The sequence below is a fragment of the Fringilla coelebs genome (genome assembly GCF_963513975.1).
Source record: "Fringilla coelebs genome assembly, chromosome: Z".
NCBI classification, from domain to species: domain Eukaryota; kingdom Metazoa; phylum Chordata; class Aves; order Passeriformes; family Fringillidae; genus Fringilla; species Fringilla coelebs.
The window spans coordinates 12,422,640-12,710,997 of NC_140031.1; the positions used below are offsets into that span (position 1 = coordinate 12,422,640).

Genomic DNA, 288,358 nt, shown 5'->3' on the forward strand with positions numbered 1-288,358 from the left:
GCAGGATGGCAACTAGGGGAGCTAAGTGCTTTCCACTGCAAAGGAAGATCAGGTTCATGATGACCCAAGGAACCTGAATTTACCTAAGTCTGTAGAACATGGTGAGATGGGTCCCAGGGTCCTGAGAGCATTGTCTGATTAGTTCCCAAGCCACTCTCCATAACTGAAAAGTCATGGCAGTCAAGTGAAGTCTCAGGTGACTGAAGAAAATGTATGCATCTTTAGAAAGAGAAGAAAGAACAACCCTGGGAACTACTAACCTGTTAACCTCCCCTCTATGCCTGGGACTATCATGAAACAGGTTCTCCTAGAAATTGTGCTGGGGCACCGGAGGACAGAGAGGTGATTTGGGACAATCAGCATGCATCACCAAGGGTAAGTCATGCCTGATCAACCTGGTAACCTTCATGACTGAGTGACTTCAACAGTGGACAAATGAAGGGATACAGATACTTGTCTGGACTTCTGTAAAGCCTTTCAGATGGTCCCCCACACATCTGTGTGAGATGCAGATGAGAAGCTGGACATGCCCCAGCCATGGCACTCATAGCCCAGAGAGCCAAACCTGTCCTGGGCTGCATCCAGAGCCCCGGGGGCAGCAGGGGAGGGAGGGGATTCTAGGTGGTATAAAATTTGGTGTTTGTGTGCACATAATAAATTAAAAATAGACAGAAGTAATTTTTTGACTTCTTTATTTGATTTTAACAGATACAACATATTAAAATGGAATAGGGGAAATAATTTGCTTTCCCCATTATGTAAGACAAAGAAAAAGAAAATATTTTTAAAATATTTTTTATCCCCATGGCAAAGATCACACAATGTATTTAATTCCAACAGTATAAAAAAAAAAGCTTTCTGTCGGTAAAAAACCTAGTAGTAGTAAAAGAAACTCCATTTGTCACATTTACATTCTACAATTTGTAGATACTTTTAGGAAGAGCATGAATACAGGCCACACATTTGATAACCATGGCAGGAGAAAATTCTCTCAGGATTTTCTTTCTGAGGATTTGTTCGTTCATAATTCAGTGCCAACATTGGAACCTTTATTTCAGTTTGTATTACCTGCACTAATGATTCTGTTCTAGTATTAGTCAAATCAGTGAAGCCGTTCTAACTTGGCCTGCAGAGATTTAAAATTCCCAATAGTAGTCTGCACCATTAGTGTGGGGCTCATAGACTGAAGTTCAACCAGGTAGCAACTAACAGCATCCAAACAAACATTTGTGAATCGTCGCCTGCAAAGAAAACACAGAACAATGAGCTCCTTTTTAATCCCATATCTCAGAATTCGTCTGAACTAGAACATGAGCATTCTTTTAGTTGCAATGGAATACTGTATCAGTAAGACATCTGTCACATACTTTTAAGTATTCAACTATTCATTTAGAGAAATTTATTTTTGAAATCTAATGCCTGTGACTAAGGCATAATAGGAAAATAAATGACCCATTACTATTTATCTGATATTAAATTTACACTATAAAAGCATGGTACAGTTTATAGCAATGTAAAATATTTAGATACTACTTTAGATATTATTATGGTCAATGTATAAGTTATTAATTTAGATAGCAGTTTAAATGTCTTAAATTATAATCAAATCTCAATTTATGTATTATTGAAATAGGTATTAAAATGAGACAACATTCACTAAAGTTCTAATAGAGTATTTAAATCAACCAACCATAAAAGAACACTAAAGTGATAAAAGATAGAAGTCAACTGTATGTGAACAGGGGATATTTATATGTATATTCTTCAAAAGAATCAGAAACATCGATGTTTAGAAGAGTTATCAAGACTTGGCCTAGTTCTGCTTTTTGTTTTTGAGACAAGGTAGCGCTGGCTGAAGTTCATATAGTCTATTCAAATAAAAATTGCCAAAACTAGAGGTGATATGCAGGGAACTTTTTCAAGTACTTAGCTATGTTTTTTGCTAGAAACTTTTTCAATTATTACACCTAAATTTCTTCCTAATGGGAACTAAGCTGAATTTTAGTCTTAGAGATTGATTCATCATCAACCTCTAATAAACAATTGGGGAAGATCCATCCCAGTGTTTAGTCTTCTCTTGGTCTTCTCTTTCGTAGAGTAACTCAAAGCTTCTAGAATTTGTACATGAAACAGTTCATTGTTTCAATCACAAAATGTCCAATTTTTGTTTTTCCCCCACTTTCACACATTGCAACAGACTTGTCTCAACTAGTCCTTAAAGTATATTGCCAAAAATCACAAAATAATCCGCTCAGTTCCTCAAGGATCTTCAGTGATGTGACAAAAATTACCTTTGTGGAAGTAGTTTATAAGGCAGACTTCTACACGTTTCTACCAAATGGTTTTGAATGACAAGTGTTAGGAATAAAATATTAAATTCACCCTAAAGAAGAAAAGCTTTGGGAATTGCTGAAGTGAAGTATTTTAGAATATTTTGTTTCACTATTCATTAGGATATAGCTATCCTTTTACCTCATAGGTACTCTGCTTGGATCCTGTACATATCCTGACAGTAATACGTGAATACACTCCAAGAGGTGCAAAGGCTTTTTCATTCTACTCCAATATGGATCCTAAAAAAAAAAAAAAAACCACCACAAAATATTAAGGACACAAATATTAAGGAGACAAGACAAAAAAAGGTGTCGTGTGTACAGGAATTGTCAGGTGTTATTTATTGTATCAAGAAAGTTAGATAAATAGGAATTCTACCTTAATTTATATTTAAGCCTACATTTAAACATTATTTCAAATTACATACATTGTAAATATACATAAATTTAACTCAGTTTTCCATTACCACAAAGTCAAACTTCTTTGTAAATTGCATTAATGGATCAGACAAGATATAGTAATACAACAAATTTTAATCATTATTAGGAAAGAAATAAAATTAATATAATCAATATATGCTGTTCTTCTGCAACAGAAGAATTCTAATCCTATTTCATCCTAAACTAGCTCCAGGTGAACTAAAAAAATTATCAAATTTCCTCATTATGCTCTGGTACTGAAATGAATAAAATCCACAGATTTTATTCGCCGGGAGAAAATGCAGCTTTTTAAAAGTCTCTGAGTAAAGAAAGCAAAGCTTTGAATGTATAGTTTGCTAAATCCTTCCTTATATTATTTCATGTTTCTCATTAAAGAGAGACCTTGACAATAGTTGAACACAGAATTTTTATTTTGTGCTATTTTCCTTACCCGTGCTTTGAACAGCTGGTCATACACTTCAAGCAGCCTTGGCAATGGCACTCCAATTTCTTGCATGGTGTATGTTACAAAACCTACATCCCAGTTCAAAGTGCAGACTTGTTGCTCTAGAAACTGCACTAGAAAATCTGGGGGATATAAACAAGGGAACATTTAGATTCCAACTTGTTACTTGGAGTCTAGAAAACAAAGGCATTTAGAAGTCATTTACTATCAGCAGTGCACGGCAGGGAGTACTCATACTTAGTACTTTGTTACCATTTTGCCTTGCAACTATGCTGTTAAGAAAAATTCATTAACTTTTGTTTCTACACAAAACACATACTATGACTACATTTACTAGAATGGCTAGAAAAACTACTGAAGCTTGTTTAAGTGCCTGTAACAATTAACAGTGTATTGGTCAGAACTAAATGTTCATATTTAATGTCAGTCAGCACATTATTTTAGTATTATAAAATAAATAAAGATTTACTGCTGAACAATATATTTGCCTGATTTTTATATAATAGCACACTGTCAAAACATATGAGCATCAGCAAAGCAGAAATTCTACAAACAATACAGAAATCTCCTGAATAACTTTCAGAATCTACCCCTTCAGATGGCAGATGGTTCATACAGAATTTCAAGAGACAGCAGGTAAACGTGCTTGCTTAAAATCTTAAATCTATAAATACATATTTTTTACTTTGTGCTTTGATGCAAACACACTTTACTACTTTCTAAAATGGGATCTGTACAGCCATTCAAAAGTAACTGCTGCTGCCATCTAAACTTCATTTATTTCCCATTTCATTTAAGATTATAAAACGAAAAACATTTCTTAGTTTAAAACTTTTCTAAGAGTCAAAAAAAAAGCTGAAACCCATCCATCAAACATATATGCTTATTTACTATGCAGGCTAACAACTTGCCTAAAGGAAAGTAGCGAGGTGTGCCAGCATAGATCTTTCCAAGCAACGCCAACTTCAGACAAAGCGCTTGCATTCTGTCAGCAGGGCTCAGAGAGACACTGTCACTCAACTCTGGAAATTAAAACAAAACACTTAAGAGAGAACTTCAGGAAATGTCCCATATTTATACAAAATGATGTGACACTGAGGCACCGAAATTTATAAATAATACATGAAAATCTTACACTCTTGTCAACAAAAAAATCAGCACATGGAAGTAAAAATACAACCTTTTCTGGTGTGTTTGCATGTACATTTTTAAATTTTTATGCTTCTGTGAAAACCACATTCCAGAACCCCACAACAAACCTCACTACCAACACAGCTTTTCCCTTAGATCTCTGATCAATGTTGCTAGCACAATGGTAAACTTGAGCCCAAAAACCAAGGGGGAAAAAACCCCCAAACAATCAAGACCAACAGAAACAGAGAGAGAATGACTAACTCATGATAAAGGATGGAGAGATCATCACAACTGCTACTCCATTAAAACATTACCTTTTTCAATGACTTCTTGCCAGAGAGTTTGCACCAAGATAGGATCAGAATGACCTGCACAATGTATAATTGCAAGCTTACACTCTGAGAGCTTAAAAGGGTCAGCAAATTCTCCATACAGCTGAAAGAAAAATTACCAAGCTTTACTTTTCATACAGAATCAAATTAAATCTTAAACATCAGTTCTTTCTTATTTTGGCTGACAGACTAGTAAATATGCAATGTAACTGTTGTCAACCACTAATTTTTTTTTGCTACATTTAGTTTCATTTTCTAGATACAACACTAAATTTTATACGAATTTGAAAAGAAAATTTAATTTTCCATTAATTTTTTCTATGAGTGAAGAAGATTGAGACATCATAATGAAGATAAACATGTGAAAGAAATTAAAATATTAAAAGTGAAAGTATTATCCGTACTATTATTAAACTACAAAAAATTACAGTCCAGGGTAAGAGACATTCTGACACCAGGAATGATAATTGCCTATTACTCTTCCTAGTCAATACAGAATCCTTCTTTGCAAAACATTTTTTCTCACCAAAATTTGATAAACTGGACTTTAACACAAGGAAATTTCAATCACCTTAGTTATATCCATCAGCTCAGCATCAAGCTGGGAGATTGCATCTTGTACTGAAGAATGATGGGAATACTGCCGCTGTAATGTTTCTTGTATTTGAAGCTGAATCCTTGCAACCTTGTTTAAGAGGAAAATACAGTATTTCAAGATTGAATTAATTTAATCATTGTTTTAAAATACACCCAGAATTAACTTTAGCTTATTTAAATGTAGAAATATTGCTGCTTTACATCTTTAAGTCTATTTTCATCTCCCTAACTTTGCAGGATAAAAGCAAAGAAATCCTTTTATACAGAACTGGTAATAGAACTGTTACATGCCAATGAGACAAAGTGAAATAATGCATTTACAGTGTAACTTAGATTAATATTTTTTCTTACTTCCATTTTCTCTTCTAGTTCATGTAGGAATTCACCATCTGCAGCTAAAGAGGATATGGCAGTGGAACTCTTGGCACTCAAAATGGCACGTGCAATGTATTCAAGTCGCTGCTGAAGAGAAATTTCTGTGCTGCAAAATAAATGTTCATAATAAAATGAATACTTAATAGAATATTTGAGGGTTAGTTATTTTCTAGCCAGATTCTGGGAAGTAATATGTGCCTTTTACAGATTTTACTAAATCATGCATGACACAATCGAACCATGTAACCACATCATTGCTGAAGGGTCAGTTCTAGTGTACCTCTCAATAAGAACTAGCTGCTTAATAAGTTATAATTACAGAAAATACATTGCAAAGTAATGTATAATACAAAAATAAACATTATCATTGACTTCCAATAATTGGCTACACTTAAAGCTAACACATCCTATTTTTATTTTTATTTTTTTTTTAGAAAACCTCCTTTTTAAAAAGTACTTACACAAAAGGTTTTGATTTTGTTTTTTTCAGTTTTTCTCGAGTTACCTCAATATATATACAATAGATCACATGTAATTCATACCTATGGAGGTCAGCCAACTTAGCCAAAACTCTGGCAGCATTACTAAAATTTCTGTTTTTTTCAAAGTATCTCCAGAGTAAATCCATATAGCGGACTTTGTTTTGGTCAATCTTGGTCATCCGCACCAGGTAGGGCTCCAAAAAGGGGGCAGTAACCTGCAGACATCAGAAAGATGACAGTTATACTCTTGCTCTTCCCTGCCTTTTAAAGCATTATTACCTCTCCCTGTGTTCACTGTGTATAGACAAGCTCACCTGTAACAGCTTGTCCGCCAAGTCAGCTTGTATCAACCAATTGTAAAGTGCAATACTGAAGAGCTCATCTGTTGAACGCTGAGCCAGCTTTAACATTTGTTCAAACTAAGGGAAGAAAAGGTCAGAACTGCTATTAAAGAAGTGGTTACATTACTTTAAGTCCTGAATTACCATGAAACAATACTTAAATTCACATTATTTACGTATCATAATTTCCATAATTTCAATATTGAGGCCAATTCATGACAAACCTTTACTTCATTAAACTACTTCATAATTATAATAATAAATTCTAGACCCCTTCAAATCACAGTGTTTTCTGGAGTGTAGTCATGACTTTTTTGTGAGTTTCTTACATGATGTCCAGCTTCTTCATTGCTTAACATGTTGGGGTCAGATGACAGCAGTGGTGGACCTGGCTTTTTGGGTACACTAGGAGACTGAGGAGCAGCTTTACTTTGATTTACTAACTCTTGAAGTGTGTCAGTGATACACTTGTAGCTGTTCAATCTGTAAACAGAGCAAAAAAAAAAAAAAGCCTCATAATTTTCATTGCAATTGTCCATAAAAGTTTTCTCAAGTGTGTTACTGTATGCCTCTGTAGTCAGTTACTAAGATTTAAAGATTATTGTCAGCTTATTGTCAGCTGGATGTCACAATCCAGTTTGTTCTTATTCATCTTTTTAATAAGTTTTTCTGTAGTGTTCTGATCACAATATTTTCTGCATCTATTACTCCCTGTTTCAGATCAAGTTGTTGCCATATTAATCATAATCAAGGGGGAGCATGATGGACGTAAATATTTATATCGTGTCCCTTATCATAAAATGCTTGTTTATTATTACCCTGCATTCCTTCCCTAAAAGAGCTACTTTCCCAGTCACTTGAAATAAAGCATTCCATTTAATTGTCACAAATTATCCTGAAAACTTGCCTTTCTTGAAAAGCTTGGAGTCCAACAACATCTTCTTCTGGTTCTCCATTTTTATAGAAATGAAGGCCAAGACCTTGGGGATCTTTCTTTTCAGCAGCTGTAAGAGAGAGCTCTACTACTCCCTCATAGAAACGCACTATGAAAAATCAAAACAAGTATCACTGTTGATTATCGTATTAAATTCACAACAAAATGACAAGTGGCATCAAACATTTCTCAAGCAAATGCTACACTATTCACTCTGGTCAATATAATTTAAAATCTACACCTGTTCCCACCCTGTGGCATTTATATGCAAATTTGAAGTTAAAATACTAAGTTACACAGAAGTTACACAGAATGTCCTTCACAATATATAATACTGTACAGAGGCCCATTTCTTAACTGTTATATAATTTAAATGTATATGTACCTGATATACTGCACTAATTAAGATTCAGAATCATCTTTCAAACAGTGTATTTTGTATAAAAGGTATCTGTAACCCTCTGCTTACATAGAACCTAGTGAAATATTTCAACCACATATATGAAACAAATGGACACTGCAAAATGAAATAAATACATGGGACTATTATAATATAGAAATGATTTCTTGGTTGGCTTGTTAAATCTAGCAAGGCTTTGAAAAAGAAAAGGCAGGCACATTTTAATTTAAAGATTTATTAAGCAATTGTTTATGGTAAAAAACTACAAAACTAAGTTGAAAGTTAGCAAACAAAGCAAAGAGAATACATGGTATGAAAGCATACCATGAAATTATTCAGCATGATCAGTGACTAGCTCTTACCCTGCCTGTACTGCGCACAAACATTAGCAAGGTCTACTTGATTGCTGATCTTCTGGTACTCTTTCAGTGACTCCCTCAGCATCTTCTCTTTTTCCATTTTGCTTTGAGCTTGTCGAGATCGCTGAAGAAGTTCATTTGCCTAAAAACAAATGAAAAATGGAAATTATTAACATGAGCACATCATGAACAGATCATGGATACTGTTCATGAGCTATTACTCTAAATTTCAAAGCTGAAACAGAAGAAAGACCATCCTCTCAAAAGCATTCTCTGGTCACTAAGTTTCCAGCAGAAAGGTTACAATAGCATTAGAAGAACTGAAGATTTAACCAACTGGTTTCCTATTCTCTCCTCACCAGTTACTTGTTTCAAATTTATTTGAAAAGCTTCAAAGACCTAAGTTCTTAAACACAATTGTATGTCACAAATTCCAGTAAACTGTGGAATGGACAAAACCCAAGATACTATGCTGAGAAAGACTGGAATGAGACAACATTTAATCAACATAAAGAAGACAAAGTTAAGATCAGAGATAAGTTTAGAGTTAACAGATTACAAAAATAACTGCAAATGCATCAAATAATTTTTGTGTAATGTTCAGTATTAATCAATTAAAAGATGAAAATATGCCCACATCATGACTTTATCTTCTGCTTCTGAAACTACTTGAGAATAATAACAATAACAATAATAATAATAATAATAACAATAACAATAACAATAATAATAATAATAATAATAATAATAATAATAATAATAATAATAATAATAACAATAATAACAACAACAATAACAACAACAACAACAACAACAACTTACAAGCTGTCCAATGTATCTCATTTGTGTATGTTCTCAAGTTGTGTTTGGGTGCTGTAAAATCTGGAAGTGCACTTACCTTTGAACACACAGCATCATCAGTGCTATAAAGAAGAGGGCAGATATCTTGCAAATGGGCAATGATTCCATCCACAGCTGCATTATCTCTGATGTAGCAGTTTATAAGAGAGGCAATGAGTGCTCCAGTCAACTCCCTATCTCTAATCACCAAGTCTTTAAAAGCAGTAACCTTTAGCTGTTCTTGAAGTTCCTGAAGATGAAACAAAATTTTATTAGTTTACCAAATCTTTTACTTGACCCTGTTCAGAAATGTCTGAATGTTCCAGCAGCAAAATTAACATTTCTAATAATTAAAAACATACAAAACTTCAATTACTACAATGTACAGCATAGAAATATGTTGTATTAAATACACATTTTATAGCAAAATAAAAATAATAAAGCAAGGGCTACTACTAAAGGCCTTGCTGGATACCTGAGGACAGTGAAAACTCCACTTAACAGATTGCTCCGCCATCTTCACTCTATGTCCCCCTGTTTCAGATCTCTGACAGTAAGAGCGGAATTAGCAGTTCCTTTCCATTCACAGGCACTGTCAGACTGCATACTCTATGAGACTGTCAAAGTTTTTAATATTCAGAACAATAAAAATGACAGACTCAATAAAAGCAGGAGTTCAGAAAGTTCGAGGTCTGAACTCATTATGCTTTTTAAGATTAAATTACACTGAAGTTTTCTAATTTTTTAAAATTTATTGTGAATATTTGCGTACATAGTTGCCAATAGGATCTAGGTAGTGTCTACAGATGATACTAAAAGCATGATAATACAGCTACAAAAACTCTAAAGCTACTGAAGACAAAGGAAAACTTTTTTTGTTAGACAGTTAGTTAGCTCCTTGTTCAACAAAAATAAAAGTTGCACAACGCTCCCCAATGCAACACTGTGAAGAGCAACAGCTTCTGTGCCTCTGTAAGGCTTTGAAATTATTTTTTTTTTGTGAATAAAAACTACAACGTCTCAAATAATCCTATCAAGTTTTAGGACAAAACACCCAGTATTCAAATTAATAGCTTTTTTCAATGGTTGGCTGCGAATTCAACATTAGCAAAGGGTGCACAGCAGTAGCAGCACCCTTTCCTCTACAAGTTTCCTTCTTTACAAACCAGGAGCCTGAAAGTACTGGGATCATATAGCCTGGAGGCTTAGAGGGCAATGTGTGGGATCTTACTAATATTGTTGAGGAAGTGTAAGGAATGCAGAGTCAGGTTTTTCTTAGCGGTAACCAGTAATAGGACACTGCACAATGGTGAAAAATTGAAGCAAAGGAAGTTACACCTGAATGGAAGAGAGATCTTTCTTGCTCTAGAGGTGGTTCAACACTGGAATGGGTTGCTCAGAGACACTGTGGAGTTTTCAACTTTAAAGATATTAAAATCCTTACTGGATACAGTCCTGGGCAATCTGCTCTAATTGCCCCTGCTTTGAGAGTCAATTAGGTTATTACCCCTAATGCAAAGGGGACAGATGATCTCCAGTGGTTCCTTCTAACCTCAGCTGTTCTGTGGTACTTTCTGGTACCCTACTTACACAGAAGAGCAAGGACTTTATTACCATATTGTTCTCCATCTCTCACCAAGATTAAGGCAAAGAGTGAATTCCACTTGGCTGGAATAGCTGGTCTATTTTTTTCAGAACATTTTGCAGAACATGCTTAAGGTAAAAAACCAGTAATTTATAAACAAGACTCAGTATTAACTATCAATAAAAGTAGAAAATTTTATTGTTAATGACGCTTCCAATTGCATAAAATTGAGTGATTATGTCAATACTACATGTCAGTCTCTTAAACATTTGTGACCACATATAAGAAAATTTGTGTGTGGCTTAAAATTCATATGTTTCTCAATTAATTTAAGTAATTGTCCTTTGGGAATACTTAGGTAGCAAAAGAAATTTCAGGTGATTAGTACAAACAAATTAAAATTGTAATATCCAGATCTTACCTTCTGAAGCTCACCTACAGCAACACTGAATTGGTGCTCACATAGCAACTTCCATAAAGCTAGTGCCTGGCAGGTTTTGCGAACAAGCTGCTGGATGCCTTGAAGTGAAGTCTTCTCAGTTAGTTGTGCCTCAGCTGAAAAAGCAGAGACTGTCAGCAGGTAACTGTTCCATCTATTTCAAATAAGCATTTAAGTTTTTGAGGTTTTTAGGTAACCATCTCCTTAACTTTCTATCTTTTTTTTCTCTTCCATTGTTGATTAATGCTGCCTAGCTGTCTTGGGAGATAAATGCCATGTTAACACTGCCCCAAAACAAATAACCCTCTTTTAACATTTATTTCCAACTACGCAACAAAGGAATCATACTCTCTGAAAAACAAGTATGGTTTGCTGTGCACTAGATTTACATCAGTCTTAAATTTTTACTTTTGTTTCAAAAATAAGTATTATAAATATATTTCTGCAGAATATAAAAGAAATCAAATTAAACCTATACATATTCCCTTTTTGTTTGATTACCTGTATTGTAGAGAAAACAATTACAATAACAGCTGTGGTCAATACTGTCTACACTATCTTTAAAGCAACAACTACTCCAAAAACTACTTCTGTCTTCTTAAAGATAGCACTTTAAGATCACAGAACATTTAAATCTGGTAAGATGTATTACATAAACTGAAAGGATAATGTTTTCATACTTATAACATAGGCAGAACATAATTGCAACAATTTATGTGTTTACTTTTGAGTGTTTACACTTCACAAACGAAGTTAAAAATAACTACATTGTGTCATTCAGCGATCTCGAAAGGATTGATGAACTCAGTAAAGAATAAAAATAAAAAAATAAAATTATTAAAGGTCTACCAAATCCTACATAGTGACTTACAGAAAATGTTTATATTTACACTATTAAAAGGCCAAGATTACAGACACGTGAACCACAAACATTCTCAATTCCATATATGCAGTAACAACATTTCCCAACTTGCCTGCAAGCGCTGGGCAAAAGCTGCACTACAAGAAGACAAGAATTCAAATGGGCTGTGTAACAGACCTCATATTTCTAAACAAAGTTTTGTAGACATTTAAATGACTGTACCTTTGGAAACCTGCACTACAGTAGTTTTTTAACATGACATCATGCTCGCTGATCTCATAAAATAACTGCTTAGTAAATGCTATCTTGTAAATATAAATGGTTGTGCAGCTACTAAGTACTGTAGTGAGGACATGAAACAAACATCCATAATGGAGAACATTAGGAAGGGAAAAAAGGAGACAGGTAAGAGTGCAAAACAATGGACAGTGGCATGATATTTAACATAAAACTTGTGCACAAAAAAGGCCTTTTTATTCAGTGATTTCACAAGAAAAGTGAGAAAGGCAACATTCAAATGCACCATTCCTTGACACTTTCTGTTCAAAACCAATTACATACCATGATATTTCCTCTGGAGTTCTTGCTGGACTTGCTGAGAACTTCCACCATCAGGCCGCATAAAACCCAGGAGTCTCTGTTGTAGATTGGCTGGTGTGCTGAAACTGCAATTTAAAAAACCCCAAAAAACACTATTATGATTACAAATACCAAATCCTTTAAAGATGAATGTAAGAAACTCATTTTTAGCATCTGAATGTTGCAGATGGAGACAATACAAACAGTTCAACTCAGGAAAACACCTATGGTAGTTTTTCAAAAGCTGGACATTAAACACCACATGTAAATTAACCACAATTAATAATACCTTGGGTTTCCAAGTGCTCCTACTGTAGCAAACTGTGAATTTCTATCCAAAAATTCTTGTAAACCTTTTAGTTCTTGTAGCACACATTCCAGCATACGGGATGGAACACTGCTTTCTATCTGCAAAAGAAAGCAAACTTCTTTACAGAAAGCTGGGTTTTCACACTTCTTTTTCAAAAAATAATTCAACTTTAAGCTAACATCACTGAAAAGACAAATAAGAGGGTACAACAAATAAATTGTATGCTAGTAACAGATCACTAGAACACAAGATAATTATATCACATTCATTGAGGCAGCATACATGTGAAAAGGCAGACATGCTACTTTCTTTGCCCCCCTGATAACTAAATCAGCTATGCTTTACTACTTCCAACTCTAAGCTAGAACAAGGATTGAGCACTGGATTCTATTAAAAACCACAGCCAGAAAAGATTTTATTTTCATCATGGACAAAAAATGAAACAGCAAGATGTTTGTTAGGTAAATGATGATAATTTTTTATGTCCTTCCACAACTGCAGTGACTAACCCAAATCAGTAAAGCATTTTATTTTCAGGGTTTGTCTGGACGGAGCATGCAGAAACCCTAAGTGGGTATAAAGGAAGTGACATCAGTAAAGGTGGAGAAAACTGGCCATTGCCTATTATTAGCAGAGATTAAATTAGTTTGGTTTCTTAGAAAGCACTATTTAAAATAATAGCTTCAAAAGACAACTAATTACCGGTTAAGAGCTCACCACTTAAGAAAACAATGACATTGCAAATGATGGGTTTTGTACCAAACAGTTTATAACTAAGAATGGAAGTTTAAAAGGATTTAAATACTAAAAGAAACTTTTAAGAACACAGAAAAATCTTTTACATACTGCAACAATTTCTCGATTGCCACTTTTGAAAACTCTCTCCACAACTATACTGCCATCCCAAATATTTCTGCAAAACAAAACAAAAGCCAAGTTATTTAACCAAGTATTTCTGTAAGTATTCTATGTACAATTTCTTGAAAAAGAAATGGTAAAACTTTGAAGCTAAAAGTCCAAAATAAGGATTAATTTTGGATTAAAAAAAATCCTAAAAACTAGCTATTATATAATAATGAATAGTGCAGGTATAAATAATTATCGAAATTCCAGATCTAAAAACTTTAATTAAAATTAAATTTGACGCTTTCACATACTATAGATGAATATAATTCCCTGGAAATACAGTACAAACAAACAAGTCTCATAACAAAAATTTCTTTCCCAGTCAGCATGGAGAGAGATCACCAACATATGCAGAACTCCGTTCTTGCTTGGGTTGTTTAGGGCTCAACTTCCAAGGTAACAGAATCTTTAGTTATGCTTCATTGCTCTGACTTCTGATTCTGACTAAACATTCTTCATAGAAATTACTTAAAGATAGCACTTTGATCTTTTAAGTCCTTCTGCATTTCTGTTTCGTCCCTCAGTAGGAGTTTAAAACACACAACTCATACGTTTGAAAAATAAACCTAGAGATTTCAGAGTTCTGTTAATGTACTTGATTTCAGGCTCAGTACCTAAGCAGCTTTCCTGCCCTAGGCATTCACTGAATGTACTATTATTAAAAGAGATGCAAAACCAACATAGTATATAGACAGGTATTTCATAAATGCAACATTAAAATTTACTAATTTCCAATTTAAAGGCTATTAATATAGAATGCACCACCTACATGCATCTATTAGTGCAAAGAAAAGCTATAAAACAAATTGAGTGACAGAATCTCTTTTTACAAAGACCTCACCCTATAATCCGGGCAAAGTATATGCAGATGCCATTGTGTCTTCCAGAAAATACTATCTCGGGACCCATCATTCCACTAATGGATGTACCAGGGTGAGACATGGAATTTCCAGGAGGATAAATGGGAGTTGACATAGCAGGAGGTTGTAAACCTAGGGTAAAAATAGATAAATAATACTCATTTCAATGCCAATGAAAAAGCCTTAAAAACTTAAAAATTAATAAATAAAAATGGAGAAGAAGGTGTTACCTTGCCCAGATGTCAAAATGCTAGGATTAGAATATGGACTATCAACAGTCAAAGGGGTACCTAAGAAGGCAAAAGAAATAAAGGTAAGGCTGTGGAACACAATCCAAAACTGCCCCCTCCCAAATCTATGTCATAAAGTATCTGTGCAAAAGCAGCAAAGTTGTTAAATCAAATACTTTCCATGTTTTGTTTATAGTAAAGTATCAAACTGCATTCACTTCTTATCAACCAACACTCCCCAAGTCAAATAAATGGATCTACTTCCTTCAAGAGCAGTTGAAGCAGCATTTTCTTTCCAGCATTCATATGTTAATTTTTTGCACACCATCTGTTGTCTGCATTGGATGCAATATTATCCACATACGTTTTGCTGTTCCCCGCCTTCTGAATGCTGAACACTGGTAATATTACTTTTCATTTTTATGTGGGGCAGATGTAGAAACACTACAGCAACACTGCTAACTCAAAGCACTAAGTCCTGAGACTGTCCACAGCCTCAAGTTCAGCCATGAATGCTCCATCTCTTCCTGCAAATTATGTCTCATTAGCTAACTTAAGACCTCAGAATATCAGGAGCATGTGTGACCATCTACAAAAATGTCTCCATACCATTAGCAAACAAGGTGATGTATCACAGAAAAGGAAAGAAAAACTGGCACTCTGAAAATTTGGCTTTTACTAAAGGATACAGTTTTGCCTTATTTGCAACAGTTCTCTCAACTTGGCAAATCACAACAGCACAGAGGATAACACAGTGTCAATACATTCTCAGAGCACATTGTCATGTGCGCTAAAGCAAAGCACAAAATCGCAGAAAAGCAGCATGCAAACGCATTGCTAGACTTTCAACAGTGGGAAAAAGATGGAAATGGCACCTGGCCTTTTAATGCTAACATTATTGTTATGTTAGTTTCACATGCAAAATTATGAGGTGGTTGAATGAATTTCTGTCAGCAGTGTCTGACCCGCGACATGGGACATCCACAATATCAGAATCTTAATTTCACATGACAGTTCTCTACCCTTTGAGTAAACCGAGAAAGTAGTAGGAGAAGAATGGTGCCATCTTCCACCTGGACCTGTTACTGAAGCAAAATGGAAACATCTGCTTTGATACTAGGTTTGAAAGAGGCATTTATGACAGCATGACAAAAATAAGCAAACATTTAGACTTGGGAAAAATACATTTAGTCCTAAAATGAGTCTCCTTGTTGACTACAGAGTTTCCTGCCATTTCCCCCACAACCTTTTCACTCTTAGTCTACTCCTAGCACCTGTTCTTCCCAGAGCTAGTTCTCTTCAACTCAGATTTAATTTTACATTCTTATGCCTTGCCTCAGCTCTTGACCAGTTACTGTTCCACACCAAAAGGGTTGGAAACTGATGCCACTAATTCATTCAAGTAGTCATTCTTCTTCAGAGTTTTAATAGTAGTTAAGAATTATGAAAAAAAAAGTCAACTGTTTTTCCTAAATTTCATCCTAGCTCACATTTTTCTCCAATACTTAGGAATTTGGATCCATGTCAAAATATGGTAATGAAATGGAATTTCCTTGAATTCCAGGCAAACAAGTTTATTTCCCAAGTCTGCTGTGTAAAACGGAATGCCACATGTCAGATGAAGGAAGAAGATTTTATACATAACGAGTTCTATGTAAAAAACAATAATTAATTTAATTCAGTAATTCAATCAGAACTTGAAACTCATCATCATGAATTTCTTTTTTAAAAACCCTTTCAGTCTGAAATTGAGTAATGCATATTAAGAGACAGCAATTGTAGAAATTTAAGTGAATCTGAAAGTACAAAAAGGCCTTCACTCCAAGAAGCATCAAGTTCTGAGGAGAAAAAAATAGGAGAAAAACTTTTCTCCTTTTTAGGTGGCACTGAAGACTGAAGCAAAACCAAATGCTGAAGATAAGAGCTTTTTAAGAGAGAAATCACTCCAAATGACTAGCTCATTTCTTGATCAAATTTCTTCTTCCTTCTCATAAGCAGTATCTGTAGAAGCACGACAATGACAATGTAGGAAGATACTGTTATACCTACACAGCAACCAGCTAAGCTTCATGAAGTCTGAAATACATTATTGGTAAGTTGTTCTCTGGCTGCTGAAATGATTCTGGAAGTAAAAAATGTATACTGTCTTCACAGTGTCTTAACAGAGTATATGCAACATGGACACATCATTTGAGATAACGAACCCCTCACTAAATCCAAAAATCACTCAAGAGAAATGGAGGAAACTCTTGTCATCAACTAGCTAATAAGTGAAAAACACAGTCTATTTCAGACAGAAAGAACATAAGTACTTGTGAGAAGACAAAACAGAACATATTCAAGGAAAAAAAAAACCTGTCCAAAATGATGAAATGCTTGCTTACATACCTGCAGAAACAGGAGAACCCAAAATAGGTCCAACGTTGCTGGGAGGAGGCAGAGCTGATGGAAATCTCATTTGTGCTTCTCCACCGTATCTAAAGTTTGCAAGATCAAAAATTCTCAACCTGTCATACATAGCCCATTCAATTTTCATGCCTTTGAGAATTAACAGCAATTTTGGGGTTCTTTTAAAATAGGAAATAAAAATACCAGAATAGTTTTTACAAGAAATTTACCAATTCCTAAGTCAGACTTATGCTTTAGCATCTTTTCAAGATTTGCTTCTACAGGAAAGTGGAAAGAAGGGCACAGTTAAGATGACATGGTTGTCTGTCTATCATCCACAAGTAATTTCTATTAATCTCTATCCTATAGTGTTACATGAACACTTTGCTACGGCTTCCCTTGCTAACTCCAGAGTTATAATCCACATTTTTTCTCAGGTTTTGTGATAAAATTGAATTGAATGAAGAGCAACTATTCACAACCTACTGAAAACAGCTTACTGACTTTAACACCTGCACAAGTTTCGGCAAGGAACTAGTAAGTTTTTGGGAACACAACTCCCCAAGATGCACATTTTATCATCACTCTCAACAGCCATATCTTACCAAAAACTCCTTTCTCTCCCGGTAGGACAGCCAAGAGATGCACAAGATAGGGTCGCGAGAACCTCATTAGGTTCAACAAGACCAAGTCTAATGTGCTGCACCTGGATCAGGGCGCTGCTATACAGAGCACAGACTGGGGGAAAAAAACTCATTTGAGGGCAGTCCTATGAGGAAACATTTAGGGGTTCTCATGGATGAAGAGCTGGAAATAAACCAACAGTCTGCCCAAAAAGCCAACACTATTCTGGGCTGCATAAATAGAGGAGTGGTCAGGTGATTCTCCCCTTCCACCCTGTCCTTGTGATACACACACCCTCACTGCATCCAGCTCTGGGATCCTCACTTCAAGAAAGACTTTGGACCCACTGGAGCAGGTCACATGAGGCCATGAAGACCATGAGGGTGCTGGAGCAGCTCTGCTGTGGAGACAGATTGAGAGTTGGGGTTGTTCAGATGGAGAGAAGACTCTGGGGAGACCTACTAGCACCTTCCAGGACTTAAAGGGTGTCTTACAAAAATCAAGGAATAACAACTTTTTACAAGAGCAGACAGTGATAGGACAAGAGCGAATGGTTTTAAACTAAAAGAGCAAAGAGATTAAGGTTAGGTATTAGGAAAAATTTCTTTACTGTGAGGTAGGTAACGCACTGGAAGAAGCTGGCCAAAGACAGTGAGGATACTCCATTCATTAAAGTATTCTAGGCCAGGATGGTGGGGCCTTAAGCAACATTATCTAGTGGGTAGTACCCCTGTCAAAGGCAGAAGGGCTGAAACAAGGTGATCTTTGAGGTCCCTTCCAACCCAAATAATTTTGTGACTCTCTGTATACATCAACTTCTTTAAGGCAGCTAATGAAAATACACATATTTGCACCATACTAAGGAAATGCAGCACTTAAGATATGTGGGTTAGAAATTAATCCTCCAGAGTGGAAGTTCATAACTCATCATTTAAATTGTACTGGAAAAAACATACCAAACTAAACAGCAACACAGCCAAAGCAACCAACCAACCAAAAAGAAGAGCCACAAAACCCAAAACCACCACCACATCACCAAAAACTTCACACCTATAACCAAAAGTCACCAGGCCCTGAACTGGCAGCAGGTTAAAAAGCCTGTACATATGTTTAGTGACCATAGTGATCCTGAGCATAACCTACAGAATGACAGACAGAATTACAACTTACCTGAAGAATGCTCGAGTAGCCCAGGCAGATACTTCTCTATCATATGCAGCATTAGAACAGGCCAAAATAAGGCAAGTGGCACAGGCCTGATCCTCCTGGAGCGTATTATAATGTTAGTGTGGTATCTTATATCAAGTTGGTCAGAAATGTATAGAAGTTATATTCCTCAATAACTAAAATGTTAAAAACTTTCTGCATAATTTTATTTATAAGCCATGGAAATCACCTTTCCTGATATATAGACAAGAAGTGAATTCTAGCAAATTATTCCACTGTATTAGGTAAGATTTTGCTATACAGTTTTTGTAATCTCAATGCTACTACTGGTAGGGAACAATCTTCAGGCCTGACATTTAAATATGACTAAGATTCATGCAATTTCTATAAACACAAAAACATAAATTACAATTGTGTTTGAAAAAAAACACTTGCAAAAATCAGTGTCTGGATATTCTAATAGGCTGTTACAATATCAATTATGTTCTTTTCAAGCACAAGAGAATAGATTACAATGAACACTCACTACAGATACTACACAATACTAGTCATATTAAAATTGTAATCCACAATAACCAAGCTTCTGCTTGTTTCTTGTTTATCTTAAGCTGCTAATAAAAAAGAATACCCAGACCAGCTACACACATTTCTACTGGCCTTCAAAATATAAAAATCCCTTGTAGTGTTAGGAATTCAACTTTTTTAAACTCTACCTCTCCCGCTCTCAGATGAATTTCTTTCTAAACTAAGAAGTGCACTACACTTCTACATACAAGACATAGGAATTTCAGGGAAAGTGAATTGCACATTTGTTTTTAGATATCATAAAATGAGAAATTATTTCTCTATACGATATAGCTTTATGTAGACAAAAGAAAAAGAAAAATTTACCAATCACTTTAATTGGTAAATTAAACATTGACCAGAAGGTTGCAGCAACAATGAAAAGGCGACAACTCTTCCATTTTTCGTAACACATCAAAAGCTCTTACCTGATGCAACTTGAAAAATCTCTCAATCTCCTCTCCATCTCCACCTGTATTGCTCACAAGCAGATGCCGCAGCTGATCAACAGGTCTGAGTTTATGAAACATAACACTTCCCTACAAGCAAGGCAAAGCAAGTTAGGCTAAAGGTGTCTTTACTCTGTTTCATCTCAACACACCCATCTCCATGACATTTATCTTTGACATTCTGAGTCTTCCTCCACTGCACCACTGGATAAAAACGTACCTGGTGTCCAAAGCCCAGTTCCCAACCACCAGTGAATCAAGGAAAGGCAGGCAAGTACTGCAATGGTTACAAACTCTCCCTAAACTGAGTTATTTTGCTATTCTTAGCCTAACACAAAGTACAGAATTATATTCTGCATATGCAAGTATATGCAGAAAAGAAAGGCAAAATTTCAATTGCCAACAATATTTACTTGAATTACTTTTCTGGGCAGAAAATGACTGTTTCAGTTTCACATAATCAAGAGCTTAAGAGCACAACCAGGGCTAAAGGAACTTCCCAGATTTGTATCTGCAAGGATTTCTGGAGAGCAACAAAAACTATTAATACACTGTATGAAAAAGTTGATTTAAAACCTTTGAGTAAATTTAAAATAGGTACAGATAATTCCAGCAATCTTCTTCCTGATTCCTTTTCATGTTCAAAATACAATCCTTAAAACATGTCTAAAATGAATCATGTACAGGTTTAGATGAAACATCCAATTTCATACTTAATTCTTCTGGTAACCTATGTCAAGAAAAGCAATACTCACTTGGGCTGAAAGCAGAACAAACTTCTTAGGTGGCAGCATGTGTTGCTGCACAACAACAGGTGAATCAGTTATGGGAATAACGTCTTTATTTAGTGGTGTTACAATCTTCTGAACTTTGAATTCATCAATAGCAGAAAGAGCCCAGGAATGTCCATCAACACGGGTCGTCATCTGAAAAACAGATATTATCCACAGTTTGGTAGCAGAAATGGGTTTTGCACATCCATGGTAATGTTTTATTATTTACCATTTAAAATTACACAGAACAGAATCTGCTCCTCATACAAGAGAACCCAACAAAAATATGTTCATGTACTGTCTAACAAAGTTACCACTAAATTTACAGCTATATATGCACTGCTGCTTTTAGGAGAAAGGAAATAATACATTGCTTCTTTTGGGGGACCAGGATATTGTTTTACATTTAAATGTAAACAACTTGCAAAGTGAGGCTTCTACAATATAAACAGCAACCATCTAGTAACCACATCAGAACTAAGCATTGTAGGCATCATGAATTTAAAAGATTTCTTTAAATCAAAAAAAGCTGCAACTGAATCAAAAAGGTTTACAAGACCTTTGCAGTTGGCAGCAGTACTTCAAATATAACTCAGGAAGAGAAATATACTAGTGAAGACATTCCAGAAAATGATGTATGCTAACCAGAAAGAACTGCTGCTCAAGAACAGGCTGCAGTTTTTTTTGGGAAACCTAGTTGTTGCGGTCAGATGCCTTGGGAAAAAAAGAGGTTGGCACTTGGGATATTCATGTCTAAGTTTTTGCTGGAAGGGATCTGGAACAACTATAAAGTTCCTTTGTAAGTAATTAAACAGCAGATTAATCAAAACCTGACTTTGAAGCTTTTAACTTATATAGTCCCTTCATTCACTTCAACTCTGCCATATATTCAGTAACACCATTTTTGACATGTCACTCCTCTACCTCAGCAGAAGACTTGAAATGTCTTTCAGAAATGAAATATATGTTTTCCCTGAAATGACACAAAAGGGCAACTAAACCCCTCCAAACTTCTCTTACAAACCCATTTACATAACAATCAGGAAAATGAAAGTCAGAAACTGCCCACCATGAAATAATGAAGACATTGATCATGTGTGGATTTTAATGAAGATATGGCATGTAAGTTTAAATAACAAATAACCAAGTTTCTAGCATCTATATTTTATCAAATTTTATACTGATCAACACCACACCATTATGGACCGAGTGCCATATTCTTCTGTGCTTGTGCACAATATGCAGCATTGCTACAGACAAAATTCGAAGTCAGGTTTTAGAAGTTAAGGCAATTGCTTTTGACATAAAGGTTGCATCAAGCTAGAAAAGTATGCTTGAACTTGGGATCCCTACTAAGAAAGGCTCATTCAGCTTTGTAGAGTCTCATGAAATTTTCTGTCACCTAGTTATTTCTTGCAGACAGTATGATTCAGGCATCTGTTATTAGGAAAAAAACCATAATACCTAGATTTCATCAAAATCATGAAGAAGTCTGCTTTACCTGCGTTTCCATCATTGGCTTTTGAAAAGGGAAAGAATCATGATTGACACACCACAGGATATCATTATCTTCATTTTCTGAAGCTGCCATCAGCAGGACCCCTAGCAAGAATAGCAAAAGTAAGTCCATATTAGAAGCAATCATCATGCATTAAATGCAAACTCATTAATTAATTCTTAAGTTAGCAAAAGTCAATCTTTAAGCCATTATTGTACAATCTGAACAGCAACTAATATCTCCTGGATTTGTATGTCATATGGTACTTCAAAAGGTCACTTTTAACACCATTTCCCATTTAAAATAGACTTTTATAGGGATCAAAGTAATAATGACTGTCACACACAAAAAATAATCCTATTTGAGCCATGTTTCACTGCCTACCTTTGCTATAAAGAGCTCTGTGAACCTTTGCAGGCTTCTCTACATTTGAAGAAGCTGAAAATCCCGGTGGCAAACGGACATGGACCAAAGTTAACATAGAAGGACGAGCTGTTGGATGTTTAAATTGTGATGTACTAAAATATAGTCGGACACCTGAACAAAAGATAAGAAAGGTCACAAACTCTGAAGATACCATTTATCAGTTTAAGTAGAGTGGAATTAGCATTGCTTTTTTACCTGCATGTGTGATTGCTAGTAGTTGACAGTCTATGGATTCAGAATTTTCAATCACTGCTATTTGAATAATAGGCTTAAATACAGAACGATCAATTGTTCTGAAAAAAATAAAACAAAAAAACCCAATACACTTTTAAGTCAAAAAACATGCAAATTCTTCAAAATTGTATATTGTGAAACTATGGATCTTAAAGGAAGCCTCTTACATTGTAACTGTCATGAACATACCTGGCAATGCTCCCTGCAGCAGAAACAATTGCATTTTGTGAAAGAGAAGTAACTCTGGTCATTCCTTGACCATCTTGCCCCAAATCATAAACCTGCAATTCAATAACACAGCTTAGTGATTTATGAATTAATTAATAAATTCAGCCTCACTAAAAAAGAAGTGACTCAAGCTATATTTTTATGTTGTACTCATGCTTCTATAGAATTGAGGCTACTCTTTCCTCAGAAAAGTAGTTTTTCAAATCTTCAGCACACACATTGCTACAAAAAGATAAACATGAGTAAGGGCCTGACATAGCTACAGAGAATTCTCAGGTATTATAGTGAACTTACAGAGGTGCCTGTACATTATTACACACATGAATAACAGACCAAAGAGTCATAAGAAGTCACATACTTGCAGGACTCCTTTTTCTGAGCGGGTGTACAAGATATTTCGAGAGTTGTCAATGGCAATTTGAACTACAGGATCTGGAGGAAGAGGAAAAAAAGGGAGAACCAGCAAATCAACACTGGACTTGGGAAAGCAAGTTTAGGACAGAATGTCTATAAAATAATGAATTGTAAGTTCACAAAAACTGCATTTTCATACAGGACTGCTGCTGTAAGTGATTCAAAACAGTAATCAAATAACAACTGCTAGTAAACAAACAACAAAAAAAATCCCAGAGAAAAAAACTGTAATTTCAAAATAATTTTTCACTTAACAGTGAAAGAACGTAAGATTACTCACTTATACATTTTCCATATTCTTGGTGATACCACTAAGCACCTATTAATTTTGTGCTACATATCACTCATTTTAGTTAGAAATGTTAATAAATGCCAAATTTTTCAGGATTTGCTATCTACATCCTGAACTAAACACACAATCTGTCTCGATTTTAAAGAATCACTGAGTTGGAAGAGACCTTCAAGATCATCAAGTCCAACCCATGCCCTAACACCTCAACTAAACCATGGCACCAAGTGCCACATCCAGTCTTTTTTTTAAACACATCCAGGGGTGGTGACTCCACCACCTCCCTGGGCATTCCAGTACTTTATCACTCTTTCCATAAAAAAACTTTTTCCTCACATCCAACCTATATTTTCCCCTTACACAGCTTAAGGCTGTGTCCTCTTGTTCTGTCAGTTGCTGCCTGGAGAAAGAGACCAACCCCCACCCGACTACAGCCTCTTTCAGGAAGCTGTAGATGGTGATAAGGGCACCCCTGAGTCTCCTCTTCTCCAGGTGGAACACCCCCAGCTCCCTCAGTGGCTCCTCGCAGGGTTTGTGTTCCCAGCCCCTCACCAGCCTCGTTGCCTCCTCTGGACGCGCTCGAGCGTCTCAACGTCCTTCCCACACTGAGGGGCCAGAGCTGGACACAGCACTCAGGGTTTGGTCTCACCAGTGCTGAGAACAGGGGAGAATGACCTCCCTGCTCCTGCTGGCCACACTGTTCCTGATACAGGCCAGGATGCCACTGGCCTTCTTGGCCACCAGGGCACACTGCTGGCTCATATTTAGCTGGCTGTAAACCAGCAGCCCCAGGTCCCTTTCTGCCTGGGCACTGTCCAACCACATCTTCCCCAGCCTGTAACATTGCAGGGGGTTATTGTGGCCACAATGCAGGACTCAGCACTTGGGACTTCTTGAACTTCAACCTATTGGACTCTGCCCATCCATTCAACTGTTCTAGGTCTCTATGCAGAGTCCTCCTACCTTCCATCAGATCGATACATGTTCCCAGCTTAGAGTCATCTGCAAATTTACTGATACAAGGCTCAATACCCTCATCCATGTCATCAAGAAAAATATTGAACAGGACTGGCCCCAGCACAGACCCCTGTGGGACACCACTGGTGACTAGCTGCCAGCTGGATGCAGCACCCTTTACCACCAGTCTTTGGGCCTGGCTATCCAGCCAGTTCCTAACCCAGCAAAGAGGGCTCCTGTCCACGCCGTGGGCTGCCAGCTTCTCCAGGAGTGTGCTGTGGGAGACAGTGTCAAAGGCCTTGCTGAAGTCCAAACAGACAACATCCACAGCCTTTCCTGCATCCACCAGGTGGGTCACCTGGTCATAAAAGGAAACCAGGTTGGTCAAACACCACCTACCCCTCCTAAGCCCATGCTGGCTGTGTCTGATACCCTGGCCATCCCATTAGTGCTGCATGATCACAATATAAACTGCTCCATTACCTTACCAGGTACTGAGGTCAGGCTAACTGGCCTATAATTACCAGGATCCTCCTTCTCACCCTTTTTGTGAATAGGCATCACACTGGCCAGCTTCCAGTCATCTAGAACTTTTGTGCAAATTTTCTATAGTAATGAACCACGGCAAGTATCATTGACAGTTAATAACTAAGTACTCCAAGTAACCAAAATATTCAGACTGACTTCTTGGTAGCATTATTTAAAAGGTTACATTAAATTATCAGCTAATAAGAACTTTGATATCAGTACTTACCATCCTCTGAGAATGTGAACTGTAGCAACGAAGGAATAAGAAAAGACAGCGCACTCTTTGAATGATTAATTTTTCTACAGCGCTGGCTAAACCAGCCTGCTTCAGCCTAAAATTTAAAAAAATACAGCATTGAAAAAAAAAAGCAGAACAAAAACCAAACTAGGAGTGATATCAAAAGTCATTCAAAGGACGAGTATGAAAAATGTAAAGATCTAACTGCAAACTTTGATTTAATTGGACAAGTATGTGTTATTCAATGGAAAGAAAACACTGATCTCTAAAACAAAAATTCTGCATAAAAAAAGTGTGCCAATAACAAAATTTGAATTTTTAAGGTTGACCAAAACTGCACTGTTATTCCCCACATAAACACTACTTCTTCAAAGAAAATGCATCTACCCTAAGTTGTTGTGCAACCAAGACATGGAACACAATTACAGAAGAAAAGAGACTGCAAACTTGACATGTTTTAGAACTATTATTGCTGAGATCCCGCAACAGTGAAACAATGAAAAAAGCCTGTGTGTAAAAACAACAGTCACCTGGTATGCTACTTCATATAAGCAGCCATCTTTTCCTGCCAGAAAAATCCTCCCGTTATCAGTGGATGTGATTGCCAGGATGTAGGTGTTGTCAGTAGGGAGCGAATACAGAGGATCTGGTAGCAGCTGCATTCCTCCAGACATGCTGTCATTGAGTGATCCAGTACCTTAAGTAAACAAAAAAACATAAATCCTCTTTAGTTTTTAAGCTGTTTTAATAAATACTACAGGTCTGTGATAAGAAACATTTCAGAAACCAGAAAAAAAACAACAGAAAATTTCATTTATGAAAATATTCTCAAACAGCGTTTGTCCAGTGTGAACTGCAGAGTAATAAATCCATTCTATGTAGGTTTTCAAGGAAGGAAACAAACTGTTTTTCATTTCTATAGACTGTTCTGTCCTCTAAATCCCACCAAGTCCAAAACACAGGTTTTCTCTCGTTTTCTCTTTCACATAGACACATTATTAAAAAAAAAAGTAGTATGGTTCTCTCACTTTCACCAAACAATTTTTTCTCTCAGTATATATGGCATAAAAACATTCTATGAGGTTCTCGATTTTTGTGGTTGGAATACAAATGCCAACAAAATTAATGAACTCTATCCACAGTTTCAAGATTCATGCACCTATCTTCTCTTTGTCTCCAACACGCTCTTTAATTAACAGGAGCATCTGTTTCAAAAGCTTTTTTTATATTAAATAGGTAAGTAATAAAACTCAATGCTTCTCATGGAGTCCATGATCCAGCAAGTGCACACACCATAAAAATTATCTTCCCTGCTAGTAACATGATTTAAAAATTTAAAAACGAGGTACTCAGCACATGCGGTTTTTAAATTTTTTTGAATGACTGCTAATAAAACTGCCATATGTTTGGTCATTAACACACTGGGAATAGGAGAGAAGAGAGTATTACCTGATTGTATATTAGAACAATGAAGCCCTAAAATCACAATATCCACAGGAGTAGCCAGCACAAGTAAGTGTCGTACATGAGGCTGGAAGATACCTAAATAAAAAAAGACAATTTTAGTTTGCACCCTGCTTCTCTGATCACAACGATGTAAGTAAATAAATCCATTGGAAAGCCACATCAACTGATTAGACTGAACAGTCACATGTTAAGCCTAATGCTCTGTGGAATTCTAGAATTAGAAAGGAACGTCAGCCAGCAGCTCGACTTCCACTTCATGAAATACAGGACCTTTAAAACAACATTTCTCTTACCAACATACTTGATTAAACTCAACTCATTTGCCAATTCAATTTTGACTTTAGTGTTATCTTAGCAGTAGATACTGAAATAACTGGGAGGGCTAGAAACCAGAATCTCATAGAAATTATTACTTGAATTTGTAAATTTATAAACAGTACAGATGTTAAAGCATGAAGTGGAGAAAAAATGCAAGCTTATCAGTGAAAATAATTGTAAAACTATACGTTATTTTTGGCTCATAATTAATTTCTAGTGGTTCTAAAATCAAAACAAACCCACATAGTCTGTGTGTACATATATACATATACACACACAAACCACAGATTTACGCATAACATAGAATCATTGAGGCTGGAAAAGACCTCCAGGACCACTGAATCCAACCTTGAGACTGAACATCACCATGTCAACTAAACCATAAGCACCAAGTGCCGCATCCATGCATTAAATACATATGCATGTTAATATCTACGCATATTTAAACTCAAAAGCATACTTTGACTTTTATATTACCTTACACTGCATGATTTGTATAAAATACAAATGCATATATACAAAAAGACTGAAAAAAATACACAGAAGGTTCAGTACTGTCTAATTCTAATCTCTAGCATAATATTCCTTACCTGCCTTTGGCTTTACAAGGCCCACTGCAAGAATAGTTTCACTGAGGCCATCAAAATAAGCCAGATCTCCTCTGTCAATAAATACACAAAAAACTGCATTAAATTTGTCATACAACATCACATAAAAACAAAGTAAATAAAATCAATGTATATTTAAAAATTACTGATGCTTTTGCAACACTCTGAAGCCATCTACATCTTTCACTTTCAGTGAAAGTAGCAGGCCACTTGAGTTGCTTGAAGCTCCTACAGTTCATTTTCAAAGCAAATCCAACTGCAGCATTTTGTATTTTCAGATTCTTAATTCATACAGTCTACTCTGAATTACACAATGCAGCATCTGCAATACTGATTAACCTCAAGAGAAGGAAATCACATGGGATTTTTTTTTCCCTTATGAAAATTTCCAGTTTTACACATCCATAAAATAAGCAAGGATGGAGAGTTTCAACTACAATGCTTCAAAATACTAATGCCCTATTACTTACATTGTGGGAATGACTTGTCACTCAGTACTTACTAAATCTACCTATAAAAGTTAGGCAATTAGAGGGATTTTTATCTACTTTTTTAGCAAAGCCCTTCCATAGGAAGAGCAGTAACTTTAGGATATTAGATATGTCTGACCCAAAGCAAATTCATTTTCCTTTCTCTCACCTGTGGATGATTTGGCAGTAATATTACTAACTCTTAAAGATCATTATACACTCAAAAGTTTCAGTAAAACCTAAAAGGAATTAAGCTAAATTAAACTGAACAGCACACCTCCATGCTTCCAGTAAACAATCTCCCACTGCTCCAGTTGCTTACTTCTGGTACAATACCAATAGAACAACAACAGGAATGCATCTTCTACGTACCCATCCTCGTAGTTCCACATAAAGATGTCACTGTCAATGGTCAGCCAAGCTCTGCTTATCTCTGGAAATACTCCCATCATACAATTGCACTGCATATCTGAAGCACTGCTGATGTAAGGATTAAATGCATTTTGGCAAAATCCTCTTCAAAGCATTTAAAAAAATCGTTAAAATATAGTATTACACAAACTGCATACTTCAATTCTTCACTTAGAAACCAATTCCACCAACAACTCTATGCAAATGCGCCTTGTTAACACTTAAAGTGCTATTAAGAGAACCCGAACACCGAAGTTTTTTGCTGGGAGTCTGACAAAAATATTGGGGAAAAAAATATGGAGGAAAGCTGTTTCTAATATTACTCCTTACACAATCTAGGACATTTGTTTACAAAAGGATACGTCCAAACTGCTCCACTAGCTCTGGTGGAAGTGGGACTCGGCGGACGGAGCTGATTTCTGGAAGATTGGGTATTGACAGCAAACCTGGTCCTTGTAAAGGATAATCCATATCTGACATACCAGATACAGTAGGGCTACCTACAAGTAAGAACCAAAAAACAAAAAAAACCACCAAAATCAAATGCCTTGATGCTGCAGAGATTTTTAACATGTAAGTATCACAAGATACATGTGGACAGAGGTTTCTGTAGGAGCAAAATCACAAACAATAAATCTAAATCTCAAATGAGATAAGAGCAAACAGATTTGCAAACTCTTAGAATAACTCACCTGGACTCCAGCCTACTCTCTACCCTGTGATACCCTGCAGTGCTTTTTTGATTGTACGGCCAGGCATTCACATGAACAAGCCAGGAGCATATTCCTTCACCTAGAAAGGCTGCCTGTACTCCCAGGACCGACTTAAAACACCTACATATATATTCACTGTTTTATGTGCTGTGTATCCATGACGCTGCCAGAGCAGCTACACTCTGGCCATGCCATCACTGCACAACAGAACGCAGCTGCTCTTTGTTTACATCCAGCCACCTCTGGATATATACGATCAGAATGCCTCTTCGGAGCCCACTTTGCCAGCCAGCCAGCACTATGAAGGAAATGCTGCCTCCACGTGTTAAGAGAACAAAACGAATTTTTGGTGGGATGAAGTATATCTTATACCACCAGCGTGACACAAAGCTGCAAAGAAAAAAGAAAGTCAAGCTTAAGAGAGCTTTTCAGACTGCGTGCAACTTAGACATGGTGGTGGGCACGTGGCTACCAAAAGAGCATTCTGCACGGGACTTCCCAATAATTTCCCAAGACTGGAAAATTAGAGCCGTTTCCGTCACCTTTCAGAGGGACAGAAGGCACCTGAAGCCCAGTCCTCCTGGCCTCATACAGTGCTCACGTCCGCAACTCTCACCCGCGCACTGAAGCGGACACCGCACGGCCCCACCCCGCGGCTGAGACGCCTCCTCACACCCGGCCCCAGTCCCCGAGCAGGGCCCATAGACCGCACGGGTGTCCAGGCGGGCCGTGCCAGCCGAGGCCGCCCCGCGGCGGGGCCCGGGGCCACAGGGACCCCGAGCGGCCGCTCCTCGCTCACCTGGCGCCGGCACCGCCAGCAGCTCCGACAAGTCCGGGTAGCAGCGGTCGTCCTGGATCTGCCGGTCGATGATGCGGCCAGCGATCTCCAGCGCCTCCTGCGCAGCGGGCGCGGCCGGGCTCGAGGCGGCTGGCATCGCGACGGAGGCGACAGCGGCGACAGAAGGACAGCGGCGACACGGCGATGGCAGGGCCGCGCTCTCGCGCCGCTTTACCGCCCGCCCAATCCCGGCAGGCCCCGCGCGCCAGGCCGCTTCCGGCGGCGGGAAACGGGGGAGCGGAAGGGAAGGGCTGGGAAGGAACGGCCCGGGAAGTAACGGCCCGGGACAGGCGGCGGGCGGCGCCTCCGGGGAGGGGAGGTGGTCGCTGCCAGAGAGGATCAGTGAAAGAGGCGACCAAGAGGGGACCTCAAAAGAATGAACCAGCCTCTGCTCGGTTGTGCAAAGGGGAAGAAGCAATGGGCAGAAACTAATGCACAGGAAGTTCCGCCTGACCATGAGGAACTTCTTTATTGTGCAGTGCCCGAGCACTGGAACAGATTGCCCAGAAAGGCTGTGGTGTCTCCCTCACTGGAGAGACCCCAGTTGTTTGGACACAGTCGTGTGCCATGTGCTCTGGGATGGCTCTGTTAAAGCAAGGAGGCCGGACCAGATGACCCACAGTGGTCTCTCCAACCTGACCCATCACAGCTGTGATATGCTCGAACACGCTGGCTGACTCTGCGTCCTCAGGGCCACCTGAGGGACAGGAGTGGTCTGCTCTGCAGCCCCTCAAAGGCACAGGGTGGCCCTGAGAAGAGCAGTGGAAGCAGCTCCTGTCCTCTGAGGTGGCCCTGGGCACCTCCCTGCCCGCTCTGCAGGCACAATAGCTCTGTGGGCCCCAGTGATATCCCAGTGAAAGACAGGATCTAGGATCACACACGCCGGATCAGTCAAAGGTTGCACCCATTGGTCTCAGAGATCTTTTCCAACATAAATAATTCAGTGGTTATTTGATGCCAGCCTGGGGTACTGTGGAGTGGCAGTATAGCTCAGATTGATGCAGACATGCAGATTTGGAAAGAAAATCCAAGAGACACAAGCAGTTGGAGAGGGTTCAGCAAAGGCAGCAGCAGTAGTAGTAATTGTTCTTCTACAACAAAATATAAAAATATGCATATAATTTAGATATGTAAGATATATATGTAATAATTGTATATACTAATAGAATATAAGATTTATTATTCTAGTAGGTAGTAATAATATGAATAAATAATAGAATGAAATAAGGGTAATATTATGATGAATATGGATCTGGAACATCTTGCTTACAAGGAAAGCCTGTGAAAATGGGGCCTGTCTCAGTCTGGAGCAGACTAAGAGGGGATTTTATTCATGTATATAAATATCTCAAAAGCAGGTGCCAAGAGGGCAGTGCCAGATTATTTTCAGTGGTGCCCAGTGATAGGACCGAGGTGCAATGGCCATAAACTAAAACACAAGAAGTTCCAGCTCAACATGAGGATGAACTTCTTTGCATTGAGGTGGCAGAGCATGGGGACAGAACGGCAGGGAGGTTGTGGCGTCTCCCTTTCTGGAGACATGCGAACCCTATCTGCATATGTTCCTGTGTAACCTGCTTCAGGTGACCCTGCCTTGGCAAGGGGCTTGGACTAGATGACCTCAAGAGGTCCCTCCCAGCCCTAACAATCCTGTGATTCTGTGGTTTTGTGTGCATTGCTACCAGCCAAAACCAAGCTTACATCAGGCTCCTCCAGATTGGAGCCCTTTAAGATCTGAATACAGGTTTGAGTCAAACTTGGCAATTTTTTTTTTTGGTTGTTCATCTGTAACTGGCTGGACAGTAATGATTGTGCAGTTGCCTTGTGAACATTGTATACTTGGCTAATCTTTTGTTTTGAGGAAAAGAGAAGACAATTCCAAGGTGAATGGGCTGGCTGAACAAAAACCACCAGAACTGAAGTCAGCAGGACTGAGCAGTAACTGGGGGAAAGGTAATTCCAGGAGTTAGTGATCATGTCCCATTAGCCACCTGCTCAAAAGAGATGCAATACTCAACTGGAAGAGCAGCACCTGCACTAATTACCACGAGAAACCAGATACACAGCCAGCAAATAGAGGTTTGAGTAGTTGTCAATAAAGTTAAGTAATTTGTAACTGATCAATGTTGATACCTTTATTTGTTAAAATGTATAAATAGTGTAAAGCTCTGATTATCCGGCGGCTGGCCTTTTGAGAGTTAACACCCGCCTTCCTAGTCTGCACAAGCAAGAATAAAGATATAGAAATACAGGAATAGAAATGCCTCACTTCAATGTGCAAATTGCATAGTGGGTAACAGGCCCATGTTCAGGGCAACATGGGGACTTCCAAGGCATGCACAGTGCCTCTGTTCAGAGCTGAGGTGTAAAAGCAGAGTAAATAGCCTTTGCATGGCACTGGCCTCATGTGGCTGTTGTTTTTCCAGAATCTGGGGTGACGCATCAGTGTGACTGTGTCAGGTTTTTAACTTAACAAGGCTGAGTTTTTATTAAGTGATATGTCTGCTTTGAACAGCATTGGCATTCGCAAAATGTCACAGGATATTTTTGGAGTGGGAGCAAATTGGGTTTCCAGAGGGGCTTCGTTTGTAAGTGATGTTTGCTGCCTAGGCTGCACTGACTCTCTGCTCCTCGAGTGGTCCAGCATCCATTCTGGAAAGCTTCACTTATGGCAAAGGCACATGGCACAACAAAGGAAATCCACCCTCAACCTCTGCTTTCCAAATTAACATTATAAAGTCAAACCTCAAACTCTGCAGGGTTTACATCGCTGTTAAGCTTTAACCCCAGCCAGCAACCAAGCCCCTAGCAGCTGCTTATTCACTACCCCACCCCCAAGATCAGCGAGAGAATTGGAAGGGTAAAAGCTGGAAAACTTGTGGGTAGAGGTAAAGAGAGTATAATAGGGAAAGTAAAAGCCACACACAAAAGCAAAGCAAAACAAGGAATTAAGTCACCACTTCCCATGGGCAGAGAGGTGTTTGGTGATCTCCGGCAGAGCAGGATCCCATCATGCATAATGGTTACTTGGGAAGACAAACACCATCACTCCAAATGTTCCCCCCTCTTCTTCTTCCCCTCAATGTATATACTGAGCATGGTGTCACATGGTCTCGAATATCTCTTTGGCCAGTCTGAGTCACCTATCCTGGCTGTGTCTCTTCCCAACCTCCTATGCACCCTCGATTTCCCTTCCAGTGTGGCAGTTTGAGAAGCAGAAAAGGCCTTGGCTCTGTACAAGCACCGCCCAGCAACAACAGAAATATCTCTATATTATGATCACTGTGTTCAGCACAAATCCAAAACATAACCTTGTACTACCCACTGTGAAGATTAATTCTACCCCAGCTGAAGCCAGCACAATGGTGTGAAAAATGCTAATCACTTGTTTTTAAAATTTTAAAAGTTTAATAGTAATAAAATGGTTATAAAAATAGTAATACAATTAGAGTAATAATAATTTGGACAATTTGAATTAGGACATGTCTTGGTTTGGAAAGACAGGTGCCTGCTAAAGAAGGCAGGAGCCTCCCCTGAAATAGAGAATGCAAACCCTCCCCACCCTTCTGAATTGCTATGAATTTTAAATTAAGGGGCTCTCAGGCAAAAGATATGGGAGCAGGAAATAACAGTTCTTTAATAGGGAAGGAAAAAAAATAAAAGGATAAAATAAAACAATGCAATACACTAGGAACAACACTGACAGAGTCAGAACTCAACCTGACACCCTGTGGGTCAGGGTGTCGGTAGCAGTCCAGTTGGAAAAGGGCTGCAGTCCTCCTGAAGTGTCAGGTGTGGTTCTGATGGAGCAGGGGGGTCCTGTAGGAAAGGGGTGTATTCTTCCTCCGCAGATCCGTGGAAGAAGAAGCAGCTGCTGTTCCTCTGGGAAATCCAGTGTGGTATGTTAGAACCTCCGGATTATATCTGGGTAGGAATGCTTGGCTCCTCCCTCTGGGCGGACCATCTCTCAATGGGATGTTATAGTTCTGATCAGCCATGCAGTGACATTCCATAGCCTCTTATCAGCAGATGTCTCCTCCTGAGGGAGGATTGATTATGATCACTCAGCGAGATAGATAAGGAGAATTGCTCACTTGACACCAGACAACTGCCATACAGATGGTAATAAAATACATCTTGCCTTGCAACCTGGAACAGGACAATATGAGACAATAGAAACAAAGAGTTACGGCCTTCCTGGTACCTTTTCCTGGGCAGCACAAGCCCGAAAAAGGACTCCCACTAACAAAGGATTAACCCTTAAAAAAAAACCAGCCTGTTGCGTAGTCATACACTTCATACATGATGCATAAATTCCATTCAAAAAGAGGATTCTGTATGGTCATAGTCAACTTCTTCCTCTGAATCTTAACAGCACCTTCGAGGTGGGAAGAAGTTAATTTCTTCGGCTAAGAGGGCAATAAATTCTTTTCCTCTGAAAGATTTAGGTGTTCTGTGGCTGTTATTTAGCTGCAAGTCCTTTCTTAAAAAAAAAGTATCCCACATAGCATAGTTTCTAACATTTTTTTTATAACCTAAAACTATACTTAACACACTACTTAAGAGAATTAATACAGCATTACTTTCTAACATAACACATATAATATTAATTTTAATATTTGTGAAAACCCAATCATAAAATACGCATTTTTCACAATGGCAAATGAGGAAATTGTTATTAACGAAAAAAAGGCTGCCAATTTTTTTTAAAGTTGCAGAGTTCACAACTTAAACCAGTAACTGCCAAGTTGGAGTTCTAACTATTTATTGTTAATAATTTCATGTTGTAATCTCCTGTTAACAATTTCCTTTTAATTACCTGTTCTTAAGAGCGCCCTGAGCCATCCCGCCACTGCCTGGTGACCCGGGAGCAGTAGGGCCCCCCCCGCCCCCCTCGGGCACGGGTCCCGGCGGGGCCGGGGGAGCCCCACGGGTGGTGCCCCTGGGGTGCAGACCCGCCCCGGGGTCCGACGGGGTGCCCACCTCAGGCACGAGTCCCGGTGGGGCCGGGGGAAGCCCTGCGGATGGTGCCTGCGGGGACCGGCCCGCCTCGAGAACGGCGGCCCCCCCACCACGGCGTGGGTCCCAGCTGAGCCGGGCGGGGCACGCGGGGGTGGCACGGGTTGGTCCCAGAGGCGGGGACCGGCCGAGTCGCCGTTTCCCGCAGGGGCAGCAGCGGGGTGTAGCCCTGCTGTTTCTTGGGAGATGGCACCCCGACGGTGAAAAGACGGGATTGACAGGCAAATGTTAAGTCGTTAACTATCTATTCTATCAGTACCACCCTGCCTGGGCCAGGTAGATGGCTTTTCTCGGAAGGTGAAAGGAGGAGACCTTGGAGTTGCCATGCAAATAACCTCAGACCCAGAATGCCATGGGAAGGACCCCCACCACCAAACCCAAGAAGGAACCCCTAAAACAACGAGCCAATACGGAATTAAGAGATCAGAGTAGTGTGTAGATGTAGTATATAGTAGAGATAATTCATGCTATATATGTGTATAAAATATTGTAAGATCCAACTCATGTCTTTGACCACCCTGGCTGGGAGCAGAGTCTTATTTCTATCCAATTAGTTCCCGGACATCGTTAAGATAATATCAAGGCTGTTAATGTAAGAATGAAAACTTCCCGGGCCATGAGTGCCGACTTCCCAGGAATGTCTGAGCCGTTCATGAGAACTTGCACCTGGAGAGATTGCATCTACCAACTCAAGAACCACCACCACCACTCTGTTACATGTGAGAGAAGGCTATTCCGAAGAAGTTCAGATAGCCATCCGGACATCTGGACTGGCTTTTGTATATTTCTGCATCTGTATGGTCCCAGTTATACATGTGATGGGACACAAAAGAACCTCCTGTCATTTCTGCTTCAGGCAGAATAAACGGGATATAAGGCATGAAGCAGTCGGGGTGAACCACTGAGGAGACACTGGCACTCTGTCAGTCGGATCCAGGTTCACCCAGCGCGAACTTCCGGGGTTGACGCTGCCTTAGGTGTGGTGGTTTTTCAAAATTCTATTTTTGTCGTTGATCTAATAAATAAATCTTTGTTAAATTTTTTTATAAATTTGGCTGCCGATTTGATAATTTATAACACTAGACATCAGAGGCGGGGTCCAGAGCTGGCAGAGATGCTGAAAACCTTAGTGGCCCCTCACCATAACCTAAGAAGATGTCAGCTGGGGCTAGGACCCTAGATGGCAAAATCAAAACATACCCCTGGGACACAGGGGTATTATCCCCAACTGCTCTTGTGAGGACACAACCCCCAACTCTGCTCCCTAGTGGACAAAGCTGCATTTTTCTCCTCCTCTGAGCCACTCTTGGGAGCAACCTATTTTCTCAAAATTAAGAAACTAATGCCTAGTCACAGGCAGAGTTTCTCAGCGTTCAATTTTAGAGACAGTGCTCTCTAATGTTTTTATAAATGATCTGGTTGCAGGGATTAAGTCTGATTATACTAAACTAGGAGGACCTGGTGATTCCTTGATGGTAGAGGAGCCTAACAGAGATTTGGACAGAGATGATCAATCACCAATCATCTAAAATCTAACAAGTGCCAGATTCTCCAAACAGGACAGGGAAATCATGGTTGCACAGAGAAACTGGGTGCTGAGAGGCGGATTGCATCTCCATTAAAAGCAATTTGAGTTTTTGGGATGTCAAGTTGAAAATGAGTCAAGAGTGTGCCACAAGTGACAGGCAAAAGGGCCAACGATGTCATGGAGTACATCAGGCACAGCACCGCTGGCTAGCCCAGGGAGGTAACTATCCCATTCTACACTGGGGCACACCACATATTGAGTCCTATGTGCAGTTTTAGGCACCTCAATTTAAGGACATCACATTGTTAGAGTGTTTCAGGAGTATGGACGCCAAGATGATGAGGAGTATTGAAGCTGAGATTTTAGATGCTGAGGTCAGTTGGCTTGTTCAGTTTGGGGAAGGTGCAGGGGGAGCCTCAGGCTGTGGACACCTTCCTCATGGGGTGCAGCAGTCGGGGACGTGCTGACCTCTCCCTGGTGACCAGTGGCAGGACAGGAAGAGATGGAATTGTTAAAAATAGGTTAGAAACTGTTGTGAAATAGTTGGTAGTTGTTAAGCATGTACTGTTTGTTTGGTTATTATGTTGTAAAAGGGGTTAAAAGGGTAGTTATAAGAAATACGGTACTCAATGTACCATATTACACCTTAGTAAAGTGCACCACGCTCTCCAGCCAGCCTGGACAGAACTGTAATGGGCCAATCAAGCGCCTTAAACTTTCATGCAAATGAAAGGATCCAAACAGAAACTAATTCAGAGGGACAAAAACCCACAGGATAAAAAGGGGCATGTGACCCCAGGAAGCTGTGCCGCTCCACCTGGTACATCGGGGACATCGCTGCTGAAGGAGACCCAGTGCCGGCACTGCAGCATCCTTGACAGGAATGCTACTGCTCGGCCTTCGGCCCCCTTGCTACGACCTCGCCCAGCCGAAGGACGGAACGGCCGCATGTCCTCCACCGAGGGTCCTTGCGTCAGTATCCGGAGAAAAAGACCTGAGGCACATGTGAAGCACAGCGCAGCCAGTAAGTGTCACCCGTCCACAGCCGGGGGAGGGCCCGAGGGACGGGGGAGTGAGTGTGTGTATGTGTATGAGCGTGTTTGAGACGGGACCAGCAGCTCAAGCGGCTCAGAGCCCCGAAGTAAATGAGGACCTCCTACTACCAAGGCTCTGGCTCTCCACCGGGAACGGAGGGAAGTCAAAGAGGGAAGACCGAGTGAGGCCTCCCCCCCAGCACTCCTTGTTCCAGCACCCGGGCAGGCCCCATTACAGCCTGACAATCTGCTGTTCCCGGGGCGGGTTGTGGAAAAAGATATCAGCGAGTCGCAAACAAGCTATTGTTTCCCGGGCAGGTGGGGAGACTGGTGAAAGAGAGTGAGTCACAACCAAATCAGCTTCAGCTTCCCGAGGAGCGTGTGGGGAGCTGTTGCAAGGTCTGAATGACACGCAGACTCACAGGTGAACGGACACCAGAGGCCACCAGGTTCAGGGCCCTTCCCCACCAACTCCTCCAAATTATCAAGCCACCCCCACCACTTAACACCAGCCTTCTGCTTCTCAAAACCGATCTTTATCCCCTCCAGTGAACCCTGCCTGTCCTTTATCTCCTCAGCAAATCTCCATGTCATTTTAACCTCCTCCAACAACCCCACTCCCCTGTATATATCCACCCCTTGATAGTTTTTTTCCCAGCTGCCTCCTACCCTCACTAACCTGCAGCTGGCTCCGCCTATAAGTCAGAATACAACACGTTTCCCTAAGAAAAAACCTCTGGGTATATCCTCCAACCTAACAACTGATCCCTCCCTAAATGATAATGCTGAAATAACTTTTAGCACCGGGAATCTGGTCCCGTTTTTAACAGAATGAAGCTCTGCCAAGGGAAATTCAGGTTGGACATCAGGAAAAGGCTCACCCTCTGAGAGGGTGGTCGGTCCCTGGAGGAGGCTTCACAGGGAATAATCTGTCCGGGCACCAAGCCTGGCAGAGCTCAAGGAGCATTTGTACAACACGCACAGAAACGTGGTTAACTTTTACGTGGCGCCGCGAGGAGCACGAATTCCGACTCCCTGACGCTGTTGCGTCCCTTCGCTGCGAAGGAAACTGGGCTGTCCCCGCCCGCCCGCTTCCTGCCGGCGCCTGTTGTGGATCCGGGGCAGGCGTAGCATGGAGCCGGCGGCCGAGGGCGGTGAGGGACGGGGACGCCGGGGCTGAGGCGGGCCCAGCTCACCCGCGGACCCCGCTCACCCCCGTAGTTTCTTTTTCCCTCTCGTTGCAGATGCAGAGATGCTGGGGACACCCGACCCGGAGCTGGCGTCCACCATGGGCTTCTCCGGCTTCGGTAGGTGGCGATGCGGCCGGGGGCTGGCTGGCGGAGCGGGGGCGAAGCCGTGGGGCCCTGTCAGCCCCTGGTGGGTTTGTGTTCCAGTCTCCGTTTGCTTCATTTCCAGGGAAGAAGGCTCGGACTTTCGACCTCGAAGCCATGTTTGAGCAAACGAGAAGAACTGCAGTAGAGAGGAGCAGGAAAGTTTTGGGTGAGAAGTGCGAACATAGTTGGTCCTTGCATTTTAAAACGTGTTTTGATTTGCTCCCTCAGGGAGCAAAAAGCTTGAAGTGTCTTGGACTGGCTGTGTAGAAGAAAAAACAGAAACACAGTTTTGTTCGAGGACGGCAGCCCTGAACAGCTTGGGCCTTGATGAACAGTAGAGTTATTAATTTGCTGATGTTGTCTGAGGGTGTTAGAGCAGTGTGCATGTGCAGAGGTTGTGGGGCATAACTTGCAGATACAGGAAAAACACACAAACTCTTTCATTTTTTTTCTTTTACTTAGTTGTATATTTATTTTGGAAGAGAAAATGGTATAGACAGCTTTAATCTAGAGACTGCAGAGTAGTGAAGAAGAAATGTGTGTCTTAGACCAAGGAGCAGGTTGTGTAGCAGCCCACAAATGTGTTGCTGCCTTCTGGTGTGCTGAGAGTGGGAACTTTTTGAGGGTGCTGTTTCGAGAGTGGGAGATGGAGAAAATGGTATAATTTGCTGCCTGTAGTCAAGTGAACATCAGTTCAAACAAGGTCCCTGAGATGAAACACTATGTTTCTTATGTAATATGAGATGGAAGTTCTTGTTTGCTTTGATTTTTTTGCAGTGTTTCATAGGGATCCTTTTTCAATGAGTGCAGTATGAAGGAACTATTAATGTAAGCAACAATTTGTGTGCTGAAATGATTTAAAATTCACCTATTTACACATCTGTGTACTTTAACTGCACTAATTTAGTTCCCTGTTCTATGAAAATATCAACATTTCTTTAAAGTAATCATACTGTTTTAGTATAATATTGAAAATAATTGAAATATCAGCATCTTTATATGATCAACTTATGTTTGATAACATGTACAAATGAACAACGGGGAGGTGTTTACATTGTCCTTTTGATGTTTTGTTGAATGATCATTGCAGTAGCAATGGAAATTTAATATATATGAAAAAGTATCTTAAATCCTTTAATTGCTATTATGTTTTCAACTATTTCATCTAGGTCTGGGAAAAAACTGTCTTACTGTCATTAGCTAGGCAGTAATTTTAGTATTTTTAAAGAGCTTAATTATTTAGGTTTTTTTTTTGTGGTCTCCCTATTCAGAGGCCCGTGAAAGAGAAAAAGAAGACCAGACTGAAAAGGAGTTTAGAATTCCATATGCTGCTTCATCAGTTTCAGCATCCAGTGCAACAGGACCTGGGTCCACATTAACTGAAAGGTACTGAGATATAGTGGGAGATTCCATGCAGCAGCTTTCTTATCTAAGGAGGGTGTTAGCTTGTTTTGATAACATGAGTATCATTTAGCTTCTGTGAATATGAGTTGTTATCTTAAGTATTTCAGTGGGAATAGTGATTTTAAACTTCTAAAAAATTTCTTTCCTAAAGATATGTCAATATTTGGAAATACTGACATTATGTATATTTAAGAGGCAATTTTGCTCCTTCCTCCTTGATTGTATTCTGCATACCTTTAAAAAAATAAGAACAATGTTATCCATGTACTTTTCGAAAATATTAGGGCAAATACAATGACAACATGTGATGACTTTATTAGCAGCTGTTGTGCCCACCTGTAGATAGAATATTCTTGTTCACACCTGATGAAGAAGAAGGCAAAGTAGGTAGACAGCCTCTGTGTGCAGATTTTATGGAGTAATGATGAGGTAGAGAAAGCTTTTTTTTTTTCACTTCAGTCTGAAGTTTATTCTTAAACTTTTGTTTGTTACTGACAAGCACTATATGCTATGGATTTTGCAGTTTAAATTCTGAAATTCTGGGAAATTGGAAGTAGCTGAGGGCAATGGGGACCATATCACTCCATTGTCTGGCAGGGCTGGCAGACATGAATGCGTTGTACATTTTTAGGTTCCTGTAGCTGTGGAAGTTTAACAACCCATGCAGGACTCAAGTAGATATCTGTATATGCATATTATGGGCTGATATCTGGTACGTTATTACATAAGCCTATATGTGGTAGCTTATTATAGACAAACTTGTAGAGTTTCAGACTGAACAAATTTTTATTAGAAAATTTTGGTTTTGCCTGTTGATCTTTGGAGAACCTGGGCACTCTTACTGAAATACTTGATTGCACCATATACTACTACTGCTGTATTCTATGTATGTCATGTGCTCAAGGAAGAATATTCTGTGCTTCCATTTTCTTCCATCAATATGCCCATTTGATGACATAATGAAGGATGACAAGAACTTAAATGTAACATGATTGTGTATTGTAAATTAGTGACTCGAATATACATAAGCAATGTAAACAAGTTACAAGGTAGAGAGCGGTCAGGCAGTAGAGAGGCTTTTCATAATTATCCCAGTCTTCTAATTGACTTGACAAGAGAGACATCCAGAGATTTAATATAAAGGAAGATAACAAGTACGTTTCCATATGCTGAGTTATTAGGTAGGCTCTGAAAGCTCCTCAGAGTTCTGCTCATAGTAAATTTTCTTTGGTTTTGTTTTTTACTAAGCATTAAGGAGGAAGGGTGTAACCTGAAAAGCTCTCCTGGAAGTTTTATATTTCCATGTAAAAAAAGGATATGTAGCTTAGTTCTTAAAAGTAAAAACACCAAACTAGAAAGACATGCCATTGTGACTCAGTCTTAATTCAGAGGAACAATCCTATAACTGACAATTTTAGTCTGAAATACAGGATTTTCTAGTTCTTTTTATAACAAAGATTTTTGTTACTATATATTGACCTAATATGCATAGCATCTGTTATTCTCTGATAATGGCACCATTTTACTGAATTTTAAATTTTTTAATTATTGGAGTTTTTTAAAATTATCAGAGTAGCCCTTATACTAATTTTTCAGTTGTTAAAAAGTCCAAAATGATGTGAAATACACCTAATGATTATTTTTTTCTCCTGAGCTGTTTTGTTGTAGAAAAATGTTTACAACAGCTATGGTGCATAATTTATGCATAAGTATAATTACACCTTGAGAACTGAGAGAATCTGTTAGTATATGAAAAGGAAAAACCTGATAAAATTGAGTGATGTGCAGGGAATGAACACATGGGGGGGATATGCCCACATACTTGCACAACTATCAGGATGTTTTTTGTTACTGCTCTTCTCAGGTGTGCCATCCATGCTCCATTACAGCTTTCTTTTTTTTTTTAACTCTTACAGCTTGTTTCGCTTACTGAGGCGGTAATGAGGGGAAACAACAGCAACAAAAAAAAGTCCTTACACTTTTCTGAATCCTGGGAAAGGGGCTGGCAAAATAATTCTTCTTTCTTTACAGCCCCAGGCAGACTAAGATTGTAAGATTAGAAGTTGAGGGAAATACCACTTGCTTTATCCTTTCTGTTAGGAGGACAGAACTTTGTCCTTTCTGTCAGGAGGACAGCACCACTCCAAGCTGATGTCAAAAAGGTAGATGGGCATTTGGTCTGGCTACATTGGTGTGTTTTATGTTTGTATCCCAGTCAAGACAGAGGATACCTGTATATTGCTGGAGTTTTTGGCTCTCCCTGCTGTGCTTGGACAAGTCACATGCAGAATGGCTGTGCTGCCCTTCAGAATACTGAAATGTTTGATTTGATCAATTTCCTTCACAGCAAATGAGAGAATTATAAAGGTAGTTAGGAAGAAAGGCAGATACTGTTCTTGGGTGTCTGAAAATTTCAGACTCAAGAATTGGAATGGCTTCCTTGAATCATTATGTTGTATACATGGTTATCACTGGCACAGTTTCTATTTAGTTTCATTCCAAAATTAATTAAATAGTTCAGCTTTTGTGGAAAAGGTGTGTCATTTGCTAGTGTAGGAATGCATATCAACTTTCAAAATACAACTCTTTTGCATATAGTATTATGGAGTTACTTTTGAGGATAGCGTAATTGAGGAACTTCGAAGATCCCAATCTGTGCCTCACATGCTGGAAAACCTTCCCTTTGATAAAAGGATATCAATTGCCCTATTATTGTAGAGTAAGAGAAGCTCTTTATATTTGCATTGGATTTGTTAGGTAGTCATATTCTGATCTTGGTCTTTAGACAAGCATACAAACCCTGCTCTTCACTGTAACATCTAAGGGATGGACCTAAGTCATGTTGGTTTTAGTTTATTCTCTTTTCTTCTTGAAACATAGTTTCAATTGCTTGTCCAACAAAATTTTTTCCCGTGCAACTTAGTACCTGCTTGTACAGCTGTATAGGTCAGAACCAATTTTCTTAGTCTTCTGTTATGTTCCTAAACTTTTGTGATTGTTATTATAGTTTTACAGCGATAACCTAAACTTTAAAAAAACCCAAACAAAACAATACCACTGTAGTTTAACAAAGAAACGGGAAAAGAAAACTATTTTTTTCAGCCTGCTCACTTAAAAATTCTGAAAATATAAGCTCGCAAACGAAGTCTTGAAAGTTGAGCTTCTCTCTCTTAATAGTCAATCTGCCCGTTTGAGTGCATGGCTTGGGAACTGCCAGCAGAGGGAGCGCGGCTATTTTGAATAAACTGTCCGAACATAGACACTGCAACTCAGCTTTTCAGAAATTTCCACATGCCAAAATAATGTGTTTGCTTCCTATTTGGGCAACACCAGAATGGTAATTTAATGTAATTTTTGCAACACGTGAGAGTGTTTCAAAAGATGATGGTGGGCCTACACTCTCCTAATGAAAGTTAGTGTGCATTTTGCTGCTAATTTTCGTGTCTGCTGATTTACGAGAGTGCTCAACATCTTTTATCTGAAAATTACAGTGGAAGTGACTATGTTCTTCAAATAATAATGTTTTAAATTTTTCTTGCAGAGAGGCAGTGTGTGGTGAAAGTGAAGACAACTCAAATGAGGCGTTAAGTGGTCCTTCTATGCAGTCCCAGAGTTCTGCTAAAGGTCCAGCTGAGGATACTGATGATGATGATGACGATGAAGAAGAATTCATCGGGCCACCACTTCCGCCTGGGTTCAAGGATAGTGATGATGACAATGACAATGATGATACAGAGGAGGAAGATAATGTAAGTAGTTTGCTTCTCCTTAATGTTTTAATCTTTTGAGTGGGCTCTGATTTGTATGAGGGCCATTCCTTTTTGATGGAATTCCCAGGTGATGTATGACTTGTTCAAAATGCAGGTTTTCTGTTTTTCTTGCACTCTTTCTGTTTTTCTAATGATAATTCATCCAATGCAAATAACTATTTTTATTTAAAAATATCAGGATTTAAAACAAAAATACACATGTGACTGTCAAGGGTAATTCAACATCAATTAGTGTATATTGCTTACTTTTTGTTTTTGTTTTATGAAAGAACTAAATAAATAAATATTTAATACAGCTATTTTAAATGATTTGTTTCTCAAAGCATATGTTCAATTTTATAGGAGAAAGAGGAGGCAGAGGTGGGCTTGAATCTAGGGAGAACAGTTTGCCAAAACTGTTTTTAGGAAATTAAGTCTGGTAGCTGGGGGCTTGTTGGTTGTATGTTTGTTTTTGTTCACTTGTGTTTATTTTGGTTTGCTTTTTTCTAAATTAGTGCCAGACCTGTTTGTTGTTAAGAGTACAGATTTTTCTATCTATGTTGAAATCAAGAGAACTTTGGTATCACAGATATTTAGTTAAACAGCCTTCCTCTATTTAGTGAAAAGGCATCTGGATCTAGCACTGATGTGGTTTAGTGGTTTAAGGGTTATAGTGGTAGTGCTGGGTTGGACCAAATGATCTTAAAGGTCTCTTCCAACCTTGATTATTTGATGATTCTGTGAAAAGATTAATGGTTTGATGTTTGTTCTTCAAAACTGCCTGGATGGAATATTTTGTGGCATTGGGTTTTGTGTGATGGTTTCCATGTGTAACAACAATGATAAAAGTCCTGTGAAAACAACCTTACTTATTGCTGTATTGAACGATCTGGTAACAAAAATAGATCTGGATGTCCTGTTACACAAATGTAAACCAAACTAAAAACACCCTGAATTTCCAGGGGTCCCAAGATTTTCCTTTTGATTTTTTTTTTTTTTTTTAGTTTTTACTCAGTATTCAGTTTGTTTGTTCTTTTTCTGTAACATCTCTTACCTTACATGTTTTGAACTTATATTTTAAAGTTTAGAGAACTCTTTTCAAATGCTTGAGAGGAGCTTCTTAAGCCATGACAAAGCTCATTTTTAGAGTAAGCCTAAACTTACATGATGACAAAGTTTTCTTTTTTGTTTTTTGTTTACCTACAGGGGATAAGTGGTGGGAAATTTTGGTGTCTGATTCACTAGTTTCACTGTTGTGTATGGATTTCTATAATTATTAGACTGTACATTTTGTCCAATATCTCCTGTCATCGTATCTGTACCCCACAGATTACTTGTTCTGACTCAGGGAACCATGAAAAGATAAATCTGGAATTTTCTTTGGAAATGACATAAATCCTAAGTTTACTCACTGTTGATCTGTGTCAGGAATTCTCTTAACTTCTAGCTGTTAGGGCACTGTGGAGTTGGTCTCTGTTTCTGAGGGCATCATTAGACTCAGTGGGTTTCAGTTGCTATGGGTATTATTATATTAAAATCACTGTTTCCTTGCTGCCAACATCTCCAAAGGCAAAACAATTTGCAGAAACAGCTGACTTTACTTTATCCTGTCTTTCTCAGTGGTCACTGTGCTGATTGGCTGTTTTAATTTCTAACAAGATACTGGTATTTATTTTTTATTCATACGTATTTGAATAATGCTACAACTGGCTTGATGAAGTGAAGTTACTGGCGACCAGAGTTAAAAGACCCTAATGAAAAGTTTCAGACAGAAAGGTAACTTGCAGTCTGGTGTGATTTAAGTTTGTCTGAACTTAGGACAATAGTTACAAAACAGTCTAGAATAGATTTGGTTGAGAATAAGCAGAGCAGCAGAAATATGAGACTTGTGGGTTTTCAGTCTAAACAGTTAATTTATAACTGGGGAGATTTTGTGTCAGTGTGAATGCCAGAGGCCTTTGGGGTCTAGAGCCTTCCCTTACTGCTGCTCATGAACTCAGTTATTTTCTTTCCTGTGAAGGGAATCAGGAAGCAGCTGTGCTTTCCTGGTTTCCTGTTGATCGATTGGTGATCACGGTATGATCTGGCGAGCCCCAAGGAGGGCAGGTGTTGCAGTTGTGAGAACTCTGTGATTCCTTTCTCTTGCTTGTACGTAGCCGGTGGATGGTATGCATGGGTGCAGAACTCAGACAGAAGAAACTGAAAGCTGAATATATTTTTCCCAGATGTAGCATGAGACTCTCTCTTTTATTATCACATTTTGCTGCTGAGGTAATTTCTGAAAACACAAGTATCTGTGGTTTTGATCCTGAAGGAATAAAATTTTTCTTAAGTAGTTCTAAGTGTTGTGGTATATAATTTGTAATCTGAAGTTTTGTGAATTTTGTATGGCGGATAAAATACACCAAAATACTGGCTTCACCCTGACATTTTCCCATTGTCTCTCAAGCCTGATAGATGTGGGGTTTTTTTCACTGTTGCTTGTTCAGTTGTTTTTGCTTTCTTATGACAGACTGTCAGTAGAGACATTTGTCAAATTTGGCTTGCTATGAGGCAGACAACTTTTGAGTCCAGGGTTGGCCCAGGACTGCCCAGCTTACATGAGTTATTTTCCTAAATAAACATTTAGATGGAAGGAGTAGCTGGTGGTTATTTTCTTTGATGGGAATTTTTCATACCTTCTTGGTGTTTTTATAGGAAAATGACTAACAGCAGTTAATCACTCAGTGTTTTGAATTGGCACTGGTATTTTTTGGGTATTATGCATTTTTCTAATTTGCATAAATCACCTATGATACAAACCAAACACAACTTTTTAACAGAGCCTTAGATATTGTATTAAATGTGTGAACTCTGACTTGCGGTACTTTTTTCCCCAAAGTGATATTAGTTCATTTGATATTTGCAAGTCTTTGTGGTGCTGTTTTAAAGGACTTTTCTGTCTTTCATTAATCTTTGTTAATACTGATGATTAGTTGCATTTAACAAATAAATATTTAGATTAAATGATTTGCTAATTTGTTATCATTCACTTCTATTTGTGTCAAAAGGGGTGATACTTAACAAACCATAATATGCTTGTGAGCATTTATCTAAATGCTTGTTTTGTAGCAGCATAAGGAACAGTGGTCTTTCAAGTACATTTTAAGGATAATAGGTAGATGTGGTATTAATTCCCTCTGATATTTTCCTCTTGGTTTAGTATCCTGTTTTATATAAAAGGCTTGCATTAATTTGGGGAGTGAGGAAAATTAAAGCTATTTGAATTGGCCGTTTGGCTATTTGAGTTGTGATGATCAAATTGGCTATTTGAGCTGTGATCAGCACTTTTCTGTGGTGCCTTTTCTTCTGATAGTGTAAAAACCTGGTGGTGGGATTGTTGGTGTCCATTTTTCTCATGTTTGTAAGCTGAGAGGGGGAGGGTGGAAGCAGAGCATCTTTTGTAGTGTGAAGTTTTTCAGGGCTGATCTGTCCTATCTAAACCTTTCTAGAAAATTTCAGGAAAATCTTTTAAAAAGAAAACATCTCATTTTGCAGGAGGGCAAATGGATAATGAACACATTAGTGCATGTGGTAAATTTTGGATTGGGAAATATAGTAGAGGCTTGGCCAGCTTTTTTTGCCTATCAAAATGCACTGGAAATCTGTCTGATATCTGTGCACTCAAAACCTGTCTGAAGAGGGATAAAGACTAGCAAATGCAGTTGTGTCAGGTAGGTAGACAGATTTAAATCTAGGACATAAACATTTTTCAAGGGAATGGATGACACATGTTACAAGACATTAGTAACAGTGTGTGTATCTGTCAGTGCTCTGTTCTACATGTCATTAGAAAATGTGCTGAGATCTTTAACAAAACTTAATGTAGTGTTAACGTCTTGTGACATTTTTTCTGGCTTGAGGCAACAGGTAAAGGTGATTGTTAAAGAATTTGCCAGATGGATTTGCAAGGATTTACTTTCTATTTGGAGCCCAGATACAGTTCTTTCGCCTTTGGAACAGAGAACTGTTTCTCCGTGCAGCACCAAAGGGATACTAATCATGTTGTAATTTTGTCCCTGAAACAAGTACAGCCTTGGGCCTCTTCACAGCCCAAGGCTGTACTCCGATTTGGTCTGTTTCCAAAATGATAGCATAGCTGTATTTCTGGTTTTAGAATTATTTGGAGGTATTTTAAATTTTTTTCAGAAGTTTAACAGGACATACCAGTAATACTTGTTCAGAATTGAAGGAAGCCATTTCCTGCTGATTTAGATGGAGAATTTAGGTAGACTGTAATTGCTCCAATTAGAATTTGGCTACGGTACCAGACAAAAATTATAGTGTTGTAAAGATAAATAAATGTTGTGGGAATTTTTAGTCTTCTTAAGGATTTGTAAGATTTAGACTGAGAATTGTCTGTCCTGTAACTGCTGAATCTTATTTACCCAGTCATGTTTCATCTTGTCTAAAGAGGAAAAAGTATAGTAAGCTGAACAAAGCAATTTTTTGTATGCAACAGAGACAGAAAAGTGTGGTTTTGAGGGTGAGAGGCATTATCTTTTAAGTATTTCTAGTTATTGGGGAAAAAATAGGTAGAAGTTAACCATTACATTAAATTTTCTTGTGTGTTGCCTTCCTATATAAAAATGAAGCAAATGGTTTTTTCATATATATGCATGATATGTTCGTAAGAGTTAAAACAGGTTTGCAAACTCTGCAAAATTAGAAGAAAACAAAATAATTGGTCTCTGTCTTCCAATGTGAGAGAATCAAGCAGAAGCTGTTAAGAAGGAAATCCTCAACTTACGAAACATCATATGGAGAGGAAGCTAACATTCCCTTAGGGAATGTTGGTCTTCGATAAAAGGCATGGAGTGTTTGATCACCTCCTCTTCAACTGAGTGTCCCAGAGTTTGTGATTACCAGTTGTTCCTAGAGTGTACTTGCAAGATCTCTATCGCTTGATTCTGCAGAACTTAGTAAGGCCAAGCCTTCTTTGCTGTATATCACACCATGCTTTTTGGTAGATAATACGGATTTTAATTGATTTGTAATATGACAGAATATGAAAAGTTTTAGAACGTTTCCCCTGCAGATAGGTACTTTGAGTCCTGTGAATTTGTTTCCAGAAATATTTTGTGAGAACATTAAGAGGCATGTATTTGTTGACTGTGAGGTGCTTCAAAGTTAGACAGAGGTGATTTTACCAGTCTTAAAATGTGAAACAGAACATAATTATAGTTTTTACTGCCCTTTTTAATAAACTTCAAAAATCTTCTTACGTCCTGTTTTTATGTTTTATCAGCTCTTTTAGAGACCCTTTACCAGGTCAGCTTTAGCTGGTGTAGCCTGTAGAAAGCCTTCTTTACGAGCTGCTGGTACCATTTCTGTGTTTGAAGAGGGAGCTCTTAAGACTCATGCAAGGTGTTCATCTGAAGGCCAGTTACTCTATGGCAGTAAACCTTTCACAGTTAATACCTGGGATCCTCATGCTCATCCCTCCGAGACCTTTGATTTCTTTATAGCACAAGATTTTATGGAAGCTAATGTCCTCTACTGTGCTTGGAGGGATAGTAGATGTCTAGGGTTTTTTTCTGCCAAGTATATTTAAGGCATGTATGACCTGGAGACTGTAAAATTCTGTGACCTACCCCTTAAGAAAAAAAAAAATTATGTCTTTCTAAGCACATACCCTGCATATTTATTTCAGTCACAAGACTCTACTTTTGATACAGTATTATTTAACAAGAATGGGTTGCAACGGTACACGCAATGATAAATGCAACGCGATGCTGAACATTGGTGCATGCAATGGTACGTGAATGGTTCTGTCATGAATATTACTTTCTTTACTTTCAGTAGAAGTTGGGATATTTGGAAGTGAAGATACTGAAATTAAGTTATTCTTTGAGAACCGAAAAGAGAGTCAAAACAAAGTGGTGACAGTGGTGACTGCCTCTTTACATGATGCTTGATGCATTTTTTTGGCCATTCCAACAAATTTCCTATATACTTCTAAAAAGAAGCACAAATAATATATTGTTTCTATTGGTGTTAAAATACATAAAATCTTTTTAAATTTGGCCAGGGAACAGCAATAGTCACACTATATTCAAGCTTGTGGCATCACTGTGGAAAACACAAATTGAAGATAACAGATTTTCTCTTTATTTGGCATGTGAGCATTATCTTTTTGAAAAGTTGTTGGTGCTCTAAACAGAATAATGAGAAATACAGGTACTCTGTACTTGCTTGAATCAAGAGGAAAATGAAGTGGATGATAACAAGTATTTGAAATATTTATGGTGGGGATGAATAAATAATTTAAAGGATTTAATTTGAAGGGAGAGTGTAAGTGACATGAAGTTACACTTCCTCTCCTGTGAACAAGTCTTCACGAATGATTTATGTTAAACTGTTGGAACTGCAGACCACTCCAAGAGAATCCTTGGAGAGCAGTTTTGTTGACTCTAGGAATGTCTGCTGTTTGTTTAAAAGACGGCTTTGGATTTTTAAGAATGTGGGTCTACCACACATATTGTTTTACAACGGCTGCAATGGCATCTCTTATTTGCAGGTGAGCACTTAGCAGTATACAGGGACTACACATACTTGATGCAAACAGTATCCAGATTGCACAACAATCACACTGAACTTTCTTCCTTTACTTCTGCTTATCCTTTTCTTTGTATTTTAAAGCCTAATAAAATTATCTTCAAATTCTTAGGATCATGTGTAGTATTTTATTGCATTACCTTGTGTACTATTCATGAATGTTTATTTGACATACCATTTTAACTAAAGATTAATAAATATTCAAATAGCCAAATAGAAAGAAGAAAGACATTTGATTTGGATTATTTGGATGTGTGGGGTTAATTCCAGTGAGCATTCTCATGTGGTGAAACAAAGGGCTTAAATAAGGGTTCAGCTCAGTCAGTCGTAGTGACCTTTTGCAGTAGAGAGGCCCCTTAGGTCATCTTTCATATAATAATGAGTATGAACCATGTCATGGTTTGGGAATGGTATTCTCCAACTTAGTACTCTCATTAAAAAGAAGACCATGAGCTGCTCTCCTCCCTCCCTCTGGTGGGAGACACAAAAGGCAGAGATCACGAGTTGAGATAAGAACAATTTACTGGATTCAGCAATGGATCCAGTAAATTTACTGTTATTCCAGTAAATTTACTGTTACTCTTTACTTCAGAAAGTGAAGAGTAACATTATTAATAAAAAATATTAATAGTCAAAGTGAGCAAAGATGATGATTCACATGTAAAATGGTCTCCATGTCTGGGACAGTTAAGCAAAGGTGAATGGCTTCTGGTGACTGCAAAAGGAATGTCCTTCTTTGAAGAGTCCCTTTTCCCTGTCCCTGGCACTCACATGAGGTGTAACTGAGCAGTATAATATCTTGTCCATGCCCCGTCATGCCGATCTGGGCTGGAGCCAGGACAATGCAGAAAATAAATTCTGGAAGAGCTGTAGAAATCAGGAATAGAACTTATTTTTCTAAATGTGACCAAAACTTCTGTTGTGGAAAGAAATGGCTTTGAAGAGTTATTTAATTAATTCAAGTATCTAGAAAGAAAGCAGAAGCTAGAGTTCTAATTGATATTAGTTATTTTCATGGAAATGTTAGAAAATCTGGTTTGGTTTTTTTCAGCCAAGTATTTCACAGTTATCACAAATGTAGTGGTATTTCCACATTTGACTTACTGTAGGGTGTATATTTCTAGAGCAATTCAGGTGTCAGAAAGAGCTGATAACCTTTATTATAGTTGCAATGTCCTATGAATGAGGTCAAATTTTATATTAATCTCTGCCTCTACTAGCTGGTGTATTAGTTGTTCTTTTGCTTTTATGCACTACACTCCCATTAAACCATGGGATTTAATACTTTAATTTAAAGAGGGAAGCAAAAAAAAATAGAGAAATCATGTTATACATATAGCCTTTTCCTTTTTTCTCTCATGTTAAAAATTCAGTTGTCAACTTTGGAAAATTAGTTGGAGGATGGAAAAGTTACTTAGGATTTATGCAGCGGTGGAAGTGTTTCTTTCTTAGGTCAGTAATCTTAAAAGTCTCATGCATTGTCTGGATTTATGAAGATATCTTTTTCTAGCTAGCCTGTTACTTGGGATGTTTTGGAACATGCTGGTCTCTGCAAAGAAGGCAGATGTGCATATCAGGCTATGTGTTGGCATCTCTGGGCATCAGTTGGCTTTCAGTGGCACCAGATTTGTAACTTTTTGCAGTTCAAATAGTCAGTGTATGTCCCTTTCGAAACTGATGCCACAAAGTAACTGATCTTATCTTAAATATATGAATAAAGGTATTTCTCTGTGGCATTCCTTCTTGAAGTTAATTTGCTGCCTTTTCTGCTGAGTACCAAAAATGTCAGAAATGAAATTTAGAAGAAAAATTTAAGTAGCTTAATCATCCTGTGTCTTCAAACAGCGCATGCCTGTTTTATAAGATCGCTGTGACATAGAGTGCTGAATCATTTTAAAGACAACTTCTGCTTGGTCTACAGTGTCAAGTCTTGGTCTTTATGAATTTTAGATGCCTTAAGACCACCTGAAAATAAATTGGTTTTCATCTCCATAATTTTTTTCTGTGGAAAATATTAAAATTCTGGAGAAGCTGTAAACCCCCATGTACTGTTTTTTTTTTTTTTCTTTTCTATCACTTGTGGGTTTTTTTCATACGTTTACTTTTCCTTGTGTTTAAAAAATGCTGTCTTGTTTGGATGACATACATGGGGTGTGCAGGCACATAAGGGTAAATGTTGGGTCACGCATAAGAGTGATAATTTTTGACTCATTAGAAGTGTATAATCCAAATTTAAATTCTAGAAATAACAATGTGAGAGTAAACTTCACAGTACATCTCAATAGAAAATAGTTTAATAATTCTGACATGGATTTCTGTCACTCACTACTTGTTTTAATAACTTCATTTGTTTTAACTTGGCATTTATTACATTTCTTTTCTCAGAGTCCTTCAGAGTTGTTTCTCTGTTACATGATTAAATACTGCCTTATCTAGCATTTTCTTTGGTGAGGACAGCCAGTTAATTTGGGGCTTTTTTGTTTTTGCCTTTTTTGTTGTTTTTTTCAGACCAGTACTCTGTCATAATTAATTACTCTTCCTAAGGTGCATTCTAGGGATCAGGCATTCTGTTGATCCTCTCTTTCCCATTCCTGCTTGTATCCCTATCTCTTGTGACTCTCATATTTTTCTCCTTTTTGTAAAAGAGCTAATGAAAAATATTTTTAAAACAACAAATGTTTATATTTGTGACAGTGCAAGCCTATAAGTAGTAAAGTTTTTGCATTAGACAACTGCCATTTTAAAGGCAGATTCCTTCAATTATCTCTAAGTTAATCGTGTAAGGCTTAGTCCAGTTGATGTCCATAAATTTTTTTTCTTAGGGAAGACAATTATGATGCATTGAGTGAACAGTGAATTTATGACAAAGCCTAATGGTAGTTTCCTGTAATTTCTCAAAGTCTTGTTTTCCAAATAAGAAACTGCATTCTGTTTTTCAATGAATGAGTAGTAGTAAAATAATTCAATGCATTTTCAGCAGAAATATTAATTCCTCTGAGTAAAATGAATGTCACTAGATCTAAATCAGTTACAACTATGCTATTTATAAGGCTGTTTTAAATAAGCATCTGCCCAATTCACATGATAGTTATGAAAACTGGTCCTATCCTGTAAAGAAATATAATAGTTGTCAGCTGTAGTTTCACTCTGTATACAGTTTATTGCAATTTGCATTAGTTTACCTCTTGAGAATCATTTCATAGTGTAGGAATTAATGGAAGCTGCAACTCTGTCGAGGAATTAATGGAAGCTGCAACTTCTAGGGAGTATCCTCATGAGGGTCTCTGCAACAAAGTTTCAGAGGGTGGGAAAATACCACAGAAGCTACCCAAAATTTTACAGGTAAAATTTTGTGTCTAGCTGCATCTTGTGGGTGGGTGTCTGAAGAAGAGTTTATGTTACTCTCAGTAATGCCTTAAAGTGTTGAAAATTTCCAAAGTATTGTGAGAAAAAGAAATGAAAAATTTGGGATTGCAGATTCATGTTTCCTTCTGACTGTTATGTAGTTATCAAACCTACTTGCTTTCCAATTATAGGAAGGAATTTTTTTTTCTAGAGTCAGCCTTGCCATTTCTTGTGTGTTCACTTTTTTGGAATATTAGTTAGCGTTTTTTTTTTTTTTTTTTAGCATTTTAAACCAAATTTATATGAAAATTAAAAAGTATTCTTATGCTGTGTTTTCTCATATGATTACATAGCTACTAAGGTAATTGCCTCATTTTCAGAACTAAATTGATCAGGAAAATTTCCCAGTAACTGAAATTTCCTAGAACTTCCTTTGTTTCTGGTTCAAAGCTCCTTGTAGGTGTTGAAGTTTTTGTAGATAAAGAAAATTAAATCAGGAGTGATTGAGCCATTGATCATCTTAGAGAAAGATCATTGATGAGAATCCAAACGTGCAGAATGTTTCTATTTGAAATAAGTTGAATAAATAATATTTAATGTATCTTTAATCTGTAACAGCTCATCTTTTATCAAAGAAAACAACCCAGCTTTAGATTTCGTAGATGCTTTGAAAATACTGCGTGGCAGCCCCTGACAATGCACTGCTTGACCTTGCTGTGTGCCATTCTTCTAGCTAAAAAGGCATGCAGGAGGCACACTGACAGTAATCTCTCAGCTTGGCACTTTTACAGTGAGAAGGGCTTACTGTGTAAGCATGAGGCTTAACATGCCATACCTTGTTGTAATTACAAGTTCTAAGAAGGTCATGTCAGGTCTTTCATCCTTCGGGGTGGATGGGTTAAATTGTGTGCAGTTCATATTATAGCTTATTGGTTATTTGAGTTCTTTAAGTGCAAGTTTATGGACACTAGAACAGTAAATGTAATTTGGAGCAAATACATAACCTTATGAAAAATTCCAGTGTCTTAGCCAGAACTCTTCCACTCCCTTTATTGTGCAAAATTTTAATAGTGCAATTTCTATCTGCTCTGTCCCTGTCAGTATTAATAGATACTTGTAAGTCTTTGATATCCACAACCAGCTGCAAAAATCTATTTATATGTATTTGCTCACTCTTTCTAGCTTGTTCCCTCACCTATGGTCCATGCTACTAGGATTGTTCGGTATCATAGTGACTGTGAGGATTTCAGAATGCATGAGTAACTTGTCGAGGGTTTTAATAGTTTTTGTACCTGTTTGTCTCGAACTGACGATTTTGTTTTAAAAGCAGGATTCTTTTGCTTTCTCTATTTCCTTAATTCTGTATTACACTGAAATTCTTAGGGTAAGTGGTTCACAGGTAGGAAGAATTTACCCAGTGTCAGGGTTTCTGCATTTTAAAAGGATTTCCCATTTCAATAGATTGTCCTACACAGTCATTTCTGAAAGAATTGATTTATGTAGTGAATACTAAACTCCATAATTTTAGTCACTAAATAAAATGAAAGCAGTTGCACCCTTTCTGTAGTGGTTTATCAGATCTCATGAGAGGAATCTAAAGACAAGGGGTTGCCATCATTCTCTACACAGATGTCCATTTTGGCTGTCTCAGACTGCATGTTACTTGTGGTAGCTGAATGAACTGAGGATCCAGAGTATCTGAAATGTATGATATGGAAGGCCAGGAAAATTTTGAAAGCAAGCATGTAAAGAAAAGTGGCCTCAAATGGCCTTTACTTTGCAATTTTTCTGTAAACAGAATAATGGCATTGAAAAACTGTGAAACAGTTTGTTTTGGAAGCATATCTACTGTCCATTTTGTCTGGCTCCCAAGAGGTGAAATGTAAGGTCTTAAGAGGCTTGGGAAACAGTCAAGTTTGGGACAGCAGTAGGTGTTATGTGAGATAGCATTAGTTTCAGAACAAAACCATGTCATTTAGTGGATCACACATTCAAGGGGGATGTCAAACATGAGGTTAATGTGAAGAATTTGGGCTTACAGAATGAATTCCAGAAACAGGAGTTAACTTCTGCCCAATTGCAGCAACTATGCAAAATTGGGAATCCTTGTTTTGGCTTCCTTATGAATTGTCTGGAATATGTCCATAACAGGGAATTTGAACAAATATGAGCAAAAAATCTTGGCCTGCATTTGATTCAGATTATTTTATGGGTCATATGTTCCCGCCCACAACTTCAGCTTTTTCTGTGAAAAGCCAGTAAGTGTTTATAAACTCTATGCTGCTCTCACGCATGTTTTTTGGCATATTTTGTACTTTTGTTTCTTTTTCAATAGAATAGCATGTCAGACTTGCTTATTACAGGGGAAGATCTGCTAGAGGATTTTTATAGACAGTGCTTGCTTTTTTAAGGGAAACAGTAGTTATGGAATCATGAATTCCCTAGGAACCTCACCAGTCAGTCATCCAGGAGGTATGAAATACCATCGATCTGTTTTCTCAGCAGCATCAAGACTGCACTTGTAACATAAGCATTATGCACAAAGCTTGTTATTTTTTTCCCCCTTTTTGGAGGGTTTTTCATGTGCTTTTACATACCTGGAGGACAAAGGCATGGAGAGCAACCCTGCCAAGAAGAACTTGGGTATGAAAAGCTGGAAATGACTTGGCAATGTGTGCTTGCAGCCCCAAAGGCCTGGGCTGCATCCAGAGTCCTGTGGGCAGCAGGGGAGGGAGGGGATTCTGCCCCTCTGCTCTACTGGGAGCACTGCATCCAGCTCAGAAAAGAAGGACAGGACCTTTCAGAGTGAGTCTAGGGAAGGGCCACAAAGATGCTCAGAGGGCTGCAGCGCCTCTCATGTGATGAAAAGGCTGAGAGAATTGGGACCTGAAGAGTAGACATTGAGGATACCTTACTGCAGCCTTTCAGTACCTAAAGGAGCCCCACAAGAAAGATGAGGACAAACATTTTGGCAGGGCCTGTAGTTACTAAGAAGGGCTCATGGCATTGAGCTAAAAGAGGGTTGATTTAGCTTAAATACAAGGTTTTTTATGCTGAGGCCTGTAAAACACTGGAATAGGTTACCCAGGGAGAGATGGTACATGCCCCAACCCTGGAAACAAAATTCAAGTCCGAGTTGAACAGAGGTCTGTGCAATGTGATCTAGTTGAATATATCCCTGATTGATTGCAGGGGCATTGGACTAGGTGACCTTTACTGTCCCTATCAACATAAACTATTCAATGATCGTTTTTAAGTAATTGGCATTAATAATGATTTCTGTCTTAGTGGAATCTGAGTGGCTCAAGGAACAAACATACTATACTTACTGGAGTATTGGGATAGCACACCTGCAAGGTGGGACATTTTATCTTATTTAAAACATAGAAGCACAAAAGCAATTTTCATATTGAAAATTTTACATCGGCTGTGTAGTAGATATGTGGTCTGGAATATGGAGTTCTTTATATCTATGGACTGTGCTATTCTTTCCTGACTCTTGCAGAAAAAGTAATTGTAGAATTTCATCTGAATATCTGAGGCTGCCATCTTTGTACTAGATTGGTATGAACTAAAAATGGTAACTGTCTGTTATGACCAAGTTGAAGATGCATATTGTTGTTAATCCATTTCAGATAGGTTAACAAGTTTATTATATATACAAGTAATAGCAATTTCATTTGAATCATATAATCCAAACTTAAGCTTTAGATTGTAAAACAAAGATTTTTCCTGTAACTCAAGTAATCTTTGTATAGTATGGAGTATCATGTGCAACTCCTTGTGAAGATCAAGAAACCTATTGAATAAGGAGAGATATCATAGGTTGTATCTAATCTTTGTTTTTTTATATGTTAGGAAGGAAGGAAGATATATGAGATCTTAAATAGTGTCTGTAAACATCTGAAATGAGGTATTTCAGGATGGTATGATGCTGACTTTTTGTGTTCTTTTTCTTTGCACAACAATTCATGTTGTCAAGACAATGGATCTTCATCTTAATCTGGGTTAAAAAGTGAAAGCATTGCTTCTGTGTACTCATATGCTTCAGGCTCCTTAAGGAATGACTATAATAAATGTTGGATTTAACATGGGTGACATTCCACTGAAAGCTGTGTTGAGGTCTTTGTTCTTTTCCTGTATAACCCAGAGCTGAGCCGTACTGAGCAGTTAAGTGTGATTGCTTTGTAGAAATCAGTGGCTTTCTGTCTAGTTGTGTGTCCTGTCAGGTTTAATTGTAATAATTTGGAATTTTCACTACATTACCTATATGGAAATCAGAATTTTTTGATACAGTATGCTGGAGGGATTTCAACATGTATCAATACTGTAGCAAAATACACCATATAAATGCACAGAAGACAAGCATGTTTCATAATTGCTACACAGAACATTTTACAATTATTTGCTTTATGATTCCACATAAAGTCAGGATATTCATACTGGTTACCATTTGTAACCTAGTGCTTAGTACTTGAACATCTTAAAAATTATTGCACTGTTGTTGGGTATTACAACCATTTTAGCAATATGAGGTACATAATCGGGCCCTAATGCTCTGCTTTCTTCTGCCATAAGCTTTAGATAAAATAATATACCTGGGTGAAGCATGAAGGAAGGTGTGTTTCTACCAAGCATGGACCTCAAGTCCATGCAATATAAATGTATCTTTTCCTCTTTCCAGATGCATAAAGTCACTTAGCAATTTATCCTCATGTCACATTACATAAAATTGTGCTGCTATAAGAGAGCTTAAATGTTAATGTTTTGAAGGTAATTTATGGGTGGCATGGGAGAATTAGTAATCGAAACAGTAATGGAATTGGAACCAGCTGTGGAAGCTACATAGGAAATTGTTCTTCCTTCCTGCAGTAACAGAGACATGCTGTAATTTTTAACCCTTGTCCCCCTACCTTCACCCTGTGTTGCAGATCTTCTTTACATGACTAGCTGACAAACACACACACATGCATATACTTTTAACTTCTTACTCTAATTATTTGGTAAATTTGTGGACAACTGCAGTCATTGTCACTAGGTGGGTTGTTACACATACATTTCTGTCTCTCAAGATCCTGAAGTAAACTTTTGAATGAACATGTTTCACAATAACAGCTGTGGAACTGTTGAAAAATGGAGTCTGTGGACATCTCTCTCTATTGAGCTGCAGTGGTTTAGTTTGCTGAAGGTAGTGTGTTTGCTAAGACCAACAGGACCCCTAGGGAATGTGAAAAACTTCACCATCACTGCTGAAAACCTTATAGCAGATTCCTTGAAATAGGTGTTATTTATTCCCATTTTTTCAGATGAGGAAACTGAGGTATGTAGAAGTCAAATAAATAGCTCAGTTAAAGGTCAAGGATTTGTCTACACCAATTGTGTATTGTTTTAATTTTGGTCATTAAAACACAATTTAAAAGAGGTGGCTTGCTAATGAGGTTGTCATTGTGCTGGTACAGAGGTTGTATTATCCTGATTATGAAATTCTATGCTAACATGTTCACCAGAAGTCTTAAAAGGAGCTCTTTAAATAAGGCTCTTTTTTGGTAAGAGGAAAAATGGATTTTCTTTCAGTTATAGTAATAGCATTTCTGTTTTAGATAGCAATTCCAAATATTGATTATATATTGGTTGCATTGTTTTTTTAAGTTTTGATGAGCCCAGGATTATATTGCTGTTGATGGACTTAGTTTCAGTGGTTACACAATTTTCAAAAGGAGCTTTAATACTTATTGTACTGCGTATGTAATTTTAATGTACTTCCATAGAAGTGCATGTAACTAAAATTGGGTTTTGCTGCATGAATTACAAAGGCTTAGTAGTATTTTTGACTTTTAAAGTATATAGAGGGGAGGAATATTTTTTTTAAAAAACATGTTTAACTCTGTACGTATTTCTGAATTGTAGGATACTTCATAAGTACGTCTATTTTGACAGTGGATAAATCTAGAGAACAGTAAAGCTGTTGTAAAGAGTGAAAAACATCTAAGTGTTCATGGTTTATCTTGTGAGTCAGGTGAAAGAACTTCATACTCTTTATTCCCTAAAGTTTGCCAAATGGTGGTAATGATAAAGTGTCTGTGTAGTTTAGATAAAAGATGTTTTGGAGCAGGTTTAATGTAAATAATTAAGTGAACTGGCTAGCAGGCTGAAAAATGTTATGCATTAACAAATGTTAAGTTCACTCTGGTTGTGCATCCTATGTTTTGGTTTTGGATTCTTTCATGGATGCCTTTTATGGCATATTCCTTGTGGTAGAAATCCCACATAGACTCTGTGGTACAAAATTAGACACAAGCTGAATATAAAATAGGTGAATGCCTGTTCCCATCTGAACTAAGCATTTGACACTTTTACTCCAAAGACTTAAAAGTTCACAATTATTTGTCCTTTCTGATTTCATAATTAAGCTATGGTTTGGAAACCTACCAACATGAACAGAGCTTTTGGAGTTCATTTCTCCTCATTGTCAGCTGATCTTTGGTTGTGTGAGTTGTTTCACTGTTGCAGAGTAAATGGAAGTTATGTTAAAACAAAGTGCTCTATTCAGTTCTAAAGAATAACCTTAATAAAGGATATGCCTGACTGAAAATGCTAGAGATTTTTTTTCATTCCTAACATGGCAGGTAGTAGCAATGTTTTGTATTTTTTTATTGTAGTAAAACAGTGGCTTGACTGAACATGGGTGCTTTTTGGTGGTATGTGGCAATTGTACATCTAGTTTCAGCAAATTTGAAGTATTTTTTACCCATTTGAAGGTGAGAAGATAAAGATGAAACAGGTAGGTGGTTATATGAGTGGAATGTAACTGGAATACTCAGCTTAAGTAAACCTGTCTCCCAGAAACTGCAGAGGATACTTGAATGACTCTCGGCAATTTTAGATTTAAATCAGTTTTATCAATGATTTTAACTTGTTTTAGAAAAGACTCAAGAGAATTTCTTTGATATACATTGTGAGAACAGTCAGGTCATAATTATTAATTTAATATAAACTGTGACTTCATAAATCAAAGGCTTGTTACAAATTTAGAAATTTATCTGAATGAGATTTTGGAATCTACATGAAAAAATAGCAACCTCCTGAAATGTGTCTAAAAGTAGGCCCCAGAAGACAGATCAAGAAGGCTTTTTGCTGTTCTTCAGAAGTATCATGTTTATCTCTAAAAATTATGCTTGCAAACGTACTGAGATTCTACTTGTAATATCTTTTCTAAATGGCTAAGTCATTGGGTTATTTTCAGAAAAGGATATGCTGGTAAGTGGCATGAAAGGGAACAGGAGAGCTAATTGATGTTACCTGTTGTGTCATGGCACAGTCTCTGAGTTACCATTTGACTCAACAGGTAATAAAATATGTTGTATCTGTCCTATAATAACAGTACAAATTTATTACTTTTAGAGAGTCATGTTAGAATAAAGATTTAATCTAAGGTCTTTTTCCTTGCTGGTTGCACCTGACAAAACACTTAGGTTCAGATCATAAGAGAAAAATTATGCGAATCTGTGAATTAGATAATGTTGGGAGAAACTAGCTACAGTACTATTTCCATGTTGAATAATTACTTCCTGTTGGTATTTGAAAGGAAGTTCATCTATTTAAAGCACCTTTTAATTCTTGAGTGCACACTGAAACAATATGTCTTAGTTCACTAAAGGAAAGAATAACATCTTGATCTTCCTATACTTAAAATTCAAGATGTAAATATTCTGTGCTGTTTTGACTTACTTAAATTAAAGTCTGGGAACTGGGAACAATATCATTTTGTAGGACCCTTGGGATATTTCTGTTAATTTTGAAGGTTTTCTGCATTTTCATGCAGTTATAGTTATCTGTGTTTTCCCATGAGTAATGGATATTTTGGGTGTTTTGTAGGAATGCCAGTCAAGATAATACATACCAGTGTTTGCATGTATCCTCCTGTTTTCCAGAATGTTTTCCTTTGTCTTCCGACCAGAAATTTAGATAATACAGACACACGTGCCCTGATTAATCCAATTTAATCAAGGCACCTATGCTCGGAATTCAGATGCTTTGCACTTTCCTGAATACTTTATGAAGAGGAGAGGTTCAAAATAATTTTGGTTTTTTGGTACACTGATTCTTCTTTAGTTATTTACTTTTTTTTGAAGGCTGTATAGGAAGTCTTAAGAACTCAGATTATATGAATCTGGGCCAAGCTGAGTTTATTAACGTGCAAGTTTGCATGAGAATACATCTTTCAATTCTAACACCTAAAAGAGAAGAAATCAAAAGTTGTTGAAATGTCCTTTCAAATCTGTATGCTTCCTTCTGCATGGAAGTTTGTGGGTAATGCATTCCTGTAAAATGAAAAAAATTTACATTTTTCTGTTGCTGTAGAAAAGCATCTTGCCCATCTCTCATATTGTAGTTTTTCATACTTCATCTTTCTCTTGACTGTTTACTTGTGCAACCTTAGTGTATATCTTGCACGTTTATTTTCAGTTTAATTTACAGAGGAAAAGAGTGAAAAATTGTGACTTAGTAAACCTGCCCTTTTTACAAGTGGTGTGGTTTTAATCAGTGCATGATTGTGGAACAAAACATGACATCACTGTGTGTTTGTTTGAAAAACGGGTTTAAAAAAGAACAAAAAAAAAAATTAGAACACTTACTACTGCCTTCACCTTTCACTGCTGTCATGGAAAATTCATCTGGGTGCCTAACAGCTGAAAACATTTATCTAGTTTGAAAAGAGGAATGAGGGATGTTTTCTTCCAGATTTGTGAAATACTCCCCTTAAACGCCTTTTATCTTTCTTCAAATAATGTTTCAGACTTAATATTGAAGAACAGAACAGGGTTCTGTTCTCTCTGTTCATCATCACTAAAATAGTCTTTTAATTTCCTTCACTTGCATATTGAAGTTGGATGTGAAGTAGAAGGAAAAAAACCTGCTTTTTTTGTGGGCCTGAGGTTAATTCCAATGCAAGAAGGTTATGCAAGTGTCCCGTTCTGAAGTTTTATGGACTTCTAGAACTTCTTTACATTGAAAAAAAAATTTATGTTGTATTTTAAGTGATGTGTGAGAGAGAGTACTTGACCTGTGAACCAAATGCATTTTGATACAGACAAGCAACAACAAGCACGAGTTGAAGCCTTCTGCTATTCATATTAACATATGGTTGTGCCTAGATACTGCAGCACTTGGACCAGATTTCTTTGGTGGTCACGATAAACAGTGGCTTTTCTCCAGAATTCACTGGTTTTCTGTGGTATTTTGTCTGTCTAAACATTACAGGCCGTCCATGGAGTCTCCCTCTCTGGAGATATTCAAAACCTGGCTGAATTCCTGTGTCATCTGCTCCAGGTGACCTTGCCTTGGCAGGAGGTTTGGACTAGATGATCTTCAGAGGTCCCTTCCAACACTGACCATTCCATGGTTTTGTGAAGGGCTTGTGCTGTTGTACCTGTCTGGTTTGGGAATTACTGTGTCAGATATCCCATCCTTTCTGTTGTGATTGTTGATGAGTTGTCTGCCCATATTTTTTGTCCTAAAAATGTTTTAAGAGCTTTCTCTTTCAATATGTAACGTAATTTACAGTATGAACATTTTTATAAGAAGATATTACATTTCACTTTTTAACTCTTTCCTGTCATCTTGATTAACTGTCTTAATTGCACTTACGGTTTTGAATGCTTTGGTGAAGAAAATAGCAGAGGGATAAATTTGCCAGTATCTGATCACAAGGCAGATTTCAGCACTGTCAATCTGTTTGCTGGTGTACAAAATAAAAGTCTTTCAAACGGTCTCAAATTTTCCTGCACTCCTTGCCTTGCCCCTCAGCAGTGTCACATACTTTTCCAAACATCCTTTTCCGTACAAATCAGTAATTTTGGATGGAAAGAGAATAAGCTTTTAAAAAACTTGCAAGAAAACATGAACATTATGTATTTAAACAAAAGGCACAAAAATAGGAAGTCCTTTTTTCTTAATTGCCAGAAGGTCTGAGATTTGAATGATTAAAACATGGGCTACTGTAGGGGGACCATTTTTGTGGGGACGTAAGTAGATGGTGGTACTTGCATTACCGTTAGTTGCCAGGATTTGTTGTTCCCTTTCCACTTGAACCAGCTATTCCTTTTGTCCATTTAGTATTCCAGTCATTTCCATCTGTCTTCAAATAAGGCAGTAATCATCTGTGTCAGACCACTTCTGTGATACTTGTGCAAAACCTGTATGTTCACTAGAAATGGAGAAATATCTGTGAAGTGTAGCTCTTGCCTCCTTCTCATCATTCCTGCCCATGAACAGACAACATCTTCCCTGTGGAGTATATCAAACCAGAGACCCAAAGAGCAGGGTGTGTGTACGCTTGGAGCAGAAGGGTGTTTTTAGTATAGTAGAATCACTTAGAATTATTGAATGGTTTGGATTAAAAGGGACCTTAAAGACCAATGTCCCTGCAACTAAATCAGGTTGCTCAGTGCTCCATCCAGGCCTGGTCTTAAAAACTTCAGGGATGGGGCATTCACAGCTTCTTTCAGCAACCTGTGCTAGTACCTTACCACCCTCACAGCAAAGAATTTCTTTGTAATATCTAACCTAAACCTACCCTCTTTCTCAGTTTAAACCTGTTCCCCTTTGTCCTAATGCTAAGTCTCTCCAGCTTTTTTGAGGCCCCCTTCAGATCCAGGAATAATGTTTCCCCAGGGCCCTCTCTTCTCCAGGCTGAGCAATGCTCCCAGTCTGTCCTCACAAGAGAAGTGCTCCAGCTCCCTGATCAATTTAAAGACTCTCTTAAAGATACTTGAAGTAGGTAGTAGGCAAACCAGCTTTAACCTTTTATCTTGCTCAAGTTGGAAAGTGCTCACCTTTTTGTTCAACCAGCTGTAGTTTTGCATTTTTTTTTCTTTGCATTTTTTTTTTCTTCATGCTGTGCCATAGGTCTGCTCTCACAAATGATAGTCTTTTCAAGTTTTCAGGAAGCCAGTGTTTCAGGAGAGAAATGAGAACAAAGGAGCTATCCAGATTTTTTTCCAGGGCAGCATATGATCTTGAGGTTCTCAAAGAAGGCAATTTCAAACACAGAGAAAAAAGAAGTGGTTTTTCTCTGTAAATTATAGTATTGTAGGTACCCAGAAAAGTTCCTATTTAAGAGCCTGATGTGTGAAAAATTACCTATAGTTCGCAAGTCTCTCTCATACAATATAATTTCCATTTATATATAAACCTCTGGAAACAGAACAGTAGAGGTTCTTTTAGGTATAATGTGTCATTTTTCCCTTCTCTGGTTAGGCCATGAAAAAGTGACTAATTTTGTTTTATTTGATTTTTTGGTTTTGTCTTTGATTTTTCTCAAGCCATTCTGGGGACACTAAATCTAGTTTCAGCATCTGGTTGCTAGTGGCATATTTTCTGAGTATTGTTTGAGAATAAGAAAACTCCCAAAAGGAGCAAGAGGAAAAAAATCCACAATATTTACTGACAATGGTGCTGTAAATAGAAGATTGTTGTTAGGCACAGGAGTATAACACTCAAATAGGGCTGGAATTCCTTGAAAAAATTGAAACTCCATACTGCAGATGTGATGCTGATTTGCAGTGTCCCCTTTGCAGAAATTGCTTTTAAGGAAAGACTGTTCATTTTGAGAAAAAGCTGTGAACTTGTAGAATACTCTGTTTTACAGATTTAATATATATTAATCTTATGTCTTATGTCCACCAGGGAATTGAGAATTTTTGCAAAAGTATTAGGAGATATGTCAACACCATAACTATTTTCCTCCATTTCTGCTGAAGCAGAAATTTAAAATATTATCTTTTCCTCACAGGCTTTAAAAGAAAATAACAGCAACAACAAAAAACACCCTGGAAATCCTGTAAAAATTTTATCTCCTGTAGTTTTAATCGCTATACAAATTTTACAGAACAATATTTGTGAAATCATATAATCAGTGTATGTAAAGTTAACATCTGAAATCCAAGCAACAGCTGAAGTCCTGGAAGTGCAGGTACACTTCAGGCAAACTCTATCTTGTCAATTTTTTCACACTTAAAGTAATATTCCAGTATACATGATATCCAAATGTTTAAATCAGCCTAAATGTATTAGCTATATTTAACTTTTGAAGTGTGAAAAAAAAGAAGGATTTTATGGCATTCATTATTCTTTGGAGCGTAATAGCTGAAAAAGTGCAGTAGTGCTGGTAGTTGTGTGCATATAAGCATGTGCTGTAGCACATTAGAGATACAGTATTCTGAGTTATTTAGGAAGTTCATGGTTAACTAAAATAGAATAAGCCACCTTGGTTTTTTGTAAATATTTAGCTAATTTGAAGATGTTATGCCAAGATACGTTCCTGGATGTTGTTATCTTAATTTTTTTGTTTTGAATAGTCTAAACAGTTACTTTAACTGTCAGGCATCCCTTGGACCCTGCAGAGCTTAGCACCAGTAGCAGTCGCCAAGTGTCTGACTTTTAGGCTCAGAATGTTTGATTTATCAGGTGGCAGAATATATTCCTGTCTGTTTTTCTTCCCTAAAATGATTAGCCAGAACACTGTTCAATGTGAGCATGGTGTAAATGTTTTCATGTTAGTGCTTCACTCTTCTCATAAAAGGGGGGATTTAATTATTGTCACCTGAGGGAGCTAGCAATTAAAATAAACTGAATTTTTCTAGATAATTTTGTTTATTACTAAATTATTTTTTTCTTTGACTTACTGAAAGACCTCTCAAAGTAGTTAAGATACCATCTGAAAATTAAATTCAGTGCTGACACAGTATAGACATACAATACCTACCTTTGTGGTAAGTTACATGAAATGGAGAACTCTATAATAATCCAATAAGAAAAGCAACCTGGCAGTGATTAAGGTAAGAATGCAGCAATAGTTTCTGTGAGAGCCTTTGATTCACAAATGTAGTACATTTTTTATTGTGTGTGATGGCTGTTGTGGGTGAATCTTGGAAACTGCTTTTCACACTTCGGTTTTTATGGAATGTGCTTGGATGACAAGTGCAGGCAATGGCTGTTGAGCAGTTTTTCACATCCCAAGAACAGCAAATATCAGTTTATAGTGTAGGGAATTGAAAACTTAATTTGTATTAAAATTATACCTTTGTCTGTGTGCTTTATAGTGTCAGTTGAACAATAAATTCATTTTCATAATCACAGCTTCGCTTGGGAATTTTGAGTTACAACTGCTTCTCAGGTTCTAAACCACAGAATCTGTGAAAGTGTCACTTGGTTCTGTGTGGGCTGTACCTTTTACGATGTCATGTATAGTTATTGCTAAACCTTTACTATTATTTTGTGATGGGCCGAACTTGGCTGGATGCCAGGTGCCCACCAGGCTTCTGTATCACTCCCATCCTCAGCAGGATGGAGTGGAAGAAGAGAGGAAGATGGAAAAAAAATCACATGGATCAAGATAAGGGCAGCTTAATGAAATAAAAGCGAAGTCCTCACACGGAAACAAGGGAAAGCAGAGGATTTATTCTCTACTTCCCGTTAGCAGGGGGTGTCTTGCTGCTTCCCAGTTGGGCTTCAGTGAGCGAAGTGGTTGCTCTGGAAGACAAATTATGAAAGCACATGCACAGCCTCCATGCTCTCCCCCCTAAAGACCATCTCATTTCAGCCCTTCTGCCATGGGCAGAAGCACCTTCCACTAGAATGAATTGCTCAGAGCATCATCCAACATGACCTGGACCATTTCCAGGAATGAATCATCCACAGCTTCTCTGGGCAACCTGTGCCAGTGCCTAACAACTCTCAAAGTAAAGAATAATGTCTAATCTAAGTGTACTCCCTTGTAGTTTAAATAAAGTTAGAAGAAGTGTAGGTGTGGCTAAACCAAAGATAATGAAAGTTTTGGTTTTATCTGAGAAATAAAAGATGGAACTGATAAAGAAGATTTAAAAAGTATGAAGGTAGTCAGGTGCTATAGAGACATTTCTGTGAAGCCTGAAAAATAGTGAAGGAATTGGCAGAGATGGATAAGACAGGAGTATAAAATGTGCCTAAAATTATTTTAAAATCATACTCGGCAACAAAAAATTATAGCAAAGATGTCAGGCATCAAGAGGATAGATAGTGTCTATTTTAGGAAACTGGAGTGGCGCCAGATAAAGAAGCATTTTGAGGGTAATGATTCACATGACCTTTGTAGGAAGTTGCTCAAAAGTACTTGAGTACTTCCATTACATTTCTTTCTGTGTGAACTAATATCTCCAAAGAGAAAAAAAAAGAAAATATTTTAGTGTTTTAGTCTTAAGATGGTGTCATATTTTAAAAACAATTATTTATCATATTTTTTGGGAGTCTGTTCATGCAAATAAAAATGTGAAATCTGTCTCTGGTTTATGATTTTCCCATTTCTTTTCCTCATGTTACAACTGGGGTGATGGAAGCCTTCTTAATTTAATGCATATATTGTATTAGTGTGGTTTTTTGGGGATAGCACTGTTTTCACAGAGGTGAATTTTCTTTTTTTCCAGAACCCAGTCAAGAAAATCCCAGATTCTCATGAAATTACACTCCAGCACGGAACAAAGACAGTAAGTGATAACATGTTTTCAACTCTTCGTGCTTTTCTAGAACTGTACTAGTCTGTGAAACAGGTTAACAAATACTTATCAGCTAAAGTTCAAGAAGCAGATTTTTTCCTTGATGTGTTATTTTAGTCAGTCTCTTTTCTTAGTGCAATTGAAAGTGCGTTTCATGACTACCTCTTCAGTTTCTTGTAATAGCCTAAATATGGCTCCATTTGACTCAACTGTAGTCTCATTTTCATCAAGTATGTTCTCTGTAGCTGTCAGTGTTTTTCTTCTAGGATAGACCTTCTAAATATGTAGACATGGGTCTAATCTAGACCTTTCTTTGGTCATGGGTTTAAAGGAGAATGTTATTGCCAACAACTTCTTTGCAGCTAAGTACTTCATTTTACTTCAATATTTTAGTACCTTTTGTACACCTTCTAAATTTCTTGAGGTCTTGTTCTTCCTTGTCATTGACTGCATCTTTTCTATTTTTTATTTCCACTACTGCTCCTTTGCTTTCTTTTAAAGAACCACAGTCAAACTTGGAAGTATCCTTTTTTCTCTATATATTTCTATCTCTGTATAATCATATCTTCCAATATAAATTAAATTGTTTTTGTGGGCTGATTGACCTGTAAAAGATGCATTGCACAACACTAAACAAAATCGAGTTGATTTTTCTACACAGAGTGCATGCAACTGCTTTGCATATTAATTTATATGGATACTAGGTTTTCCAGAGTAGTGTGCTAGTGCATATCAGTTTTCCATTTTACATGTGACAGTAACTGCTTCTGCAGTATGTTCCTTGAATACACATCCTAACAAACTTTGTTAGGTAAATTTTTATTTCTTTTTCTCTATATTAAACCAGGAAATCTTTTCATGGCTTCTTAAAGAGTAAGCTCATGTTATTTCTAACTAAAAGGCCTTATAAAGTGGAAGTTACAGTTCTGGAAGACTTCTGAGATATTTTGACTGCAGGAGAATGGAGCTGTCATCACCTTGAACAGAGGTGAATTGTAATGTGGGATATATATAGCACAGTTGGATTAGACTGGATGCAGTAAATTAAACATACTGAAAAAAATAATCTCTTCTGTAGAAGAGCTGTCTTTTTGGGTTTTTTTTTGGTTTGTTTTAGAACAGTGAAGCCATTTATCCCTGGCTTTAGACACATAAAGATGGGAATAACTTCATATCTTGATTTTGGTGCTTTGCCCCAGTGTTTTTAAATACAGTCTTCTCATTATGTTCATACAGTGTACTGTATTTCAGCTGAGCTTATATATCCCATCTGTACCTCTTCAATCTAGTGAATGTGGATTTGATGATGACTCTATTCCTGTGCAGCTGAGAAATCTCAGGAAAGATTTCCCAAGCTAGAGAGTCTTCCCAGAAAACTGATTAATTTCCCAGCTGTATTGCTTGTGCAGTGTAATAGGAATTACTGTTCCCAATGAAGCTTATATATATTTTTTATTTCTCACCGTACTTTTTGTATCTAGGTGGGTATGAGAAAGAATATGAAATATGTGCTTTGTAATATCTCATTTCATAACTGCTCCCTCATACAGAAGTTACTGAATAGAACACTTGAGTGTTCTGATCAATCTGGGTATGCCCAGTTTTTCTGCATGTCAGAAATCATGAATGAAATGGCTAGAGTTCAGATTTGCCATTTAAGTTTTAAAAGGGGCATATTCTTTTTAGAAACACATGAGAGATTTCACATTTTAAAAGATTTCTGCAAGAGAATGCCTCTGAATTACAGCAGAACATTTAGATGAAGGAGGAGTCAGTTGCCTGGTGAATAGAATAATAATTTCTGAAACATTTTGGTTTTCTTGAAAGTACTATTTTCAGACAGTTGGCTATACTAGGGCATTGTATATTTGAAATACTTTGAGGTACCTGCATTACAGAATCACAGACTTTTCTGACTTGGAAAGAGACTCACAAAGGTGAACAAGTTCACCTCCTGGTCCTGCACAGCACCATTCCCAAGAGTCACACCAAATACCCAAGAGCACTGTCCAGACACTTCTCAAACACTGTCAAATGCTGTGACAGCTTGCATGGGGAGCCTTTTCCAGTGCCCAACCACCCTCTGGGTGAAGGATCTTTTCCTGATACATTTCATCAAGAAGGATTCTGTGAGAGATAGAATCAAAAACTTATATCCAAAAAGATCACATCAACTGTCATCCGTTGACTAACTAGATGGCTTACCTTGTTTTAAAAGGAAATCAGATTTGATAAGCAAGACTTTCCTCGCATGAGGCCATGCTGGTGGTGACTGATGACAGCGTTGTCCTTCTTGCCCTTCTTGAAAACTGGGACCACTTTCGTCAGTTTCCAGTCAGCTGGGACCTCTCCAGATTCCCAAGACTGCCTGAAAGTCATCAAAAAAGGCTTTAGAATATCATTAGCCAGCTCTTTGAGGATTCTCAGATGAAGCTCATCAGGCTCTATAGCCTGATCTAGGGATCCACTTGGAGCAGCAGATCCTGCTCAATTTCAGGATTGGCTGGGAGTTGATAATTTTCACAGTCATGGTTTTGATCCCCCCTGTCAAAAGACAGAGGCAAAGAAAGCTTTAAACATCTCTGCTTTGTCTCTGACCTCTCTGTGAAGTGTGCATTCTTATCCTGTAATGGGCTGATATTATTTCTACACTGTCTTTAATCATTAATATGCTTGAAAAAAAAGTTGTTTTCCCCCATGTTTCTGGGCAGCTTCAGCTCCAACTGAGCTTTGCCTGCACAGATTTTCTCCCTGCAGTAGTAAGTAAGCAGCCTCTCTGTATTCTTCCCACGTCACCTGACTTCGCTTCCACTGGGCATATACCTTTCTTTTTTGCCTTACTTCCAAGAGAAAATCCCTGCTCAGCCAAGCCAGGCTTCTGCCTCACCTGCTTGATTTCCAGCATTGGGGAATAGCCTGTTCCTGCCTTAGGAGGTGGTGCTTAAAAAGTGGCTGGCACAGACCTGGTCAGCAGTAATGGTAACCTGAAGGAGAAGATGACTAAAAATTTGTCTTTGATAAGATAAGGAATAGCTAAGTGAACTTTTTCTCTATGAAACTGGAAAAAGAAAACTCAAAAGAAGCCCATACTGATTCATGTAAGGAAATCCAAATTCTAGGGAAGCAAATTGTCCATCTTAAGGAATAAATTTCGTTCATACAGGCTGTTTTTATTGGGACAGTTGTTTTCTGTAGGTTACTTTTTTCATGAACTTGCTTCCATGCTTTAAAATATTTTCTGTGGGAACTATTCAACAGTTTATATAAGTCTTAAAAGTGTCCATAACACAGTGTATATAGATGTATACTAAAGCTTTGAAGAAAAAGTACAGTAGTAGACTGATATATCTTTGAGACAACTTTTTTTTGGTGGTATTACTATGTGTCTGCATTAAATCCTTGTCCCTGTCAGTACTTCTCATGTATATGTGTAAAGAAGATATCTATCACATATAGGTAAGCATCTTCTGTGCAAAATTCTTGGTATTTTTGTACATCCATATCTAGAACTTTTAGACATCTGAAAGTAATTACCAGAGTTCTTTTCTTCCTTGAAGAAATTCGGTTTTGCTAACCTGTAGTCATGACATTATTCTCAGGCGCTATCCTCCGCTCAGAAATGAAGGGAGTTTTGTCTGTTATTCTGTATGCAGTGTTTTTGCTTGATTGGGGTTTTTTTCCACGTGGTTTTGTATACGTCAGATATTCTTGGTGAATTCTTTTTCCTTCAGAATTTTCTGGTTTAATCTCTTCAAATGCTTTTACTGACATTTTATAGAACATTATCATCATCATCATTACCATTATCATTACTATGACTAGTACTACTACTTTATTGTGTTGGAGACTATCTTTCTTCTTACTGAAAGGCTTTTTAATGTGATGATAATCTATCTTATAAATGTGGGATGACCCATGTTTTTGTCTTGTTTTTGTTAAAAGTAATCTGCTGGTTATAGTCTAGGTTTTATCCATAGGCTCCATTAAAACATAAGCATGAATTCCATATGAATTTTATCTTTTAATGAAAAATTCTTCAGGCATTTTAACATTTCATATTAGGTGTAATTTTGAGTAATTCAAAAAATACTCTAGTTTTATGTTTTTTGATAGAACTTTTCATCACTCTCTAATGTAGATAATTTTTTTGAGACTTAATCACGTGTTATCTAAATTAATTTAGCACATTGTCCACCTAATCTTACATTAATGTTTGAAACCATAGTAGTAAATACAATATGAAAGGAAAAGAAATAATTTTGAAGGTAAATTATTTTAAATAATTATTTTATATAATTTCTGGTGAAATGCCTTTGGTTGCCTTATTTCTCCATGTAGTCATTTGAACACTGCTGTTTGTTTTAGTATATTAAATACTATTTATTGTACTATAGAACATTACCTTTCTTCAAATAAAGAATTAAAATAGATTTTCAGTAAGATTTCCATTTTACTTGATCTATGAGTTGAGAATAATAAGCATAAGCATTCTTTCCTCAGAATTTCTAATAGCTCTGAGAAGCTGGTTTTGTATATGAAAAAAATTGGTTTTAAGAAGTTATTTTGACCTGTTTTGTTACAATAGTATATTTTTAAAATCTGTGATTTAAAAAAAAATTCAAGTTTATACCCTATTTTATTCTTCTGTTCCTTTTTCAGAAGAGAAATTTAACTAAGTAATGTGTATATGCACAAGAGCTTTCTTAAATAAACTTAGAATCTTAAACTGGTGGATGTTAAACATCATTTTGTTACCTTGGTGGAAATATTGTTTGTACTTTTGATAGAAGTCTAGAGTACAATTTTCTTCATAGAAACACTTAGCCACATTTTGCAATGAGATGATTAGGAATTAAATACTGTAAATGATTTTTTTCTTAGCTGTCTTCAGTGGTTTATTCAGACGATGTAATTGTTAACTTCCATTCTTACTACCACTTCAAAAGTACTTTAAAACTTTATTCAAGGTAGTGAAATTTCAGAATGAAAATATAGCTAAGGTATTTTAGTAAGAAACCAGTGCACTGTGTTGTTGGAAGCTTGGGTTTGTTTTTTTTTTAACATTAATAGTGTTTTATATTTTGGTGACACCCTGAAGAATTGTGGAAAAAATAAAAAAGCTTGAATGATTATGATTTTTTTTTTTTCTTTACAGGTTTCTGCTTTGGGGTTGGATCCTTCAGGCGCTCGTTTGATAACTGGTGGATATGATTATGATGTAAAATTTTGGGATTTTGCTGGAATGGATGCCTCTCTCCAAGCTTTTCGGTCACTTCAGCCTTGTGAATGGTAGGCTTGAAGGCTGCCTTTTGCGCATAATGTTTCATGTTAAGCTCCTGGTAGAATGCACAAAAGCCTTGTAAGACAGCTTGTTTAAAAGGCTCTTGAATACCAAGGAATGTGAACTTAAGAATTTGGCTGCTTCTTTCTTTTCCCGCTTTTTGCAGTGACTTGCATAGTTTCCTCTTTTAGAAAGCTACAGGCGGATTTGCCAATGCAATTGTTAATAGCGCATTAGAAAAGGAACCTTTGAAAGACAAGTTGACTATCATAGTTGTAACTGACATTATTAGAATACACTTTCTGTGTGTATTCTGCTTACATAAAACTAATTAAGAGAAGAAGCAAGTTAAAATAATTGACCCCTTTGTGGGGAGCCTCTCTAGTTCCTGCCAGGATTTCTGAAGGGAAGGGTGATTTATTTAATTTTCATGAACTCCTCTGTTTCAGAAAGCACTGGTCCTTTGCATTGCCGTGATCGCTGAATAGCAAGATAGTGTGAAATACTGTCTTTCTTAAAGAAAAAATACACTTATTTGCATTTATTTCTATGTTTCTATATATACAAACTGAAAAGAAAATGCAGGAAGCATTTTTAGAGAGTTATTTTTCATATTATCCTTATTGTTCACTGGTAATTTAAAAAGTAAGTAAAGTGAGTTCATTTAATTATTCCAGAGAACTGGAATACAGAACTCCTTCAACAATAGTGCACACTGAACTTTCTGAAAAATATATTGCATAAAATAAAACACAGTGATTTTAGCAAGGCACTTGTCTTGCTTATGTGGTACAGTTTATAAGGTGCTTTTGTGTGATTAAAAAAGGGATTAAAATTTATTATACACAGAGTGAGTAGTACTTAGAATGTCTATTTTTTATCATTACTATCTTAAAAAGCTACAGCTGAGTTTTGGTCAGTTTGGAAGGCTAGAATGCATATAACTGACTACAGATAAGCCAAAAATCTAGATAATGAAAGATGTGAAGAAGTTAGGACTGTTATCCTTAACAGGAGCAAAATAGAAAGAGGTTCTACAGCTGGTCTGAAGTGTGAAAGATCGGAAAAATAAAAAGCGTGCTTTAATGCATTATGCAATTCCAATCTCTTTGACAGACCTTGACTTCTTATAATAAGCTGACAAATGATACATTTACTTTGAAAACATAATTAAGTAAACTTGCCCATTGGGAATAAATAAATAAATAAATGTTTTCACATGTAAAGTGACATGCAGATTTTACTGGCATGAGTTTCATTTACCTGATTAGTTAGCAGGATGTAATTGGTATTGTCCTTCCTCTTGTATAACTGAGCAGAAAGAGCTGACAGTCTTTACTCCCACAGTAGGAAATTATTTTAATGAAGCATTTTCAAATTTAGCGGAAGAGTGCGTTCAAATTTAGTTGTACTTGCTAATAATGGTGTAAAACATAAATATTGTATAAAACCCACAAGTAGAATGTATGTTAATGCTCTATTTCAGGGATAGCTTGCAGATAAATTGGTAAGCTCCTTTTAGCTAAAAACTAATCGTAAAATATAAACTTAAAATACTTGTTGTTCTTGACACTGTTAATTTAGTGTGTTGCAAGGATCTCACAAGTATTTTTATATAAATGTTCTTCGTGAAATTCTTGTGATTTGAGTACATTGATGTATAAATAAAGTAATGAAGTAATATTAAAAATAGACTTGACTGGTGTGAAGTTTGGAAATTACACTTATGACAGAAGTCTCATGAACTAATTTTGGGGGCTCAAAAAACTTATAATTCAAATATAACTTCTGCATCTTTTTCTAAACATAAAACTGGAACTATATCTCTGTCTGGTAAAAAGATTCAACTTCAAGTTCTTTCATGCTGACATTGAGACAAGCTGGTGAACACTATGTGGAATATTATATAACTTGTGTCCAGGTGTATATATGTTCTTATATTACTTTTACACTATGAAGTTTATTATTGAAGGGCTATTAGCATTTAGAGACTTGAATTTCAGAGAATTCTGAGGAGTTCTGGTATGGAAACATTAGGTGTTAGCAGAAATCCAGATCTGGAGCCATAAATTTAATTTCATTTTAAAAATGAAGGAGCCTGGGATCAATTCTCTATTGTCAAGGCTCCATTTCGTAGCATAATATCAGGTTACTCTGTTAATTTCTCCTTGGATTTGTGATGTAAAGTTAAAAAAAAACAACAGCCTGACAAAAAGCTAGTACTTTCAAGCCATACCTTGGTGTTAAAGCCAAAAGGAAGTGTAAGGCAAAGCTGTTATGTGTGTTGAAAATATTTGTGTGTCATGATTCTACCCATGTATATAGCTCTGTTCTGCAGGTCCTGGTACAAAGTGCCGTGCACATTTGGCAGTTTTAAACCAAAATTACTCAGATTAATGCTATTAAAAGGAACTGTTTTTATAAGTTTCTCAAGACTTTTGCTATAACATTATTAAGAACCAAGCATGTTTTCTTAAAGAGCTGCCTTTGTATAGCCTCACTTTTGGTCATTTTCCAGTAAACACCAGAAAAGTAGTAACTTCTGTTACTACTCTATATAGAAGCAATTTTAGACATGATTTTAGAAGTCACATTGCACAGTCAAGAAGGCACAGGTTTAGGTTTTTTGTTCTTCAGGTAAAGGTCCTGGAAGTCTTTTCTCTAAAGCTAATATTTTCACGTGACTGATTTGATAAATTATTGGTTATTTTCCATTGTGCTAGTTGCTGTAAAATCAGTTGATTTTCCTTACTAGGAGAAATTTTGAGACAAAACAAAATTTTGTTCAGACATGCTGATACAGAACTACTTAGAAGAAATGAGATGACATTGTTTGAATTATGAACAATGTGGTGTTAATAGTATTAATGCCTGTAGTTTGACTTTCAGTATTGTGGTGTCTGAAAACAGGTGTTTTTTTTTTTTTCTGAAGACTCTGTGGGCCTTTATGTATTGTGGATTCTTTCAGAAATCAGATTTTACTTCTGAGCTATTTGTTATTACCTAGGGGTCAGATCCTTTTCATGCATGAGACATGCATCAAGTGAAAATGTGTTTTAGTCTAATTTTTAAATTTTTACTTTTTATTCTTACATGTCAACAGTGATAAGTGCAAAATATTAACCTGTGCTTTCAAGATGTTGGCTGTTTTCTTTTGCCAATTTCAGCATTAGAATATGAGAAATATAACTTAACGAGTACTTCAGTCTGTATACAGTACCCAGGTGGGGTTCAGGAATATTTTGTGAATGCATCATATGATAGGACAAGAGAGTTTGGAAGTACAACTGAGAAAAAATTTGAAAAAGTTTTTAATTCCTAAGGTGTTTTTTCTGCAAAAATTGAATCTGATGTATTCTTTAGTCTAGGTCTATCAGCTGTCTGCAGAGAGTATTCTGGACTTTAGATATTATTTCTCTTGTGGGTTTCCTGTAATTTCTTTCAGTGTTTCCTCTGAGCTTAATCTTCTTTTCTACGAAAGTATTACTTTTTTCTCTTGAGGATGAGAACGTTTATTCAGGCATTGACTGTGATCTGTTTTGGAAATTCACAGATTTGAATGTCTCCTTTCGATTAAAAATCAGCTTATAATACTCAGTCCAATTTGGCTGCCAGTTAGTATTACATAACAGGGTGCTTGAAGCAATTTTTAGCTTTTGAATTGTAATGTAATCAGTTCTGCCAAACATTTTTTGAATAAGAAACTTAAGCTTGGTTTACATTACTATGATCAATGAAGAACTTCTAAAGTAAGCATTACAATATTTCAAGTGTTTCATGTAGTAACTCATGGTTTGAGGACAGATTTAATAGATAATAGCTACTGCTGAGAAAATTATGTGAAGTCACTACTGTATAAGAACTAAAATGCTAAAATATTAAGTTACAACTTGCACAGTTGTTTTTTTTTGTCATCTGAGTGTTAACTTCACTAATGGGATATAGTGTTAAAAGGTAGTTCCTGAAAGGTGCTAGGATTTGAATGCACATAGTAATGTTCTTAAGCAATAAGAAGATATTTCTTTGAGAATACTTTGGATGCCATGAGAATCCAAATCTAGCTGGCAAATGTGGTCCTGCACTTGAGATTAATCTAGAGGCAGGGGTGAAGTATAAACATAAAGTAATGTTACTTTGCACATTCTATTAACGTGCTGGGATATAAATTCTTGCAGGTTTGAAGTGGATAGACTGCTTTGCCTTCTTTGCTATCCCTTTAATGAAGTAAAGGGATATCTGCAGATATCTCTTGCTACAGATAGAGGAAGAGCCATGAAATTTGTTCATAATTCAAGATGCTGAGAGAGTATGCTGAAGCTGGAATTGGGCTTTTCAGTCATCAGTCATCTTTGCACTTTCAGTTCATCTCTGTCATCTTGGTATTATTATTCCATGGTTTCTGCCGCAGGTTTTCTCAATCAATGGAACATGTATGTGAGAACACTGTTAAAACAAATGAACAGTCATCTAAGACATAGTAAACTAGACAGATGGTCATCTATTGTCATGTTTCCAGGGCTGATGGTATTATTTAACTTTATCTTAAAGTCTGATGAAATTAAAGACCCAAACACAAAAAAAGATGCAAGAATGCTGACCTATGACTAATATCCTGGTATGTGAGGTACAGTGAAGTTTTATGTATGACTACAACATCCTTTTATAGTAATTTACAGATTACTGTAATTCCACATTTTACTTTTGGGAAGATGAAAAAGAATTTTCATCTCTAGGTAGTTAAATCTGACACAAGCTATTTTTCCATTGGAGTTATAATAGCATTCTTAAAGAAGTATGTTTGCCAGAAATGACATTTTACGTGTTTGATAAGCTATGTGTGGTTAAAAGAAACATGACACACACATATGCACACACACAGCAGAATAAAAAACTTTATTCCATTAGTAAAAGATTTTCTGCCGTCTGCCTCTCTGATATATGAGTGTATATAGGTATGTTTCTGCAATATGGCTTCTCACCATTAACACTTTTGTTTTAATGTAAGTTTAAGTTTACAGGAACGTTAACTGAAATGTTTTATTTCTTTTTTTTTTTCTTTTTTTTTCTTTATAGTCACCAAATCAAGTCTTTGCAATATAGCAGCACAGGAGATGTCATTCTTGTTGTCTCTGGTAACTCTCAGGCAAAAGTTCTTGACAGAGATGGCTTCCCGGTAATGGAATGCATAAAGGGAGACCAGTACATTGTGGATATGACAAACACAAAGGTAAAGTCAGGGGCTGGAAGTTGTTTACTTGCATGCTGTGAGTTTAAGACTAATAACCAAAAATGTGTACATTTTTAATGGTAATTGAAAATGCAAATGAAGAAGGGTTCATTGATAGTTCTGAAGTGCTTCAACCACAGTTGGTTGTGTTTTGACCTTGTATTTTCCGTTGTACTTTGCCCTTGTATTTTTACAAACTTTGATACAATGCTTCTGTTTACCTAGATTATTTAAATTCAGGTCAGTTTTTTAAATAGTTTAAGCCTAAAAAGTAATGATAAAATCTAAAGCTCAGACTGATGATAAAATTGATTTATTTATTTCTTGTAAAGTATATTGCCAAATAACTAGGCTTAATGCTGTTTTGCCCAAAGCTGTTCTTGTCAGATGACTATTTCTTTTGGCTGGTGATACATATATAAAACCATCAAATAACATCTGCTTTAGTTCTAGTTTGCTTAAAAATAATTTAGATTTTCTTTCTCTTGTAAATGTCTAGAATTCCAGTATACTGTAGTCCAACAGTCAAAATGATAAAATATTTGTTATATTGCCTCGTTAAGTTTTCAGTATTTCTCTCCTTATTTGTGCCTAAAACAAACTGAAGTCATTGCGGCATTGCAGGAGTAGTTTCCAAATTTCTCTTTGAAAGTAAACAGTGAGCATGTGCCTGTACTTCAAAGAAATAAAGCCAACCAGACAATATATAGTCCACTAATGTAGTTATATTCATAGTCATCATCATGGTAATTGCTTACTTTGCATGAAACACTCACCTTCTGGTTTTTTGTCTTAAAGGAAAACAACTGACTAGTCAATTTACAACTTCAGTATTTTATGAAAAACTCATCTGAGATTAAACCCCTCTTGATTCTAAAATTCTGTTTCCTCAGCTTTCTCCAGCAGGATCTTTGGCTACTGTAGATTGACACTGGCATATTCTGTCAGTATTGTTGTTACTGTTAATTCTGTCATTCTTCTGTTGGTTGAAAAAGCTTGTGTGACACTGTAGTAATGCCTACAGTGAAGGATATTGTTTCATCCTTTCTCTGCATTACAATTCTCCCAAGAGAAAAAGAAGTGTGATTCTATGCTCATTTCTGAAAGAAAAAAAAAATAGTAGAAGAATGTAAGGGTTTTTCTAATTCAGAGATGAAAACAAGCAAGGATGAAATGGATAGAATACATACAATCTGTTAAATCATCCTGTTGTCAGTCAGAAGGGCCTAGATTTGTGCCTCAGCTTTCATGTGATTGATTTCACTTGAAGGATTTGGAGTAAAAGTTGTGAAACCTTGTAAGACAGCTTACAAGTCTCTTTAAGACCTCTGTGTTTACTTCTTTAGGGTCACACAGCAATGCTCAATTCAGGCTGTTGGCATCCAAAGATAAAGGAAGAATTTTTGACGTGTTCTAATGATGGGTAAGTATTGAGGTCTGTCTTTGACACTGTATTTTGGGAGGCTTGTTTAGCTCTTATGTTTCACTGTGCCTTAATTTACTTTCAATATCATTCTTTTTAATCTTTAGTAACTACTTAATATAGTGAGACCTGGAAGCAAATATGATATTTGTTTTGCCTCTAGATAATAAATGTATTTTGTTTTTATTATTTTAGTTCTGGAATTTAAAATAATTTTAAATAATATTTCATAAAAGTTGTTGGTTAATTGTTTTTACAAAAATTCTTGGACAAAATATATGCTTTATCCAGTATTCCTTTGGAGTAGAATAATTTGTAGTAGAATAATTCTGGTGGAGAAACTCAATGTAACTGAATTCACTAGGAAGATTGAAGATTTCAATTTGAAGTTACAAGTTTCACTTTAGGTGTAACTGAATATTGATGGATGTTGTTTGACAAGTGTCAAAGAGACTGTTAGAAATTATTTTGTGGCTTCAGTCTTGATCTTTGTGGTTAGAATCAAATGGCAAAATGTCACATGACATCTGCATTAATTAAGTTACTGCAGCTGTTAGTAGCAGGTTCATGAACGATTTTTTACTGATGTTCCAAATATGCAATCTCCTTTACTCTAGAGTTGACAGTAAGGATTGATTTTCCCCACTAATGTATCTGTAGAGTGGTCCACTGTAAAAAGAAGACTTCAATTATCAATTTCTTTAAACAACATGGTTTGTTTTCTTTTTCCCCTGACTTACTGGTTTAACAAATGGGTACATGAAAATATTATTTTAAGGGGAAAATTCACAGTTTCTGATAAGGGCATGTCAGAAGGAAAAAAGCCTGAATCCTGCATTGTGCTTTAAGGAGAAATTAAGTTTTAAAAATACACTTGAGCAAACTATATATTGTTCCAGATTTTAGGCACAGAGGTACTTCTTCCATAATAGGAATTATTATTAAATGTTAGAGTCAGTACTTTAGACAGTTTGTTGATATTTTGAATGCAGTTAAACATTAGTACGTTTTCTTTATTAGGTTGAGTAGTTTGTAGATCATTAAAAACAAATTAAGATACTATAAATGATGAGAATTGTCTAATTTTCTCTGTCTAATCAAGTCCCCTAACTAATATACCAAAAATGCACTCAGTACATTCCTGATACTTGAATTGCTGTGAAATAAAATTATCTGGATAAGTAAGAGAAAACCAGATAAACACTACTATAAATGGCTGCATAATTGCATTTTCGCAGACACTTACATGGCTGAAATTACAAGAAAAGTATTTGAAACTGATTGCATTGTGTTTCATGCTAATGACAGGTCTTTCAAGGATTTGCATATATCCTGTGAAAATAAACAATTTGTATTGCTTAATTTGCCCCACAGGGCTTGAACACACTATTCTGTCTGTAAAATTTAATAATAACAGAAACTAAAATCTCTCCAGAGTTTAATCAGTAATTCTTCTTAAGATTGGAGCTGTGAATGAGAATTGAAAAGAACAGTTCCAGTTGGAAGGGACCTACAATGATCATCCAACTGTCCGACCAGTTCAGGGCTGTCCAGAAGTTAAAGCCCGTTGTTTAGGAAATTCACCAATCAGCCATATCTCCAGGAAGCCTGTGTTGGTCTGGAACCACCTTATCAGTAAAGAAATGGCTCCTAGTGTCCTGTCTGAACTTTCTCTGGCACAGCTCCGAACCATTGCTGTGCATCCTGCCCCTGGATGCAGGGAGAAGAGCTCAGCACCTCCCGGTGCCCTTCTCCTTCTCATGAAGCTGTGGAGAGCAATGAGGTCACACCTCAGCCTCCTTTTCTCCAAAATGAAGAGAAGCCCAAAGACTTCAGCTGCTCCCTCCTCAGGATGCACGGCAGGACCTTCCCATCCTCCTCCACCCGCAGGGCCCGGCGGGCCCCGGTGAGGCCGCCCCGAGGCCGAGCCCAGCGGGACCCTCCCCTCCCCGGGCCGGCCGTGCCGCGCTCGGCGCTCTGCGATGGCTTCAGCCTCGGGGCTGCCCGGGCACTGCTGAGCCACAGGAAGTCTACAGAGCTAAAAAGGCTGAGTAGGGAAAGTCATCTGATCATGGCAATATCTAGTCAGCTTCAAAAACATAATTAATTCAAAGAGATAAATAAAAGCCTTTATGTTATTTTCATTAACCATGTTGTGTGAAGGTGAGTTGAGTTAGTGAGTAGCACACCTTTGAAAATATGGGTTCCATTAGTAAAATTGAAGCACAAGTCTGATGAGCAGCAGCTGAGAGAACTGGCTTAAGTCTGGAGAAGAAGAGACTGGGGGAGGGAACCTTAACAGTGTCTACAACTCCCTGAAAGGAGGGTGTGACCAGGTGCCAATCTGTCTAATCTCCCAGGTAACAAGAGGGGGGGGCAAGAGAAAATGGGCCTCAAGTTGCACCAAGGTAGGTTTAGATTGGAAATTAGGAAAAAATTCTTCTCTGAAAGGGTGATCAGGCATTGGAACAGGCTGCCCAGGGGAAGGGGTGGAATTGCCATTCCTGGAAGTGATTAGGTATATGTATTTGTGGGGGATCTGGCAGTTTTAGGTTAATGGTTGAACTCAGTGATCTTCAGCATCTTTTCCAACTTCAATGATTCTAATTGACAGCAGTTGCTGCAATTATACCAGCTATTTTAACCAGTATCATGTGAGATTCTGACTTCTTTTTGGTGGTAATTTTTGAATGAGGAAAAATAACTTCTGTAAGATTGCTTTAATATGGTATTCTCAGAGAAGATTTTGTGTAGGAGAGTAACATTAGAGTACTTACGTGTCAAAGCAGAGAGTTTAAAGAAAGAAATGGTCTGTGTCAGCAAGCTATAATTGAAACTTTTATTGGTTTATGCTTAAAGGAAACAGGTTTTCTGAATTTTAAGTAAATGCAATTTGTACCAAACATTCTAGAAACCAGATTCTTTTCATTTAATACTGTTTATTCGACATTTTGCTTAGAACGAGTTATGGATGTCATTAAATGTTACAGCTGCATCTATCTGTCAGTCTAATTTTTTTACATTTATTCCAGTATATAGACTTGACCCATAGGTGTTAAAGAACAGTATTTCATCAATTTGTAAAGCTGGCTTTTTTGTTCAAGCCAATAGATTTGCACTTAGTTAAATGCTGGCTGAAATATGAAGCTGTTCAAACTGTTGAAAACTAACGTAAAACTTGGTTTATGTTGCATGCAAAGAAAACAATATAATTATAACAAAACTTGAATTTTGAAGACTGTGGGCTTCTCAGGTCAGACCAAAAGACTGGCAATCTTTATTCTGGGAAAGAGAGGTCTAAGTAGGAGAGTATGTGATCAAAGTTTGTGAAATGTCCAAGATGGTAGGTGAGCTGAATGTGGGACTTATTTTTGAAAACCTCTTCGAAACCTAAGAGGTATTTTTTGAAAGTGGATAAAGTTAAGTTTAGAACTAATAAAAGAAAAAAATCGTGTGCTGCTCAGATTTATTCTGTAATATGTTGTCATAGGAGGACAGGGAGGCAAGTTTAAAAAGGTATGAGAAAAATGCATGTTTAGAAGCACTTATAAACTGATAGGAAATGCAATAGGCATTATAATACTTTCTATATGACAGTTGTGGATAGTAAGGTGAATGAAGGGAATTAACTGTAACAACCAGACTCTGAATACAGGGCTAAATGAACCTATGATCAGATGTAGCCAGATGTTTCTTATATCTATATGTTATTCAGTGACAGTAAATAAGATATAATTTCATGCTGTATTACTGTTGATAATGTAGTGTGTGGATTCTCAAGGTACAATACTTTTGCAATGGTTTTATATCTGGAGTTGTGTGGTGTTTGTGTTGATAAGTTAACTGTCTGTTAAGGTCTTCTCTCAAGCAAGATGGTGAGACAAAGCCCAGTCTGGTGTTACATGGCTCTGGTACATAGAGATTTTTGGTACAAATGTTTATAGTTTTAAGCAAACAATCAAACAAAAAAACAAAAGCAAAACCAACCAACCAACCAACCAAAAAAAACCCCAAAACCAAAAAACCAAAAAAATCCCCAATCTTTTTACAAGGCAGGAGACTTGCCGGTAACCAGTTTTGACATTCCTGACATTATACATTAATGTGCTTTGATGTTCATAGACCTTGTCATGTTACACTATTACCTAATTTAACAAGACCATCTATACCCTTAAGAGGAGAAATGAAAAACTTTAGAATATTGCATATCAGAGGAATAGGTGCAAAAATCTACTCTTTGTCTTTTATCCTGAGAGCGCATTGCTGATCTTGTATACAGTGAAGACAAACTCTGGAAATTCTGCCATAGTTTCCTATTAGTTTTGTTCTTAAATTTTTACTAGACGTTGGTGTGAGAATAAATCACCTTAAGTAACTGCTCTGAAACTTTTAAGAGGGAATGTTGATGCTATGTGTGTATCTACAAGTTGCGATTTAATCCTCACATTGAGTAGAGGAACTGCCACAATTGGCATGTGTGGAGGAGTATACACCTGACACTAATCACCAAAAAGGGATCCTTTGGAGGGTCATGCTGTGTGGGTGTGGGAAGATGATACGAGGGATTCTCTTAACAGTTATGAAGGAAAGCTGAACTTCTATTTTTGCTGGTTTTAATCTGTGTTGGACATCCACAGAGCAGTAAAGCACAGTGATAGCTGTCTCGAAAACAGAGACTTCTCTACTCACACGATGAGTATTTCTATGTGGAGAAGTTTTGTGTACTCCAAACCTGGTTGCCAGCACCATCATTTTTTTTGAAGACGCTTGCAAGAAAGAAAAGATTTAAGGGTTTTCTATAATACTCCAGGAGTTTGGAAGATGCTGAAATTAATGGTTGAAGCATGTGTGTCATGCTCCTTGGGGCACACTGAATGGCAGGGTTTGAGGCTGAAGGAGGATGCAGGAGAGCGTGTGAGGAATGTTAATGTAGTGTTAAACCCTAATTCTGTATTGTATGGCTCTAGATAGCATTTGTACCTCCTCTAAAGAAAACTGTCATTCATAAACTAAATGAATGAGTATTTGCAGGTTGTAGACTATATTTTATCTGATTCGTGCAGCATTTACACTGTCTCTTTAGTTGAACAGTTGCCACCTGCATAAAGCTTAAAAATAAAGTAAGGAAAGAAAATGGCATTTTCTGGGTGGCATGTTGAAACAGGAGTTTTCATAATGCATGAAGAAGTTACAATGCAAAATTTGCAAGTGATGCTGTGTCAAATGAAAGTAACACCTTTTAAATATGTTTTAAGTAAATGCTTTTCAAATATTTTAAGTCCATATTTCTTTTGATGTTAACCTGCTATAACTCAAATATTCACTTAGGGATAGTCTTTATATGTGTGTGACAGTCTCTTTTGATTTCACATGACTAAGAATGTAGTAGTAGTCTGAACTAAAAAGTAATTCAAATGAAGGCTTTTAGAATTGCTGTTGTAAATGAAATATTTTGAGAGGTGATCTGTTTCTTATGCATGGGGGATTTATGCATGGCATTCAAATATGGTATACATTTTAAAAAATCCTAGAAGTAGGTTTTGATGATAATATATTCTAATGTGCAATTATTAGACTATTTGTAAATTTATTACTTCAGACTGCAGATATACGGGTTACCAGCAGGGAGTCTCAGTGAGTTTTATATCACTGTTCAAGGACACAATGTTGAACACTGGAAAAACTACACAAGAAAATGACACAGTTCCATCAGATTCCTCTATGAGAGAAACAGAAGCTGGTCACCTTGCACACTGAAATGAGCCACAGCCTAGACACAGCAATTATGGAATAAGTCTGAAAATTCCTCTTAACTTGTGTAAGTTCCTGCCCACTTATGCAGTTGTTAGTGGACACATACAAATCTCAGTAAGCTCACTTCATTTTATTTTCCTTGGAAATATTCCAGATGATGGCTGGTGGAAACACATAATACTATACTCTTTCTTTTTTTCATGTTATGGCCAGGTTTGGTTTTCTTTTTGGTCTTATTTTTAAACAAATAGTTTCACTACTCTGGGATTACACATGAATAATATTTTTTGGGGCTTTTACAGCTTGTTAAGCATTTTTTGACTTTTAATTGCAGAAGGAAGTAAGAAAGTTGTCAGTTCTGTCAGTAATCTGGTGATTAACTGTAAGTATATGAATGAATAACACTAGCCTGGAGATTTAGCTAAAGTAGGTGTTTATTTGAGTGTATTTTTTAAACTGGAATAAGTGATGTGCATGGATTCTCATATATGGGAATTGTGATATTCTCAGTGTTCAGCTTCCCAATATTTCATGTGATTAGAACAAAATTATATTAAAAGAAAAGACAAACATAGAAAAGCAATTATATTCTCCATGGAACTGCAGTAATTCTCAAGTTTGCATTACAGATAATTTCAATTTTAATGAATTTTAGACTAATTAATTTATATAAACCTTTCACTGTTTTAAAAGTATATACACAAAGTTTTCATCAGTATTGATATTAACTTGAGCCATTTTCTTGTATAAGCTATCTTTTTTCATTTATGGCTATATCTTGCCTAGAACTTTCAATAAGCTACAACTATTCCTGAATGATCAGTCCCTTCCCATTGCAAGTACTCTGTGCCATTCTAGATAAGGTTCAGATACAGTGTGTGATCAACACTATCTTTGTCTTTCTTATAGATCCTTTGCCACATTATTTGGCTTATTTGGAAGATACAATTATTAAGGAAAGGATCTTTCATTTTAGCAGCAGTATGTTGGATAAATGTACAGAACAGCATTAAGGGTGATAGCATCAGAAATTCCAACATTAATACATTGCCTAAAAGTGAAAATTTTTGGAATTTAGGAAGTCTTAAAAAAGTTTTTTATTCTCTGGAAAGACACCTAAGCAGAGTGAACTTTAAAAATACCCTGTGTTTTAAGACATAACTAACTCTTTGTATATATTATTCCAAAATATCAGTTGATGTCTATGTAATAACAAAGAAGGAAGAGGAAGTGGATAATGTTGTTTGTGTTATTTGGATGTTTTCTTATCACAAATGTGATAGGTAGTGCTCTAAGAATAAGCAAGAGAGGTCAGTGATGTTAAATGTTCCAGCAACAGGTGTTCTGTGTCCCTACTCTCATATATTTTTTTCCTTTTAGAAGCAGAATTGCAGCCAAACTTGAAATTTAGCAGTTGTGAACTTTAGGATCTGTCATTGCAGCTTGGGTTATGGTTGATTAACAGCTGGTTTACTGTAGAGCATTTCTCTCACAAATCTTTCCTTTCTCGTCCTCTAGTAAGTTAAGTTAATGTTCCTACTCTCTAAAAGGTATCCTAGAGAGTAATTACTGCCATCACAAACTGACCTCTGTGATTAGTTATTTAGGGACAACTTCAGTACAGATCTATCTAATTATTTCAGTGAAGTAGCTTCAAATCTTCAGAAATAGAATTTTGCATTTAAGGCGCAATTGAGTTCTTAGTCTTTTGTCAAATGCATGTTTCAAATATGAAGTTGGAAATGTGGAGAATGGTTTTTAACTTTTGTTTTAACCATATATTGTTGCTTAATAAGTATTATCTGCGTCTTTTTTTGTAATTTCAAGCAGCAAAATACAGTTAATGAAGGATGGGTAGTTTGCGTAGCGTGTATCTGCTGTTTGCAACCATTGCTGTTCAGATGATTTTTCTCTCATTTAGGATCTTTGTTATGTCCTAGACACTACTAGGGACTTCTGAAATTTGCTATGTCTTAGTAAGCACTGCTGTTTCATGACAACTTTTGTTTCAGCTTACCTTTCAGTCTTCATATATTAACTATTTCCATCCTATTAACTAGGTTTGCATCTAGAATGCCTGCTGTCTCATCTTCTCCTATTAGCTGCCTTGTTTCAGTCTCTTTAGGTGGGAGCTGTCAGTATATGACTTCTTTGTCTTGGCAACTGTTTTCTAGCTTTTTATTAGGCTCAGAACTGTATTGAACCTGGTAATTTGACAGAAAAGAGATTTGAGCAGGTCTGGAATAGCACTGCTGAAAATGGCCAGCAGTTAGTTTCACTGCCCATGGAAAAATCAGTTATTCCCAGAATGTTGTTCAGCTTGTCTTGAACTTCAGCCCAGATGATTCTGTTTTTCTTTAATTGAAGTCCGTGCCCTGTAAGCTTAAGAGCCAAGTCACCTCTTATAGACCACATACTTGGTATGTTCTCAGGAGTGCACAGATCTGGTATCTTCAGACTGCTTGGCTATGCACTGTGAAGGACAGCTCCACTGGCTGTGAAGACAGGATTATATGGCATTTCTCCTTAGATTTATAGACTCTAAGCTTCAGGTTACATACTGTTTGCTTACTCCAGATTGACAGCAGCTCAGCCTAAGCTGATTTCACTGAAAGTGAATTCAGCCCTGGAGTTTGTTGAACTCTGCTAAGGCTTGGAACAGCATTGTTGACAACTCAAGAACTTAAGCTATAATTTTACTTTTCTTTAATGCTTTTACATATCAGGAATATGGTCATATGAAAACATAGTTGAGAGCTGAATTTGGAATTGTGTAGTTTAGTACAAGTGTAGTTATTTTGTCTTGCTGAATTGCAGAATTTATAGTTTTTTTCTGAATAATGTATTTGAAGAAATACAGTGATAAAGCTTGTTACATAGACTGTCCTTGTTTTGTTTAAAAGCACCAAAATACAACATTGAAGCAGGCTTTGAATAAATATTAATAGTTCTAACACCTTCAGTGTTTGAAACATTTTATATGTAATAAATGCAGTTAACACAATCCATCTGCAGCTTTGAAAACTGCTGAGAACAGTAAGATAGCAAGCAGTCCCAGGGCTACTACCAAGACATTTGTATAAACTTTTGTTGCAACCTAAGCTTCAACACTGCATCTGTCTTCACAGATTTGAAGGCTAGTTGGAAAAAGCATACTTGAAAATAATTACGTTTTACGTTCATTTGGGGGATAATTTAAAAATCTTTAATTGCTGTCTTAGGCTTTGCTTCCACTTTCTAGATTTATTTGTTTAAACAACCTGCATGTTATAGAGAGTATGACCTGCTTTGGAGTCCAAAGTACCAACTCACCAGAAAGATCACCCTGAATCACATCTAGTTGCATCATACTACTTTATAGGGTAGGGAATGCAAATAACATTATGGTGAAACAATTGAATTTGCCTGAAGAATAGTATAACTTAGACTTCCATCTTAGAAAAAGAAATAACTCTCGCGAAGTTGTTTCAAGCACATATGTTTGTAGGTGTGTATACACAAATACATTTACTTACTGTGCCACCTTCCATATTGGAAGGGAAATCATTAAGTTTGAAAATGTTTCTTCAAGATTTTTATGAGATACTTTTATTCCTAGTACAATATTACGGTTTAGGAACATTTTCAGAATTAATTTAGAACATAGAGGAATACAGTTTTGTCATGATTTTATTTTTAGTTTTACCAAGGTAAAGTTTTTTACTGCAGCAAGAAACTTGAAAATATTTTTGTGCATCATATAAAAATATGCATTAAAAAAATTGGTTGATTTATCTGGCAATCACAGAATTTAAGTATTCACAGTAGCTCAGTACTTTTTGAAGAGTTTGCTCATTTCAGAACTGTGCAGTGTGTAGACCAAGAAGGGACAGTCTTTTCAAATGCTTTTGCTAGGCAATTGCATCATTCTTAGCTTAGGATGGGTAGGCAGAAGTTTTGGAGTGTATATTTGCTTCTTTTATCCCAGAACACACAGTAGTTCACTTCTCACCTGTATTGTGCTCTACTTGGGTCATATGGATAAGCTTCCCTGAAACTTGTTTCCTAACCCCTTTCAGTCAGACTGGAAAAGCTTTTCTCTTACGTCTTCTCTGGTCCTGGCTCGCCCTGACTGAGGAAAGAGAATACTTTTATGCAATTCTGTTAGCGATCTGTGGGGGTAACTTCTGGCAGAATAGAAATTGTGAGAAACTGGAAGTTTTAGTATTTCTATCGGCTCAGCTTATCAACAGATTGGGAAGAAGACGGAAATTTGCCATTTATGAAATTGATAGGAAATTTTCCATGATTTAGGGTCATTTACAGGTTCTTGGGCAAATACTTCCATTGTGGTGACTTTGTTCCACAAGTATCTTTCACGACAATTTCCTCGCCTGTTTTCTCCCTTAGGAAATGTATTGCATCTTTTATTTTATGAAGATGGAACCTTTCTTCTCGTGTATTCACTGATAATTTTGAGCTATAACTAACTCAGTTTAAAGGACTATATTCTCATGAGATATGCATCTTATTCAAATGACTAGAATTCTTTGATTATTCCAGTACTAATGGGAAGTACAATAGACTTAGTAAACTAAACTAAAATGTTTTTGTTTGATAATAAGGAAGTGGAGTAGAGTAGACAAGGATTTATTTTGGCACATTTCTTTACAAAGATAAAATATGCATTATATCTAAGAAAATAAAATTAAATTGCAATGATTAATGCTCAAATATGATTCTGTATTAAAGCTACACAGTAATGACTAATGATACTTAATATCCTATAGATCAAGACTCTGTGAAAATATTTGCTTTGTGATTTTTGACGTTTAGAATTGCAGGTAATTTCATTGTTTAAATAATGAAATTTTAAGTTGTTTCTCTTATCAGGGTCCTCATGTTATATAAATATATGTTTTAGTTAAAATCCCCTTCTAAGTTGCTTATTTAGAGATGTATATTGGGTGGTTTTCATTTTTCATGGAATGAATTGGAACAGCCTGTAGTTAAATTTCTCAGCGCCTAGTGGATTCAAAGGTGCATGGTTTCACTGGAAGATGATGAAGCCTGGAAAAGTTTCAATTCAGAAAATTCTGTTTAAGGCAAATAAATCCCATTTCACAAGTGAGATGGAATACCATGAAAATTATGTATGGGTTTTTGTGAAAGAAGTTTCTCTTGTTTATTTAATAAAACCTTTTATAAATTTTTGTATAGTATCCATTAGTAACTTATAAGCAGTAAATTACATTCCAAAATATTTTGAAATTTTTTCTGGTAATTCCAATAAGTTTTGTTTCTGCCTTTTAAAGGATTAATCTTGTAAATACATGTGAGACATTTGTCATCTATCAACTGGGCTAGCTAATAGGAAGAGATCTTAAAACTGATAATCTGAAGTAATCAAAACAACATGTTTCTAATGCAATTTCATAAGACTGAACTATTGCCTCAAAACTTTTATATTTCTATAAATTATTTTAATTAAAGCCGATTTTATCAGAGAAAATGTGAATACTTCTAGTAAAATCTCAACTCTAAGCATTAACCACTGATTCTGAGAGCAGATTGGTTAGTGAGCTGGGTAGTATTTGAAAACAATAGCGTGGGAATGCACAGAGAATAAAGTTATGTAGGGTTAATTATGTATACGCTCTTAGTGTGAGGCTGCGGAAAAGCAGATACACGTCCAGTAAAAATACACATGCACACAGAGAATGAACTTCTGCTAATGGCATTGGTAAAGGAGATGATGTTAATGTTATATTTCAGCAATACCCTTTGAGTTCTGTGTCTAGTTACAATGACAGCAGTCTAAAAAGAATGGTAGAAAACTTGAAAAGGAAAAATGTCAGATATTTATGTTGAAACTTCAGCTAATTCAAGAATATTCAGGAAGCTGAATACATATCAGGTTATTGAATAGGTTATTAAGAGACTTGGCAATAGCAAAAAAAAAAAAATTGAAACAGAGATAAAATGTCCAACATTTGAAAAGTCTTTAAATTGTTAAACACATAAGTCAGCCCAGTAATTGAAAGCTAGCAAGATTTGTCTACGAGAAAGAAAGTACTTCTTTATAAACAGATGTATTATGTGACTGTGGAATGATTATTAAGGAAGAAATGTAGTAAATTCTTTACAAGTTGTAGCTTTCACACAGAAATTGTGGATGAAATTTCTCTCTCAATCATAAGACGAACCAGTAAACACAAAAAGCACCATTTAATCAATCTGAGGCGGGGGATTCTCAGTGATAAAAACTGTGATCAATGTTCATATGACTTAGCTTTTAAGAGATAAAGGCTTGGTATTGAGCTGTTAGTGTCTGTTAAAGGTACCCAGTTTTTGAGGATAGGAAGAAGTCCATACATAGTCCTTGTGAGGATGGCAGAACTGTCCATGTAGGTAAAATATGTATCCAGTTGTTGTTACCATAGCACATTAGTTGCAAGACTTCATTCCTGTTTTAGGTGAGAGTTTTTTTCTCCAAAATCAGTCTGCTTTCACAGTTTTACCAACCAATTTCTCATTGACTTTTTAGCTCATCCCCCCCCCTTCTGTCTCCAAATCATTCCCCAATAGATAATTTTACAGTTGTTTTGTGGCAATAATGTCAATTTTTTAAGCTAATATTGTCATTCTGATACTTTCTAATAAAGCTTTATATTAAATGCCTTTCTCTTGAGAGGGATTAGTTTGGTTTCGTAAATGTTTCTTCTCGTTGAAATCTTTCCAGGCATGTGATTTGTGAAATCTTCAGTTTGCTAGGACAGAAAACATATTCTGATATTCTTCAGTTTAGCTCATTAATGGTAGTGGAAACTTCTGGTCAGCTAATCTCTACAATTAATATTCACTGGTGTCTGTATGATTTAGAACATTCTGGCAAACATTTCAGTCTCCTGAGGATGAACTTTTGGTGAGATAAGATGCAGATCTTCTTTTGTCATCATAAACTTACTAGACCATATACATTCCTCCTTTCAAAATAAATAATTTACTTATACTCATGTGTAGCTTTCTTCTGTTGTGTAATTCACAGTGAATTAAATGGATAGCAGAATAGCAGGTACGAAAAGTCTCAGAGATGAAAAAAGATGTCTTCCCTTTTTTGGTGGTACACATTTAGGCTTTAAAAATTAATTATTCTATCAGCATGTTTATTAAAAAATGTAGCAAATAATTTAACTTAAAGTAGATGTGTTTTGAGATAAAGTTTAGCTTTAAAGCTCTTGTAGAAAAAACCCCTACTTTAGTTCATCCAAAATATAAAATTCTGGATTTTTTCAGAATAATTTTTTAGTTTACTTATCTAAAAGTGATGTGTCATTCCAGCATCAGTTTACTCACAGCATGAACTGCTTTTCCTTTGAAAATTTTTTGTTAGTCTTTCAAGAACATTGAGTGAGGCTTGTGCCTGTGAAAAATGCATAAAATAGTTGTCTTCTTGGACCACTAAATCAAAATTGCCATTTAAATGGAATATACATTTCCAGTTCCTTCAGACAGTGAGACAACCTCAGAGGACCAGAGTCCATAGCCATGATTTGTTTGCTCTAAAAACTTTTTCAAGTAAATGAAGGATGTCTCTTATATTTTACATAGCTCATATTCATTTACATTAATGTCGGGCATTGAGTAACAGGTCTCACAGTGACTCTAGAATGGCTTGGGTTTAAGCCAAACACCCATGTAGAAGGATCTAGATGACATTAATAGACTGTTGAGCACTGCACATGAAAAATTGTAGCATTATAATTTAGTTTCACAGATTTGGATATTTTGAGGAAAAGTCAATGTAGTTTTAAATTAGCTATTCCACTTGCAAGCTCCTTTTTTTTTGTTTAAACTCTCTTCTGAAGGCTAGCACCCTTATGACGGGATTGTTGGAATGAGTATTGTGAACATTCCGTATCTGCTTTGTTGAAAGACAGTGGCTTGATTTGGAGAGCCTCTTCATCAGGTTACATTCAAATGAATGATTTAGCAAAGAAACAAACAGATGGTAACTTATTGGACAATGCCAAGTAGATCTTCAAGTAGATAAATAATAACATCCATTTATTCAAAATGCAAATAACTAAAATGCCTAAGAAGTTGGTTACTTGCTTTTCTTGTTTCTAGTTGGGTCTTGCATAATACTTCAAGTTCAAGTGGAAGCTGATGTACTCATGAAGTCTACCAGTTTCAAGAGTGTAAGGTGTTGGAAAAGTAGAAAATACTGCAAAGTTTCTGAAGGTGTTAGAGATTTGGAAGATTCACCCTTTTTGGTTTTTTTTTTTTTTTTTGGAAACATATGTCATGTGGAATACAACTTAAATGAATTCCATGTACTTTTGTTGCCATAAATGAATTCCATGTACTTTTGTTGCCATAATGCAGCTAGAGGCTAGAGTAGAGAGCCTAACAAGCTTTGGTGCCATAATGCAGCTAAAGTAGTGAGCCTAACAAGCTTTATTTCTTGTAATGACTATTTGTGAATTAGAAATTAAGTTAAATAAGGCACTCCCAGACTGTTACAGATAATACTGCTTAGAACTAAATATCAAATGTATGTGACTAGTGCAACCTTCATAAAATTTAGACAAGGGGGAAGCTAGAGATCCTCTTACAAAAGGTTAATAAAATTTCAAGAGAAACCTGATGTTTGTATGCATGCACACACCAAGAGTAAGGAACTAATAGTCTGGTACCTGGGCCCAAAATAAAGTAATATTATTAAAGTGATTTTAAAATATTTTCTCAGTTAGAAGTTTTAAGTCTTTATCTCAGTGTTCACCCATGTAAATGAAATATTTTTTGTTTCCACACAAATCAGGTTTAACCAGTATTTTATATAACCTTTTACTGTTTAAATACTGATATTGAAATGCCTTGCAGATTATCTAAAAACTTGTTCTCAAGAGTTGGATGAGGCAAAAATAAAGCAGAATTGGCATTTATGAAGATCAAATTACTTAGGGGGATTTTTATATCCACTTTATTTATCCTCTCAAAGCTGATGTCTTACTTCTTATGTCAGCCATAGCTGTTTGCAACAGTGAGGCTTAGGAATTATGTGTATCAATTAAGTTCTGGTGAGTTTTTTTCTTTCTTTGGTCTCTGGAACAGCAGAATTCACATCCTTTGGTGCAGAACCATGGTATTCTGCAGGAAGAGGGATCATTGTGGGTTAAAGTTCTGTCACTTATTAAAATCTCCCAATAAGTAATAATTTTAAGTCTTTAGAAAAATTTTCTCTGAAGATTTATTTGTAATACAAGAGTGCCTCCATCAAAAAAGTGTGGTTATCTCACAGGTGTGTAGTAATTTGCACTGCACTGGTGTAGCAGTTTGCTTTTTGTCTTGACATGTCTAAAGGTGTGAAATCCATTACAGATCCATGAGGATGGCTTCTCCTAGACTAACTTATCTGTTTATGGGTACATACACGGTGCAGAGCTGATTAAGAGAGTACAGCAAATGAGCAGGCCTGGTTAAGAAGAGTTTGAATAATGACTGTACTGGCCCTTGCTGAAAGCTGTATGTTTACAAAAGGATTAGTAAAGCTATTTTTGTCTTTATAAACTATGTGCGTTTACATTAATATTTTTTCTGACGTTTTTCTTGATTCAAATGTTAGCTGCTGCAATGAGATATGCAGTCAATGGTAACAGCTTACATTTGAGAGCTTTTTCAACTGACATTTTTATGGCATAACTTCCTTTTTAAAAGATACAGCTTCACTTAGATCATCTTAAGAATTAAAAATTTAAATCAAAAGGGAAACTTCCAACAACGCAGAGGAAATTTGGGACCAAAATATGCTAAATTTATATGCGGCACTGGTGGGGCCTCGCATTGAGTCCTGGAGAGTTTTCAGTGCCACAAGATAAGGAGATAAGGACCTGGAATTCTTACTGTGTATCAGGAGAAGTGGGACCAAAATGGAGAAAGGTCTTGAGGGCAAGGCTTAGGAGGAACTGCTGAAGTCGCTGAGCTTGTTCAGCCTGGAATAGAGGAATGTTTACTTCCTCTTGGGGGACCCCAGATGCAAGGTGCTGCTCTCATCTCTCTGGTCCCCAGTGGCAGGACATGAGGAAATGGAATGAAGCTGCATCAGTGAGAGTTCAGCCTGGAGCTTTAGGAATAGGTTCTTCACTAAGAACACAGTTGGTCCCTGTAAGAGATTCCCCAGGGAATTGGTCCCACCACTGTTTAAGTGAGACTCTTAATCAGGTAGTTTGGTTTTGTGTGGGCCTGCAAGGAACAATGATCCTGATAGGTCTCGTCTGTTCTGAGATATTATGTGATCCTGGTCTGTGATTCTAAGAAAGTAAGAATTAAAAATTTTGCTGATGCCCTGGGTAAAAATAAAGGGTAGAGCTGGGCATGTCCACTCACTTAAAGAATAGCTGAATTATTGAGGAAGCATCCATGAATTCTAGCTGAGGAAAAACTAACAAAAAAAATTATTTGAGAATTTTCCTGCTACTTGATTGATCTCGGTAGGAGTGCTCTCAGCCTGCAAGTTAAAATTATATTGCTGTGTATGTCAGTGAGTACTTTTAGCTGTTCATGCATGCAGTTAGAAAGTGGAGACAAGTCATGTCTTTACAACATTTAGGACAGTGGACATAAGTTGGAGCTGGAGCTTTTGCAGATTTTCCAGTCTCTGTCAGTCTCAGATTTTTCTGTCTCCCTGTAGTCCTAAAGTTGGAGATGCTGGTGACATTCGTATGTCTTTGGTTTTGATTTTGGGCTTAGTTCTAGTCTTATTAGCTTTTGAGCAGATTTCTTGTGGTTTATAGAATTTTAGATATAAGAAGTGTGTGTCCCTGCCAGGAATATTTATATGTTCTAAATGCATGGTAGAGTACCCTTTTGAGTTGTCTGTAGGCACAGAATTATTTAGGTTGAAGAGGACGTCTGCAGGTCATCTGTTTCAATTCCCTGCTTAGTTCAATGCCAACTCAGATTAAGTTGCTCAGGTTGTGCAGTGAGCTAAAAGGTGAATTTCTGAACAGTCAGAAATTTCAGGGTTTCAAGCAAGCAGAAGACTAGAGGACTGCAAGTAGCATGTTCAAACTCTAGAGCTAGTTGATATTTTTATCAAATCAGGTATGAAACAAATCACTTCTCTGCTGTTTTTTTTTTTTAATTTGAAAGAAAAATCAGATTGTTAGAAGCATTTTCTTAGTTATTTATGTTCCACCTTTCCTATTTTTAATCATATGCATTTTAAACTCGGCAAAATCCCCACAATTTTCCCACATATGGAGAATATAATTAATAAGGGAGCACAAGTCCCTTAGTGTTTATTCTTGAGAGTCATAAAATTTAATACTATTTTATCTACTAATCTATTGCTTTAAACTTTTAACTTCACACAAAAATAAGAAAAGAATACAGGGGCTTCCTCAGTAGTGTAAGTATTATGATATGAGCAGACCATGATAGTATGTGAAAAACTATTCTGTGGGGTTACCCAGACAGATGTGGGACTGTATCATGACTCTCTGAACTTCTGAGGCTAAGAATTGTCATTTCTTTTCTTGAAGAGATGCTTTTTTCCTTTCTGAATTCCTGTGAGGTTGAGGGAAGTGTCTTGGACTTCAGTGGATATTCCGGAAAATCTAAATACAATTACCTAAATTTACATTTACCTTATGTGCTGCAGTTTGTCTTGGTCTTTATGAGCAGGTCATAAGCTTTTATGTGATTGCACTGCAATGTATGAAGATTGGTACTTCATACATAAACACAAAGTAAAAATAACATTAAAAATTTTCTGTAGCCCAGGGTGTATAGTAAATCTGTGCAGCCAAGTCAAACTTTATAGAGCAGATTCTGTAACTTCAGAAACCAAAATACATTTAAGGCATACAATTTGCTACCTTTAGTTACTTACCTTTGTTAGATTGCAGTTCATTGCTAATGGAACTGCAGAAAAGTGTTTTGAGTGAGATCTAAGATGACAGCAAAAGCAGTTAAAACTAATGCGTGTAAGGTCAACTGAGGTGTTGTCTCAGAGAGCTTTTCAATCCTTGACTGCTTAATTTCTGTTGATTTTTCACTGGTGTAATGAAGAGTTCAGCTGAGTGTTAGTTCCAATTTAAGTTATTTAATGGAGTGAAAAAAACTTGAGATCTAAGTGAGCCTAAAACCTAAGCTATTTTATAGCCATGACTAATCAGCTCTTTGGAAAGCATCCTGTTTTCCTAGTGATTAACCCCTCCTCCTTTTGCAGTATCATGCAAGACTGCTCTTGAGTCATTTCAATTTATGCAGGTGACAGTAACTTGAACTGTCAAGATGTTCTTTACCAGAAGTCTTCCCCTTTGGTCTTAATCAGATGTACCCCCTAGGGAGATTGATTACATCCCACTTTATCTTTCCTAAGTGGGTATTGAGATCTCAGTTCATTCAAGATGTCTGCTTGCCCCATTTGGAAAATGACATAAAATTGTATCTACTTTTACTGTCACAACTTTCAGAATTGAATCACATAATACCTGTAATTTATCTATTATTCTGTATAGAAATAATAATATTGATGTTAGATGTTGCTGGAATGGTAAATGAAGGACTTCTTATGTGTAAAGTGCTACACAGTCTCAGGAAAATACTGGTGTTCAGGTTTTTTTAAATATCACAGCATGAACATAGACTTTGAATTATTATTGAGTCAAAATCATATTGACTCTTACAATGCTCAATATCCTTCATTAAAATCACTGAATCTGTTACTCATTGGAAGAAAATATCTTCAGGGGATATTCTCTAACCTAGTTAGTGCACTGTTTTCTGAAGACTTGCTTTTAGGTACCTTGCTGATTTGAACTAAAGAAATTATGGCCTTCTTAATGGCTCATGCAAAGATAAGCACCTTTTTCTTCAATCAGATTTGTATGTGAAGACATCATCAACAAGAAACCAAGCAAATTAGCTGTCAGTCCCAGTGAGAAGGTAATTCAAAACCAGCAAGACTTTTTTCTCTTAGTGCAGTTTAGCTGCACAAATATTTATCAGTATTGCAATCAAATATAGTCAGTGTTTCAGGGAAATATGAAAGGAAAATAGTTTAATGTTTAAGGCAATACTAAGGGAGAAAGGCTTATTATACTCAGGCATGATGATCATGCTCAGTTTTTGCTTGTATATCGGCCATTGGAAGGGAAGCAAACATACTGAATCCAGGAGTTAAACGTAAGAAAAAATTCTTTGAGAAGGAATCCATCACAACAACACAGACTGGAACCACTAAATGAATTATTTTTAATCAAAGTATTAACTCTGTAGTGTAAGTATTAACATATTTTGGTTTTAGTACAGTATATGCCTTTAATTTGGAGACCATTTTCTTAGGCTGAAGGGACCTCTTTCTGTATCAATCTTTGGGATTTTAAACAGGCCTCTGGAGCATGTTTGTGTGTTGGTTTTTAGACTGGGGTTTTTTAATTTGATGGTCTTTTTGGAATTTTGCTTGTTTGCTTTTTAATACCTCAGTGATTTGCCTCCAAATCATCTTCTATGAAATTTGAATGTATTTATGTGCAGTATCCTCTCAGTAATATATCCTCTCAATAGCATAATTTCCTTGTCATGTATTTTTTTCTTGTGCATATGTTCTTGAAGATGTTGGTTTGATTTGGTGAGATGGGTAAGGGATGTTTGTCCCATTCCCACCTCATCCCCTAACAATTATCCTGTCCTCAGAATGTAATCAATGTTTTAAAATTTCTTCTATTTTTCTGTATTCTGAGCAGCTCTGAATATATCATGTATGTTGAATATTAATTTTCCTTGCTTAGAAGTGAGGATTCTTACTGGTATTGCATGCATGCATACTCTGAAGAACAGTTTCTGTCAAGCAGTCATCTCTGTTGGTTTTTTTAGTTTTACACAATTGATCTGCTTTTCACTTTTTATTATTCCTTCTCAGCCTTTCATTCTGCTTGTGTGTTCTTTCCCTTAATAGCTCTTTTTGTGTTTTCTTCTGAGGTTATAAAGTTTCTCCCACAAAATCTTTTGTTACATTTATTTTCAGAGTATTTGTTTTGATGTGAGGAAAATTCTGCTGAACATCAGTAACTGCATTGGAACTTACTATTAACTGTTAATGGAATAGACATGTAGTATTGTTGTTCTTTTGTTTTTATCGAAAAATTTCCATCATTTATTTTCCTTTTGATCTTGACCTTCATATATATATATATATATATATATATATATATATATATACACACACACACTATCTTCCAAGGTAGCAGTTTAGCAATTACATTTAAAGCAAATTGTGGCTATTTTAGAATTTTTATAAAGAAAAAAGAAATTATTGTGAAACTTTTAGGTCCCGGATAAGACTTATTGTTTTGAATTAAAGCATTCAGAATCTTTGAAGACTTTGGATATAGCAAGGTATTTATCTGAATTTTACTTTGGGAATTCAGTGGGAAATTCACAGTGAAGGTAGAAGACAGTATAGAGCAGACTCTTGGAATTTCTTTCTGAACACTTTTTGTTTGTGTGACTTGATGCTCTTTTCTGAGCTTTGATTTCACAGCTGTTGGTGATAGTTAAGAAATGGCAACATTTAAAATGTAGAATTGAGTTTTTACTGTGTAGAATTTTGTCACTACTCCTTTCTGCCAATGTGATATGCAAAATACGTCTGCTGTAATATTAGAGGATGACCGAAGTTTGGAATTGGTCATTTTGATGAACTTGTCTGTAGATCCTTTGAGGGAATCTTCAGGTTTTAAATGAAGTACTTAAAAAAAATAAATTCCAAAGGATGTATTTTCCATCACTTTGGAAAAGGTAGAAGGGAACAGCTGAAATAGATAAGTAATCCATTGCAAATATGATACCATTTTATATACAGGGTCTGATGATTAAAAAAAAAGTCAAAGACTCATGTTATTTGCTTATTTGTTTCTAGGAAATTTGTTTCTACTCTTGAATTTTTAACCTTGAGTTCCTTTTTGTATTGTTAGTCTGACCCAGTGATTTAATCTGGGAAAAAGCAAAAATTACTCAGTCCAGAAAGCTTGTGATCTTTGATTTCATTAAAAACAGACTCTTCATGCCATAAGTAAGAGGTTTGGTCAATAGGTATTCTACTGTGTCTTTACAGTTAATCTCTAAAGGGTCACACAGTCGTATTGGTGGGTCACCCTTTGTGTCTGAATGACTGTTCTCTCAGTCAGGAGTGATTGTATGTCATAACTCACTAGTATGTGCTGCTGCCGTTTTCCTCCCATGAGCATGCTGCACAGCACTCCATTGCTTCTGATTTCTAGCTGAGCTAATACTCCTCCAGTTCCTCTCTGTCACCTTTTCTAATTTAATTTTCCTCAAATGTTGCATATATTGGCCACCAGCAGGATTTTTTGCTTAATAATTCAGAACACCTTCTCTCCATGCTCTCTCAGACATGCTTATGTGTCATTTTAATTTTGAGTTTGTTGCTTTTTGGCTCCTTCACACTGGAGAATGGGAGCAGTTCCCATTCATTGTTATTACATTTTAATCTACTCCACCCCAGTAATTAAGATTCAGCTGCTCTTGTGCATACAAATGATGTACTTTGTACTTTTGTACTTTGTACATACAAATGATGGTAATTTCTCCTGTCAAAAAAAGGCTACCAGTTTAATTTGAAAATATAGAAAAATATGGTTTCATAGTTGCTTAGCTCATTTGCTGTACATCACATACATTTTTTTTACTCTGTTAAATGTTTCTGTACAACTTTTTACATATTGAGTTTATTTAAGAGACAGAAAAGTAGAGTTGGTATAAATTGCTAAGTTGTCTGCATATTTTTGGCAGTTCCTTCTGTAATTATGATTTTACATATGTGGATGTGACTTGTATTCTGGTTCAGATTATTTTGATTCTGTTCAAATCCTGGAAGCAGGGATCTTATTTAGAAGTTTTTCTGCCAGACAAGTATGGAAAGTTTCTCTGGATTTCTCCACTCATTTATGTGTACAAATTTTTTCATTGTCTAGCAGGTGACTTAACCTTCCTTGGGTCCCATGTGCTCAACAGAAGAAGACTTTAACTTATTTCAGCTGAAAGAGGGCAAAAAGAACACAATAATGAAAGTTTTCTTGCTGACATAATGATACACCTCCATATGCATAAAGTACATCTTACAGAACTTTGCAGCTATTTTTAACCAACCTCTTTACATATTCTACTTTAGACAATTTTCCACTGTATTGATAAGTTCCTTAATTTCACTCCCATGTACATATGTCTGTTTTATGTGATAAAAGAGATTTAAAGAAACCCTTACTTAAGATCGGTTGCTTTTTTTGTTTATAAAGAGTCTTAATTTAACACTTTAAAAATATGTGTTCTGTCACTGATGGCTTGGTGTCGTCTTGTACCTGTATGGTGGCATGATTAATTCCATTGCCCCCGTATTTGTATGATGATTTTGAAGTATGTTAAGTTTTGCCACCTTAGATTACGTAGGTAGGCATTATAACACATTGCAAAGGTGAACACTGTAATTAGGATATTAGATATTAACAATGTTAAGCCTGTTTGTACTTTTAACAATGCATTTTAACAAAAATGTACTCTTAGCTTCTTTTGTATTTCAAGTGATAAGAGTAGACTTTATTATTCAGAGTAGACTTAACATATTAAATGCCAATAACATTCAACATTGTGCAATAGAGTTTTCCAGTCCAGAAGAAACAGAGGAGGTGGGACAGATGAAAAAGCTTAGTGGAATTTGGCAGGTCTGACTTTTGAAGTTAACATTGGTTCATTTCTTGAATTTCAACAGATTGTATTAGGGCAGTGTCTAGCTGACTCATTACAGAGAAATTTTCTGTGCTTGCAGTCTGGGAAATGCTGCTACATAGCTATAATAATTTGTGTAATGCAGCAGCATTGCCAATAATTAATTTTATTAGAAATTTTAACTTAGTAATAACATCATAAGAACATGAGAAAAAAGGGGAAAAAGAGAGAAAAAATATTTTTTGGGGAAAAATCCTGCCAAAACCTCCCCTTGAACCTCAGTAATTAAATTAGTTGTTTATTGTGTGTCATTTAACTTCTCAGTGGTCACGAAAATACCCACATTACCTTTCCAAAAGAACATTCCCCTCCTTTCCTAAGTTGCTTTGAATTGCTCTTGGCAAATATAAGAACTTTACAAAATCACTTTTACAAAATCTGTTTTGCAGATGTGGAATCCATCATTTAAGAAGTTAAATTTAAACATGTGTATGTGAAGCCTTCTTCATGGATACTTGAATTGAAAAGGAATTTATGAAAAAGAAATCATAAATGTTGATGGGATGAATATATTAAAACTTGATGTAATGAGCAAACAACAGTATGTTTGAAGTATAGTTTAAAAAAAATTCCTCTGTCTAGTTTTTTATTAAAGAACAAACTTTCATTAAACATTTTTTCTGGTGGAAAAAAAGGCTTATTCAGGAAATGCTTTTCTTTTGTTTTCACTGGAGTTCAAAAATATCTTGGTTCTGCCTATCAACAGATAAACATTAATGTTATACTTCTGCTAAGTGGTGCAACATAGAGCACAAAACAGTGTTATTGTTTCATCTCCCACTTTTTTACTTCCAAGGAGATACTCTTAGGAAGAGGGTTTTTTTGAACAAAATGAGTGCCCTGGAAATTATCTGATAAATGCAGGGGTAAAAGTTTTTTACTCATTTCAACACAAACAACAGCCTGAACTTAGTAAGTGAAAATAGAACTTCTGTAATGCAGTCTCATTTATTTATTTTTTCATTATGTCTGAGGAAGAGGAAATCATTAAATGGTACAAAATTTTCCAGAAAAAAACCCAGAGTCATAATTACATAATGTACCCTGAGTTGACTGTTATGTGGTATGCTGATTGAGGGTCAGAAGGGGAGAGAATACATGGAAGCAGTCCATATATTTTTGCCATAATTGTCAATTTAAATACAATATTACCTGAAGGTAAATTATTTTGATTTCTATGCTTCTTTTACTTTTTGTCTCCTTTCCTTCTGGCTAGAATGGGAGGAGTTAGATGTTAGTCACAGTGCCACAGAATGGGCTGGGTTGGAGGAAACTTCAGAGGTCATCTAATTCCAAAGTCTTCCCTCTTCCAGCCAAAGTCATGGATGCCACCCACTAAACCAGATTGCTCAGATCCTTGTCCAGCCAGGTCTTGAAGATTTCTAGGGATGTGACATCCACAACTTCTCTGAGCAACCTGTGCCAGAGCCTCACATTGTCACAGTAAAGGATTCGTTCCTAATATTGATCCTAAATCTCTCCTTCTTTAGTTTAAACTGTTTCCCCCTTGTGCTATCACAATCTGCTTATGTAAGAATCACTGTCCACGTTTTTTACCAGCCCCTTTTTAGTACTTGCAGTTGCTTTTGGTCTCCTGAGAGCCTTTTTTTTTTCCTGTCTGAGCAAACCCAGCTCTCATCCTGTCCTCACAGGAGTTGTGCTCCAGCCTCCTAATCCTCTTAGTTGCCATCTCTGGACTTGCTTCTACAGGTCCATGTCCTTTTTATGCTGCGTGCAGTACTCCAGGTGGGTCTCAGCAGAGCAGAGCAGAGCAGAGGGGCACAATCCCCTCCCTGCCCTGCTGCCCACGGGGCTCTGGATGCAGCCCAGGACACGTTTGGCTCTCTGGGCTGTGAGTGCCATGGCAGGGCATGTACAGCCATAAAATCAATTAGGTTCGAAAAGGTCTCTGGGATTCATTCCAGTCTGTGACCCACCATGACCAACCAGACCATGGCACTCAGTGCCATATGCTGTCTTCCATTTAACACTTAGTGTCACGTGCAGTCTTTCCTTAAACACTTCCAAGGATGTGACTCAACCACCTCCCTGAGCAGCCCATTCCAGTGTCTAATCACGTTTCCTGTGGAGAAGTTCTTCCCAATGTCCAGCCTAAACCTCCCTTCTTTCTAATGAAGGTTTGTCCCCAAAGTCTTTCAGTGATCCTTGCTTCTAGTCTCTCACTGAAGAGAAATACAAAATACAATGTCTGAAGAAAAATACAAAATACAATGTAGTTTACAAATTACTCCTAGTGTTTTAGTTGGTGATGATTCAGTCAGAAATGTGTTTGCAATATAATGTCCATTTTAAAATAAGAAATATTTCCATAAAGAATAAAAATACTTAAAAGATCTTATGTGAAATAAGACATTAAAGAACTCAGCTCAAGAATTAAGACTCTCTGAGAGTGACTGACAGATTTGTAACTGTGGTTACAAATAATGTATAGGTGGTTTCTTACAAGATATTTACTTTAGTATAAACTTTTTTTCATTAGATCCAGTAGCAGCAAGGCAACAGCAAACACATGCTCAGTGTGGGGACATTAAGAAAACATTGGGGGAATATTAAATATATACTGTAGGCTATGTGGGCATTTTTGACAGGGCACGTGACTCCTATGTGTGGGAATATGGCCAACTGTCTGCAGTGGAAGCAGCAGTTCAGAGAACTTGGATTTTTCAACTGACCTGCTGATACAGCTAATTTAGGCTTCATACTTCTTTTAATGTGTTTTATAAGGAAACAGAGTATAGAAGGGCTTCTTCTTCCTTGACAGTGGAAAGGTAAAATCATAAAAAGGTTTGAATATGCTCTTAGTGTAGCCAATTTTTGAGGTTTTGACAGGACATTGAGCCCTAAAAAGAGGAAACTGCAGGGTTTAAAAAAGTCATTCCATGCCAGCAGAAATAAAGAATTCAGATGGTAAAGGATTCTCAAGAGATTGTTTCTGGAATTATATCTGAGATTCTGTGAGGCATCTGGAATGGAAGGGCTCTGAAGTTCCCTGCGCATAATTGTGCTACCAGGTGCACCACCTTAGAAGGGTGTGCCAAGGCAGTGCTTAGGAACTTGCACTGTAAGAGAGGATGAAGCTGTTCAGTAGGAGATGGTCATCGCTGAAGGAAGAAGAGAAGCTGAAGGCGCAGAACATTCAAATGAGATTTTGGAAAGATTGAGTATTATGAAGGAAGGGGAATGGAGAAAGACTCAAGTTTTGAGCAAGTATCACAGTGGGAGAAAATGTGAATGAAAGCCAAGAGACTGAGATGGTTATTGACCACACAAGGAGATGAAAGAGGGAATGTCAGAATCATATAATGATTGAAGATGAAAGCAACATCTGAAGATCTTCTAATAAACCTAATCATAATTGCAATATAGTGCATCATTTAAAATAAAAATAGTAGTTAAGACCATCAAATCTGCCAAAACCTCAAACCCAAACTCATTGTCAGAACACTTGAATGTCTTGTGCTAGAGCTCCAAATACAGCAGTGAAGTGATGCCTTACACATAAGAGATTTGAAGACTTTCAAAAATGAAAGGAACCTTGACTTTCCTGAAGATTAATTCTGCTTATTAATTCCAACTTACTGATTTCTCATTACTTGCAGTTGTAACCTCTCTGAGGTATTTCCAGCTCATTTTCTTGTCTGTTTTATTCTAGAATTATTTATATGTCAGCTCTGTGGCCTGTCTGGTCCTGTAGCTCTGATGGAAGTTCCTAATGTTGTGCTGTGGTATCTTGTCTCATTCTGGAGAAATGGCAGCCTCTGTATTTGCTGTGCTAGAGACCAGTGAATTATGTGCTGTTGGATCACAGGCAATGTTTGTATAGTCTAAACAAATGAGGTTGTCTTAAAAACCTTGAGACTTTTTCTTTCTAAATGAATGATCTTCCTTCCTTTGCCAAATTCTGAAACTCTTCTCTGTATTAGATGCCAGAAGAGTTCTGAATTTTTATATGGAAAGACCTCAACATATTAAATGGACAGACAACATTTGTATCTAAGACAGTTTAAAGGGTCCACCTGTATCTAGTGTTTTAGTTCTATCTCATTTGGATGTTTTTCTGTATCTAAGGAACAGTGAAGATCCAGGCAGATACTCTTTTTCCATTAAAAAGAGAAAGGATGTATTTGTTTTGCTAATAATGTGGGAAAAACTCAACCTGAAAAAACAATAGATTAGTCTTCCTAAAATATTTGAAGAGCATTTTTATAACAGAATTCTTAACACCTTCAGAATTAGTGGAAGAGAACTACAATAATATTACAATTAATGTTTAAAATGCCTTTTAGAAGTAAAGTGTGAAGAATAACCAGCCAGTTAAAAGCAGAATATTCAGTTGTTGTTATGTCCGAATAGTTAAGAAATCTGTTTAAGTTATGAATTTGTATAAGCATTCATGCCTATTTCCTGAAGTATTAATTCTTTGTAGAAGACTGAATACTTTCCTCTTCCTTACTTCCAGTGGCAGTGGAGATGATGTAGTACCTGTGTATTAACTTTTTGTTATCTTCCAAATTCTAAATCATTTATGTACTTACATGAGAGTTTTGGGGAAAAATGTTTGGTTTGGGGTTTTTTTGTTTGTTTTTAATTATTTTTTAATTTGAGATGCATTTTAGTGAACATGATGTTTCTTATTTGAAAAGTTGTCCTCATAGTTTAAATGCTATTTTGCCATTACAGCTTAATTTGAACAATATTATATGCCATCTGTGCTGGAAAAGGTGTTTGGTTTTATCACAAGAAGAATTATTTTGCATATATTAACGTTATCTAAAACAACTGTTTATTTAAACTACTTTTTCAGAACTGTCAGGACTTGGGATGTTAACAATGAAAAAAAGCACAAAAGTGTATTTAAGCCACGATCAGCTCAAGGTAAACGAGTGATTCCTACAACTTGCACATACAGCAGAGATGGGAAACTTATTGCAGCTGGCTGTCAAGATGGCTCTATCCAGATCTGGGACAGGAATATGAATGTAAGTCCAGTATATGATAACAATATATGCTTCTATTATTTCGAGTGAATGTTGAAGCAGACAAAATCAATTTTGGCATTTCCATATTTTTATTTATTTCTCCTCCTCTCCCCTCTGTCCTTGAAAACCAAATAACTCGTAGGCGTGACTTAATATTTCTTCCGCCTTTCCACAACTGATCATTAAGTGTGCTGCTACTAAGTTCAAAGTTTGGGAAAATTCTTGACAATCTGTGTTAAAAAAAAAAAAAAGGACCACATATCTGTATCTAGATTATTATTCATTTAAGATGGAATGCTTGTGAGAAAAGGTGTAATTTTTTGTTATATAATTTGTTTGATTTATTGAATATATTGAGGAGTAACTCTTAAAACTTGATACGGAAGTCAGTCCTTAATCCGTATAATAGGTAGAGAAAAATAGCATCCAGGTGGGTGAGGATATGGCAAATGCTGCACATTAAATGGCAGATGTTGTTATATTATCTAACGTGTAAAAATTAACATTGAGGCATTGGAACCATTTATGTAAATGCATTGCAGTCAGAAAGAGTTAGAATGAAAACAATATCAAACTTATCAAAATTCGGAAATATTTCTGGTCATATTGAACTAAATTTCCAGTAGTTATGACCTGAACTGACAAGTATAATTCTTGCTAATACTTTATAATCTGAAGCTTAGAGCATTCAGTGCTCGCTGTTGCTTTGTGTAGTATAGCTTACAAACCAGTCCAGTTCCAAGAGTTTAATTATGCAATGTCAAGTGCAAATTCACAGGCTAAGCTTTACTGCTTTGAAAAATAATCATCCTAGTAAATCATCCATATTCTCTCTTTATGCCCATCTTATGCGAAGACAATTCAGTGGGATAAGTAGCAATGGCATGCATTGGAGGAGAAAATGGAAATAGGGTCCATTTTTTTTTAAAGCCAAAATGAGAATACAGAGTAAATGAGGCAAGAAGAGCAGGATTGTGAAACTGGTGTCATAAATCTCTGAAAGCTGTACGACTCCAATAGGATGGCTTTGTGGAAGTAAAACTGAACTAGTACAGGTTAGATTAGTCTGTTCAACTTCATATTTCAAAATATTTCATTTTAAAAAGGAAAACAGACAATCTGGGCAGCTTTTTACAAAGATTTAAAAATATTTGATTGCTGGAGGCAGGAGGAAATGTATAGATTTAAAAGGAAAAGAAAGCCTGTGGATCATACTTACAGTACAGCCTGTATTTTGGGACTGTAATCTATTTTTATTTCTGTTTTTATTTCCACTATAAACCTAGTAAAACTTCCTAATGGCATGAAGCTTGAGAATTCATCCGAAGTGTAAACTTGTTCTAACAGAATAATAAATTTTTCAGAGACTGGCTTTCATCACCTGTGTATGTTGTTTATTTTAATATATACAGTATTGAAATATTAAGCTTTCTGGTGTAGTTTTAACAATAGTACCTTTGGTAGTCTGCTTTTTCATGTGCTTTTCCTTTTGAACTTTCCTGTGTCTGTAAGATGACATATTGCAATGCTGATTGAGTGCAGTTTAAGGTGATTATGAGTAATTTAAAGATATATCCTGTGCATCTTGTGCAATTTCCAATGGGTGACCCCTGTATAAAAAGGCAAGACTAAAGTGATTTTCTAGTGGAAGTTAAGTTTCTGGGGTTTCTGGGTTTGTATTTTTAATGTCTGAAGAATTTTTGTCTTTGTTGGTTTCATTAAGAAGTGTGTGAGATTTTTGGGTAAAGGAGCAGGTAAATTGGATTTTTACTGGTATTCTCACCTAAGACTGCTGGTGTCTTCTGGAGATTCCTATGTATAGTTAGAATCAAGTGTTTCAAAAGGCATCTTGCTTAAACAATTAGAAAAAGCTTTCATCTTATATTTGGGGAAAGGATAAGAAAAAAATTTTCAAATGGACAATGTGTTCAACACAACAGTTAGAAAGAACAGGATGAGACTGACTCCTGCAGTGGAATGGTGAAAGCACTTACTGTCCTGACAGGATACAGAGATGCTTGCAAAGGCAAACAAGAAAATGCTGAGTTATTACAAATTGATGTTGTTCTTGGGGTACAAATTGTATGTGACCCAGGAAAATGGGCTGTGGAGGATTGAGGTGTGAGGGTTAAACTTCTTAAAGAAATATATATTAGAAATATTAACTTTTGATTTTTTAACAGTAAGGTGTAATTCCCATCCAGCAAATGTTATTTGGCTCTGTTAAAACAAGTGTAGAGCCATATATATACAGTTTTTGGTGTTTTACGGTACAACTGGCTTTCAAGTCAAAATTAAGAGAGCATTTGTGTTTCTCTTGACAAGGCTCTATTGAGTCAGTAGCAAAATTCACTAGTGTTTGAAAGCAGAAAATAATTGCCATATTTTCTTATTCTTGGTCAGTTCAGAATGATTATGGTATCACTATTTATGCTGTGTGCTTGGTCCGTATGCGGCTGGAAGGAGAGATTCAGGAACGTGTTCAAAATTGACTGTTGCTTATTTGGCCATACTGTCATGAAGGGATGACCCAATAAAGGCCTGTTGTGGCTGTCTGAATTTGGTTTTGCCTTTGTGCAAGAATGTAAATGATATTTCAGCCCTGATCTTGAGTGCCTTAACCACTGGTCCTGCATATGACAGTAGCAGCACAAATGAAATCCATGAGGATTGTCCATCCACGTATTACGGCTTACACTAGATACACACCCATAGGTGCCTGTTGTCCTGGTCATCTGTGAAGATTTTTAGATGCATTTATTTTTGAGTTGAGTCTAAACTACTGTCAAACACAGACCTACTAGATGGGGAGGTTTCTGTTTGCTTCAGTGAAAATGTAAAGTCCCTGCTTTTCCACAGAAAAAGGCTCATCAGCGCAGTACAGAATCACAGGATGGGTCAGGTTGGAAATACCACTATGGGTCCTGTGGTCCAGCCCCTGTGCCCAAGCAGGACCATCTCAGAGCACATGGCACAGGATTGTGTCCAGATCATTCTTGGATATCCCCAGTGGGGGAGATTCCACAGCCTCTCTGGGCAACCTGTTCCAGTGCCCAGGCGCACTGCACAGTAAAAAAGTTCCTCCTCATGTTCAGGTGGAACTTCCTGTGCATTAGTTCCTGCCCATTGCCTCTTGTCCTATTAAAGTATGAAGCAGCAGTTCCAAGGGCGGAAATGAATATCCCGATAGGAAAGAGGGTCTGATGATGCCCTTTCCAAGAGCAAAAGGGGCACTTATTAGAAGCAGGCACAATTGGGCAGTGTTGGTGGGAAGCCATCGCTGTACCACTTTGCAAGACAGAAGCTACCCCACAAATCTCCTTTGCCACTGTAGTCATAGTTTCTGACTGTTGGTGTAGGGTTTTTTTATTCTCTGCTTCACAGCACAGACACATCACCTGTGTTCTACACTGCTCCACAGTCCAGAACTTGGTCTAGAATGGTGTGTTTAAATAATTTTTGATTTTGAATTTAGAGGAAGACAATATCTCTATGTCATATTTTATCCATTCGACTGAAGTCACTTTTGAACCATCTCAGTATCTGCTTTTTGTTGTTGTTATTGGTTGGTGGTTTTTTTTTGTTTTCATTTTTGTTTTGTTTTGTTTGTTTTTAATTACGTTGCTGTGCCTAGGGAAGGATTTTGGTGTGTGATCAATTCACTTCTGACTAGTAATGAGCTCCATGAATGTTTCATTCAGTTTTTTACTTCCACTCACTCTTATTTTGGTATGATTCCAAATCTCCCAGCTGAATGCAATGAGAGTAAAAACACTTTTGGAGGAAGATTTTTTTTTTCTTCCTCCAACCTGACATTCGTAACTTGCTAATGCTGAAGTTAGCCAAATGCATTCCGGCTCTGCCTTGCCTTTTTCCAAACTTCCTCAGCAGGATCATGATCCATTATAATCACCTGCCTCAGAGGATTTTTTTGTTTTGTCATAAATCTGTGTTATTTTCTCACGTATGTTATTTTGTCAGTGCGTGCTTTTTCTTTAAGGTTCATGTACATGTGCATTTACAGCGCACATTAGCAGAGCAATCTGTCAGCCTATTTGAAATATTATGAACACTGTCAACTTGGCTTAAAATAACAGCTTCAAAGGACGTAAAAAATAACTTCCTTCAAACTTTGAATGAATAGTGGAAACAACAGTGTGAAATAGTCAATTATAACACAACATATTATATCACTCTCAATTCAAATGTTCTGAGAGGTGGAGAAAAGTGTCTGGCAAATATGGAGAGTTGAAGAGCATTAGTGGTCAAAATAAGACAGGCCCTCAAAAATTATTGGTTCACAGGGCAGTGCAGTAAAACCACTAGGTTTACCTGCAGTTCAAGTAAGTTCAAATTCCTCATCTTGCCTGCACTTGTCCGTTCAGAGCTTTTTGCAGTCCTGTAGTAGTACATATTTCTGAACAAACTGATCAACGGAGTCTGTCTTTAGTGTCAAGAATGCAGAGGTCTTGCCATCAGCAAACCTTAGTGTGCCTGATATTCCTGCCCGGGAATGTGAGTATCTCATTCATAGAGATAGGGAAAGAATGAAGTCATTTTTGAAGCATGCTGTGAGTTAAAATTGAAATCTCTTCAATGAACAGGAAATCTCCCCTCATTTTCCACAATAAGCAGGATGGGATTGAGATGCTTTTCATTAGTTACAAATAGGCTTTTTTTGGGGTGAAAAAGCTAGACTTCTTAGTTAGCCTTTCTTAATCTTTCAGACCACCTGATGAGGCTACCTGTTATGTAAATTTTTTCCTCCAGCTTTTCCTGGGTGTATTCAGCACAGGACTGCATAAACAGCTTCTCTGTGTATGACAGGCTGAATCATGTTTCACGGTTTCACACATCACCCATTTTATGGTATATCATTGCTGCTGTGATACAAAGGATAATAAGGATGTTGGGGAGATACAGTTTGTATAAGAAGTGGTCATTTCTTTTAAATACCTTTGAGAAAACAGCTTGTACACTCAAAATCTTGTCTGTTTTTTACATAGCTATGTTAAATTAGGTTATAAACTTGGAGTAGTTTTTATAGGCCTTTACCTGTCTACTGGCTGCCCCATAAGTAGTAAAGAATTAGTTTGGACAAATACCTCTGTAATAGGTTTATCTTTTACATGTGTAATAGGTTAATTTTTTTATATAGTGAAAATCTGAACATGAAAGATACAACATTTTGTGATATTCAGCATAATTCTCATTAAGCAAATTGATTCAGTGCTCATGGAAATACTTTTATAGTGAGTGATTAACCTACATTTTTTACTTTCTTGTTTTATAAAAGACTTAGCCATAGGTTTAACTCTGTTCTTCAGCTCAAAAGTGAGCATTTGGTACAGGACAACTGAATTACTGCTTTGCTAGCATTTTCTTTTCTCCTGGTTTTAAAACCTTACTCTGATTTTATTGCTAGAATAATGTATGTATTTTGATGAGTTTAAATTACTTAGCTGAAGCTCAAAGTGGACTTGCAGAACTTAAAATTCTCAATAATATTGAAATTCAACACTGTAATAATGTATTGCCCACATAAATATTCCCAAATGTGGTGTGATCAAGTGGTAGTCCCAATAACTTGTTTTCAACATGCCCTTAAGCCATCCCATCCTCAAAATACAAGGGGGAAGAAAAGCAGAATGTCACAGTATGCCCTGAAATTAAACAGATCTAAGCTCTGTACATTTTAATTACAAATAGTCATGTTAAAAGTATTTTCCAAATAATTACATGATTTATAGATGTAAGATAAATACATTTCTATATTTAGTGATAGTTTGCTTTGAAAGAGTTTCTGTAAGCTTAGTTTTGTGGTGTGCTGTTGGAAGTTTTAAGATAGAGTTTTTAGAGATGAAAGGTTTTGCAAGTGCTGAAACCATTTTGAAAAAATACTATGCAAGTAAGGACACAGATTTAGATAATGAAAAATTATTATGTGAAAAACTTCCTGGGTTTGTTTTTTTGGTGGTGGGGGTTTTTTTTGGTTTTGTTTTTTTTTTTTTTTTTTTTTTGTGTGTGTGTGTGTGCGCGTGTGTGTGTGTTTTTTTTTTAAATGGGAATCTAAGTCCAGATCTTATTTGGAATTTTTTTTGCAAACTTTATTTTGATGTTAATGACAGATTTTACAGCTGATGCTGATGCTGAGCCAAGACAGAGTAATCAAAACTATTACTAAGATCTGAGACTTGATGTAAATACTTTCCCATTAATTGGAAGGTCCTTTGAGGGCTCTTATACCCATGTGTTAGGAAGATGGGGTTGTTGAATATTTTGTACATTTACAGGATTCATTTTGCATTTGTTGACAGGCAAAAGACATGGCTTTCAGTAACTGATTCCTGAAATGTCTTATGTCTTATGTCTGTCCACTAGAAAGCTTTACTGTACATATGCCTTTTTAGATTGTTTCTACCTGTTCATTGTGTGTCTTTGGCATCTTGTCCATCGCAGCATTAGAGACTTACATTTTTTTCACACCAGCTAGGTTTTATTCATCTTTTTTCACCATGGAATATTCACTTGTCTATTTGGATGATTTTTTTACGTATAGAATTCAGTGTTTATATTGATATGTCCACAACATTAAAAATATTCCAGTGAAATGTCAATATTTAATAGAAATAGTTTACAATGACTGTTCTTAAATTTGCCGAATATCACTACTACAGCTAAACAGCAGGGAAATCTTCCAATTTCCCCCAAGTATGTAACATGCTTCATGCTTTGAAGAGGGTAGTCTGGCTACATCTGGAAATTTCTTGTGTAAATACAAGATGAAGGATATCCAAATATACTATATTCCCCTTTCAAACTTAAGGTAAGTTTTCCATATCCATAATATTCCACCCTTTCATTCCATATGTATATGTGCCAGACCTCTGTTCCAGAAACTGGAAATCACACACAAGCTTGCCAGCAGCAAATATTAACAGATTCATATATTACTCCTTTTTGTATACGTCTGGGTTAGCCAGTACATCACTATCTGTACCCTGAAGCCAGCCACAGTAAAGAATCTGACAATCATATGCTGAGATAAAATGTGCCCTGCTGTATTTCTAAGTGCATTTCTCTCTTATGTAATAAACAGTTTATAGTTAAGAACCATCTAAATGTTTGCACTATCTAATATAGTGATGAAAGGCAATTCTAAATCTTGAAGTCTGTCACACCCCAATGAAAATAGGTTAAAGGATTTCACTTTAGATTCATGTATGGTTAAGGAAAAAGGCTTATCCCACAAGGATTACATCTCTCTCTTTGGTTTATTATTTGGAAAACTAAAAGTAGAACTTACAGAAATAATTTCAAAATTACAGTTTGAGAAGAGTAGGCATTACAGCAACATGATTGGCTTTATTAATATTAATATAACATGAAAAATGTTACAGAAATATAAAGATGAAATAATAAAAAATAACAGAGAAAAATAAAAGAGCTTTCTTGAGCTTTCTTTGTTGCTTTAGTGAAAATTTTCCTTTTTTTGCAGAGGGAAAAGGTAGAAAATTCAAATACTACTTTCTGATCTAAAAAGAAATTAACTCCAGAGTGGTTTGGCTTATCAGAAAAATGGCTTTTAGATGCCATAGTATATGCATTGCTCAAGCAAGCTGAACACTTCAGTGGTCTAGAGTCTGATAGGATTTGTAAATTATGAAAAGACTGTTGTGCTTTATGTGTATATTAGGAAGCTAGTTTTGCCTCCAAATGTATCTCACTGTGCTTCATAGTAGGTCCCTATTTCTTGAAGCTTGTGAGGAGATGAACAGCAGGATTATGCTGTGAATTTCCTAAAAGCATTGAAAAGTGCATTTTTGTACAGCTCTTGGTCATAACATTTATTTTATTAGAGAAGCCAAAGACTTCCACATTTTAAAATACTTAACAAAAGGAAAGCTGTTACAGCTTGAACAAGTGAATTAAAAAAAAAAAAGGTAGGAAATTGCTTCTGAGCCATGAAACATACAGGTTTGCAGGAGATAAGTTATAAGTTGAGGCATAGCTTTTGTATGTAACATTAAGTTGCATCATTTAACTCAGGAATTTTGAAAAAGAATCTTTTCTCTACAGAAAGAACAATTGATTCATGGTTACATCCATTAAAAGGTGCAGTCCTCTGGGGATACAGTTTAAATAATTGGCCACAATACACTAGAGACTGTACTCAATTCCTAAAGAATGTAAGTTTTGTTAACTTTAACGTAAAATATATGAATGTCATTTCTAGAGAATTCGTAATAAGATTATAAGTCAAACAAGTTATTTTTGTGTTCATGATTATCAATGAGAAGATAAACTGCAAAGCTAAAACATATCTTGGCATCAGGTACAGAATTAAACCAATCATAAGTATTTGTAATAATACCATACTTTTTGTAAGACAGCTTCAGTGAACAGGTTTCTTGCAGCTCTAGGTATATATCTCATAATTAAAACCTGATTGAATATATGTGAGGCTTCCTTCATAAGTAAGCAAAACTTCTCCCAGTGCAAAATATTTTAAAATAAAGGGGCTTTTTTCATGATCTTACTATTCCTAAAGTTTGTTTTCAACAGATGTTAGTGCTAAACAATTAGCAGAGAGGGTGGTGAAGTAGGTGGAGCATTCTCCAGCTGTGGTTTATTTAATGTATGACTGCAGTGATACTGTACAGACTGAAATCAGATACATCCATGAAACAGCTGCTTTCCTTAAACTGAGTTCTAAATTTCTCATGAGATAGAAAACTAGACTTGGAGTTGGACATGACTACCTATGTGTTTCACACATTATGTGTAAATACATATACAATGTGTCTAAGTATGTCCAGAGACTTATAATGACATTCTAGTTCAATAGACTTTCTGAATGTGTATAGCCATTTTAAGCAGTAATTTAAAGAACCTATTCTTAGATATTTCAATGTACATAATTTTCATTTAGATTTAGCACTATGTGGAATTTTAAAGAAATTCCTTTATGTTTACTATTTCACTTTGCCCTGTGTATATGTATCACTATGAGATTTAGCTTGTGACTATTTTGTGCTCAAAGGAGTCACCCATAACCAGCACTAAAAATTTTATTTTACATTTGGTGCATTTTTCTGCATCCTGGCTCACTAGCTCACTAGCCTGCTCTTTGTCCTCACCATTACGCAGTTCTGTGGTCTCACCTGTAGAGTCCTAGATCTGTAAACAAACTTCATCCTACTGAGGCCATCGGAGCACACTGTGTGGGCCTTTACAGATGCTGTCTCACCAGGGCTCACAAGAGCAGAAGGAGGACAGGCAGTGCATCCCTGCCCTTGTGGCAGGAGGACTGGCATATATTTGAGACTGTCTTGAAGAGCCATATTTTTCAGAAACAGGGACAGACACCTGTTGCAGTCAGCAGAAAGCATTGCATTGCAAGCCATTGGCTTTGTACTTATCACAAATGTGAAAATGGCTGCTGGATTTCAATATTTGATGTGTTGAAGTTATGGGTAGGTGTTGGCAGAGGTGTAGGAATATTTTCTGTATTGCAGAGAGGTCAATGTGGTTTCTTGGCTGTCGCATCAAGGTGGGAGGGCAGGGTAGGGCTGCATGTGTAAAACAAATTTCAAAAGGTGGCTGTGTCAGAAAATGAATCCTTTAATGTCAAGTTGGTAAGAGGTTTACACCAGCAAACAAAAACAAGGCAGTGTGCAAACTGGATTACTATGTGTCTCCCACCCCCCCTTTTTTTTTCTAATAAGTTTTTACACAATAATTTACTGTATGTCCTCATGTCTTGCAGAAAAAGGGAGTGGTGGTTTTCCTTGTTTGATTTTGGTTTTCTTTTCTTTTTTCTGAGAAAAACACAGATGTGCTTGCAGATTAAATGAAATATCTGTAATTGCTGTGATTGAAAGATTGTATTTATTTCATTGGTGAAATACAGCTGTTAAAAAAGCAAAATGAAGCAAGAGTGGACCTCTAAAAGTAAAGAACCATTATCAAGGAAACAAAAAGGGAAAACACATTAAATAATTATAGTGACAGTGGGTAATTGGTTGGATTTATTACGGTGTGTTTTACAATATGTGACGAAGGAGATGGCACATTAGGATGCATATAACAACATTTTTCTTATGATGAATGGTTAAAGGAGGTAAGATCTTCAGGGAAATTGAGAAGATATAGTATCCACTTAAAATCGGGAACAGCTTTCATCATGTTGAATTTGTATTGGCAGCTAAACAACCACTGAGTGATGTCAAGGTGAACTGAGATGTTCTGCAGAGAGACAATGATGGACCTTTTTTTGGAAGGCAGTTTAATGGCACGAAAATATTGGGAGTCATGGTTGTGAGTAAGGTGTGTAAAACTACACTGTAGAGTGAGAAGTTCAGTGACCAAGGGGATTGAGTAGCAGGGCTCACAATAGCCAGAGAAACAAAAACATAATTATGTACCTGAGGAAATAGTGAAGAAGGGAACCGACATATAGATGGTATGCAGGAGATACTGGATTTCATAAAACAGTGAGGAAGGGGAACAGAAAATAGACACTTTTCCCCCAATACTCATGACAGCAAGGGTGGGGTAGCATCCCACGTTGGATTTGTCAGGAATAATCCTGAGACTCAGGAGGGAATTTAAGTAACATTCTCACATGGAATATAGTGGGATTGACAAGGAGTGAAGGTGGAGGAGAAGTCAGTACTGGATGACCAGGCAAGAGAAAGAGGAACATGGAGCTGTTTGAGGAAAACTGGGTAATGCAAATAAGATTTCAAGATACATGAATTGCTGCTTCTGAAATTTGTATCTCTCTATGCTTTGAGGATGCCATTGCTGGTGGAGAAGAAATATGAAGTTGCTGGTCCTAAGTGTGAAGTACTTGGCTGTAGTGAAACTAGGAGGCTAGAATGAGGGAATGGTGCTGTAGTGAAACTAGGTATGAGTAGGAATGAGTACTTGGCTGTAGTGAAACTAGGAGGCTAGAATGACACTTTGCCCGAATTCTGTTGGATGGAAGAGAATTCTAGGGATGCTAGTGGTCAAAGACAATTGCAGTGGAAAGAGGTATTACATCATGAAAGACATAATAGAAAAAGAAGAGGAAAGCGGGGTTTGAAGCAAATAGCAAACATTAATGTTAGAGGGGAAGGCTACTTGCTGAATGAAAAATTCTGTAACAATTCTCAATCCTCATAGACAAATTTTCATGGAAATACTGCAGCCTGTTTGAAGGACTCTTGGATATCAGTTTGGACACTTTTATATTTCCATGCCTTTTATAATCATCTCATTTATATTACATGAGACAGAAAGGATTAATTGATTCAATAATTACAAACAAAAAAATTCTTTCATACTTAAAATAGTAATTTGTTTTAATGTCTGTTCAAAAAGAAAACTAATTTTGAAAGCGACCCATGTTTGAAATTTAATCAGAAATTGCACTGTAGAATAGCAAGCAACTTTTTCTCTAAAAGGTATTATGAGATTTTTCACTCTATTTAGTGCTTAGGTACTTGATTGCTGCTCTGAAAGCTAACATGAAGCACTCTGTTCTGTTAGTGTAAACCACTATAAACAATTCTTGAATTTTTTTTCTGCTTTGCCAGTTTTTTGCTTGCATGTGTGGGGGTTTTATTTTCTTGTTTATTTAGCTAGTCAAATATATAAAACTATTGTGAGAAAAAAGCAACATCAAAGAAGGAACTATGGAATTGAGATAAGAATATTGCATGAAAAGAAAACGAAATTTACTTGAGAATGCTCAGTTTATCACTGACATGCATGAGGAAAAATATCACTTACCCTTCTAACTGAGGCAGAGTTCCATCTTCATTGTTCCATCTGAATTAATAAAACCAAATCCATGGTTTAAAAAATTATTTATTTTTAAATAATATGCAGATAGATAATATGGCATGATGGTTACAGTGTGTTTTTATGAGAAAGAAATCAAAGAATGTAGAAGAAAGAATAGTTTGGTATGTTACAAGAAGTTTAGTGAAAATGCTTTCATTTCCTAGAGAAATGCACCCATCCTCTTAGAATTTAGGTGTGCTAGCTACTGTTTCTAGCAAGCAAATAGATTTATTATACTACCATCTTTGATAATTCACTGCAAATTACCCCATTTTGGCTCAAGGATTACTGAACCAGAAATGTTAGCTTCATGCAGACTTTTGTACATTTTCAGTCACATTTCACTCTATTTACACTGTGCCTCTGTTAGACCACAGAAGTGGTTTAAGCTTTGGGGACACTGAAAGAATATGAGAAATTTTATTGAATATTTGGGAATAAGCTGAGAATAAGTCTGTCATAGCGGCTTTTTGAAGACTACTTAGTAGCTTCTTTATAATTTTTTTTCTGTTTATATTTTTTTTTATTGCCAGTAAAAAGCTACTTTTTTTATTGCTAGGCCAAAAGCTACTTTTAAATTATATGAAATATCCAGGGTTGGCATAAATGAGTTCAAAGAAATCTGTGGATTTTCAGTGGAGTTCTAATGTATCTTAGTGGAATCTTTAATGAGATTTTTGCAGAATAACATAGATCACATTTGGTTGTTTTCTGGAAGGTAAAGAAACCTTCAGCAACTGGGCAAGTCTAATAATGATCAATTTAACTTCTAGAGAGGCAAAAGGAGGAGTGGGCTTTTTTTTTTTTTTTTTTTAACAAAAGCCGTATTTATGATAGTACAAAGGAGGAAAAATGTAAATTTGCTAGGATAAGATGAGATGGGTTAGATAAGTTATGAAAAGATACAGAAAAAAGTTGCTTTTATATCCTTGTGTGTTTCTCATGCAGTGTAAAAAATCCCCAAAGGAAGCCAACTGAATAGTTTCCAAAAGCTATTTTTATTAGTAATATGTATCATTTTTGTGGCCAAGATAGGTTATTTTCTCAAATGCAAAGTTTGACCATGAAGCCAAACATTCAGCTGGGATTTCATTTTCAAACCTTTAGGCAAGTTTTTAGCAATGCTGTTAAGAAGCTGTCTTTCTAAAGTGGTTTCCTGAAGTATTTCTTGATGAATAAGCTTAAGCAAGAAGAAATTGTTTCTGTGATCAGCTATATTCTTAGAAGTTGAATGTTCTTCCTGGTGAATGAAGCATGGGCAGATAGGAAAGACTTTCTCATCACTCTACAGTGGATCAGAGACATCTCTAGGACAGGCTGGCCTGCTTGCTTCCTTGTTTTGCCTAAACCCTAAATGTATAGTCAAATGTATCAGGTGGCTTTCCTCATTGCCTTCTGCATAAATGTTTTAGGGTTTTTTTAATAGAAATCAAGTTTTTGTATCAATTGCAATTGACAAAACACTAAATAATTTTTCACCTTGCCTGGCTGCACCACTATATAACTTCTCTTCTTAGACTGCTCTTTTCCATAACTTCCAAGCATTTTCTGACTATTTCACACTTGTGTTTTTATTTTTGTTCACAATTGCATAATATAATGCATGATGTATTGAAGATTCCATACATTTTAAAAATAATAATACACCTTTTTTTTCTTCTCCCAGTTATGTAGGTTTTTCATTGCAATGTAGTTGCCAAGAAAAACTACAGAATATTTAAAAAAAAAAAAAGAAAAAGCCAAGTCTTTTATGGGTAATTGCAAATAATTAGGTAAGCTTCTCAATGAAATACATATGAGAGATTATTGAAAGGTTTTGAGCCACTGCTGAGTGTGAGAGAGAAATCCTGCAGACTTGTCACCCAGATAAAAGTGATTATGCAACTGATGAGAATATATAATGGTTGCACAGGACAGTTAAATACAATTGTAAGTCAGATGTCCTGATTATGGCAAGTAAGGTGAGCTACTGTATTCTCAACTGATTAATTAGGATTGAGAGAAAAGAAGGAGTGTTTCAGGTCTGATAATTAGACGTGTAGATGTCACTGAGTTAGAAAGTCACAGAGAAGAGGAAATCATGTAAGAGTATAATCATGTAAACACAAAAACCTCAGATTTCACAAGTTAATCTTGTTTTGCATCAGCATCCATTTCTACACCACGGGAAGTGGTATTGAAGAGCGGTCACATAAGTTGAAAGCCCTGGGATCATGTTTACAGAGACTTAAGGAAAGCATCTGATATCACCTGCAACTGCCAGCTCAGGGAAGATACTGGGAAATTCCTGAATTCAGCTGACATATGTAGACATGACAGTTTTTAATTGATACATTAAACCCAGAAAGTACACTTAGATTTCTTTTGTGGATCATAATTGATAGCAAAGGAGATAGGCTTCCTTCAGTGGAGGTGGCTGAAGTGGGGTTGGGGAAGTAGACATTTGGAGAGTGCAATGCCTGCCTTGGGAACCCATCTTCCTTGTCAGCTGCAATCATAGCTCTGAGATGTTGTCTGTTTCTGATGGGATCACTTTGAACAAAGACCCAGACAGCTTTGGTCAGTTGTGACAAAAAAGGAGAATTCTTATTTGTGTGTTTGTTCTTGTCTTGCAGTTTTGTAACTGATACTATTATCACCTTGAGCCTGGCCCATGATAATATGTCATCTTGGGAGGCTTTTACATTTGTTAAAAATTTCAACTTTTGCAAGCAATTGAATATTATCAGTGTGAGCTATTTTATTTTACTATAAATATCTTAGGTAAAAAGACTAATTTAAAACTCAAGTAGCTATACATGGCCTGGGACTTGCTTGTCAGGCATCTCTGCTGAGTTGTCCTGCCCTTCTGCCTCCTGTTTGAAACCAGCATAAATCTTGATTGTGGTTGTATGGTTGACTGTGTTCACACTAATAAATAAGTAATATTTTTCTATACATCTGTAAAACAGAGAAAGATTGATATAGCCATCTTTCTAGGTCCCACTTTCCCCAAGACCTGCCTTAATTTACTGCCTTTGCTTTAAAAAAAATCTAGATGATGTTAGGAATAAGAAGGAAGAAGAATGTCTTGACTGGGACATTCAATATTTTGTTAAAAGAAAAGTGTGTGTGTGGGGCAGAATGTGAGAAGCATTATAATCTTGGGAAAGTGTCGGCTTACTGTGAAATATTGTATCCCAGAAACAATGTGAGAAGTTCAAAAATTCCATCAGTTAGACATGTTGTTATTTTTCTCATAGATGTGGCTTGGATTTCTGAGCTGAACAAACTGAGTAGGTCTGTCTTTTTCCAACAGCAAGTTTTTTTTAGTGTTTTGGAGCAGGAGAGGAGTTGTGAGATGCAGAGCTGCAGCCATGTGGCTCTGTTGTAGGTTATTCTTTTGTGGTAAACCATTCATGTGGCCACTGTCATCTTCACTTCCTGTATGGGTCCTCTTAAGTCCATACAGATTTTTGTACAAGGGGTGCTCATTGCTGATGCTCCTCCAGTCATGTACCTTTGCCCCCACCCCCACCCTTTCCCAGTCCGTTCTCTGGTTTCCTTTTGTCTTCTGGCTCTCATTCGCTCTGAGGACTGCGGCAATATTGCAAACCCTGACATTTATCTGTTATTTTTGGGTTTTTTGATATATGCGACTGTGTCCTTTCTCACATGTGCTTCATGTTTTATGCCTGTCATCTCATTTTGCACGCAAGTAGAGTCAGCTGTAATTGCTTAACAAAAATATACGTGCTAATACAAAGCTAGGAGGAAAGTGCTTACATTGGTGGAGTTATTTGTTAGAACGCCTTTAAATAAGTTGCAGAAGTTAGTGGTTTACTGCAGAATTTGCTGAAGTAACTAAACCTTTAAAAATGTTAAGGACTTGTCAAATTTTGTATGGCACGTGACTGTTGCTTCATTATAGCAGGCACCTCTGCCACAAAAGGAGAAGGGTAAGAAGGAGATATGTAGATACACTTTGCCTGAATTGTCTTGACATCTTTATCTTATGTTTTAATGCTCTTCCTTTCCCTTCTTGAATCAAATTTTGTAATTGCGTACATTGGTTCTGTTGTTTCATGTCTTTCCAACTAGAAACATTCTGATAACAATTTTTTTGCTAATGATTTGTTAGCAAGATTAGACATCTGTTAAAAATACTAAGAGGTCAGAGGCCAGAAACATTATTTTCTTTGAAAACTGCAATGAATGTTTGCCAGTATGTGTAAAAACTTCTTTTCAACCTTCAATCATTGTAGAATATTTGATTTAGTACTACAATTCAGGGTTATATTCCTTTGCAGAATAATATATGGAGGGCAAGCTTGCAGAGCTCAAAGTTAGGAAAACAATCTTTTACTTTACTGGTAAACTGAGCAAATTTATTTCTAAAGACATAGAATTGCTCATGCAATCTTACTATCTCTTTCAGTCAAGCCTGGTTTTACATAAAATCCTAAAGTATTGAAGCTGGATAGAGTTGGGCAAAATTTGGTTTTTTAGTTTAATTTTTGTCATCAAGGGGAAAATGATATCAGTTTTAGACATCTATATGCTGCTGTTTTCCTTTCTCTACAGGAGAGTTGAAAAAAGAGCAAAAATTGGTCAGAGTATAAGTACTTCATTGAGAAAGCTCTGTAGTGCGTGGTGTAGAATAAAAAAGTAATTTTAGTTGGAAAAGGCCCCGAAGAGCACCGAATCCCACTATTTACAACCTTATATACAATCTAACTCTGCCAAGCCCGCCTCTAAACCACATCCCCAAGTGCCGTATTGGCACATCTTTTAAATGCATCCACGCATGGTAACTCAACCACTTCAGGGAAGCCTGTTCCGGTGCTTGACCACTCTTTCAGTGATGAAATTTTCCCTAATATACAATCTAAACCTCTCCTGGCACAACTTGGGGCCAACTTAAGATGAGTTGTTTAATTCCTGAAAGCCATGGTTTAAATGTTATTGATGCATTCACAAATAAATGCTAAATAAAATCAGTATCTTTGGCCATAGGAAAATAACACAAATTCTAACTGTTATGTGATTTGCTATCTATCTATAGATGTTTAGGGTTTTTACTTGTGAAATATAAAAGAAAAGGCATTTGTTGGACCCCCTTTCTGTGTATTAATTTTGATGCAACACAAAGCAAGAGGAAAGATTTTCAGATTGAGGATGAAATGAAAGGAAAAAACCCTACACCTTTACATTAAGTTGGGCAGCAGAGTGAAAAAAAATGGTATTTTAAAATATGTACGTCAGTGTGGCTTTGCCTGGAAGGATGGGAATGTTGGTTAGCCCAAATGAAGTTTTTTCAATTTGTTTGAATTAGCTTAAAATTGTAATGTAATTTTTCTGTCATTTTTTAAAGTGTGAATATTAACCATTTATGATGTTTTTAAAAGTGTCCATGGTATTTCTTACACAAAAAATATATAGTTTTAATTGCTTGTTAATGTTTTACAAATACTACAGAAAATTTATTTCTTGATAGCCAATTCACATTTTGTTGTTTCCACATTTCTACATACTTGGAAAATTTTATGCTATTGGATGCACAGAATATGTTTTTTAGTGTTAATAAGCACTCCCATCAAAGACAAACAGTTGTAAAATGCAGTCTGTTTATAGACTTCAGGGTATACATAATTGGCTGGAAGTGACAGTAATTTCAAAACAATTACTATGGCTAGGTTATGTATTACTAAGGCCATTGCATTCTGTGTTCAAATACTGCAAGAAGCATGTTGTTGGTATTTGAAGTCCCCCTTTGTTTGTTGAAGAGTCATTTGTGGAGGGAATGCCTCACATGACTCCTCTTAATGACTGACCAAATCTGCACATCAAAATAAGCTTGCAATGATTATTAACATCATCATGCAAATATTCACTAGCTTTTAAACCAAATTTAGAACAACTATTCTTAAGAATAAACAACATTAATTGCTTCACTAGTTTGTGGCTCTTACTTACAAAATAAACCCATTAAAAGAGTCTAAGGTGCATAGTCAAAAATTTGAAGATAAATTTACTGAGGATTCCTGTGCAAGCCTAAATCAGTCTGTGTGATTGCATTTCATGATCACATTCTCCTTTCGTGATCACATTTTCTTTTTTATTCTGTAGAAATGCGTCTATTTTAATGCATAGTTTGGATAAAAATCACTGAGCAGCTGCTCATTGTTTTGTCCTTTTACTGTTCAGGGTGGGATTCTAGGACTGATTATGTTGCATATTGTTCAACCCCTCATCTGAAAAGATATGCTTATATGTGTGAATTTTTTTTGCTCATCACTCCCATAAATAAAAGACTTCAAGGTCACTAATCTGCTATTTTCTTCTCTGTGTTTTAACCCTCATTTCACAGAGGGGAAGATTAGATACAGTCGCACTGGAAACCCTTAAGTCTTGAATGACTAAATTTACAACTATGTGAATTAGTTTTCTTTGACAAAAGGAGGGCAAATGAGAAGCATGATTACCTAGGTATTAAAAAAGTAATCAACCTGTCTCAAATTTGTTTGTTTCTGTCTTTTCCCTTCCTGTGTTTCCTGTCTTGGAATCTTAGGTGAGACACTTATTTTAGGTTGGGAAGTGGGAAAGCTTGATTTGACAAGATCACTTAAATTTAATTTGAGGTTCTTTCCCTATTAATAGAATTTTTGGGTATTTTACTAAATAGTGACTTAATAAATAAGAAGTGATATCCATACAAGAATAAAATGCGAACTTGAAGGTAATTTCAACCTTTCTTTAGGATTATTAGCAAAATAGAAATAATTAAAATAAAACATACATCGTTCCTATACTTGAATTTTACTATACCTAAATGGAACACAAACCTCACAATATCTGAACTTTTTTCTATTATGTAAGCCATGAATTCTATCAGGGATTAAATTTGGCAAAAGCAAATTTTTCCCGTCCTTTTCAGTTCTTTCCAAAGTATGTACACTGTCTTTTGGTAGTTTGAGAAACTAAAAACCTGCTTAGGGGAGTGTTGAGAACTATCTTGGAATGTATTTTTATCTTAACCAGGCATAACTACCTTTGTTCAGTGCTGGTGGGAGTTTTTCAAGAGTGCTGATGCTATGTAAATCTGTACTATATATTTAAACCTATGAAGAATTCAGATCTTGCATTCTCGCTCTTGTTATGAAAGCATATTCTAAAACTAATATAACATTTTTAAAAGTCTGTTGGAAATACTTAGCTACTGTACCTCCTAAAAATGTAGGGGTTTCTGTTTAGCATAATGAATAGCAGCAGAGCACAGAAAATGCTATGAAGTAATGTTTGTCCCATTTGTTTAATTTGTTATTTGATTTGTAATTGTAATTGATTTTGTAATTTTTTGTTTGTTTGGTGAACAGGTACATACAAAGTTCCACTGCAGGCAAGCCCATGCTTCAGGCACTGACACTTCTTGTTTGACATTTTCCTATGATGGCACTGTCCTTGCCAGCAGAGGAGGTAGGTGATTGAAAGAACACTATGACATGTTGAATGTAAGATGTTTTTAATAAAATGAAACGGTTGATTAAGCAAACCATATAGATCACGTTAATTGTTAGATGTAGTTTGTGATGGAGGTAAGGTAGTGAAATCAGATATTTGAATCATACATAGGATTAAAATATGAAGTATTTCACAGTTTACTACTTTTATTTGATACACCATGCAATATTTTGTTCCTGAAAGAGAATTTTACTGCAGTTAAGAAATATTTTAAGATAACTTTGCTGATTGTATTACACAGTTCCTGATCTGTGTTCTTGTCTAGCAGTAATAATAGACTGAAAGGAAATCATTAGCTTAATTGGGAAAAAAAAAAAAAGTCCCGTTTCGTTGCTTAGTTCTTCTGTGGAAGACAAATGCCTCTCAATAACAATATCTCTTCTCTGTAGGTATTAATTCCTCATACAACTTTCTTAAGCAACATCATTTTATGTCCTAATTGGAATTTTTATCTCATCTATGTTAAAAACATCAAAAGTTGATGACTGGAATTGACTTTCCAAAATAAACTTGAATGGCAAAACAATTTGGTATGTCCACAGGACTGGGAAAACAGACTTGCGTTGTAAACTTCAGATAAAACTTTTATAAATGAGCCTTAGATAATAGAGGAAGACTTGAGAAGGCAAAGATGTATTTGAGGACTCATTAACTTCATTATCGGATAGGATGGTGTCTGTTGAAGACAGATTTTCATGCAGAGATTTGTCTGCCCAGTACTTTGCAGGCAGGTGCAAGCATACAAGCCAAGCTGTCTGGATGGAAAACATCTGTAACCAGAAGCTCTGTGTATGCATTAGAATTGCCCCAAGGCCAAATAAACAGGCCTGCGGAGAGGAGTATACATTAATGCTGGCTAACACTGTGCCTAACATATGTTTAGAACATCTGGTCAGCTTGGTACATAGACAAAATGAAATTGCATACACAAAATACCAATATATAGGTATTCATAAATGAAAAAAACTCTGAAGCAGTGGATGTGTTTTCTAGCCAAGTAGCTTGCATTTTCTTTGTGTCCTCTCTGTGCCCCTGTCCCTGAAGTGGGTAGAGTGTCTGACCGGTGCATGTCGGTACTGTGAAATGCAGCTGATATTGGGTGTGGCCTCACTGATTCTTTGTATGTCTTGCCACATTTCAAAGATTCCAAATGTTGTTTCCCAGAACACTTCTTTCAGAGTAAGGACTTTATAGTCTTATCCTTGAAGGCCCTAAGCATATGGACACTAATGTCTCTTGGGTTGTTTTGTAACTGCTGTTCAGGGTCCTGAGTTGAACTGCTGTTCAGAGTTCTGCAGCCACTCTACCCATCATGAATGGGTTGTAAGTGGTGAGGTAAAAGCTCTGAAGCGTTTTTGTCCTTACTGAACCAGACTTTTATTATGTGTGGACCTTCTCCTGCTTGGAAAATATGTGAACTGTGTGTCTTTCCATTCTGCACTAAGTAAAATGTTGTGTCTGTCTGCCAGTGGTGATTGCCCCAAAAAAATTCACACAAATGTACTTCAGGAATTTAGGGATAAACCTTGGCATGCTTTTAAATATAACAGAAAACAAGGCTATTACTTAGTGAGGGGTATTCACTTCTGTCTTGAAACCTCCATTTATGCAAATTCTCTTCTGTTTCACATTTATGGAGGTAGACCACATAAATGACCTTTTCTTATTTTTATTGCATGTGGCACTTTTACTTGCCTGCTCTTCCTCATCTGTCTCCAGTTTTTGTCTCGTGTTAAACAGACTTTCATTTACTCAGGTTTTATCTTCCACACACTGCACTAAGCTGTATAAAATGTTGATTGATTGTTTGCAGAATGTAAGACTGCACAGAAATTTGGCCACTCAATGTGGATAAAAGTGCTACCTTTGTCTAGTGTATTAAGAGAAAAAAAAGAGTTCTGTGTGCACTATACTAGAAAGTAAGGAGGATTCATACCTTATTTTGACTTGTTTGGTTAGTGCTTTAATATGAGTATTGCTTTGGATCTGTACCAATAAAAGCAGATGTGGATCCAGCATTTGTAGATTAGCACACCTGCCAAGTGCTGAGGATCAAAGAGAGGATAGTTGTTTGGGGCATGGGAACTTTCATTGAAAGCCTGATGGACTTTCCTGCATCTGATGTAGATCTGTGTTGGATATGAGAAGATGAGACATGGCTCAGCTGCAGGCACAAGGGAAAATAAAAACCTAAGGAGCTGCTTATGAAAGTTTCCAGTGCTGTTCTTTTTGGATATTAGGTAGTAACTTGACAGAAACTTAAGAAAGTGATATTTCTGCATGCTTGAAACAATGAAGGGTAGTATTTGTGGACCATTTTCTTTGTTTAGCAGGGGAGAGATAAGAATTAGGATTGGCCTTGAGGTCTTACTGTAAAAATTTTTAAAATCTTTTTTTGACTCCTGATATTTTTTGTTGGTCTTTTTTCTTATTTAATTTTACTTGTATTTCTTTTTTCATTTTTAAATTGGTTTTAAACATAGAAACATGTATCCTCAAGGGTTATGCAGGAGCATGTATAGAGACTGTTTTGTGTAGTGTAATAACATATTGCTCTTCATAGTAAATCCAAACATTGGTGTTTCAAAAATCAGATGGGTTTTTGTCAAGTAATATTTCTTAGAAGCTGAACACTGGTGTTCATTTTAACCATGGCAGAAATACATTTACTAGTTTTAATAGGCATAGTCAAGTAAGTGCAACACTTGGAGCTTAAAAGGCATTATGAAAGTCTTCTAGTATCCTTCTAGCCATATGTTTGTATGTTCATTCCATATATTTAGAGAGGATGATGCACTTATTTGATCAGGCAGGTGATGCTGAGAAGTGTTCCAAATGTAGGTATAGACTCCTGGATTTGTGACTTCCCTCACAGGATCTTTGTCTTTGGTCCACTCTTTGATTCCTCCAGGAGTTGCTCTATAGTTGTTGCAGCTCCTCCTGTAGAACCAGTACAGAATGCAGAAGCCTGTACCTTGTTCTGTAAGGTGTCTCTCACATATAAGCCTTCACAGAAAGACTCAGAGTTGATAAAGGTATTATGGTAAGCTTGTTATGCTATGTGTTTCCAAAGCTGTAACTTTTTAAAATTCCCATTTCCTATGCTTCTTTGCCTCATTGATCTCTGTGAACAATTTCTGTCATCAAGCTTTGCTTTCAGCAGAAGAGTCCCTCTTTTTAAACAGAGTGCTGTTGACTGTAGGCTTTGTGAATTCCTGGCAGCACTTTTGCTTCTTTTGGGCCTACTCGCATCCATGTGCTTGTCTTCCTGGTCAGTATCTTCTGAAAAGAAAAGAAAAAAATCAGATAAAATCTTTATAGTATTAGTGCTTCAGCCTTATTTTGACTAAAGGGCATTTGAAAAATGCCTATCTTTGCTCACCAAAGACTGTTTTTCTAGGACCTAACTGTTACCTCTTGATAAATCCAGTGCTCAATACCACTGGCATAACAGTGTCTTGACCTGATTGTGTCAGTCTTGAGCCTGTTTATTGGTATCCTTATTAAAACGGTGAAAATAGCATGTGAAATGCTACTAAAAATGCTATAAAAGCTTTAAATAAGCCTGCCAGGCTTTGGAGAAGTCTACCATCAAGAAAAAATACTGAATGATCTGAGTAGACTATTTTGAATATTCATTCTGAATTGCACAACTTCTGTTGATGTGCTTTTGTTTTAGGAAAACTATTTTTTTCCATGTATAAAGTAATTAAAACCAGATCACAACTGCTGCAGTTCTGTTAAAGCTGCCTCCTAAGTGCTGATGGAAGGATCCTACTGGGAAAAATCCTTGGTGCTGAGGAAAGGCAATATTCTGTGATCTTAGTGACAGTGATTTCAACTTGAAATAAAATTAGATTTAGGAACCAATTTGCATTTGCACACTGGGAGTTTTAATTAGGAAAAGTGAATTGGAGCAAATTGTTAATGATGGTTGAGTTACACAGCATTAGCAATTCAAGTCATTCTACTAGCACTTTCCCCTCTCCTCTTGTGTTTCTAAACTATTTCAGTATAAGACAATGTTGACTTGAAATCAACCCTAAATTCTAGTCCTACTAGAGTCTTCTAAATTTTTTATCTAGCCCATTACATTTTCTTGCAAGCAAAGGAGCTATAGCTACATGTCTGACTGCATTTCTCCTGCTAAAACCTGGCAGGACTACAACTTGAAGATCATGTCAAGGCTCATTCCACTAGGAACAGAACAGCCTTGGCTGCTAGCCGTAGATCTGTCCCTATCCAGGAGATTTGCAAAGTGGCCAAATGCTGTCCTTTGCATACATTTATAAAGTGCTGGTGCTTTAGATGTAACATCTTGACGATAAATGTTTTTGGTTTTTTTTCTTGGGGGGTGAGAGGAAAAAGGGAGGGCTCATTTTACAAGACTAAATGCTTTGAAGTACTTCGGTTGGAGTCTACTGGGAAACAATAAGAAAACACATATTCCCAAAACAGGGACTCAACATTTTTCTTTCTTGTCATTTTTTAGCTTCCCAATGAACAGAAATATACTCTACTCTAGACATCATTTATTTAAGTTGTCCACTTCTTAAAAATATTTTGTAGTAAGGAGTTATCCTAGTCTTTAATATAAACATACATGATGTACGAGGCCACACATTACTGCTTTCTCTGTAAAGGGCACTGCTGGCCTTGATTTCTTTTGTTACTTCTTTTAAAAACATTTTATTTCCAAGGCCTCCTTTGAGCTCTTGAGCTCAAAGGCTATGAATCCACAAAATACTTGTAGATAACCAAATTAACTTCCCTGCAAGATTTGTACTTTGGAAAGAAGCAGATCTTGCCTCCTAGGTCAGAAAGATTTTGTAACTTTTTGTCTGTATATTTTTTAAGGGAATTGTTGCTTAAATGTCCTTCTTTTTACCCTTGAAAGTGCTGAAGCACTGCTGTTAAATGCTGGGACGTGTCTAGGTGCTTGAGTGAGGTACTTCAAAGCTCAAATTCTGTAGCTCATCTCATGCTGGAAATATGTGTTCCAGAAGGACAATCAGAGAGGAGATGTAGATGTCTCTGAGAATAACTAATTAATCTCTTTTTTTTTTACCCCTGTTCTCATTTTGTTAATATGTCATAACTTTTCAAAAAGGGATAAACAGCCTGACTTTTACTGGCCTACAGTCACACCATGTTTATCAAACACAGATGAAAATTGCTACAAATCTCTTTTTCTAACCTTGATTTTGGCTTTTATAGCTAAAGGTAGTGGGGTGAAAATGTTTCCTCACAGTAAGTGTGGTTTCCCTTCACCCCATTCCCTGAGGATTTCTGACTGATTCCAGGGCCTCTGCTCCATACTGAGATAGCAGTTTGTTGCCTGCTAAAGAAGGGGGAAGACTTTAATGTGCATTTCATGTTCTTTCTGATTGCTTTTTCAGGACAGGTAAAAACCACATATAAAACTTGTTTAGTTTTTGATCTAGACCATTCATGGCAACATTTTTAATTTCTTTAGATATCTTGAAATTTGGTCTTAGAAGCAAAGCATCAATGCTCACAAACAAAGAATAAGTTAGTGAGTGAGTAATCTGATTCCTCTGTGAATAGTGGTTCTTGATAGGAGGGATTGCCACAATAGAATTGAGCCATTGAGGTGAAATTTCTGGTATACTGGAAGGCCCCATATTGAGCTCCTCAACCTTGCACTGTCATAGTCACTTACTGAGGAAAAACTTACGAATTGTTCCCTTTTTGATGCTTCTGTTATATAATTTTGTTCTCCTTCTCTCTGAATTAGAGAGTGAAATTTTCTGACATGTGTAAGTTCTTGACTTGAATTCTTTATCGCTAACCTTTGTCTCTTCTGTTTCATAGGAGATGATACCTTAAAGATATGGGATATTAGACAATTTAAAAAACCTCTTAATTCAGCAGATGGACTGCCCAGCTTCTTTCCGATGTAAGTATTCTAATTTATTCCAACTAGCAGAAATAGCAGTATTTTTGCTGAATGGGGAAGGGTTCTGCCAGAGTTCTTATAGTCAGTTGTCACTATGTCCACAGTAGTGCACAGCGGAATGTATAAGGAGAACTGTGCAGTGACAATTCTCATCTCTTTTACAGATTCACATTGCTTTAAAAGATTTTTGTGATATTTCAGTGTCATATATCTTAAGTCTAATTAGATTAGTAACATTTCAGGAGGAAACGTGTGTGTAATGAGACATAGATGTAAATCTTAGTCTTATTTAGTCTATAATTAATAAAAAAAGAGCTGAATGAAAAGCTAGACATAACATGAAGGTACATGATATGAATTCAGGTTACAGTGTCAGAAATGCTGATTTTATTTTGCTGCATAGTGCTAAGTACTGTTTTCAATATTTTTATTGGTCTGATCTGCATTTCTATTGCTGTAATACAGCCAAATCCCCTAAGGACAGTTTGTAATTTTGAAATAAGATCTTAGAAAGACAAGTCATGGACAGCTCAATCTTAACTGCAATTTGTAACACAGAGGAAAAATAAACAGAAAAATATTTTTGGCCAATGTATAAACACACCACCTTGCGTCACTGAAGAATGTATCATCAGCAAAACCAGATTTCATGATTAGCACATTTTTTTACTTAATGATGACAGCCAGATTTTAAAGTTGGGGTTTTTTTTTTGTTGCTGTTTCTTGTATTGAAAAGCTTGCAAGACTTTATAGTAGAGGAGAGTTTTGCTGGGAGGAGGATTTTTATTGAATCTACATCTTGTGTACAACTGTAATAACAATTGTAACAGATAACTCTAATTGTTAACTACAGCAATAAATGACAGCTCCCAAAATACTTTTCAAGCTTTGTCTGGAAAGGACTAAAAAATAGAAAAGATTGTTTTAAGGAGTGCAATTTATATCTAAGTTCTTGATGTGATAATTATTTATCTGCCCAGTGAGATTCTTTGTTTTCTTCAACAGGACAGATTGTTGTTTCAGTCCAGATGATAAGATCCTTGTCACAGGCACCTCTGTTAAGAAGGGTGGTGGCAGTGGGAAGCTGTTTTTCTTTTATCGTGAGACCTTCCAGAAGCTGTATGAGATAGAAGTTACAGATGCGGTATGTATTTTAGTTTAATCATCTATTCAAAATATGAATGAAATCATATTCATATGCTTTTTTTCCCTTATTCAGGTCATTACCTACTAGCACTATTGTGATTTTCCTATTCCATGATAAAGAGATAGGGCTAGAGTAATCTGAATAATTGTTTCAATTAAATTTAAAAAAAAAATCCTAGGACAAGATGTTTAAGCAGTAGAGCTTCCCTGCTCTGGTGTTAGCATTGCATTTCTCAAGGATTTCTGTGAACCCTTCTAGATCTGGGAAATGAGACACAAATCCTAAAATACGTAGATGTTTCTGTTGTTTACTTCACTAGCTGTCATGGCTTATTGTGACAAAACTCATTTTTGTCCATGAGACCAGATTAGTGGTTACTCTAGGATGTGTTTCTAAATGCAACAATTCGCTGCAAAAAGAAGGCATTATTAAGAAATCCATCAAAAAGACCATTCTCACCAGTTACTACAAAAATCTAAAGCTGTGAACCTGTAATACAGAAGAGTCTGTTCATGGCTTGAGCTGGTGACTTATTCCCTTGTGCAGAAGGGAAAAGCTCAATACCATAGATGAAAAGTCCTTTTACTCTTGTGATATACAAGTAAACATATGGGGGGTAACAAACACCCATAAGGTATGTTATTTCATCCATAGGAGTGGGTGAAATTACAACAGCATTGCCACTGATAAGTGTGGCAATGTATGCTTATGTCCCTTTAGCTGTTGGAGTATTTCAGATTATCAATTTTGTCACTTTATTTCAGAATACCATTTTCTCCTTCTGCACTTTTTTTTAAGCAAGCACAACGGGTTTTCCTAGCACAGCAGACCAAACCTCCTTCTGCTGGATGTTGTTATGACACCACTACCTTTGTATTTTCTTTTTGAATCCTGCTTTCTCCATTAGTCCATCCCAAGGTAAAATCTGCTTATGGATTAATTTCTTATATCTATAATTTTGGTGGCAGCTGTCTTGGAAATTAAAAATGCTGAATTCTTACCAAAGCAGAAAACACATGTTTTTTCCTAGTGCAGAAGAACACCTGTTTTCATCTTAAACATATAATCTAAATAGAAAGGGGTTTTATATGACTTTGGAAGTTTTACTTGTTGCTAAATAAATTCTCCAAATTCAGCAGAAATTGGCTTTTATGTTTTTCTCCTGTGGAACATACCAAACCACAAACCAAGCTAAACTCATGAGAATTTCTCAGGGATTTTTATTTTCTGATACAAGCCTTATAACCAAGTATTTATAACTTTTGTCTGAGAGAAAACATGAATGCCTCAGTATCTCCTCTGAAACTTCATGACAGAGAAAAGGAAAACAGCTACATAAGCTAAAGTGCAAGAAGTAGATTTTTGTAGGAGCTCTCCTGTCCGTGGGCACTGAAAACAAAATAGTTTCATAATGCCATTTACAATGAATTTGAACTCCTTAGACCTGACTGTTTGGAGGTGGTCGTGATGGCATCTCCTTTTAGTAATGGTCATGTCAGTGTGCAGAAACTTCACTTAAGCTCTAAGGCTTCAACAGGGAAAAGCTTATCAGTGGTGGATCCTGTATCTCCAAAAGCATTTAAATATTGAGAAATACTACTTGCCAGTCTTTCTTTGCATTCAAAGAAATTTTTGTTTTTATTTGGTACTTTGTCTTCTCAGTCTTGGAAATTAAGGGTCTGTTTACCTGCCAAGATAGATCGTGCTACAGGGGAGTCCACAAAAGGTTCCTTTGCTCTCAGTTTCTCTTAGAATCAAGAGCTAAATTACTGTTCTTTGTTTAAAAATGCAAAAGAGACATGAAACAGAGACCCAACAGTAAGAAACTGTCAATAAACAACTTCATTTGGGCCACTAATATAGTAAAATTTTAAGTATGTGTACAGGTCTAAGCAGGTTCATAATTTTATACTATAAATTTGTATAGGTGCTGATATTTATATAGTACTTTTTAAGACTGTAGTAAATCACTTTGGTCTATAGAGTTTTAATGCTGCTGGTTTTCTTCATTTGTAGTTATAAAATTTAAGACTGTCATTCTCCTGCTTTGCACGGTGGAAATGAAAATAATGAAACTAATAGGTGAAGAATTTAGACAAATACTGATTTTATGACATAATTTTCAGTGAGTCAGCACTACCAATACCTGTACAAGAAGTCTGTCTTGCTTATAACTTTAACTCTACACATCTAATGAAAACACAGTTTAGCATATCAATCTGAATATAAAAGAAGAAAATTTCCTATAAGCGGTCGTACAAAATAAAGGCAGTGTACTTTTTCAAGGTCTTTCTACTGTTTGTAACTTTTGGCTTTTTCATTAGTGTTCTTTACTTGTTCTACTCAAATTACTGTGTTTGATGAAATATAAACGCATAAAGGCAGGCTAAAAGCAAATGCATGTTCAAGAAGCTGGCTTTTATGTTCTGTAAGCAGTAAATGCTGTTTGTTGGAAAGATCATTGGTCTGTAAACTGGGAGATTAATATCTTGTGTGTAGTTTATCAAAGCATTTTTTCAGCAGTGCAGTAATTACTTACTTTCTACCGGCTACTTTCCTAGTTTCCATTTTTCCCCTTATACTCTCAAAAATAGCAGTTAGCATTTAGCATTAGTGTAATTAAAGATAAACACATAATGTTATCCAAGACTTCAGTTTGTTTTCTGCAACTATGTATTACACTTCTTTATATTTTCTATATTACCTAGTGCTGAAATATGTAATTTTACTTGTTTTGGGTTTTTTTAGGCATTACGGAGTTGAAGTTATGCTATGCTATATGTGTAATAAAAGCACAAGTGCACCAGTGTCTGTCTCTACAAAGAGCCTGATATGCTCTCATTTCTAATGAAATAATTTCATGAGATTTAGTCCATATTGCTAAAGAAAAAAGGCATCTAAACTTTAGTAACTTTTTGAAGGTAATTGTTAGCAGTTTAGTGTGGAATGCATATAATCAGAATAACAGAAAATCTACTGAAATTTTCTCAGTATAGTATAAACTATTCATATGTTACTTTTTAAATTTCACAAGGATGTTTTAAAGGGAAATGCCAGCAAGCCTAGAAAATTGAAAAGCAGTAAAGAGCAGTAAACATTTTCTTAAACCTCCTTGGTAAATAGCCAGTGAAATTGGCCTGTGAGTGAACTTAGTGGGTAATGAGAAAATATTTAATGGGAATGTTTGAGCAAAGCTGTGTCTGGCATTCCTCTCCATCATACCACACAAACCTTTTTTCACCTTTTCTTTCAAGTTTTCATGGGAAAATCCATTACTGTTTCAGAGTTGCTGGAGTGAAACCTTGTGGTTTTACTAATGGGCTAACAGTCTGATTAGTTTCTGCTGTTGTGGCTGGGTACAGAATATTAATTTGCTTTTTTCCTCTTGTGTTAGTGTTTTGGGTGTTTTTGTTTCTCAGCCATGATCTGTGCTTAAATAGCTGTGTTGTTTTTTCCACTTCTGAATGCCGTCCCACCATGTAGGCATTGGGACTTTTGTAGAATTCAAGCTTCTTAGATAAATAGCAATGTTTTTTGAAGAAAACTAATGTTAGAAGAGCTGGAGACCGTGGGCTTTGTCTCTGGCCAGTAGCTGGAGGAGTTGTGAACAGGACGAAGACAAAATTGTTGGTTCTTCTCTGACCATCCTTTCTGTTTTCAGTAACTGCTGTTTTCACGATATCTTGATGCAGATAGAGGAATTTTGCAGTTAATAGCATTCAATGAATTCTTTCTTTTCCTGAGTTTATCAAGGAGAGAAATCACCTGTGCTGCAGGTTATGGCAGGGTCCTTTACTTACTGCATGTTACATCAAAATTGCATCAGGGTTGGAACTCCTGCCTCTGCCACTCTCATAAGAAAGCTGATGCTCTGTGTGCAGTTCCCCAGCCTTTCTCCGGCTCAGTGTGTACAAGTAAAATTGGAGATTTTGAGGGCTTTGTACTGACAGTGGTCATGTTTACTAAACTATGCAGAATTCCATCTTTTTAATGGAACTTGAAAATATTCTGTTACAAATGTCTTCATAGTTTTTCTGTCTCTTTCTCTTTGGTCTTGAAAGTATTATTTATAAAAGGTTCTTCCGCTCTCTTGTCAAATGTTCACAATAAAATAAGTTTATTAAACTTTCTCAATTTGAGCATTAGAGGCTTATTTAATCTGAAATATTAATTGCACACAGAACCTTTCTTCACTCAGTGTACATGGTAAAGGAGATGATGGCAGGAAACAATAGTGCCAGAATATGGGGTACAGAGCTTAAGTCCAGAAACTCAGAGGCTGTTTCCCTTTCTTTTTGTGAGATAGTATGAGAGGCAGAAGACCTGTAGCTACTGTGGAATGAGGTCTCACCTTTGGGATATGCAGTCTGGAAGGGAAGGGAGATTTCACTGCCAGATGAAGGCCAGGGAGGGTTTATTCCTAATTCTTGCTTTGGTTATGCAAGCATGAGATCTTCATGGGAACCAGTTAAAAATACGTAGTGTATGGGAAAAAGAAATGGGTATACAACATTTCCCCCAGTGTCAGTTTAATTTTAAATAGCTGTGGATAGGCACTTGAATCACTCTCATGTCTGTCATTCATTTGGCTACTTCCAACAGATCACCCGGTAGTTATCCTTATTACAGACAAGATTGATCTTGGCAGCAGTAGAGTACTCATTTTCCCCACCCCACTACTACACCCCACTACTGCCAAGCAAGAATGGGCATTGAGAAAGGGGAAAAAAATAGTTAGACAGTTACAGGAATTGCTGATTTTTAATGAAAATGGAAGTAATAATTTAATTTAAAAATGAACCGAGATTATGAGTTTGTGTACATTATAAAATGAGATGCGCAAGTTTTTAAAATATCCCACAGAATTTTGTAGATAAGCAGCAGTCCAAAACTATAGATTTATGGTTGTTTTGGGAAACCTATTTCTGTTAGGAGGATTCTTCAATATTTTCTTAGTTTCTCAAATATAAGCAAAAGTTAAATTATTAAACACTTCTGAAAATACCTCTAAGGGATGTTTCAGGAAGGTCTTCTGAGACAAGCTATAAATAACGCTTCTTTTTAGATGAAAGAATGAAAAGGAAAGAAGGAATAAGGAATATGAACCTTCCAGCATCCTTTATGCATGGTTGCTTTAGGATTGCAGTATTTCTTTCCTTGACCTTAAACAATAATCATTTACTATTTATAAGGTGCAGTAATATAGTAAAGGGCTTTTCCACTGTGGCCCATTTCACTGAGATTTAAAGCTTTTCTTTGTTTAAGAAAAATAAATTCTTTTAACTTCTGCAAGAAATCATCATGCGACTTCTGTTTTGTTTTGTCTGCTTTTTAAAGCCATTTGTTTTATTTTTACAGAAAATCCATATTTCCACAATAGGTAAGTTAATAAAATATTTAAGGCCCAGTAAATTTATGTGTTTTTTTAAATGAACAAAAATACCCTGTAGTATAAGAGGTGAGTTACAGGAATGTGTTTTCATTTATAGTGGTAACCTGTCAATGTTTATTTTCTGCTTCCGTATATATAAGGACAATGTGGTCCTTCCTTTTGTGTATCCTGGAGCAGCATGTACTTTGTTTTAGGGGAGATGTCACTAGAGGTTTGAGGTATGCAAAGTAATAAACTGTGAGGGTTTTGTCCCTGTAACAGAGAGTGGGAGTGCACATGAAGTTTGTCTCCCTTAGTTTTATGATATATGGAGATGAAAGTGTGGCTGTAATTTTAACAGACGAAGTGTTTGAAAATCCCTGACATTGCAGTTACAAGGGAAACAGGTTGCCACCTTGATTAAGTTACTTTTTTTCATCAAAAGAGGAAAATATTATTCAGTGGCTCAATGCTCTTGTAAAAATATATTTTATAGCTGTACCTTGAAAGTTGAGTGGTAGAGCATTGTTATCCATGTTTTCTGTATTGAAACCTTTCTCTAAAATAATGGTCTCTGAAAATATTTTTAGGGTATTTCTAGTTTCTACATAGAGCACTGTAAGTTTTATCCATTTCTGGTCCATTTTGTATTGAATATTTCCACACATTTTTTTAAGTAATGTTTCACAAGGGAAAAAACATTAGTATTCTTTCCTCCACTACTGTATTCTCATGAGTATTTTAAACCTAATGATAGCAGGTCACTACATTGTAGATACTCCCTAACTTCCCACCTTATTTATTGTAGTTGGCTCTTTTCCTTGGAAGAGCTCCAGGGGAATCTTGAACATGACGATTTTTGCAATTGGCGTTTACAGTAGATTTTAAAATATAATATTAGTACATTTCCATTATGTGAGGAGCCTTTTTTTTAAATCAGAGCATACACAGTATGAACATGTGTTAACCCTATTTTTGCTCAAAAGAAGAAACAAGATGGAAGTATTTGTTATTCAGATTGGCAGCCATTTGAAAATGGCATACTTCTAAATCTGTTATTTAACTTTTTAATTAATTTTTAAAACTCAGCAGTTTTATAAGAGTTACACAGTTTTATCCCCTCTTCTGGTGCTTCCAGGAGGCTGACCAGCTGTTTGCAGGTGGAGCAGCATGGCAAGCCAGGTAGATGGCTGTTGTATCACCACTCTGCTCTAAGACACCAGTGGGAAGAGATTACATGGTGTGCAGTAGGAATTGGCATCGTTAGCAATGATCTTAGATAATTGTATAGAAGTGATAGTATTTCTGCAGATAAGATTGCTATTATCTACGGATTAGTATTTCAAGTTTCTGATTTTTTTTTTAATTTTTCAATTAAATTCCAATTGCTTAGAGCTGGAGAGAAATTATTTGTTAACGTGGGTGAAAATGTGTTGAAACACTTTCTTGAAAATCTTTAGGGCCTGTTTCTGAACTTCATGGAATATATGTGAGAGAAACGTTTTCTTTTAAAGCATTGAGATTTTTGAGACAGATCTTTTCTACTGCCTCTAAGTTAAAATGCATATGCATCTTTCCTCATCATGAGACTTTAAGTATATTTTGATTCATTTTCCTCTCTTTTCTTGAGTAGTGTATGCATTCTTGCTGGGATGTATAAAATAAAACATGGCGGAGGTTTTTTTTAGTTCATGAAAACTGTGAGCCGCATAAAACATGTCTGTGAAAGTTTGTACAAAGACTAGATTTGTATCCACCGCACAGCAGTCTAAATATTTGAAGCTGCTAAACAGTTCCACACCTTATTGTATAATGGAAAAGCTTGAGAGCCCCTGCTTTAATATCTTCCCTAATTACAGAACTTGTTTAAAAGCAGTAGTAACCAAACAAGAATGGGGAACAATCTTGCGGTAGTGGGAATCTATCTTCAGCAGTTGGCATCTAAACATTTGATGTTTTATTCAAGGACATCAAAACTGTATTAAATAAATGGATGTGTTTTCCTGAAATAACTTGGTACATTTCCCTTCTTTTATGGGGAGACATATTGCTAAAGTCAGAAGGACTTATGTACAAGTCCTGGAACTATGAAAGACAAAGCTGAAAGGGTTCACTGAGATTTCATCTCTCTAGCCAGCCCAAGTTTGAAATTACTTCAAACCCCTCTCAAATACAAATATAGTATAAGCTTAGGTAACAGATGATGTTAATTTGGACGGTAATTTATTATAAGCTTACTAAGTAGTATTTGAGCTCCTGTGCTTCAAGCACAAAAGATACTGCAAGTGGTTCTTCACTATAAGTATGTAGGACAGCTTTATAGGAGAAAGGACAGAATAGATGTGCTAAATAAACTAGGTGCACGCATACTTGCACTGATTTTGACAGACAAGGCTTTTTTCAGAAAGACTGGAATTTGTAGTGATTACATTTAAGATAAAGACTCAGTTCAGTCAGAAAAGCCCCACTTAGCACTGCTGGGGTCACCTGTCCTTGTGGAATCCACGACCATGGTCAGAATGTCATTTTACATGTTTGCTATTTTCCCTGCTGACATGTCCCTCATCTGACTGCCTGGACAGCCAAGTGCAGTGAATCCAAGCAGTGCTGTTCAAACAGAGCCCATCACATACCGTCACAGCCACTGAAGCAAAGCTTTCACATGGGAAAGAGAGAAGGTTTGTTTAAGTTTTTCTTCTCCTGACAGAAAATATTTTCTTAGGTCAGCAGCTCCTGCTTTCACTTTTTTATTATGTAGCTTCAGAACAGATTCTGAGGAATTATTTATTAGATTGTAGGTTAGGAAAGGGGTAAGCAACTATGCATTTTTTTTTTCTGTTTAACCCCTATTCAGTTTTTAAGTATCTCCAGAGCTACACCTGATCTTTGAAGCAAAGGTTTTCAAGATTTGTTGTGCAGTTTTAGAACTTTGTGTCTGGTGTATTCTTCTGCAGTAGGACTATTCAATATGGGTACCAGGATTCTTTATCTTCAGCTGTGGAGTTTCATCTAAGTAGCACAACATGCTGTAATATAGATCCTCATTAGTTTTCTGTTTTTCTTTTATAGCTATTTTGGCTGCTGTAGGCTGTAGGGATTCACCTGACCAAATATAGATGTCTACAGCTGATCCAGTCACCCTAGGCTCCTTTTCTAATCAACAGAGAAAAATAAACGTGTTCAGACTGATTTTATCCCATCCTAAAATAGATCTCTCAAACAGGTTAGCTGAAGTCCACTGTAAAATGCTTATTTCTCTCTCTTAAGTTTAAAGGGAGACATTTGTAGACATTTAAAGAATAGATCTCCAAAGATTAAAAGTGTAGACATGTTAAGTTTGATGAAACAAGTCCCACCTAAATTCTTCACTTCCCTCCGTGGGTGTTTATTGTCTTCTACTAAAGTGCTGGAACATTTAATCTCTCATTTTCTGACCTTGCCAATAGCAAAGCAGGAGATAATGGGTTACTTTTGTATTCATTTCTGTTGGTTTAAGAATTTTTGACTGTAGGCAATTCACAGGAGAAAAGCCTGCCAGTCTATGAAAGGCTTGTGCTAGCTGAGAGCAAAGCCTACGCTCTCTTACTTGCACCTGATTTCCCAACAAGTGTCAAAACATCAGCAGCTTCACCATGGAGTTACTGAACTTCATCTGAAGTATAAGGCTTTTAAAAAAACATCAAATGCTCATGAATTCTTGTTTCATAGGTTGGAGGTGTGTGAAAACCTAGGATTAGCATGTTTCCTTTCCATTTTCAGTATTTACGTAAAATTAACAGTATTTTTTTCCAGTGGCTATTTGGAAGATCACTTTTGATTTTCCCTGTTTGCAGGTGGAATGTTGACTGCACATTCAGCACAAGAAAGTATGAATATTAGCTGTACGTCAGAATCATTCAGTAGAGATTTCCAGCTTCTCAGGGTAGTTTATTGTAGGGATGGAAGTAGATAGATGTAGTATGCAAAGCAGATTTGTTGTCAGTGTTTTCATTTAAATAGTTTGCACTAACAGCCATGGGAGGAGACAATAATTCAGTGAACTATGCCTAAAAGTCTGATAGCTGCTCTTAACTGATTAGTCATATCTGGTGTTTTGGAGCAAACATATTTGCCAGTTGAAAGTCAAGAACAGCCAGAGAAGAGTCAAAATGTGTACCTGAAGTGAAAAGAAAGAAAAATGGAAAATGTTTGTTCCAAGAGTGCATAACCGATATGGAAACACGTTTTTCTTTCCTCTTACCTGCATGACAGGAGAAGATTTAGTAATGAACTTGAAAAAGCTGATACATTATCATGTGTTATCTGAAAAAACACTTTACCTGAAATGTTCATTTTCAAAGATAACTGCATGGTACTTAACCTTAAAACTTAACTGTCTTTTGGGAGAAAGGGTAGTTTCCAAAGAAAACAGTGCCTGACTGAGAAGCACTAAGACCTTGTGAAGGAGGGAGAAGTTAAACATCACTGTAAAATATGGCCCCTCTAATTTACTTTTCATTTTGCAGTAGCAAGGAGAGAATATAGTCCTGTTGACCTAAGTGCTCCAGAAGTCTATGGTGATTCCTATTTATGTCCAAAATATGAAAGTTCTTGGAATTTTTTGGAAAATGGTGAAATCATTATCATGCCAGTATTGTTACAATTATGACCTCCATATGTGTACACGCATACATGTCTGTTTAATAAAATTTTGCTAACAGAAAAAGATTAACTGTTATCATGGGGCTTGTTTACATGAAAAGTTAGTGAGATTTTGTTGAATCTCAGCTGAAATGCACCAAATAAAAGCAATTCAATGCTTTTGTACAAGATCAGCTCACAGATATGTAAAATGTCAGTAGAGGAATTCAAGAGGGCAGTGATGGACAGAAACCTGAATCTTCCCTTAATCTTTTGCAGCAGAGTGAAGGAGGATAGATGTGAATAATGCTTTCAAGAGACATTCTGTATATTTGTTACTGTTATTTTGTTACATAATGAGCAACCTCATTATGAGCAACCATTTTGGTAGATTCAAAAGATATTAGTAAGATTAAGTGACTGCTCAGGCTCTGAAGTGCTGCAGAAAAATCTTTTAGGTCTAAGATGTAACATTTATGTGAAGACTGTTTGTACTCTGTAATTCACACTAGAAATAGTTGCTGCATGATGCATCATTGATTAATGCATTTATGGTTTTTTTCTTTATATCACAGCGCATCCTCTCCAAAGCTTTTCACCACCCAGATAATCACTGCCAATGTGTGATCTCTAACCATTCATAGTCCCTCTTACTAGGAATAATTAACTTTCCTGCCTGACCTGTACTGACCCATCTGAGACTGCACTTCCTATCCTGGATCAGCTCTATCCACTCTCTAAAACTGAGTGGTTTTATCTGAAGCGTTGTCCAGGGAACTGAATTTTGCCTTTCTTGCTGCAGTCTCAAACCGTCTTTATAAGCAAAGATCCAGGAAAATTCTTCCAGTCCTTGACATCAGTCTGTAGTTTTCATGACCTTACCAGCTTCATAGTTTCATCTTAGGGGGTAAATTTTCCACTCCTATGCCACAAATCATTTAAATCTTTTCTTGCTGACCTTGTAAAATGCCTTTTCTGCATTGTTTACTCCTGTCAGGGTGTTGCCCAAGTACTCTGGAAAGTTTCAGTTGAGGTAATTAGCTTTTGCTTGCTGACAAATCTGCTTCAGTTATTTTTCACTGTGCCTGTTAAACACAGGGTTGTATTCCTAGGCCAGAATAAGTGTCCCATTCTGTGTTACAGAAAATGAAGTTTCCGTTTCCCATCTAGAGACACACTGCTGTTAACTCTTGTCAAAGCACTAATACTTGTTCAGTACCAGAAAAGCTGTATGTGTAGTTGCATAGTGAGCTCACCTAGATGGAGAATTACCTGACAGAAAAATTATTTGGTATTGTTTACTGTTTACATGCAGCAACAGCTCTATTCACATGACTCAAAGGGAAATACAGAGCTGAGAACTGACTGATATTTGGGAACCACCCCAGAACTGCCTACAGACAATGACACCCACTGAATCTGTTCTAACCTCTTTCACAGTGAGAATCAAGAGGGTACACTTGCAGTGTTTCTCTGTTGGGTAATATTTTTAATATTTTCCCTGTCTGTCTTCACAAAAATACTTTGACAGTGTTTTCCCAGTATTTCCCAATGCAAGCTACTGTGTTTGTATATGAATAGACATTGCCAAAGGCTTTTCAGATTTATTTAATTTGAAGAACTTAATACTTTTGCCATAGCAAAAAATGCAAAACAACTTTTAAATCATTACTAGTAATTATGTTTTGTAATTTTCTTATAATCACAAAGCTGGCCACATCAGTCTATGGAAAAATTATTTTCAGGATTTTTTTATGACAGGCTTCCAGGACTTTGTGCTTCAAAAGCATAGTGTCCAAAACATTCAGATCAGAGAAATCTTTTTTTCAAATGTTGAAGATGTTTGTGTGATGATGCATTTTTTAATTCTTCTTTGTTACAAGACATTTTCCATTTGCTAAGCTATGACCTGACATTTTTTTACTTTCAGAATCTACATAGGTTTTTTTTGTTTTAAATGGAAGAAAATTATTTGCAGTTTGTGATTGGGTTTTTAGGTTATTTTACAGTAGGGCCGATTGTACATTGAAACAGGTTGCTGAAAGAGACTGTCAAGTTTTCATCCCGGGAAGTATTAAAAAACAAACAGGGTGATATCTTGAGGTGTCTGTAGTATCTGACCATGCTTTGAGAAGGATGGTTGAATCCACCATTTCCAGAGCTCTCTTCCAACCGCAACCATTCTAGACTTGTGAAAAATTCAGTATCAGTAGATGGGTACCTACCTTCATGTGGACATAGGCAAAGGCAGGAAAACAGTTCTTTATATGCAGTTAACAAACTTGCCTGCAGAGCTGGGAGGTAGGACCTTCTTTGAGATGGAATTTGATATTTAGCATTTCCAGTGATAAAGATGTCTACCTGACTTATTCTAGGTGGAAGCAGTTGAGAAGTTAGAGGCATCAAAAATAAATGCTCTTTAAGTCTTAATTATTTTTATGTAATAAAGATTCTCCTTACCCTTCTGTCCCAATATTAAGACCTAGCCTACAATCATCCCTTTGTTGTACAGTTAATTAGAATTTTGACTTCTTTAGGATTAAATAATCGGAAATATTTTTTAGGATATAGTTCAAGGATTCAGTATTATGGTATTTTTGAAGAATAGTCAGTTTCTAAAATAATCTAAAAACCACAGAAGTAGTTTTTATTATTTCTTATAAAGTAGGTTTATATACCAGAGGATTGATAGAATTACTTGCATGTTCAGAACTTGAGTTTGTTTAGTTTTTAACAAATTATAATCTGGGAATGTTTTATGGTTTCAAAAGATTTATAGGGCTACATTTAATGGCAGTTCCTTTTGCTTGCTCTGTAGCACGTGCCATGGTGGTTTTAAGTGTGCTGTGCATGTTTGACAAGTTAGAAACTCAGCAAACCCCATCAGAGCTGAGCCACGCTGTCTCAGGCTTGTTTTTGTTGGCTGGTATCCACTACCATGCTATAAAATACATTTACTTGACAGAAGAAAGTGGAGAACCACATTAACTACAGAGTTTAAAAAGGCTGGCTAACCACATGCAATAAATATTAATAAAAGAAAAGGCCACCCACCTTTGACCTTCAGTATTTGTTACTAGCTGTGGTGTTTTTGAGTTACTTTAGCATTTTGAGCATTACATAGCAATATGTAGGACTCTTAACTTAAATCCAACAACTTATTAGCGACTCTGTATTGTATACTTCAGGTTTATCTCTTAAAGTGTTGTTCTGTAGTTTTCTTGAAATAAGCAAAACAGGTTTATTTGTACCTGTAAGTAAATGGGAAAGTGTAATGTTGTATGTTGTGTATATGTAGGAGGATGCTTTGCTGGGGAGCCTTGTAAAGAATGGCTGTTTGATTAATGAAACTTTGTCCCACTCAGTTTTTCTTCCTAAAAGAGAATACAAAGCAGAAAAAAACAGCTTTGGAGAGTGTAATGCATCATCTTGTGGTAAAATGAAGTTCTGATTCATGATGGCTGAATTGCCTTCAGAATTTTTTCAGTATCTTTAATGTTATGTGTCTGCTAGCATCAAAAAAAATGGAGACTGGACCAAACCAGAAATAGTATGGAACATACACTGGGAAGTTGGAGGGAGAAGAAAGGGAAGGCTAGAAAAGGGAGCATTGTTCCGTGAAATACTAACAAGATCATGCATCTTGCTAGCTCTGGATACATTTGTTACATAAGTTTTACATTTGTCACAAACCAACTTCAGCCTCGGACAATGTCCATTTAAGGCATTACTGTCTGTCAAAAATAGATACTTTCTTTTGTGTTTTTTTATGAGATGTGTTGTCCTTTGTGGCACATTGTGCCCACTTTGGCTCTCTGGAGTCAGAAGTTTGAGTCTTAGAGTTTCTGTGCTGTCCTGCTGAATCAGACTGAGAACAGTACTCACATGGAGATTCAAAGTCACATGTAGAACAATACTCTTAATGTCTGAAAATGAGTTTCCCTGCTGACCAGAAGGGTGACAGTACTGTGAGACATTGGCTTCACATACCAAGTTCTTAGTGTTGTGGGGAAGAGAGAAGCATGAGTGAAAATCAGCATCTCTTCCGTTTCTGCAGTCAGCAAGTGAAAAGGTCAACAGTGTATGACAAGAAGGGAAAAAACAGATAAAGTGATGAATGAAGTGGAAGAATTAAAAATAAGAGTACAAAAGTCATGAGGGCCTGAATTGCTATATCTTATCCGAAGCACTTAATTGTTCTCCTTCAAATCCGTCCTTAACTTTCTATTTTTATTGTGCCCATGAAGATCCTGGCAGCAGATAGTCTGTAGAAACCACTGGTTATCACACTGTCACCAATTTTTACTTCCTTCCCTTTCTACATGCTGGTGTTGTCACTCCTTTTATTTTGTATTCTACTCTGGAGTTATTCATTCACATATTCACGGGCTTATTCATATGCTTAAGCTTGGTCCTGCTACAGTGTGGTGCACTCTTTGACAACCTGAATATTGATTCTAAGATCCAGATGAGTGACCAACTAACTGTCAATATCTCACTCTATTTCAGAGTGTTGTGCGTTGCCTTTGGCATCCCAAGCTGAACCAGATCATGGTTGGTACTGGAAATGGTTTAGCCAAAGTGTACTATGATCCTGTCAAAAGCCAGAGGTATGTAATCATGATTTATTATAGGGTTTTTTCCTCTAATTTAGCCTGATTCTGTGATTCAATGATTATACTAAGAAATGAGTAAAATTGGTTTGGTAACATTTGTTTTGCAGAGTTCTACTTATTCAGCAGCAGTAGAAAGAGAAAAAATAACCCAAAATGTTTACTTATTGAAGAGTGGCACTTTTTCCATTGGGCTTTACCTTTTGCAGTATATTGGCTGTTCTACCTGAATTTACAAATGCTTTCAGTTTTTAATTGCATGAAATCTGCAGTAAGAACAACCTTTCATCCTGTCTGTTGGAGGTTGCTGAGGATGTATTACTGAGTCGGTATTTATTGTATTTAGGTTTTTTGTATTGTATTCAGATTTCTTAATGCATATTTTCTTCCTGAAGTAAAAATCTTGTTTAGAAGCATCAAACTTCAGTGCTAATGAAGTAATGCTGGAAGACCGAATTTGACAATGTGCAAAGCAAGGAAACACATCCCCACCTTTCTTCTAGTCTTCTTCACCATCCTCATTTATCACATGAGAATTTTGTCTGTACATCTAAGGGAAAGGTGGTACTGATTTATCAGACAATGACTTGCCAACCTGGGATGAAGAGGGCCTAAGTAGAAGGCCTATAAATACTTGTTTTGTGATTAATTTTCTTTTGCCGTCTGGGTTGGCTGGAGAAGTGGAGCATTCTTCCTTCCTGTCAGTCGGGAGGAAATGTACAATTCATTGACACTGACTGGAATAAATAAGGTGTTCTTCCTATGTATGTGGTATCTTTGTTTTGCTGGCGTCCTAAACCAAACTTGAGTTCATGTTTTCTGGATACTTACTGTCACCTGGGCACTTCCGTGTGAAGATAAACTCTGCTTTACAAGATTATCAGAAATAAGTTTTATTTTTCTGATTTTGGCAGTTTAGAGAACATGGGAGCTGGTCATCATTTTTTGGACCACAGAGTCCTAGTGCAGTTTTGTACCTGGTTTATTTCCTGGTATTTACCATGAGGAGGTGAATACCACTGGTTTAAATCAATCTTGATGCAGCCAGGCTTATGCAGTCTTTCCTGCCTCAGTGTTACCGGCACCTCTGATTAGATAATGGCCAACACTGCTGCCTAGGAAAACTTATATCAGGAACAAATGAGTTCCCAAGTTTGGAGAGCAGCACTTCCAATGTGCACACTAAAGTACTGTGGACAAATGAAGTGTGAAATGAATCTTCCACCCTTATTTCTGCATGTCATATAAACTGCTCTATAACAGAAACACTGTAATCTCCATACCCTCCTTCACATGAGCATGAACAGGCAAAGATACACACATTCATGAATATTTAGAGTGCTGTATAATTTTGTTGAGACTGTCTTGAATAAAAACTGGTTTCTGTTTGGTATAAACAGCCTAACTGAACTGCTCTGTTTCCTCCTAGGGGAGCAAAATTATGTGTGGTCAAAACAAAACGAAAAGAGAGACAAGCAGAAACTCTCACGCAGGATTACATTATAACACGTAAGAAATTTAAACATATCTTTGTAGTAGAATCCTTAGCTCATTCTTAGGTTTGAAATTATTTTCAGATTGTTTAGCTTTATTTTTTTCCCTTTAAGAACCAGTCTTTCATTAAGCATTGATCACTGGTGTCATATACTGGTGCTTCATACAAATTTTTTATAGCCTTGCACAAACAGAAAGCTATATCTAATCTGTATGCTCTGTAAAGTTGTTAATAATTATTGGTTTCTTGATTGTGACGCTCCTGAAAGCCTCAAAAATTTTGGAGTGTTTTTACAGCTTTAGTCTTCCCTAACTTAATTGTGGAATGTAGATGGGTTTAGGAAGAGTTTTGCCATTTTGCAGTACCAGTGACAAAATCAGAGATGGGAGATAGGTCTTGAACAAATAACAAATGATTTTTCAAAATTTGTAACGTACCAAAGTTATACAGAGTTTTAAATAGCTTAACCATCCCTAGCTTTGGGGATTTGTGAGTGCTTGTGTTTGTTGTAAAGGTTCACTGACACAAAAGAAATAGTTATCATTGCTACTATAAAATGTTCAATGATCTGCCTTTTCCCAACGACAGATTTTACAATGGAATGAGGGAATTAACTGAGAGATCTTGACCGTCCCCATTAGCATTGCCCTGTGTAGTGTTTCCTCGTGAGAAATGAGAGCAGTCACGTGGTTGTGGTGTCCTGCTTCTCTTCATCCTCTTCCAGTTCCAGGGTGTTCAGTTCTGATTTCTAGTAGTCTTCATTTTACACATACTAAAACCACTTCTCTATAAAACAAACAAGTTGTTTGGCAGCATAATAAACAAAAAGAGGTTTAGAATGAGGAAATTTGGGCAGTCTTGGTAACTAGACCCATATCAAGGCACTTTGGTTCCAGGTTCCCATCTTGGGCACTTTCCAGCCAGAGCTGTCTCCAACTTACCTTACTGCTACAGATGTGCAGCTCCAGTTTTTGGGACCCTAAACTTATGTAGCAACTACGAAAGATCAGGGGTATTCATGCTCTTTGGGTGCTCTTAATGCATCCTTACAACATCCTTCACTGTTACGCTTTGTGTGCACTGTCATTAGTGTTTATATTCTAAAGAACTTCTGTGATTTTTTTAAGGCAAATTCTATTTAAAATCCAGTGGAACTTGTGTGTTCTATAGCATTTATTAATGTCATTCAAAGATACAGGTCCCAGTTATGCAAATTTTTGGGATTTTATCACTGAGTTCTAGCTGATTAGCTGTTTCTTCCCATAATTTTGAAACTAAACAAGATACTTCCATATACCTCAATGCAGAAAAGCATTGTAAGGATTTGCTCAGCAAATTTTTAATTTTTTTGGAATATTTTGGAAACTTTTCAGAGATTAGCTGTCTGTCTTTTAAGTTTACAGATAGAACTGGGAAAACCTGAAGATCTCTGAAGTGCTTTTGCAAAGTGAACTGACCCCTTTTTTCTTATCTTTTTTTCCCCTCTTTTTTCTTTTAGGGTTTTTTTTTTCCCTGATCAGATTTCTTGTTGCTCTTTAATATCAGAATTGCCTGTAATGGCTACTTAAAATGCAGGAATGTTGTTTTAAGGGATTAAGTGTCTCTTTTAAAACATAGGAATACACAGCATGGTTTTCCCTTAGACAACCTTGACTCCACAAATGGCAAAGGCTTGGATCTCTGCATTAGTGACCTCAGATGCTCTGTGGAAACTGATCAAGCTTAGTGCCTGCCAGAAAATTGTCCCTGGCATTTCATACTTAATGAAATCTGCAAAAATAAAACTTAAACATTTGTTTCCAAAGATCTGCTGTGTGTCATCAGGCTGTGACTTCATTCAGTCTAATAAATTGAACAGGCTTACAGAAATAATCTGAAAACTCAAGTTGATAAGTGCCTGAATGCTCCCTGGCATTTTTTTTTTAATCAATATAGAGATGATGTTCCTCAATTTAAGATTTGTTTGGCTATTTTTTGTCTTTATTGGATCATTTGACTGCTACACAATTTCCCAGGTTTTGGGAAACAGCAGCAATGAGCATACCTGCATGTGAGATCTAAGCCTCTCTGCAAGAAAGCCATGCCCATTAACATGGTGTTTCTCTGTTGCTGACAAATGACTGTCTTGTCTGAGTGGATCAAAGCCATTACTGTTACTGAAGATAACACTTTTATGAGGAAATAGAAGTTCTAAATCCTGACAATTTAGCCAGGCTTTCACACTTATGTTATTTTTCCAATGGTGATTAATCGTATTATTTAAGAAAGAAAATTATTGTGACTTCATGTCTGTAATATTATATTTTGAATCATTGAGGGGTTTCTGCTGCACTCCTTGTCATATCCAAGAATGTATCAAGTGCCTTGTCATGCTCTTAGAATATGAGAAAGCTGAAGAAACATGGGAAGTTCAGAAAAGAGTAACTGATTGGTCACAATGCTAATGTTGACAGAGGTATGAATGAAATGTGCATAAACTGTGCAAAAAGTATTTCAGATGAGAGGCTCCTGCCTGAAGGAATCCTGACATCTGATTGTTTTCATCTGCTAAAAATTCAGCAGGAAGAAATGCCTGAAAGTAATACTTGGATATGGGATTACTGGGAGGGTGCTCCTGACACCTCTTCTATTGCAAGAAAAAATCCAACTCTTTGTATTTAAAATTTTAAAAAGAAAATGGAATTTCTAACGTTTCATTTTGTCCAAACTGTAACCCTTCAGCCCATGCGCTTCCAATGTTCCGTGAACCACGACAACGAAGCACAAGAAAACAGCTGGAGAAGGATAGGTTGGACCCCATGAAGTCTCACAAACCTGAACCTCCAGTGGCAGGAGCAGGTAATCTAGGCATAATCATTTTGAACTGTTGTATGCCAAAAGGGCCATCATGTTTTTGTTCTGCACTCATCTGGATTTGCATTTTTTGGGTGGTGACTCTACTCTGTAGATGAATGGGCAGTGTCCAGCACTTTAAGACATTGATGTCTTGTTGGAGTGCTTGCCTGCAAAAAATTTGTAATTACAATGGCTTACTTTGAGTTACAGAGTCAGTAAAACACCCACCTGACTGCAGCTCTAAGTTAAACCCTTCCTATAGCATTAAATAATCTCTTTGTATCAGGCCACCATTGCAGGCTCTGCATATTTCTTAAATATATTTCTCTTTGTGCCACAGGTCGTGGTGGCCGTGTTGGGACTCACGGGGTCACCCTGTCATCATATATAGTCAAGAACATTGCCCTGGACAAGACAGATGACAGCAATCCTCGAGAGGCCATTCTGCGTCATGCAAAGGAAGCGGAGGAAAATCCATACTGGGTGGCTCCAGCATATGCTAAGTAAGGAAACAATTAAGAATACAAGTCATATTTCTGGAGGCCAGTAGGAGTTTACTTAAAATAGATGTTTTTAATGCTATACTTTGCCTTTTTTGGATTGCTGCCACAAATATGTAAACCAAGAATATACTCTTTTATAAAGATATGAGTTTCCAGGAGGTTAAATTGTTGAAATTTCACATTTCCACTTCTAAAATGTGCCTGCCAGTACTAGAAGTTATTTTAAAGCCTTCAAAGTTGATTTGAGTTTAGAATCGTCTCCAAATCAGTGTCTTAAACTGCAATATACCTTTTAATATGATATATATTTAATATTTTAATAGGGTATATATATTTAATAGGGTATTTATCAATATATCATTGTTATATTGAGATGATTTTTCAACACACCCTCTAGTTCTGACTGATTCTTAGATTAAACCTTCAAAATATTTATGTGGTGTTATGATAGAATGATTTCTCAACTGTCATAAGTTTTAATCTGAATTTTTCTTGCATGAGGACCCAAGTAACTGCCTGAATTAACTTTGTTTTAGATGTATAGCAATATTAAAAGTTGCAGCTGATAAAAATTAAAAGCTGATAAAATCTCCTACCAAAAATTCAACATAAAAAATAAGTTTTCAAGTGTTACATAAGTTAAAGAGCCTTATCAAGATTTTTGTGGTAAAACCTTGGTAACCTCACAGAATCACAGCCTTTGGATGATGACATTTGTTTTCTGGCTTGACCCACATGTTCACAAAGATAACAAAATAGCAATTCTAAAGCAGCTTGAGAATGTCAGCCATCCAGCCTGGCTTTGAGCAAGTAATTAATACGTAAGGTACACTGGTAATTGATAAGTATGGCGTTTGGTGTTATACATCAAACAAATGTATTATAGAGTATCACTCTAGGTACCAAAGATGGGATATTTGAAAGCCTAATTCTGTAGCAATTGTTTTAATGACTATGTTAAATATTGATTTTTAATTGTTTGATTGCAAGAGAGGAAATATATTCAGAATGTGTAGGCATCTGGTTTCATTTGAGGAATCCATCCTCAAAAGTAAATACAACCACACATTCCATCAGCTAGATAGATAGGTCAGCATATTTTTGGCTTAATAACTTCATTGATTGTGTATTAAGTTTCATTCCCAACACCTGCAACGTAGTAGACATGAAAGTTTTAAAACAAAGCTGTGTTAGAGGAGGCTTACTGTGTCAGGTGGCCAGATCTCATTACAGTTCCTTGTTAAAGATGTGGCTGCAGGGGAGGAGGAGAGCTGGCTGAGAAGTGGGCAGGATGCAAGTCCAGACTGCTATTAACTTACACACCAGACGGTAATGTGTATGTGGGGGAATTGGACTGCAGCCAGCAGCACGCTGCCTTGATGGCTTTGTCAGCTGATAAATCTCACCCTGGTGAAGATGAGAGCCTCAAGCCATCATCCTTGCTTTAAAAGCTTCAATTTCAGATGCACCCTCTGCAAAGAGCATTAAAAAACTCCCAAGCAATAACAAGATTTTAAACAACAACAATAGAATAGTAGTAATGGTAATAATAACAATAATAACAACAATAACAATAACAATAAACCAGCACTAATAATAGTACTAATAATATCTAATACAATGAAATAGAGAAACTTGTATCATGTTCTTAGTTTTCAGAAATTCAGCACTATATTAACAGCCACATAAAGCTGTGCTATTATAATATATATAATACAGTAATATATGCCATTATAATCATATCCTACATCTGATTTTATGACACATGGATATTTAACCTGTACATAAAATGCATTTTACAGGTGTACTTACAGACTTATATTTAATAAAATACACAAATTGCAAGTAATTGATCCAAATTATCATGCAGTACTGCTTCGTACACCGGACAGGTGCTTTAGCTGTAGCATAAGTTACACTATAGATTTAGAAAAAGTGATATTCTGATACATTTTAAAAATCATATACTGTCTTAAGACCTAAAAGCTATACATCCAGTATGTTTCATTTTTTTTAAATAGTGTTTATTCTTTTACTACTTTATTCTTCTGCTACCATATCTGCTACAGTCTTTCAATTTCTTGTAGTAGATGCCTACTTAAACATGGTATAAAACTATCCACTTGATATATCTTTTGTTTGACAAGGCTTTTGGTCCTATGCTTTCTATGCACGTGAAGTTTTCACTCTCCTTCTTCAGAAAATGTGTAAGGAAACTGTAGTTACTTCATTTTCGCCAGTGTAGTTATTAAATAATTTTTGACTGAGAAAATTAAGAAATGCTCTTTTCTGGTTAATCAGTTTTCATAACTTGGAATATGATGACTGTATTGATTTGTCTGTTCCTGAGTCATAGGGGCTATATCATTCTCAATCAGTTAACAAATTTAATGCTTTTTTAATTGTATATAAGGGAGAGTGACTTTTGTGCGTGGGGGGGGGGGGGTAGTGACTAGACAAGGGGAAATGGTTTTAAACTAAAAAAAGAGAGATTTAGATTAGATGTTACAAAGAAATTCTTTATTCAGAGTGTAGTGAGGCGCAGAACAGGTTGCCCAGAGAAGTTGTGAATGCACCATCCCTGGAAGTGTTCAAAGCCAGATTGGATGGGGCTCTGAGCAGCCTGGTCTGGTGGAAGTTGTCCCTGTCCATGGCAGGGGAGTTGGAACTGGATCATCTTTAAGGTCCCTTCCAATCCAAACCATTCTATGATTCTATGATTTTCACTTCAATAAATTTTCTAAGAAATGTATGACTTCTGTTAGTTCATGCATTCTATGTAAAAATATATCTCTTTTTTTGGAGTTAAAGGTGTATAATTTACTCTTGAAGCTGAATATTCATTTGTATTATTTATGACTTGAAAAATTTTTAAGCTTGTTATCATTAGTTTGACTTTTCTGTTCCCCGTGACATTTGAGCCAAAAAGGTGGGGGAAGTACGTTAAGAGGCAAAAGAATGGGTGAAAAACAGATTCTGCTGAAAAGGATACTGGGGATGATAAGAAGTACATGCTGAATTGGGAGATGACATGTCACAGAAGCCCAATGTGAATAAAGTGTCAAATAAGATGTGATCAACACAGCAGAAAAGTCATAATGGATGAGGATAAGGGAAAGATCTTGAAATTTCTCAGGAAAAAGCGTGTTAGAGTCCTTGGCAAGAGCCATTCCACTGGAGTGAAAGGAAAGAAAGGACAGATTGAAGATTTCAAGTAAAGAACTACAGGAAAGGAACTTGAGGCATCAGTTGTAAATGTTTGAAAATTACATTCTTTGTGAGCTGTTTGTTTTAACACAGCTGTACAGATATACTGTAGTGACTTCAGATGTCCCTCTGAAGGATCAGCAGGAATTACTAAGCATTGTAGCTGAGTGCCTAATCAGATGCAGCTTTCTTCTGTACCAGAGAGAAAGTGAGGGTGAAATTTCCCTCCTCAACAAGGTAAACTGCAGTTAGTGAAAACACCTTTCATTTCACGGATGTTACCCCTATTTTACATTGCTTTTTCATTGCTCCTTGTCACTGTCAAAAGGGAATGACTTGAAGCAAGAGTCTGTAGCTGTGTTGTGTTCACTGAACTTTTTCTCCAGGGCAATACCAGTCTGTGAAGTGTTAGACATGTAATGGCTCGAGTATCGTTAGATGAAAAATCAGGACTAAGCAGAATGTCTTGTAATAGCAGCATAGTTGGGATGCATTGTTATATTTATCCTAAATATTATTTTGTAAATTGGTAATTTTGAGAGGGAAGCCCCTGAGATTTAGAAAAGAGCCAAGCTGGTTGGTGGGATGAAAAACAAAAAAGGCTCCTCATGCTGAAAACCTTAACTTTTCCCTCTGGAAGTGACCTTTATGACATTATTCTGGTTTCCATGCATGCTTGAAAATCTTTTTTCTTTGTTTCAGTGCAATATAAACACAAATTTCAGAAGTTACTTTGACATGAGTCACATGTTGTGATATGCAGTTGTCATCTCCAGCTGGTTGTGCTGCTGCAGTGTTATTTATCTGCTAGTCTATGATCCTCACATATCAATGAGCTACTTTTACTGGACCCCTGAGAAGCAATTAAGAAAAACAGCCCATAACCAGAGGGATTACGGTGACTAAAGCAGTATTCGTGGTCCCTGGAAATTTTTTAGAGGTCTGCATATCTGAATATCTTGAAACCACTGAAGTTAAGAGAAGCATATAATATAAATAAATCATGCTAGTTTGTTTTCCCATCTTTGTTTGCAGCCTGTTACCATAACCCACAATAGGAATGCATTTTTTAGTGTATGAGATACTGGTTTCAGCTGACAGTCATGTGGAAATTCAGGATCACAGAACAGTTTAGGTAGGAAGGGAATGCTTGAAGCCATCTAGTCCAAGCTCCTGCTTAAAGTGTGCTCAGTGCTCAGATACAGTTTGATTTGGGTTGTTCAGGGGTTTGTTCAACCAAGGTTAAATATCCTCAAGGATGGAAATTCCCACACCTGTCTGGACAGCCTGTTCTCACAATTTGGTGGCCAGGCACAGTATGCCCTTGCTAAGTCCATGCTGGCTGTTCCCTGCCACCTCATGTCCTTCATATATCTGGAAGTGCCTTCCAGTATCTTTCCTTCAAGCTGAGGTTGCATAATTGCCCAGATCCTCCTTTTGCCCTGCACAAAGATGATAATTACTTTTTCTAGCCATCAAGACCCTCTCCCAGTCACCGTTTCATCTCAATGATGACAGAGTGCCCTTGCAATGACATCGGCCAGCTCCCTCAGTACCTGGATCCAGCCATGTGATACGGATTTTTACATGTCCAATGAGCTACAAACTGTCTTCCTCTTCCTGTTGGAAATGTCTCAGTCCCTATCAAAGACTCTGCTATAGTGTAGGAGTGCTTGCAGGCCTGAGGACAGACCTTTCCAGGGAAAATGGAGCCGAAAAAAGCACCTTGGCTTTTTCATATGCTATGTTAGTGGTGTACCTGCTCAACAAGGCACATTTTCCTTCACATTCCTTTGTCTGTCAGTGTAGCTCTAGAAATCTGTTGTTCTTGCCTCTCACATTTCTTTTCTGTTTCAGTTCCATCTAAGCTTTGTCTCTCCTAACTCTGTTTCTCTGTGTTCATGTAATGCCTACGTTCCTTTTAGCTGAGGGTGTCCTTGCCTCCTTTGTGTTCTTCCTTTTTGGAGTTTGTGGTTTATCACAGTCAGATCCATATGCATCCATGCCTGGCTATTGCCAGGCTGTACTTTCTGCAGATGAAATGTAATCTGTTTTGAGATTTCCTCAAATATCAACCAGCTTTCCTTGGGCCCCTTTGCCCTCTGCCGTGGGATCTGCCAAACAGATCCCTAACAAGCTGAAATCAACCCCCAAAGTCAAGTATAAATAAAACTGAGAAGTTTGATGGGGAAAAAGGACACAGCCCTTAGAAATAAGAATACTTAATAGAAGAAAACTTGTGATAATTTTTGTAAGAATTTTAATCATGCAGGAAACTCCTTCATTTACTGCAGTTACTAAGCAGAAAAAAAATGTGTTTAAATTAGATTAAGTGATCACTGCTAATAAAGCAATAACAAAACCAGTGTTTTAAAATGGTCAGGCATATGAATCACCCTAGGTGCCCCAGTTACAGCTATGTAGCTTGTGGAGGTGGAACAGTTTACATTTCAGCTGAGGCTATAACTATTTCATGGTAATTTTAAAAAGTGAGATAGCAAGCAGACTTGACTTCCTCTGCATATTTTTGCTTTAGCTGAATACCTCTAGATTATGGTACAGTTTCTCTTTCTTTTTTTTTTTCTTTTTTTCTCCTTCTTCCCCTACCTCAGCTTTCCTATACTCAGTAGACATTTTCTGAAGTCTGTGCCACTCATATCCTGGAAAAAACTTACATTTTGCTGCTTGTTTCACAAATTTTTTCATTCCTCTAAGTTGGAAATGTTTATCTGAATGATGACAGTTGCAAGTTTGTGGTCAGAAATTATGGGCTTCCCCTTGATTAATTGTGCTTTACTAATTAAACTCTTTAATACAGAGGTCATCCTAGAGGACATTTATATACTTTTCATCCATTGTGGTGAAAGGAGGGTACATTGCTAAAATGGACTGACTAAACCTTTGTCAGTATGACTTTGTTGGAAAGAGAAGATTCCATACATTCTTCCTTTTCAGCAGATAGCAAAATCCAGTATTCTGCCAATAAGGCTTCCATCCCTGGTGTTTTAGATTCAATGTTGATTTTTTTTCTCTTATTTTTCCCCCCTAAATTCTTTCTTCAGCAATGGATTAAATAGAACTTATATAAGCATTTTATAATGAAATTTTAAAACTGGAAAATATTTTTAAATCTCATTTATGCTTTCCATGGACAGTAGAAGGACCCATGTAACTTCCGCAGTATAGGTCCTAATCTGGGTGCAAGATCTGCTACAGCCTGCACCCAGGGACCGTGTGCCCGTCGGAGTTCTTCGGTAGGGCCATCTTTGGAATTATCAGCACGACCCTTTCCTCAATGGCAAGCTTGGAGGGTGGAGGGGCAGGCAGGCAATAGAAAGATCGTGCATGTAAGGGGAGGTGTCTTTGACTAGTTTTGGTGATTTTGAACCTATTTGTTCACATATTTAACAAGTGGAGAACCTGTTCCGTACGAGCTGATGGCTTGCTATTACCCTTTGAAGTTAGAGGCAACATGGGATTTTGCCTATTGTGCTACGTAAGGCAGGCACACTTTTGGTAAGGTTTATGCATTTTGTAGAGCTTGCCAAATAACAGTTATTATAATAATAACGCTTCACGTCCTTAGACTGATACAAAAACATTAGTTAATATAGTAATGAGATGATGACTGCCTTGGGTGCATTTTATACTTTGTCATGTTGAGAAGTTGAGCACAACCAGCATCAGAAATCTGATAGTTTCAGTTCTGCAGTGACTGTGCTGAGAATTAAGTTGGAAAAGGGGACCATGCAGTTGTTAAAGTGAAAAACAAGGGAACTGAATATCCAAACAGTTTATTAAATTGCTACTTGATACTGTATTCACTTAGAAAGGAATCAGTAATTACTTCTGTAAAGTTTAAGTGGTATTTAAAGTTCACACAAAGAGTGGAGGAATTGATATTATCAAGCTTGACTGTCAGATACACTGTGTTCTCATATGAAGATCATTACATTTTTTATGTTACAGTAGTGTTAGATAAAGTCTCTGGGGAAGAAGCTGTATTTTCATGCATAGGTTTAGCCAGAAACCTGGCTTAGCTGTTCCCTTTTCAGTTACTGGCTGTTGTTCTGAAGCGTATCAAAATGGAAGTTTCTTTTCAAAAAGTCATGGAATGAGGAGACCAGGGGCTCTGCTTTTCTAGCATGGAATTAAATGGATTTGTTCCTCCCTCACTTCTGTCTTAATTTTATTAATGGAATATACAGATATTGATTGTAAGCTAATGAGGAAGTAATGCTTGCAAGACGTGTGTTTGTTGTGGTCGTTTGTCTGTGAGCTGCAGGTTTCTTTAGTTCTGCAAAGGTTAGTTAATAAGTTATTGTCAAAAATAAAAAATGGTCAAATCTAGTAAGCTCTTTTTTTTGAAAGTGTCTATATGTATCTATTTTGTTGGTGTCTAGTGCCTGTCTAATACAGTCTGATAAAGTTTTGTAGACTGACCACTATTTTTATCTTTTTAATGTTTTCTAGAACACAGCCAAAAACAGTTTTTGCGGAAGTGGAACCAGAAGATGATGAAACAGACAAGCCAGAGTGGAAAAAACGTAAAATTTGAAAAATAATTTGTTTAAAGAATCATTTTGGAGCATTTGAAACAAGATGAAACATTTCTTTCTTTATTTGGTATAGTGGGTCAAAATTTGAAAGCAAATATTACTTCAATTTATAAAACTTGCTGCAGTATAAAAAGGGATTGTTGAATTACACTGGCTTAATCCCACATCTGAATTTTGTAATAAGGAATTAATTATATTGTGCAAATAACTTCTGTATGTCAGTTACTTAGCTTTGTGAGTTAAGTGAAAAATATTTCTGTATAAATAGTGAATTCATTATATTGCCAAATGTCGGGGTTTTTTTCATTACTGTCAACTTTACAAATGCCATGTCATGACAATGTTCAATGAATTTAAGTATCCAAATAAAATAGTACAATTTCTAAGACTTCTTTTTATTTTTTCCAGTTAAGAGCTAACAGATTACTTCTTTATAAGTGCAACAAAATTTAGATTAGTTATCGTGTAATATTCAAGTTTAGTTAATTTGTTTGCTCACATGAGTTACAGTTCAGTTCACACTCTGTGTGAATCTTAGAAAACATGTCTGTACTTCTTTGCATGATGTTCTTTTTCAGTATGTGTAGTATCTACAGTAGGATTATATACAGCTTGTATATTTTTTTACATGTGAAATTGCAATGGGCAGTTACATAATTTAGTGTAGTAAAAATAATGTGCTTCTTGCCAAGTTGATGCAAAATTTCATTGAGGTTTGTTATCCCTCTTAGTTTGTATGGGTAAGTTTTAGGGTAGAGCAGATATGTGTATTTAATACCAGGTTCTTGTGTGTATTGACTTTGTTGTATACCTGAATTATGTATATCCTGCCTCACACTTTCTGAAGACTGATACTATTCTTTATAAAGTAGCTTGTCTAAATATAGAAAATTCTCATTTTTTAACACAGAATTGCAGTTCTGAGCATCATAAATGGAAGGACAAATTTAAAACTAATAAATGTCCTTTAGAGGAGAATAAAGAACCCAAGTTAGTTTTAGGCCTTTATGTTGTGATTATAACAATACACAGTATGCTAAGTATTGTGATTATAATAATACACAATATAACAAGCAGTCTGCATTTCCACTAAGAGTAGAGAGTAATGGACATGATAAGCAATCAGGCTTTCTTATTTATGAATAGAACCTGGAGGCATATTTTAAGACTATATTTAGCAAAGCCCTTAATCACCATCCTAACCTCAAGACTGTGGTCCTGATAGTCAGCAGAGCTTAGACTTTTTATTTAAGCATTGTTCTGCATCACTGTTTCTTTATATTATTTTCTCTTCCAAGCTTATCAGTCTTTTTTATTTATTATTTTTATACTTGAGTGAAAACTAAGTCTGACTTCAAAAGGCATAATGAGAAGCATTGGCATAAAATACTCACTACAAAATGTTTCCACTGCTTTCAGTACTGTCGTCTTTTGATAAGAGAACTTCAGTACATAGTCAACAACTTGTCTTTGACCCCTGTAAAATTATTTTAATACTTGTGTATAATAGCAAATCAATGTTTAATTTAAAATTGCAGCTGTAATACGTAGAATGATGGACTAAGTAGATGGGTGGAAAGTAAGTGGAGGAGAAAAAGAAATTCCAGATGGAGAGGAGTTGTTCACAAAACGTCCTAAAGAACTCCCTATGCAATCCTCCCCGCAGCAAAAAAACCCATAAGATTCATTTAAGGCTATTTTTGTCTTATGTTTCATCCAACTATAGTCTTACAAAATATAGTATTTTCAAAGAAATTCCTCTAAAATCTCAATTAATAATTTTAAAGGATTAGTATGTTCTTCATTTTAGTCTGAATATTAACATTTTATCTTTTCCTTAGTTAGTTGTTCACTGAGGCAGTGTGTCTTAGGGAGCAGAGCTGCAGGGAAAGGCAGATGCGGAAAAATGCTGCAGCTGTTCTCTGAGAATGAGAGGAACTTCTCCTTTTATGTTGTTATTCTTATCAGCTAGATCTTGTTTCCTAATTCTTAGAAGAATTAGTTCTGTAAGTGAACACTGCAAAAATTCTGTTGAAATTTCTCTTAAGTGTTCATCATTGTTACTTACAGTAATTGTCTTGAATGACTGTTCTAGCAGCCTAGAATTTAAAGCAGTGCCTGTGCAGATATATATTAAAAGTACTTAAAACTAACTTAAGTTTTATTTATACTTTAACGCTTGGATTGGTTCATTTGGCATAGCCCATAAACTGGATTTCGAGGGATGTTCACTAACAAGGTTTGTCTTGGGAAACATCTTTAACATTAAAAATATCAACACAAATAAATATTTGCTATGACAGATGGAACTCTAGATGCAAACTAGAGTTCCAAACTAGAACATGAGAACTCTATTATATTCATTTTTTAAAAATCTAATTTTCTTATAAGCTTATCGAAGCTTTTAGAAATTGCCAAGCTATAATCTTGGTCCTCTATGTGTCTGTGTTTAGTGTTAAAGTGGTCAGAGTCCACTGGAGTGGACTCTATTTGTTTCTGCATTACTGAAACAAGGTGGGCTTATTTTTTTGTTTCCTTAGAATTGTTTCTGGATGCAGTGATGCCTTCAGTTTTAGCTTTCATATTATCCAGAGTCTGTACTGCATTAGCACTTAACTCTGAACTTCACATAAAGTGTTAGCAAGTTCTCGTCACAGTTTACTTAGACAAAAAAAATCCTTTTTTAGCCTGAGAACCAAGGACACTACTTTTTATTTGTACTTTTTTCAGGCCCAAAAAGTACAAACAACAGCACATTGAGGAGAGCAATCTGGGAGGATGGGACTTCACAACCTTAAGCTTAATGGGACAATTAACCCCGATGTGTAAATGGACCAAAACTTAGAGAAGTGAAAACTTGTGACCCATTGTCCATCTTGGGTGTAGCCTCAGCCAGGCCCTTGTACTGTCCAGTGGGTGCCCTTTGAAGGCCTTTCTAATGAATACCTACTTCATTCCTTTAACACTGTCCAGCCTCTGTTCTAGGTAGCCTCTCAAGGCATCAGTACCACAGTCACTGCATGCAGAAAGGCTTCCATGGTACTTTCTCCAAATCTGGATTTTTCTGTGCAGCCTCTGGATGTTTCTTTATAGTAATTTCTGCTCTTTATCCCTTTGTTCTAATGACAGTTGTAGACCAGCTGTTAGGTACCTCTTGCCTGTCCACAGGGCCAAGGCATTTCCCTCCAGACCATTGCGGCCACCAGCTATCAGTCAGCCCCATTTTCCACTCATTGTTTGTGTTGCTACCACTGTTACAGAGATCTGAATTTAACTGTAGTCCTTTGCCTTGTCCTGTCATCCTTATTTATTTTCCTGTCTTATTATTTAAGTCTTCTGCAACAGGTGAGAAATCCTAGCACTTTCCTCTGCTTGATTGCAGCTATTTGGTGACTGTTTTAAGTTCCTCTCTGGTCTCCTTCCTATGACTTATAACTTACTGAAGATTATGCTTTTGCCTCTAGTTTTTGTGATTGATAGCAAGAATTGTGAATTTGTCCCCAGACGGTCCAGGTTTTGGCTCCTTTCTCATTAATCCATGCCTAATTTCATGTTTCTTTTCCCAATTGCATTTTCTGTCTTGTGGAAAATTATGTATTATGGGAAAAGAAACCATGATCCTTTCTCCTATCACTTCCATCTCTGCTAGACCCTGAGGAGTGTTCTGCATTGCTGAGCTGAAGCACCATCCTCTTGGTTAGGTGTTTATCCAGTTTCTTTGGACTCTGATGACTTCAGGGTTACCCAGCTTGAGACATTTGTAGCTCACATCTTCCTTTAATACTGAATCATAAGAATTTTGATGTGGCCTGTTAGTCACAATAGTATTGCAAAACCGCTCTTATGTTTTTTTCCATGTTAAACTCCTGTATGCTCTTCTAGCCTGTCTCTCAGCAATGGCAATTTACTCAAAGTCCTACAGTTACCCCATTAAAAATCAGCAGGTTTGTTTTGACTTCTTACCATGGGCAGTCTGGGAGTTCAGGAGGTTCTGTCCACTGCTGTTAATCCCTGGGCTCTTCTCATCTGTCAGACGTTCATGCATGCACATGAATAAAGAGTTGGATAGATGGCTAGCAGAGATGTCCTCATGCTTGCCTGGAATTAAAACATAGATGTATCTTATTACATCAGTTTTTAAATCTCCTAGGATTTTTGGCTAATCCCATTTAAACTCAATTTTGGATACAATATGCACTCAGTATGCACTTCATCCACTGGGGCTTCAGTACCTAATTGCTTCATGCAATCTGGATAGCTCTGAAATGTGAGATATTTGTCTGCAGCATATAACTCCAGAAGAAATTTCCTTCCCATCCTACATACAAAGGTATTGTCTCCCACTTTGGCAGCAGAGCCTTAGATCAGCTTCTTGGAATCTTCACAACCTTGGTGTCAAACAACTACAGCACCTTTGGCAATAGTTTGTGATTTTTTTTAATGGCTGATGATCAGACAGTTCATCTTGTTCTGTGACAGAGGATTTAAAACAAGAATGATTGAGAAAGCATAGCCAGTATGTGTCTCAGGGTTGTTTTTTTTTTTTTTGTCTTAGCTGTCTGATGAGGCTGTTGTGTGTCCGGCTAGTGCAGTTTTTGTTACTCTTTCAAAGAAGTATTCCTGAGGGCGCTCAACTATTTCCTTTTTCTGTCATGAAATAGAAGATCCAGCAGATCAATACCTTCAGTAGATAAACAAGGGCCAGATGAATCCTTGAGAAGTTCTGTAGTCCATCCTTGACTCAACCCATCTATATCTGAACAAGGTCTGGCATGTTTACTGGACCTTTAATTGCTGCCATGTTAGACCCTGCACAACTGCCCTAAGCAACCTGTTCCAGTGCTTCATTCTTAGCACTACAAAATTTTTTATTGTCTCTAAGAAAAACACTCTTGCAACAATTTAAGACCATTATTTCCTATCTTGTTCCCAGCAGTCATTGAACACAGTTTATGATGTTCCTCTTTGCTGCAGCTTTTTTTAATGTTTGAATTTTATTATCTTCTTGTGTCCTTGTGTCCTCTCTTATTTCAGTTTTGCTTTATGATTTATGTTTCCTGGCCTGTCATCAGTTACTTACTTTTCTCTGCCTTGTTCTGATTGCCCATATTTCCTGAAGTGCGCTGCCCACAATTTATACAGTGTTAGTAAACAGGAAAAATGTTTGGCCAAACAGATTTGTGTTCAGGACCTGTTCAGTTTTAAAGTCCTCTGGCCAAAGCAAAATGCAAGCAAGACCAAATTCCTATTCAACAACACTGACTTTATTTGGTAACATTTAAATGTAAAGGGAAGGAGAGAAATAGTGTGAGCAGAAGATGGTCACCACTGTGGATCCAGCACCTGTGGTCCTTCACTGCCCTGGGCTTCTTTGTTGTGGTGGGGTGGTCATTGAGGGTCTTCTCTGGAGGTTGTACAAAGCAAGTACCTCTAAAATCGAGTGTCACATTTCTGACCCTGTTTCTTACACTAGTGCAGTTATTTCATGTGTAATGAATACTGCAGTTGAATGTTGTGAAAACTGTCAGTGTCAATCCTGCTCCCAGCAAGGTCAGAACTTTGGTCCAATTTGTGTAGAGGCACCTATGAAGTTTTCTGTAAAAGTTTTCACTGTCCTGCTTGTTTAAGCTTTATATTGCAAATGTCTCTAATCCTTGCCTTATAGGTCCTAATCCCACTAAGTCCAGAACCCCCACTGCAGAGCTGCTGCCCAGTCAATTCACCATCTAGTCCTTATGTATTATTCTTTTGAGTTTTGTTCTTTGTGCTGAACTTCACAGTGAAAACTCAGGCAAATAACTCATTGAGCACCTCAGCCTTCTCTGTATCAGTTGTTACCAGTTCATTCTTCTTGCTTACAGCAGGGGTGCAGTTTCTTTGCCCTGTCTCTTCTGACTTACATCCTTGCAGAATTCCTTCTTGTTATTCCTTGCCTCTCTTTCCAAGACCACTTCCATCTGTGCCTTGGCTTTCCTCATGCTGTCCCTACACATATCTGAACCATATCCCAGTACTCTCCCCAAGTCACCTGTCCCTCCTCCACTGGCTTTACATCTTCTTCTTTTTTCTCAATTTGAGGAGCAGATCTTTGCTCAGCCATGCTATTTTCTTGCCTGCCTGACAAGATTTCCTACACTTTGTGATGGTGACCTCTTGCGCTCTAGGAAAAACGGCCTTAAAGTGCTGCCAGCTCGGGTCAGCCCCCGTGTCCTTAAGGACAGTTTCCCAAGGAATCTCATTCACCAACTCCTTAAACAGGTCGACATTTTCTCTTCTAACCTTCAGGGTCCTGAGCATTCTCCTTGCCAGGCCCACGCTCCATGAGATCACACATTTCACCAGGGCATGGTCCCTACAGCCCAGGCTGCATCCAGACTGGGGTTCCTCAGACGAGCTCATCCGCATCACTGAGCACCAGGCCCGGCCATGCTTGTCCTCGGTTGGTCTGGCCAGATCCTGGACCACAAAGTTGTCCTCTGCACGCTCCAGGAGTGTGCTGGGTTGCTTACAGCTGGCTGTACTGCTCTCCCAGCAGATGTCTGGGTGGTTGGACCCTCCCATCAGGATGAGAGGTGGTGAGGATGATGTGCCCTGCAGCCAAACCAAGATGGCCTCATCAAAAGGCTTCTCTGGATCAGCCTGTAATAACCTCCACCACCAGGTATCATTTCTTGGTCCTGTCCTTGCTTTTTAGCCATGGACGCTCAGTCTGTCCATGGCTGTTTCCCAGACACAGCTCATCACAACTTATCCCTTCCTTGATATAGAGGGTAACATCCCTGCTCCTCCTTTCCAGCCTATCTCTTCTGAAAAGCTTGTACCCTTAATTACAGTGCTCCAGTTATGTAACTTGTCCCACCATTTCCATGATAACAATTGCATTACAGTTTCCCAATTGCATATAATGGTTTTCAGCTCCTCTGACTTGTTATGCATGCTGTGTGCATTGGAGTAGAGGCCTTCAGCTGGGCTGTTAACCTCTTCAGCCTTTGGGAAGGGTCCTCCTCCTTCCTTTTCCTTTGGGAAAATTTACAGGTATTTTGCTGCTGTTCTCTAAAGTCCTATTGTTTCTTGTTTCCTCACTGACACCTGCTAGAGCATCTTTTTCCCCACTAAACCTAGTTAAAAGCTTGGCTGTAAGTCTTGTGAATTTGGTCCCCAGACCACTCTTACCCTGCTTGGTCAGATGCTCCACACCTGGTGCCATACGCCCAGTCTCTCCAAGGCAATTCCACACCACAGACTCAAAGCCCTAAGCATGGCACTGTCTTGCAGCCAGTGGTTCACCCCATCCACTTGTTTCACTCTACCAGAGTCCCACTGCCTTATCAGGAAGGTAGAGAATGCTACCTGTGCTTCGGATCCTTTCAACTTTTTTCTGAGGGACCTGAAGTCCCTTTTGATGTTTTGGAATCTCTTTGTCCCAGCATCATTCAGTCCTACATGAAGGAGTAAAAGCAGATTATAGTCCTCAGCTTCCAGGCTTGGTAGCCTCTTTCCATTCTGAATGTGGGCCCAAGGTAAGGCAGTTCCATTGTGTTTTCTCAGAATGTGTCATTGTTAAGGTCAGATTGAGTTTTCTCTTGCACCTAAAGAGCTGCAAATTTTTACAGCTTCCAGTTGTCAGTGGATGTAAGAAATATAGTCCTTGTTCATTCAAGTAAGCTATTATTGAAATTGGTGGTTAGTAGCAAATCTGTGAGGTTTCCCATATGTGTGGGAGGGAAATGTTTCATATATGTTAATTTTCTTAAGGGTTCATAAACTTAATGTACTCAGAAATTTTTGAGGAAACAGTTGGCTTTCCTAGAAATTACTGGATAATTCCCTTAATGTTATTTCATTTCGGGATTTCCCACTTTGTGTCTAGTGGGAATTATTCTGGCATTATTAGTGTGAGATGTGGAAGACCTCAAGGCCTCCTTGTGCTCAGCATAACAATACTTATTATTCTAAATATATATCCAGCCTGTCTCAGGTGTTTTGATCCTGAATTCTCCCATACTTTGATTTTTCTAAAATAAAAAGTACTATAATCTCATGTAATTTGTGAATCAACAGTGGGGCCAGTCACACCCCATAAGTGTGCATGTGTTCTGGTCTGTGATAGCACTGAATTCCTACATCCCTGCCTGGCAAGAGCTGTGATACTGCAGGGAGATCTGCTGTTGCCTTTTTTTGGTGATTGTGTTGTGTGTACATGGACTTTCTAAAACATTTTACTGAAAATCATCATCTTTAGGCTTTCTTTTAGCCTTGGCAAATGCTTGTCAAGATCACCAGGACTGCAGTGCAGCTGATTTAAGAAGATAGGCGTGTACATGACAGCTAAGAGCTTGCTGGTGTTGGGTGACCCTTGGTGTGCAGGTGTCCATAATGTTCAAATGCTGAGGATCATGGAGTATGTTAGAGATTTCTGGAAGTCTGTCTTGGGGCACTGTCTGTACTGCCATTCCTTGCATGCTACTGATCACCTAGTATCCCTGTTTCTCACACTCTGAGGCAGCATTATTCCTAGACTGGATATTATCTTTTGCTGTTGCTCCTTGATTTCTGCAGTGCACCTGCCTCTGAAATCTGCATTTCTGGTCTGTCCCTGCGCTGTGTTACTTAACTCTGTGCAGCTTGGGATGCCATTTAATACAGAGTTGCCATGAAGCAGGTCAAGGTATGAGTTAAGCTAAAAGGCCTCAGGACTCACCTGGATCCAGACCTGTCTTGGGTTGCCAGCACCTTTGCCTGAGCTGCTCTTGCTGCTGTATCTGTTTATTTGAAGTATTAATTTTTGTAGCAACTGAAGCACGGGGCCCAGACTGGCAGGGAATTTATTCAGAGAAATGAGCTGATTTTGTACACTTCTTCAAGGCGCAGTATTTCCTCACATGGTAATTCTCACTACGTCACCTATCCCCTGTGACCACCTCAGCAAGATGCCTCTAAATGTCCTTGTGTGGGGTGATCAGGCACTGTTCACCCGCCTGTCGGCTTCCAGCAGGCTCCCCTCTGCAGGGCGTTGCCATGTGGCACCTCCTCCCACCAGGGTCCTGCAGAGACAACCTCTCTGTGCTGCCATGTGCTTCTGTAGGTGCATCCCACAGCCCGCATCTCAACTTCATCCCATCTCTTCCCACAACTTCCCCTTTTTGTTTTATATAAACAAGAATTACGAAACAAAACATTTCCAACGTTAGAACATGTTTAGCCCACTGCCCGAACAGAGCCCAAAACAAGCTCCGTTCATCTTGTTCCCTCAGCTTCCCCATGAGCTGATGATAGAGCTGGAGTAACCAAGGCTGGTTGGATCATTCTTGCAGGTACCCATCATGGACTAGAATCTGTGGAAACACAGATGTATCTTCGGCTCTGGATTATCAGTGGAAAACGTTTTTCACATTTCCCACTTTCACGATTCTTAGTAAGCCTAAGTGAGCTTGTAATTTACAAAAATGCCATTGGACAGGAGTTAGGTCGCTGTAAATATGATTCAAAATATTAAGAACATATAAGACTTTCATGGAGGGTATATCTCATTTCTGCACTCCTTTTTTTTTGTTTTAACAACTCTAACATGGACATTTTTCAACCCAGTAAAACAATGCATTTAATAAAATAACAAGCACTACCGAGCAAAAATAAGCAAGGTAATATCTTTAGCTGCCTAAATAGTTTACCATCACGAAGAGTCTGCAACTGCTGGGGAGCCCTATTTCTCAGTAAGGACATGGGAGAACGTTTTCCGAACAAAGTGTCCAAGTTTACCTCAAAAGCTTTTGCATGACCAACTGAGCTAGTCAGAATTACTTGATTACACTTTCAGTGCAGAAACCCTTGGGTCTGATGGCATACTTTCCCAACCAGCCAGGGCCAGGGCTTCGCCAGGGCCCAAACCTTGGCTGAGAGGGTTTTCCTAGAGTACCTATAAGCAAATTTTTGTTAGTATAACAAAATGAATGCATAAAAATAACATTAAATACTTATCTTACAACTAAATTCCATTATAAAAACTCATTATATTAACACTATTTGGATCCAGAAATATACTGCAATCACACAGCTCACCTTGAATTTCCCTAATAAAGAGTAATTTAGTGGAAATATAAAGTTACCTTTTAAAAAAGGCAAAAAATTACTTAACAATACCTAAATTTGTCAGCTTTCCTTCACAGAAGGTATATAAATTCAGGTCGGGACATTACAATTGTATTAACATTAACTCCTTAAGTGGTTTCAAAAGATAACAAAGCCCTAAGTCACAAGTTGCTTCAGGATAAGAGGGTTATGGTCTTTCATTCCAGTAGTAACCTTTTCCACATCGAGGCAGTAGCAAGGTGGGGGCCATTCTTCCAATTTTTTCAAGTAGGAAAAGGGTACTTTGAAAAAATGTGTCAGTTAATTTCCACTTGAAAGGATGGCTTATAAGCATCCATTGGAGCATCCATTACAAAAAGCAATTTGAACAATGTGGGGGTCACAAAGTGTCGGGGTCACAAGGTGGTGTGGTAAAAAACCAATCTTTGGGATATGGTCCAGGATTGTGGCAACATTCTAAATAATGAAAACAGGAGAGTTTCACAGACCAACTGCAGGAACGGCATGCTGAGCTTGCAGCTGCCCCAAGGAAGGGGCCACCCATCTACCCAGGTCTTTTCTCCAGAGCAGTGTCAGCTCACGAGGGTCTGCAGGAGACAGGAGCCGTGTGTGGAGCGGGAGCAGAGCCCTGTGAGCCATGCTGAGACTGCTCACAGGGCTCTGCCGGCGTACAGGATGGCGGCCGCGCCTTGCCATGAACGTCCTGCCATGTGCGGGGAGCAGGGACATGGTGCTGCCCCTGCCCGTGCCACCAGCCTCCCCGGGTCACCTTCTCGCTGTCCCCATGGAAAGAGCTGCCCACATCCTGCCATCCACCCGCTCTGTGCTGTCATGTGCTCCTTTGTGCTGCCATGTGCTCCTTTGTGCTGCCATGTGCCTCTCTGTGCTGCCATGTGCTTCTCTGTGCTGCCATGTGCTCCTTTGTGCTGCCATGTGCTCCTTTGTGCTGCCATGTGCCTCTCTGTGCTGCCATGTGCCTCTCTGTGCTGCCATGTGCTCCTTTGTGCTGCCATGTGCCTCTCTGTGCTGCCATGTGCTTCTCTGTGCTGCCATGTGCTCCTTTGTGCTGCCATGTGCTTCTGTAAGTACATCTCACAGCCCGCAGCTCAACTTCATCCCGTCTCTTCCCACATATAGGCACACTTCTCCATCCCACATAAACTACACAAGTGGTAGTGCAGCTATTCTAAACCAGTTGAGGATTATCCTCTTTCTGTCTTGTTCCTGTCCATTGCCACTTGGCATGTCCTTAATGCAGTGAACCCTAAGTTTGCAATGGTTATGCAAGCAAAAGACTTCGTGTAATTCTAATGCAGTCTTTGTCTTAGCTAATAAATTTCAAATTTTTTAACACTATGACTTTGAACATCAACAAGGAATCCCCTCTGTGAGCAAGTTTATATATGGTTTGCAGCTGACTCTTCATTTAAAATTACCTAAGCAGAGACAAATATCAGGAATATTCCAAATGCAGAGTTCTGTGTCTTCAAAATAGCCTTTGCAGGCAGGGTTATCATCAATAGCTCTGTGGTTTTATGGTATTTTCCAGTAAGATCCCCATGATTAGTCATAAAATAATTTCAATGCGTATATACATATGTATTTATATATTAATTAACAAAGTTAATAGTGAGAAATTTAACATTTTTGGGAGAATATGAAGTACCTACTTTGTTCCAGTAATACCACTATAATTTGTAACAAGGAAGTATATGTATGCATGTCCCCATATTTTACAAGTGCATCACAGAAGCGCTATTGCAAAGGTTCAGAGAAATTTAATTCAGTCTTTAAATTCACCATGTAGCAGTCAAAGGAAAATTCACCATGTAGCAGACAACGGAAAACCAGAAGTAATTCCAGACTAAGAAACCAATGCACAGTAGCTCAGGAATTTTCACCTGAAAGTAGTTTTATACCATATGAACAAAGTGTGAGCTCTTGCAGAAGGTGAGGAAACAGGTCATGCTAAGTAATAGGGCACAGAGATGAGTGGGAGGCAAGCAGTGGGCTGCTGCAGGAAAAAAGAGTTTGTGTCCGGTTTTATGTAACATAATTTTAGGTTACCCCCTTCAAGATCATCAAACAGGGTGTTAATGAAATTAACAGATGATACAGAAGAATACTGAAAATGCCATTGAAAAAACAGAAGCAGGAAATAACGAGAAGTCACTCTGACAAATGCATGATAGTACATCTGGAAAATGATTATTCAAAATGCAAATTGTTTTTTCTTCTCTGGTGGGATGACTCTCAGCTACACCAGAGATAGTGGATGACAGTTTTTGTGTCTGAGTTTCCTCTGACAAGGCAGACAAGAAAAAATGCATGTGGGGCTTTTGCCAAAAGGATCGCTCCTGACTGAGCAGCTAGAGTGACACCCAGGCTGGGAACATAGCACCTTCTGTCTCACAGCCACTGAGGAGTACAAAGGTGGTTGGGATGGCTTTCCTCTGAAAATCAGCCTGGTAAATACAGTACAGAGGCATCTCTTTCTGTGAGCACCGGGTGCTGATGTCATATGTACTGCAAGTTAAAAGTGCTTCTTTGTGTTTGCAGCCTTGGAAATTCAGCTGTCTGAGAGGCAAACTCTTGTCTCCCATCAGCTTTAAAGAACTGCTTTCTTTCTCCTGCCCGTAATTACAGTTATTTGCATCTTCAAACTCCTAGGGATTTCAAGGGAAATTGCAGGAAGAGACTCTTTGGAAATTTTCACATTTCAGAAAGCCATTCTGCTGATCTTTTCCCAGTCATGCTGTTACCCAAAGGCATGTGCTTCAGGTTCTCTGTTTTAGAGTTTCTTGTGATTGTTGGACTGGGGGACACATTCTTCCCTTTTTCCCCTAAGGATCAATCTTAAAACATTTTGAGATTTGATCTCTTCCCCACCCCCCCACCCCACCCTCATCCTCCCTGCCCCATTTAAAATGTGTATTGAGATTTGAAGGAGACATGGTAATGAAAAAAAATAAGCCTAATATTGGACTTGCCAGCTGTTATGGTTTAAGCCCAGCCAGCGGCCAAGCCCCATGCAGCCCCAAGCCCCAAGCTCACTCACACCCCCATCACTGGGGTAGGGGAGAAAATAGGGGGGATAAAAGAAAGAGAACTTATGGGTTGAGATAAAGACACTTTAATAGAGAAAGCAAAAGCCGTGCACACAACAAAGCAAAACAAGGAATTAACTCACCACTTCCCTGCACCCTGTGCAGGCAGGGTTCATTCTCAGGTTGAGTCATCCGCAGGACAGCAGGCCCCCATCACTTGTAATGGTTACTTAGGAAGACAAATGCCATCATGCCAAACATCCCCCTCCTTATCCTTTTCTCCCCATTTTATATCCTGAGCATGATGTCACAGGGTCTGGAATATCCCTTTGGTCAGTTTGGGTCACCTGTCCTGGCTGTTTCTCCTCCCAGTCTTCCAACCACTCCCAACTTCTCTGCAAGTGTGGCAGTCTGGCACACAGAAAAGGCTCTGGGTAACATCTGCTCAACAATAAAAAAACCTTTTATTTATTTTATTTATTATGTTATCAACACTGTGTTCAGCACAAATCCAAAACACAGCCTCATACTAGTCACTGTCAAGAAAATTGACTCCAGCCAAAACCAGCACACCAGCCCATTATAAATTGTCCATATGTAGTAAGGTGGAAAATAGTTCCTGCATTTTTAATTTACGAAACAGCCCATCTTGATTTGCAGATCCGTGATCCTTGTAAAATTTGGTGTTTGCACAATGTGAGTGCAGCAGGCTCTGATTCACAGGAGGCTCTTCCTCTTCCTTCTGCAGAGACTGCCATGAGACCGATAATCCTTGAACATTAAGGATTGTCTAGAAAATTACTCTGAAAGGAATGTTCTGTGTTACACTGGCAGAAAATTACATGACTTAACCCAATGGTTCAAACTCTAATCCTCTTGCATGTCACCTGCTAAAGTAACTGAGATCAAGTTGTCTTTAATGTGACAAATGTGTGTGTATATATATTGTTTCTTTCATTTATGGGGACAAGCAGTTTTCTAGGAGGATATTCACCTTAATTAAGGCAGTGTCTTGTATGAAATGTAGAGGGCCAGAGGAACTGAAGCTGGCCATATAATCAATGAGAAGTACAGCTTGTGGAGGAACAAGTGGAAGAGTCTGCAGAAAGTCTCAGTCGGAGAGACATAAACCTCAGGTTAGAATATGCTTAGGCAAAATGCTGATATTAACCCTTTGCAGAACGGAACAGTGTACTGTACCCTTAAAACAAAACAAAACAATAGCCAATAAACAAACAAACAAAAACCAACAAACATACAAAAAGTACCAAAAGAAGATTTATATGGTACTGAAAATTTTCTTCTTGCTGAAATTTCCCCTAGTGCTGAGGCATCCAGTTTTAATTATCCTCTGCTGTGAAGTGCAGGCTTTTGGGATGCTATTGCTCTGACACTGTCTTAGGAAACCTTTACAGGAGTGATGGGACTGACAGATGGGCACTCCAGGTGAGCTGTGGGATGAAGCTGAGGGATGAATATGATGTACACCCATGCATCACACCCATAAGCGTTAGAAAATTGAGTCAATTTTTCAAACACTCTATTAAATAATAAAAAAAACATTGCAAAATCATCCTGTAATGAGCAAGAGGACAGAAGAAGAAGCTTTCAATAAAGATAACTATCACATTCCCAAACACAATGGTAGATTTTGCTGTTCACAATTTTTTTGTTTGTTCAGGCTCTGTAAAATGCCTATTTGTATGATTCCTTTGTTAATTTCTACTATCTTATTTTTACACAAAACCAAATAGTTCTGGAAATTATATAGGTACCACAGTGGTATATATTTTTTCTGTGTCTTTTAACCATTTGTTTTACTGTCAGAGTAGTGTTCTACTCTGGCATACAAGAGAGTTTAAACAGGACTGTAAGTGAAGTTGCTTTTCTTTGAGCAGGGAGGGAAGTAATTTAATTGAATTCTTGCTTTGCTACAGGAACTCTGTCAAGTTCAGACTTTTAGTTAGGTTCTTCTCAAACTTACGATCAGAGATGGTATAATTTGCTTTAAGAATCTAAATGGGAAAAAAAAACCATTGCAGCATGATTGAAGAATAGAAATATAAGATGGGGAGAACTAAACAAAATCAAATTAGTGGCAGATCTAGGAATATAGTTCTACTACTTCAGTGTCCCTCTGGTGCTCTTTAATAGCATATCTCTGCTGCAGGAGAATCTGTAAGCCAGCTTTCTGAACCAGGGAATTCCTCTTAGCTCATGTTTTGTGTTTGTCTGTCTCTGCTCTGCTCCTTGACTCATTCCTGGTGCGCTGCTTCGTGTGTGCTCTGCTGAGGAATGTTGCACTTCCTTTGGGAAGCAAGGGTGCTGCACTGGGTGTCTTCAGCCCAGTCTCAGCATTGATTATGTTTATTACTGAATGACACTACACTGCTTGGAAGCCAGGGGTTTTTTTTAATCAAAAATGTTTGGAATCTCAAACATAGGGCCCTCTGCCTACCAGAATAAATGCAGGGGCTGCACTCCAACAGTCTGGGGCAGAATCAGATTTTACTGTTTCACTTATGCTGTTTATAAGTGCCTAAACAAACAAACAGGACCCCAGTGGGACAGCTAGACTCTTCCTTGTCTGAAGGCAAGATCAGCATTCCCATTTGTTTCACTCAGCACTTTTGCACAGTAGGGATTTGGTTTAATCTAGTGATTAAATGCATTCTTTTTTCTTACCAGGGATTTTTACAGTCAATATTTACCACATGGATAATTTTTATTGTTGATGACCATGGTATCATTAGACACAGAGTCAGTGTTGCCAGTGGTGGAGGGTGGGGAGGAGCTGTGCTCAGCTATTGCCCTCTGCCGCTTAACATTCAGCTTCCAACATTAACATGATTTGTTGGACTCCACAATCAAAAATATTGTGCCAGTAGCACAGAGTGAAATGGAATTCGGGAGCCAGCACCTCTGCCAATGGAAATGAGCACCAAGGCGCTGCTGTGACTTGAGCCAGCAGAGGATGTTGCCAGCAAGTTTTAGCCTGCTTGTTTTTCCAGAAATTGCCACAAAGACACTAGTTTTAACTGGACAGAAAGCTAGCCCAGAGTTCTGTCTGCAGATCATAGTGCTGCAAAGTGGAAGAAGTGAGTCTGCTCCAGCACAATACAAGCATATCTCTGAGGTGAGCTAGTTGATTACACAAGGGACAGGAGCCAGCTGCCAGCAATCCTGGCTGGAGAGCAGCTCCAGGCAGCAGTGGTGTGTGCCGAGGGGGAAAGTCAAATGTCTAGTACCAGGGTGGTGGGGATTAGCAGAACTGTGGTCTAGGGATTGTAACCTGTGAGTCAGCATCTCCTTCTGCACACTCCATAAGAGAGTTTCTTGTTGTAAGCACTGCAGAGAGTCTTCTGTCTTTTCTTTTATCTAAGTGCAAAGTAATCTATCAACTCTTCTTAATAGGTTCCTACAGGCAGAGGAGTGTCTGAGGAATTATGAATTACAGGTTCTGAGATTTAGTGTTTTAAGTCATTCTGATGACAAACACTATAGAAATAGGGAGGATTTTGAAGCTACAATTCTCATTGCTTGAGCATAGTTGTGTAAAAATATCAGAAGGATGAAGAAAGGTAAATTGAATAAAATAAAACCATTTGGTTTGTATATGGGGGGATCAGTGGAGCCTGCACCTGCAGCACACAATACCCAACAGACCTGGAAGGCACACACAGTGCCTGGGTGCACATTATGCCTGGGATTCCTGCAATGAGAGCTCTGTTTTCTTGGTCTTCTGAAGTGAAGCCCCCATCCTTGGGATTTACAATCCTGCTGCTAGCCTGTCTAAGCTATCACATTTAAGTTTTATCTGGAATTTGGACCAATAAATAGTATTTGGACCAACAAACATGCACGTCTACTGTGAAACAATTGCAGGGAATAGGACTTCAATATGTTCCTGTTGTAGCCTGTAGCAAAAACAAGTCCTTGCCCCAAAATATTTCTGGTTTAAGAAATATTTTCATATATGTTTAGTAAAACAGCAAGAAACAGCTACTTTTAGCAAACCAAGTGCTTTTAGTTAAGTATGTGTGTGTCTGGAGCTTGAATTAAGGCTTGTATCAACTTGCTGTTTTCTAGAGCTGTTCTTGTTGACAGTCATTATAAACTCCCAAGGTCCTGACCATATAGTAGTGCCATGAGCACATTGCAGCCACAATGATCAGCTGACGAGGTGTCAAGGTGAACAAGAGCAGCAGAAGCTTGAACTTGTTTTGAAGAGGGTTTGTTTGAGGGAAAATAGCACCTGGAGAATTGCACAAGGAAAATAAAATAGCACCTAGAGATTTTAAACCAGGAAAATAAAATAATGTTGGAAAAAGCATCTGGTTATTAGACGGTTATTCAGAGTTCATAATACTCTGTGGTACTGTATGCAGCTCTCTCAGTACCTAAAATTAGGTGATTATGTAAGGAGACCACAGCATACATCTGAATAGCTACTGTATTGGGTTAATGATGTCACTCATCTTTATTGAGTCACTATGCTCTGGCTTGGCCAAGAGGCACCATGAATTCAGCAGCCATGAAATCATAGCCAACGATTAAACTTGAGTGAAGTAAACACAACAGAGGTTTTATGAGGGGAAGCAGAGCAATTCTCAACCAGAGATCTCCCATAGAGAGTCCCAGGTGATGTTGCTGCCAGCTGTTATTCCCTGTAAGTCTTCAGGAAAGACCTTTTTTAGCTTTTAAACCAATGATCATAAACTTTTATAATGAATCTATCAGTTTATGATTGATTTGGAGAGATCATGTGAGCTATTGGTCTTAGCATTTTAATTGCCAGCTATAAAATTAGTTATTTTTGTGTTGAGGTCCTATCACAGAGACAATCAATGAATGCTGTACTGTATATATTGTTGATGTATGAAAATAAATGCAGGTATGCCAAAAGTAAAGTGAGAATTAAATTTTATCTATGCATGGTAATGTGCCTTAGTTTTCTCACCAGATACAATCCAAATTGATTTTCCTGTTATATTCTTCTTGCAAGTGATTTATTTGCTCACCTATGATAGGTACTGTAGTTAGGTACTGTTTTTCATGTTTAGTAGTGATATATATGCCACACATTTCTCCACGTGGTTGCAGAACCTTTTTCTGAATAGTTGCCAATTTTATGTCAGCAAAATTGAGGAAGATATAAAGGTGAAGATGCAGGAACAGGTTGGTTTCCTCAAATTTTGTGTGACTGTGTGACCCTGATCTGTGTTGTTTCTTACTGTGATGGCACTGATGCCTTCATCTGGAACACGCCTGTTAAAATGAGATTTGGAACTGTCCTCTAGAATTTTGCCATGAGTTTTTTGCTTCCAGTGGTCTTGAGTGCTGGTATCACAAGCTCTGGCATGCAAAGCCTCTGCAAGGAAGAAACCTGGCAGGAAATGAAGGCTTGTTTATTTCTCAGAAGGTGCCCAGGCCTGCAGAGTCACAGGGCTTTAAAGTGCCAGAAGCAGTTATTTTGGGGATAGCTTGGTGATGAGCAATGGTCCAGGCATTGATGGTGGCCACAGTTTGCAGCCCTGGCAGTACAACTGTGACTGCCCATGCTGTACCTGGCAAGAGCTCTGCTTTCCCAGACCAGAGAGCAAAGACTGCATTTGGAAACTTGTTCTTTTCCTATATATCTACTCTTTGAAGTAACCATTCCCACGCGTTTCCTGTCAGGGCCCTTCAGGCCCCCAAACTCCTTTTTTACTCTGTTTTTTTTTAACCCAGAAAGCTGCCTGCTTTGGGAAAGTTTTCCTGGGATTGCACTGTACCCATTTGTTTGCAATGAATGAGAAGCATTTTTCATTTTTGCTGAATTATTGTTGCCAGATACCATGTGTACACATGTTCCTGGCCATCTTGCAGGGAGAGCTGGCAAATCTGCAAAGCTGATGTGAACTGCTCCAGCAACTGAAATGTCTCCTCTCATCCAGACCCCTGCCGAGGTCAGGAAACACACATGCTTTGCTCTCTGTGAGATCTCAAAAAGAAGGCTTTCTTCAGCTGGATGGAAATAGTGGTACTGCAGCCCAGCCTCCCAACTCCAAGCACCTTTCTGCTTTCTCCCTGCATTCTCATTCATCCTGCTTGCTAACCACTTTTGGCAATACAGGCAGCCTACAGCAAGAGCCTTTGGGGAACACTTAGAAAACACATAGGACATGAGATGAAAATTGTGTGCCTTAATGCAGTCTTAGGACTATCTCTTCCAGGGATTTTTCTTTCCTCTAAAGCTAACGATGTGAGGGTTGTTGCTATCTTCATTGCCTTCGTTGAGAGGGTTTTGTAGTGGTGAGTTATCAGAGAGGAGTAGCTTTTTTTGGCTTTAAGTTTCACCATGTCCCATAAAGTGTGTGTGTTTGCCCTTATTAGCATCCCACTGTCTGGCTGATCACGGGACTTGTCAGGATGGACAGGACATATTTGCAGACCAGTGTTGGAGATTAAGTGCCAGGAGTTGGTAGCTAAGGATTTATTTCAAAACCTGGTGGGATATTTTGTTCCTGCAATGCCAGAGCACGTTGTTGGACCACCTGATGAGCTGTGTGGGGTCCATGGAAGAGGTGAGCTGAGCTCCCTTTGTGGCTTGCCATAGGAAGCGTTGGCTGAATGCATGAGTTGTCACAAAAGGTTTCCGTTTTGCTGAGCTGACTTCTTCTGGTGGAGAAACAGCTGAGTTTGAAAAAGCCTAGGAAAAACAGTCAATCTTTACTGTTCTTCTTAAAATATTTGTATGTGGAAATGCATAAAAGCCCAAGAAGCAGAGTATTTGCTTTTTCCCTCTTGATAAACAGTTATCCACGTGAAACCGTGTAAGTATAAATGATGTTGGTAATCACCGAAGCAGCAACACTCTCCTTGATCCTTATGTGCTATTCCTTGGATATGACTCAGAGGACTTGCTTTAAACTTTGTCTGCCCTGAAGTGGGTGATCAGTTGGACTACATGATCCTTTTATGTCCCTTCCAACAGAAAACACTCTTCTATTCTATTCTAGTCTTTGTACGGACAGAGCCCCACAGCATCAGTAAATCCTGCGCACAGTGGAGACCACCACCCATTTACACGGCACCAGTTGGCAGTGCCACGCCACTGTGGTGCTCTGTCAGGTGGAATGTTTGTATTTCTGCACTGCATTAGCCTCGTTGCCCTTGGTTACAGTGTCTGTGCTCAGGGAGGGTGGCAGAGCTCAGTGCCATGGACCACAGCAGATGCAGCTTTTGAGTGTGTGTTACTGAGCAGAGCAGGAAAGAGATTTTCCATGGGACCTCTCAAAGGAAGGCAGAATCACTACACTGAGTTTTCACTGCTGCTTATGTTTCTTGGATGGGGATGGATATAAAGATCAAGACATCAGCTGGACTATTTCTAGTGTGTGAGAAATTATTGAGCCAAAGCACTAAAAAGTGAAAAAGAGGTTCTGCTGTAAAAATATGCTATTTCTTGGGGGGAAAAAAAAGAAAAAACCAGCTATAAATGTCATAAACAGGCTAAAGAAGAGGCAATAGTACCAAATGATGAGTGGAACTAGGGGAATGTGTGTTACAGAAAGCATATAAGGAACAACTCTTGACAGTCTGAGAAGAGCTGACAATAAAACACATGATTTAATGAGCGCCAGAGAGCAGACTCAGCCATAAAACTATACATTTAATGGCTGTCCTATTTACTGAGTTATAATGCTGGAAGAGGTGCATAAATATGAATAAGTCCATGTGGGATTGCCCTTTTTTTAAAGCAAGGCTTTATCATAATTATTTAAGGTCCTCACAGAGAGTAATTTTAAAGTACACTTCTGAGTTTGGAGTTATCAAAGAAGACAGGGGAGATCAATGCTTTATCATGAGACAGGTTAAAACAGTATATTAAACTTTTAATTAACTTCCTTGTCCTAAATACAATAACACTGTTGTGGCCTTGACTCTGGACACTCATATTTTTCATTTATCCTTCAGAGGATGATGAAACAGTTTTAGTCTGTGCAATATTTCACCTTCTGCTAAATGGCAGGTTATGTAGGGGAATGTCACACTACGTTATCAATGTCACATAAGAAAAATCTATGAGATCTTTTTACATTAAATATGGCCAGTATCACATCTACTCTAAAAGAACAGACAAAAATGTAAAGGTATTTAAAACAATCTTCTCAGAGTAACTATCCTAAAGAGATGACATGAAAGAGAGGTGCTTCACTGGCTCCTACTAGCATGTAATACACACTCACTCACAGTCAAATACAAACACAGTCTACCACTGAGATTTACCTGCACTGTCCTTTACCAATTGCTTGTTACTGATGCAAAGAAATCAGCCTAAGGTGTTACCAAGCCTTTCTCAATATATTAGCAGAAAAAGTTCCAAGAGAACTGTTGATTCTGGAGAACATTTTTAAGTATTCCAAATTTTGTTTTGCCAGTTGTTAGAATCAGAAAGGGAGGTTTCTGTACTCCTTGCAAAAATGTCTCATTATCGCTGACTTGCTCTGGCTTTTAAAATGAGATTCACATTTGTAGCTGAAATGAAACCAGATATCCTTGACAGGAAAACATGTGCTGTAAGCAGAATTTGATGTCCTAGATAAACACAAAAAAATCTGCTGCAGGGTTTTCTTCAGCTCCTCCCAAACGGTCCCTTGGACTGGCTTCATTTTTTCCTTTTGGTAGGCACCCTGTCCGTGTGTGAGCCATAGAAACTTTCCTTTTTGGATACATTTTTGCATTTACCCTCTTGTTTCCTGGCATAAGAGAAACTCTGTTCCATTGATTGTTTCAGTGAGGGGGTGGGTGGGGTGTGCCACCTTCTCCCTGAACCCCTTGTGTACAGCAGCATCTGGTCACTGCTCACACTGCTTTCACCTCAGTATAAAAAAAAAACTTATTTTGGCTGGCACATGATACCTTGTACAGACCAACACAATTGGAGCTAGTCAGGTTCAGACCTGATAGCTGGCAAAATGTTCTGTGTTAAATAAAGGGGATTCCCAAATGGATGTAATGTGTTGCCTCTGGAGTCATGTTCCTAATGAGTTCCTCACCTAGCACTTGAAAGGAATTTTTGGAAACAGAATGGAAAACAGAAAAGAAAATATTGATGTGCCTCTGTGGAAATCCAGGGATTGCTCCTGTATGACATCCTGAAGGCAGCAACCTGTGCCCTGTGGTCCCCATGGAAGATAGAGAAAAGACAAGGGTGATGAGAGATATGAGGGTTCCTCAGGTTGGACAGATCCACATGGACCACGAAGGTGGAGGGCTGGCAAGTCATTGGGACACCAGAATGTGTAGGTAACTTAACAAGTGGAGTTTCAGTGGCAGCAGAGAACCTCTTGCTTGCATTGCACAGAATTAAGTTGCCCCATAGTACAGGGGAGCTCTAATTCACATTGGGCAAGTTCTCAGCAAGACAGACCTGCCAAGGATTTTGGACACCAATAAAACATATGGCTCAGAATGTTCTGAACTGTTGGGTCTGGGATGGGACTCTTAGGGAAAATACCACTCCCAGTTTGCTTTTTTGTTCTGCTCCTTTCTTTCCCAGCTGAGGGCCACTGTAAGAAATGGGGTGCTGAGAGCTCTTCATCCTACCCTGACTGTGCAGTCACTTTCACCCTCAGAGAACCTGCCAAGTCCTGTGCAAAAAAAAAGGGGAAGGAGTCTCTGTATCTTTCAAAGTTGATTTCAAAGCTGTGAGATTTTTAAAGAAAAAAAAAATCATCTTTAGATAGAAACTTCTGTTAGAAATAATACTGAATGTTAACAAGAAGTGCTTGTTGACCCTGTTTGGATCAGAGGGAAATTATATTAACCTGAAATAAGAATTATGGGACATGTTTACAGCATGTGTGAAGCCAGAGATTAATGTATGAGTCATGAGGCTGTCCAGGAAGAGAAAACTGTGGGTGAGTGCCAGTGGGAAAAAACCAGAGGAGTTAGCAACATGATCAGAGCAGAGTGAAATGTGTTAAAGCTCTGGAAATCTCAAAACACATGAAGATGATTGGGGGGCTGGAGCACCTCTCCTTTGAGGACAGACTGAGACCATTGGGGTTGTTCAGCCTGGAGAAGAGGAGGTTTCAGTGAAATCTTACAGCAGTCTTCCTGTAACTAAAGGTTTACAGGAAAGCTGAAGAGGGACTTTTTATTATTACACATAGTGATAGGAAAAGGTGGAAGGACTTCAAACTGAAATATGGTAGACTTAGGCTGGATATTAGGAAGAAATTCCTAACTGTAGGGGTGGTGAGGCACTGGAACAGACTGCCCAGAGAAGCTGGGGATGTCCCATCCCAGTGAGTGCTCAAGGACAGATTGGGTGGGGCTCTGAGCAACCTGGTCTAGTGGGAGGGGTAATTTCCCGTGGCAGAAGGGTTGAAATGAGGTCACTTTCAAGGTTGCTTCCAACCCAAACCATTCTATGATTCTATGAAACAGAAATAAAAGGACTAGAGGGTTTGTACAAGGATACAGTATTTCTATTTGTATGTGAATATTGCTAAGAAAGTAACCAGCTTTGATACACTTATTCAGACTCCTGTGAAGCTGGGGTAACTCCACAACAGCCAACAGAGTAGTGCTGGTGAGGATGTTCGTGGCTTTAGTCCTTCCAGGACCACCTGGGGATAATGTGTGCAAGTCTGGACCAGGGACTAATATTTGTGCCTTTCCTAAGGTGACAGAGAAGGAAGCTTTCCTCATTAAGTGTGCCAGCAGACAGAAAAACAAAGGTTGGGGGCAGAGGGAGGAAACCTGCCCGTGTGGTAGAGATCAGATTGCTGTCAAAAAGCTGGGGAAGTTGTGGACAAAACATCAGCTCTTTGGATAATTACAGCAGCCCTTTTCAGCCTTCAAAAGCCCATTGTTTTTTCTTCACTTCACTTGTGAGTGAACATTCTGGGGCAAAGTGAATAAAATGCTGCAGTTTCAGCAAGTGAAGGCATCTCAGTGTTGACCTTGAGTATTGGAGCTCGGTGCCTGACAAAGGGAACTTCCCTGCATCAGGCTGACCTGAGCACGATGTTTCCCTCACTGGCTTCTGCTGCAACTTGTCTGAAAGCCAGTGGGATTTATGCTGCTGGAATATATGGTTTATTTAGCTATTCTTACTGACCTATGAATATACCTACTGACCATGAATATACCTACTGTATAATTTATTGGAATGTTAGTAGTTCAGTCCTGTGATGTTTGTGATAGAAAATCTTCACTTTGAGCCAGTGGGAAATTTTGTCAGGGTGAGGAGTGCAGGCCTGACCTCTGCTTTGCCTTTTTTCTTTTCCATTGCAACACAATTAACCTTTTCATTAGAAGAGCTCTGTTCCAAATAAGCAAACTTCTCAATGTGTATTACTGAGCCATTTCAAGTTGTCTCTTGCTTTGAAACAAAATATCTTTGTTCCAGCCATGCATGACATTTGAAGACCTATTTATACAATATGTCAGCTCCATTTGTTTTCTTCATCCTGATATTTTCCTCTGTATTTTTAGTTAGCCCTCCAGATTGCAACAAACGAGGTTGCTTCTGTTTTCCTCCTGTGCTTCTCCAGACTGAGGCACTGGCTGCCTCTTTCTCCACTTTTGTGGGTAGAGGTGAAACAACACAAAATCAGACACAGTTCTGCCTACTTCATCCTCTTTGTACTGAGACCAGCAGCACCAGGCTGCTGTGGGATGGAGGGAATGCAGAAGGACCTGCTGTTATGACAGTTTCTCTCCTGATGTCCTGCTTGTGGGAAGCACATGGCTGCAATCCCTTCTGCTGGAGGGGTCTCACTGTGGGACAGATTTCCAAACTGCATCAGCAAATAAGCCCTCCTCGCAAAATACCTGCCTTTTCCTTAGACAGTCATAGTTTGACCTAAGTCTCTAGCCAGTCATTCTTGTTTGGCAGCACTGTGCTAACAGATCCAAGAAAATTCAACACAAAATTGAAAAAGGAAAAAAAAATAAGATATTGGGTAATAAAGCTTTTAACATCTGATTTTCAGTAAGTGTAAATAGTTATGGTGCTTGCCTCATCCTCTTTTAAAAATTTTATCTATCCTGGGACGTCTTATCTTCCAGAAGGGATCCAGGGTAGTGCTATGCCTGCTACTCAAGCAGCAACATCATGTCTAGCCCAGAACTGGCTCTTCCTAGGTAAAAATGAAAATCAAAGTCCTTTTTTGAAATCTTTTACACAACCTGCCAGCTGAAGTTTTCAAACTGCTTTAACACACACAGGGTGCCAGGAAACTACTTCAAGCCTCACTTTAACCCGCAAAGGAGCCTGCAGGTGCCAGCCCAGCAGCGGTAAGCCTGGCTCTTTCAGTAGCAGAGCTTCTTTAGTTCTCTCCAATATTGTCTTCACCAGGAAGGCTGGGGATGAAGGGTGAAACAGCTCCATGCTCCTGCCAGCTGCCTTATCACTCAGAGCCTGATAAGACCAAGGAAGCCATCTGCATTGACCTTCTGCTTCCCCATCCCTGTAATAGCAGACAGAAGGGCTGTAAGAACAGAGATTAAACTTCGGAGCACCTCACAGCTGTGTTTGACACAGACACTCCCTCCAGCTCTTGGGGAAGTGCACAATCTCCTCTGAATGTGGAACTGCAGGTCATTCCCACGCCAAACACTTAATGTGTCCAGCCTTTGCATGTGATGGATGGGCTTCTGCTGCAAGAAGTGGAGGCAGTGGCATGTGGAGAGGAACGCCTTCGGTATTGTGTGCTTCAAAAGCTGGGCTGGCGAGTTTTGCTGTGCATTCCAGCAGCTGGGGAAGAGCTGCGTGCATGGTCCCCGCCAGCACAAATGAAACCAAAGCATCCATATGCTGTGCATTAGGAGTGTTTGATCTCCTGCACTCTGGCTCGCTGTCAGACGCTCCCTCTTCCTCTCTGCAGCAGTACAGAGTGTGGCGTTGAAACCTGTAAGTCTGCGTGTGTTTATGGGCTCTGTGATGGGAACTGCAAAGCTTAACATGAAACAGTTGAGAAAATGTTGCTGGCCACAGCCACAAAACCTGTCCTCATCTGTTCCATAATCATGGTGGAAAAGAAAATTCCTTGAGTTTTATTTTCCTGTTTAAAGATGAAAAAAAAGAACTGACAAAGTTAGTCCAACTGATGTGACACCTGGATTAGCAAAACAAAATGCAATCTCCTCTGAGTGCAGGAGTTGTGGCCATGAATAGCCAAGGCCACATGGACAAGGGACAGCTTCAGAAACCCCCGGCTTGAAGCCTGCCCCTGTGTAGATTACTATCACTGTTCACCATGCATTTTCAAGTCAGTTATTGCAGTGACTCAGTTATGTTTCACTAAGAAGCTACAGACACCTCTGATCCACATTAAAGGTGTTGGTGAGCTAGGAGAGGAAGGCTCCACTCCATGGAGGATTTTCTTTCTCCGCGGCATTGTCTCATGCAGATTGGGAAACTGGGCAACACAGTAACTTGGAAACTGTATGATGGGGAAGCACAAACAACAACCATGTAACAATAGAAATGAATTTTATTTTGTAAAAAGTTATAAAATGAATATTGTACAAAAATAAAGTCTGTAGAGAACTTTGGTTGATTAACACAAATGACTGAGACATATAATTGCAGGTGAAGTAAAAAAATCCAGAGAAGCACACTCCTGCCTTCAGTAAGGTCTAAAAACTAAAAAAAAAAACCAACCAAAAACCTAAAAAAAAAAAATCACAAACTTTACCCTTTTGTATTTTGAACATACAGATTTGCTTTGGTTGCAGCCTCTTCAAGCTGCACAGAAAATGCTTTGAGGCAAGTTTTCATCAGCTGGGGCAAGAGAAAGCACAGCTCTGAGCGCTGTTGCCGATCAGCCGCCCGGCAGCGCAGCTGAGCCTCCGCCCGGCAGGCGCTCGGTGCCACCTCGTGCCACCGTGGTGGTGTCACCCCCCGAGCAGCATGGGGGGCACGGTGTCCCCGTGGCAGTGTGAGAACAGACCCTGCAGCTGCTTCTCCAGGTCTATCCTCCCTCCGCCCGGGAAAGCGGCGGAAGCCGGGGATGAATCACGTGCCATACACCTGGTACACCTTTCTATGCCTGTTCTGGACTTTCTTGACCTCTAGACCCTTCTTCCGTGGTGCCGCAAGGGGCCCAGGGCAAAATGGGTATGGAGAGCCATTACATGCATGAGATAAAAGGTCGGACCGTGGTTTTCAATAAGGATGTTTTTTTCATGTTGCTTTTGTGGGAGTTGATGCTTCACTGGTTGTCGGGTATGTCTAGTGACCTGCACTCCTGCTCTTTTGGGAAAAATGTCTCCAGAATGAGAGCTTGTGTTAGCGGTCACGTACCAACACCTTTGCTGTACAACCTCCCTCCTCCTAAGGAAACTTGGACTGTTCTGCTGCATGGGTATGATCCTGTAATGTTTCAGCAAATTATACAAAACACTCTGGTTATTTAACACAACTGTTTACTTGCAGGCTATATTAAATCCAGGGCTAACAACTAGTAAGAGGAATTTAACCTCTTCTATACGGAAGTATGGAAGGAAAAGCTTAAATAAATATAACTAGAAATTATAAGGCTACATGTGATTATTTTCCATTTGTCAATAGTTATACGAGGTCAGTTGGCATAAAGTGTGAGAAAAAAAATGTGGCTACATTTAAAATATGACTAAAATTAGTTTTTATAACAAATTGCTAATGTTGAGCCAAGTCCTGCGACCCTCACTCGTCCAGAGCCATTGCTGCTCCTGCACATGCACGACTGCAGTAATTTTCAAAAGGCTTAGTGACAGGAATAAGGGCTGCAGGCTTCAGCACTACCTTTTGTGAACACAATCAAGATTTTGTTTAAAAGAAAAAAAGGTAAAGTAAGTGATTTTTTGCATTCAAGTTAACACCTTCAATCAAAAGCATGGACCGTTGTTCCCAACGTCTTTGTCTCTCTATATCCCCAAGTGCCATCTACTTTGGCACCTTTGAAAGACACTTTAATAAATAAGGAGACTCATTACTGAACTGTAATAAATAAAAATAACTTAATCTCAATAAATATCTTCCGTATACTTATGTCTCTGAAGGGATGCATTGCATCAAGTAGTCTCTCTCAATCACAATGACCAAATAGAAATGTAGTTATGCAAGTGACGTTAGTCCTTTGTAAACCTAAAGAAACGTATTTTGTGTAGGCTGGGCTTGTTACTTCTCTTACTATACTAGGAAGAAGTGCTTAAAAACTCAACTTGTTTTCACAGGTAGCAGAAGAACAAAATTCTGCACTCATTTTGAAGAAAATGCAAGATGGAAATAACCAAACTTAGCCAGTAAGCGGAACTGTTTTGCTTCATAAGAACTTGAACCTGGTCATTTTGGTATTTGCCCAATATCATCTTATTTACAAGGGTAATCTTATAGCTCAGGAGTTGTCCTAAGCACTCAGGAACTGCCCTCCAGTGAGCAGTAGCACAATGTGTCTTTCAGTAGAGCTGAGGGCACAGGGGATTAGTAAGGGACTCCTAAGCTACTTCTTAGCTAAGCTTCTTGGTATAACTGGTATATCATGGCATAACTACAACACAGCGTGGTATGGCAGGGTTGTGTTTTTAAGCACGTTCCTCATGGATTGAGTCTCACTGATGGTGGACTGAGTCAAACAGGAAAGGTAGCGTGCACATCATCCATCCATCGTCATCTCCACCTGAGCTTTTATCTAAATCCCCATAGGACGCCAGAAGTCTCCATCCTTCTACTCTGCCGCATGCCTCCTTATCCCCAGGCTCTCATGGCTCCTTAGTCCGTGTTCTTGGTCCTTTTTCCTCCACCTGGAGCAGACACTTCCCTGGGAACCTTGGTCCCTCTCTCTGCAGCATAGCAGGAATGGAAAACTGGTGCCGCCTTGACATGCAGCCGTCAGACGCATCCACACCTTTTCGCGGAATGTTTTTTCAGTATGTGGTAAACCAGGTTATCATCCAAAAAGGACAGGTCATCATCAAAGGCTGTGGGTCTGCAACAGGCTTGCCTCACTTTGTCAGTGACCAGTTTTTTCTTTTTGGTTAAGTTTTTTAAAATTTTGTCATAGGTGGTCTCAGCTGCATCACAAGATCCACTGCAATACCGGAAAATCAGCTCTTCTTTGGTTTCATATCCCAAATCCAAATCGGTCACATTTAAATGTATTTCTGTTAAGACACATCCTCGATTTTTGCCCTTTTGATTTCTCCTTCCTTTTTTGTTGGAATTCTCTATGTTTGTGGCTGCATTTTGACGGTTTCTCTCCCGCCTAGAAAAAATTGGAGTCTGTTTATCTGGTGACCTCCTCAGTCTTTTAATAGTGGCTTGAATAAAGTCCACTACCTCATCAAACTGATCTGGATAATCCTCTGGCATATTAGCTGTTTGGGAAAGAGAGAAAAGGCTTTGTCACACATCAGTTATCATGAAGTTTGTCCATTCACAACTCAAAAATATTATGCACATGCAAGCTTTTCTGCCCATCACTTCAGAATACATGGCCACGACCCTCAGAAATCAAGCAGAATTAGGAATGGTTTAGGTCATCAGAGAAGCTCATTTGGGGAAAGATAAATGAGACGTATTTGTATTTCTGTGTGTGTCTGCTGATGCTTAATAGCGTTTCAGCACATCTTTTGTTACTGAATGAGCCCTGTGGAAATAGAGGGAAGGAAAAACATGTCATAGTACAAATATTAGTTAAGAAGTGGATGAAGCCACTGTAAAGAGGTTATACAGACTCTTCCCAGCAAAGTAGCAACAGGAAGAGGGTTCTTTAAAGCAATTTTTTGATTATAGTTGTTAATTATTTTCTTTTCACACCAGCAGCAGTTAGTATTGCCAAAGCCACCAGTCAATAAGATTTTTTGGGCATGACAGAAGGAGGATTTCCTGGGGCACCAGACTGAGATATTATTCCTGGATGAATGCCTGGGGTTTTACTGCTTCTAGGGGATAATTATTTTCATAGTTTTTGAAAAATTTCTCTTGTAAGTGTTTTGTATCACAAGATGCTGATCACACTGAGTAGAAATAGGTCAGAATAGAAGTATTATGTTAATCTTTAGGGAAATATTATGAATGCATTTTCCTTTTATGAAAATTTAATTTTTATTCTATTTAATTTATCACTTGGTATATATCATTGATGAATTATTCAAGTAAATTGTACGATGAAGTCAATTCAATGTTTCGATACTAGCAGAATGAACCTACTCAAGAAGGGGGAAATTAAATGTGTTCTGAAACGGACTGCTGCCTGAAGTAGCCATATCCTAGAGGCCTGCATCCATCAATAGTGAGGGATCAGAGGTATTTGTTTTCTGATGGATGGATCCAGCAAAATAGTTTAGACTGGTAAAAGAGTAATGGAGGCTGGAAACATTGTACCTCCACATAATGAGGGTGATACAAGGCAGACAGGGTGCTATAAACTGTAGAGTTTGGAACTGAAAAAAGTGAATTACACTTTGTTTTATCCATGCTAAAAACAACAATCTCAGAGAGCAGTGTTCATATTCAAAGACACGAAGGGCTGCTATCTATACAGCTAGGTGCAACCTGAACAAGGCAGGACCCAGCCCCATATCCCTGCAATGCCAGTGGTAAGTACACCTTTCTTGCACTGCCCTGTCTCTGTAGCAGGTACCAAAATACACACTGTGAGGGGAGTTGCTTGGATGGATGTGTCCACTGGATGCACCCACCAGCTCCTTTGCAGAACAGGCTGGTCTGCTTACTCTGTACAAGTATTGCTCAAGAACCGAGCAAGAACCAGGCCCAGGGAATAGGTGGGCTATGTTCCTTTAAAGCAACCAGGGCTGGACATCTTTCTAGACTCAGTTAGAAAAGATGACCCACATGGAGCTCCCACAACCCCCATTGCTGAAGTACAAATTTGGCCCTGACAGATACAGATGGAAAGTAGCTGGCAGAAGGCACTTGTTGCTTGGGACTGAGTAGTTTCTAGATTTCCTACACAGAAACTATCTTTCTTAGTCTATAACCAAATTAGAGAAGGATGTAGCCCTGAGGAGATGGCTCTAGAATGGCCCTTCTCACTCTTGAACTTCAACTGCCCTCCTCTCGTACCACTGTGACTACCCCAGCCCACATCTCTTCCATGTATTCCTAGCACATACCAACAGTATGATGCAAGGAGACCTTGGCTATGGAGAGTGAAACACAATGGCAGGGAAACATACGAGGGCTTAATAAATTAATGCAGTGATCATCAGGAAGGGGACAAGAGAGTCCCACAGGGAAAGCCAACCTATATGTAGAGATTATTGTTTGCAACCTTCAGCCTTATACCTATCTCAAGCCTCGCACATTGCCAGTGCAGTGAGAGTTGCCTCTCCTAAGAAGGGAGGAACAAAAGTGTGGATTAACTGAAGAGATAATCCAGCCCAGCACATCACTTTTAAATGGCTTGCAACTGAGGGGCAAAAACACCACCACCCCTGTGAGAGTGCTACAGGCAGGAGTGTACTTTGGCTGAATACCAACTGGACAGCTACAGGGTTCAAGCACTGTTCTGCCAACTATGAGCATGGTAGATCAGAGGAGGGCAGACCCATGTGGTGAACTGTGTTCCTGATAAAAGTGCACACCGAGATCTATCCTGGTTCATGTGTGGTTCCTACCCCAGCTGCACCAAGGGAGGTAATGCCACTGAGAGCTTTCTGCACTGCAAGTGGCCTGTGATATTTCAGGTTGAGGAAACGAAATGCCACTAAAGGGCCCCATGCAATGCTGGTGATGCAGACATGCACTGTCAACCCTGCAGAAGGTGCTAGCAGTAGGGCAAAAAGTAAATCAAATAATCAAATCAACAGCATTCAACTAGGGAAGTCCTACCTACACACACAGACAAGCTGCACCCAGAAAATGGGGTCATTGGCAGCATGACTGGTCCTGCTAATGTCATTAAGGCTCTAACATGAACTGTGCAAGAAGTGTCTAATAGGGCTGAGGATCCCTGCTCTGCTCATGCCCTACTGCAACACCAGGATATATTTTGGAGACTCATTGGGAGGAATGCCAGTACTATTATTAAGATGAATTCCAATTTCCTGCCTCCAGTGTGGACTTTCTCTTCAGCCCAGGGAACTGGAAACTATCCCATGCAGGCATCCAAATCGACCAGTAAGACTCCTGCAGAGGCCCCCAAAATTTGGAGATTACATCACTGGAGAGGCAAAAGGCCTGTGGGTGGTACACGTGCTAGTACAGGCTATATGGGTACATCAGCACAGTGGTGGCTGCGGTACTGGGCTACTCAGTGGGACCTTGCAAGTTTCTGTCAGCAACACTCTCCTCTGCCTGTGGAGCCCCAAACTGGTTGTGAGCAGTGCAGCAATGTTCTTCTGGCAGCTTCCAAGGTACCCCAGGTTCGCTTCCATAATTTAACAGTCTTGGCAGCAGCTCCAATCCCTGCAATCAGCTAATTTTCTACTGCTTAATAAATCAGTCATCAGTGTGACTACAAGCACTCACTAGGAATGGGTCACAGGGGTCTGGAAGAAAGATTGACAACCAGGAGTGAAGGGAGACTTGTCTTAGCCCTGTGCTGAGGTGCCAGTCATGACTCCGTAGGGATATTCAGCTTTCCAACAAACGTGGCTGTGAAGACCTAGAGCCTGAAACAAAACACTGCGAAAAACTGCTGAAATAGGACCCAGAGCAATCCAGTGGAAACACCAGCACTGACACCAGGCATGACGGGCTGAAGCTAGAGGTAAATGCTGAGGAAGCTACCACCAGACATCATGCATGAATAAGCAATAACCTCTATGACTGAACTCCGTAAAAGGCTAATAGACAGAAGGGAAGGTGGAGAAGACTGACTGCAGGATGTCCCCATCCTGATGGGTGTGTGGTAGGTGTGCTCCAGGGATGCTGAGACCTCTCTGCACCACGGACATCACATGCAGAGCGCTTGTTTGGTCTCTGCACTGTTTTAGGTTCTGCTGGGGGCAGTGGGAGTGGAGCTGTGGCCAGGGAACATCAGCGCACTCACAGGGGCTGCCTTAGCCTGCAGTGATGGTTTGTAGGCTGAATAAAGCTGTCTGATGGAGGGGTACTTTGTTACCCTTCTGTCTGCAACTTTATTTAGAAAATGTTTACAGTCTCACAGCATCTTAGCTTCTCTCACATACTACATGGACTGCGCTGATTTGATTGTGCAGCAGACAGAGTTTGCTGGGGGGATTTCACCCCTGCAAGGAGCAGATAGGCATTTTGCATGTGTGTGTATGTGTGCTTCATTTACACATATGCACACACAAATACAACTAATTATACACACACACATTTTTTCAAAACAAACCAGTTTACTGACAACACTTGCCTTCTGCTGGAAAAGCTGAGAGAACAAACACGACAGATGCCTGTCATGTTGTGCAATGTGCCAGCAGAAAATGCTGGGATAATGGCATTAAAGCAGCAAAGATATCTGAGAAGAAGTCCCCAGTCTTAAGCTTCAGAGTGTGAGGGAATTAGAACATAAAAATTGAAAGCCTCCTAGGACAGGATAGGATAGGATGGCCAGAGCAGCATGTGCTCAATACAGGTTTGCAAAGGTTGTCTTGCACGTGTGATGCACCTCAAAACGTGTGTTTCCCAAAGGAAAGGAACGTGTGTCCTTCAAAAGCAAAATCCTCCCTCAGGGAACACGAGGTCCCTCTATGTCTTGCTCAGTGTGGGAGAAAGGCTCACAGACCCCACTGGGTGGGTGTGATGGGCTGAACCCCACCACTTAAACTGTGGTGCCAGAGACTGGTGTGAAGCCATGAGGTTTTGTCTGGGTTTTATGTCACAATTCTCAAAGCTGTTTCCTGCCTGTCCAGCTCCCTGAGGAAGTCCCTTGGAGCCAGGCTGTGTGCAGGCACGTGCAGGTGCTCCTGCACCATCCCTGCCTAGTGCCCCTGCAGCAGGAGCCTGGGGCAGGCAGTAGGGCTTGTGGGAACTGCATCCACCACGTGTGTCCTGCTGTGCTCACTCTCCTGCAGCCCCTTTCCATGCTCCCTCTTTTGTTAACCATGCCACCCAGGCAGGAACAGGCAGAGCCTTTTCCTATGGTTGCAACAAGGGCACAAATTTGTTTTCCAGGGTCAGAGAACCAAGACTGCTGGGTATGGATGACAGTCCAAGTGCCCCTATGCCTCTGAGCACCTTCTCTGTATCCCTTGTCCAGCTGAACAAGGGCTCTTGATCTGTGAAGATTTTCTCACATAACCAGAAAAACAAATATAAAAGCAAAGGAAGAAAGAAATAAAGAATGAAATGTCACAAGACTGTTACAAGTAGGATCAGGCTGGGGGCACAGCTGGTGAACACCTTCAGCAGAGGGAGTGAGACTCACTTAAAATACTAATTTAAAAACCAAAACAACCAACCAACAAAAAAACCCTCCAAAAAAACCAAAAAACCCAAACTCAAGAATATTTGCATCATCTGCTTGCTCTTGGCAAGATGTTTGCATATTTTCTAAACACTTAGGGCACAGTCAGATCATAGCTTTGACCCAGGTTTGGAACATCCTTCTGTTATGCAAACTGAAATTCTTGCCTCACTGATGTTCTCTTTAATGCCATTACCCCTGGAACCTGAAGTTTTGACCTGCCTGTCCCCAAGCACAGTCTCTGTCCCCTGGGCACAAGAAGAGCTGGCAGCATGCATGAGTGAAGGATCCTGCATCCAAACAGTCATGGCACTCCCCATTAGCCCCTGGAGAAATCTACTCCTGAGTTCTGCTTGGGAGGGCAGGGAAATGTGCCTTCCTGTGGGCATCTTCCTCACTGCAACCCCCCAGAACCTGTCCCTGCATTTTTATCTAATTTTTATCTAGAGACACCATGTGACACCTGCACTGGGATCTGATCCCTGTGCTTCTTAGAAGGATAAATTATCAAGTGTTCTGAAAGACTTCTACATGAAACAGGTCTAAATGAACGTGTCCCACTATTGAAACACATCCCATTACTGGAAAAAACAGCCTCCATAAAGTAAAAATGGACAGTTTATTTCTGTCTGTTCAAATGTGACCACAATTACATTTTTAAAATCTATTAATTTGATTTTGCTATCAACAGATTCACTTGAAAGCCAAATAGTCCCCCATGTGCAATGGCAGCAACCTAGCATGATAAAACGAGAAATCCTCAGCTTCTACCTGATCACAAACTGATGGCTTGGATCTTCAGTTTTTGAGATAAATACCCACTTTCTTCTTTTGATGCCTGGTTATAGATTTAAAAGACTAACTACAGTCTCTTCTAACTATGCTGTCTCTTATGGCATACAAGAAAACCTTAAACCCTGTATATTGCAGAAGAATGATTTATACAGGTGGGGTCTCCTTTTTTTTTTCAGCCTCATAAAACTGCCACGTTATTTGGCACTTTACAAACCCTGAGCTGAAGTGATGTAACAGATGTCATGAAAGGTATATTAAACATTATAAAATTAGGTTTTGCTTTTAGATTGTAGTTTTTATGCCTGCATTTGTGACAGTATATAGCTATCACATAAAAACATTAGACCAAACACTTAACTGAATTATTTTGCTTAAGCACAATCTTTCAATTAGAGAAGTTCAAACAACAGGATCAGACCCTGAAGGATGATTTCAAAGTTCTAGGGATTTAGTCCAGCTCATTGTAAGGAATATTTAGAAAATTTAGATCCAGATCTGCGTTAGGATTAAATGGCCCCTTTTCAAAAACAGTTCTGGTGCTTTAATCTGGGACCTTTATAATCAAATTATTACTTTACTTCATCATCATTATGTGATCATTTTTTTAATATTTAGCTTGCTTTGCAGCACTGTTTCCAGGTGCTTATTATAGAGGACGTGGCCTCGCTGAACACGGAATGCCTCCATCTCACACCACAGGGATGTATTCTAGGAGAGATTTGGAGCCGTTTGTTTGTGGAAGTGCAACCTTATCCAAGTCAAAAATACTAATGTGATGATCATTCTGCTTTACAAACTGAGAAAGTAGCAACTGTGGCAGGGATAAAACATTTGTTTCATTGAAAATGAAATATTTGGTATAAAAAGACAATATTATATGAACACATCTAAGTGAAGGCAGGCATTAAAAATAGTATGCTGAAATGTTTTTGGTATTTAAACAATTAAAATACCACCTCTCTAAGGCATGACTCTGCTTTCATGCTTTGCCTGAAAATCCATGGGACCAAGAGTGAAATGGAAACTCATTGGTTGTATCCATTAGGAAATAGAGCATCAAACAAACCAGGGTCAGCTCATCCTTAAATGTTTAATACAGTTCTGTATTACCTCACTCCCAGCTCATGCTGTGGCTCCCCCTCAGACTCACAGAGCCCTTAGAAATGGAGCCTCTCCCTGGTGTCACTTGTCTCTCATCAAGGCAAGTGCTGAATAACCTGGTGGGTGATGCCAGGGCCACTCACACCAGTCAGGTACAATGAGGCAATGCTGGTAAAAGGAACAGGATTGACCTTCCTGGTGTTCTTGCTCCAGATGGAGCAGTCAAGTTCTGTGTTTGTAGCTCACTAGCTAACCCTGCAGCTTCCCACGTGTTGATCATAATGACAAATCCACAGAGCCCTTTGTATTTTCACTCTGCCAGGCTTGGCAGTGCCTCCCTTTCTGTACTTGGCTTGCCTTCTTGCAGGTAGAAATGCTGGTTCTCAACACAGGAAGAAAGTGGGGAGACAACAGGACCACCACAGGTGTTGCCAGCGTGGGAAGCCCCTGAGCACAGGGGGAAACAGCAAGGTCAGATGGAGTGTGTGGAGCAGAGGAAGTCACGAGCTGCCCTGCTCACAGGGGTTTATTGTTCTTCTTTCACCTAGTCCAGGCAGATTGGTCACAGGACCCTGCCCAATGGTGGGCTGCCCTCCTCTGCTCACACCCACCTCTGGCCTCTCCGGGGTGGGCAGAGGAACATCTCACCCAGTAGTCAAAGAGCAGGGGAGCAACAGGAGGATACAACCTTGCCTCTGGCACACAGCTTTGAATCACCAGCTCTGAGCACCACAGAGCAGCTGGCTTTTCAGCAGGCGCACCTGAGATTTTGTGGCATCTCCTGCAGAGCCCATCTGCACTAGGACCTTATCCTAAGGGGTGGTGGGTATGTGAGCACCCTGAGAGCATCCCCGCATCAGAAGAAGTTACAGCACGAAGAGTGTGGAAGGGGAAGACAGAAGAAGTGCCAGTATCCTGCCTGAAGCCACCGACCAAGCAGGAGCCCAACCTGGGCAAGACAGATACCTGTTGACTCGTCCCTAAGATCTGGTACCCTTCCACATCCATACCATGCTGAGCAAATACCCAATTTCCCAGTAAAACCTAGGTTTACCTCTAATATTTTGTGAGGCTAGAACCTCAAATCCTGAGAGAGCCTCGTATGAGTACATATGAGCGACACCCGAAACCTGCGACATCTGTTAGCAGGAACACGTGCAGCCAGCTAACAGACAAGCACACAGGTTTTAATGGAAGAAATACTGATGGTATTTTCTTCACCATCCCTGGTGCAGACGTGATCCAGCCCAGCTCTCTTATGACATCAGTAAAAGCCCATGATGGTAACCCAGCCCCTCTTTAATAACAGTTCACTGAAGGGAAAAGAGCACACTTAAATCAGTAACAACAGCTAATACTAGAATGCCTGTGCTCTTATGCTGCATCTCCCACTGGGTTTTAGAAGCATCGCCAAGGAACAAAGACATGCAGCAAACAAGAAGAGCAGACTCTAAAGGGACCCCAACCCAGTCTCTTCCCTGTGGCTGTAGACTGGCAGAGCAGTCCGGGCAAAATCTTGGCTGATGTTTCTCTTGTGGCAATCTCTGCTGCTATCAGATTTGACCTGATCTATAAATAACGCGTAATCTTTCATTGTTGCCTTTCCATTGCCTGCATTTCAGTGTGTCTACAAAAGGAACAATATGGAAGGTTTTAATGTTGCTAGTTGAAAATTGTTATTGCTGTAGTAATCAGTCCCTGGCTCTAGGGCAGGTGCATGTGCTCCACTGCAGAAGGGCTCTGCTGGGAAGTGTGGAGTGGCACTTTGCCAGATAGAGCCGGTGTGTGCTCAGAAGAGCAAGGTCCTTCCCAACTGCTACACTGGGTGCCACCTCCCTTCAGAAATTTCCTAAGTAGGGGCTGATTTTGCCAAAGAAATCACATATCCTTTGGATGGAAGCAGAGATAGTCCAGATGTTTGTACACAGTTTGTTATTTAAAGGGGATATGACCAGCTTGCCTCTAAAAGTGTGGCCCCCAGAGAAGTTTTGGCATACTGCTATAACACTGCCCAGCCACAACACAGGAAAATAAATACATGGATTTCAGTGTTTGCTTATTTTGAAGAATATTCCTGCCCAATAATCTTTAAAGTATTTGCACAAGTTCTAAAGACTTCAAAGAAATGTACCTGCAGGTTTCAGTTTAAGTGATGTATAATAGAGCCTCAACTTCTGCTAGGTCTACGAGTGGTTTTATTCCTTAAAAAAAATGCTGCTACATGAAATACCTCACAAAATTAATTTTAAGTCCTTGATCTTAAAACATATTCTAACACATATTTTTTTGTCTTAATATTTTATTTGCAGCTGTGTTTTTGATCCTATTGTCTTTCTTCTCTTTGCAATCACGATTGAAATTTCAAGAACAACTGAAATCTTTCCTGTGGTTCTCTTTACCAAAGGATATTTCTTGATCAGAAACTGAACTGGTTTTTAAAAAAATGACCACTCTGCAGTGCTAACCACTCTACCAGCACTAATGTGTCAGTGGCCTATTTAGATGCCTGATGATCCCGGACATGGTTATGCTGCAGTACTTTGTATTGCTTGTTTATTTCTACTTATTCACTTACTACCTCAGAAATATGGGAACCCACAACAAACGTAGTTATGTAAGGGTTTAGCCTATGTACTCCAAGTTTACAAAGACATTGCAACCTATCAGTCACAGGATCTTCTACTAGTGGACAAACAATGCCTCCTTCACTGAATTCAGTAACAGTCCAATGAATATTTAACACAACTTAATTCTTCAGTTTTTCAAGGAATGTTTTGAAGCTCTTCATCTGCAAATCCTGAACATGGATATTTCTAAAATATACTGAAGAATCTTATAAAAGGTAACAAAGAAAAGTATGTCCAGGTATGTTATCTGTCAATAAACGCCGGCAAAACATCCAACAGCATCACAGTTTCGCTGGCCATCTTTTGAGGTCCCTAAATTGAAAACCAGCAAAGAACTAACACTTTCAGCAAAGGATAACTCAAAATGAGAAATAGAACTTTATTATCTTGCAATTTGGAACTTCTTTTCCTTAAGTCACAGAGCGCTCTTCACTGAGGTATATTCAGGATTTATACCTGAGACTGCAGAGGAATTTACTTTTAGGGCTACATGCCTATGGATTTAGCCACATCTGACTGGTTTCTGTATTTTTCTAGAATTTTGCCCATGAATGGACCAATCTGAATGCTTGGGATTTCTGAAAGCTTAGATAACCTGGGTGTCCCTGTGCAAACACACTTTAGGACACACATACATGGGCCGGCTTGGGCACGCAGGATGCGCAGTGGCAGGATGTGCTGGCTGTGCTGGGCACACACAGATCAGATGGCACAGGGTGACACCTGCTCGGTGTGGCTGATACCTCCCTGATGCACTGGGCCTACTGTGCAGGGCAGGTTAGCTCTGCAGCTTCTGGGTGTCTTAGTCTAAAGCACCCTAGGTGTGCTGAGCAGGAAAGCCTGGGCAGAAACATGAGAGTTGTAGCTCGTGACATTGAATGGGCCTAATAAATATTGTAGGGAAGGAAATGCATTCAGTTGGAAGCATAATTAAATACTGGTTTTGCCTTAAAGAGCCCTATAATACCACTATTTTTTCCCTATTAGTTGATAAAGTTGCGGCTAAAAGCAGTAACTCAACATTAAATACACCTTAGCAGGAGTAAGAAGAATTTTTAACAGAGGTATAACACAAACACACACCATGGTGTTTCACAGCATATACCAAAGGAGCTCCCACAGTGAATGACCATTCAGTAGCTGCAGAGTAACTCAGACAGCATGATGCAAAAAATCTATCTTTTCCTTTTACTAGGAGGGAAAATCCCATAGGGAGATGTTTCATTTAATTCTACCTCTTACCACTAGTTCTTACTAAAGGTTCTCACTTGATCAAGAGAATACATATTTTATAATGGATTTTAGGACACTCCAGTCCTCACGTACATGTTGATTATGTGCATCCAGCAGCAACAGTTACAAGATGTATTCACAGGCAACTGTGTGTAATGCAAACAAGTGTTTGGCTCCCTCTGCACCGTCATGCTTCTGAGGCTGCTGACTGAGTATTTAGTTTATAATAATGTGGTTTATATTTGTTCTACTCGCATTTGGTATTTAAGCTAATAGTGCTCTTCCTCCAGAGAATTGTAGCATAAGGGAAACAATGAAACAGTTACAAACTCTTCCTCTATTCTGGTTTTTGTGGGTGTGAAATAAGCTATCCCATGAATATTGATGCCAAAACACCTACAAATGCTGGATTCATCTCCAATGCACTGCATTTGTGGAGGATACTACAGCCTCCAGTCCAATTAAAAATGCAGAAGATTGCAATTGCTAGCACCCTCTGCCATCTCTGATTACTGCCCTGAACAGCAAAGGTCAGCACATTACACCTGATCAGCCCAGGAGGTTAGAACCCTGCCAGGAGCCTGAAATGAAGGGAGGTTTCAAGCCAGCCTGAAAGGGATGGGGTAACATCAGGTGACCTCAGAGTACTCTGCAGAGAAAGCAATCCCATCAAACAAGAACACAAAAAGGTGTCAGTGGCCTGGGAAACAGATGTGCTCTCCAGCAAGCTGTCTGGCCTGCCCTTAGGGCTGGACTTGATCTCACAATCCTACTAAGCCCCAGTGCAAGTGGTGTGTGGGAGACACAACTTCTCTGGAGTAAGAGTGGTGGACCTTGGAGCCAAATGGCCACACTCAGCCTGCAAAGGGATTGCTTTAGGAGTCAGCAGTGCACCTCTCTGAACACACACAGCACCCAGGGCCCACACACTGCCCTGTGCATATGAGGCAACCTCCCACCACTTTGTGAGCTGTCTCCTGCAAAAGCCCTTAGCAAAGCAGCTGACCAACAGCACCCACAGAGACGTGACTACATGGGAGCTGCAAGCACACCTCTGGCCTTGCGGCACATTTTGTTCTGATGGCAAGAGAAACCTTCAAGTGGAAAGGGAAATGTACATGCCTCTTGTGTCCTTAGTTCTATGTCCTTCCTGTGCTGAAAGGTGCATGCCACCAAATTGTAAGAGGAGAGAACAAATATATCAAAGACACTGATGGTGGTGACTTGAGCAAAATACTGCTGCAGCAGGAAGGCAGTGATGTGCCTGGGTAGGATCAGCCTCACAGCCTGTTTGCAGACTGTTTTCCAGACACTACACACTTTTAAATCAACAAACAGCGTAGAAGTGCACCAGAGTCTTTCACTGCTCTCTTACAGTCACCTTTCTGCAGGTCTCCCCTGACTCATGACTTGGCAACATAGAGATGAATTTCTAAATTTCAGACCCGACGGTTGTGTTAACTACTGCCCTACAAAGATCACAGGAACACCCTGGGTTTCCCTCAATTTCTGATGTGAAGAACAGTACTGCTTCCTTTGTTCTTGCAGCCAGGCCCATTGTTAGTGGTACAGGGAGTTAAAAAAATCGAGACCAAACTATCGGCCCTTTCTCAAATGACGATCCTGGGCAGTAACTTTTCAACCAGCTCTGCATGGCTAAGCCCATGTCTGTTCCCTGGAAACAGAGATAATATTGATACCACCATAGCTCAGCTGAAACACAGGTTGTCTTTCTTCAGGAAAGGAAAGGAAAAAAGAAGATGCAATGATGAGAAGTTTTGGATACTAGGAACTGACAGAACCACTACTGCTGCCCTATCCCCTTGAGCTGCTGTAAAGGAATCAGCTTGCCAGGGACCATATTCCCAGAAGGTAGTTTCAAGACAAAAGCAAGCATTGTACAAATACTATCACTCTGGAAAGATGGAGCATTGGATGCTCTCCCACTCTGAAGTTTATGGGAGAGCTACAAACTGACCAGTGATGCTTTCCCCCAATGCTCTCCTTGCCTCCAGCACCCCAGCAAGCCTGTTCAGAGGGGAACAGCACAGTGGCCTGAAAAGCTGATCACTGCCTTTTGCAGGACAGCACTTATCCACCACATGGCTTGCCACGGAGAAGAAGATCACCATGTGTGACAGCCCCATGATCCTGGCAGGCTGTAGCCCTGTGAGGAAACACTTTTGGCCAACCTCCCTCAGCGGAGGGGCTGAAAGGATGTCAGGGTTGCCAGTCTGTGAGCAGCAGGAGCCCAGGCTGGGACACGCGGAGGCGGGAGCCCAGGCAAGATTCCAGCACGAGGGGAAACACTAGCAAGAGAAAGGAAGAGAGAAGACTAAACAGGCAAGGGCATAAATGTGTATGGAAGAGATGGGTTTTGGGAGGGGTCAACGTGAAGTCACAGCAAATGCTTGGTGCCTCCACACTGCGTTGGCCTGGCTGCTCCCAGAGAAACCAGAGTGCTGCTGCCTGTGACTGGAGCTGTGGCAGGCACAGGGAAAGGACATGCCTCCAGAAAAGGAGATAGAAATGAATCCCAATTGCTGGATACTGCTGTATCCTGTAACGAGCTAAACAGAGAGGGCGATGAGCAAGGGCAAAAGAAGCAACCTTCACACTGCGTCTGTGCCTTTGCTAAGTGAACGTCTCCACTGTTCATGTGAGTATTCTACCACTTCTTACTGAGTCATATTACCTCTCTCTTTAAAAAGCCACCAGAGTTAACACAGAGCTCGCATACCACTGTGAAAATCCTGTACCTGCTATTGTAGGTACAGAACCTATTATTAGCAAGGCATTATTATCTGTCATTTGGATTGTAAACTGTCTTACTGTGAGCTAGCTCATGTGGATTGCTCTCCATCAAGCTCCTAACCCTGCCACAGCTACTCTTCTGTAAATTTCCATGTGGACACACTAATTTCGAGATCAGAATCCAAGGAGGATTTAATGAAGCTCAGCAGTACTCCAGGATGTGTGCAGTGCCTCCCATCACGGAGCCAAACCTCCATCAGGACTTGCGCCCACTACAGGCAGAGAATAATTGCATTGGCAGGTCTGAACAGGGAGAGGAGGCTGAGGCTCTGGAGAAGGAGTTACAGTGCCTGTGCTGCCTGGGCTGTGAAAAAAAGAGATCCTCCTCTCGGCTCCTCTGCATACAACAAACTTGTACCACCCACCTCCCCCAACCAGAGGGATCCTAAGACTGCCAGGCAGGCAGTGGGCAGGGGGCATTGCAACTGCAATTGTCAACCCCCAGCTTTGGAGAATGACTAAGTTTGGAGCTGCTCAAGCAAGACCAAAGCCAATGACACCGCATGTGGAGAAACAGAGGCACAAAATGGGAGGACCCTTTCCTCATCCTGATGCCTGAGCAAAGGGAAGCAAGTTTAGCAAGACAGACAGCAGTTGCTACAAAGGGGAATGTTTCTTACAGTCACTGTGCACAGCATAGGGAGGCAGCAGGCTGATGGGGGAGAGATCATCTTCAGGTCCCTCTACCACTGAAGGGGACCCCTTGGGAGGCGTCTTACCGGTGGGCAGGGGCAAGGTGGAGACCGTGTTGAGCAGCACCACGCAGACAGCCACAACATCCCATAACTTCATCTTAGATCTCCTTCCAACACGGGCCCCTGGCAGAAAGGAGAGGCAGGGTTAGCTCCCAGCTGCTATGTTCCTCAGTCCTGCCCCAGCCGTGCCAGCCCTGAGACAAAACTAAGCAGTCTTGCACCCCAGATCACACTGGTTCCCCCAGGCCAGGCCTGAGGACGCTGGATGGAACAACAACTGCTCCTTGTGCAGCCAGAGGAGTGAGGTGGGCTCTCCCCAGCCAGGGAGTGGCGTGGGAGAGGGAGGCACAGGATGGCCTCCAGTCCCCTTATGCCGGGAAAGCTGCACTGGGGAAGGCAGGCATGCAGGCCCCACAAGTCTGCTTCTAGGGACAGGGAGTGTGACCGTGCCCCTGTGCTCGTGGGCAGGCAGGTCACCTTGTCCTTGTCGAGCACCTGGGCAGCACCAGGGCACTTGTTCTCAGGCTGGACCGGGGAGGGCTGGGCTGATCTGGGGTGCTGGTCTGTGCAGATTTGATGTGCTACAAGCAAACCTTCCTTTCCCTCTCCCTCTCTTCCCCTTCCCTCACCTCCTTCCCTTTTTCCTCTCTCTTACTTCCTTTCTTCTTCCCCCTACCCTTTCCCTTCCCCTATCCAGTCCTCTCTGTTCTTTTTTCTCTCCTTTTCTTTTTCCTTTCATCTTCACTTGTCACCTTTTTTCCTTATACTCTGCTTTTCCCCATTCTTTCCTTTCCTTATTGTCTTCCTCTTTTCTTCCTATTTCCCTTCCCCTTACTTCAAGATTTCCTTTTTCTTCCCTTTTCTCCTTCCACTTTCATTTTTCCTTTCCTCTTTGTTTCCATCTCCCATTAATTTTCCTCTTCCCTTTCCCACTCCTTGTAGTCTTCTCCTCCCCTAGCCTTTCATTCTCTTTCTTTTTTCACCGATCCTCTTTCTTTTCCTTTCTCCCCTTCCCTTGTGCCTTTTTCTTTTCTTCTCCTCGTTCCCCGGCCGCCCTGCCCGAAGTCCGCCACGGCACGTACCCGCTGCCCTCTGCACGCCGCTCGGGGGTAACAGCTGCCCCCAGCCCGGTTCGGCTGAGCCCGGGCGGCGGCACAGGACAGTGTCCGGCCCGGGAGGAGCAGCCCCGCCAGGGGGGAACCGCGGAGGTCCCGGTCCAGCGGCGGGGCTTAGGGCGCGGCTGCCGCTCGGTGCGCGCTTTCTCGCCGGCCGCTGCCTTCGCACCTCGTCGTGTTCGGGGAGCTACGGAGTGCCCCCGGAGACACTGCCTGCCCGCCCCGCCCTCCCCCCCGCGCACCCATCCTCGCCCTCACCTCTGAGCTGGTCTCGTCGGACCCGAGATGGACATTAACGCCGTGGAGTCGACCAGCCGGCCGGACGATTCATGTGGGCAGGTCGGGGTCCGACTGCCGGCACCCTCTTTGCTCAGAGGAGGGGGGAAGGGGGACTCGTATGGAGGAGGGGGTGTAAGGTCGCAGGTCTGGATGGAGGCAGCGGGGAGCCGGCAGCACAGTCCCCGGCGGCCTCCCCGCCGCCGCCGCCGCCGCAGGTGCTGTGCCCGCGGCAGGAGCGGCGCCGCGGGGGTCTCTGCCCGCCCCGGCCCCGGAGCCGCGCTCAGCAGCGGCGGGAGCGGCCCGAGGCGCGGGGAGCGCCGCCTGGCAGCGGGAGCTGGCGCTGGGTGCTGCGCTTGGGACCCTGCCTGGAAATCTGAGAAAGACACTCCATCAACAACTGCGGGGAGTCAGATGAAGACATCAGCGCTCCTGTAAGCCAGCTCGTTCCGCACTGCCGGGAGCCGCGCACCGCTCGGACACGCACAGCACGGCGGGAGAAAAAGAAAAAGAAAAAAAAAAAAAGAAGAAAAAAAGAATACCAAGAAAAACCCCACCCCAGCGGAGGAAGGAAGGGGAAAACGATTAAAAAAAATAAAAATCAAACCACCCCTCCTCAGCCTGCTGTGAGAATCAGAGGCCGGCACTGGGATTTGTAGAGCCGGTAGCAGCGGCAGCAGCAGTGAGGCTTCCTCCTCCAGAGCAGGGTCCCGTCGCGGCGAAAGCTTAGATCCAAGCGGGAGCGCGGCGGGAAGCTGGGCCGGTGTCGGAGCGCCCGCTCCGGCTGGGCCTGGGCGCGCCGGGCTCCCCGGGCACCGGCGGGGCTGGGTGGGGGCGCGGGGCTGGGCGAGGCGCGGGGGGCGCCGCACCCGCGGACGGAATGAGCGCGGAGCCGGACGTGCGGACGCGGGGGCTTTGCCAGGGCGACTCGGCGCCGCAGATGGATTTATAGGGCCCTTTGGCAGTGACGCGCCCTCCGCTGATTCGCTTTCAGACCCAAACACACGCTGGCCCCCCGCACCGGACCCCGCGGAGCCTCCAAATATCTCCCGGCTGAAGTCACCGGCCCGACATACCGTGGGCTGCGCGGCCGCCGGCGCAGCCCCGCGGCACCCGCTGGCCCCGCGGCGGCGGCGGGGCCGGGCCGGGGTAACCCAACACCGCGTCCTCCCCCAGTGCCGCTCGCCGCGCTCGCGCGGACGGACGGACTGACGGACCCGACCGACCGACGGCTGGCGGCGGCGGGGAGGCCGCCCCCTCCTCGCCCCTCGCCGGCCGCAGGTGCCGCCACCGCCGCGAGTCTCCCGCGGAAGCCGCACTGCGGGGTGCGGGATGCGGAACCTCCGCGCAGCTCGGCCCCTGCGCGGAGGGTGGTGGTTTGACTCGCCGAAGGCCGCGGCAAAGTCGCTGTAAACAGTGTCGACTTTCAGCCCTGCGCCGTGTATTTATGACTCACGCAGTTGTCCGGAGGTATGAGATCCTCATGTCTCCGGTGCTGCGGAATTAACGCGGCGCAGCCCGGGCGGGCGGCTGGGCAGCGCAGAGCGGTTCGGAGACCGCTGCCTCCGCCTCGCGCGGCGTCTCTTTTAAAATAGTCTTTGCTTCTGGATATTTAATTTTTGTGGTGGGGAAGGCACTCGGGTATGGGATGGAGAAGCGAAACCCCAAGGAGACCAGGTCGGTCCCGAAGCCCCCGCGCCGGCAGAGCACCGAGCCCCAGAGCTGCGGGACGGAGGGACCCGCGCTGGGCATGGCCCGGCCGAGCCGCCCCCAAAGCTGACACGTGGCTGCGGGTTTATTTCGTACGCCCTCCAGCCCAGGTGTGCGTATGTCTGTGGTTACGGTTGTGCATTCATACGTGCGCGCACCGGCTCGTCTCTCTCTCCCGGGGAAGGGCAGCAGCCCCCAGGCTGTCCCTTCGGTGACCGCAGCCCGTCCCGGACCCCGCGGGCATGGCTGCCTGATGCAGCGACGGCGGCCAGAGCTGCACCCCCAGACGAGGGAAGGTCCGGCAGGGCGGAGAAAGGGGCGCCGAGCCCCGTCCGGGCTCTGCCACCGTCAGCGACGCCGTGGGCTGCCCACTCCCGACTCTGCCCAATCGCCTGCGCCACCTCGTCTGCTGTACGCGACTTTCCCTCTTCCCATTCCCCCGTGTGAGTCCCAGGCCCTGCAGGGAGAGTATGCAGGAGGCAAGTGAGACCAGCTCCTGCTGCATGCCCTAGGCTTGGTGCAGAGCCCATCCCGCACCACTTGCACCCCCGCTGCTCTCCCTGTCTAGGGAATAGGGTGAGGACTCTGCATGTGGGCTCCAGAGCCAAGTGTGGGCACGCCGACAGCACTTGTTTGCTCTCCATCAGTCTGAAATGTACATAACCCTCCAAGCTCTCAGTGGTGAAGGAGATCTCAGGCCAGGGGCTGTAGGACAGTAGAGGGGGTCACAGTCAACTCACTAGAAAGAATGGGAATGGGAATCAATCCCTGTGACCTCCAGGGGACTAGTGAAGTTTTTTGAGATGTTTATTGGAAATTTGGAGGGGTCTGCTGAATGTTGTCTGGATGGGCTGCGAGGACAAATATTTCTGAAAAAGGCATCTTCTAAATTTCTATTGGATGACAAGACGGAGAGACAAACACAAAATTTCTTGTGAGGCCCTTTGTGCAGCATGGCTTCTCCATCACTTAAGTCATCTGCCAACTGAGGGGAAATTTCACAACTATCTTCCACTAAATTAGGCATTTGTGATGAAGTGGTCAGCCTTTCTTGGGACCATGTCCCTGTACCTGCAGGAGCAACAGATTTGTGACTCAGAAATAATGTCTGAAAGAATTAGATTTTGTTTTAACTTCAGGGTATTTTTTTTTCCTAACTGTGCAATTTGAAGAAAGAGTAATTTGCATGAAAGAGATTTCTTCTTAGTATAGGAGAGTAAAATACTCCCCAAAGTGATCTGCTTTAGAAATATTAAACAGCATTATACATAAATGTAAATTTTCACTTAAAAGTAATCTTAACTTTCTTCAGTACAGACAATCTAGTTATAGGTGCCTAGAATAAAAGTTCTTGGAGTACAGCCTCTTTGGAGGCAGCAAGTGGGACAATGACAGAACAATCTGTTGAGAAGAAACAGATTGAAAAGGGTGTATGGTACCTGTACAATAAAGACACAGGCATCTGATAAATGCATGTTTATGTGTGTGTGCACACCAGATGGGATGGGAGAAGGTGTTACAAGAAGCAGTGCTTGGTTTGGCTCAGCAATACTGTTCAGGTTGTGTTACCTCCATCACAAAATTATTTATATGTAGTTGTGAGAGGGGTGTTGGATGGAAGTACAGCGCACACTGACTGCTGTGTGCACAAAAAGCTTTTCCTGGCTCCCACCCTGAGCGGAGCAGAGGAATGGCTACAACATGGTGCCTCCATTAAAGGCTGGGGACTTAGGCATGCTAAACGAATGCCTTGGTTACACCATTTATGGTGACACAGAGTCCTAGTATTTTAAGTGGAAGATCATTAACTGAAACTTTACTGCACATATTGGACAAAATGAGCTCAACACATTATTCTTTTGCATAGGTTTTGTCAGTGCAAAGCCACTAATTTTCTTTAAATAACAGAAGGTAATGAAGCCAAGACAGAGGTTGTCCATCTATAATACTGCAGGAGTTTATTTTTCCTTGCTATTAGAAGCTGCTGAAAGCCCATTTTTTAGCTTTTGTGTTATTTAGCTCACGTGAACCAGAGTGAAAGGAAATGTTACGCAGATGTCTTAGCTGCACTAATAGGATGGTTGAAATAAATGGAGAGCAAACCTGCTAGTTCTTAATCACAAAATAATGTACCTGCCTCTCCCTGTGCTGCCGGCACAAATCTCTTGGTAAGAAGTGTCACTGAGAGCCCTATGCACTCTTTCTTGATGGAAAGTAAAGTAGCTGCTGAAAGATTTCCATAGTTCTATTAAAAGCTAACAAAAACTACAAAACTTTCAGAATTTATTATATTTTTCTGTACAGATCATGAAAATTTTGGAGCTGCTTGAGATAAAACTCTTTTTGGTGAAGGAAAAAAAAGAATGCTGTCAGGAAAAAAAAAAACCAGGAAGAGAAAAATGACCCATTCAGACCTAAATAAAGTGTGTCTTTACATTGTAAAGGTTGCCTCTTTTAAAACAAGCTAAAAAGCTGCTTGACATTATGCAGTATGGTCTCATTTTTTGTTTATATGTGTCAACATGATGTATAGATCTCTTAAGATGTCAAGCGCTCCATACTGTAATTTCCAAGTTACCTTTGAAGTATGAAACATGATTTCCTAGTCGCAGTATGACTGCTCAGTCAGTAAGTGGTGTTTCTTTGGTATTGGTAACAGAGGAGATCATGCTGTTGTTGAAGCAAGTGCCCTCGGAAGTCATCTAAGTACCAGGAATATGCGCCCAGCGGCTGCATGCCTGGGGAAGCAGCTGTGTTTTGGGCCACAGCTGCCTGCTCCTGAGAGATGTCAAATGCCCTTGGTCATCCCTAGCCTGCAGGAGATCCCTGCAGCATCTAGCCATTGCCTGAAAGAGCTTTGAGGACTAATTCCCTTTCTTTATTTAAGATGATTAAAGTTTGTAGTGAATTCATTGTTCTGGGGTCGTGGGTGGATGTTCTGGTCTGCACTGACATCCAGCACTGGACCTGCCATTCCTGCATCCCACGGGGCGTGCATTATCATGACTTAACTGGTGAACAAGGGGTGAGACACTGATTTAGGTAACAACTGGAGCAGAAATCTGGCAGCTGCCTGGGTAGGGCAGGTTTGTTGGGGCCTAAGACGTGCTCACCTTGTGCTGGAGCCCAGATAACCTGCTCAAGCAATATAGTTAAAGCTATCCCTAATTGCAGTGTTTATTAGAATTATTGTGAGCCAGTGCCAAGGTCTGTTCTTTAGCCTGGGGGCTAACTGCTGCCTCTTGACCACATCCTACTCCCTCCTGCCAGAGGGGGTGGCTGCAGGGTGTGGCTCCCGGCCCCTGTGGACTTGTGCACCCATGTGGGTTGATGTTTCCTGGGACAGCATGGGTCCCAGCATGCCAGTGACTGTTCTACCAGGGTGATAGCATCAATGTTTGGGCCTGGCAGCATCCCTGCAATGTTTATTTTCCTGGGATAGGTGCAGCCAGCATGCCTGCACGTGCTTCAGGCAGACCTCCCAGTGCAATAGAAACAAATCCTAAGCAGGGGCTCACTTCTTGCTGTGGTGGGAGAAGGGGAGAAGATACCATATTTCTAAGAGTGGTGTGAGATGCGGCAAGTAAGGTTTAAGAGCAACATTCTCTTCTCTTTCGCTTGATATTTACGCAACTTTATTGTAGACACCTGCTTGGATTATTTAGCTTGTGTATTTATAGGTGAAATGTAACATGCTGTGGAGAACACTGTAAGCAAACTGTGTTTAAGAGTTCATCTGGGCAGTGTCCTGTGCCCAAATTCGCCCCATAGCTGAAGTTCCTTTATTCTTTACGAGCCATTTTCCAGGGAAATACCAACAGATCATGCAAGCTGTTCTGGTAAAGCCTTTCATGTAGTGGTTCTCTAGCAGCAAGTCATTCAAAGGACTAAGGAATCATGAACTCATGACCTATTCCAGTCGCATGCTTTGAAGTGGATTCTGATAAGAGAGGGTTTAAAACTTGCTAATTAACAGTAATTGTAACAGCTGTCACATGCTGCTACTGTTTTAATTGGCATTAATCACAGCTGCATCTCTATTATGCTGCCACTGGGATCCTGGTGTATTTAATCTCAGAATGTGGCACCTTCTGAGAGATTATGAGATCATAAAAGCATGAGGGCAACATATTTGTCAGGGTTGAAGGTTACTAATCTGTGCTGAAAGCAGCCAAGAGGAGCAGGCCATGCAGAGGGAGAAGTAGAACCAGCAGTGACACTTTGTGAAAGTGGTGAGCTTTACTGTTTGGATTCTCTCTCCCAAGGGCTTTTTCTGTATTTCTGAATTTGAGTTCTGCTGTCAGGTGTTGGCACAAGGCACAAGGAAGGTCTTTTAAAAGTATTCGTTAACTTGTAAGTTCTGCCAGGAAAAGTTGTTAAAAAAAGAGCCTCAAAAACCCATACACCAAACCCCATCAAATTTTATGAGATAAGGAGCAGAAGCTTGATCCTTTTGGATCAAGATCCATGTTAGCTTGTTACTAAGGGTAGGAGAAAACATCTGAGTAATCTGAATGAGTGTGATGCATTCAGCAGAGTATTTCGCTGTTTGCTTGTAGCAGTTTTGGAGCTGTAAGTGCGTTGTCCTTGTAAACCACTGGAATGTCAGATAGCAGTGGTTATCCCTAGCTCTGTGGTTAGGCAGATGTTTCTGTTAGGATGAGCAGAGAGACATTGTCACTGGGGTTGGTTATGAGAACAACTGGGCTATAAATCTCCAGCTTCTTGCTTATATGTAAATCATCATGTAGTGACAATTAACTGATACTTTTTCTTCTCCTTGCAAATGTGGAGTTATGGCAGTGCTTGTTTTATTTTTTAAAATAAACTGGTTATATGGTGTGCTAGCTATGAGCTTGTTTTGTATTGCTTCAGCTAACTGGTTTATATTGGGAAAACTTCACTACTGCTGAAACTAGAAGCATTTATTTGGTCTCTGTGTTCAGAAAGACACATTTATGATTACACTTTAACAGAGCAGAAACTATATGTCGTGTTACAAATTCAGAGAGAATAGATCACGGGCAAAATAAGCATAACAATGATTTATGAAGTCGTTATCTTACCCATATGAAAATTTTCAGCAGCTAGCAAAAAAAGTTCTTAAAACTTGGGGCTGTAGTCTAGGATGAAAATGCAAACTGGCACATTTTATTTATACCAGGCTACTTTTACAATCACTCAGTAAGAGCACTTGCCTTGTTTCTCATGAAATCTCTGCATGAATTGTGCATAGACCTCCCTCTCCTGTAGCAAGGAAAAGTGTGAGGGGAACTGTACCTACATGATCTTGCCTACACCCCTGAGCTCCCCATAGTTAGTAAAACTCAGAACTGCAATGATGTATATAAGCTTCAAAGAAGTTAATCTGAAGATTAAGTTTAGGATCTCGGTTCAGCATTGAAGTGGAACGTTGACTCTGAGCCAATGATGGATAGCATACTTAAATTTGTTGGAGCTTCTTGCAGAATTGGTCCCTGAATCTTTGTGTGTCTTAGTGTGAGGTTATATTTTCACTGCTTTTGTGCAGGGGAAGTGAAAAGAATAGACAGTACTAATCAGCAAACTGAAATAGAGAAATGTTGAGGTGAGCAATGATGGAAGGTGGATGGTGGTGGAAAATGAGGAAAGGTATGAAAAAATCCCAAGTATGATTAGCTATTTTTACCAGAAAGATATGGTCAGTCCAAAAAACTGACAGAAACATTAAAATTTGCAGCAAACCCCAACATTATATTGTCTGTCTTGGGATGGTAGGATGATACAAGGCTTCTTGGATAACTGTTGGTAAATTTCACTCAAAGTTTTCGAAGTATCTTCTCCCATAAAAGTTAATTCCAAATCAATATTGGGAACTCTGTCTGCTCTTCTTACTCCAGCAGTACTTCCTTGACTTCATTGTGACAATTTCCTGAGTGACTGGTTGCTTGCAGAATCAGTGTGGTGCTGCTGGATGAGGGATAGCCTCAGTTTGTGCACAGACTATTTCTTGTGCGAAATTACTCTTGCTTTTGGTCAAATCAGCCCCTTGCTTTCCATTTGCCTGTTTGCAGATCCTCTCCCAACATCACTCTTTCCATAAAGAATCTCACCCGAGAGTCTGTATCAGGCTTTTCAGAACTTATGGTTTGCTTAGGGGAATGGAAATGAGAAATGGAAACAAAGATAAATCCTTTATTTTTATAAAAATAAGTTCACTCTTTTACAGGAATAAAGATTGTATAATTATTAGGCCAGATCCCAAGGAATTAATTTTTCTGGAAATTGGTAAAAGGGTAATTTCCCCACAGCTTTCCTTATGTTTCCCTTTGCATTTTTCTTCTAGGACCTTTAGAAAGTACCTGGGGAAAAACTAGCAGGTCTCCTCAGGGAGAATGTATGATATTATGGTGGGGGCTGTTAAAGGCTGTTTGTTCAGATCCATTAATTTATTTTCTTGGAATTTTCAAAGACGGACTTGAATTTTTAAAGTGGAAATGAGCACTTGCTTTGATTGTTCGGGAAAAAACCGTCAGAATCATCTTTTGCTATAGGAATGGGGGTCTTGTGTCAGAACAGTACAATATATGAGGAAAATCTGGGGAAGATTTGATCAAGGTAGTTTTTGACATCAAGCCAGTATATCCCAAAACCTTAACAGAATCCTTAATTCAGAAACAATCCCAGGGTACCAAACCATCTGTTTGTGAAATGAAGGAGCCTTCTCTTCCTGACAACCCAGGACACAAGCCCAATTCTGGTCCCATACCTTGTCAAAATTTTAGTGATGTTTTGCTCTTTCAATCCTCCTTGATGCTTGACTGTTTCAGGATGGCCACAGCAGCTCTCTCTTTTCCATACTGCAGTTTTCCCTGTTTCACTCTCTCCGTGTGCTGCAAGCAGCCCCTGCCACCCACTCTGAGTGCCCCTTCCATCCACTGCTCCTCACCTCCCACTCTCTAGGTTCTCTTCTGTGCTTAAACCTGCTGTCCCCTCCTCTGCCAGTCTTTGGTCTTCAATGATGCCTTCACCAGAGACATGAAGGGCTTGTGCCTGGGTGCTAGCTGAGGTGTTGCTGGGGACACCTGGCCCTTGGATCATGGAAATGGAAGGTGCAGGCACCAGTCCTCTCTCTTCACAGCTCCAGCACTTACCTCTGTGCTGGCAGTATCTGACAAAGGACTAATTTAAACAAAAACAACAACCCAACGCCCCCACTATTGCCCTCCCCCACCTTTCAAATAAAGAGAAAAGCCAAATCCATGATGTTTACATGTTCCTCTAAAAAAAAAAGGAAAGAAAAAAAGTCCCAAACTAAAATAACTGTTTGGTACCAAATCTCCTGAACACATAATTTCATCTCTGTTCCCTTTATGGAAATTCCAATAGCCCATAGCGCATTCCTCACCTTGTACCAAGGTGGCTGTAGATCTTGAAGAGTTTTCTCTGTGGTTTTTGGTTTTGGGTGTGGGTTATTTTTTTTTTTTTTTTGTGAGGGAGAGAGGGACCAGAGGAATGGAATTAAGGTAAATACACACAGATGCTTAACACTGATCCTCTTGAACCCTCTTACCCCTTTGATGTTGCTTTATTTTGGGAAATTCCCACTGGAAGACATTAGGAGAGGTATTGTGAGTTAATCCCCCTCCACCTAATTTTTGTCAGGCAGTTTAGGTGCCCAAGTAAGAAACCAGTTTGCCAGATGTCTTTTCAGTGTTTCAGGGAGACTACAGCCTCTCCAGAGAGCAACCTGACCTACCTAAGAGATGAGCACCAGCTTTGTGTGTCACCGCTGGTGTTAGAGGAAACCAGAGGCGACCAGCCTGATGAAGGAGGCATCTCTGCTGAGCAGGCTTGGGTGAAAGCAGGGTAGAGAGGACCTGTTTTCCCATGCTTGGATATACGCTGGCAGAGTCCTCAGAGGCTTTTTTTTTACACACAGCATTGGTTTCGCATTCTGGGCTGGCTGCAATAAACACTTGCATCCCTATAGAAACACACACACTTGACTCTCAGTGCCCTGTGGTTCAGAAAGCCCCTTCTCCCCCAAAACTTCCACTCCTGGGAATGACTTGCTGACCTAGTTTCTGAGGTGTTTCTGGCCGAGGTTTTTGCCTCTGAGCAATGCCCGGGGATCAATGCTCCTCTTGTCCAGCCCTTGCTCTGTGCCTACCCTGCACACACACATGCAACACCTATACGCAGATATTCCTTCCTCCATAGCTCCCCACTGTGCAAAGGCTAGAGGGACTTAGATGTGTTTCTTCTGGTCTCAGTTCTGCCAGGTTTTCTTGGCAGAAAATTTGCAGGCAGCTTCTCACAGAAGAAGATATAGCCTAAGGAGAAACGTGGATCTTGGCTTGTTCCCTGGCTCCAGGGGAAAGGCAGCACAGGTGCATGGGAAAAGGCATAGGCTCTGAGCATAGCAGAAAGCATCTAATGATCACCAAGTTTAATGAATTATTACAAAGCTGATGACACCTGAGAAGACAAATGCTAATAGTGGTGTTATGAGTGTGCAATCTCTCAGGTAAGGTTCCTTGGGATGTCATCACCTGTCTGACAGGCAAAGGGAAGAGAAATGCCTTCATTTTTCAGCAGCTGCACTCTCAATAAGTGTCGGTACAAGCACCAAAGCTGAAACAAACTCTGCATTTTTCTGTCTGCTCTCTGTGTTTCTACTGCAGATTGTGCTGACTAGGAAATGAGAAACACATGGGAGTAGTTCACCCCCTTGGCTTCATCACAGCTATATCTGTTTTCCTGAAAGATTTAGAGTTAACTTGGCACACACAATTTGAGCAGTCCTCCATGCAAGAGTTTTTCTGTGACTTGCAATCTGTGAAGAGGGAGAGTGACTGCAAAGATAATGATCTGTCTGAAATGGCTGATTAGTTTCTGGAAATTATCTGAAAGTTGGTTAATAGGCAAGTTTTTACTGTCATCTGTGGTCATTAATTATAGTATTAAACCGAAGTGTAAAACATGGTAAGCAGCTGTATTCCTGGTATTTTACTTCGGAAGACACCTAATCCTAGACTTCTGCATGGAGAATAAGACTGTAATTAAGTCCCTGAAATGTAGAAAATTGTTAAGTCTCTAATGACTCAGTTTAGACTGACAGCACAAGGCGCCTGGGACAGTGTTCAGAGGAGCTGGCTCCTGTTTGTTGTTAGTTACACTAATTTCTCTGTGGTCCAGGACTTCCTCCGTGTTGGGAATGTCATTTTTTCACTGCCCTGAATGTGGAAAATCTTGAAGCCCCCTGCTCACCTGAGCCCCTTCATCCCCTTGATGCCTTTCAGGTTCTCCTTTGTGGGTCACACTTCAGGTTATTGTGTGTCTTCTGGGCTTCTGCTTTTACATCTCTTCATGCTTTTCATAGGAAAATTTTGTGTTTTGATGTGGTGCTGGATGTTATTCACAAGCTGCTTTGTTTTAAAATTCTTACTCTTCCTCTATGCTGTATCAGGGACTAGATGATTGGGAAACTTACTCTTGATTACACCTTCAGCAATTGCTTGGGAATCTGCACTCTTTTGCCCATCTTCTCTCTTAGGTGGTATTTCTTAAGAAACTTTACCAGAGAAGCATAGTTGTAGGGGCAAGAGTGAATGTTTGAGAAAACCAATGAAACCATTGAAAAACCAATGAAAACCATTGAAAAACCAGTGCCATTGGTTTTTCCTGGGATGAGCTCTAATTTTAACCTTTTCAGAAGTATCAGCACTGTGTTTCCTGGACCTGCAGCCCTGCCATTTGAAATACTAGACTGTGTATTTGTCTTGTCTGGGTATCTCGTAATAAATTGAGCTGGCTGAATTGTCTTTCTTACACTACAACAGTAAATTCTTTGATTAGATGTTTTTAAATTATATTCAGCATCTGATCATTTTTGCAGGTTAAGTAAGTGTTTCATCTCCTAGCTATTGCATTAGGAGATGTAATTAGCAGCTTTTGTACAAAAGTGTCATAGTAAAACATAAATATCAAAGCAAGTAAAATAAACTCCAAAATGAAAGTAATGGGTTCTCATAGCTATTGTCCCAAAGTATCTTTAGACTTCTTAGTTTAGATATTCTCTAGACTAAGGTGAGTTAACAAAAAGTTATTTTGCCTGTGCACCTTTCCCTGACAGCAGTTTGTTTATAGACACTTTAAACTGTAATGCCTTTCATGCTGATTTACTGCCTAGAAAAAAATTGCCATAATTTGTTTTGCATATGCTTCCAGGGTTCCTCCAGCCGTCACTGAATACTGTACATCTTTGCTTACATTAGGTTTCAGTATATCCTTTGAGGTCATTTGCTTTCCACAGACTCTGTGCAGCCCTTCAGGGTGTCAACCTGAGCTCTTTCTCTCTGTGCAATCTGGTCACACCTTTCATTCTCCAAAGGGCCAGCAGATAGTAGCCTGCTTGTCTCACCCCTTCATAAATTTATGCAGACTGGGCAGCTGCTACTTCATCCCTGAAAGTCCCTGCCCAAAGATGCCAGAGATACTGCTGCCCTTTCACTCTGTAAATCAGAACCGAGAGCTTCGTTCCCACAGGACTCTCGTCTGTCAGCTGGCTGCTGCATGCCGAGCTATTCTATTGTGGATCATTTGGAAAGCATCTCTTGGCCCTGATCCTCAGAGGGACTGAGAGCCCCCCCTTGTCCATGAACTCCGTTTGAGGGGGTAAAATAAATGGCTTTGCAGGGTAAAGCCTGTGCATGTCACAGGCTGAGATGCTCTGTGCTGCAAGGAGCGGCAGGTTTCCCACTGACCTGAAGAGGAGCAGGACTAAGTTGTTACATTATGTTTTACTTAAAAAACCAGAGGTCGTTTGTGATCAGGATGTTTGAAGAAAAAATATCTATTAAAGGAAAAAAGAGTTCTATTGCTGGGCACAGGTGACAAGATAATGCAGTCCAGGAGTTTGATTAAAATAACTTTTCTATTTTTAAGGCAAATCCTTTAAAAGAATGTTTGATTTATGTGTAGGTGATAAAATCCTGAAAACCTCTCAGGACAGCACTTGGATTTTGTTTTCCTTATGATAGGACAGTAACTATCATGCTTATAGCTTTCAAAGCATCGCTGCTCTGAAATAAACCTGCTGGATTTAATGCATTCATTTGGATGAGACGTATTTTTGAGCACTTAAGTTTTACTCATTAAATAGAAAACCTGATGCAAACTGACCTTTAACTCTCAGTTGATTCCAAGCTGTTAGAAATTCAACAGTTATGTTTCCAGTGACAATGTGAATTGCTGAATGTTCTGAACCTGAGTTCCAGAATAATGCACATGCTCACACACGTGTTTCCCCCCTCCCTCTAAAATGCAGAGGAGTGCAGATAGGAGCCTGGTAATGCCATAGGATGGATTTTGTTGAGAGGTGTAGTTCCCAATCCAGTGAGTTTGTTTATTCCTTCTGCAGCAAGTCAAAACAGTTTTGGTAACACTGTCAGCGTGCCACTGCGGCTGTTGACAGCAGGAATAAACACCACCTGAGGGGCACGAGAGAGACTGCTGTGCCCCACTGCTGTGGGAGCAGGACTCTCTGTTCCCTGTGCAGGAAGAGCACGGGAGCTCTCATCCTGGGTCAGGCTTCTCTTACTGCATGAAGACCTGGGAAGGAGATGAGCTGGACAGTATAGCTGCTGTTAGGATATTGTCTGCTTTTATGTATTTAACTTAATAATATGTTTGGGTGTTTGAAGAGAGAACTCACTCACTTTTAGGAGTTCCAGTCAGACCTTGAATGCTAGCCCTGAAAAGTGTGCTAGAGAAACTGGAGTTCTTGATTATTGGCTGTGGCCATTAGCCCTTGGTTTACCCCAAGCTTTCCTGCGAGAAAAGATGTTTCAAAAATGCATTAACTTAGATTCTCTTTTGAGCTGGAATCTTAACTTCTGGTGGGTTTGAAATATTATACCGCCAGCAATCACATTGTAATAATTTTACATTGTGATGAGAAATTCTTGAAGGAAAAGAGAAATGAAAAGTAAAAAGAAGCTCCATTTAGATATGAATGGTGTTCACATCTGCATTTTGATCAACTCCATATACAGAAAGAACCCTTCTGCAGACAACCAGTAACATGTACTGACTCTAGATGGTGAAAACAGCTATTTTCTGCATGCAGGGAATAATTATTTCATACAAGTTACTGACCTTTTCCTTTCAAAATTTACCAGAGGTACAATCATCACTCAGTATATAGGATGTTGAATTACTGTGAAAAAATTTGGAGTCTGATGTGATCATTTATGCCATATAAAAATTTGAGTTAGTTTTATAGTGAGAGATTTCCTTTTGTAGTGAGAGACTTTCATTTGCAACTATCTTGGAATAAATTCTTATCTGCATCTAAGCTTGGTGCTTAGACATGGGCGCTGCCTTGCAGACAGTGACTTGTGTGCTTGGTCTCCTACCCATGGCAGGGAAAACTGGTGCTTGAAAATTTGGCTCTTAATTAAATGCAGGTGTAATTTGAATTTTGTTTCTTCAAACTGTCCCATTGTGTGTGCAGGAATTTTTTTTTTTTTTAATTTCATATGCTAAAAGCACCGCAATGTATGCTGAGTTTTGCAACATGGCACAGATGCCACAAGTGAATACAGGTAGAAAGGGAAAAAGGAGAGGACAAACAAATGGGGAGAACAGTAGGGTGGCTGCAAATACCAGGGTGTTTAGGTTCCCTTGGCATGAGCAAAGCCAGAGCTGGAGTGTCTGGCAGGGGGAGAAGGGAAATATCTGAGAAGGGGCACATGGGCAGTATAGCTGGAATGGGTGTGAGGTAGGACTAGAGCACAGGGCCAAGCTGGACTGGGCAGGGGATTTCCAGCCTAGCCACAGAACTGTTAGTGTGAATTGTGGATCCGTTCTAGTACAGTTTTTTATATTTGTGTTTTTGCTCCTGAATCAATGACTTTGGAGAGAAAAGTTAAACTACACTTGAATGTTTCCTTCTAGACCCGGGGAGATGTCCTCTCCATTATTGGGGAAGTACAGGGTGATGCTGTGGTCAGCCTCTAGAACTTTTGTTTCTTGCCTCTGTTATGTGCCCAACCTTGGTGCTGCTGAGAACCTGTCTAGAGCAGAAAATAGCCCAGGATGGTTCCTACAGAGGAAGATGGGTAAGGAAGGAGTGCTCAAGCGAGCAGACAGTGTGGTTTTCACCACCCTGGGGGCTGTGAAATGAAGGTCTGCGAGGTGAGTGATCCCAGACAAGGTTGCAACATCACTGTAGCGGAGGATATTAATCTAAATTCTGCTTTGCCTTCATGTAAACTATTCTTCTCTGGAGCAGCTTGCACTGCTGCAGCTACACATTTTGTTTCACAGACCCCAGACTGTCAAGCAACCTCACACAAGCATGCGTTGAGCTCATCTGATTGAGCTACGTGTGTTTACTTTGTTATAGGTCAACCACTTGAGCCTACCCTCAAGATGAACTTAATGTTTGTGGAGGAAGGGCAGCAGCTATGTAATACTGGAACAGGCAGAAAACAGAACCACTGCTTTGAACAATGGGAAAAATGCTGTGCATCTCAACTAAGTATTTTATTGCACGTGAGGATATACACCTATAGAAAAAGTTGTCACGCTTGTCTGTGGTGTTTTACCAGAACATGGAAAACTGCCTGGTAAAATAGAAATTTCTCAGTGCCAAGTTTGCCTAAAACTTGAAACAAGATATCTATTAAGAAGTATGAATCTTATGAATATTAAAAAAATAGAGCAAAGCACAAACAAGCATTAGTCTTCTCCTACTGAAGATTAGGGCTAAGCTTTCCACATGCTTTACTGCTTTATCTGTAGGGGCTGATTGCAACCATGAGCCAGGGTCTAAGTGGTGGCAATCCTTTCTTGGCATTAAACCTCACTGAAAATACAAATACAATTTATTATGTATCTAAATTAAATTCAGGGTAACTGTAAGACTGTTTTGTTGTTTGTTTTTAATCCCAGAAGAACAGTAGCTAGAGCTCTGGTATGACTTAAAATGTAGTACACAAAAAACCTTAATGAAACTCTGGTCTTAATAACAGAGGTCCATTTGTTCTAAAACATTGCTGTTTTGACTTGGGGAGAAAGTGTCTCTTTAATTAAGCCTTTCTGCTCATTTTAATTTTATGGAGTTCTAAATGGAAGAGCCAAAATGAGCCATTACATTGACTAGTTTTCTCATAATGAAAATCACAGAACTTACTAGTGCAAACAGACATTCAAGCTCATTCTATAAAAACTAGCAGAAGGATAAACACTGCTCTCTCTGGTGAGAGCAGAGAATAGCTTTTATTATTGTAAAGTGTCCTAGCTTTACAAGTACGAAAGTGAGGATTTGAAAAGCAAGTTCCAAATTCTAAAAAAAACCTCATTCAAGCAGCCCTAAGAAATCAGTATAGATGAAAAATTCCACTTCTCCTAGGCCTTGGGCTATCTTTGAATGGAAAAAAAAATAAAGTGTAAGATTTCAGGAACATACTTGGTACTTTCAGCGCAAGCTGCTTCATGGACTTTCCACCCTTCACCAGTCCCTAACATTTTAAAATAATTTGGTAGGTGACATGTCACGGTGTTCTCCCATCTCCATACAATCCTAGTTCCTTTTGTCAAGTGGTTGGAGCAGTGTGGTGAGCTTCCAGAGGCGTGGTGAGGGTGTGGGGCGCTCCCTGTGCAGCTCCTGCTGGGTTTGGCAGAGGGCAGCCGTTCCTGTGATAGATGTGGGAAAGCAGCCCTGATGCTCCCGTTCTGAAGTGCTGCTGGGATAAGGCTGGCATTGTGTCTCGCTTGCTGGACAGTGGAGTGCAGCCTATGTGTAACTTTTAGTCAACACAGGCACGCACAGATAATAGGCTGTTTCAGCTGCCTCTGGGAACTTCTGCTAGAATCTGCCAGAAGATTCTTTCTGTGGTTTAAACTCTGACATATGAGGAACGCCAATACTTTATATAGACAAAATGTCAGTTATGTGCCCTCAGGCAGCAAGCTAAAAATGATATTACCATGTTGATGGATCTCAGTTTAGATAGTTTCAGCTACAGTAAGTTGCTTGATTTAAACTCTGAAGATGGCTGTGCCAGTTAGCTAAAATAAAAATTGCAGGGTGTCATTGGTTTTCCACTGATTTCAAAGTGCTTTGAATAAACCAATAGGGAGAAAAATAATTTTCTTACAGGGACTGTCACTCGGTGCAACAATAAGGGGCAGCCACCATGCCTTACATAATGCAACGGGATGAATGAGCTGCTACCCAAACTCTGCTGACCTACAGTCTGATGGTGCTCCAGTGGCTTCAGTGGCATTCAATTGTGCAGTGTTAGAGTCTGCATGGATAGTGACCCCTCAGTGTGAAAGCCCTTGATGTCCGTGGCCAGCACTGCGGGAAAATTTCTGCTGCCCTGAGGGAGATTGTGTGTGATGAAGAACCACAAGGCAAGGCTGGTGATGCACACCCTGGTGCCACTGCCAGAGTAGCATGCCCTGAGACAAGTAAAGTCAACAGAGGACAAAAGTCTCAATAGCAGAAGCCAAACAACTACATGCTCATCCAGAAGATGAAATCAATGTGCTGCAGAGAATTGCTGACAACAAACAGCAAAAGAAATGCTACATGTGACGTGCCCAGTTCTTCTTTATATCCCTTGGGATATAAACGCCCCTTGGGTGTTTGCAAGTGATCTTCAAAGAGGAGGATTCAGCAAAACTTACAGCCAGTGTATAGCTGTTAAAAACGAGATTTGGAGCCGAAACAAGTAGTAGGCTGCTGATTTTTAAATTATAAAAAAATTATAGCAACACTTTAGTAGCAGCTTTAACTTTTGAATTGGAATTTAAGCTGGAGGTTTAAATTTCTTCACTCAACAGAAGTGTCTTGGGATACACGCTGATATTTCATAGCTGGAAAAGACCATAAAGTGCCAGCCTCTTTGAAAAACCCTGCCTCTAGTTTTAGTCAAACTCTTAGCATCCAGGGTTGCCTGATTGTTGAATTCTAATGGGACTGAAGAAATAGAAACTCTGGGCCAGGTTTTGATTTTAGTCATACTGATGTAAATCCAGGCAAATTCTCCTCAAATCTGTGGAGTTATTCCAGGCTTACATAAGCTTAGCCAGTATCAGAATCTGATCCTTTTATTTTTGGACTACTGGAATTCCCAAAGTAAATAATGCAGACAATTGTTCAAATGCCTGTTATAGAATGAAGAAGTTTTCTAGTAATAACCACATCAGTCAGATCTGGAGGAAAAAGAAGAGACAGATGGTAGATAACGAACAAGGGTAATGAAAAAAATTAGATGGGAAGAAAAAAGACAACTCCATGAAAATCTACAATGACATAATCTTTAAGATTGCAGCCAAGAGTAGCTTGGGAAGCAAAGACAGACATAAGAACTGTATGAGCTGAAAAAGTAATTTTCTCATGGTATCCCAGTCTGGGCACCCAGTGCTTGCATGTGTGGCACCCTAGAAGGTTTTTTACCCCGTCTGCTCTAACTGTTGGCTGTCGGGTTGGATCTTGGCACTAGAGGAGTACAAAGAACTGCCAGAGCCTGCATCCTTCCTTCCTTATATCTAAACACAAAGAAATATAAGTTCTCTCTGCATAAGCAGTGTAAGTCACCTCAGTTACTGGGAAGTCGCTGCTTATTGGGAAGTCACTCAACTCTTAACTGTGGACTTAGAGCAGATGTAATACTTAGATAATTATTGAAAAAGATATGAAAGTGTTTTTGTCTCCTACAGATCAATGTGAAATTGTCTGTCTGCTTCTCTTCCCCCTAAAAATAACATTTCTGAAGTTTGCTGTTCATCTGTGAATCAAGAAAATGATGAAAATATGCAGAACTGTATGTTCTAATATATGCTGAGTGCAAGACCTAAAATTATATCTTCCAATACTAAGTTATATTTTGGTTATATCTGTGGTAGTGTGGGATGTATTTGCATAGCATTTTTCTTTTAATTTATGCAGAAGGACATAAGTAAAACAGTGTTTCTCATGCTGCAAAGCTTTATCCTTCCTGCAGGGGTAAGCAAGGACCTCTCCCTGGCTAACTGAGAGGTCAGCTGGGTGTCTTCTCTTCCTCACAAAATAAAACTAAAATTGTCCAGAGTAGATGGCTTCAGACCATGGAATCAATGCTACTGCTTTCCTGTGAAGTCTTGTACCAGGAACTCCTCCAGAGCAGAGGGCTTTGCCTCTGCCTGCATCTGCTTTGGGGAGGTTGTAAGTGAGCACTGACTGATGTGGTATCATTTAGTTGATGTTTTTCCAGGTCGTGTTACCACAGAAAATCATTATTTTCTGAATCACTTCCTGCTGAATGCAAAACTCAACTGAAATGGAGCAAGAGCTGGAGAAGGAGGACATGAGTAGCTGTAATTTTAAGTGTGATTTCACTTTTATGAAATAATCTGCATACAGTAATAATTTTCCAGGCCTGCTCAAAAATCCCTCTAAAGTTCAAGGTTGCCCTTTGAAGTGTGTGCACGTGGAGAGTAGCTCATTTAAAATGAGCAAATCTTGTTTGGGTCTTTACAATTCGTCACTTTACAGCAAGCTGGAGAAAGAGGTCTCAGTCACCAGTGACTCAGGACACTGCCTATTTAGCCCTGAGAAAGACAAATTTGCACTCTGATTTGACAAGTGATGGTAAATACGGATGCAGCTGGCTATGCTGGACTGATGCAGAACCCCAGTGCTACAAGGATGACCACAGCAGTTATGTGCCCCTTGTAATGGAGCCATAGGTGGCTGGGGAACCAGCCAACCAATTTTAGCATCTGTTTTCCACTTGGTACTTACTTTTGCCAAACTATTTTCCTGTGAAACAGCCCCAAAGTGAATGATTGCTATTATTTCTGAAAGTCAGGCAGGCATACCATATAAAATACACAGGGTAACAAAACTTTTTCATGGCCTGAAGGCAAACAGTCTTCCCATGGCGATCATGGCCAGGAATTTTTAAAGTAGCCCCTGGGAAAGGATATGAATCAGAGTTTGACTTTTGGGGTAGTGCGTGAGTGGGTCGGGATATGTAGTCATATCTACGCAGGAGAGCAGTTGTAGTTGTAATAATTTCCTCAAATTAATCTAAGGGCAGAAGTGGACAGGCTGAGAGGCTCTCCAGCCAACACAGAGGGCATGTAAGAAAGGTGGACTTTTTATCAGGGCCTGAGGTGACAGCACAAGGTCTGATAGGTTTAAAGTGGAAGAGGGTAGATTTAGATTGGACATATGGAACAAATTGTTTTGCAGTGAGGCTGGTGAGACACTGGCACAGGCTGCCCAGAGAAAGTGAATGCGGTTGCCAAGAGAATTGTGGATTATGGATTTTTAGAAATTCTACCAGGTGTTATAATAGCAAATGTATGCTCTGATCACCTGCTCCAGAGGGGAGGATTCAGAGGTGGCTTCACAAATTCCTTTCTTTTTGACTGTTTTTGATGTGATCACACGTACTCTTTTGGGGTAACTTTTGGCTCAGCGGTTTATAGGAAACTGCCTGGATTGTACAATTCTTGTACAAATCCAAGGTATATTTCACACTTACTGGAGCCTCCAGCAGAGATAATGTAGAGAGAGCAGCTGAGGGCAAACACTAGGGTGAAGTCTTAGTATCTAGGACATTATATTTTTTTGGGAAGGGAAATAAACCTATTTGACTTGATGCTGTCCCCAGACTACAAATTCCTGCAAAAGCCTTGCATGGGGAGCAAGGTTAATCTCTTTAGTTTCTACAGACTAAATTTCAGGCTGAAATTTTCATGTTCCATTTTGTGACAAGTTTCAGAGAAATTAAGCTGTGATATATATATACACACACACATACACATACATCTGGGAGAGCAAACTGCTAGACATTTCTCTCAAAGATTGACTTGTTGAAGTCTATAATTTCTGTGGGGAGACAGAAGGAAACAGATTAGTGTTCATGCAACAGAAATGTAGGGAGGAAGCCTTTGCTAGCCTTGAGATTGTGATCTAGACATAAACAGTAATTTGCTTCAGTACTAAAATGTATATCCAACTGAAATTTGATTTTACTGCTGCAGGCAAAAATTTGCTCGTATGATTTGTAACTACCTACATAACTCTTTTAACTTCCTGTTTAAGGATTTATGAAGATTTATTTCCTGTCCTCTCAGTTTGACATTCTAACCAAAATAACCATTTAATTCCAATGTTCCTGCTAATTTGTCTATTTGCTGTGGTTTTAAGCTTAGTTTGAAGGGGCTTTAGGGCTTGTTTGGATTAATATTAATAACTGTTTAGTCTTAGTGGCACTGAAACTCAGAGATCACTGAGAATTACCTCCCCTTCAAATCTGAAGAGTAGGATAATCAGCCTGATTAAAATTATTAAAGGCAGTGGAAATAACACTGTCAGAGAACATGGTTAAAAGACTCTTAGGCTTAACCAAACAGAAAATTTTAAGCCTGTTCCAACCTCTGTTTTGTGTATGAAACAGAAAAAAATAAAACTCCAAACCCTCTAAATTTTTAGAGCCATGTATGAAATTGGGAATCACACTTCTTTTGTGATATTGAAAACAGAGGTCTACCTTCTTGGGTGCATATTGAATGGACCACTTTTGAAAGGACACATCTTTTCCTTGCCAGATAAAGGTGGGTGTACCCATTGTATATAATCTAGGGTGGAAATTGTAGTTCCTTGCTAGCTCCTACAGCAACAGGCTGCACCATTGGGATGATGCATCTCCTCTTCTGCTCCCAAAGGCCACTGCATGCTTCAGCTACCCCAGCTGCTGCTAATACAGCTGTGTCCTCTCATATCCTCACCTTCTCCACAGTCTGGGCTTGGACTTGACCTTTGCCTTCTGTGGTTCTAAGAGAGTTGATGGTTAGGTGTGGATATTTCTGTGTGTTTAATTACAGGGATAATAAGACCAGAGAAAGCCATGTCTGTGGAGTTGGGAGTATTGAGGTACCCAGGATTTTACTCTTGGTCTTTGAGGAAATTTTTCCTACCTACCCTTAACTCACAGCCTTTTATATTTCCTGGACTTAGACAAAAATAATGCCTCAAAGACAGTGGTCAAGACCTTGGGGCTGATTTGAGCCAATTTAAACACAGATAGAACTGATGCCCTCCAAACATCTTGTGCTACTTTGGGCTGTTACTTAAAACCTGAACTTTTTATCTGAAATTAAGGGAAAGTTCTTGCACCTAACCAGGGATACAGAAAGGATTATTACTGAATGCTGTTTTCAGAGGTGAATCCAGCACAGCAGATGCAGCTGTTTTAAGCAAAGATGATAATTACATGTCTGAAGATGACTCAGGATGCATAAAACTACCTTCTAGCATTGCTACCGAGTAATTAGAGTTCTTTGATTTTAAGCCAGTGTTGTCCAAGCACTAGACAGCTGTGGTGGCAGTAGATGCTCATATTTAGTATTGATAGTTGGTGCCTTCTATTGCCCAGTGCTAGAGGCCAGTTTCTGTATTGAGTATATTATCTAGTGCAGTATAATTCAAAGATGTAGGGAAGATAGAGAAAATACTGAACCAAGGGAGGTGTTAAAGGGACATGTTGCTTGCTATTATTATTTAGCTCACTGAGGACTAAGTTGACTGAAGACTAAACTAAGAACTACTGGACTTTCACCAGTAATACAGGGAAAATATAGTGAGAAGCTACTGTGAGAACACAATAATACGTCAGCTGTTGCAGGGACAGAGCAAAGGAGAGCAGTAGGGTGCGAAGGATGGAAATCTTTTCCTCTCCACCATCCTCACAGAGGTGGCTTTAACTTTGTGTCTTCCTCAAGACAAGTTTTAGAAAACCTAAAATGTTTTTTCTCTAAGCTTTCTGCAGAACAGGAGATTTCATGCTGGGAATATAACTGAGTAGGACCAGTGCATCTGGGATGGGTGTCTGGTCTTTAAAGGAAGAAGAGCTGGGTCCACTGAATGATGCATTAGCTATTTCAGTCTGAAATTTCACCAGTTGCTCATGACCCTTCTCACAATCCTGGAAAGGCATGGGTTATATTCACAAGTCTTGGTTTAAGGCTTATGGGTACGCAGTAGATCTGACATAAGCTGCTCTGCCATGCCTCAGATTTCATAATCGCAGAAGAGTTGGATTCCTGACTGGCTGCTCTAGGCAGGAATTTTGGGTTCCAGTTTACGCCGGACGTGTCAAAGACGTGCTGGCACTTTGAGATGTTGATTTCATTACTGTCTCACATAAGGATTTCTGGTTCAGTTATTGTGTTTTGTAAGTGATCTATACAGCCCAGGATTAACTTTAATACCCACTAGAGTAATTATCAAAGCATGTGGTATCCTGATGACACACTTATAGCTTCACAAGGACGGGTAGATGCTCTGTTGACTGTAGGCCAGAAAGTTAAAATCCTCAGTCAGCCAGCTGTAAAGAAACTCCCTGTGTCTCCTCTCTTTGAGCATATACATAATTTTCAAGTTTTGACATTGACCTGTTAGGGAAGGCTTGGTAGAAACAAAATTTGGGGTTTTAGCCATAAAGCAGGCACATAATGCAGACTCTTCATCTTTCCACCAGTCCAGTCAGGAGGGTTTGAGACTCTTGAGCAGACTTCGGTGCTGTTGTCACAGAATTCAAACATAAACCCCTCAACTTTGTGACAGGAGGGTTGGGTTCAGGTGTTTGTGAACATTTGTGGTCACTGAATCAAGGGAATCAAATGTCTTGTTCAGCTCTTTGGAGCTGCTGGCACTGACTCGTGGAGGGAAAGAGCAGTCCTACAAGGGACAGTGCGCAGGAGTGGGACAGCTGGGGCCAGTGCTGGGGTGGGGATGATACTTCATCGAAGTGGCTGAGTGTCTGGGACAAGCCAGCACCTTTGGAAACTTCCTGTTGGTTAAAAAAGTATACATTCTGCATGAGCTTTGCAAGCATGCAGGGAGATATGAGAAAGGTGCATAAACATGTACCCCTTATGTGCCTTCCATGCACCTCAGCCCTCGTTTTGACTATCTTGGTGGACTCCTCCTACCAGAGGCTTTCTAATTTTTGAGCTTTTGCTTGTTGTGGCTCACAACTCCATGCAATGCTAAAGGCTTGGGGCAGAGCAGTTGGAAAGCAGCCTGTTGGAAAAGGACCTGGGAGAGTGTGCCCAGGTGGCCAAGAAAGCCAATGGCACCTGGCCTGGATCATCAATGGTGTGGCCAGCAGGACCAGGACAGGGATTGTCCCTCTGCACTTGGCACTGGTGAGGTCACACCTTGAGCCCTGTCCAGTCAGTCTCTCCTTCCAGATAACAAGGGGCAGGTTGAGAGAAAATGGTCTCAGGGCTGTACTAGAGGAGGTTTAGATTGGATGTTACAAAAATTTCTTCACTGAGAGGGTGGTCAGACATTGGAACAGGCCAGTGGAGTCACCATTCCTGGAAGTGCTCAAAAATGTCTTGGTGGGGAACAGTTTAGTGGTGGACTTGGCACTGATAGGTTAATGGTTCACTGATAATATAGGGTTTTTCCAACATTGATAATTTTATGATTCTGATTCTGTACTGTGCTCTGCAGAAACAAAAACATTTTGTCATTAATCTTTCAGCATGAAAAGAGGAAGTGTCAATGAGCTCATCTGAACATTGGGCTGTCTTTTATTCCTTGTCTTCTTTTGGGACTTCAGGGGAGATCGAAATTTTCTTGTGCCTCAAATCTTCCTCTTAAGTGGTGAGGGTAGGCTTGATTCTGTCTGTTCTGTGGCCTGTGCACACAAACCTGTTTCTTAGCAGGTTTGTGGGAGGTTGTGCCAATGGTGGCCTGTGAGGGCATGGAGCGTAGCTGGCACACCAAGGCACGCTCCCCTGGGAGTTGGGCGGAATGTTTGACAGTAATGGCGATTGATGGCCTGTAAGTAATGCTGAGAGTTAACAGTGGGGCAAGGTCCAAAACAGTTTGGAAACCATTGCCTTGGAACGTGTGCTGAAAAATGAGGAGCTGTGATTTATCATTTCCTTCAGAGAAAAACATTTTAGGCAATTCTGACATGAAGCAGTTAGCTGTATCAGATACTTGTGAAGATAATCTAGTGTTTGCTGTCATATCTCTCTTCAGCAGATGGTAAAGGCCAGGTACTAATTAAGATGAAGCAGGAAAAAAAGAGAAAGAAAAAGATTTAGGTTGACAAAATGCTACATTGTCTAATAAATAGCTTCATATTTGTTATTTCTGCTAACAATTATGGGCTGGAATAAGACCTCTCATAAGGAGTAGATCATGCCTCCATCTGTCTAGTGCTGTGCTATTACTCTTGCATTTACAGCAAGTAGTTCTGGACTTGTTAAAGGCAGAGCAGGGAACATGATGGGTAGGACCAAACTTCAAGAGCCATTCATGAGGATAATGGCTGCTCATGGGGCCAGCATACTCCTCCACTGGCAACTTTTCTAAGTCCTCCTTAGAGACAGTGCTTTTTTTTTTTTTCCTAGGAAAAACTCTGCAGCCAGATTTGAAAAATGAAAACTAAAATGAACTTCATGAATCAACAGATCAGAGATACCAAGTTTTTGCCAGAGAATATCTAAAAAATGAGCGCATGAAGGAAGAATGTAAGTTAGTAATAATTAATCAGAAATATATTTCAGTTGAGGGCTTAGTTCAAAGTTCTCTGAAATTTGTCAATACAGAGGTGTAAACCCAGCTTTGACTTAACCTTTCATCACCCTGCCTTTCTCCAGAGGGCAGTCTAGGATGAGGGCATGGGTGCAGATCCATGACTGTTTTGAGGTGTGGAGATACAGTGGTTCTGAGGTGCTGCAGAGCTCTTTGAGTCAAGCTCCCAGAAATGGGGCAGTGCAAAATTAGATTTGACTGCTTTGGGCTGCATTGAAGAAGAGAAATATAAATTAAATAATCTGCTGAACATATCTCAGAAACTGAAAGGATGTATTTTTCCATGGGAAAAATTAAGAAATGCCCCAAAAGTAAAGTTAGAACCACTTTTCAGTGTTTCTAGTGACCAACCTAACAGATATTCACTTTTTGGAAGGTATAGAAGTAAATTTTGCTTTATCTCAATAAAATGCTAGCAGATTTGCCTTGTCATTAGATATATTTTCTTTCTCTTGGATCTTGAGCCATGCTTTAAACAGGTTATTCTTCTCTTTATAAAGGATTGTTCTTGTTTGGTTTTTTTTTTCCCCTTTCCTGGCTTCCAGAAACAAAACTGATTTTTTAAATGGTATTTATGCACATTAATAACACTTAACATTGACTCATTTGGGAAAAACTTGACGTACTGAGAAATATTTATCAGATGTTATGCAGATCTAGATCAAATAAATATTTTCCTTGTATAATAAATTGGTTTTGTTAGTATAAAATACATGCCTTTATTGCACACAGCTGGTCATCCTTTAGTTGTCCATTTCTGTGGGCAGTTTTGGTAGCCTCTTCAATGGGTTTCCGGTAGTTTCAGGCTGGAACATGTGGAATTTTTTAAACTGCACAATTATTGGATTATTTTGTGTTGCTTAACTAAGCCATTGAAAATACCATATGGTCTGTATTGATTAACAAAACACATGATGCCTTAGCTTCCCGTATATCTTAATTTGTCTGTCTTAAAATATTGGCAAAGTACACAAGTTGTAGTTTCCACAGAGCAGCAGTTAGCTTAGACAGAGAAATCTAGGTCCAGAGTTGCTAGCAATACTAGCTCTGCAAGGAATTCCTAGCTGGCCGTGGTCCTCGTGCCCCGCCAGTCTCCTCATAGGCTTTAAAGGTATAAATAGAGAGACACTGGCATATCTCTCTTCCTGCCCTTCCAAGCTTCCAGAAGGCATGACTCCTACTGTGCTTTGTTGCTATAGAAAGGTCTGGCTCAGGGTTTGACAGCTCAAAAGGCTTCATAGGAAAACATGTCTTTGGTAGGGATTAAAAATGACTGTCTCCCTTCCCCAAAGAGATCAGAAACCTAATGGCATGGATAGACAGGACCTCAGTGCCACAAGTGACTTTGGCTGGAGGTCCTAAACAAACTCTGAGCGCCAGATGCTTTGAGAAAAGACACGTCCTTTCTTCAGTGTTGTTACTGGCAGCCTCCTTCTTCCTGCCCTGTTACTAAGTATGGCATAAAATGCCACATTGCTGAAGTGTTAGTGAGGCCATGGAATGATAAAATTTTAAACTTATCAGACTAGAGATTCAGAGGAAAATGTTTCTATTCAGACTGACTCCTACTTGAAATTCTGCATTTTCTTCGCTGCAATTTTTGTCTTATAATTTTTTAGCCAATATTAACAAAGAGGAAGATGTTTACAGGGAAGTGTGTAAGGATCCTTTTGAAAACTTTCTTTATCACTTCCTTTGCAATTTTTTTTTTTTTAAGACTTTCTCTGGCTTATCTCTGTGATTTTTCTTCCTCCTCCTGGCACAGATTCTGTTCTTCAACTTTAGGGAATGAGTAATTACTGGTAAAACCTCTGTTGTTTTTTTTTTTTTTAATAAGAAGGAATCTTATAAAAGATATTTAATGCATCTTGCATTAAATCAAATGAACTTTTTGTTATATGAAGACCTGATTACTTAGTACATCCACTTTTTGCTACTCTGTTTAGCAGGTCAAAAATCTGTGAGTTTTCAGTCTTATTCCTCTTATTCCTGTATGAGAAGTTTTCTCCCTTTTGTAAGGGCTCCCGTAGTCAGGGAGCTTTCTGTGACTATAAAAGCCACTGACAGGCTAGAATCTGTTTAATTAAACCCTTGAATATTGTGTAAAGAGAAATGGATATTGTGAAAGGAAGAGGTATCCTAATTTCTCAGTTCTACTGACCATCAGAATAATGCCTCCTTGTTGAAGAGGAGTAGTATTAAAGTACAGAGGAGAAAATCTGGCTGCACCTGGAGACTGAAGAGGTGGCTAAGCCACAATCTCAGCACTTTGCTGTTGACATCACTTGCAAAGTAAATTTGAAGAAGGAATTTGAAAGACATCAGTGAGGCATCTTTGTAGTTGCTTTCAGGCTGCTGCTCCCAAGTGCAAGCACCAATGTGGTAAAAAGAGAAGGTGTTTGTTTGAAAATCTAGTAGTAGATTATTGCAGCTGGAAATGGGGCCATTGAAATGGGCCCATCTCTGGTGTTTCATTTGTTCTCTCAAACATTGGGTGGGAGCTCCCAGGCAGGTTGAGCCAGTGTCTGGCCTTGGAAGTGCAGATATGTACCTATAGTTAGTGCCTATGTATAGGAAGAATATATAGAGAACAATGTGCAGGTGATGTAATCTATAAAGATGACAAGAAGGAAGCAGCAGAAACTGCCAGTAACCGTGGCTGTCTCCCATTTACTTCTTTCTGCTCCTATTTTTTCCTCTTTTCTGTATGTCTGAAATTACTAAAGGTGATTCTGGGAAACAGGAGACTAGAGGTTTTTCTTTTAAAATAGTGAGGCACTCACTATAATTGCATTAGTGTTTTTGGTAAGTACAGGTGTTGACGACTTAGTACTTCCTCATTTTGGCAGCGTGTTTAGCACATGTTATCCTGCAGATGTCATTTTCCATCTTGGGGTTTTCTTTTCCTTGTGTGAAAGTGGTAGGATGGCTGTGGTTTCCTGAGTTTCCTGAGGCTTCTTTTCTGACTTTAGGGTTAGAGCTAGCTCATATCAGCACCCAGATGCTTTGCTGGCAACATTTTTCCTATGGATTCTAAGACAGACAATGTAAAAGCCAATTTGTAGTCTTACTTGCTGCTTAATCATTCAGTATGGATAGTCCCGAACAGAATAATACAAATAGAAACTAACAAAGTTCCTTATAATAATATGATATGATATAATATGATATAATATGATATAATATGATACGATACGATATGATATGATATGATATGATACAATATGATAAAATAATACATATTATATAATCTGATAAAAGAAATTGCAGACTCCCAGAAGTTTGGTGACCCCAGCAAGTGACGTCTTTGTGTTGCCAACAGTAAAACTGCCAACTGGAAGCTTGCCAGATTACTACTGTGCAAGGGAATGACTTTTTTCTATTTAATTTTTTTGATAAATATATATTCAGTTGTTGCCATAATAAAATTCTGTCGAAGTCCCAGTTGTAGCATCTGCTTAATGCAGTCTGTCCTGTGCCACCTGCTGTGCTTGCCTGATGGATGCCATGCTTCCATTCAGGAGTTCTCCCTCGTAACTACAAATGTGTGAACAGAAAAGCTTTTCCAAGTGCTCTTATTTACAGTCCTGGAAAATGGACTGAGATCAACACACAAGGTCATGAAGTGCCTAGGGAAAACAGTAGCACTTATTTCCAGAGACATCACAGTGGCATAGCTCCTTACTCACTCACAAGTTGCATGTGACATTGTCATTTAAAATGCTCTGGTCTAACCAGAGCTGGTTAGCAATTCAAGGTATGTGCCTTTAATGGAGCTGAGTTGTTCATGTGCTCTGTAGAGCATAGATTTCAGTTGGCTTGGAACAACACAGCATTTGGTAGTTGGTTTCTATTTCATAAAAAGATACACATGCCTGAAAGAGTTGACTAATTGTGCGGTTGAATGGAATGAGTGGAGTAAATAAATGTTCTCCTACTGAAGAAAATACAGCAGAAAACCAAGAATCTAGGTTTTATGGCTTTAGAACAATAAATCTTACCCACAAAAATAATCCCGCTAACTTCATTGGGAGTAACAGCACGTCACTGAATTATTCTTAAAAGAATAAGAGAATCAGGACCAAAAGGCACACCTGCTAGTTTTGCTTAAGGAGGTGTTGTCTAATGTAGCCACAGGAGGGGAAAAAGCCCCTCACTTCCTAGAACAAACAATACCCCCTGAAGTTGCTTTATTCCAAATTCAAGTTTCTGACCTGAGAGACTGTTGTTGCAGGATTCAGCTGGTTTAGAGGAGCCGTGTGCTCACTGGCCATGGTTGTGTGTCTGTGTGGTGGATGCAACATTTGAACATACAGAGAGTCACGCGTGTAATATCTCAATCTCTGAGCGCACATCAATGATAAACATGGTGGACAAAATAGGTGTCTACACAATTCCTAATATGGAAGAATTTCTTAATGTGAAGGGAGTGTCACAGCACCAACACAGCTTGAACAGAGCTATATTAAACCAAATGGTGCTGTAATAAGGAATCAGTGACTTCCCTGAAATGATGTTGAAGAGGTGTTGGAGCGTGACTGGCTCAGAGCATGGCTGCTGCTGCTCCAGAAAGGCTGTTCCTGCCAGTGGCATAAGTGAGTGTTTCTGGACTGTGGTTTGGATTGCTGTGGCAGTGATGTTAGGGTGCTGGCTGTGAGGAGAGAGCCCAACCACAGGGCAGGGGCTGCCCCTCTTGCTCTCAGATCTGCATGTACAGACTAAAGGAGCACTCTTGCAGAATACAGCCTAAAAGGGCCATTCTTGTTCTGCTGGAGGCTGCAGTCAGCTGTCTGCTCTGCCTGTAGCTGGGGTCTGTGCTGTTCACTGCTGCCATAGGTGTGTGAAACAGATGATCAGTGCACACAGTATTTTGCACAGCCTGTTCTCTAACCAGCGCAGCATCCCTGGCTCTGTGGCAGGCTTATTTGTCTCTCTGGATCTCAGTCAGACAGATGCTTGTTTGCTAAATGGATAAACTCTCTGTCTGCAAAACTGGGAGGGAAGGATATTGTGAACCAAACAACCTGCCACCACTCTCTCCTATACAATGAGTAATGCTTCCTCATCTTGTCTTGTGTTCAACACTCCTTTCCTCTATGCTATGTGCATTCCTGTTGCTTAGTATCATTTATTTTTATTTTGATCTTTCTAGGAGAAGCTGTGTAGAGTTTGGGCCCAATCTGGCTTCCTCTAAAGTCTGAGAAAATATTGGCCTTGCACCAGCAAAGCACTTACAGTCCGATAATGTTCCTATAAAATTCAATGGCAAGACTCCCACTCACTTCAGTGGTGTAGCCCAAAGTGCTGGGATTACTCACTTGCTTAAAGTTATGTGAGTGCCTGAGTGTTCTGTTGTTCAGAATCCTAACCAATAAAAGCAGGTCTGAAAACAGGGATTTCCATGGTTATTTCATAGGTTTTATATCAGAAAAAAATGAATTGTGGGACATTTCAGGAAGTGAATAGAAAAGGAAACTGGAAATTCTTTCCCAAACAAGAAATTAAAAATTAAATTGAGTTCTTTGAAGAGGAATTAGTGGAAATACTTGCAGGGCTCCAAAGACACAGCATGACTGTGGAGTCCTATCTGCTTTACCTAACAGTATTCAGCTCCTTTGGCTCCAATAGTATCAAAGTGTATAAAGAAAAATAATTTTTCATACTGTTTCCTGTTTTTATAACCTCCTCTCCCTTTCTTTTGGTCCATGGAGCAGATCCTTTTTCAGTGTGTTTATCAAAGCATCAACCCAGCCTCATGGTTTGTCATGGCTACCACAGAAAGTCATGCAGAACTGTAAACTTTGGCGTTGAAGAGGCTGGTGCAAAAGCCATTCAGTGTGGGAAGTGGAAATATAATAGGCTGTGGACTGCTCCAGACCAGAGTCATTAAGAAAAAAGTGTGGCATGTGACTGACAGATGTTGATTGTTACATACTGCTGTTGTTTAAATCCTGTTTCATAACATTTTCACTGTGGGGAATGTTACATACAGAGGTGTCAATGAAGTTTTGCCAATTAATTCATCTGAAGTATGGTTTTGCCCGCAATAGATAAAGTTTCTTCATAACCTGACTTCTACATAATCTAGTTTATGGGTGTTTTACAATATAGTGTGACCACATTTATTAAAGAACTCTGTATAAAATTGTGGTTTTGCACAATTTAATGCACAAAAATGCATTATGTATACGTAAGTGTCTACATCCAGTACTCATATGCTACAAGAAACTGAAATTTTGGACAGCGCTACAGCTATTGCATCTAACTGTGGTGCCTCTGACTCCATATCTGATGAATGACTGCAGCTGCCACTCAAAGAGAGGCCCTTGACTCCTGCACTGCTGAAACCCATGCCCGTGAAATCTAAGGCTATCAAAAACTGGTGATTCAAAGAAAAGTTCAGGATGTTCCAACAATCATCATATCCGTTTCGGCAACTGTTCTGCTTTACATTCTGCCTACGGAAAATGTGTATTAATAAAGAAGGAAAAAGAAGATCAGCATAAACAAATATGCCTAATCGCTAATAATAGTACTAACAAAAAAAAAAGTCTAGCAATTAAGGTAAAGTATAAAGAAAAAAGTTGCAGGTTTGATGCCATCATTCACTTGCATAACACCACCACAATTAGCTGCATATACAGTCTGCTTTTTCAATGGAAGTGCTGAACTTCAGCCCTTGGAAATGTAGCCTCAATGAGCTGGTAAGACACCCCATCAAGCTGGCAAACAGGAACCCATGGTTTTGGATCTTAGCTGTATTTCTGTTTTGCTGACTGACCTTGGGTGCATTTGCTGAGAGGAAAAGGGATGGGTTTGGCTGCAGCTCTTCCTCATTTACTTCTTTAATGTTTCCTCACCTGTTAGGATATAGCAGAACTTGGAGCAACCCATGGGACTTCCCTCTCCCAGGGGCTGTGCTCTTAAAGGCAAAGAAAGCCCCACACATAAATTATGTGTACTAATACAGTGTTCATCCCACACTCCCCATGATGTCCATAATCACCCAGCAGGGCTCACTGTGTGTTTCAAACTAACATGAGCCACCGAGTCTGAATAACCTGCCTAGTCGCTTTGCACTATCTCAATATTGACGCTCAACCCATCATGCTGCATGACAGTGAACAGCTGACAGAATAAATCAGGGGTCTTGGATATGATAAGAACTCACTTGACCTTACTTGACTTGACCTATAATATCTTGTTGGCATGGCAGGAGTAGGCTTTCTCTAGTAAAGTAATCATATCCTCTCTAATTTTTCTTCATCCTATCCAGAGCACACTGTTGTGTGTGCATGGAGTGAGGGGATTTGTGAGGGAGGAAATACCTTTTCCTTTTTGAAGATTATTCTAGGAAACTGCAGTATCAATCTTTATTCAGTAGAAAATGTGGTGGTTTTTTTTTTCTGTGAAAGACGTTAGCAGAAAAAAGAACATGTATAAACTGACTCAGAGGGAGAGTCAGAAAAGTCCTGTGTTTTTGCCTGAGTATGATCATTATTTTGTACTGAGGAGATTGGAGAGGTGTAAATTAAAGTGTCATTAATTCCATGCATTATCAAAAAGTGCTAAATTTGCTACGATGAAAATAATAATAACAACGTACTTTAAGAGGACTAAAAAAAAGAGACAAATTTCTCAAAATTGCCCAGTCCAGTCTGCCTTGTGTTGGAAATCTGACTCAAAACCTAAAGACACATGAGGCCTTTGCTCATATAAACTTCCCTGTGCCAGAATGGAAGTTGTTGGGAGACCTGTGAGCTACACCATTAGGCATCTATTTCTGCACCTTCAACAGGCAGATATCAGATAGATGAAAGGGATGCTAATGAATGTTGCTCAGATAGTATTTTTGTACATGAAAAAAGATAGTTTAAGTTCATTACAAGTTGATTTGTGTTTTTCCACAGTGATTTGCTCTGTTTTAACTAAGGTTATAGCATTTTCAATAGAGATAATAATATATAATAAGTATGGATTAGGTGATGAGGTGTGTTAAGAATTCTATGCCCTGGACCACCCAAAATCTTAACTAACATAAAGTATATTTCAGTTTAGCCACTACAGTTCTTCAAAGTCTATTCAGACTGAGACATCAAATATTTATTTCTTTTAATAGAAGCTCCCATGAATGCTGAAAGGATATAGTGATAATATAGCCAGAAATATAATTTTCTCACCCTGATTCACAGTGGATTATTAAATAATATATACCATTAATCCTCACATTGAAATTTCTTACTGAGATTGATGACCTGCTGGACTTAAGTTCCAAATACTTGAAATTATGGTAGTTACATGTTTTATATATAAAACTTATCATATATATATAAAGTTTTGTATTCTTCCTTTGTTTTTAAGCTTTGTGTGCTTACAGTCATGCAACAGGTTTTCCCTTGTATTATGAATATATTTATCTATTTGCTATTTAGTAATGTCAGCATATGTGATCATTTGACATACAATATTTAAGCTTGAGTTGCACAAATACCTATATTTTCTGGAAATAAGATGCAGGATCAATGTACTTTGCTTCAACACAAGATCTGTCTTTATTTATCTGAAGTAAGTCTTAGGTGCACAAGTGTGATTTTAACTAATTAGCCATACTGTCCTGAGAAATTCAACACTGCTTTTAAGGAATCAATCATTTAGTTCATCCAGAGTGAATGAAGTATTGTGACTTTGTTAACAGGCACAGAAACATCACCTGTTACCTTGTCTAAAACTTCTGGAGGTAAATGGAATATTCATTAAAGAGATTACATCACAGTTACAGTGAGAGCTTACACATTCAGGTATCTGATTTTCTTTCAGGCACTTATTAATTCAACACCTTTACTTTCTAAAGTACTTTCTGATTTTTTTTTCAAATCTATTTTTGGCTAAAGGAATTCAGGTTTCATCCTAGGATATCAATTTGGTGCAGTGGTAAAGAGAATGATAGACTCAAGTGATTTTTCAACTGGCAAGATTCCACAAGCTTCAGTGAAGCTATGCTTGTTTACATGCATTGAAAATTTGGCTCAGTGCCTGGATATGTGATAGAAGTTATCTACCTGCTCCTACTTTTTCAGATAGAAACATCCTGTGTGTATCTTGGCTTTCTTCTTTCATTCCGTTTCAGTCAAAGGGGGCCTTCAGATAAGGAAAGTCTAGCAGGCATGAGTAGTGGAAAGCATTAGACCGATAGGACTTCAGCAGGAAGCTGGCTAGCAAAGAGGGCTTTGATATTTTTTCATTGTGGCATAAGGACTGTGCAATGGCAAAACTGGCTCTTTTATTCTGGAAGATGTGCTGGTTGTAACAGTTTAATTTGCTTCACTCTTATAAGCTTGTTTTTATGCCATTTCATGTAAAAAACCAAAACCTTTGTCTTCTGGACATATATCTTTCCCCAGCCATAGTGCTACATTTTGGTGGCAGGGAGCACTCTCTAGATGGCTGCTCTGCCTAAAAGGTTATTGTGTCTATGCTCCAGCAGTGTCTTTTCAGTGTGCTCACAAGTTTTCAGGTTCTTTCCAGCATTTTCCTTTTGGGTGTGCTATTGCAAATTCAACAAGGATATCTTTCTTCACATTCTAACCCCGGTTTTAATTTCACCTTCCCCCCCCCCCCCCACCTTTTTTTTAATAGCAAGGGTGTTGCAGTACATCTCTGTGAGACCTCTTCACTTGCAAGTAGCATGGAGTTTAGAGGAGTGTGCTCTCTCTTGCCACAGGTCAGGGAACATATATTGCTAAATTCCATTTCAATGCAATTTATTTTGGAATTATGCATCTGAGGTTTCTGTGGAACTTCTTGAACTATTCATTTATAGAAATGCTGCAGGGTGTAAACCATCACTAACTTTCCCGAATTTTTTTCCAGTGAAGCAACACTTAAAAATTTTAAGTAGTATTTTCAGATGCAAAAAAGGTGTCTCAGTAATCCACTTTCATGCCCTAAGACTTTAAAAGTCAACTTTTATTTTGAATTATTCAGATCTAATGGGAGTTCTTATTTTCTGCCATGTAATCTCAGTATTTTTCATCTAAGCCTAAATATAATTATGTCTTATGTTAAATCAACTTCAGCTGATTTCACAATAGGGAATTGGGGTGCAGGTGCTCAAAGCAAACGTAAAAAACAGAAATATGGTGTCACCATACGTACATGTTGGAGTCACAATTCAGAGCAATATTTTACCACTAATGTCTGCGGTCATCAATTCTGATAGACATGTAGTTCACATTTTGCAAAAAGATTACCATGTCCTTTTATTATTTATTTCAGATTCAGAGATAATATTGATGAAAATTAATTTCACTGCTATAAGAAATGTTTCTTCACAAGAAGTGATATATTTTAAGGACATGCATTTAACATCAAATATCACTATAAAATATGTCTTTTTTTACCTCAGATCTTATGACAGGTTAGCTGTAACTCAACTCTGTAACATGTCATAAAATATATTCCTGTTTAAAAACAACGACAGTTATTGCACAGGTGTCTGTGTGTGTGCTGTGATCAAAAAGGAAAATTGTACAACTGGCAAGAGAAAATTGAAAAGGACCACCATGTGTTTGGATGAATTGTCCCAAATCATCAATAAATGCTATTTTATGCAACAAAATTCAGAGAGAGGGCACTTGATTTCAAGCAGGTGAAACCTGCATTACAGGTAGAGAGTTCTTTGCAAGGATGACATATCTGATACCCACAAGAGTAAATGAAATTTTGCAGTAGTCTTGGATAATACCAGGGTAACTCTCTACAATAATTTGCCCTCGAAAATCACAGCTCCAATTAGATGGCGTAGGAAATAGAAAACTGCACAACCCCCTTGCATGCATTTTTAAGTAGGAAATGAGTCCTTGTGTAGTGCTAAAACTCCACCCACATTCATGGTACACACCCAAAGTGCTAAGGCCTGCTGCTAGAGTCATCATAAAGGCTGGGATTTCCAGGGAAAGCTCTGGAAGTGCAATTCACATCACCCAAGACACCTGCAGCAATGCTGCTTTGCTGGGAGGCAGAAGATGTTCCCCCAGCTGATGGAGGAGCCCATGCGCTCATGTGCCTCCCTCTGGTACCCTGCTACCAGCCCAGGGCGGGACATACGCATGAGTGCCCACACTGCTTGAGCATTCTGCCTGGGTTTTAGAAAGAAAACAGAACCCTGATGAGAGCTGCCTGCTGGTGGGAGGGAGCAGGGTCAGGCTCTATTTGGAGCTCTGACATGGGCGGATGCCGCAGCCCTGGAGAGGGTACAAGAATTCGGGCCACGCTCCTGCAATTAACATTTCCAGCTCCAAGTGGCTCCCGCTCTACATGTGCTTTCTTGGATGGCCCTTCTGAGAGGTCTAACTCTGCATGTGCTCAATGAAAGGAGGCTTAGCACCCAGCTCTGGGTTTTGAATTTCACAGAAGGAGCCAGATGCTAAGAGGCCAGGTATTTGATGTCTGATCTGTGGGGGTTAACTCTCTTATTGGATCTACCTACAATAATTTGGCCTCGAGGATTGCAGCTCCGATGAGATGGCGTAGGAAATGGAAAACTGCACAACCCCCTAGGATGCGTTTTTAAATAGTTACCTATATAGGTCCATAGCAATTCTTTGTGCAGGCATGCATGGGGATTCCTGTGATAAGCCCTCAGCAAGCTGTATACATCAAGCAAAAGGTTTTGGTTTGGAATGCCACAGGCAAATTTAATGGTATGCTGCAAACTCCTCTTCACCGCTGGAAATATTTTCTTCATTTGTCCCTAATTCTGAACCAAGTAAGACTAAGAACTGTGTTGCACAGTGAAGTAAATGCAGCTTAAATTAGCTCCCTTTTTAAACTTCACTAATGAGTTTTGCTTTGTGATTATCTGCTCTTTTATATTCTGAAAATGAAATTAATGAGACTTTTTCCCGAGAGCTGAGGATTGGGCTGACAGAATGTGATTTTAATAGGGAGAAAAGAACAGCAAAATCTTCACATCACCACGAGGCTTTCTGCTCATACACCCACACCTGGAGGCAACTGTAGAAATGAGAGTCTGTCAAATTGCTCCTCGTTTTTGCACTTGGCAGAGTGCTGTTTCCTCTCTGTTGCTGGGGCTGATAGTTCTGGTTTTCCTGTAAGCCCCCTTCCAAAGTGAAGGGAGGTTGTGGCATGAGGCCTTTTCCAAGGTTGATAGGAAACAGAAATAAAATTTCTGCTCCACTGCTGGTAGGAAGAGAGATGTGGGTTTTGCCATGGGAAACCTACATGCACATGAAGAATGGTTGAGAAGTCACATTCCCACTAGGAAGGCATGCAGCCATGTGGCGGCTTCTTAATACTCTTAGAGGTGTTAGAAAAATGTCCCACTGATACTTCCCCATGCAGGAACCCCCCAGCCTCTCACTGGGGGCTGATGCTTGCTGAGAGGATGGTGCATGGGTGCTCTCTGGGGCCTGCAGCCAGCCTGTTCAGGTCACCCGAGGCCACTTAGTGATTGCCCATCCAGGGCACCAAGGAATGCACAGCCTGCACTAGAGTGTCCTTGACACAGGAGGCACACACAGGGTGGGCAGGTCTGCACAGGCCCTCCCATCACCATCACCACTCTGAGCTGTGCAAACCACCCCCCTGAGCTGTGTGCTGGGCTGGGGTGCGTGGTACTGACAAATGTGCAGGGCTCCATGCCAGGCTCAGGGCCAGGCGCGAGCTGATCTGGGCTACAGCACATCAAAAGTAGCAAGGTTGTCCTGTGGAGGGACACCATGGAACACCTGAGGATCCCCTGGTATCAATGCCGACTGGGGGATGAACGTTTCAAGAGCTGCCCTGAGGAGATGGATTTGGGGATACTGGTGGATATGAACTTGCAATATGAACTTGCTGCCTAGAGAGCCAAATGTGTCTTGGGCTTCTCCCAGAGCAGCCTTGAGGGAAGTGATTCTTCCATTCTGCTCTGCCCTTGTGAGACCTCATCTGGAGCATGGCATGGGACTGGAGCACCTCTCCTTGGAGGACAGACTGAGAGCATTGAGGTTGTTCTGCCTGGAGAAGAGAAGATTCTGGGGAGACCAGATAGCACCTTCTAGTACTTGAAGGGGGTCGATAAGAAAGACAAGAACAATTTTTTAGCAAGGCCTGTGGTGTTAGGATAAGAGGTAAGGGCTTTAAACTGATAGATAGTCAATTTATATTAGCTATTCATTAGAAGAGTTTTACAATGAGAGTGGTAAAACCTGACACAGCTTGCCCAGATATACAGTGGATGTCCTATCCCTGGAAACGTCCTTTCTCACGTGTGGTGTTGATAAGGGTACACCTTGCTTGAGCACCTCATGCTCAATGCAAAATCTGCTGCCCAGCTCAGATTAGGCAGTTCTGGTGGGACTCTTGGACAATTTTTCCTGGGCTTTTGGGTGGGTCCAGAGGTGAAAGAATAAATTTGAGTTCCCTGGAGTTCTTGGTAGACAGACAGGATCTTCAGTTTTTCAACAGGGAACACAGAGATTTTCTGACTAAGAGATTTGACTTGACAAACGTAGAGGTTGCCATTATTATTTCCACTTAAAACTTAGACATGGTGTCAATTTGCAGCATGTATTTTTCAAGGCAAGACGTTATAAAATGACTGAAGTGATTCACAAGTTCAGCTTAATGTAAAGCAGCATTTGGTTAAATGTTTGAAATGCACTGTGATTAAGGTCTTCTGGAAACAACTTAAGGCTTGTAGCTGTGATAAAATGGATGGTATGGGAGTCTCAGTTTGTGACCTTCCAACCCCAAACAAAGGAAGAGTGTGAGAGGCTATGTCAGACTGTGGGGCAATGAACTGTCTGATTTGTTTTGTTAGCCAGGTCACCTAGGTCTCATTAGCTTAACTCTAGGGCTATAAAAAGCCTGGGTATCTTTTTGAGCCAAAGACATAAATCTGTGAGACAGTACTTCAGTTAGGGGTATGTCATACTAAAATGTTACAGCATGAAAATATACTTAGCATGATTTTCCACTCCTTTTCTTTGTGTTTCCTAATATTACCTGTGGTTGGATGACTGCTATTTGTGAAGTTCAGCACAATGATTTTCAGATTATAGCTGTGCTGGACAATGCAATAGGTACCTAGAGCTGCTTTGTCTACTGTGGTTTCTAATAAACTATATATAACTGCACCAGAATAGGATTTCTAACCCAGGCCTAATTATTTGGAACTGGTTTTGCACCATCGGGTTCTGCTTTGCCCAGAACATACACACATAGCCAGTAGGCCTTTTTTGATACTGTCTTCACCACATTTAACTCTTTCCTTCATTTTGCATTTTGTTGCTTTTAACACCAGTGACAGGACTCAAGGGAATGGCATGAATCAAAGCAGGTTTAGAGTGGATATCAGAAAAGGTTCTTCACCCAGAGGGTGTTTGGGAGCCCTTGGAACAGGCTCCCCACAGAAATGGTCACAGCTCTGACAGAATTTAAGAAGCATTTGGGCAACACTCTCAGGCACATGGTGTGATTGCTGGAGTGTCCTGGGGAGGATCAGGTGTTGAAGTCTATGATCCTGATCAGTGCCTTTCAATTCAGTGCATTCCATGATTCTATTATATTAATACAAGTCCTTCAGTGTCTCAGATGCAGGAGGACATGAATGCAGAATGGAAAAAAGGAACTGGTTGTATCATTGAGTCTTGAGTTCCACAGGGCTGGGGAATCACATCTAAAATGGTTAGCCCAGAAGATTTTTTAGTCCATGTGTCTGTCTCTATCAGAGACCACAAGGCACACACCCTGTACTGAATTTAGATCTTGTACCAGTACAAAATCAATACCACATTCAAATGCCTTGGTCTATACTATTTTTGATGTGACTTATCCACAGTTTTTGAGAGACTAAAGGGAAAAGAATAAATATGTCAAATTTTATAGAAAAATGGAAGCTAGTACTTTCATGACCATTTCTGGCAGCTAGAAGAAGCCTCAAATGAATGTCATGATAAAAATGTTCAGTATTACACAAAGAGGATCAAGGAATTGAATTCTTTCTCTTCTTTCTGTTCTCCTCACAGTCACGTACCAACAAAGTAACCGCATAAGGATTCACAACTGAAACTTATAATTATTCTGCTGCTTTCCAAAATGAGTATGTATGTATGTATGTATGTATGTATGTATGTATGTATCTATCTATCTATCTATCTATCTATCTATCTACATATCTGTCTTTCCTATTTTTTTTTTAATCTCTGCTGGAGCATTAACTTCAGCAGTTGTAATGCAGATGATAAGAAATAAAAAAGAGAGGGGGTTTTGATTTAATTTTCAGCCATTTGGGGAGCATGTCACAGAAGTTCCTTGACTTTTACTGAATTTTTTATTTAACTGGGTAACTATTTTTTAGGATTCACAAGATGGGTACTGTCATGTAGATTTTGAAATCTTCACTCACTTCCATCTCCTATGTTATACCATTTACTCTCTATGTGACATCTAAGAGAGTGTTTTTTACACATGGTCTCCACATCCTGAGCAGCAGTGGAATGTTTTCCATTAGAAACCAAATCTTCTCATTAGCTTAGAGCTTATGGTACATCTCATAATACAATATAATTATCAAGTTTCCATTTTGATTATTTCCTGAAGTTGGACAATGATAGCTCTCTAAACCTTTCTTCAGTAGGTTGAAGTGCATCCTCGAAACAGTTGCATAAGCTGTTTTGCTAATCTTTTTTTCTTGACCTGCAATTTCCCCAGTTTCTTTCAGTTTTAAAAGATAAAAGATTTACAAGTTGGAAAGCATGGATCTCAAAAGTTTGCAGAAACTCAACCTGACCAATAAACACATTTGCCTGCATCATATTCAGTGATTATTGTGATGTTAAGGAATGCTTTAAATCTTGTTGCCAACATAAAATCATAAGAATTATACTTATTTTCAGCAGATTTATTGTTGGCCTATTGTGTAAAAATGAAATCTTAGCATAAAAGTCACAATAATGACACTGCTCCAGAAATAATGCAAAAAAGGAAAGAATCTCTTTAACTTCAGCGAGGTTTTGATTAGGATCTGTATCCATTCCAGTCTTTAGAAACAAACATAAAACCATCAGTAACAACCTCTGGACTACTGATCCATGGCAGTAGATGAGATATTTTGGTGAAAAAAATCAGGAGATAACTTGGTTGCAACAGTTACAATGTATTTCTATAGAAGGTGTATGTAATAAAGCAATAAATGCATTTACAATGATTTTTTTCATATTAATAGCCCTGGTTGTCAGAAGGTGTGCAGAATTTTGAGTTGGGAGTGGGATACATGACAGCTAAAAGTTACTTGTGTTGCAGAACACTGATCTGCACTGTAATTTTGAGATATTAATTCTGAGGCCTAATTCCAGATGATTTTGGTGTAAGTAGGAGGGAAGGATTTTGAATTTATCTTTCAAATGATACTGTTAAAGGAAGATAATCGGGCAGTAAAAATGAAAATTTCTGTTTTTCTGATGGTCAGAAATTGATTAATGATTTGAAATAAAATTTTATATTAGAAAGGGGGTCAGGATTCTGCACTCTACCTCTCTGAGCAGCTCAGTTCATTACAGGGATAAAACCACCACATAAGACCACAGAATCAGAACTAAAGGTTAACTTAAAGAGGGCACAGCCTCAGCAAATCCCTCTCTATTACAAAAAAATCTAATTTATCCAAAGAAGAGACATAGCAGAGCTGAGTCTTATTTGTAACAATCATGATGACCCAGTCAGCAAATGCCCACATCTTCTCCTTTCCCAATGTTTGCAAAATGTTTTTTTCTTGGTACAGCACCAGCTGGTTCTGGATAACATCAGGTATATGCAAGAACTTTATACATCTCTGTTCTGTAGAGATCTGCAACTACTGCAGGACACCTAGGACCCAGCTCTGAGCTGGAAGCAGACAGAGCACAGTTCCAGCACTGGGTTAATGTGACCCTCTCTAGCATGTTAGTCTGATGCTGCTGAAAGTCAGGGCTGGATAGCTGTGGAACAGCAGCACCCTGGGGTGTTTGGACTGAGCTAGCATAACTGGTGCTACACTTCACTTTAGGCTATACCAGTGTGGATCCATGGCAGATCTGTATTTCACTACTGAGGATGGAGATTCCTAAAATCCACGAGGCCGTTGTGTGAGGATGCAAAGCCTTAGAGCCTCTCAAAATCTTTTGAACCTTAAAAGATTAAAAAAGGACACGGATTATTTGAAAGTAGAAGAAAGCAATGTTTCCTTGAGATTATTTTCCACTTAAACTGTGGATGATTGAATTTGGTTGATAAGGATGACTGATAAGAAAATCTTCTGTTCAATAATCTTTCCAATCTGACATGTAATACCTTTCCACTTTGGGAAAAAGAACACACAATATGGTTCTGTGGTCGGACCTGATGCCTCTGCCCTTATTAAAACCTGATTTTGTTTCTGAAAGCAAAGAAAGAGAAGCAGGTGAAGGAGGCAGAAATGAGAACAGAAATAACAAACATGGACTCTTGAGTTTCTGACTCTCAGAGGAACAGAGCTACAGTCACTCCAGAACTTGTAAAACTCAAGAGTTCACTCAACACAGCTTTTATTTTCCTCTGAAGATACTGGATGAGGCCATCTAAATTGTGAAGACACAACTCTGGCCAATCTAAATTGGACTTTTCCAAAGCAAATGGCTAAAAAATGAGACATAGCAAAGGGTGTGACTCATAGCAAGGTGTGAAGGAGGAGGTACTCAAGAGAGTGGCAGGCAGGGGAAATGTAACAACAGGAAGGAAAATGTCATACCTAAGATGAGGTCTAGGGTTTTTCTGTCACTGAAAGCTGTAATGCCCAGAGGTCCCTCTTCCTGCTGTTTGAAGATTAAGGAAGCCATGTGTTCTGGCAGTTCCAGTTATTTGATGCCAAAGATTTTCCTTCTGGAAGGTTTCTAAAGAGATATGGTTTGAATAGTCAGTTATTTCATTCATTGTTAATTACTTCCAGTGCTTCCTTTTGGGCATACTTATTTCTAGTTCAATTCTCACAATTTTTTTTCCTAGCACTTTTTTTGATGCAGCTCTTTGGTAGCATTTTCAGGCCAGTATATTAGATTAATTCAATATTTCTCACTCTTACTGAACTTTATAAACAGTGTCCTGTAATTTAGTTAGGTTCTTATGGAATATGACTGAAGTTCACATGTAATCACCCAACACTACTGGTTTTCAAAAACAAGGAGTTTATTTGTGAGAATTATTTTGTATCCTGAGACTCTCTTGTCTCTAATGACCAATGTTATGTCTGACATCTTCTTGGACAAAACAAGATTTTTGGTGCTTTCTTTATTTGGAGATGTGAGCAGCCTATTGCCTAAATTCTAGTAGCATATGCCTGTCTGGGCTGAAAACCCAAAAACCTTGATGAGGATGTGTTGCTTGTTAGTGACCTTGTTTTCTACCATCGTGAACCTCAAGCATACTCATCTAATTTGATGTGCAGACTCTGTTCAGCTGTACTGTCTTTGTTCATCATGTCTCTTGTTCAATAGCCATATCCACCTCATTCCAGAGTGAACAGTTTTGTTCAAATTGCAGGTCATACCAGCATTGTTAAGGGTTATTTGTCAAAGGTTTTAATCTGTCTCCTAGAGCTTTGGACTTTGATCCTAGTGAAGGTCTGGTTTGTGTTACTGACCCAGCTTGTTTTCTTTTCTCCTTTTGATTCGTCTATATGAGTATTTTGTCCTTCAGTTTTACATCACCCCCAAACTCTTCAATCAGTTGGCCTTCTTTTCACACTTTGTTTCAGCAGACATCTTTCATGTTTTGTTTTTATCTGCTTGTACTCTTTCCACTTTTTAAGCTTTGTTTCATAGTTAGCTTTCTCTGCCAGAAATAAATGAAAATTGATGAACGCAACAGGAAGAGTCTGCTTAAGAAGAGTCTGGACTCCAAAGCCTCTCTTTTGCTGGACCTCTCTGCTGGCAGATACAGAATGAAACACTATAAGTGTTTTACAGAGTTTCTTATTTTGAGGGGGCTTTAAATTTGTTGTGATCATAATGAGGAGAGAGAAGCAAGAGGTGTGTTTAATTTAGGAGTGCTCAGTTATCTATCGATGATTACCAGAAATCTGCTTTATTCTGTGTTCTGTGTCTGTACTTAAGGATAACAAGAGCTCCTGTGTGTGTGTTCCAGGCTGGACTGCAATGTAGAGATATGGAGGTAGCTTTGCATGTGTTAGCTCAGGTACTGCAAGACACCAAGTTTTGGGTTAATGAACCCATTTCCAATTGATTTGTACAGAAAAAAAAACTCATATTTTTTTTCTCACTCACTGGTGTCCTTAAATACTACAGTTACAGAGAGAACATGGAAATCTTAATAGAGGAAAATAAGACAATGAATAGAAGATGATGTGGGTTTGTTATGAATTACTCACGACCTGTTAAATTATGTGTTTGGTGGTTATCTTATTCTTGTGTGAAGTTTTCTTCTGAAAAGCTCAGGTATGTGGTGGAGCTATAGCTGCCACAGTGAGACTCTAGTCTGTTCTGACTAAAGTTAGTTTAGACAAATATAACCCAAAATTGCTATTTATTCATTGCCAGGATATGCTGATGCATGAAGACTCTGTACTCATGAGGTTTTAAATGTTTCTCAGAGTCTTCATTATTACCTTTTTGAAAAAAATAATCTGCAGTAGAACACAGTTCAAAAATACAGTATCAAAGGCAACAGTAGAAGTAGACTGAAGTCAATCAAGTGAAATGTTAAATGCAAACAATAGCACGTTTCACATAAGAAAAAGTAAATATAGAATAAGGGAAATCTTTTGGGATATGCATTTAGCCCATAGAGAGGTATCTGGGGGTTGCAGCGGATGGTGATTTGAATAGGTAAACAGTGCAGTACTAATGAGAAAAATAGCTACTCTTGTACTTCATTGAACTACCAAGAGTATTACATGTGAGGCAAGTGTTCCTAGCTTGCTGTAGTCAACACATGATTTATAATCCTGTGTTCAATTCTGGGCAACATGTTTTAAAAAAGCCCCAGACAAGCTGGAGAGAGATCAAAGGAGAACAGCTAATGTGATAGATGTTTTGGAAATGAAGACCTGTGTGGAAAAGAAGTGAGAATATGTAATGCAGAGATGACTGATGGGAATATGGGAATTGACTATCTCACATCAAAACAGTCTTACAAGTAGAAGCAGCATACTTGTTCATATTAATCCATAAGGATGGTAGAAATAATTATTGATGCAGCAGGAATGAAAATATAAATTGAGCAGGGAAGGTTTGTTAGAGGAATAGAACAAAAAAGACAGCTGCCAAGGGAGGGTATGAAACTGCTGTTGTAGGATGCATTTCCAGCCACAGTAACTATCCATCCATCAAAGACAGCTTCTGGGTTTAGAACTATTGCTCCAAAGATGCAGGTGGCTGAGTTATACAGTTCCCAATTCCTTCCAGATCCTGAAACTGACTTGGCTTTCCCCATTTTGTCTGTCATCTTCCATCCTTGCCTCTCCTTTCAGCCTCAGTCATGGCTCCAGCTGTTTTGTATCAGATTTTTTGAGTGACTTAAGTTCAAGGAACAGCATTAGTAGAGGTCCCGGAACTACCATTTACTTAAACCTGGGTACATGGATCTGCTTAGAGATGTTGAGAGGCACTTGTAGAATCTTGTAAGTGTCTCAGACAGTGAACTATGAAACTTTGCAGTCAGAAGCAATATGGCTAGCACAATGCAGCACATTTTGGCTATGAACCTCACAGCCAGTCTAATTAGTATCAGGCCCACGATATGCTGAGGACATGTCTGGTTTGAGGGTCCAAGATTTCTGCACAGCTTTGCTCCATTCTGTGAATGCATGCTAGCTCATTTGGCTCCAACTTTGAGCTCTCTGCCTCACGCTCTACGGTACCATGTGAATGTGATCCCCATTCTCCTGAACTGACTGAGAATTAAGTGCCTAACTGTGTGCAGAATCTCTCTGAGCTGAAGCTGTTCTCCAATCTGTTACAGCCTGGTCTTGAAGGAGCAAGGTCCCTCCCACTGGTTCATAACAAGTTTTTGCACCACACAACAGGGCTTGCTGACGTGTAGTTACCCAAGTCTGCAGAGCAGGTCTATTATACTATTTACAAAATATAACCCAAAAGTTAAAAGCTGCAGGCTCAGGAATTGGATTTCTGGAGGACTGTACTCTGTATGGAACTTGTCCTTTTGAAAATACCTAAAATACTGATAGATTAATCCTTGCATCAACTCAGTCAACCAGGGAAGAATTTTATCCCAAGTCTCCCAAGTGAAGACAGTGTGATGAAATGTTTTAAGGAATTGCCAGCTCTCCAGACAGTATTTTGGCTCCCGCACCTTGCATTTTTCCGATAAACATTCTGAACACTATGATAAAAGGAAAATATGTAACAGGAAAAAAACCTGAGGGACAAATGATCATCTGATGCAAATCAGCACTGAGAAGGAACAATACTGGTGTTCCCTGTTTAGTATCTTGCTCTTCCTTGGCAGTATCCTACAGAAATATGTTGTTTTTCCCTTTTATGAGACTTAAAACTTTTCTGTATCAGCATACCTTAGCCCTGTGTTTCTGACTTTTATCTAATTTTAATGGAACTGTAAAATAGTGTTTTTTTTTTTTTTTCAGATAAAACTTGACCATCAGGAGCAGAGTGCAGGAAACACAAGGAAATATCAAGGTAACTGAAAAAGTCAGTTTGATGATTTTAAGATAAAAGAGCACAAACAATAATAAAAGTTGAAGATATTTTATGAGCACTTCTCACTGACATTACAACTTCAAAGCATTTTATGGTATTTTATTATTTAAATTTCCAGGTCAGTGGTCAGGAAGGATGAATTATCTTATGTATGAAATATCAAAAAAGGAAAGGAAGGAATTATAATAAAACATTCAAAGTCGTTCATATGCATGTGCAGATGTCTTTAAATTTACCCAAGTTTTGAGTGTTTTTTTGGCCTACTTAGACAATTTGTCAATGCCAGCACTGGTGTAGTCTAAACATCATAAATTGTCTTCTCTTCAGCTGCATTAAAGTCCCTTGACTACAGCATTAACCTGTGTTTCTGCTGCCAGTAATACTTTAGTTTCCTTTGCTGGGTTTCATGTATGCATTCAGAGATATGTTCTTTTGCCAAACAATTATTCTAAGTGTGTGGACTTCCTCAAGGTAAGTCAGACTTTACATTTGACTCCCTTTTCCCACTGATAGTTCAGCAAATGCAAATAATTCCTGGTATTACTGCTACCCTTTGTTTTTCTTGATTGCCAGGCTATCATCAGAGACAAGATGCAGAGCAGGAGGAACTTTTGGCTAAAGTTGTGGCTGTTCCTTTTTCAGAAACAAAAAGTAAAGGAGGGTAAGGTGCCCAGGAGAAATGGTCATCCTGCACTAGGGTGTAAATTTATACTTGCCTGTGTAAGTTGAAGCTCTCTTTACTGTTCCCAGAATTTGGCACGTGTGGACTGCTGTGAGTCTTTGCAGATGGCTTTTGTCACTGGGTGTGCTCCACACTCCTAGCAGCTCTGTTTGCCCTGAGAAGAAATGTGTTGTTGGGCCCTTTTTTTTAATTTCAACAGCGTTGGCTTCTGTGGGAACGGTAACGACGTGGGATCTGCTCTCACCATGTCCCTTTTGCTCTGTGACGTGCTGACTTGTGCTGTAACCAGGCTGATCATAAGGTAGAGTGCCAGATATTTGTCTTCCCCTACTGCTGTGGAAATGCTGCTCAGCTCAGTTGTGCAATATGAGGCATGGTCCGCTCATAAGTTTGTTTTTTGGTTTAATGCTGTATTGCTCCTGTTTCTTGATGTCCCTTGCCAGCTTGATATTTCCTAGTAAAGCTTTTGAATCAGCATTTGACCTCAACAGTCTTGAGGTGGGTCTTGGTAGGTTCCTGTGTGAAGCCTAAAGCAGCAGGTTGCTGTAGTTGAAAGCTGTAGTGTTCAAGATCTGCAATTGCTAGAATGGTTTTATTGTGGCTGTGAGAACATAAGTGATAATTTGGACACCTCCAAAGATGATCTGTTCAAAAAGCCTGAGTTTGTGGTAGGCCACGAGGGTATTTTACCTTTTCCATCCCCTAAATCCTGAGCTATGTTGATTTGTACTTCGGGCCCAGAAAACTCGGGGTGGCTTTGTGGTCACCTGTTTGGGATTATACTGCTGTATTCTGGTACACGAAGCTGAGACAGATGCCTGGAACTTTAGATTTTAAGGATCTTTCTTAGAACAGCCTTATTTGTTTCAAGCCATTGTATTAGATGCAGTGGGGAAAACCCTATTGTACACACTGACACAGGCATCACAAAATCTTTTGTAGCTGGCTTAAACCAAGCAGATTTAGCCACAACTTTTACTGTATGAAGAAAGTTATCCATACAGAAATGAAATGCTAAGAATAACTGTATGCAGGGTTTTATTTTTCATTGCAGTCACTGGCTGGTGAAACTGATCTGTGCTTCCCAAGAAGCATTTTATTCATTTTCTGGTTGCATTTTTGACAGCATCCCAGTTCAGCTTGGAGATTTTGTGCTGATGGTAATTAGTTTCAGCTCATACTTACTGGCAGGCATTGCTCCAAATCAGTGAAAGTAAACAAGTGTAACAGCATTTTAAAAAAGATGCAGTACTTTTACTTTCAGAAGGCCATAAACCAAAACACAAACACAAAAATACATCAAGGAATCAACTGAATAAATTAAATATAGTAAAGATAATAGGAATAATATTGCAGCTTTCAATCTCAACTAGCTCACTGCTGAGGATTATGTCTTTTCAGGGTAAAAAAAATCCTGCCATAACAGGGACTATAGCTGACAGCTTAAAGCATTTGCAGTGAAAACTGAGAGAAGTTCTGGATTTTAATAGAAGCTTTTACTGATAATGGTTTGAAGTTCATGAGCACTAGAAGTATGTTATTTCTGGTGTAAGGTTATAAAGAACATGATATGGTATTCATTAAACTATGAAGCCAAAAATAACATCTGTCTCTCATGAATAAAGGATAAGGTCTCATTTTCAATCTCTTCATATTTGAAAACAGTATTTTTGCTAGAAAATTAGTTTTTGTACCCTTCCAAATAAGCAACAACATTAAATATAATAATAATACGAATAAACAGTTTTAGCACAATATGGTAAAAATGTACAAAAGATGGTTGAACTTGGTTATAAATTTTCACACCTTAGGCATGATTCTCACTACCCAAGCCAGCCTTTATTTGTTTTCCTCAGTGGATCACATGGGTATTTGCCACGTACCTGAAAGGGAACTGGGTGTTTTAGTCACTGATCTCTTTTTTGTGCTGTGGAACACTTTCATCCATGGGGACATCAAGTTCAGGCTGCCACTGTAACAACCTGAGTCTGTACAGAACCAAATGCCTCTCAGGAGGTTCTCAACAACTTTAGGATCCTATGGTGTAGTGCCTGGTAGCTTTTCACCATCACTGGTTGTGTTTATCAAATTCATGAATTTCAGTTTTTCTGGAAATTATTTATGAATTAGTTTAGAATTCAACAATTTTTTAATATATAAAAAGGAGTATTTTAGAAAAAAGATTGAAATGCTCCAATCTGGTATTTTTAAGGGGAAAAAAATCAGCAGTCAGGTGTATTTCTTTCAGTAGTGTGCATGGATTTACTGAAACCTCCTATAAGGTAGCTTTCCCTGCTCTTGGCAATGGAATGCATCATGTGAGAGACATTTTTGATTGTTTTGCTGGATAAAAGTAGAAGGTTTTTCTCAGGGTATTGGGGGGTTTGGTTTACTCATCTCTCCTCAGCCAGTTATTCAGTCTGATCTATTCACTGTCACAATTGTCATAGGCCCTGCTGCTGCACTCTGGGAAAGGCAGATCATGCATCTGCGCTGAAGCCCTACTGCAGTCCTTGCAGAAGCAAGCATCATGACACTGCATTTTCATAGCTAAGGTTATCTTTCTCTGAGGTGCTCTAGATTAGCTTTTATGGGGTATCTGCAGCCATTTCCAGGACCAGACTGAAAGCAAGTGAAAGTAAGTGAAAGCAAGCTCTGTAAAGGGAATGTGTAACTGGAAATGCCCTCTAGAGAATGAAAGATGGGTACCTGCAGATGGGCAGCTTCCAGGCAGTCCATAGGCTGACTGTGGGTCTGTGTTTGGATACGCTTTAGAGACCCTGCAGTATCCTCCTGCTCCCCAACTGATCTATTAAAATGAGTGTACAGCCATTGACTGTGGCTTGTGGAGTGCCTGGTCTGCTGTGTGCGTGTGAAACAATGTGCAATAAAATTGATGGATAACAAATGTCATATTGCATTATAAATATGAATTTTTCATGGTTCAGGGCAAAAATGCATAAATCAATAGTGAACACATTTTCTGTTTGGAACACCTGTTACAATTAATTCTGGATAATCAGTTATATTTCTTTAATGAAAAACAACATCAATGTGAACATTACTTCTTTTCAGCCTGATTTTAATTTAGATATCACACAAATCCTTTTGGTTTTGATTAAGAGCCTGCAAGACCTCTAACAGGTCTATAACTTAGGTCAGAGATTTTGGCCAACATAAGAAAAAGACAACTGTTAAAGAATAGGTTATCTTGATTCGTTAGTCTGGTTTTCATTTCCTATTATTTTTCCCCAATAGGAATTTAGTTAGTGAAGGGTGGCTTGAATAAAAGTGTTGCAAAATAATATTACGAGTGGATAGTAATTCTGTAATCTCAATGTCCATTTGGTAATAAAATATTCTAATTTAATAATTCCAAGCCAAAATGGAGCACTGGAGCCACATGTTAGAATTATTTAATATTACACACTTAGCTTTGTTCAGCACAAGTCTCAGATATGTCTGGAAGTCGTCAAAATTTTCTCATTTGTGTGCATCACTCAAATAAAATAAGTTCAGAAATTTGCACTGGCGGGAAATCTCTGAGGGCAATGTCAACCTGTTTGGGTTTGGGTTCAAGTCCCTAGCTTTCTGTCATTGTCCCGACTGGGACTGCAGAATATGCAGTCTTGATGCAGGCAGCTAGGGATGTCTGCCTAGCACTGGGACAGGACAGGAATCCTCTCTTGGGACACCGAGCAAGGGGTGGACCAGAGAACCTGAGGATGTGGGAAATCTTTCATCCTATTCTGTCTCTCAAAGAGGCTTAGGCAGCTAATTCTGAAGGAAGGGGCCTCTGTTCCTTCTTAGCATTGACAGCCATGAATCCTTTTCTGCAAGTAGGGGGGAGGCCAGGACTTTCTCACATAAAGTGCAGCTGGAATAGGAGGAGGGGAAGGAACGTGTGGTGCATATTCACTTCTGGCCAACAGCTCAGTCAGCAGAGATCTGTCTGAAATAAAGAAGCATTAAGTTCAAGCTCTTGCTCCAGCGATTATTTAATTATCTATGCAAAAATAGATAATTAAATAGCTTTAGTCTGGTGGTCTTTCAGTTCAGCAAACCATCTCAAATCAGGTATTTGCACAGTTCTCACTTGTTTTGTATTACAACCTCTTCAACAGGAGAGAGGACATTCCTTGAAAAGCTCAAGAGCCTGATAGCTAAAACATCTTCTTGGAAGTCATCTTCAGATCTCTGCTCCAATTTGTACCTTACATGGCCTTGAATTTGGCTCATTTACATGCCTGCATTTCAGTTAGTGAGTGCTTTGGTCTAATGTAAATCTTTAGGCTTACAAGAAAAAATTGGAAGGTGGATCTGGCATGAAGTCTGTCATTTTGGGAATGGTGAACTATGCTTACAGGAATTTTTCTTCCTTAAAATGCAGAGAGCATTTGATGAAACCTTAAACCATGGTTTAAGCAGGGCAGGAACTGAGCTGAACAGTACAGGTCATGATCTCTACAGCTTTGTGGCCAGCAGCAAAAATGAATTTACTTAAGAGATATTTTGGTGAAAAAATTAAGGTTAAGCATACACAGGCCAGTACAAACATGCATCTCTCCTGTGCCCAGGCATGGTAGTTGATAGGGCTAGTGCCCTAATTGCAGCAACATGCTTTGTTTTTGAGCCAAAAGGTGATACTTTCAGATGGTAAACAGAAGACTGAAGGCATGAATTTTGCATGTAGGTACTCATCTCTAAGTCATTTGAGTGTGAACATGAATGTGTTGTAATGTTGTGTGTTCCATGGTTCTGAGACGTTTCTTAGAGGACATCAGAACAGGGTTTGGTGTTATTAAGCTTCACGAGCTAGGATACCTAGTCAGTCAGTAGGCTTTTATTTTGTTACATGCTGCAGAAGCAGGAAATAACCTCTCTGTACCAAAGAAACCTGATATTTAAATATAGAATGAAAACAAATAACAAGCTGGTAATTATGGTCCTAGGACACCAGTTACCCTAAGCCCTGTTATTATCAAACTTTTGGCAGAATATATAAAATAGACAGTGAATTGAGGTAGGAAAAATGGGTTATTTGGCTGGTGCTTACAGTCTGTGTGAAATATACTACTGAGGAAATCCCAAAGACATTGGAAATGTTAACAAAACATGCTGGCTGACAATATGGGCAATTTGGAGATAGACACTGATGTGTTGATAGTGAAGGAGGTGGTACTTTAGAGATACTAAATGACATTTTCAGTATTGATCTCTTGTTGTTCCATTTGCTTCAGTACAAAACCATTAAAACAAATAGAATCAGAAATAGTTGTACAATAGATATTAAGTTATTCCATTACTATATAACTTTTGAGACTTAAGATAGGATGCTTTAAAGTCACCATATTGTACAAGGAGTAAATAATGTAAAGTATATTACTTGCCTTGCTCCCAAAGGGAATAGAAATCCCAGATCTGGAGGAAAGGGCCTGTGCTTCCCACCACTTTATTAATACTTTAAATCACAGTCCTCTGTTCTAATCTATATCAGCTGTGCTCTGAACAGGCAAAGGTTCTGTCCTTCTGATAAGGCTCATGGCTGTGACCTGCATTCTGACTTGCATAGAAAGAAGGAAGAAGCTGGTCTCACTGCATGTTTTAGGTTTCATTTCACCCTGACACCTGGAAATCTTTCCATGGAAATCAAAGAATAATTTCCTAGGAGAATGATGTGTTGAAAAGCACTGAGAAGAAAACATCAGCATTAACTTCATATTTTCTTGGATTTCTCTGATTGTCACAGATTTAGCGTTAGCCAGGATAGCTTTTGCGTTGACTATGACAGGAAAATTACTTTTATTCTTGGTGTCAAAATGTGGAATTACATCATGTTCAGCTATGCTTATACTGTATGGTTTGGTTTTTATTTAAAATTTAATTTAATAAAGACAGGTCAATTACACAGAGTTGGATGGAGTTGCACAGAAAAAGGTTCCTGAAATACAGCGTCCTGCTTTCAATCCACCTCAAGACGGGTTTTTCATGTGTTTTTCAAAACTTGGACCAACAACCGTTTTTAAGAGAAAAATAGTCAATACAGTGTAATTTCCATTTAATTAAATGAAATTTGTATACATGTACAATGAGGATTACAGATTCTTTAAATTGTACAGCTTTAAAATCTGCTAAGATGCCAGAAAAAGTTAATTGTGGAAGAGATACATTCTTAGAAAACACACAGTACTGTATCTGTGCTATAAAAGACAAACCCATTTGTTGTCCTTATCTAGCACATATAAAATAAATTCCACAGGATGAAATCAGAGTATTTTGTGACAAGGCTGCAGCAAAAAGACACAAGGCTAGGCTGAGAAAAGGAAATGGGAATTATAAAGCACTTACAGTTACCATACTCTGCTTATACAAGCAACTGTGGGGTGAAATGAAAATGCTTGTCAAGCATTAAAGAGGCTTCCCAACAACTTCATGGAGTTGCCTATTACATTCATTTTACAGATGGATTAGAGTGAGAAAGCATGAAATTTAAATGTCATGGTCCCATGAGGAAGCACTGGCAGAGCTGAGAACAGAATCTCTCCCCAGCAACTGCTTCTAAGTAATGACAAGAGCAACCATTTTAAAATAAAACCTTTGACATAGGCGTACAAAATCATAACTTCTCAAATAAAACCCCTCAAAAAAGATGAAATTAAATCCTCAATGTTTCTATAATTAAAAACATAATTTGTTTACCTGTCTAGAAAAATGAAGAGAAGATATTATTAGTTGTAAAAAAGCAGGATTTCTAAGAAAGTATAAGAAGCTGTTTTTTTGAAGCCATTTTTAACCTTTATACTAGAATCTCTGGTTTCACTGAAACGACCAACTTTTTCCTGTGGACTTGGTTGTTGTTACATCTCAATTTATTCAAAGGAAAACATGGGACATAGAAGGTCAGCCTACCCTTGAATTCAGAGAATACCAGCGAACCCACATGGTATGGTGCCAATGTAAACAGACTTGCACCAAATATCCTATCAGGCTCATCATAACAAATTGTTCCCTGAACAGAGAAATTGAGGGTACCTATGGATTCCTAATCTGTCATCCATAGAATGTATGCTGTTCTGCAGGACCCCTGTTTTCCTCTCCCTACCACATCTATCTCTCTCCTTGTGTGCTTTGTACAACATTACTGTCATGCTCTCAGTTTTGCCCAGTTTCCCACAATCTCCTCCTTTAATACCCACAGCTCTGGCCCTTTACTTCTTTGAGCCCTACAACTCCTCAGATCCTCATCACAACCAAATGTCCTCAGGACTCTCTCCTATCTCCACCTTTATGGCCTGAGAGCCATGTCTCTGATGGGTCAGTGACTTGTGCACTACTTGAGGGGCTCTTGCCTGCTTAGTGGCCCAGCCCACTCTGCCCAGCAGGACTGACTGGATAAGGAATGAGAGCACCTTGTATTACCATCAGCAGAGGCAGTAGTAGCAAATCTGTCTTTATTTCCTTCTCTGAATGGCAGGTGCTGAACTCTCTGTTAAACTGAAATTAGTAAAGGGATTTGAGCACTGTTAGGGGGATGTGGGAGATGCATAGTGACATGTTCATACAGATATAATGGAAACATAAACATAATTTTCCTATGGAAAAAAATGCAGCACTATATTATTAGATAGGTTATTCAGATATCTACTTGATTAGTAGTCTAAACTGCTTGAATAAATAATAAAAATGATAACAATCAAAATCTACTGAACTTGTGATAATGGTGGGATATGAAATAGAAATGGCAGGAGTAAATGCAACCACACCAAAAAAAATAGAACACCCTTCATACAAAGATAGAAGAGAGGACCCTACCAGAGAAAATTTGAAGCCCTTTGTGATGCTTTGGACAGAGAAACATAGGTGTTCACTTGCTGTCCAATAAATCAATATTTGTGATATAGCAGAAGTATGATGTACTTCTGTAGAAAAGCCCCCTTTTCTCTTTGGGGTCTCATAGAAGTTTCAGAAATCCAGGAGAAAACTCCCAATCACCTCAGCAGGCTTTGAAAAAGTACAGAAAACCGCTTCTTACCTTTCTATGCAATGATGTTGGTATTCCCAGAGATTTTGCTGCAATGACAAACTGGATGGAGAAGGAGCTAATGCTAAAATGAAAACTAAACCCTACTAGTGCTATTTTTAAAGGATGACTCTGCTGCCATGGACTTTTTCCAAGAAATTTTTTGCCCATCTGCCCATAAACCAGTTTGCCCTGGCCATATTTCTACACTCTCCATGAAAGAAGACTTTTTACATCCAGTTGAGTGTCATTAGCTGCCTTTACTACACCCAAAGTTCTGATGTTTTCTCACCTCCCACGCTTGGGACAGAAAAAGATCCCATCAAAAACATTCAGAGACTTTAATGCCTCCCCTGCTTCCTTCCTTTTTATGTTCTACAATTATACAGGCAATGAAGCACAGCTGTAACTAAAAAGTAGAATAACCCTACCACCACTGCATAGTGATTTAACTTCTGAGGGAAATACTTATTTCAGGACTGTGAGATTGCAATAGGCTCCAGTGAGTTTTTTGCGTATTTTTCTTTTGTTTCCCATTGGGAATATTTCAGTGTATGATCTTCATATAGCTCTGGCTTGCAGATTACAACGTCACTGCTGGAAAAAGATTTAAACCCAAAAAACATGTTTAATCTATTGTGCCTGTATTGTAACAGAGTTTTATTTGATCTTGGCAGTCTGAACATCTTCGGGGAACAGCTGAAAATGTCTTTCTAAACTCATTATTGTTAGTCTAAAACAGCTCTCAAAAACTAAATTGCTGCAAGCCTCAGTTTAAGGCAGCTGTACATTTATTAGACAGAACACTGGACAGCAGAAGTACTGTGTCTTAGCTAGACTGATAACATGTATACTATTCTGATGCAAGTGAGATTATCTGATGTCTGCTAACAAGGGCAATGAAATGCATTTTTAATAGAGTACACAGTTAAATATTATAGCCTTAGCAGAGCTGAGAAGCATTCTGAATTTTCTGTGATAGCACCAATGCATGCTGTTGGAAAGGGACAGATCTATGAGAAATACCAAGTGTGGGCCAAAGGAAGGCAGCGAGCCAGTTGTGTCAATTCTCTCTCTGTCTAGTAACAGAAAAAAATACTGAATGTGAAGGTTAATATTAAAGAAATTAACCATTGAAGTCAAGCTTGTCACATACTAGAAGTGAATCAGATGATGTGGCTGTGGCAATTCCCAGGTACTTGTGAGATACAGAGTAGCGAGAGATCAAGTACTCCAATTAACCAAGTGTTTAAACACACTCAAGCTCAGTCTGTGATGCTGTTAATATTTCTAGACTTAATATATATAGAATTGGCACACTTAAGAATAATTATAGAAGGTCTAGGCTTTGTAACTTAAATAATCTTCTTTGCTCAAAGAATATGAAGAACTGTAAGCCCAGACATGATCTAGCCATGCTGCTCAAGGATGTCTAGGGAAAGCAGGAGGCTGAAGTGTGCTGTGCTCAAACAGATCTCAGAGGTGTTAGTCATCCCTCTCCCACCTCACCTGGTGTACACACCACATCCTGGGCTAGCAGCAGTGGACAGGCTGTGCCCAGAGGGGCATCTCTGTCCAGGGAGTATCTCAATTTGGGGGAACACTGCACTGCTGGCAAGATGATAACCCTGTCAGTAATGTTATCTCCCTTGCCAGGCAAGTCTGTCTGGGCTGACACTCGCTGGATCCCGCAGTGTCCTTGGCTTAATGGCAAGCTAGTCCTGAGACATCAAGGACACTCATGCATGGTGCAGACAGCTGCATGTCTGCTCACGGGAAGGCAGAATTTATAGTCTGGACTCAACTTTACACTGATGCTGTCACATGGCATCTGGATTGCAGCTGGTTATGGAGCAAGCTGGGAAAGTGAGGAACTGTTTGTGGGACTTGTAGATGTGTTTCAACTCTGCATTGGAAGATGATCTTAGGGAGTTCTTCCACACAGAAAACAAGGGCTAGAAATATTTCCAAAAGAAAACAGGAGTGACAAATATCAGTTATCTCTTTTCTTTGTTGGCTTTGCTCCCAGAAGGTGGAACAGGTTTATGGCCTTTATGTATTTGTTCCATGTCACCTGAAGAAAAATGAACCATTATAAATTAATTGCACTGAAAAAATCTCCTTGAGGTTGGACAAGTTTCTCTATTGCATGGAAACTCCTTGACTTCTGACTATTAGCACTGTCCTCTGATAAATTCAGGAAACTCTTGCATCACCTATGTCTCTGGAGCAGAGGAGAAAGACATCCACACAGTATAAATGTTTGGGAAAAGATTAGCTAACAAAATTATCATGGTAGAAGTGACTCATGCGCAGTTTGTTGTCCACCAGGACCTCCAGGTCCTTCTCCACAGAGCTGCTTTCTGGCAGATTGGTCCCCAGTATGTATGATGCCTGGAGTTATTCTTCTCCAGGTGCAGGACCCTGCATTTTCCCTTGTTGAATTTCAGCACATTCATCTCTGCTCGTCTCTCCAGCCTGTCAAGATCCCTCTGAAGGGCTGCACGGCTCTCTGGGTTATTGGCGACTCCTCCCAGGTTTGTGTCATCAGTGAATATGGCATTGATGAACAAATTAAACAGGATTGGGCCCAGAATTGAACCTGGATGACCAACATCGACACACCTTTAACTAGACCCTGTGCCACTGATTACATCCCTCTAGGGTATGGCACTCAGCCATTTCTCAATCCATGCCACTGTCCACTCATCCAATCCACAGTTCCTGAGTTTGCCTCCATGCTGACTACTCCTGATCAGCTTCTTGTCTTCCATGTGGATAGAGATGATCTCCAGAATGGTGTGCTTCATCACCTTTCCAGGGATTTAAATGAAGCTGACTGACTGGTAGTTCCCTGTGTCCTCCTTCTTGCCTGATGTGAAGATTAGGGCGACATTTGCTTTCTTCCAGTCCTCAGGTATTTCTCCTGATCTCCATGGCCTTTCAAACCTGATCATGACTCCTCTGGCTATGATGTCTGCCAGTTCCCTCAGCATTTTTGGATGCGCTCTGTCAGGGCCCATGGACTTGTGGATGTCAATTTTGTTTAGGTGTTCTCTGACCCAGTCCTTTACCATTGGAAAGTCTTCCTTCTAAGATTCCTTTACCCTGGTCTCCTGCATTGGAAATCACTGAGGGCTGGTCTTATCAGTGAAGACCAATGCAAAGAAGTCATCCAATAACTATGCCTTCTCTCTGTCCTCCGTTAACAGGGCTCCCTCTCCATTTAGCAATGAGCCCACATCATCCTTTGTTTTCCTTTTGTTATTGGTGTATTTTGTCGGTGGTGTATTTTGCTATCCTTGACATCCTTGGCCAGATTCAATTCCAGGTGTGCCGTAGCCTTTCCAGTCTTACTTCTGCTTACTCTGACAGCCTCTCTGTATTCACTAATTCTCTAATGCTTGATTTTGTGTTTGTAAAAATGGGTAATAACCAACAGAGAAAGTAATGTTTAATGCAGACATACATATAAATATCCCTTCTTCCTAAAATAAGAGGCTCCAATTTCAAAGGGCAGATTTGTGTCCAGGCTGAAGCTGACTGAGGTGTCCTCTGTGTCAAGAGTGAGTTGCTTTGAGGGTAGGATGGCTTTTTGATTGGTTTATTCTGATTGTTAGAAGCTGAAAGGAGAAGTGGCAGAGGACTTGAAGGTGAAAATGCATCCACTGCTCAGAGGCCTCTTCCTGTGTCAGCACCAGTCTTGAGCTTCTTAGGGAAGAGACAAGGCAATGACAAATGTAGGAAGCTGATTTAAAACATGAGACTGTCAGGAGCTTCCAGGGAAACAAAGCTATATAACAACCTAGAGATCCTGAGCTTGGCATGATCCTCTCCCACAGCAGGGCCTGTAACATGTATAAAAGAGGTCTCAAACATCCACACTGGTTTTCCTGCATCTTGCTTGTTGAGTGTCCTTTTAAATATGGGTCTGAATGACCCTTGGTACATGCAGTAAAATGGCACTGAGAAAAGGTACTAAAGGGAGGGGAGAGATTGTCTTCCATATTACAGCTGTCTCAAAAGTATATTTGCCTTTTTACCCTCTGGAGGTGTTTATTGTTTGAAGAAAAATCATCTTCTTTACTATCAGCTATGCTACCCTGAGCTGTAAGGAAATCTTGCACTGTCATTGCAGTTGGTGTAGAAAAGTGTGGTCAGTCAGCTTTGGTTTGGCTGCTGTCACTAGTTCTGGGTTTCCCATTAATTTCAGGGACTTTGCAGGCATTCCACTGACTTTAATATACTATAATGGATATGAATTCCATGTGTGCACTGTCTGGGCAGGGTTTGTTTGTTTGTTTCTGTTTTGATGGTTTGTTTGTCTTGGAGATTATTTTCAGGCAGGGCTTTTTGGGCAGGGTCTGTCCTCACCCTGGCCAAAGCAAAGACAAACCATAGCCTCACTGCCACAGTACAGGCAACTCATTTGAAGTTTCCTCCTCTACCAGAACAGGCAGCCAAATGATGCATGAAATCTGACAGCCAAAATTTCCTCAAGTTTCTGGGTTTAGTTTAATTAAATTAATTTACTTATTTATTATTAATCCAGCTTTTGAAAATATTCATTTCCTACCATACGCAATCAATGGACAATTAATTTAAGGGCTGCATGTTCAGGTCTGTGCAACTTGTATACATATCCTAAATCACAATATGAATCAGGATATTTTCTACTTTCTCTATTGAAAGACCCTTTATAAACACAGCAACATCAATTACTCTGGGTGAACATTTTTCTGTGTATCCAATGCTTTGAACATGGGAAACAGGTGTTCCATTCTTTATGAGCACGGGCCCTATTTCAAATGCAAGTGTTCACTACACAAGGCCTTTATAACACCCAGCCTTGTCAGCAGCTCTGCATATGTAACTTAGCAGTTCTTCATGCATTTGCAGTTACAGAGCTAGGAAGCAGGCTGAAAGAGGACCTTTCTGTGTTAGTAAGAAGGAAGTCGTAGGAAGGCCTCTTCTGGGACCTTTAACCTTGAGAATTAGGAGGGCTACATGTACAGTAAATGGGTTTTGTTGTCTCCATATCAAGACTGGGGAGCTGAGGTGAAGGCAGTGTTACTTTACTTACTTTTTTGTGCACAGGAAGTTATTTTATGGCTGTATCTGCTGCTATTAAACCTTGCTTTTTCATTCAGTGTCCTTTTCAGATGGATATGTTTCTGTTTTCAGGAATGTGCACTTCTCCACGTTAGGCTGCAAGGCCATAATGGTTTGACAGGTATGAAGAAGATTGTTCTGGGAGGTATTGGAAAGCACCTGAAGGACAACAGAGTCATCAGTCACAGCCAGCATAGCTTCTTGAAGGGAAAATCCTGCTTATCAAACCTGATTTCCTTTCAGACAAGGTAACCTATGTGGTTGATCTAGGAAAGCCAGCTGATGATACCTTTTTGGACTTTAGCAGAGCTTTTGATACTTTCTCTCACACAGTCTTTTCAGACAAAATGTCCAGTCCCCAGCTGGATAAACACATCCTGTGGTGGCTGAGCAGCTGGCTCAGGGGTGGCCTGCAAAGAGTTGTAGTGGATGGGGTGACATCAGGCTGGTGACCTGTCACCAGGGGGGTTCCACAGGGCTCCATCCTCAGCTCTGAGCTCTCTTCAACTTCTTCATAAAAGACTTGGATGCAGGACTGGACAGGGCACTGAGTAAGTACACAAAAGGTACAAAACTGGGAGGAGCTGTTGTCTCCCTCAGAGACAGCAAGGCCTTGCAGCAACACCTTCACAGGCTGGAGAGGCCCTGGGCAATCACAGCGGCACGGAGCTCAGCAAGGGGCAGTGCTGGACTCTGCACCCGGGCCAGGGCAGCCCTGGATGGACAGACAGCCTGGGGAAGGAGAGGCTGGAGAGCAGTGCCATGGAGAGGCACCTGGGGCTCCTGGTCAGTGCTGAGTTGAACACGAGCCAGCAGTGCCCTGGCAGCCAGGAGGGCCAACCCTGTCCTGGGGACATCAGGGACAGCATCACCAGCCAGGCAAGGGAGGGGATTGTCCTGCTCTGCTCTGAGCTGGGGCAGCCTCACCTCCAGTGCTGGGAGCACTTTTGGGTGCCACAATAAAAAAGAGATTTTAAACTAAAGGAGAGCCACAAGCATGGTTAAGGACTTGGAAAGGAAGTTGTTGAGGAGAGGTGACTTGGTCAGTTCAGCCTGGAGGAGAGCAGACTAAGGGCAGAACTCATCATAGTCTACAACATCCTCATGAGGGGAAGAGGAGGGGCAGACACTGCTCTGTTCTCTGTGGTGACAGTGACAGGGCCTGAGGGAATGGCCTGAAGCTGTGTCAGGGGAGGTTTAGGTGGATATGAAGAAAAAGTTCTTCATGGTGGTTGGGGATTGAAGCGGGCTCCTCAGGAAAGCAGTCACAGCTCCAAGCATGAGAGAGTTCAGGGGGTGTTTTGGACAATGCTCTGAGGCCTGAGCGTGACTCTTGGGGATGGTTCTGTGCAGGGCCAGGAGCTGGATTTGATGATTGAATATTCTAAGCGAAGGATATTCTGTGTTTCTGTGTTTCTGCGACTCTATGTGCTCTTTACAATAGACAGTTAATACCTGGACATTTGAGAACAAGATGGTTTATTAGGACTTCCAACGTGGCAGATTAATTGAACAATATGATCAGCTATTTTCTGATAGAACTGAAAACAATTCCAAAGTATTTTGCTGCTGCTGTGAATTATACTAGACTTAACTAAATAAATTTTTAATTTTAATTTTTTTTAAATAAAAAAACACTTATCAGTTTACTTTGTCAATAAAACACTTCTGCCCAACAATCCCATCTGTTACAGAAACACAATGTACACCATTAGTTTGACCATTGCTATTAGCTGTGTTGACTAAGTAAGTTTTTAAGATCTTCAATCCTTTCCACTCTTGGGGAAAACAAAAAGTACCTATCACAAAACATAATGGTTTTGAATAGTTACATAATTTTGTTGCAAATGTGTATTGTCAATATTTCTTTCAGTGGAGGAAATTCATATATGATGAGGTCTAAAGCCTGCCATCCAAAGGTCATAGTTCTGCTCTATAAATGTCAAGCCTTAATTAGCTTTACATCATTGTGATTTTTGATTCTTATCTTGAAGTATCGGTTGTATTGACTTTTGGTCTTCCATCTCATTGATTGCAGCTCCAGTCTTGGTGTTTAAATAGACATGAGGAGCACCAGGGACTAGGAAGGCTTTTAAGACAGCCAGAAGGATACAGACATTTCTATAAATTGGTGCAAAGGAAGCATGAGGATAGATTGTAAAACCCAACTGACCTTTTTTCCAGTTACTGTCTCACTCTTTCCTACACAAACAGACTGTAACAGATTAACAGAAGCCAAAAACCTCGTTATGCATCACAATTCATTTGAATTTGTAGATAAGATCAAACAAAACAGCTTCAAAACATTTTTGTTTAGATATCCACCATTTTTTTGGCATTTGAAGAGGGGAGCAATGATTCTATTCTCTGCCCAAATTAAATGGTTATTTTCTAATGCTGTTCATTACAGCATAACTTGGTGCGGCTTGTCTGCTTTCACAGGGGTTTTTCTGATGCAAAGCACAGCCTGGTGAAATATAGGTCAAATACAGTCTGAAATGTTAAAAAGCAAATTCTTATGTATTGTTAATTCAGATTGTGCTATGCCCTGAACAAGCAGAGCAGGAGGCAGACAATTTACCGCCTAAAAATTTTGGATGGGAGATGAACAAATAGAAAAGTAAAACATCACAGCAGAGGTAAATCTTATACTATTTATATTAATTTTGTTTTTCTAATTTAAAAATCTGGTTCGGGAGTGTTAGCTAGTGATTATAAAAGAAGATTGGTAATGCCAATTTAAAAACATCACTTCCTCTGAAAGATGGTTTTTCAGGATGAGTCTCAGAGAATTATCTGTAACTGAAATGTAAATATTTAAGAGGTCCAAATGTACATAACCTTTTTTTTTTTTTGTGTTCTTCCCTAATTGTTCAGTTCTGTTGCCTGATAGCAGTGTATGTATCTGAATGTAGCTTTCTATTCAAAAGGTGGCTGAGAAACCTCTGTGTCTTGTGGCACACTGGCTTTATCACCAGGTGTGCCCTGTGCAACACGATCCTTTGAAACTCTGTGAAAGTCTCTGATAATGCTTTTTTTCTTGCAGAATCGCACTTCTTAAATCAAAACACATTCTCCCTGAGATTTTTTTTTTTCACTTATTTACAGGTTGAAATGCAAGCATCCACACTTAATACTCTAACTGCCTCTTTGTTGTCATAGTCTCAGACAACATCACATAACCATCGTGGTAACAAACTAGGTAGTATTTTGTTTCATGTTTTCTGTCAAACTTTTGCATGACTTGGTTAGAGAGAGACGTCCCTCCCAGAGGAGACAGCTGAACATCCACACAGCATTAGCCAGCTGCATTTGAAGATGGAATTAGGAATAGAATGAACTTCCAAAAGAACAATCCTAGTATGGAAGAGAGCCATAAAATGATTTAAAGTAGTGAAACAGCAAAGAGGAAGCACTGTGGGTTTCCTATGACAACTAATACTTTTGTCTCTTCCTCTGACTCATGATATCTTGTAATGTTTTAGTTTTTCTTTCTAAAACATTTGAAAGGACACAATGAACTGAACTTCTGTGTTCAAAATAGTGTGTTAAGGGTAGAGGTTTTATCGTTTTGGGGTTTTTGTTTTCTTTGGTTGTTATGTGGTGGTTTTTTTTTTGTTTTGGTTTGGTTTTTTGCTGCCATTCTCATTGGTTCATATTTTCAGGAATAAATCAATAAGGTGTTAAAATCAATTTCAGTATCTCCATGGAAAAAAAGGGATCTCAACTGTCCAAATTACCATATTTTCTGGCTCTTCAGAAACTGGAGAAGAACATCTGAATTGGAGAAAAGCTGCTGTCAACTGTGCTGCTTTTTTTTCTCAAGACAATAGGTTATGAGTTGAGACTTGTTTTGGCAGTAGAATTACTGCTCTTTGCCAAAAGTGAAAGAGGGAATAGAAAATGGGGAAAACCCTGACTGCCATGAAAACCTCTGGGGTGCCATAAATAGATAGTATTTTGGGTGCATTCCTTCCATATCCTCCCAGAACGTGAACATGATTTGCAGCCCTTCATGTACAAACTTTTTCTGGTTGCTAAAGATTCCATCATTGCCATCATTGTTGCTTCTTCCTGAAGGACAGAAGAATGCCAGAGGTTTGAAAAGTTGTATTCTATGTACTAAAGTAGAATCAAATGCAGTAAAAGTACAATCCTGAGGAGCTTTCTCTCACCTTCAGCGCTAGGGTTTCTACCTCAGGACCTTTTTTTGTTTGGGTCACAACTTAGATCTCTGGTTTGGGACAAATATTCTGTGCTCTGGAGATCAAAATCAAGCAGGTAAATGCGGACTGCATTTGCAGGTGGACTGCACAATGGTACAGTTCACTAATTGAAGTAAAAGCAGTTGAGTTTAGCAGAACTGAGACCTTGGCACAATGAGATGTCACCAGCCTTGGTTACAGTGCAAGGGTTTTACAACATAAGGAAGCATTAGTTCCTTAAGTAGATCTTCATTAATGGCACAAAATCAAAGAGACACAGGGAGGTTTGAAGCTTGTATGTGTCCAGAAACAGTAGGATTTTTCCCCCTCAGGTTGAGATACAATTTCAAGGAAACATATCAGGAGGGAATCAAGCATTATTAGTAAATGTAAGGTCTCATCTGATTTTTATATTTTTTAAATTAGTTCTCTTTTAAATGCAAGGGAATGGCTCCAGCTACATTAGACTTCCTGCTGATGTTGATGGGGTTGATTTTGACTTTAAGAGGATTTTTGTCAGTAGTCAAATAGAGTTTAGTATAGCAAGTAATATCTCTGCAGCACTAGCACTGTATTTGCACTCCTCTGAAACTATCCCTAAAATTCTCAGCATTGTACAGAAATAAATTGCACTTACATGGCCTCAACAGGAAAGGGTTGCCTTTCCTAAATTGCACTTAAATGGCCTTAACAGGAAAGGTTGCCTTTCCTGCATATATGGCACAGCACTGTCAGTTCCTGAAGTGGTTAAAGGCAATGCAGGTGCCTTAAAACCCTGTGCATTGGCAAGGAAGTCTTACATTATACTGCAACATTTTTGAAAGCAAAGATAAAATAAGTGATGAAATTTTTATCTATTTGTATAACCTACTATGTTAAACGACTGTTTGCAGTTAAGGAAATATATTTAGCTTTCTTGAATGTGCCAAAAATATTCACAGTATTTAATTTTCTCAGGAAGTTAATGTTCCTGGGATGCATTTCTTAGTGGTGAATGGATTGCCCTTGACTTCTGGGGACTTATCTATTCATGGACTGTGTTTGGGAAGCTTTTTCTTCCAGTTCTCCAGAGCCTGCAGCTGATTTCATCTCTGGTTTGCTTCTTGAAAATAGATTCAAGTACTCACTGCTCATTGCCAACAGGCAGCACAATTCTGTGTTGTAGTGCTCATGGTATCTGGGGATATCTGTTACCACAGATCTCTGAAGTCTTTTCTGTAATGATCATCTGGTGCATGGCAGCATAATACATTGCCCAGTGCTAATGGGAAAAAACCCAACTAATCTGCACCCCCTTTCATGCACTACATAATTTTTTTCCAGTAGTGGCTTCCTCATACCCCTGGGTGAGTTTGAATCAGGGCAGCAGTTGCTCCAGGACAGAGAGCCCATTCCCAGGTCCTCTGTATCTGAGCCAGGCTGTGCATTGCACATGCATGGTTAGGTACTGCGTCGTGGCAGCTACACATGTGGCCCAAGATCAGAAGCCTGACTGCATGATCTCACTGCTGTTCAGATCCCAATTTCCAGTGTCATGTCCCTCCAAAGAAAGTCCAGTCAGTGTAAGACTCTCAGACAGTTTTGTCTGTCTAAATGCCTGCAGCTTTTTTTTTTTTTTTTTTTCGCTTGCAGAGGAACTGCCTTTAAGAGTAAAAGAATTGGCAGGCTTTTAAGAATGGATCTTCTACTCTCCCTTCTAGTGGGTCAGAAATGAGACCAGAACCTGCCAACATCATTAACGAGACCTGGACTGGATTTTGCTTCAACAGGGCTTCAGTTCTAAAAGTGTGTTTATAAGTTCTCTGCATCTGACTGCCAAAAAGGAAAAAGGAACTGTACAAAATAGGCCTTGGGGTATGTACCTTAGCCAGGGCATATTGGTGGGGGGGGGTTCTGTTTTGGCCTGGGCACCAAAGAAAAGACCAAATCTCCATCACAGAAATCGGAATCTTACATTCACAAATAGGACTGGAGACTAGGAGGTCCTCCTTTGCTCTGGGTATTCACTTCACCTGGGTAACCACTGAGCTTTTTCAGAGGGGCTAAGGCCAGGGAATGCACCAGTGGAGGTGGTACAGAAAATCAGATCTTACTCTGGCAGTAAAACCAGAGTAATGACAATGAAGAGTTGATATTGCTACAAAATTCGAATAATACAATGTCAGTGGTATAGATTTAATGTTTATGTGAGATTTGACCGTTGTTTTTTATAGAAGATTAAAGAGTGCTGGGCCCTGGACCTTGATCTTCTACATTGTTGAATTGTTAGAATGGCCCAGGTGTGACCCTTACCTTTGTTATGTCTCCCAAACTCTGAGTGGCTTGGGAGTTTGCACAAGAGCAAGCTAACTGCCAGCTAACTCCAGTCTGCTGGCAGTGTGAGTTTGATAGCAAACTTATTTGTGACACTGCATGTTAGCTGGTCTCAGCTTGGAGCATGGAACTTTTAATTGCTCTTCCAGATGAAGCCCATTGATCTAACAGTGGTACGTCAGAGGAATTTCTAATGTCTCAGGCCTGGGACAGGCAGGCAGGGGACTTTTAAGTGCCAGAGAAAGTGGTGAGAAAGATTTCAAGTGTGTCTTTGGTTTATTGTGAAGTTTATTAATACGTATCTCAATAGACTGACAGACAGACCAGTATGTAATATAAAATGTGTTAAAAATTACTTTGAATGTCATATGTATGTAGGTACATGAAGAATTTTAAATAACATTTCTACCCTTTTAGATTTGTACTCCCTGGAATTCCCACACTTGAGAAAGTAGGGGAACTGTAGTTAACACGTATTGTAATTTTCCAAAGCCAAAACTAAGCGAGCAGAGGAAATCTTAATAGGAGTGAGTCCTAGAATATTGTTTTATTTGTATTAGAATATAATTTTTTTTTGCTGCCATGGAGTTTACAAACTGTGCTGCACAAGTATGGGTAGTCTTGTGGGACTGTGAACGTGCTCAGGGTACCAAGGTGGCAACATTTCGCAAATTATCTCTGAGGCATGTTGAACTGGAAATTTCAGGGGATCAGGGACTTAATTATCTTTTATCTTAGCCCTTCTGCCAGTTATTGAGATTTAAGAGACAGTGACATGCTAAAACCATTTTGCACCACAAGCCATTCTGAGCCCGTTCTGTTACTGAGACAGAGAGCACCTTAGCTGGACTGAGAACCTCAGGAGCATACCATACCCCTGTGGTAGTACAGGCAGAAATGGTAACAGGCTGATTGTGATCAGCAGACTTGCAGAGGCTGGGATGCAGCTATTTGACACAGAATAATGTCCATCTCTTAGAAACGTTGCATCCCCTGTGTCTGAAGTTCCTGTATTGGCTGAACTGCCCCAGTAATACTCAGACCATATGTGTTCTGCTGTAAATTAGTTGCTGTAATGCAAATGAGAATTTAGCTTGACCTGTGTTTTAAATCATGATAGAATCACCCAGACCCCAAACTATCTTTTGGCAAGCTATAATCCAAGATCTTTTATTTTCAGCCTAACTGCTTAATCCTCCATGGGATGATCACAAATCAGCAATACGTTAGTCACTACAGGTTTAGAAGGTCTAATTATGCAGTTGTTTGATGCCAGGCTAAAAATCCAGATCCTCCCATTCATAGAAGGTTCCTTCATTCAGAGCCACCTTGATACTCATGAAGTTCCTTCATTCAGAGATACCTTGATATCTGTCTCCCACTGATGATTGCCATGAACATAGCCCCAGCCTTTTTGTTGAAGGGAACAATCTTGTGATGTGCAAACCTCTCTCCGTCTGAATACCAGAGTGTATCTTGATCTACAGTTTTCAGTTTTCTTTGCATTACTACTGACTTTCAGTACCATTCACAGCAGCTGTATGGCAGATTGGCTAGACACCACTTCAGCTAAAGCATCATTGGCTGCGAATTCTTACACGCTCCTTAATCTATGTCATTTTATTTTTCTGAAAATCATCATATATGAGCTATTCTCTGTTTTTGAAACCTCCAGTTCAAGCTGTGCCTCTAACTGCATTTGGGAACTATGTGTAGCTTCATGTTCTCACCTAAGAGCTGCACAGAAGTGAGGTATTCAGGCTTTGGCAGTAGTTAGGCTCCCTCTATAGTCACTAGCAGATACTTTCCTTAGAAGGAGATAATTATCTTTTGGATCTACCTGTTTAGCTACCTAGGTTAGTTGCCTGTTAGACTAGCACAGATTGAAGAGAGGAAAAAGACACCCCTAAGTCCAGTGGTTCCAAAACATACAGTGTTAAAATATTAACCATAACTTACAGCTGGAAAATCCTAAGTGATGCTCGATACTCTTAACTTCTTTGGGATAGAAGGCAAAAAAACCTTTCTGTTATATATCTGAGTTTCTTTAAGATATGCTGAAAAAGAACCTCTTCTTTCTTTTTCTTTTTTAGTTTTGTTTTCATTTTTCAGATGGCACTGCTGAAAGTCAGGAACAGAAGAATTACAGTTTGACTGAAGTCTGGTGGCAAGTTTGTGAACAGCCAAGTTGTGGCCCAGATCCCCCTCCAACTCTTTTGGTCAGCAGCAGAGTCTTTGGCAGATGCTGGGCAGCTGTGAAAACATTGGAAGCTGGTGTACGAAATGCCAGAGCAGACAGTGGGATTGGGAAGCAGAAGTTGTAGACCATCAGATATGAGCTGGGAACAGAAATATTCAATAATCTAGTTAGATAAGCAAGGTACTCCAAGGTTTTATAAGAAGTTCACTGAAGTTGCTGATTTCTGTGAATGATTCTATTTGATACAATGGCCTGAATATGGAAATTCCTGGATGTGTTACGATGCTGAAAAAAAAGAAAGGCAAATTCCTAGCACAGAGGTCTTTAGATATGAAACTAATGGAATGGATGGGAAGGGAGGGCTATTGCATCTCCAGGAGGGTGACAGAATATCAGCATTAAATGGGAAGATACCACCTTTTGTTATCTCTAATGTAAAATTCTTCTATAAAATACAGCAAGAGCATGTACTTTATTTATCAGCCTGTTTATACTTGGTTAAGGCTTTTGCCATAGTTGTTTGAGTTTTTTTTTTTTAATTTGGATTATCTTAGTATGTCTGGTCTTGTTGTTTGGTTAGTTCTAGTTGTATAAGTAGTAAATTTATTTCTTCTGTCACTTCTGATTTGCACCTGCTCCTTTTGAATTTCTTCCATTGGCATCTCTCTTTGGCCTTAGTCTAAAGTCCATCATTTATACAGCATTGACAGAACATTTCCAGAAGTCTGTTACCATATTCTTCCTCTCCAGTGAACTCAGTACTTGTTTGTTCAGCAAGTATTGCATAAAGACTAAAAGATGTTGAATATAAAGGCACCCTGGCTTCTGGAACAAATCCATATCTGTGTATCTAATCAGAGCTGTCTTTCTCACTCCAGGCTGGTAAAAACTGAATTGCCATAGAGCTCAGTAAAGACAGATTTTGCAGGTGCATCTTTTGTAGCTGTGCTTGTAAATCTGACTTCTGGGATGTTGGGAAGGCAGCCTCAAGCACCTCCAAAGAAGGAATGCATTATGAAGAGCAGAGATAAATGCAAATATTAAAGTTACCATTGACTGTTTAGAAACCACAATATTTGATAGCATTTGTGAAAAATTTTGTGTGTGTCTATACAGTACAAACTGAGATTTTAAAATTGATGTATTTTGTGGGGGAAAACTGAAATAAGTTTATGTAATCTTTTAAGATATTCTGAGAACATAATAATGGGATCCAATATTTGCTTTCTTGGAATGAGAGCATATTTAATTCTGGCCACACATTTTTATAAAATTTAGATACATAGGAACAGAGAGGAGATCGCTTTTTAAGGAATACAGCTGACACCCAACAATGTGTGTTTGCAGCCCAGAAAGCTAGCTCAGTTCTGGGCTGCATCCAAGGCAGTGTGACCACTAGGAAAGTGATCCTATCCCTACTGTGCTCTGGTGAGATCCCACCTGGAGCACTGCATCCAGCTCTGGGATCCACAGCACAAGAAGGACACAGGGGAGGCCATGAAGATGATCAGGACTGGAGCACTTCTCCTATGAGAACAGGCTTAAGGAGTTGGGGCTATTCAGCTGGGAGAAGACTCTGGGGAGATCATATTGCACCTTCCAGTATCTGAAGAGGTCCTAAAAATAGCTGGAGAGGGGCTTTTTACAAGGGCATGGAGGGATGAGATTAGGAGTAATGATTTCAAACAGAAAGATGGTAGGTTTGTATTAGATATTAGAAGGAAATTCTTCACTAAAAGGGAGGTGAGGCGCTGGCACAGTTGCCAAGAGAAGTAGCAGATGAAGTGTTCAAGGCCAGGTTGAGTGGGTCATTGAGCAGCCTGGTCTAGTGGAAGTTGTCTCTGCTCATGGCAGGGAAATTGGAACAAGATGACTTTTATGTCCCTTCCAACCTAAACCATTCTTTGATCCTATGAACAAATAGTTATAAAACATTCCCCAGTAACCAAAATGGAAAGGGCATCCTCTGCTTTTAGGATTTACAAAAGGTTATTCTGTCTTGACCTGAGAACCCTTTTGACTTATGTGGTTATTAATCTCTTTTTTTGGTTTCCGCAGGGAACCGAACACAGCCATGTGGTTTGGACCACAGTCAGCACCTTTGACACTCCTGCCTGAGTGACCAGTATCTCATTAATTATGGGATGACTCTTATCCAAATTCAATCCTATTCCTTCAGGTCCTGTAGCAAGCTTGACTGTGTGTGAACATATGTGTAAACACATATGTATGTACGCATCTGCTTTTAGCAAAGACATCCTTTAAATTCCCTACAGAACTAGAAGTCAGCCTTGGTTTTAAATATTGTGAGGTTAAGCCCTCTTCCCCATTTCCCAAACCCTCCCCATGAAAAAACCTGTACGTTGCTACATTACATCAGCATTTAGGATTCCTAGAATAATGAATAACAATTGTATCAGATTTTCTAAGTGCAGTTCATGCCAAATTCGTGCAATAATTAGAGATGCAAGCCCAAATAGTTTTGTCTTCCTAATATGAAAAAATTGCAAATTCATGGGAGAGAGGTGCCTGCTTTGAGCTTTGCTTTGCAAAACATGTTCAAAACCCTACCCTCCAAGCACCCAATCTTGCTAGATTTTTAAGCACTTAATTAATCTCAGGCGTGGGAATAAATAAATTGATTTTGAAAAATTGATAGGTGAATTGGCTTTAAGGTTTTGCTAGAGGGAGCTTCAGGGATTTGCAAGACAGAACTCTTTCTACTGCTCTGTCAGGCCTTTCAGTGAAGTTTTTAAGAACAGCTGACTAAGTTCTACTCACTTCATTCTGCATGTGAAAGCCCATGCAGAATAGGCACAAATTTGCAGAAAGTTTAGCTACAGAGAAGATATGATGAGGATACAGAGAAACCCGTTTCTTTCATGAGAAGTAATAGTCTTTCAAAGTATTGAAACAAAATTCTCTGGTGGACATAGGATCAATTATTTAAGACATGGTAGTTTTGCCAGTCTGGGTGTCTGGATATCCTTGAACAGCCCTTGACAGCACTTCCAGCTGTTCTTTGAACAAGCAGAGAAGTGTGTCAGAGGCCTTCATTTTGTCTTGTTGGGCTTCCTCTTATGGGCTTCTGAGTCAGTGGGACTCCTGCTCTCTACATGGTGTGGTGATGTGATAGCACTCAGGCCTCCAAAGGCACTTGCCCAGGAAGGAACAACATTTGTGGCAATCAATTTGTGGGTAGCAGAAGGAAAGACAAAATAATGGTCTAATGAATCAACCTGTGAGAAAAACTCACAATTGTGACTTTACATATATATATATATATATATATATATATATATATATACACACATGTATATGGAGCATAAAATTGTAACACAGATTCCTTAGTTGTTTTGGGGTTTGGTGGTTTTGTTTCCATTTTTCTGTGTCCTTCAATCAGTCCCTGAAGCCAAATGACATCTCAAATTCATAAGAACAATCTATGACACACAGAGAAATGTTGTCAAAAGATTTGTTTGCTCCTCACTGCTTTGATGAAGCAGAAAATAAGTATTGAATTGTGGACAGAAAAGGATTTGCTTTAAAAATACTGATGCTGTCAGTCTGGGGGGAAAAAAAGTAAAAGAGGAAATAACACTGAAGCTTTTTAGTGCTCTGCCTTTTCAATAAGGTAATGCAGTGTATTTTCTAACAATGGACTGTGCCAACCCAACCTCATGTTTTTATTTCTCTCTACATGTTTTATAGGTATCTGGGTGATACGGTCCTGCTGATCACTTGGTCACGGGTCTGACACAAAAGGCTCCAAGCACATTATGGAGTTATGTAAATCAGGTGTAATATATTGCAGCTCAACTTAGAAAGCAATCTGTATCCTGTTGTTTAGCTCTGTTTTACTTGCTTTAATTGCTGCTAATACATAATGTGCTAGGAAAGTACTATTACAAATGTCTTTTACACTATATCAAATCAAAACATGTTGGAGTTCAGTACCATGTTGCCAGATTAAGATGCTAGTTAATCATGTTAGAGAATATTGATAGAGAATGTAATGAAGAAGAGACCAAATCTTGGCAGTCTCACTGCAGAATGCTGCTGACAAATGGAGCTTTATGTAGGTGACTCCCAGATACAGATCTAGTGTCTCTATGTGGGAAAAATGCACCTAAAATTAAGGTTTGTCTGAGAAGACAATATTAAAATTAAATGACAGCAAATGCTAGCTGCCTGTGTTTCACACAAAGAAATTCTAGCAACATAACCTTCCTATAGAAAGGAAGGTTATACCTCAGAAGATTAAGCAAGAGAAACCTGAAGTGAAAGCAAAATTCCAGGAACAGCCCTTTCAGTCAGAGATTACAATAAAATGTCAGCTGCCTTAATGGGTCAGGTCATCTACCTCTTCCAATAAACATCCTAATTCAATTTGTTGTCTACAGACAAGCATTCTTGTTTGGGGGTCACTAGAGGAAACTGGAAAATCTACCTGAATTGAATTCCTATTACTTAATTATATTGTTCTGGAAGGTGCATTTTTCTAAGTGAATATGTGGACTTCAGTGCATAGCTGTCACATAAATCACCTCAAGCACATATGAGGAATGATTTAAAAGCCTGTAATACTCTTCCGTCATAGCCTAGTGTTAGGCTTCCTGGCTAGGATGGGGAAAGTATTGAACAATGCATCTGCAAATATGAGCTGTGATTTAAAAACTGGTGGGGATAAGTTATGTTGTTCTACAGCTATATATATAGATATATTATTTATTTCCTGAAGATATCCAAGTTAAAGAGTTTTGCTATAGCTAACAAGAATTTTAAACAGCATATTTTGAATTGCCTAGCGAGTAATAGTACTGGGTTCAAATGTTTCCCTGCTGGCTGCCATTTGCAATTTGTTGACTCAGCTGATTTTAAGCCTTCTGTCTCTCAGCAACTTGTTCAAAGCCACCTAATTTCCACCAAGCATTTCCCCTTTTTTCCCCCATTCTTATTAGTCCTGCTTCTGGCTTTTGGGTCTTGTCTGTTTGGGTTAAAACATGTGCTACAAGGATATTGGATGGTAAAGCAGGAAGTATAGAGATGCTAGGGTGTAGCATGGGTTTATTTCCCCTTGTCTTTTAGATTGCTCTGGAGGTCCCCTAAAGACTGAATGCCACCTTGCTCTCTAGCAATATTGATGTGAAATGTGTTGGATAACCAGTAGGATAAACATAACAAAGGGTCCAGTTGCCATGGCAAGTCTAAGGCAGTTCCTTAGGTGCCTAATGGTTATTTAAAAGTAATCCATAACCTGGGCAGTCCCATCAAGGTAATGCTGTGAACTAGCACCATGAAAAAGCTCTTTTGTCGACCTCTTCTTCACATTACCTCTTATTCAGAGCTCTCCCCAAATGACCTGCCTTAGAATAGGTCCCGATGACCCATTTTGTCCCTTTAGCAGCAGTGGATAATTTCTTAACCGCCTGGACAACAGGAGCAGAACCTGAATCCTGTATTCGCAGAGCAGAACAGCTCAGCAGATGGGTACAGCAACTGCCTAGTGATGAGCAGTCTGAGGTGTGTGCTGGGGCCAGACTGGCTGTTGCTATCTGACAGCTGAGCCGATCAGCTGAACTGAATAATTTGAAACAAATCAAAGCTCAGGGAAGAGGTTATAAATTTGGGAGCTACTATCAAACGTGTGGGTTGATAATGGGTGCATGGCTGCTCATGGATTGATGGTGATGCCTACCGACTTTGACAGGGAGCTGCTGATTCTTTCAGTCTGTTTGGAAGGCTGAGGATGGAGTTTGTGTTTGTTTGGTGAATCTGATACCAAGCAGCTGTTACCACTCTCCTCAAGCTGGAGTATTCAGGTAGGTGTTTGGAGTCCCTGCTCTAGTAAGAGAAAGTTGAAAAGGACTTGGGCTCTCTAAGACTTCAGGTGCTGTTTTGGGTAGAATTCCTAAGCTCCCTGAAGTCAGAGTTAAATGCAGGGAGGTTTTTTGTTCTTTTGCTTCTCTCATTCGAAAGATGCTTCATTTTTTCAGGATGTGAGAGCAGAAAAAGTAATGTCCATGTGTTTGTGTGAATGTCAGCTTCCCCAGGTGCAAAGGTGGGTATTGAAGTAGTATTGCCAAATTACAAGTTTGCTCAAAAGAAACAAAATTAGCATGGAACTGTTTGCTATAAACATTTTGCTCATTGAGTTGTGTTGCTCTTTTTGTGAAGGTAATGCAACTCTTCTGGCTACTTCTGTGTAGGAAATTGCATATCATACCTCTAAGAAAGCAATGTGAGAAATGTCTCCTCTCTTCTGTAGAGTTCAAACAATGAAGACACATAACCTCCTTTCCTCTTTTATGTTGGTTGGGAGTTCCGTGACATTTAAAACCAGTTCCAAAGTAACACAAAGCCTAAAGTTAAATAAATAATTAAAAATGTGTATGTTTACAATATTTAAGGATATAGCCCAGGCTGTCCACAGGTTATTGGCAATATGTACCTCAAATATAATTCTGTCATGATGTTCCTGACTGTGTTTTTCTAAAACCTGCAGACATTCTTGAGTCTAGTTCTAACTGACCTGTTTTTTCAACTTTAATAACTGTCTACTTTTAAATAACACCAAGTGATTACTTCATAGTTTGAAAAAGGGGGCTTTGGAGTCCTGGTATGCTTTGCTTAGCTGGGTGGATGCACATGTATAATTTTCCACTCATAATTCAAAAACAGTGAAGAAAAAAGTATTCTGAAAATTTGGATGCCAAAATGGAAATTTTTATTTTTGCCAAGTTTTGATTTGGCTGAATTTGGATGGCTGAATAGTTAATGCTCCACTGGGAAACTCACAGGTATTATCAGAGATCAAAAACAACCTTCATTGCAGTAGCAGCCATTAGCAATTCTGCTGCATAAAGAACCTTAAAGAGCCAATTGCCCCATGCCATAGGGTCTCATCCTGCTGACTTGTCCTCTGTTACCCTTTTGCTGTGCTCCTCCTGAGTGGGAAGGGCTATTGCTTCTTGGCTGCCCTGTACAGCAAATTTCCTCACTGATGTGGAAGAGAGACATATTCTACAGCTTTTTGTTATCCTCCTCCTTCCCACTAGAACCAAGAGGAGAGTTAAAAACGAGAAAGCCCTGGTGAGTGGGTTGTGTTAGCATTTCTGGGTTGTTTGTACCATCCTCTCCCCATCCCAGGCAGACTGGCTCCCAAACTGCAGAGCCCAAGACTTGCTTCTCATGCTTCTTGTCACAGGCAGCAGTTGCTCATCTCCAGCCTCTCAGGACAGGCCCCCTTGCTCTCCCCTGATCAAATCACATATGTAATGTTTTTGTAATTTAGAATTTAGTACTATATGTGGCTTGTCATCAGGCATCAAACAAGGAGAGCTAATGCAGGAATCTGTTGTTAATTCTTTTCTTTCTGCTTTTCATATGGTACTTTAAAGTCCACTTTTGTTCATTTGAGTTTTCTAGATGTTGTTTTCATTGTCCCCAAGGGGTTTAAGGTTTTAATGCTGTCTAGCTGAATGTTCGACATGTTTCTCCTAGTTGGCAAATGCCACAACAACATTTGCCAAGTTGAAGGAAGACACTGATCTTTTAATGTATAATTCAATGTATTCATGGCAAACACAGTTATTTAAGAACTTTTCTCAGAGTTACAGTAATAATGCCTGTTAACTGGCAGTGGAATTTGTTTACAGCAGAATGAACTTGGATGGCTTTCTGGCATGGTAGTGAAGTTTAACCCTTAGTTAAACAGTATTTTCTTTACATGCTAAGTAATAAGCATTATTTAGAAATGAAGCAATGCCCGTTTTTGTTAGCTAAAGCTTTTTCCTGCTGCTGTAAGTGATGATATGTAAATAAACTCTAATGCAATTAACTAAACATAACTTCTACAGATTTTGGTGCCGTGCTTGTTTGTCACATGCTTTGAATTTAGGGGTGGAGATGACAAGGCTTGGGTTTATGTGTTTGCTTCTGTAGATTCTGTCCCAACATAAAGTTTCACCAATATGTCTGCTTCATACAAGCATTCCTTGTCACTTCAGGGAGCAAAACCATTACTGTACAACTTAAATAAATAAATCAATTGGTTCCAGCACCCTCCTTATTTGTGAAAGAAAGAAATCTTGTGTAACTGTTTCCCATTTTACAATTTGGTGAAAAGAAGGGGAATGCAAGTGCCAAAAGGCCATAAGGTTTTTCCCTCCCTCCTTCCTTGTCCAAATTCTGTGGTCATTAGCCAGGGATGGGGAGGAACCTTCCTCCAGAGAAACGACTGCAGATGTTCTCACTTGCTTTACATAACATTTTGTGAATAGGCTTTGCTTTCCCTTCCACCTCTTCTGAAATCAATAGGAGAGATTATTAGTCGTGGAACAGTGAGAAACACTGAGCAGGCTGGAGTGGCAAGTGTGCTACATTCCCTTCTTGGCTGTGGGGAGAGCCCCAGTGCTGGTGAACACAGCCGTGCCATCCTAAGGGTTCCCTCTTCTGCCAAAGTGCCTGGGGCAGTCCCAAGGTCTGTGTGCTGCCACTGGCACACAGGCTCTCACATTGCTAACCCCAGCCCAGAGCCAGCCCCTCACCTTTCCCCTTTGAGCCCTGCCCCCCACAGCACTTTCAAGGGTACCAGAAGCCACAAACACAAGTTTGAGTGGAATGATGTTATGCGTGAGAAATATCATCATAATTTTGCAAGAAGTCATAACTGAAAGTTGAAAATTGTTTTTAGAAGGTTGAGTTTTGTATTGGAGAAACAGTAAATAAATGGCCCCCATCTGCCCACTTGGGAGAGCTGGGTACAGTTCTCCTACTGTTTACAGCAGGAAATTAAGCTGCCAGAAGCACCCCTGCCAGCCAGCACAGAAACATAAACACATTCCTTTTTTTTTCTCAAAATATTTTCTACAGTATGTATTTTTGTATTTAACTTTTGCTCTCCCCCTATGATTAAGGCTAATTTTTTATTATAGTAGGGGTTTTCCAGTACTCTAGTAGCACTAATTATAAATTTCAACCCCTAAAAAAAAGTTATAGAGAAAATCTGTAAGGGATTCCATAAAATCATCTTTCTCTGTAAAGTCATTCCATCCTTACTTCAGCTGGCTTGTCATAATTTTGTCGCTGCTGTATCTGGATGGCTTTGTCAACATTTGTGGTAGAGTTTGTCTCTTAGAGTTCGCTAAGACTTCTTTGGGTTCATTCTGTTTTTAATGTTTGAAGCCAGTTAAACTAATTTTACCTAGTAAAAGCATTTTAGCAAACTATGCAGCAAAATATCAGGTCACAGTATTTACCTTTGATCTCTCGAAAATTTATACTTGCAATAAAAAATACATGGCAGATACTGTTCCAGTTTTCTGATGGAAATGAAGAATAAGTTGAGTGACACTTCTGGAAGTGTTCAAGGCCAGGCTGCAGGGAGCTCTGAGCAACCTGGTCTAGTGAAAAGTGCCCCTGAACATGGCAGCAGGGTAGGAACCAGACCATCTTTAAGGTCCCTTTCAACCCAGGTCATTCTGGGATTCCATTACATTACTAGTCCTTGTGTTTACTTTTGCTTTACTAGTTCAGAAGAGTTGAGTATCCTCTGAATTCTCGTCTGAAAAGAGAAGGTAAAAATAAAGGATTTCTTGAACACTATTCTGCAGTTTACAGAAAAAGGCAGCTCAGCTGAATTTAAGAGATTATTTTAAGTCTTTCAATGAAATCACCATCAGTATGCAGTCATGAGTTCTACACCAGGGAATAAAAATCCTGTTGTCTTGTCAAGAAGATCAATTGTGAGTACAAGCAGGTTTATTTAATTTCTTAATTTTCAAATGAAAATGAGTAAGAATATTGAAATGCGCTGCTTATAAATCCAGCTACCTAGCTCCCTCTTGAGTCAAGATCCCTGTGGTCAGTATAGAAATGCTTCTTGTTGGTTTTAAGAATATTTCAAAATTTTGCTAGATTTATTTTACATCTACTTATGCATAAATAACATAAAAATCTATTTCCTGTTACCCTGTAGACCACAAAATTATGCAAAATGCATACATTTTGATTTCAAGTTTTTATATTTACATATCCTGGGCTGAAATATCATATATTCTTACAGTCATTACTCATTCAGACACTGTTACATAAAAACAATTCTCTGAAACAGAAAATCATTGGGCTGGATGTTGAAAATCACAACAAATCATATGAAATGTGGTAAAAGTATCCTTTGCAGAGCTCCCTCTATTCTTGTAATAAAATGCTCATATTTTAGTGACTGATCTGCTTGTTGATTATCTGCTAATGAGATATGCCTGGGCTCATAAGAACTACAGTGTATGAGTTTCCCACTGGGTCTGGGGTTGAAAGGAGGTAATTCATGCTGTGTGGCTGTTGTTTCTCTATGCAGGAGACAGAACTCAGCAGAAATTAAAATCATACCTTGATTGTCTAATGGGGGCTAATGCATGCAAGTGGAAAGAAGAGCCTATTACTTCCCTGCTAGGAAGAGTGGAAGATTAGTTGAATGAAGAGCACCTCCTGGGTGCAAGAAAGACTGAGAAAAGTTGAGGAATGGCCTCTAACTTGCTGGCTTCTCCTCACAGTGCCATCAGGGTGCAGAACATGTATCTCCATTTCTTTGTTCTCTCTGAGTAGAGACTAACCCTTAAACGTAGGCTTTGAGGACTTCTAAGGCGTCTCTTCTTGTGCTTTGCAGAGCTTTGCTGTGTCTCTTCCTCTCTGATCCCATCTAGTACTGGAAATCTGCAAGAGTCTGAAGGGCTGCTCTGGTATAGCCACTGAATCAGGAGACTTTGCTGCCTCTGGAGCTCAAGTGAGATGCAGTGCTCCTCTCCCCAGGAAGTGGAATGTAACAACTCCTTATGGCTGACATTTCCCACACTTGCTGAAAGATGAGGAGAGACTTGAGAGGTGGAACAGAAAGATACCGCCCTTCTACTAGATCACTGTCACCTTTTAGTGTTCAGCCCTGACTAATCTTCTTAGGAAGAAGCCTGGGGTTAATTATCTGATGTGCCTGGATCCCTTTCCAGTTTTGCTTGGGACAGTCAGTATTCTGTTCCTGAGAAGAAATGCCCTGTTAAGAAGGTACTGGGCTCAGTCTATTTTCCAGACGGGGGAAGTCAGTATTTTTCTGTTTGAATTATATTGCTTATTTAAGTTTCTTGCGGTAAATATTTTTATGCAAGGAAAAGGCTTTTTATCCCCCTCACCTTAAACCTTATCACCAGCTACTGGTCTGCCCCATAAATGTGATTTTTATATAAAATAAAACCAGGACCGAACAGGGCAGGCACTTCAGTGTTTTAGCCTAGTAATGCAAGTGACCTAATGTCTTTTAGGGGGTTTGCACAGTAGTGGTACTGTACCTACATCAATATTTTCCCCATTTATTTTACAGCACAGACGTAATGAGGACGGTTGACATGAGATAGACCACTGGCAAGGTTTTTATTCAGCTTTAATTGTTCTGAAATCTGAGATTTGAAATGGCCTTTCTCCTTTGTTTGTGTAATGATGCTCCTACAACTGGTAGGAGTAAAGTTGATTGGTTCTGCAGAGTCCTGATGGTTTCCTTGCTAATTATCTTATTCTCTGTTACCATCTTGTCAACCAATTGCTGTGAATTACTTTTGACGGCATTT

General features: G+C 39.0%; 3 protein-coding genes across 5 annotated transcripts; 1 reads left to right on the forward strand and 2 right to left on the reverse strand.

The window, feature by feature from the left end:
* Nucleotides 1–675: 675 nt before the first annotated feature.
* Nucleotides 676–30,510, reverse strand: NUP155 (nucleoporin 155). 2 transcript variants are annotated; one of them, XM_084225170.1, is made up of 36 exons: nucleotides 30,348–30,510; nucleotides 29,198–29,335; nucleotides 28,797–28,893; nucleotides 27,937–28,007; nucleotides 27,011–27,103; nucleotides 26,092–26,258; nucleotides 25,550–25,655; nucleotides 23,494–23,567; nucleotides 23,097–23,188; nucleotides 22,869–22,966; nucleotides 22,632–22,784; nucleotides 22,251–22,351; nucleotides 20,732–20,902; nucleotides 19,956–20,066; nucleotides 18,967–19,061; nucleotides 17,173–17,261; nucleotides 15,807–15,869; nucleotides 14,785–14,844; nucleotides 14,536–14,686; nucleotides 13,635–13,701; nucleotides 12,768–12,886; nucleotides 12,461–12,564; nucleotides 11,020–11,153; nucleotides 9,072–9,263; nucleotides 8,177–8,315; nucleotides 7,388–7,523; nucleotides 6,810–6,963; nucleotides 6,454–6,558; nucleotides 6,200–6,354; nucleotides 5,634–5,763; nucleotides 5,257–5,370; nucleotides 4,668–4,788; nucleotides 4,131–4,241; nucleotides 3,205–3,341; nucleotides 2,473–2,573; nucleotides 676–1,241 (listed from the first exon to the last, which is right to left on the reverse strand). In XM_084225170.1, exons 1-36 carry the CDS (start codon nucleotides 30,481–30,483, stop codon nucleotides 1,103–1,105), a joined length of 4,224 nt encoding a protein of 1,407 aa, XP_084081296.1. In that variant the 5' UTR covers nucleotides 30,484–30,510; the 3' UTR covers nucleotides 676–1,102. The 2 variants fall into 2 exon arrangements, with proteins under 2 accessions (XP_084081296.1, XP_084081297.1); XM_084225171.1 differs by lacking the exon at nucleotides 15,807–15,869.
* Nucleotides 30,511–39,082: 8,572 nt separating this feature from the next.
* On the forward strand, nucleotides 39,083–162,485 carry WDR70 (WD repeat domain 70). Its single transcript, XM_084225309.1, has 18 exons — nucleotides 39,083–39,121; nucleotides 39,212–39,274; nucleotides 39,384–39,467; nucleotides 40,573–40,687; nucleotides 44,247–44,454; nucleotides 68,859–68,918; nucleotides 74,083–74,216; nucleotides 79,282–79,435; nucleotides 80,782–80,858; nucleotides 108,229–108,403; nucleotides 127,594–127,693; nucleotides 133,574–133,658; nucleotides 134,664–134,802; nucleotides 149,306–149,406; nucleotides 150,839–150,918; nucleotides 153,626–153,742; nucleotides 154,080–154,242; nucleotides 161,923–162,485. The coding sequence occupies exons 1-18, from the start codon at nucleotides 39,100–39,102 to the stop codon at nucleotides 162,005–162,007; spliced, it is 1,962 nt and encodes a 653-aa protein (XP_084081435.1). The 5' UTR covers nucleotides 39,083–39,099; the 3' UTR covers nucleotides 162,008–162,485.
* A 28,530-nt stretch (nucleotides 162,486–191,015) lies between these two features.
* GDNF (glial cell derived neurotrophic factor) lies at nucleotides 191,016–205,886 on the reverse strand (the record flags this gene model as incomplete). 2 transcript variants are annotated; one of them, XM_084224861.1, is made up of 2 exons in its annotated part: nucleotides 191,016–191,500; nucleotides 205,814–205,886. In XM_084224861.1, the coding sequence occupies 2 exons, from the start codon at nucleotides 205,884–205,886 to the stop codon at nucleotides 191,016–191,018; spliced, it is 558 nt and encodes a 185-aa protein (XP_084080987.1). The 2 variants fall into 2 exon arrangements, with proteins under 2 accessions (XP_084080987.1, XP_084080986.1); XM_084224860.1 differs by having other exon boundaries at nucleotides 205,715–205,886.
* Between the last annotated feature and the right edge of the window lie 82,472 nt (nucleotides 205,887–288,358).

Bases quoted from the DNA above. Each gene is read 5' to 3' on its own strand.
- NUP155 (XM_084225170.1), bottom strand. From the start codon at position 30,483: ATGCCAGCCGCCTCGAGCCCGGCCGCGCCCGCTGCGCAGGAGGCGCTG. The intron at 20,903-22,250 runs GTAAAGCAGACT...TCTGTTTTTCAG, and splicing joins AGCCAATGATGGAAACGCAG to ATGACGACCCGTGTTGATGG. The intron at 6,964-7,387 runs GCAAGTTTTCAG...CTCTGTTTACAG, and splicing joins CTCCAAGCTTTTCAAGAAAG to ATTGAACAGCTACAAGTGTA.
- WDR70 (XM_084225309.1), top strand. From the start codon at position 39,100: ATGGAGCCGGCGGCCGAGGGCG. The intron at 39,468-40,572 runs GTGAGAAGTGCG...CTCCCTATTCAG, and splicing joins GAGGAGCAGGAAAGTTTTGG to AGGCCCGTGAAAGAGAAAAA. The intron at 108,404-127,593 runs GTAAGTCCAGTA...TTTGGTGAACAG, and splicing joins TCTGGGACAGGAATATGAAT to GTACATACAAAGTTCCACTG.